The sequence below is a fragment of the Cavia porcellus genome, unplaced genomic scaffold (assembly GCF_034190915.1).
Source record: "Cavia porcellus strain 051 isolate PalLab524CR breed Dunkin Hartley unplaced genomic scaffold, mCavPor4.1 scaffold_5, whole genome shotgun sequence".
In the NCBI taxonomy this organism is placed as follows: domain Eukaryota; kingdom Metazoa; phylum Chordata; class Mammalia; order Rodentia; family Caviidae; genus Cavia; species Cavia porcellus.
Genome location: NW_026947488.1, coordinates 27,575,698 through 27,807,035, shown reverse-complemented (window position 1 = coordinate 27,807,035; position 231,338 = coordinate 27,575,698). Strand labels below are relative to the sequence as shown.

Genomic DNA, 231,338 nt, shown 5'->3' with positions numbered 1-231,338 from the left:
CCTTTGTTTCTATCCTCCACCTCTACCTGGGAGGTGTGAGGCAATAAATGGGTAAGGCCACACCAGCGTGTAGACTCCCTGAACCTTTACTTTTTGTTTTGCTTTGGCTTGATTATTTGTTTATTTGTTTGTTTGGACACAGGACCTCACTCTGTAGTCCAGGTTAGCCTTGAACTCACTGTGTAACCCAAGGTACCTCGAATTTGCAGCAATCTTCCTGCCTCAATCTCCTGTGCTGGGAGTATAGGTGTGCACCACCATGCTCAGCTTCCTGCACCTTTGGGTAGGGTTCTCCACATAAGATTCCATTAAGGGTAAAGAAAAGAAAATTCATGGGGGAGCAGGCATGCAAACAATTAAGATGTGGGCCAGGGATTTAGCTCAGAAGCATAAGCGCCTGCCTGGCAATTGAGAGGTTATGAATTTGGTCCTCGATACCAAAAAAAAAAAAAGAATTAAGATGTGTTATGTACATTTACCCTAACCCTAACCCTGTGATGAATGAAATCATTGTGTACTATAAACATGTACTGATAAAGATTTTTAAAATTTAGAAAAAAAAATCACAAGAAAACAGGTACATATGCATGTTGTCTACAGCAAACTTATGTTCATAAGTAACCATACAGAAACTAAACCAAACCAAGCAAACCAAAATGTCTAACAGTAGGGAGGAAAATGGCATTGAAAATCCACTGAGGCCACATACATGATACATGTGAATTATATATATATATATATATACATACAATATACAGATAGCATTTATTTGGTGTTTATTTGGCATTGAGCTGGTTAATTTATATACATTGGCATTTGAACCTCTCATAAATCCTGGACAACTGTATATTATTCTCATTTTATTTATGGAGAGAGGGAGGCAGGCACACCAGTACTAAGAATAGACCTCTGTTTTAATTTGGGTCTATCTGGCTTCTAAGCTGATCTCCCTTCTGCTTCTTTCTGCAGCATACACATAGTATCAGAGATGATTCTACAATTCACAAATATTTTTTGAATATTCACCATGTGCCACAAGGTTCTTTTGGTGTAGGGATTCAGGTGTAAACAAGGTAGACAAACTCTTACCCCCAAGAGCATATAATCTGAGGGAAGGCAGGATCCCCTAATAACTCAAAACATAGGGTTAGCCAGCCATGGGACACATACATGTAATCCAGGTACTCTGAGGCAGGAGTATCACAGGTTTAGGCCCAACCTGGGCGACTTGGCAATTTTGTTGTTGTCTCAAAAAAAAGCCGGGGGAGCCGGGCATTGTGGCTCACCCCCGTAATTCCAGCACTCGGGAGGCTGAGGTGAAGGATCGTTGCAAGTTCGAGACCAGCCTGGGCTACAAAGTGAGCTCAAGGCCAGCCGAACTGCATAGCAAGAACCCCATCTCAAAAAAGACCAAAAAAAAGGCAAAAAAAAAAAAAAAAAAAAAAAAAGCGGGGGGGGGGGAGCAATTTGTGCACTTACTTAGTGTGAAGGTCCTAGTATTACTGTTTTTTGTTTCTTTGTCTTTTTTCCTTTCTTTCTTTCTTTTTTTTTTCTTTTCTTTTCTTTTTTTCTTCTGATACCAGGGATCTAACTCAAGACCTTGCACTTGCCAGGCAGGCACTTTGCCACTAAGCCTATATCTCTGGCCCAGGTCCTAGAATAAAAACAAACAAACAAAAACCCCATAGATTTAGAGTCTGATTTCCTCTATTCAAATTCTCACTGTAGGAAACAGTAGCTTTCTGGTAGAGAGAGCACTTGCCTGACAGACATGAAGCCCTAAGCTTGATTCTCACTAAAAACTGATAAAAAAAAAAAAAACTGGACATCACAGTTTACACCTCCAGAGGCTGAGGGAGGATGATCTCAAGTTTGAGGCCAGCCTTAGCTACACAGCAGTACTCTGTCAAAAAGAATAAAGAAAAGAAAAGAAATTCTTACTTTTGGTCTTCGTGGTTCTGAATGGTTTGTTTAACTTATAAATCCCCATTTCATAATCTATAAAATGGGAATATTAAAATTACTAACTTTTGGATTTTTTTTTTTTTTTTTTTTTGGTACCAGGGATTGAACTCAAGACCTTGCACTTGCCAGGCAGGTGCTTATGCCGCTGAGCTAAATCCCCAGCTAACTTTGAGATTATTAAAAGGCATAAATAAAATAATATCAGAAAAGCGCTTAGCATAATTCCTATTCATAGTAAGTTCTCAACAAATATGAATTGTAGGGGCTGGGGAATTAGCTCAGCGGCATAAGCACCTGCCTTGCAAGCAGGCAGTCGTGAGTTCGATCCCCGGTACTGATAAAAAGAAAAAGACAAAAAAAATAAAAAAGAATTGTAATTCTACTGGAAAACAAACATCAACCAAACAGCTTCCACGTAGAAAGTAAGTAACAAAACAAAGGAAACACAGGTGTGGTGGCACAGGGACATAACTGCAGCACTTTCGAGGCTGAGGCAGGAGGATCACAGTGAGTTCAAGGCTGAACTATGTAGTGAGGCCTTGTCTCAAAAATTAATTAATTAAAAAGAATTCAGCATCTGGCCTGTATGTGTATGATAATATATACATGGAAGAAAGAAAGGGGAGTAAGGGAAGAAAGGAAAGAGGAAGGAAGGGAAGATGGGAAGAATGAAAGAAAAAAGGAGTATAGCAATGTATAGATGCTTTAATAGTTTGAAAGTATAACTTTACTTAAAAATTATAGAACTGAAGAATTCAGGGTAAGAACTTGTGGTCAGTAAGGACTGCATCTTACTTGTTGGCTTCTAGCAGTGTCACTGATGGTAGAAAAAGAACAGGCGGGGTCAGGCCAGGGAGAGTGGGGAAGGCTCCTTTCTCAGCACCAAAGCCAGGAGCCAGATCCTTAAAAGTCCCCCCACGTACTACCCTGTTTAAAAGAGACTTAATGAGACCCAGACAAACTTGGTGAAAAAGATCCCTGGCGGAGAGTTCCTCCCCAGGAGGACAATTTTCTGTGAATAGAATGGGAAGGAAGAGGGAGAAAGGATCTGTAAGCAAACAGGCTAGCAAAGAAAGAAGAAAGATGTAGGGCCAAGAAAATAATGGTGTGTGTACCTGTGTGTGTGTGTGTGTGTGTGTGTGTGTGTGTGTGTGTGTGTGTGCGTGTGTGTGTTTCTGTGCACTATGTCTGCATGTGTGTCTACGATCACACTGTACAGGCAGTGTCAATCACCCCAGGAAGCTGGAGCCGGAGGAATGCTCTGCTCTGCCACGTGGTCAGCTGATGCCTCTTTGCTGTGGCTCAGAAATTGGCCTCCCACACACCCACAGGCCTGGCTTCCCACCAAACCCCAGGCAGAGCTCCCAGAGGAAAACAATTCACACCCAAGGGATGGGAGGTTGGGGGAAAAGCTGCCCGGCCCACTGAATTCCCCACAGGCTCCAGCCCTGGGACCAAGGTTTGGAGGCCTGGTCAGACAAGAAGGCCCTTTTACATTGGCTCCAGGGTAAAGAGCAGGGATCCCTATAATTCTGGCCTCCCACACCCAGGACAGCAATAGTAACAACAATTTATGCCAGGGATTTAGCTCAGTGACTCAAGCGCTTGCCTGGTAAGCGCAAGGTCCTGAGTTGGATCCCGGTAGCAAAAACAAAATAAAAACAGTTTATGTATCTGCATGCCTGATGTATGTGTTTTCTGTGGATCATCTCCTCTTACACTCATGACAATCCTAGGAAGTAAGTCCTGTTACCATCCCCATTCGGCAGATGAGGAAACTGACACGTGAATTAGTAAACCAAGGTATTCTGGGGCCACAGCTCTATTTGACAGTATACTGCACCCTGGGAGAGGGGTAGTAGATGTTAACAGAGGACCTGAGGCTTTCAAAATCTAAGACTCAGGTACTCCCAGGTGTGGTGATGCATGCCTGTGATCCCAGCATTCAGGAGGCTGAAGCAGGAGGATCACTTCAAGTTTGAGGCCAGCCTGGGCTATGCAGTGAGTTCAAAGTGAGCCTAAACTACATAATAAAACCCTGTCTCAAAAAACAAACAAGCAAAACCCCAGGTACTGTACTAGGTAGGAGAGGATCTAAACAAGAACTGCTTTTTAACTTTTTTTTCCTCTCTCTCTGTCTCTAGCACTATGGATTGAATCCAGGGCCTTCACACTGAGGTATACACGGACAATTTATAAAATTTTTTACCTTGAAACAGGATTTTACTAAGTCACTAAATTGCCCAGACTGGGATTAAATTTGCAATGCTCCTGTCTCAGCCTGTTAAAGATTCTTGGGGTTACATATTTGAGCCACTATGCTTGGCACCAGTCAGGTTATTTGTGATTCCAAAGGTTCCACCCCTCCACTGGGCAACCCTAGGATGCTGACAGACTTCCAAAATGTTCGTGAATACAAAGGAGAGTCATGGAATTTAGAGTAAAGGAATGATTTTAGTCTTTGTGCTGGGGTCTCACTACCTCGACTATCTATTCAGACTAAAGCAGAGAGAAAGTAAAATTCTCCTGCAGCATTTTAGCAATTCCTTCACAGCACTCACACCACGTGAACCTCAGCATCCTCCGCTGCTGACCAGCACCGTCTCCCCACCAGGCAGCGCCTCTGTGAGGCAAAAACTCTGTCCATCTTGTTTATTGCTTTAAGCCCAGAGTGCAGCATAGAGGCTGGCACTGTGAAATACTCACTAAGTGAAGGAATGAGTGGATGAATGATGGCCTGGGAGGGCAATAATTCAGGCCCCTGAGGAAAGTAATGTGGTCTACGGTCTAGTAAGGAACAAGCCAGAGAGCAGTAGGCCTCAGTGAGCTCCCTCAGTTAAAGGAAGTACTATCCACCATTAAAGTACCAACATAGAGGTGTGCATGGTGATACACCCCTGTAATCCTTGCACTCAGGAGGCTGAGGCAGGAAAATTTTATTTATTTACTTATTGTCTTTTGAGACAAGATTTTGCTATGCAGTTCAGGCTGACCTTAAAGGCAGGAGAATTTTCAGTTCAAGGTGAGTCTATGATACATAGAAGATCCCCATCTAAAAAAATAAAATTGGCTGGGAATTTAGCTCAGCAGCATAAGCGCCTGCCTTGCAAGCAGGCAGTCGTGAGTTCGATCCCTGGTACCAATGAAAAGGAAAAAGACAAAAAAAAAAAAATGGTCTTGGTTTCCATTTAAAAATGTAAAAAGAGGCTATCCATGGATGAAATTTTTCCTTTTCACTTTCTTTCTTTCTTTCTTTTTTTGTACCAGGAATTGAACTCTGGACCTTGCACTTTGCCAAACAAGCACTGTGTCACTGAGCTATATCCCCTATCCCCTTCTCATTTCAATTATCCAACAAATTTTATTCAGTGGGCCTGGGATAGGTATGAGAAATGTTAACATTTCTCATTTCTGATCCCTTCCTAGGCTAGCTTTCTCTTTCTCCCTTTCCTCTCCCCTCCCTCGCCCTCTCACTCCCTCCACTTATTCATTCATTCATTCATTCATAACTATTTATTGGAGCTCGGCATGGTGGCATCCATCTGTACTCTCCGAACTCTGGGAGGCTGAGTAGGGAAGATCACAAGGGGGAGGCCCGCCTGGGCAAGTTGGCAACCGAATAGAGACTCTGATTCAAAATTTGAAAAAAAATATAAAAGGGCTGGAGAATGTAGCTCAGGGAAAAGGGCTTAGGTTCAATCCCCAGGACACACATATTGGGAAGCCTTTCCCACCCTAGTCACAGTCCAGAAGGTTTATAATTGTAATCCCAAGAAGTTATTGGAATTCTCGTGAACTAATTATAATCTACCGCTTCCTGTGCAACCCAGAGCAAGAATAAAGACACTGAGAGTTATATAGAGTTATGGGGAGCCAAGGGGTCCTGAGTCCAGTCAAGATGGTGGTTCACTGGAACAAAGGCCTTGCCCAAAGCCAACCTGGGTTTTATTAATTCTCCATGAGGAGAGTGGCTCAGGGATGGGTGACAGTGAAATTCGGGGATGGGTGACAGTGAAATTCGTGACTGCCATGACTACTGTGAGGTGGGCTAGGTAGGAGGTCTGAGATCACCTGTGCAATAGGCAGAGGGTGAGAAATGCAGGGACAGCACTCTGCATAACACAGCTGAGGTTGTGTCTAGTAATTTAGGATCACTGCTTCGGTTCTGATGTACAATCTTGTTTGCACTGGGAAATCAAAGTCTCTTTCTTGGCTCTCCATCCCACCTGGCTCAACCACATATTTGGGGAGTCACTAGGCAGGATAACACTGACCTGTCCTTTGCATCAGAGATTACACATCAGCTCCTCAGCCAGCCCAATTTACATTGCCTAAAACCAATTGAAGGGATAAAGAAATAGCCTAGCCTACTCTGCATATATCAATACATGGAGATAGGGCCAAGTTTATCCAAAATGGGGTTCCCTGTCCCCCACATACACACATACAGCACACAAGCAGCTATGGAGCTGGGGCTGTGCCTCAATGGTAAAATATTTGCCTAGCATGTATGAGACCTCAATCCCAGCCTAGCACCTCTTCCCCCAAAAAGTAAAAAATAAAAACAATTTTTTCAAAAATAGCTAGGCACAAAACCAGTCTGGACTGCATAGTGAGACCCTGTCTCTAAAAACAAAATTATTCAGCAGCACCACTGAGCATTTAAAAAAAAAATTTAAACTGGACATGGTGGCACATGCCTATAATCTCAGCACTTGGGAGGCTGAGGCAGGATGATTGTTGCAATTCTGAGACCAGACCTGTCTCAAAAAGACAGAAAAAAAAAAGTAAACAACAATGATATATATATATATATATATATACACTTTTTTTTTTTTTTGTCTTTTCCTTTTTATCAGTACCAGGGATCAAACTCACGACTGCCTGCTTGCAAGGCAGGTGCTTACACCGCTGAGCTAAATCCCCAGTCCCTATATGTGCACATTTCTAATTCCAGCACTTGAGTGGCTGGGGCAGAAGGATCATTGCAAATTCAAGGCCAGCCTGGGCTACATAGTGAGTTCAAGGCCATTTTGAACTACATGGTGAGATCCTATCTCAAAAAGCAAACAAAAACAACAAATATATATATTTTTTCCCCTACTCTGAGTCAGGCACTGTACTAGCCTCTGAGAATACACCATGAAGGAGATATATGGAGGTCCTGCCCTAGTGAAATCTAAAGTTCCATGGGAGAGTCTCTGTTAAACAAGAAAGCAACAACAAACAAATGAGAAAAAAAAAAAAGCTATAACATCTAACGAGGTGTGGTGGCACTTGCCTGTAATCTCAGCATTCAGGAAGCCGAGGCAGGAGGACTGTCATGAGTTCAAGACCAGCTTTGCCTATAAAGTGAGCTCAAGATCTTGCCTGAACTGCACAGTGAGACCCTGTCTCAAAAAGACCCCCCCACACCAAAAAAAAGCTACTATATCTTATATACCTGAAATCTTATACTATGTACCCAAAAAATAATGAACAAGGTACAGTGATGGAGAGGAACAGGAGGCACCCACTGCTAGCCGGTCAGAAGAGAAGGCCTCCTTGAGCTAAGACCTAGAAGTTAACAAGGAACCAGTTATGCCCAGTAGAAATAGCCTAGAAAGGCCCTGAGAAAGGAAAGGCCATGGCATCTCTGGGTAACTGGAGTTCACACAGCAAGGGACAAAATGCGGAGAGGTTCCAGGAGAAAGATAAGACCTCACACAGTGGGAAAGACACCAGATTTTACTCTATGCTAGAGAGCACTGAAGGGTTTCCATGGAGAACTAACATGGCTTGCTTTATGGGACTACATTTAATATTTACCATTCCAAAATATTTAAAACAATATTATATGGGGCTGGGGATATAGAGTGCTTGCTTAGCACACACAAGACCCTGAGTTCAGTCCCCAGCACTGTAAAATAATTTTTTTTGAAACAGTATCTTGCTTTGTAGTCCAGGCTTTGAACTCACAGCAGTCTTCCTGCCTCAGCTTCCTGAATGCTGGGACTACAGGTGTGCATCACTACACCCAGCTAAATAATAATAATTTTAACATCCAGCTAAAGGGCTAGGTATTTTGGCACGTGCCTGTAGTCATAGCACTTGGGAGGCTGAGGCAGAAAGATTATGAGTTTGAAACTTGGGGGCTTGGGCTACATAGTGAGTCAAGTCTGAGGCTAGCTGGAGCTACATAGTAATGAGTATTAGTAATAAGCAGCTGAGTCAGTAATAAGTATTATAGGCAGTCATACAGGGCTGTGCCCTTAGAGGAGCCAGTGCACAAAACCAGATACCTGCAACCTTAAAGAAGACAGACACCTCCCACTGTGGGCCTGATCTCAAGACAAAAGACAAAATAAATGCAAACACAGCTTAAGTATAAAGATCAGGGACTCATATTCTAAATAGGTATGGATCACCTTGAGGAAGCCAGGGGTCACCATCCCAGCCTCCTATAGGAAGAGTCACTGCTCTTGAAGCATGCCCGCTTTCTATGTAGCTTGCTTCCTCATTTGTCCCTGGTTTGGTCAATTTTACCTGAACAATTAATCTTATTGGTTGACCATAGTTCTGTCCCACCTCATGCCCTTCTGCCCATGTTGGACCCATCTCACCTTGTGGTTTTACTCTATAAAAGTCCCTGGAAAGACAAAAGGTTTGGTAACCCACTTGGGACCCCTTCTGTCTCTAACCCAGACAGAAGCTTTCTTTCCTCTCAATAAATATATTCTGCTCTTAACCTTCATTGTTCCTAAAATTCATTCTTTGATTTTAGAGAACAGGAACTCATACTGGGACACCTAGTAGGTTGGGAGTTTCATTCCCTTGTATCAGTAAGACCTTGTCTAAAAACAACAACAAATCTAGTTAAAGTGTAAAGAATAAGAAAATAAATAATCACACACCCAGCGCCTGGTATAAGGAATAGAATATAGTCATCTGAGGCTTTCTGTTCTCCGACCTCATCATTCTTTCCTCTCACATCTGAATTATCACCATGACATGAATTTTGTACTAATCCGTTTCTTACACTTTGTTATAGTGTTAAAATATTTACACTGTATATTTCAAATTTTAAAAATGGACCAAGTGGGGCTGGGGATTTAGCTCAGCGGCATAAGTACCTGCCTTGCAGGCAGTCATGAATTCGATCCCCAGTACCTATAAATTTTTTTTTTAAAAATGGACCAAGTGTGGTGGCACACGCTTATAATCCCAGCACTTGGAAGCTAGAGACAATAAAATTTTTGAAAGTTCAAGGCCAGCCTGGACTGGACTATATTGAGACCCTGTATCCAAACACACACCAATCTGGGTATGGTGCATACACCTGTAATCCCCGCACTCAGGAGGCTGAGTGAGGAGGATGACCACAAGTTTAAGGCCAGCCCGAGCTGCACAGAAAACTCTGTTTCAAAAAGACCAGAAAGAGGGGCTGGGGATTTAGCTCAGCGGCATAAGGGTCTGCCTTGCAAACAGGCAGTCATGAGTTTGATCCCTAGTACTGATAAAAATGAGAAAGACAAAAAAAAAAAAAAAAAGACCAGAAAGAGAGAGAGAGAGAGAGAGAGAGAGAGAGAGAGAGAGCTGGGAGTATAGCTTTGTGCAGAGGTCCTGGGTTCGATCCCCAATACTTCCCTCCAAAACAATCTGGTGTGGAGGGCCAGGGATTTAGCTCAGCGGCATAAGCACCTGCCTGGAAAGCATGAGGTTGTGAGTTCAATCAGTGCTACCAAAAAAAAAAAAAAAATCTGGTGTGGAGCTGAGACTGCTGACTTGCTGATGACCTATGTGAAGAAGATTAGGGAGTGTCAATGGCAGAAAGAAGATGTTTAAAGTGTGCAACAATCTCATATAACCTACAACAGTGATAGGGAACCTTTTAGAGCTCTCAGTGACATAAACGGCCTGCTGCAGCATGCATGCCATAGGTTCACCACCCCTGACCTAGGAAGGGAGGGTAGAGAAAGAAAGAAGAGTATGCCACAGGCTGAGCAGGAGACATCAAGCAGGAGAGGAAAAAGCAGGAGGGGACCCATCACGGGAAGCAAGGCCTCTGCTGTTGGGTGGAGCTGGACAGAGAGTGGCAAGGGAGCGCTGTTTGCTCTGAATCCAGACACTAATCTCGGACCTCTCCTTCTGGCCCCAGGGCAAGAAAATGAACCCATGGAATGACAGTGGTAGCTCAAGCTAGGGTTTGACAATGTCCAAGTAGTGGGCAACAAGACACTTTCAGAGAACAGAAGATCAGGGGACAAGTGCCAGGTCAAATGATCTGGGCTTTTTCCCTGGTGTTGTTAGGAGCCAAGAGTGGGGTACGCTGGTGGTGTCTGTAAATGCTGGCACTCAGGAGGCTGAGGAACTCAAGTTCAAGGCCAACCTAAGCTACATAGCAAGACCTTGTCTCAACCCCCACCTCCTAAAAAAAGGGGGTGTGGGGGAGGAGGAAGGTGTTAACCTTGGCATAAGTAGATTCAGAGTCATAGTCTAAGATGCAAATCCAGCACTTTGCAAGAGAAGAGCCTGTGGTGGTGGTCACTGACAAAGGCTGTCAAAGGCTGTCAAAGGCTGCAGAGGCAGATTCCCCATGCAGATGCCGCATTTGAACACCACCAGCAGGGGGAAGCAGAGAGCCAGAGCTGCAGGGTCGAAGGGGCAGCACCTCCACGGGAGAAGCAGGGCGGGACTGGGACTTCTTGATTGGTGTGGGGGCAGGGGGAGATTGTTGTTCTTTTTTTTTTTTTTTTTTTTTTTTTTTAACCTGTGATGGGGCTCAAACCCAGGTCCTCACATGTGCTAGGCAAAGGCATTCAAGATTATGTCACTTTTGAAGCACTTTCTTCCCTTCTTTATGTGAAGATTATGCATTCATTTCACACATGGTGATAATCATTATTCATTCCAGCACTCAGGAGGCTGAAGCAGAATTGTCAAGGGTTCAAGACAGCCTGAACTATACAGCAAGACTCTGTCTCAAACACACACCCCCCCCCACACACACACACACACAGAGGAAAGCCTGGTATCAGAGTGAAAGCAAAACCCCAGCACCAGAAGACTGAAACTAGGGGCTGGAGATACAGTTCAGTAGCATAAGTGCTTGCCTCCCAGTTCAAAAAAAAAAAAAAAACCTGCCTGCCAGCCTGGCAATCACAAGGTCGTGAACTTGAGAGTTTGATCCCTGGTACAAAAAAAAATACTGAAACTGCTTCTGCTTCTTGGCTTCATCATCTACCAGGGTCATGGCCTCAGACATTTGGTTTTTCTGTTCTTCAGTTTCTTATGCAAAAAAAATTGGAATCATAATGATATCTGGTACTAGTATTATTGTGAAGATTAAAAGAGGTGAGGCCTACAAAGAGAAAGTACATATATAATACAAATTTACAGCCAGTGGCAGCACACGCATGTAATCCAGCAGCCAGGAGGCTGAGGCAGGAGGATCTAGGCAAGTTTGAGGCCAACTGGACTATAAAGTGAGTTTAAGCCCAACCTGAATTACACAGTGACACCGTCTCCCCAAAACAAAACAAAAAACAAATGGTATAATGGTCAGTCATCATACCATTCTTTTTTTGGAGGAGGGGGGTCTCACTATGTAATTCAGGTTTGCCTTGAAATCACAATGTAGTCCAGACTGGCTTCAAACTCACGAAGATCCTCCTGCCTCAGCCTCCCAACTGTTGGGATTGCAGAGGTGCACCACCATGTATGGCTATCTGCTCTTCTAATTGCTATGACTGCTGCTACCATGCTACCTGCCAGCACCACCCTGGCATCAATTCCTGGAGGTTCAGCCTCCAAAAACGTCTCAAAGCAGTTTCCATCCTCCATTTCACAGGCATGGCCTCACTTCTCACTTGTATGAGGGCCTTGTTAAACAGATCTCCAATTCACACTTTTGTTTCTTTTCCTTTTTTTTTTTTCTTTTGTGTGTGTGTGTGCGCGCGTGCGTGTGTTGTGGATGGAACCCAGAGCACTTGCCAGGCAAGCACTCTACCGCAGAGCTAAATCCCCAAGCCCTCCACTTGTCCTTTTATTTTAAAAATGAGTCTTGTTAAACTGCCCAGAAGGGGCTCAAACTTGTGATCCCCTGCCTCAACCTCCCATTGTGCAGGGCTTACAGGCGTGTGCCATTACGCCCAGGTAAAATTTGCCTTTTTCCAAATTCGCACATGTTAACCATGCTGCCAGTCCAAGACTCACACCTTGACAATCTTGCTTCTGAGCTCTCTCTGATTCAAAGATCTTTCATTTCAATCCAGTCTCCAACCTGGTGGCCTCAGGTGTGGAGGTGAAGGTCTGTCCAGTACGGTCAGAAGCTCTAGGCTGGGATATGAAGAGGCTGACTTCTGGGCTGGGGATTTAGCTCATGGGCATAAGCGCCTGCCTTGCAATCTAGAAGAGGCTGACTTCTGGTTCACCCTCGGAATCTGTGACTTGCACTGGCCAAAGTCAGGAGTCAGAGCCTTAGGATTCCACCACTTGGTTCCATCAGGTGATCAGGGCACTCACAGGACCGCACATACACAGGTACACGGCCCTACCCACACCAATCATGCCCCGTCCCTTGCGCATGTGCGCCATTTTCCATCCCAGGCACACCTGCACCGACCAGACCTCACAGGTTTCAGGCTCCCTTCAGAGCAGCTCTCTCCCCTCTTCTCACAGATGTTCACCCTCCCACCTCCCTTCTCTGAAAAACCTCAAAAGCATTCGCTGCTAATTTTTCCAAATCACACTAATTACCTCATTACTTTGGTATTTTTAGTCTTAGCCTTTCACCTAGGAGCCCATGGAAAGGCACCCAGTGCTGTGTGCAGGGAGGGATTCCTGGAGCTGCCCCTCCCACACACCTTACTTGTCGCCTTTGCTCCCACATTCGCTGACTCCAACCAAACCCCGGTTCCTGTGGGGGAGGGGGACTAGGAGAAGAAGCAATAGCGAAGCTGACTGCATGCCTAGAATCCTAGCACTCTGGGAAACTGAGGCAGGAGGATTGCAAGTTCGAGCCCAGCCGGTGTAATTTAGAAACTAGTGAGACTCTCTCTCAAGAAATAAAAAAGGGCTAAGAATATAGCTCTGTGTGAAGTCTTGGATTCAATCTCTATCACCCCTCACAAAAAAAGAGAGAGAGGAAAAAAGAGAGAAAAAAGATGGAGGCTAAACTATGTACTTTCCAGAGATCTAGCATCACACAGTAAAATAACACCACAGTCTAGAAGAGAACTCAGGGCTCCTGGACTCCCCAGGCAACCTTTCTCCTTGTCTGCCCTAAGCCGTTCCTCAAGACGGATGTGATTTGGAGACACTGCTCTGCTCAGCCTGGAGGCCTCCCCTAGCGCCTCCACTTGCCTCCTAATAATAGCTAATATTTATTGTGCATATTCCATGAACTTCATAATAACTTCCTTGGCCCTCACAGAATCCCTGTGAGGCATCTGATGTCATTTAACCCACTCTACCAATAAGAAAACTGAGTCACAGCAAGGTGACTCCAAATCTAAACCACCCCACTACTAATGCCCTGCAATCCCATCTCCCTGCCTTGAGACTTTCTTGTCTCTACACTTGCAATGTCTTGCCAGATTTAGGAAAATAATGAGATGTAAGTGAGTGCTTGTCGTGCACCAGATGCTTCCTACCTTAGCTCGTCTTAGACTCGGGAGGATTATTCTCCAGTATAAGGATTTAATTATCCCCATTTCAGCTGGAGAAACTGAAAGCTTGGATGACCTGCCCAAAGACTTATTCTCTGAAGCAGATATGGATTAACTAACATGGACCTGACTCCCAACCCTATTTACCTCACCACAAGACTCTCCTGTTCGTGTCCTCCTCTCTAGGCCTCAGTTTCCCCATCCTCATAGTAATCACAAGGACTGCTGATGAGGGATTCCCTGAATGTCAGACACCAGTTTATCACAATCCCTACTGGCCCATTGCAATTAATCCTATTACTGCATTCAAATCTGTGACCATTTATAATCATGGGACCACAATGTCTTTTTTTTTTTTTTTTTTTTTTTTTTTTTTTTGTCTTTTTCCTTTTTATCGGTACCAGGGATCAAACTCACGACCGCCTGCTTGCAAGGCAGGTACTTATGCCGCTGAGCTAAATCCCCAGCCCGGGACCACAATGTCTTGTTCATAGCTGCCCACTCTCAGTGATAAGTGAGTTTCCAAGTCTGAAGTCTCCACAAATGAGTCAGGACAGTTTGAGCAGAAAGGTTTCCCAGGGTGGGAACAGGCCAGGAATGAGAATGGCTGGACAGCCAGAGACTAGGCCAGCCAGGCTGGTCAAGGTCAGGGTATGAAGCTGGCAGTACAGAGGATCCTTTGTCAGGCCAGAAGCTGCAAGGCTGCCCCATCTCCACCATCTGGCTCCTGCTCCAGCCTAGTGATGCATGATGGGGGAAATGGGAGGGGTGCTGCCCACCTGCTCTGCCTCCTGGGATACACTGAGCTGAGACCTCACAGGCCCATCTGGCCAACACGTCCCCAGGCTCTGACCACCCCTGGGACTCCTTTCGACAGGCTGAAATTGGCCAGGAGTGTGGCCAGCCTGTCAGGGTCAAGGGTCATCATTAATCTGCCAGAACAAGGGAAGGCAGGCAGGTGGGCACGCAGCCTGGATAGGCAAAGCCCTGGCAGTTCCTGCCGTCTGCTCTGGTGGCCAGGGATGGAGGTTTTCCTCTTCCGGGAGGCAGCAAAGTGAGTAAGAAAGAAAGAAAATAAGACTAGGAAATCTACAAATGCCCACAACTCACTACTTCCAATTCTACTTCTCAATGGGGACTGCAGAGAAACATCCCTCTATATATGTTCATATATATATATATATAATATCACAGGACTGCATGTGATAGACAAATGCAGGCGCCCATCAAGAGGAGACAGGATACACCTGAGGTCCAGGACCATCCTCCTCAATGTTACTCAGCTCTTGGGTCCAAGAACTGAGGTTCCCCTATGTCAACAGGATTTGCTTGGTCCAGAAAACTTTTCCACATATGGGTGGGGACAGGTCAGGAAGGCAAGACTGTAAATCAATAAACAACCTCATGTTTGCCTCAGGAAATTTATCCAAACCAATTCCTTTAGACAAACAGCTTGCTCACCACGCAGACACCTCCCTAGCAATCGGTTAACATCACTATTTCAAGAACTCCTTCTCAGCTACTAAATTATTCTAACTCCTTCACCTACTAAATTATTCTGTCACAAACTTTGCTGAGCTGAGGCCCACTTTTTGCTTTAAAAAAAAAATCGGGTGTGGTGGCCCACACCTGTAACCCCAACTTTAGGAGGTTGAGGCAGGAGGAACACCACAAGTTCAAGACCAACCTGGGCTACATGGTGAGCTCAAAGCTACCCTGAACTACACAGTGAGACAGGGTAAAAAACAAAAACAAAAAAAAAAACAGACTAAAAAAAACCTCACTTGATATAGCTTGAGACCAAAACCTCATACCTTATAAATATTCCTTCCAAATCACCTCCTTTGGAGACACTGCTAAAACTCTCTGAAGGTACTGCTTTTCACTGGGTATAGTGTAGCATACCTTTAACCCCAGAACTCTGGGAGGCTGAGGCAGAATGATCACAAGTTTGAGCACAGCCTAAGCAATTTAGCAATTTTAGTGAGACTTTGTCTCAAAATAATAAAAAAAAAGAACTGGGGATGTGTCCATAGGTGAAGATCTTGGGTTCAGTGCCCAGTACCACAATGAAACAAAACAAAAAAGATACTATTCTTGGAGCCGAACACAGTGGCACATACTGTAATCCCAGCTATTAGGAAGGCTGAGGCAAGAGGACAGCAAGCTTGAGGCCAATTAAGGCAATTTAAAAAGATGATGTCTTTTTAAAAGGCATAGGGATACAACTCAGTGATAGAACACTTGCCAGACATGTCTTAGGTCCTAGGTTCTGCCCTCAGTGTCACCAAAAAACAGGATACAATGACCACAGTAGTTAGAGTAACTTAAGAGGCTGAGGCAGGAGAATAGCTCAAGCTTAGAGGTTCAAGGCTAGCCTGAACTGTATAGTGAAACCCTGCCTCAAAAAGACAAGAAAGAAAGAAAAAGACTATATGAAGGTAAGAGAATAAATCGGATATGACAAAATTGAAACAATCATGTTCGGGGCTGGGGATTTAGCTCAGCGGCATAAGCGCCTGCCTTGCAAGCAGGCAGTCGTGAGTTTGATCCCCGGTACCAATAAAAAGGAAAAAGACGAAAAAAAAAAAGAAAAGAAACAATCATGTTCATTATCTTAATCTTTCAATTTGTATGACTGCATTATAAAGTTACATAAAGGAAAAATCATGATAGCAATAAAAACTATTTTTTGTAAGTCTTTTTTTTTTTTTTTTTTTTTTTGTCTTTTTGAGACACGGTCTCCCTATGCAATTCAGGGTGGCCTTGAGCTCACTTTGTAGCCCAGGCTGATCTCAAACTTGCAACGATCCTCCTGCCTCAGCCTCCCGAGTGCTGGGATTACAGGCATGTGCAACCATACCTGGCTACCATTTTAACTAAATTTAAGAGTTCCATGGCTGGCCAGGGATTTAGCTCAGCAACCTGCCTGGAAAGTGCAAGGTCCTGAGTTTGAAACCTGGTACCAAAAATAATAAGTAAATAAATAAATAAATTTAAGAGTTCAATGGCATCAAATATATTCATACTGCTGGGTAACCTTCACTACTATTCATCCTGATCCTCAGAATTTTTTTCCCCAATACTCGGAATCAAACTCAGGGTCTTAGACATACAAGGCAAGCCATCTACCACTGAGGTCTGTACCCCCTTGAATGATTGATAATTACAGGTGCATACCACCACACTCAGCTAATAACTTTTTTTAAGTAGCCATCCTATGTAAATGCCACTCCTTTTTTATAAGCATGGTACTAGGGATTAAACCCAGGGAACACTGAGCAAATATCCCCACTCTTTTTTATTTTTTATTTTTATTTATTTATTTATTTATTTATTGTCTTTTTCCTTTTTATCGGTACCGGGATCGAACTCACGACTGCCTGCTTGCAAGGCAGGCACTTATGCCGCTGAGCTAAATCCCCAGCCCCTTTTATTTTATTTTGAGACAGATTTTCACTGATCTCCTCAGGTGGCCTTAAACTTGTGGTCCTCTTGCCTCAGCTACTAAAGTAGCCAAGATTATAGGTGTTTGCCACTATGCCAGGCTGAAGTGGATTTAATTTGTTCTGATTCTGTAGGCTGAATCCAGGACCTTCACACTGACATCCACAATGGTTTGGTTTGGTTTGGTTTGAGACAGGGTCTCACTATGTAGTTTAGACTGACCTCAAATGCACAGTGTAGCACAGGGTAGCTTCAAACTTGTGGTGATCTTTCTGCCTCAGCCTCCTAAGTATTAGACATCCCAAACCCCACAATTTAAAGGAAGAGAGGTTTAATTTGACTCATAATTGCAGGGGATTCAGTCTATAATCTGCCGACTCCAAGGCAGAAACATCATGGTGGAAGGTTGTGGCATAGCAAAGATGCTTAGTTCACAGCACTGGGAAGCAGAGCAGAACAGTGCCAGTGAGGACCAGTGAAGGGGCCAGGGACCAGCTATAGACCTCAAGATCACATCTCCACAGTGCCAGATATGTACAGAAGTGTGCTTTACTCATCCCCTGGGCCAACAAAGTTAACAAAGCCAACAAAGTTAACACAGTACTTAGCCACCATAATGTTTTTGAACCCCAGTTTTGCTACCCACAGGACTAGAGCAGCAGCAGCCAGGCTTCTAGCAGAAATAGCTGTGCAGATATTTATCAATGGAAAGGAATTTGGCCAGAAATAGAGGCAGTCAGCCTGCAAAGGCTGTAGGACAGGATCTAGGTGGAGAAAGTGGAGGTCCATAACCTCCCCTGTGGGCTAGGCACTTTGAAGACTCTAAGTCCCTCCTATTGTACAGAAAAGGAAATGGAGACACAGAGGGCCCACGGAGTTATCCAGTCACCACGGCAGAGGTGGGAATCTGGCTCCAGAGATGAAATTCTTTCCCTAGAACCTTAAGCTGATCTCTGAGAGTTCGGTTGTTGAGGGCTCTGATAATCAGAAAGTTTAATTCAATGATAATAATGACTGTTATGGCCGGATGTGGTGGCGCACTCCTGTAATTTCAGCACTTGGGAGGCTGAGGCAGGCAGATCAATTCAAGTTCGAGACCAGCTTGGGCTACAAAGTGAGCCCAAGGCCAACTTGAATTGCATAGTGAGACCCTGTCTCAAAGAGACAAAAAAAAAAAAAAACCTAATTGGGAAATCATCTTAGCCATGAAAAGGATCTTCTCAAAGTGGTGTCAGTCAGATTCCAACCTGCCAAGACTCAGCCCATGCACACCCCTGCCTCTAGGGAATGAATGGGCTCCTCTCATGAGATATCCTTCTTGTGTTTTGTTTTGTTTTGTTTTGTTTTGTCTTATGAGACTAGAGTCTCACTACGTAGTATAGGCTGGCCTTGAACTCACTATGTAGCTTAGGCAGGCCTTGAACTTGGGGTCTTTCTACCTCAGCCTCTTGAGTGCCAGGCATACAAATATGCACCACCATGCCCGCTCTCTTCCTGCCCTCTGCTGTCTGCTTTCTCTTCCTCTCCTGACCTGGGCAGAGCCCATGGAGAGACTTCTTGTTTGACTTAGTAGCCAAGAGGCCCTGCTGGCATGTCCTTGGCCCACAGGACCAGGACTTTCAGTCTATCTCTTTGCATGGCCAGTGACACCTTCCCAGGGTGCAGATGCTACAACCTTCGCCTTGGTCTCTACGGTTCCCAGGCACAGGCAGTCCCAAGCCAGGTATGTTCTTATTGAGGACCCAGACACAGCTGGGTTCTAGAAAGTACTGAGTCAGGGGCTGGGGATTTAGTTCGATAGAGGCATAAGGGTCTGCCAGGCAGGTGCCAGGTGATGGATGAGTTTGATCCCCAGTACAAAAAGATTTGTTAAAAAAAGAAAGAACCGAGTCACCAGAGCATACACACACCAGGAGGCAGCTGCCCCCAAACTCCAGATTCTGCCCCCTGCCCAGTCCTCACCAACTCCTGATAATCAGCTCAGACTCAAGGTCCTTAGAAAAGTGAATAGGAGCCTAAAGTCTTAAAAATCAAGCCTCAGGCCACAAACAATTCTTTAAGGCAGGTGAAAGAGCCCTGGGAGGGAATAATTATGAATAATTATGATTACAGCTAAGTAATCACAATAGGAGAAGAAAAGTAACAGGTAACCTTGAGAGTTTATAATGTGTTCAGCACATGTTGGCTCATTTAATAGGTTCATTCAGTCAAGCTACTGTGAAGGGAGAATTATCTATTTCCTTTTTGGTTTTTTTTGTTGTTGTTGTTATTTATTTTGAGACCGGGTTAGGCCAGTGACTGACAGGCTGACTGACTGACCACCAGGATCCATAATCTGCATCCAAGAGGCTCTGCGTCCCTGGGGACACACCATGCTATGTACTCTGTGATCCCTGTTGCCCTGGAGGGAGGGTAGGGCAGGGAAATGGCAAGTTCCAGCCCAGCCCAGGCTACTAACCAACTCGGCAAGACAAAACCCTGTCTCAAAACAATGTTCATAAGAACGTTCATATGAATCATGTAAATAATCAAAAATGTAAAATGCTCTGGGTATGCAGCTCAGCATGAAGGCCTTGGGTTAAATTCCCAGTCACCAAGGCAGGGGAGGATAGCTGCGAATTCAAGGCCAGCCTGATTTCAGAGCCAGACCCTGTCTCAAAATATCAAAAGAAAAAAAAATTATTAATAATTCCCCAGCACCAGACCATGGCAGTGGAGATCTCCTTCCGGAAGCCAGGTGTGGTGCTCCACACCTGATACCTTTATAGTGTGTGGGGGGAGTGCTGAGACAGGCCAGAGGTGTACAAGTTTGTTCCTTCATTTGCAGCCACCCTGTGCCATACACAGAGACCCTGTGACTGACTCTGTATTAAAAAACAGAGAATAAAGTCCAGGGTCCCTAGAAGACACCTCACGGAAGTACCTAGGCCATGGTAGTGAGAGACAGGAAGACCATGGGCTGGGGATATGGCTCTGCAGCACAACACCTGCCTGGCAAGCCCTGAGTTCGATTTCTGGTATAAAAATTGTGTATTACATACATACAGGGGCTGGGGATTTAGCTCAGCGGCATAAGCGCCTGCCTTGCAAGCAGGCAGTCGTGAGTTCGATCCCTGGTACCAATGAAAAGGAAAAAGACAAAAAAAAAAAAAATACATAAATAAATGGGGTTGGGGATATAGCACAGTGACATAAGTGCCTACATGGCAAATGCAAGGGCCTGAGTTTAATTCTCAGTACCAAAACATACACATATGCATACATACATACATACATCAGTAAATAAACAAATGCAGGCAGGCTGGCCAGGCTGGACAGAGAACACAGTCCAAGAATTGCGACAGAGCACTGGGGATTTAGCTCAGCGGCATAAGCACCTGCCTTGCAAGCAAGCAGTCGTGAGTTCCATCCCCGGTACCAATACAAAGGAAAAAGACAAAACAAACAACCAACAACAACAAAAAAAAGAATTGCAACAGGTCATACCACCCAACATGCCTGGCAGGGCAGGCAGGAGAAACAGAAGGACAGACAGCCAGGAACCCATGGACACTCTGTCTAGCCTATGACCAGAACCCAAAGTGGAAGGGCCATGGGAGAACTTTTTTTTTTGTCAGTACCAGGGATTGAACTCACGACTGCCTGCTTGCAAGGCAGGCGCTTATGCAGCTGAGCTAAATCCCCAGCCCCAATGGGAGAACTTCTTCCTCTACCTGTGCCATGACCTGCCCGTCTGTCTGTCTGCCAAATGGATACCCAGCCTCCTTGTCACCCCACCACCCTGCTTGGTTGACCTCACTGTGTCACATCAGACATTCTCCTATGTGTGTCTGCCATCTGTGAATACAATGGGATAAAAACACATCTTCACTCCATGGGTACACACGCCACACTAAGGGAGGCTTGCTATGGCCTCAGGAGTTAGTTTCTCTCTCTCTCTGTCTCTCTCTCTTTCTCTCTGTCTTTCAAAATACATTCATGTTCTTGAACAGCTTTAGGCTCATAGTGACATGAAGGAAAAAAAAGGATCTTGCTATGTATGAAATTAATGTGCCATTCAGGCTGGGGGTTTTTTTGCCTTTTTTTTTTTTTTTTTTTTTTGGTACTGGGAATTGAACTCAGGACCCTGTGTTTGCAAGGCAGGGGCTATGCTGCTGAGCTATATTCCTAGCACCTTTTTAAAAATCTTTTTGAGCAGGGCTGGGGAGTTAGCTCAGCAGCATAAGTGCCTGCCTTATGAGCAGGCAGTTGTGAGTTCAATCCCCAGTACCGATAAAAAGGAAAAAGACAAAAAAAAAAAAAAAAAAAACCTTTTTGAGCTATATCCCTGGCCCCTTTTTTGTCTTTTTGAGACAGAGTCTCATTATGCAGTTCAGGCTGGCCTTGAAATCACTTTGTAGCCCAAGTTGGCCTCAAATTCACAGTGATCCTCTTGCCTCAGCCTCGTGAGTGCTGTCAGGGTAGTCTTGAACTCAGAGCAATCTTCCTACTTCTGCCTCCTGAGTGCCTGGATTGCAGGTATGTGCTACCACACTCGGTCTAGGATACCATAGCTAATGACTAATGTTTAAAGGGGCAGAGTTAGAATTAAGCCCAGATGCTCTCACTCCAGAGAGAGCTCTCTGATTCAATGCAGAGGACCGACCGAGGTATACACTGGGCATAAGCCCGGTTGGAAGAAGACCTGGGGTTGGAGGTCCAGCTCAACCTATCTAGGAATAATGTGTTTCCACTTCACTTTGCTGACCTGAAAATGGAATTTTTTTTTTTTTTTTTTTTTGCAATAGGGTCCTTTTGCAATGGCTGTCTTGCGTATTAAATACTGGCTGATGAGACAGGTCCCACTTGGACCTTTCCACCCTTCTGACACAGGACCCTCCTCCTGTTTGTGATCTCTTCCCTCCCTCCCCTCGGGCATGCTTTCTCCCCTGTAGGGAAGTTTCCTAATTGATTAGAATTCAAGGTCTCAGAGTTCTATTAGATTTAATTTCACTACCAGTGAATTGCATTGATTAGAATTTTATGGTTCCAGAGAAATATTGATTAACATTTCATGGCCACAGAATTCTATTACTCAGAATTTCATGACTTGAGAATCCTATTGATCTGAATGTCATGGCATCGTATTACTTAGGATTTCATAGCATCCAGCAAGCCATGCCTTCTCGTATAGGTCTCAGCTCAAACTGTCACCTTCCCAGGGACTTTCCTGATCTCCCTATTTCACCGTTATCTGTGTGCCACTTGCTTTATATTTCTCCACAGTGCTTATCATCACTTAACAATATAACAAATGTGTAACAAAGTCTTCCCTCTATGATATATACATATAAATTCATATGTAAAATTTTTATATATAAATTTAAATTGAAATTATATAAATTTTAAATTAAATTTATATAAAACCATATATATATAATTTTTTGTTTTGGTTTGTTTTTTGTTCTTTTGAGACAGTTTCACTCTAGTTTAAGATGGTCTTGAACTTACTATGTAGCCCAGGCTGTTCTGAAACTTACTGCAATCCTCCTGCCTCAGCCTTCTGAGATACTGAGATTACAAGCATGCACCACCACATCACGTTGTTTTGGTTTTGTTTTGAGGTGAGTTCCCACTCTGTTCCCCAGGTGGGCCTTCAATTCAGGCCTCAAACAACTTTCCAGGCTCAGCTTCCCAGCAGCTGAGATGACAAGAGCTTGACATCCACTTCCATTCAACAAATGCAGTACTATTGCCTCCTTTGTTAGAAAGTAAAAAGCTTGGGCTGGGGATTTAGCTCTGCGTCATAAGCGCCTGCCTTGCAAGCAGGCAGCCATGAGTTCAATCCTTGGTACTGATAAAAAGGAAAAAGACAAAAAAAAAAGTAAGAAGCTCCACCGGTGGAGTCTTTACCTATCATGGTCATTGTCATATCCCTGGGGCCTGGAACAGTCCCTGGCATACAGTAGGAGCTCAGTATTTACTAGAAGAATGTTTATAAATGAATGAACTATGGAAAGAAGAAAGGGTTAATTTTTTACACAAAGAAATACAATTTTTTAAATAGTGACGGTAGTTTACCTACTTACTTTCTCTGATATACTCTGACCCCAAGAGTCTGAGACAAGATAAAGGCTCCTAGGTATGGAAAAGGAATTAAAATGTGGAAAAGGAGGAATGAGACTGGAGGATGTGCTAGGTCTGAAACCTTCTCAGTTTTCTAGATCTCCAGCATTACCATTACCTCCTCCGGGAAACCTTCCCTAATGGCCAAACTGATTTGGCTCTCCTGCGAAAAGCTTCTTCAGTTGCTATACCCAGTACTGTGTACTATTTATGTTTAGAGGTGTGCTGAGTGATTCTGTGAGTAATAGCTGGAGCAAGGGCCACATCTACTTTGTACCTCCTGTCTGCATCAGTGCCTGGCACACAGTGTGTGTGAATACTGTGTCACACTCCTGCAGGCAGGACAGAAAAGACATGCTGGAGCAAAGAGCTCCCAAAGATGGCGCGCAGAGATGCCAAGGGGAGGATCTTCAAGGGGCCAAAAGCTTAGATTTCCAGGACTTCTCTGGAGCCAACTTCTGAGTAAGGTGCCAGGCTGAATGGAGGCGAGCAAGCTTTTTTTTTTTTAATTTCCTAAAGAGAAACACAAAAAGTCCTAGGCTGTGCCAGCTATGCAGACTGTGGTCCCTGTGTCTGATGTCAGACCAATCAACCATGTACAACATGAGCCATAGACAGTATGCAAAATGTAAATGCAGCTTTGTTGTAATAAAATCCTCCTAATAATGCTGAAGTCTGAGTTTTACTTAACTCTCACAGGTGAAGGAGAGGTCTCCCAGTCTTGGTAGTAAAGCCTGAGGTAGTGGGGAGCCTCTGGTAGAGAAAGGAAGCTTTTCACCCCACTTCTGATACTGGGGAAGTCCCTTAACCACTGAGCCCCCATTCTTATTTGGAAAGGGTTCCCAAGACAGTCATGAGGATTAACAGAAATAACTGCCTTCAGCTCCAGCCAGGCGGGCTCAGTGTGAGCCACTGGACTCCTATTGTTGATAATTATTATCACTATTACCAAAGGGAAATTGGGAGGAGCAAACGGAAGGACATATGCAAATCTTCTAGCACAACGTCTGGCACCCAGAAGGCCTTCATAAAAGCTCCTAGCCTCCCCTGTTCTCCACCCTTGTCTCCTATCTATACCCCCACCCCAGGCCATTGCAGACAGACCTTCCCAGCGTCCTCCATGCCCCCTGAGCACTCTTCAGCACTCCAAAAACCTAGGCTGAGACCAGAGAAGATACCCATGGCAGCTGGCCAGGGTGTGCAGGGAGGAGGGTCCAGGCAGACCCTCGCCCATTGTCTGCACCCGCTGCCCGCCAGCCAGCTGATGTCCTTGGGTCACCAACACCAGCTGGCCGTGCCCACCCCCACCCCGTAACCCCTCCTCTCAGGTCTCTTCCTGTCATTCAGCCTCTGTCCCCTCGGCAAGAGACTCAGGGTGTGACCAGAGGGTCTGAGCTTTTGTCCACCAAATCAAAGGGTGATTTGCATTTTTTACCAATTTGCACACTCTATTCATTTGTAGAGAGCTAGACTGATGCAAAGCCTCCCTGTCCTTTAGACAAATTTATTAAAGGGGGTGGTTGATATGCAATTTGGACTGCTCCCCTTCAGCACTTCCTTATCTAGGCATTTTGGCTGCTTGACTTCACCATCCGGTTCTCAATTTTCTCATCTGTCAAATGGAGCAAGCACTTTCCTATAAACAGCTTGTGAGCCATAAATAATGTGAGCAATGTAACTGCCATCAAGCATGTTTCACAGACGATGGCTGTTGTTACTTAGCCCAGTATTATTGTCATCCAAACATCTTTTAGAGCAACTGTTAAAACCTGTGTTGTCTAACTCTGGGAGCACTAGGCATTTGTGGCTATTTAAATTAAAACCAAGTAAAATTAAATAAAAGTGGTAGTCACAGCAGCCATATTTTAAGTGCTCAGTAGCCATACGTAGGGACTAGGGGAGTAGCTCAGGGGTGGAGCACTTGCCTAGCAGTTTGAGACCCCATGGTTCTATCCTGGGTGGGGACACACAGGTACAAAAGGTCAGCTGTAGACCAATGATGGAGAACCTTTTAGAGACAAGTACCCAAACTGCAACCCAAAAGCCACTTATTTATTACAAAGTGCACCGCAATTAAACCCAAGCACTGAGACTTTAGTTTAGAAAGAATAATTCATACATTAACATTTTTGTTATCACTGAAAACTCCAAAAGGTTCACAACACTCCTGTAGAGTTCCTCTGCCTTTCCACAATAAGGTGTTTTTTTTTTTTTCCACAATAGAGTTTTGCCTTCTGCAGTCTTTCTCCCTGCCCCCATCAAGATAATGACCCTGCTGAGTGGGCGTTCTTTTGTTCTCTGCACCTGGGCAGGAGGGTGGAGCACAGGTGTGCAGCTGTGCCCTGGAGCAGAGAGGGAGGTGGGTTCAATTGTCCCTGGTGTAAAGCAAACAACTGCACCCAGCTCAGTCCCCTGCCCCAGCAAAAGCCTCTAGTGCCGGAGGGAGGGAAGGCACTGTGAATTTTCAGGCCAGTCCCCACTGCCTCCCCTAGGCAGTTTTAAGGTCACACAACAAGTCTGGACCTGGAATGAGCGGTTTGCAGCCCAGCTGACACCTGGGGAAAGTGCACCAGATGGGAGGCTCAGAGGAGAAGGCAGGGTGGGGCTGGCAACTTTCCAGTGGCCACAGCTGTGCTGTACCAGAGGCTGCGGAAGTCGTGAGCCAGTTACATTCAGCTATTTCAAACCATACACATCCTACATCCGCTGTGGCCCACTTTATCTCTGGGGAGAAGCAGGAGTTTAGCAACCACAGCAATAAAATCTTCATCTCCACATGACTGTATGTTGGTATTCCAAAGCTCATGTCCCCACACCTGAGCAGCCAGTGCTTGTTTTTGTTCATCCCACACCTGCACCTGTCTCTGGAGAGGCTGCTCCATTCTTCCAGCTGCTTAGACTCTAAACCTTGAAGTTATCTTTGACATTTCTTGTTCTCATACCCCACAAACAAGACAGGACAAACCTAGCTGGCCCCACTTTCCAAATATACCTGGAATCCAATCCCTTCTCACTGTGTTCACCGCCCACACCCTTTCAGGGCTCCTGCAGCATGACCCCTGGGGCATTCTATCTGCCTCCAGTACACACTTTCCCAAGTTGGGGATGAAAAGCATGTCTTTCTGGTACTTGGAATTGTCCAGGAACTACAACATTGACTTAGAACAAAGCCCAGACAGGTCCTGTGTCACCTAACCCCAGTCCCTTGACCTCCAGCCATACACTGATGTCTTTTGGGGGCACACACTGCCTCAGGGCCTTTGTCTCTGAGGCCCTCTCTCAGGAGTTGCTGCTTCTCTCGCTCAACCTCTAGGCAGTTCTGTGACCGCTGTCAGTTTTCAGAAATATAAATTCCACTACCTTAGAAAAGATTATCTCTGGTAACTTCTATCAAATGGCACTGGCACTGCCCACTTGCTTTTCCTCAGAAAACCTGTCAGAGTTGGGATTTATGACTTATTCACTGTAGTCTATAATTCATTGGCTGTGTCTTGTTAAACGAATGCTAGCTCTGTATTTCCAGCATGTTGGAGGCTGAGGTTCTAGTCCAGCTGGGCAACTTAGTGACTGCGGGATTGGGGAGAGCTCCATGGGGCAAGAATTTTTATGTTTGCTATTGTTTTATCTCTAGTTTTCAGAACAGTGCCTGGCCCATAGTTGGTATTTAAAGAAGAAAGGAAAGAAGGAAATAAGCATGTGCTAGGAACGATGCTCAAGCATCTATTACATATTACCCAGAAACCCTAAGGTGGGTATTACTATTCCAGGCGGGAAAAAGGGCTCAGAGACAATGGCTTGCCCCAAATTAGTAACAGACTTGCATCGAAAGTTTGCCTGTGCACAACTCTTGCAATTAGAATTGATAAGCAGGCAGTTGTAGGACACCAAATTGTGAGTGCCCTGTGGGATTCTGTGGCACAGTCTTGATGTCTGAGAGCTTTTGTTCTCAGGGCAGGCAATTCTGACTAGATGAGTCTTCTACACAGTGGCCCCAATTCTCCGGTTGCTTTTCTCTTTTAGTGTGTGTGAGGGTGGAGTCCTGGAGTGGACCTGAAACCCTTGAATCCTTTACTTTGCCTCAGGTTTTAATGTCCTCAGGCTGTTTTCCAAGCCAGTAGCTGTTGTTCAGTCTACCCTGTCCAAGTCTCTCTCTTTCCCCTTTCCACCCCAAGAAGGAAGAGAATGAAAAGCTCCCTTTGTAGCCTAGAATGGCCTTGAACTCGCAGTGACTCTCCTGTGTCAGCCTCCTGAGCACTGGCGTTACACACGTGAACCACCATGCCAGACAAAATATTTATTGAAAAACATGAAGAGGACAAATCCGTAGGACAAAGTTTCTCAAAATGAACACAAGTATGTGACAAGCACCCAGATCAAGCTTCAGAACAGTTCCAACCCTGGAAGCCAGTCCTATCATTGACGATTTTCTTTTCCAAGAGTCCCTTCATCTTGTCTCTTTCTATGGTACCTGGGACTGAACCCAGGGTCTTTGCACTGAACTACATCCCCAGTCATTTTTTTTTCCTCTCTTAATATCTGGAATTGAACTCAAGACCTCGTGCTTGCCAGGCAGCTGCTGTGCTGTGAACTATACTCTTGCCCCTACCCCACCCCACCATTTTAATTATTATTATTATTTTTTTTTTTTTGAGACAGGAACTCACTATGTAGTTCAGCCTACCTACCCTTAAACTTACTTTTTTGGCCAGGTTGTTCTTGAGTTGGTAGAGATCCTCCTACCTCAGCCTCCCAAGTAGTAGAGATTATAGATGTGTGCCACCATGCTTGACTCCAAGAGGGTTTGGTTGGTTTGATTTAATTTCATTTCATTTTGAAACAAGGCCTTGCTATGAGATTCAGGCTACACTTAGACTCACCTTGTAGCCCAGGCTGCCCTCATATTTGAGGCAATCCTCCTGTCTCAGCCTCCTGGGTGCTAGGATTACAGGTGTATGCCACCATGTCCAATCTACAAGGGATTTTAAAACAGAACTAATGTTCCAGGCGTGTTGGCTCACACCTGTAATCCCAGCACTTGGCAGGCTGATGCAGGGGGATTGTTGTGAGTTCAAGACCAGCCTAGGCTACAGGTAAGTAAGCTACAAGTGAGCTCAAGGCCAGCCTGAACTGCACAGCGAGACACTGTTTCAAAAACACACACACACATACACACACAAAAAAAAACCTGAGAACTAATGAACTGGCTACTCCAGAGGCTGAGGCAAAATATTTTAAGTCCAAAAATTTGACCAGCCTGGGTAGCAGAGATGTAAAATTATTTTTAATTTAAAAAAATGAAAAGCCAAGGATTTAGCTCAGTGCCTGCCTGGCAAGTGTGAGGTCGTGAGTTCAATCCTTGTTCCCCCCACCCACAAAAAATGAAAAGACAGGATGCAACAGCCAGGAGGCTGAAGCAGGAAGATCACAAATTCAAGGCTAGTTAGGGCAACTTAGTAAGACCATCTCAAAATAAAAAAAGAAAATGGCTGGGGATGTAGAAGAAAGGAGGAGGAGGAGGAGGAGGAGGAAGAGAGGAAGTCGTCCTCACAGCCAGGGCAAATATCTTTCTCTGGCACAGAGGTTGGCTTCCTAAAGTACCGGAGGTCCTTTTGCCCCATTTATCCAACAAAAGCCACACAGCCTAGGTTGCTTCTTTGCACTGTCATCTGGCCCAGCCTTGTGTTTGTCCTTCATTTGTGGAAAGGGCACAGCCTAGGCAGATGGCAGGCAGCACACACCTCTCCTTGCCACCCCTCTTTGTGCTCTTGTCACTAGGTAAAGAAAAATATTCGTTTGGCTGGAACCAGAAATAGTCAGGGCTGTAAGCAATTTCCTTGGGTCTAAGTCTACAACTTTTTATTATTAGTTTTTTGGTGGTGGTGGTGGAGAGGGCTGACCCAGGGACTGCTAGATGGTAGATAAAGGCTCTGCCACTGAAAACATCCTCAGGCTGGGAACCTACAATTCTTTTAGTAAATTGTGAAAAAAAAATGGAAGAGAAGCCAGGCGTGGTGGCTCATGCCTGTATTCCAGCACTTGGGAGACTGAGGCAGGAGGATCATTGTGAGTTTGAGACCAGCCTATGCTACAAAGTGAGCTCAAGGCCAGCCTGAACTGCATAGAGAGACCCTGCCTCAAAAAGACAAAAAAAAAAAAAAAAAAAAAAAAGGCAGAGAAGCTGGAGGTATAGCTCGGTGTAGAGTGTTGCCTGGTTTGTGGGAGGCTTTGGTTAGATTCCCAGAACTTGGGATAGGTGCTACCATGTCTGGCTTCCTACTATGACTATAACAATATGCAATGTATTAATTATTGCTACTGTCCTGCTAACCTTTTTTTTTTTTTTTTTTCTTTTTTGGTACCAAGAATTGAACTCAGGACCTTGCAATCACCAGACAGGTGCTTTGCCACTAAGCTATATCTGTGACCCCACTAGCATATTTTGAAACTATGTTTTACTGTTATTTATACATTTTTCTGTTAAAAAAAAAGTAGCAGAAGGCTACTGGGTACACTTGGGAAGGAGACTGAGGCAAGAGGATCACCACAAGTTTGAGGCCAACCTGGGCCACATGGTGAATTCAAGGCCAGCCTGAACTACATAGAGAGATCCTGTCTCAAACAAACAAACAAACAAACAAATAAACACTCTCCAAAAGTAGGAGGCTAGACTTGGTAGCACATAATCTGTCATCCCAAGAAAGAGAAGGATTTTCAGGAATTTTGAAGCCAGGCTGGGCTATATAGTGAATTCAAAATCAGCCTGAAGTACATATTGAAACCCTGACTCAAAAAACCAACCAACCAGATGGGCATGGTAGCTCATGCCTGTAATCCCAGCACTTGGGAGGCTGAGGCTGGAGGATCATTGCGAGTTCGAGACCAGCCTGGGCTACAAAGTGAGCTCCAAGGCGAGCCTGAACTACATAGCGAGACCTCATCTCAAAAAAGACAAAAAAAAAAAAAAAAAAAAAAAAACCAACCAACCAAACAAACAATATAATGTTATACATTCACAGAGTGATTTAAAAATATGGTGAATGTTGCTGCTGAGTATTATCTAATGGAAATGTAGGGATCTTCAGTATGGAAAGTGGCACATAACAACGTGTGACAAATACCAACTCGTTGGGTATAGTCAGTCAATTGTGAGTTACCCTTAAGAGAAGGTATGGCTTAAAGAGTGCCATAAATCATGGATCACAAACAAAAATTTGATCAGTTTCATCAGAGTTGTATAATTGCACTGCCTCAGTTCCAGCTTTTAAAGAAATTTCATTGTGGATAGCCTTTCTGTACATGAACAACAAACTCACTGAGAGAGAAGTCAGGGAAAAAATACCTTTTACAATAGCATCCAAAAAATGAAGTACCTAGGAGGCAATCTAACAAAGAATGTGTAAGACCTCTACATTGAAAACTACAGTAATAGGGCTGGGGATTTAGCTCAGCGGCATAAGCACCTGCCTTGCAAGCAGGCAGTTGTGAGTTCGATCCCCGGTACTGATAAAAAATGAAAAAGACAAAAAAAAAGAAAACTACAATAATCTGAAAAACGAAATTAAGGAGGATATTAGAAAAGGGAGAGATATCCCGTGCTCTTGGGTGTGAAAAACCAACATAGTGAAAATGGCCATACTTCCAAAACTGTTATACAGATTCAGTGCAATCCCAATCAAAATTCCAATAGCATATCTCATAGAATTAGAGAAAACAATCCTAAAATCCATCTGAAGAAACCTACCATAGCAAAGGCAATCCTGGGCATCAAAGACATGACAGGTCATCACAATCCCTGACTTAAAATTATACTATAAAGCTACTATAATAATAATAAAAAAAAGGGTGGTACTGGCAAAAAAATAAAAAATAAAAAAGACCTGAAGATCAATGGAACAGATTATAAGATGCAGAAACAACTCCAGACACACTAAGCCACCTTATCTTTGACAAAAGTGCCAAACACATTCACTAGAAGAAAGATAGCCTCTTTAATAAATGGTGCTGGAAAAACTTGCTCTGCACATACATACTGAAGATTAAAACGGAACCCATATCTTTCACCATGTATTAAGCTAAAATCAGAGAGGATCAAAGATCTTTTTTTTTTGGCTTTTTCTTTTTTTATCAGTACCAGGGATCGAACTCACGACTGCCTGCTTGCAAGGCAGGAGCTTATGCCGCTGAGCTAAATCCCCAGCCCTAAAGATCTTAATATTAAATAGAAACATTAAATCCGCTGGAAGATAGAGTAGGTAAAACTCTTGAAGACACAGGTGTAGGCAAAGACTATAAACAAAACCCAGACTACAAAGGAACTGGCACAAAGAATCAACAACTAGGGTCTCATCTTACTGAAAAGCTTTTGCACAGCAAGAGAAACCACCAACAGAGAGAAGAGACAATCTACAACATGGGAGAAAATGTTTGTCTGCTATTCCTTAGACAAAGGATTACTATCTAGAACATGTAACTATGGTTATGATCCTGAGACTAAGGTTCCGAATTCGCAAAGGAAATCACCCAGTTCTCCTAAGGAAAAAAAGAACATCACTGGATTGTGTTTTTTGACTCTGATGGAACACTGAGAGTTGAGGTTCTACAATGAATACTACAGTGAACTCTAAATACCTTGTGTTTATCAGAGCATTTAAGAAACTATGCATGAGGGCTGGGGATTTAGATCAGCAGGCATAAGCACCTACCTTGCAAGCAGGCAGTCCTGAGTTTGATCCCTGGTACTGATAAAAAGGAAAAAGACAAAAACAAAAACAAAAAACCCCACAAACTATGCATGTAGAAAATGGCCTGAGAAACAGCAAATGTAACAAACAAACAAACATTATGATGTGTGTCCTCATCCAACTTAGCTTATGTTTTATTTTTTTTATTTTTTTTTTGGCGGGGGGGAGTTGGTACCAGGAATCAAACTCACAACTTTGTACTTACCCAGCAGGCACTGTGGCACTGAACTATATGCCTGGCCTGTTTTTTTTTTTTTCTGGCACTAGTAATCAAACTCATGATCTTGCACTTGCCAGGCAGGTGCTTGCTACTGCGTTATATATCCTGACCCTATGTTTGTTTTTCGGGACAGAGTTTGCTATCTAGTTGGCATTGGCTTTGAACTTTCACTCTGTAGTCCACAGTGGTTTCCAACTCACAGCAGTCCTCCTGCCTTAGCTCCCAGAGTACTGAGATTATAAGCATGCATCTCCATGTCTGGCTTCTCATTCTTTTTATTGGCCAGATTTGGCATTATGTGATGTCTGGCTTGTAGCAAGCCATTGAAGCTGGGGATTGATCACATGTGTGAGGCCAAAGGCAGGCCAACCCTAAAAACACAGAGAACCTAAAACAAGCCACCTGAACAAGTTGGTCCAGTTCCAAGAAGGTAAGGGACCTAGGCTAGCCAGGCAAACAAGTTGCTAGGCAGTGGGTTGGAAATTGACACTATCCTTCTGCCTATGTAAATAAATCTGCTGCAGTGGTTGAGCAATATCTTCTCTCCCATCAAGACAGAGAGTTCCACCTGACTCCAGATTTCATCTTTTTTATTTTCTCATCTTATCGTTGTCCTTCCCCCAGGAACACCCAGAACTGCAGCAGGTCACTATACTGGCTCTTTTCCAAAGTCAAAATAACTATGGAATGAGTGGGCCATTTAGTGAGTTGAATCAATTCTGGACATGGAGGGAGCCATGATCATGTGAGGAAAAAATGAAAAAAGATGTTCAGAATTGCTTCAGCAGGTGGCAAGAATAATGGGTTGTGTTTGAATTGTGGTGAGTATTCTGAGGGGGGTTAATGGCAATGTGTCTCTTACTATAATTTTACAGGCCAGGCATAGAGGTGCACATCAATGATCCCAACACTCAGGAGGTTGAGGCAGGATGATTGCTATGAGTCTGAGATCAGGCTGGGCTACAAAGTGAGTTCAAGGCCAGCCTGAACTGGATAGTGACAAAAATAAAATGAAATTCACATTTTTTGATCACATCATTTGATCATAGGAATGCTCCCTAGCCATAAAAGGGAAGGTAAATTCCGATATACACAACACAGATAAATCCCAGAATCATTAGCAGCTAGACACAGCCACGCATGATTAGCAAGCCTGTAATCCCAGCGCTCAAGAAGCTGAAGCAAGAGGAGTCCTGCAAGTTTGAGGACAGGCTCCTTATCTCAACACACACACACACACACACACACACACACACAGATGCAACAGTATGTGTCCATTTACATGTGATTCTAGAAAGCATTAACTCACACAGCAACCCAAAGTAGATCAATAGTTCCTTGGATCCAGGTGCAGATGAAACAATGGATTGTAGAGAAACAGGAAGAATCTTATAGGGATGGATGACGGAAATGTTCTGGATGATCTTGATAGCACTGGTGATTATACAGTTTTTAAAACTCAGCAAATGGGGCTGGGGATTTAGCTCAGTGGCATAAGCGCCTGCCTTGCAAGCAAGCAGTCGTAAGTTCGATCCCTGGTGCCGATAAAAACGAAAAAGACAAAAAAAAAAAAAAAAAAAAGATTGTAAAACTCAGCAAATTGATGGGTGTGGTTGGCGTGTAATCCTGATTCTCTGGGAGACTGAGTCAGGAGGGCCTAAAATTTGAGTCCAGTTTGGGCAAATTAGAGACTAAGAGAGATACCATTTCAAAAATAAATAAATAAATAAGGATTGGGTATGTGGCTCAGTGCGCAGATCCAAGATTAAATCCCAGGCACAGAAAGAAAAAAATATATACCTAAGGAAAGAAAGGAAAAGAAAAATGGGCTGGGGCTATAGCTCTGTAGTACAGCACCTGCCTGCAAAGCATAAGGTCCTGAGTTTGATTGCTGGTACCAAAAATACAAACAAACCAGAAAAACAAATTGTAGCATTTACCTTGATGTGGAACATTATACACAAAATACATCTGAATAAATTAGGTTTTTAAACTTTTCTTTGTATATTAAAAATTGTCGGAAAAAAAAAAATGTCAGGTCAGGGATTTAGTTCAGTGGCGTAAGTAACTGCTTGGCAAGCTCCAGGTAGTGAGTTCTATCCCCAGAAACCCTCCCCCGCAAAAAAGTCCCATTCCAGTGATTGAATTTTTTTTTACAAGCTGTTGCTATGTAGCTCAGGCTGTACTGGAATTCATTGTGTAGCCAAGGGTGGCCTCAAAGCGATCCTCTTGCCTCAGCTCCCCTCCCAAGAGCTGGATCACAGGCATGGGACACCATGCTTGGCAAAGTAATTTTAAATAGCAAAAGGTCACTGATTTAAAACTGCAGACCCTTTGAACCAGCTTGGATTATACGACGGATTTTATCTTCATCCCACCGAGTTTTTTCCCTCACTAAAGTCTAAATTATTTTCTTTTCCTGACTGCCAGATAGGTAGGTGGGAGAGGCAGGCACACCTTTTGTCTTTTTTTTTTTTTTTTTTAACTTTTTATCGGTACCAGAGATCAAACTCACGACCGACCGCCTGCTTGCAAGGCAGGTGCTTATGCCGCTGAGCTAAATCCCCAGCCCCCCAGCTTTTGTCTTTAATAATTCTCTATTCTTTGACATGAAAAGGATGCCAGGATCATTTACACCGAATCCCACCTTTCCAATCTTAAAAAGCTGAACAGTTAAAACAAGTACAATTAACAACGTAATACTTGTGAAATGCAGGACACATATTGGTGGCACACACCTCATTACAATTCAGTTCCTTGCTTCTGTTCAATTTCTTTTTAGGGCGGGTACTGGGAATTGAACTCACGACCTCGAGCTTGCCAAGAAGGTGCTTGTGCAGCTGAGCTATATTCCTGGCCCTATCAATTTTTTTTTTTAATCGGTACCAGGGATCGAAGTCACGACCACACACTTGAAAAGAAGGCGCTTATGCCGCTGAGCTAAATCCCCAGCCCCTCTGTCTTCAGTTCTAAGTGAATGTCTTTATCTCACTCCTAAGGGTTTGGAGTTTGTCAGATCTGGCGGAAGATCAGCATAGTGAGGTGCACAAGCCCTAAGTGAATTAATTTACTTTCTTCCTTTTTCTGCTTCTCGGTATCAGGACTCGAACTCATGACCCTGTACTTGCCAGGCAGACACTTGCGACTTTCTTTTCAAAATTGTGGTACTGGCAACTGAATCAAGGCCTTACACATGCTTGTGAAGATTACATAGTGTGTAGAAATGAGATAAAAATAATAACGATAGTTGCAGCGCACCAGTAGACTGCTATTCTAGAAGCTGAGGCAAGAGAATCAGGCCCACGAGTTAGGGACCAACATGGTGCGACCCCATCTCAAAAACAAGCAGGAATAACCACAGCTAACAGTTACTAATATTGTAATGATATATATATTTTTTTTGTCTTTTTCATTTTTATCGGTACCAGGGATCGAACTCACGACTGCCTGCTTGCAAGGCAGGCACTTATGCCGCTGAGCTAAATCCCCAGCCCCTGTAATGATATTTTAGACATCTAGAAAGCATAGGCCAAAGAGAAAAACAATTTTCCCACAGAACCCCACTAAGATGATCAGTCCTCTACCTGGAAAACTCAGGTGGGCAGCCTTATCTTTGCTCTAAGATCCACCCCAAAGCTCCGCCCCCGCATCTGGGTCCTAGTCCGGGCCCTATCCGGATGTCCTTGCCTAGAAAACCCGCCGTGCTCGCGACAGGAGCGCGTGACGCAGGGGGGCGGATAGATAAGCAGAGTGCACCCGGATAGGCCAATAGATTTGGGCGGAAGGGGCGGGTCAGGTCAGGGGGCGGGGTTTTGCCCTCCGCCGGGTTTGGGGCTGGGCTTCCGCGTGCGTTGGTCTGGCGGGCGAGAGCGGGGGCGGGGGCGTGTCTCCAGGGTGGGGCGGGGCGGGGCGAATCTGTGGGGGGCGGGGCGGCGCGCGGCCTAACGGCAGTGGCTGACTCCGCGGTGGCATTGGTGTTGCCGAGCTGTGCGCCGGCGGTTCCCGCGTCGGCGCCTGCGAGGAACTCGGGCCGTAGGCCGAGGCGGGCGGTGCACGGCGGGCGACGCTCTGCGATGGTGGGCGTCCCTGGAGCGGCCGCCTTCCAGCGTAAGCGGGGCGGGAAGGCGGGCTGATGAGGGGGGCGTGTGAGGGGCCTGCAGCGCCGTCGCGTGCCTCGAGGATCCTGAGGGCCCCCACCCTGCCACGGCGCGAGGCCGGGATGGGGAAACTGAGGCCCGAGGCAGGGCAGCGGACCCAAGGTCACGCGGCGGTCCCAGCATTCTTCGGCCCCCGAGGCCACCCTGCGGCTTCCAGCGGCGCCAGAAGGCTCGCGGCTCCTGGTGGGGAGAGGTTGCGGGGACCGGGGCCTCGGAGCGCAGGCCGGGCGCGCGTTCACTGACGCGCCGCGGACAAGTATTGTTTTGTTCTTGGGCTGGGGTCACAACTCTGTCTCGGAGAAAGACGTAGTACACACCCCGCGTTGAAGGGACATGTGGTCGGTGTTGGGGAGGTGCGGCTAGCGCCCCGAGGAGCCTGTAGAGAGCGGCTCGGGGCCCGAATCGCCTGGTTTCGCGTCCTGGGTCCCCCACCGGCTATCTGTGACCTTGGCTGTCTCTGGGTCTCAGTTACCGCGTCTGAAGAATGGGACTGTGATGAGTTCCCTGCAGTCCTCTAGAGCTGCTAAGGTTAGTGAGGTCCGCACAACGCTTGGTGCAAACCTTGGCACGTACACAAGCGTGAAAACTGTCAATTGTGTTCGCGGTTTAGTTGCCTTCTTTGTAAACCTTACTTGGAAAAGTCAGAAACTGGACTTGGGTCGTGGATTTGTTTAGGATTTTATTTTCTGGGCTGTTAGACCTGATCTAGGGGGCAATTGTTATTTTTATTTCCTCGAGACATTCCAATATCTGTGTCGTGTGCCACCTAAAATTGTGAGGTCCTTGGGAGGAGGGGTGGCATCCCTTAATAAGAACAATAAAATTTTAATTGTTTCTCATTACAATGACAGTAACAGCCGACTTGTTTCTTTTTTTCTTTTTAAGCACTGGGAATTTTGCACTCTAATTCATTTAATATTTATTAAACTATCTCTAAGTAAAAAGAACCACTCTAGGCTCTGGAATATAGCAACAAACAACATACACAAGGCTCAGGTTTTGAGTTTAGATGGAAGAGGGAAGAAATTTAGTAAATGAAAAAAACCGATAAATCTATTTTGTATGTTTCTTGTTTAAGTCTGGCAACAGTGTAAATAAAAGTTAAGTATGCCCATTTTATAGAGGATGAGACTGAGGAGCATTAGGAACTCAGCTCTACCTAAAAGGTACTATGTTATTCACATTTTATTTATATATTTATTTTTGGATACTGGGGATATAACTTACAACCTTGCCTTTGCCAAGACTGGCGCTTACACCACTGAATTAAATCCCACACGCTGTTATCAAGCATTTGCTTTTCCTCTTTGTTTGGTGCTTATTAAATGTTGAATTGAAGAAATACAAAGTAGATTCACCCAGTTAAAGTCTTTTCTTAGGTTGGCAGTTTGCACTCTTATTTTGATCCATTCCTTTTGGAATTTATAACTAAAGAGAAGCAGACAGGTGACTCTTTAGATCTGACAAAGAAATACTCTCAGTATAGGAAAAAGACCTTTTCTCTAAATTTATTTATTTTTGTTCTGCATACTGGAGATTGAATCCAAGGCTTTTGCATTGAATTAACCCAGCCTTTTGGGTCTCCCTGAGTTGCTAGGGCCATTTTTTCTCCTGCTTCAGCCTTCCTCAGTGCTCAGATGACAGATGTATACCATCATGCCCTGTTGAATTTAAATTTTCCAGTTTGAAATATGCCCAGAAGCACAGCTACTTCTGGTTGTTATTTAAGTTATTTTTCTTTTATTTTCCTAAGGGAATTCTATCTTAAATTCCAAGACTGTGCTTTTTCTGTACTTTTTCTTTTCATCTAGAAAAATGTATGAATTGTATCCAAATGCAGTGGTAGCCAGAAATTTGTGATGCACACCTGTCATCCCAGCACCCTGGGAATGTGAGGCAGGAGGATCATAAATACAAGCTCAACCTGGGCTACGTAATAGCAAGACCCTGTCTCAAAAAAGGGGTTGGGACATAGACCTGGATTTAATTCCTGGTACTCCCCTCCCTACCACACACAAAATGAAGTGGTACTGAGAAGATTTCTTTTTTTTTATGAAGGTCCTTAATGACACATTCACCTTCAACATTGACCATCTGCTGTGCATTACAGAAGCTTATCTAATGTTTGTCTTGTTACTTTTGGTTTTTTGAGACAGGGTTTTGCTATGTAGTTCAGTCTGGCCTTGAACTCACCATGTAGCCCAGGCTGGGCCTCAAATTTAAGGCTGTTCGGGCTGGGGATTTAGTTCAGTGGCATAAGCGCCTGCCTTGCAAGCAGGGCAGTCGTGAGTTCGATCCCCGGTACCGATAAAAAGGGAAAAAGACCAAAAAAAAAAAAAAAAAAAAAAAAATTTAAGGCTGTTCTGCACCAGCCTTTGAAGGGCTAAGCTTGCAGGCATCATTTCTGCAGCCAGTGTCTTTCTTTTTCTTTTTTAACATATAGTCTTGATTGGTTTTTATAGTTTTTAACTGTAGTACTGGGAAAAGAGAACATAGGAAGGAGCTCAGACCCTGAAGTAGAGTCCCTGGGGATGCAGTCTAGCATGCTGGCTTCAGGTATTCATTCTGTCAGGAAATGTAGTTAAATACACACACACACACACATACACACATAGGAATATTTGTTTGGTTGTACATTGTTTTACATTTTACAACTTGTGCAGAAATACCTGTTTTACAGAAGGGTGAGCAAAGAATAGGTAAAAGTCGTTAAGTTTTGTATTTAATGCATTATTTAACCTTTATTTTTTTCATCTAAAAATTTAGATGAGTTTCTACTTCACTTGCAGTTTTATTACAGTGCGAATATAGGCTAGGATGGCATACATGTTGGTTTATGTAAAGTACTTAAATAGTGTTTGAAACAGTTTTGGATGCTGTAGTGGTTACAAGTATTTAGATTTATTAAGAATCTCTCAGTTTATAGGGGCTCTGCACAGATAAACTGGTAGTAATAAAGTGCTGAAAGCACTGTAAGTAAAGGAAGGTAGAGGAAGCATAATTTTTAGTTCTTTTGAGTGTCCAAGTAAGCACCAGATAAAGAGGTGATACTCAAACCAGGCCTAAAGAAGGAAAGGGGTTTTTTTTCCTTAAGAAATAAAAGAAAGGTGCTGTACCATACTGTCTGAGGATACAGTGTGGAAAATTTGGAGACTGGAGCACTTGGTGAGGGCAGTTCATAAGAAACCTGAGTGAAGCTTATATATCTTGTTAACAGTGTAACAGTGAATTCAGGTTGGAGTTGTGGCTGGCACAGGCCAGATGGGAAGGAAACCTATTCCAGAACTTTTCACCGCACCACAGTTCTTTCCTCTCCTTGATGTTTACCTTATTCTGCCTATTTAGTTGTCTAAAAAGTTAAGTTTCTGAGGGTGTGGGGATATATAGCTCAGTGGTAGAGCACTTGCCTACTATTCTGTCTTGGGTTGGATTTGTAGATTCTTTTAAAAAAGAAAGAACAAAACAACAAATTAGAAGAACTAAAAGCTCCAGGTAAGCACATTCCAAATTGGTTATTGCCTCATGGTGGTTCTACTTATGTATGTCATACTGATATATTTAGGCCCCACAAAAAGTAAGATTAAGAGGCTGAGGCAGGAGGATCCTTGTGAGTTTGGGGTCATCCTGGACTACAAAGTGAGTTCAAGACTAGTCTGAACTGCATAGTTGAGACCCTATTTCAAAAAGACAAAAAAAAAAAGACCAAAAAAAAAAATTGAAAGCAGTATATTCTGGGGCCTGTTATCCTTGAGATTTATATGCTTCCAGCAGCTCTTGAGTTTATCACTGAGCAAGTAGTGTTCTTGCTACGCAATTAGGAATTTTTTTTTTTTTTTGATACTGGGGATCAAATTCACAATCTTGTTCTTTTTTTTTTTTTGTCTTTTTCCTTTTTATCGGTACCAGGGATCGAACTCACAACTGCCTGCTTGCAAGGCAAGCGCTTATGCCGCTGAGCTAAATCCCCAGCCCCTACAATCTTGTTCTTGCCTGGCCCCTCAATTAGGAAGATTTAAATTATGGTTAGAAACCTAGTTTAGTTTAAGAAGGCAGGGATATACATGAGCTAGGTTGTTTGACATAATGAAAAAAGCAGAATTTGGAGCTTGAGACCTGTTTGTCCTGGGAAATTACTCAACCCAACATTTAATGGTTTGTTTAATCTGTAAGTGGAGATAATTCCTGCTTAATAACAATAATGACTAACTGAAATTTTATTTTGAGCTAGATGCCAGACCATGCATTATACTGACCCTTTACTTTTTAGTTCTCCCTTTACTAGTTCCGGTTGACCTTGAATTCACTGTCCAGGATAGCCCAAATTTGTGGAATCCTCCTGTCTCAGCCTCCTGAGTGCTGGGATTATAGGAGTGTGCCACCACACCCATCTCTTTTTGTTTCTGGTGTTTTTTTTTTTTTTTTTTTTTGCCTTTTTGAGACAGGGTCTCACTATGTAGTTCAGGCTGGCCTTGAGCTCACTTTGTAATCCAGGCTGATTTTGAACTCATAACTATGCCCCTGCCTCAGCCATCAGAGTACTAGGATTATACCACCCCTGGCTGTCATTTTAGTTTAGAATTGACTTTTCAGTGAGCTATATGTAGAATTCGGTTATAAATTTATCTGTTAAGAACAAAGTTAGCATTTGACCTCCTTTGTGTAAGGGTTGTTGACTTTGAGTATTTAGAAAGTTGGAATTTACTAGATTGAATTGTGTTTTAGACCCTTTGTCTTCAACTTTTTTTTTTAATTGGGATATTGTTATGTATATACTTTTTTATTTTTGTCTTTTTTGAGGCAGGGTTTCAACTATATGGTTCAGGCTGGTCTTGAACTCACTTTGTAGCACAGGCTACGCTTGAAATCAAGGCGATCCTCCTGCCTCAGTTTCCTGAGTGCTGGGAATACAGGTGTGTGCCACAATGCCCTGCTTGGGGATATTGTTATTTTGAGAGAGTCTTACTAAATTGCCTAGGCTGGCCTTGAATTTATAGTCCTCCTGCCTCAATCTTCCACAGGGCTCGTGCCACAACGTCTGGCTTTGTTTTCCTCTTAGTTTTTTGAATAAATTTATGTTGGTTTGGAACCAGCTGGCTTTCTCACATGTGAATAGATCCTAAAAATAAGTAGAGGCTGGGAATATAGTTTGGTGGCAGAGTATGCTTGCCTAGCATGTGTAAGGCTCTGGATTTGATCTCCCACACTGGAAAAAGAAATTAAAAGAGTTTGATGTTAGGCTTGTTTGAGTACTAAGGCTGTTATGTGGGAGTAGCCTTTATCATGCTGGGGTGGAACCAAGGTCCTCATACATACTACGCAAGGGCTCTACTTCTCAGCTACATATACCCTCAGGGTGTAATTGAAAATAGGCTTTTGGATCAATTCTTTGAATTTAATGAACATCTTTAGATAGAATGGTTTACTTGATAGTGTATAATGAATGAATGGAAGAATAGAATCAAGATGAGTCAATTTACTAAATTCCTATTACTTTCAGATTAAGGAAAACAAGAGAAAAGTGAAGAAGTAAGGTTTTCTATTCTAGTTTTATTTTCATTCCTTAGTTCTAGAGGATTGTTTTGAACCTCATAATATAGAAAGTGGCCACTGGATTTTAAAGATTTGCTTGAAGTCCCTGAAAGTTTGAAAGCTAGTGAAAGACAATCTCTCCCTTATGTTTTATCTATGCTTTGGTAAAAGAGGCCTCAATAGTGCTATACTGATGGTGCACAAGTGCAATATGAGCTAGTGCATGTACATGTAACAGATCTTGTTTCTGAGTTTCATGATAGCTGGTTATAAGTAGCTTTTTGCCTTTGTCTCTGGTCTCTTAAGTCCTCGAGGCTATGTGAAATTCTAGGGACTGGCTTTCCATAGAATCAAACTTCTAGAAAGAGTTCTGTAGCAGTTATGTCAACTGAATATGATTATTAAGTCCAGTTTAATTCTTTATTTTAAAATTTATTTTGGGGGAGAGTACCAGGAATCAAACTCAGGACCTTGTGCTTGCCTGGCAAGCGCTTGTGCCGCTGAGCTCCAGTTTATTTCTTTAAAAAAATTTTTTTTTGTTTTTGAGAGAGGGTTTTGCTATATATTCCAACCTTCCCTTGAACTCATCATGTAGCACAGGCTGGCGTTGAACTCACGGGGATCCTTCTTCCTCAGTCCTTTTCTGTGCTGGAATTACAAATGTCACTGTCATGTCCGTTTTGTTTATCTGTTTGTTTTGTTTTGTTTTTAGGACTGGAAATCAAACTCAGAAACTTGTACTTGCATATGCCATTGAGCTATATACATGGCTTTTTAAAAAAATTTTATTTAAGGAGAAAAAAGAAAAAAAAACAGAAAAAGGGTACAAGTTATACAGAATTTCAGAAAAAATATACAGTAGGAAACCACTAGTTAATTACATATTGTCATCTTAGAAATAGTTGTTGAAGTTACAAAATTAAAGCATATAGAGGGGACTTTCAAACAGTGAGACTGCAAACAGTTTTGTTCAATGATCCCACAAAACTCAGTAATATGGTTATCTATCTTATACACTTAAATATATATGCAGTTATATCTTTTAGAGAACTTTCTTTTTCTTTCTTTTGTACAATGGCAATTACACATTTTGGGTTTTATTACTCCCACAGTTCTTATTACTTGTTTTTTTTTTTTTTTTTTTTTAAAGAAAGTAAAACCAAATGTGACATACTAGGACAGAGTCAGTCAAATCAAAAGGATGGACATAATACATAATGTAAAAACAAAATACAAGGTGATCAACAATGGTTACCATAATGCCTCTTGTTATCTTAAGAAGAATTGCCTATATCATCAGTTATAATAAAATTGAACAAAACAGTAAAGAATAAGACCAATAAAACCAAAACATTGGAGATATTAGAGGACTTCAAAAGAAGATGATAGTCAACCAGAATGGGCATCACAATGAATCTTATTGTCTTCATAGTTGTTGCCTATACTTTCAAACTTGGTACTATCAAGCATAACAGAATAGAGGAAAATCAGTCAAAACAAGATGGTGAGAGCAATACAGAGTTTCAAATCAAGTTATAAGGAAATCAAAGTGGGTTACTATAATATATCCTGCTATTTTTAATTTATTTTTCCCTTAATTAAAATGATAAAAATGAAAAAGTAGATAATAAAAAGGAGATTGAGATAAAAAAAGAGGGCATAACAATAAAACAGCGCAGGTCAAAACATAGCCATTTAAGCAAAATAGTGTTTCACCACAAGATAATCTCGACATAATAGTAGTTACCATAGTGTCTCTTCCCTTAAAATCTTTGGGTATAACTTCGTATACTGTAGCATCAAACATATGAAGACAATGTAAAACCGTTCAAGAGAATGACAGTATTACAGGGTATTTAGAATCAACTAACAGAAAATTAACAATGGTTTCTGTATAATCTCCTTGTCTATAAAAGTTTTGTTTATATTATCACATATAATAAAATCCAGTAAGATACAACACATTAAAACTGATGGAGACAGAAGAACAAAAGCTTGATGGGACTTCAAAACAAGAGGATATTAAATCAGCACTACCTACTATGATGTCTTGTTTTCTCCAAAATGGCTGTTCCTACCATCCAACCTTCTCTGCCTCATTTCTGTTGAGCTCTTTTTCTGTTGTTGGTTGTCAGTTTGTCCTCTTCATTTCGTTTTCTGCTCCATTCATTGTGGCCGCTCTGCCACTGTTTCTGGAATCTTGGTATTTTTCATTTTTAGAATATCCTGCAGTAATCTCTGTAGAGTTGAATTGGTGGTTGCAAATTCCCCTAGTTCCTCTTTATCCTGGAAGTACCTTGTTTCTCCATTAATTTCTAGGGACAGTTGTGCAGGATATATCAATCTTGGCTGGAGGTTATTATCTTTCAAAGCTTAAATTATTTCCCCCCACGCTCTTCGTGATTTGATGGTTTGTGCCGAGAAGTCTGCTGTAATTCTGATGGATGTTCCCTTGTAAGTGATCTGTTTCTTGTTTTTGATGGCTTTTAATATTCTGTTCTTATATTGGATTTCTGGAATTTTGATTATTATATGCCTGGGTGTAGCTCTGTTTGGGTTGTAGATGGCTGGGGTTTTGCATGCCTCATACATCTGAGTATCTTAACCTTTTGCTAAATTAGGGAAATTCTCCTGGATTATTTCTGTGAATAGCTTTTGTAGTTCATTTGTTTGAGTCCGTACTTCTTTTCATGCTTTTTTTTTTTTTTTTTTTTTTTGTCTTTTTCCTTTTTATCGGTACCAGGGATCGAACTCACAACTGCCTGCTTACAAGGCAGGCGCTTATGCCGCTGAGCTAAATCCCCAGCCCCTTCCCTACTTCTTTTATGTTCTTAATTCTTAAGTTATAGATCTGTTTATCATCTTCTAGCCTTTGTATTATTGCTGTTTGTTTTCTTGTTATTTTTAAGAAGTTTTTCATTTCATGTTCCCACCTTACAAATCTGCCCTCCAGTTCTGATAATCTATCCTTAGTTTCTTTCAAGCTGTTATGCCAGCTTTCGACAGAGTTTTTAGTTTCCTGGTAATCTCTTTGAACCTGCTTCATGTATTCTATGTTTTCTCTATTTTCTCTATCAAACAATTCTCCCCTTTTTTTCTGTTCTTCCATTCCACCATCTGTTTTTTCTTGGGTGGTGCTTAGCATTTCTCTTAACTATTCTACTTATTTCTTGCTTTATTTCATTAAATACTTCATTTTTGTACTCGTCTATGAGGCCCCGGAGATACCGCTTTATATCTATAGGTGCCATGTTTGATATTACATGTTTTCTGTCTTCATTCTCTTTTGCATTTACCTTTACTGCATCAGTGTTCTCAGGATTGGGGACTGAGGACCCTTTCTTGTTGCTCCCTTTCCCCATACTTTTTGTTCCTTCCATATAAACGCATGTAGGAGGCCCAGTTTTTTTTTTTTCTCTTTGTCTGTTACAGTTTGTTTGAATCCGCCAGCTAGGTGTTCCCGCCCACTGCAGTGTATACTAGGGAGACACAGACCTGGGCAGCCTCTGTTGGGCCCACCCTTCCAGGTCAACCTACTGAATGCTTCACTGCTAGGGTGTACCGCCAGGCACAGGGACCTGATTTGGGCTAGCCTACTGGATCTTAGTCTGCGGCCTCACCAGGCCAAGTGCTCCCCACCATTCCCACTTGAGAGGGGAATATGCAACTAAAGTCACTGCCGGGCCCTGTTCCGGCTTGTCTGCTCGTTCCCAGAATGTCCTCTGTTGGAGCCTCCTAGTCTATGAAAGGGTCCCCATTTCTCTCACCACAGGTTGATTCAGGGCTCCCTGCCAATCCAGCTCTCAACGTCGTTTGGTTCGCGGATTCCAGCTCTCAGAGCTTTCGTGCGTCTCTCTCCCTGCTGTGCGGATTGGGACGCAGTATGGGCAGCAGGAAATTCAAATCGGGGCTTCCAATGGCACGGGATCCTGAGATTCTATCTGTTCTTGTTATAGCATCAGGATTGCATTTCCAGTTGGTTTCTCTCAGCTTAGTTTGTTCTGGGTCGGCAGGGTACATCTCCCCTCGCGTAGGACTCCTCACACGGCACCACTCCTGGATTCTAAACTGGTAATCTCAGAGAGCCTCCGCGGCTGCTGTTATTTGGCTGCCATGTTCTCCCAGAAGTCTTTTTTTTTTTTTTTTTTTTGTACCAGGGATTGAACTCTCAACCACGCGTTTGCCAAGCAGGCACTTACACCAGTGAGCTAGCCCCTGGCCCCTTGATAGTTCAGACCTTGAACTCACTGTGTAACCCAGACTGGGCTTGCACTCCTGGCAGTTCTCTTGCCTAAACCTCCCTAGTCCTGGAATCATAGGCAGTTTGCCATCACACTGCTACTACTCATTATTAGCAGTATTTGAAAATAGGTTTTTGGATCAATTATTTGAATTTAATGAACATCTTTAGATAGAATGGTTTACTGCTAATGAGTAGTAGACATACTATGCATACCTAGTTCACTGTCACTGTCATAATTCATTTGAGTTCACTGTTGAATGTTCACTGTCATAATTCATTTGCTGTACATTGAAATCAGTGTCAAATGTCCACTATTTTTACCTTCCAGTTCATGCCGCCTTCTTTTTAGTAGATTAGAGGCTTCTTGACATGTGTTCTAGGGGAGCCCAGAGCTCTCTGAAAATGTTACACTTTCCATTATCTTTCTTTAGCTTTTCCCTTGCAGTCATTCTTTTTTTTTTGGTACTTGAGATTCAACACATGACCCATGCTTGCCAGGCATACGCTTATATCACTGAGCTATATCCGCAGACTGACAGTCATTCTTATTACATATTTTTCTTTTTGTGGTGGTGGAAATTGAACCCAAGGCATCACACATGGTAGGCAGTTGCTATCCTACTGAGGAACATCTACAGACCTCTTTTTTTTTCTTCTTCTTCTTCTTCTTTTTGAGACAGAGTTTCACTGTGCAGCCCAGGCTGCTCTTGAACTCGCTTTGTAGCCCAGGCTGGCTACTTGTAGTGATTCTCCAGTCTCAGCTTCTCAAGTGCTGGAATTAGCAGGAATGCATCCCCACACCTGGCCCACAGACCTTTAATTTTTTTATTTAGGGGCAGTATATTGCCAAACTTCCCAGGTAAACTTGAATTTGTGGTTTTCTTGCCTCAGTCCCCTTGAGTAGCTGGGATTAAAGGTATTTGCCACTGTGTCTGGCTTATGTCTTATTAAAAAGTATTCAAGAGCCAGGCATGGCGGCAAACACTTTAAGTAAAATTAAGAATAACTCAAATCTTAGCATTTGGGAGGTACAGGTAGGAGAATCTCAACGAGTTTGAGGCCAACCTGAACTCATTACATAGTGAGACTCTGTCAAAAAAAGTACCCAAAAGGGGCCAGGAATTTAGCTCAGCAGTACAAGTACCACATGTGATAGTACACATCTGTTATCCAAGTACTTGAGAGACTGAAGTAGGAGGATGGAGGGAAATGGAGGCCATCATCCTGGGCTACAGAGGAAGACCCTGTCTTTAAAAAAGAAAAAAAAAGTTAAGGTACAATTTAAAGATGGCTCTGCTAGAAGTATACTTGTTCAGAGGTATCATAAATTGGCCTTAGTGATGAATTGGTGAGGAGGGATGCAACAGAAACTCAGCAGCTTTTATCAGTTCATCCCATATTTTTCCTGATCTTAATAGTGAAGCAGATGATGTCGGTGAACATCAAAAACCCAAGAAATGTTCATGCTAATTTTGCATGGCTCTGTGAGGAGCTGTCAGATGTGGATCATCACTTGTGGTAGATCATCTATGCACTGAACTTTTAGTTCTTTAAGATTTAATTCTCACCAAGCATGGTGGCACATACTTGTAATCCTGGCACTCGGGTGAGATAGGCAAGAGAATCACCTTGAATTCAAGGCCAGCCTGGACTACATAGTGAGACTCTAGCCAAAAAAAGATTTAATTCTCTCCCTCTATTTTGTATTACTGTGATTAAACACAGAAATCAAAGTAAAATTAAGAATAACTCAAAACTAGGCATCCTTTCATCTGAATTTATAGCTTTGGATTTGGCTAGACCATTTAATTAAATTAGCTGATGGTGACTACTGACCTCTTCAGCAGCTCAAGTGAAATGTTAGTATCAGGCAATGCACAGCTTGCTGATAACACTATTTTGACCTTGTCCTCTCTTACAGATGTTTCCCTTATTTCTTTGTTAACTTAGCCAGCTATGCAGAAGCCTTGCCTGCTTTTAATTTTTCAAAGCCACATGAGAACAGACATTCAAACAGCACAGATTTATCTCAGTTGGTTCAAGTGCTTACCTGGTAAGTGTGAGGTCATGAATTCATTCCCTGGTACCAACAAAACAAAACAAAACAGCACAGATTTATTCATTTTGTACTTATATCCCTAGAGCTACACTAAACATACTCATAACTTTCTTTAATTCACTTGCTTTTGACTAGGTTACTGTCTCTTTACTGCTACCTATTGTCCCTCTGTCTCCACCCCACCAAATAAAAGATAATGTAACTAGTGACTTTTTTTTGGTACCAGGGAATTGAACTCAGGACCTTGCACTTGCCATGCATGTGCTGTGCTGTTGAGCTATCGCCCTGGCCCAAGGCAGTTTTCTCTACTAAAAATATGGCAGGGATTTCTCATCTTTTTTTTTTTTTTTTTTTTTTTTAAGTGATAGCAAATCAATCTAGGGCCTCATACATCACCAGCAAGTGCTGTACAGATTTATAGCCCTAGCCAGAAGCTTTTTCTCTCTCTTCCCTCCCTTCCTCTCTTAGTCTTTGTTAGAGTCAGTCAAACAAAACAATGAATGTGATATGGGACTTCAAAACAAGATTAAAGGAAATCAATAATGGCTACCATAATGCCTCTGATTATCTTAAAAAATAACTGTCCATACCATCAGACATAATAAAATCAAACAAAACAGAACAGAATAAAGCCAGTTAAAACAGAACAATGAAAGCAATGTGGGACATCAAGATAATAGGAAATCAGGGGCTGGGGATTTAGCTCAGCGGCCTGCCTTGCAAGCAGGCAGTTGTGAGTTTGATCCCTGGTACTGATAAAAAGGAAAAAGACAAAAAAAAAAAAAAGGAGATCAACAATGACTACCATAATGCCCTTGTTATCTTCAAAGTAGCTGCCTATACCATCAGATGTAATCAAATCAAAACAAAATAGTATAAAATCAAAATGAAAGCAATACAAGGCTTGAAACAATAATAATAGGAAATCAATAATGGCTACCATAATATATTTTGTTATGTTTGAAATAGTTGCCCATGCCATCCAGTATAATCAAACAAAACAAATCAAAACAGACTCAAGTCTTTTTCCTTCTGTCCCTCACACTGTCCCTCCCTTCTCCACCCCCACCCTTTTCTTTTGTGGTACTAGGGATTGAATCTAGGTCTTCACATTGAGCTACATCCCTATCATACCTAGCTCCGTGTTACATTTCTTGTCTTTATTTTTGTTTGCACCTAAAGAAGTGGAAAAATTTTTGAGAGAAGGTAGAAAACATTTCATCTTTTTTTTCTTTTTCTGTTTCTTTTTTTTGTGGTACTGGAGGGTTGAACTAGGTTCTTCGCATTGAGCTACATCTATACCCCTTCACTTTTTGTGTGGTACCAGGGATTGAACTCATGACCTCATGCTTGCCAGGTAGGTACTTATGGCACTGAGCTAAATCCCTGGTCCTATTTTGGTTTTTTTGAGATAGAGTCTCCATATGTAGTCCAGGCTGGCCTCAAACTTGTGGCAGTACTCCTGCCTCAGCCTCACAAGAGCTAGGATTACAGGTGTGTGGCACATGTTTTGTTTTGAGACAGGGACTAAGTCACTAGGTTGTCCAGCAGATTAGGCTCAAACTTTCGATCTTTGTCCTTTACCCTCCCAGAATACTGGGATTACAAGTGTGTACCACATACCTAGCTCAGGAAACAAGTCATTTTCAGATCTAGTTTAAAGATAGAGGCTGTCAAGAGAGGGAATTGAGAATGGTGAGGGAAAAGTGGGGGATGACCTTATGGTCTTAGCTCCTTTGGCACTCTCCAGCTGCTTAGAGCTCCTCCTTAATTTTCCTGTATGTTGATGTGGCTATATGCAGTCATCATGTATTAATTATAGGAATATGTTCTGAGAAAAGCATTATCAGTTGATTTTGTTATTGTGTGAACATTATAAAGTGTACTTCTAACCTAAATGGTATACCCTATTGGACATGTACGCTGTGGTATATACTATTATGTTTCATTGTTGACAGAATTGTTTTGGGGTTCGTGAATGTTGCCCTTTCTGAAATATATCACACATATATTGGCCAATATGAGGTCCTGACTTTGAGACCTGATACCAAAAAAAAAAAAAAGTCATATATAAATTATAAGCTACTTAGAAAAACAAAAATAAACATTTAAGGATGACCTATGTTATATAATACAGACTTTTTTGTATTTTGTATTTTTTGGGGGGTGGTGGTGCTGGGCTTGCATCTCACCCTCATTTTTTTTTTTTTTTCCTTTTTCTTTTTAAGATAGGGTTTCTGCTGTGTAGCCCAGGCTGTCCTGAAAGTTGGCGATCTTCCTGCTTCAGCCTCTGAAGTACTGGGAGTATAGATGTGCACCACCCCACACTCAGCCTGTTTCTCTTTTACATGTAGGTGTGGGAGAAGATGATGTTTATCATTCCAGGCCTTCCTCTTGCTTCAATTTCAAAAGCAGGGCAATCTTGAACAGTTCATCATTTGTGAAAGACAGACAATCATGCTTCTCCTATCTACTCTTAAAGTGCTTTTTAACATGCTTTTTAACGTGTTTTGAACAATGTTATTACATGGATAGCTTTGTTACACTAATATATATATTATACACACACACATATATATATACCTTGTTACACTATAATTTGTAAATTTGTAGCAACTTCTATAGTTATGGGAACAAGTTTGCATAGAAATAAGGGGAGAAGGAATTTTTTTTTTTTTTTTTTTGTCTTTTTCATTTTTATCGGTACCAGAGATCGAACTCAAGACCACCTGCTGCAATTCAGGTGCTTATGCCACTGAGCTAAATCCCCAGCCCCGGGGAGAAGGAATTTAATATGAAAGCTGAGTGGTAGAATTGCCCCGCACTTGGGAGATTGAGGCAGGAGGATCACCATGAGTTTGGGGCCAGCCTGGACTACATAGTGAGTTCAAGGCCAACCTGAACTGTACAGTGAGACCCTGCCTCAAAAAACAAAACAAGCAAAAAACAAAAACATAAAAAGTTAAGCACTACAGATAAAGTAAAAATTTTCACCCTAGTCTAAGGGAAGTCAGCCATTTACTGACATTTTGGTGATGGAACTGTTGGATGCAGGGACAATAAGTGCTGTGTGGCTACCAAGAGAGTTAGGACACACTCTCTGTCCTCAGCTTACAGTCTTGTCTTTCTGTGTCTACTTTGCTGCTCTATTAAGGAAATTGGGATTTTGATTAAGTTTGAATAGTGATTATTCATCTTTTCCCCTTGTAATTGATGCTAGTGGGGAGTAAGTATTATGTTGGGACCCAGTGAAGGATTTTGGTTCAATCAGTGGAGGCAGAGATTTTTTGAAGAAAAATGGGAATGCCATCAATGCCTTAGAACTGCCTAACACTTAACTGCAGCTATGGACATCAACAGTTGGCTTGCTGTGATCTTTCTGTATGTCTCTAAATAGTCCGTGCTAATTTTGTGGCTGTTGATCTCTAAGGAATGATGTGGCATATGATGAGACTTTCCATAGAAATCATAGCTATTAAGTAGTAATTTGAAATACTAATATCAATTCTTTTTTTTTTTTTTTTACTGGGGATCGAACTCATGACCTTGTGCTTGCCAGGCAGGCAGTTAAGCAGCTGAGCTAAATCCCCGGCTAAAATCAGTTCCTGATTATATGAATGTTCCTTGTTTTGTAGATTATTTTAGCTCTTTTGCCATCTCAATTTCTTGGTTCTTGGTACTCTGAGAATTGAGTTCAGTGAATTATTTACTGTATTTGAGAGGTCTGATATTTGTGTTCTTTTAGGAAAACAGCCAATTACACTAGAAGAGAGTCTTAATGATGAGTTATAATTACATCTACAAAAGGTCACTGGTATTCTAAGATACCTTTTCAAATGCACACTTTCACTTTGTTGAAGCCCCTTGTACCAAATTGGGCTACAGGTATAAAGAGAGTTCTGAAATGCTGGAGCAGTTTACATGTCGTGGATAGCGTCAATACTAAAAATGGTAAGCAGTGGTAATGGCACGTATAGATGCTCACCAAGTTTTGGCATCTGACCTAATGAGTATATTTGCATGTATGGGTGTGTGACAAAAAAAAGTTTGTTAGAAAAGTGTTGCTCGGGGCTGGGGATTTAGCTCAGTGCCATAAGCACCGGCCTTGCAAGCAGGCAGTCGTGAGTTCGATCCCTGGTGCCGATAAAAACGAAAAAGACAAAAAAAAAAAAAAAAAAAAAAGGAAAAGAAAAGTGTTGCTTATCTTGAATTAAATGTTTTTCCTTTAAAAATAATTTTTAGGTTAATATTTGTAATGGCAATGTATTTACATAATTCACTACTCACTGCATAACTACAGGAATGGTGGCCTATATCTTCTGGTATTCCAGCTACCCAGGAGGCTGAGGTGGGTATATTGCTTGAACCTAGGAGTTCAGAGCCAGCCTAGGCAACATAGTGTGCCAGCCATCTAGACCTGTACCATTACAGTCACTTAGATTGTTTTTTTTTTTTTTTTCAGCATTGGGAATTGAACCCCCAGTACTTTCATACTGAGTGACATTCACAGCCCTTTTTATTTTAACACAGGGCCTCCCAAAGTGCTGGAGTTACAGGTGTGGGCCACAGATCCTGGTTGTCCAGGCTGGTCTTATGGGCTCAAGTAGCCTCTCATGTCACTGGGACTACAGGCATGAGCTTTGAAAATTGTTTTTTATCATCATAGAATCATGGGCAGTGATTAGATGTTCTACTTTTTTTTTTTTCCTCCTTTCTGTTTAGGACAGGACAGGATCTTGCTATGCATTTCAGGCTGGCTTTTAGTTTATTTTGTAGCCCAGGCTAGTCTCGAATTTGCAACCTCTTGAGTGCTGAGATTAACAGGCATGCACCACCACAGGGAGCTAGTTGCTGCACTCTTGCCCATACATCTTTGAAATCATTGTGTTCACCTATTTTAATATGCAGAACGGGTAGGAAGTTTTTGTGGACATGAAAGATTACTGTAAATATAGGGGTGCCACAGAAATTTAGGAAAGTCAAAAATAAAGGAACGCTGATCTTTCACGTTCCTGTGTGTGAAGACTGTGACTATTCATACCATTGTGTGAGATGTACCTCCCTAAAACTTTATTACTACATTGGCACATGACTTATCTGTCATTTTGGGGGAAGAAAATAAACTGAGGCTTTTTTTCACTGTGGATTTTGGTTTCATGAACTAAAAGGCATTGTATCCTGAGGAGCCTTGAAACAGACTTCAGACTAGAAAATTCCTGGTAGTTGATATCCTTTGACAGTTGCGTATTCTTTTGGTGGCTACAGTTCAGTGGGTTAACTGTACATAATTTTCATTTCTTGGTACTAGAGGTTGAACCTAACAGTGCTCTGCCACTGAGATACATTAAATTTTGAAACAAGGCCTCTCAGTTGCCCAGGCTGTGCTCAAACTTCAGATCCTCCTGCTTAAGTCTTTGTAGTAAATGGGGTTATAGGCACATACCACTGTCTATAAATTATGAGGACATGAGAATTTGGAGACAACAGTGGAGTCAAATTTAGCTTATTACTTCCAGTTAAGTCTTTTCTTGCCAGGAATGGTGGCACATGCTTGTAATCTCAGCTCTAGGGAGGCTGAGGCAAGAGGATCATTGCAAGTTTGAGATCACTTGGGCTACAAAAAATAAGCTCAAGGCTGGCCTGAACTGCACAGTGAGATTCTGTCTCGAATTCAGGACCTCAGGCTTGCCAGGCAGGTGCTGTGCCACTGAGCTAAATCCCCAGCCCTAATTAATTTCATAAAAGGAAATATAGCCAGATATGGTGGCACATTCCTGTAATCCCAGCATTCAGAAGACTGAAGCAGGATTGTCATGAGTTCGAGGCCAGCCGGAACTGTGTAGCAAAACTATGCCTCAAAAAACAGACATGTAGGGGTCTGGGGATTTAGCTCAGCGGCATAAGTGCCTGCCTTGAAAACAGGCAGTCCTGAGTTCGATCCCTGGTACTGATAAAAAGGAAAAAGACAAAAAAAAAAAAAAAAAAAAGCTATTTTCTTTTTTTTTTTTTTTTTGAACCAAAAATTGAACTCAGGACCTCATGTTTGCCAGGCAGGTATCGTGCTGCTGAGATATACTCCTGGCCCTAAAAGTTTCTTTTTTTTTTAAATTAATTAATTAGTTTTTTTAAATAGTTTCGGAGATCGAACTCATGACCGCCTGCTTGCAAGGCAGGTGCTTATGCCACTGAGTTAAATCCCCAGCCCTAAAGTTTCTTTTTTAAAAAATGGTATTTGGGATTGAGCCTAAAAGTCCCAGGCTTTCAGGGAGGGGGATGAGTTTCCAATTTTTTTTTTTTTTTTTTAGTACTGGAGATTAAACTCACGACCTCTGGGTTTGCCCAAGCAGGCATTTACACAGCTGAGCTAAACCCCCAGCTGCTAATTTTGAGACCAGTCTTGTTAAATCAGGAAGTTGCCCTGGGTTGGTTTTTTTTTTTTTTTTCCCACTTTTGCATAGATTTTATTCCTGATGCCTGACAGATTCCTTCCACCCCTGAAATGAGTAAATAGGCTGCTCTGGGAAGCCTGGACCACTCTGGCCACTTGGGGAGGGAGCAAAGGAAGAGGCAGGTGGGGCGGAAGGCTGTGTGGTTCCCATCCGCTTCTTCTTGAGACAAGGATGCTGTCCCTTACTCCTCTCAGGCACCTGATCCCTTCCAGAAAGAAAAAGAAAGAAAAAACCCTCCAGCACTGAGCTGGCTCTGAGGGGGAAGGAAGGGACTACAGTTCAGGGCCTCAGGTGAAGGCGTGGTGGGCCAGGGTCACTGTTTCTGCTGCAGTGCTTCCTTCCTGGCGGGGTTCTGCAGCAGCTGCATGTCCATCTCATCCGCCAGCAGCTGGCTCGTAGCGGACTACAGAGCCTTGGATGAAGCAGTTCTTCACGGACAGCATGTGAGGGTATTTCTCGGGGTCCGTGACACTGATGTCAGCTTGATGTTGAGATGCTGGTCCACAAAATGGAGAGTTCCGCAGATGCTCAGGTCATTCTTCAGTTCCACGACCACATCCTTGACCACAAGGGACTTGAAAAAGGAGTCCCCGGGTTGGTTTTGAACTTGTGAGTCTCCTGCCTCAGCCTCCTGGAGTTCTGGGGTTACAAGCATGTACCACTGTGCCCTGCATTCTCTCAGTATTTGATGGCACATGGTGGTGTGGCAATGTAAGCTGTAATGTGCAGTAATCACAGCTTTTTTGATTGTAGTGTATTTACATAAATGCAGATTTGGAACTAAGCCTCACCAGATTATCTGAGAAGGTTGGGAAGGATTTATAAATATAGTAAGACAGATTTATTTATTGTGTGAAGGAGCACCAAGCTGTTTTAAGGAAAGGATCTCTGTGGATTCGCCAGATAGTCCTGGTTACATGGGAATTCTGAATTTTAGGGAAATTGGGCATACATTCCATGCCAGTTAAATATTAAAACATGACAGACTGATTCAGATACCATAGAGTGAAGGGGAAACAAGGCTTTATATTTTTCTTTTCTGTTTTTTTGAGGCAGAATCTTACTTAGTAGTTCAGACTGTCCTTAAGTGAACTCACAATAGCCCAGCTGCCCTTTAACTCTCGGGAATCCTTCTGCCTCAGCCTCTCAAGTACTGCATTATGAAAAAAAAACTTTTAGGGGAAAGGTATGTCTGAACAGACATATAAATTTTTCCTTACTGAAAAAAGTTCTTATAAGGGCTGGGGATTTAGCTCAGCGGCATAAGCGCCTGCCTTGCAAGCAGGCAGTCGTGAGTTCGATCCCTGGTACCAATAAAAACGAAAAAAAGACAAAAAATTTAAAAAAAAAGTTCTTATAACTGGTAGACAAGTATGGTTTAGTGAGAAAAGTTCCTCTGGTTGGTTTTCTTAAAGTTGGATTCCACTGTATAGGTGACTTAAATTGTGGCATTAACCAATCGCTTAATACTGAGTTATACATGAGAATATTTTTTGCTTATGGCCTAGAATTGAAGAATGTTTAAAAAGTAAATATTAGCTATGTCAACTTTGGAATGTAACTTTATGTTATTCTTGTTGGTTTGTTTCCTCTTTATGTAAACTGTATTAAGCAAGTAAAATGTGCACATTAATATACAGCTCAAGCCAGGTATGGTGCTGCATGCCTGTAATCCCAGCAGTTGGGAGATAGAGGCCGGAAGATCATTGCAAGTTCGAGACCAGCCTGGACTACAATGTGAGCTCAAGGCCAGCCTAAACTGCATAGCAAGATCCTGTCTCAAAAAAAAGAAAGAAAAAGAAAAAAAATATATATATACACACATGTATGTACATATGTATGTATCTCAATAAATTTTCACAAAGTGATCATATCTAAATCGTATGTAGGTACTGTGCTCATCAAGATATAAAACATTTGTTAAGGAGAAAGTTGTGTATTTCCTTCCCTTTCTGACAAAAAAGATATTTTTTATGCCAATTTTATTGTGAAATATAGTATTTTTTCCCTTTTTTTAAATTCAGCTTTTTTTTTTTTTTTAAATGTATGGTAGCTTCCAATTACCAAGTTATCTAAGTGATGATAGTAAACTGACTAGAGTGATAGTTGTGTAGTGACCAGTAGATGCCAGTTTATAGCTGCACAAAAAGTGGGTCACTTAAACTCTCAGTAGCCTCTGGGGGCAGAATGAGTGATCACACAAACAACAAGAAATTTTTGGAAAGGTGCACATGTCTTAAGAGGGAAGCTGTGTGATTTTTCAATTCTAATGCAAAATTTAAATTTTTATCATTTGAACTGATAAGCACTTTTTAGATCATTGTAAAATGCTAAAACCAACAAAATGCTAGTCTTGTGAAGGAAGGTTTCTTGAACACCATTTTTATTCTTATGACAAGTGGACACTTCTAGTATCAGAAGAAAATGATGCGTACATAATGTCATGTGCTTGCCAAAAGTGGTTGCCAAAGTCTACCAACTTTGGGGAGCTTCAGGGTTCTTTTAGGGGAATGTAAGGGAGATGATTTTTATTATTTTAGTTTTCAAACAAAGTAAAATTCATTATTTGCTGAATACACTTGTATGGTAGACTGTTAATTTATATACATTATAGTGGTTATATCTGCTGCATATCTATGGCCCAGATAAAGCCCATAGATTGATTTCTCCTAAAAATGCAACAGTTATGTTGCTAGATTATTTTATTTTGTTTGTACTTTGTTTTTTGGGAATTGGCATTTTAAAATCAGGGTTTTCTCCCCTTTGGTCTTTTTGAGACAGAGTCTTGCTATGCATTTCAGGCTGGCCTTGCGCTTACTTTGTAGCCCAGGCTGCTCTTGAACAACTTAAAAGGCAATATGTATTTATTTATTTTGGTACTGGGAATCCAACTCATGACCTCACCTTTAACAGGCAAGAGCTTGAGCCACTGAGCCAACTCCCCAGCCCTTAAAGTCAGTATTTAAACTGAAGAAATTGTGTTTTATTTAATGAAGTTGAAAGTGACTCCTGTGTACATCGTGACCTTAACAGTGTTGATACTGTAAGTGAAGTTCACTGTCCTCTCTATGCTAAATTTATTGGTGTTTTATGGTTCTCTGTGTGTGGCAGGTCCTGGGGATTGAACCTAGGGGTACTGAACTATGGACCCATACTCCCAGCATTTTAAAACTTTGTTTTGAGACAGGGTCTTACTCAGTTACTCAGATCAGCCTCACACTTGGGATCCTGCTGCCTCAGCCTCCCAAGTAGCTAATAGAGGCATGTGCCACTGTGCTTACGTACATGTATGTCTTTTTGTTGGGTATATAAGTAGGAATAGAATTAGAACTAGAGTGTGCTATTGATCAGCTCACTGCTACTGTCAAAAAGTTTTCTAGTGGTTGCACACACCTGTAATTCCAGCATTGTGAAAATCTGAGGCAGGAAGGTCATCAGAAGGAAGGCTTCAAGCCAAGCCTGAGCATTTTAGCAACTTAGCTAAATTCGATTTAGACTGTCTCTCAAAAAATAAATAAAAGGGCTTGGAATATAGATCAGTGCCCAGACCGTGGCTTCTATAGAAGAAAACAAAACTCAAAAACTCCAAAATGTTTTTTAGAGCAGGATATGGTAGCACTCGTCTGTAATCCTAATTACTTGGGAGGTTGAGGCAAAGGAGTCAAAAGTTTGAGGCTAATGCGGGCAGTTTAGGGCCAGCCTAGGCTACATTGTGAAACCTTGTCTGAACCCCCTCAGATTGGTCTATAGTTCCATAATAAAGCCACTTCTCTTGTGTAGGGCATTGTGGTGCACACCTGTACCACAGCATCTGGGAAGATGGCAGATCACAAATTCAAGTCCATCCTAGGTAACTTAGGTAATTTAAGTAATCTGGGTAACTTTGAGGTAAGGTGCCACCTCAAAATTAAAAAAAAAAAAAAAAAAAAAAAAAAAAAAAAAAGGCTGGGGATGTAGCTCAAAGTGAAGGAAGGCTCTCCTTGGGTTCAATTTCAGGGTAGCTGCTGCTGTTGGTGCTGCTGCTGCTGCTGCTAGTCATAATAATAGTGGTAAATAAGAAATAGAAGAGGCAGCAAGCATTTAACTGTTTTTTCAGTACTGAGGGTTGAAACCCTCACTGAGCTACATTCCTAGCCCCTGTCTTTTTTTTTTTTGAGGAAGGGTTTTGCTAAATCAGTATTGCCCCAGGATGGTGAACTTCTGTTGTTGTTTTGGGATTTTTTATTTTTTATTTTTGGTTCTGCTGGTAAAACTTAAGGCCTTGTGCTTGCCAGGCAGGTGCTTGTGCTGCTAATCTAAATCCCTGGCCCTGTTTTTTTTTTTTTTTGTCTTTTTCATTTTTATCCGTACTGAGGATCGAATTCATGACCGCCTGCTTGCAAGGCAGGTGCTTATGCCGCTAAGCTAAGTCCCCAGCCCCCGCTGTTTTGTTTTTTGAGACTGGGTCTTGTTATGTAGTTGAGGCTAGCATTGAACTCATTTACATAGTCCATCCTGGGTTCAAACTCATGTGATCCTCCTTCCTTAGCCTCCTAAGTGCTGGGATTACAGGTGTGTGCCACCACATCTATCTGGCTATTTGTATACAATTTTGTATACCTTCATATGCATGTAAATAACACAAATGTATAGTTTTGTGAAAACAATTATACTATGTTTATTATTTTGCAGTCTTTATAATTTCCAGTCAGATGGGAAGTACACAAAACTATTCTATCAGCTCTTTAAACAACTGCAAAGGCATTTATCTTTTGTTAAGTATCTTGGAACAGATTTTATGAATGGCAGCAACATTTAGTATTGCTCAGTGTTAGTGAGATGCTTATAAGTAATCATACCTCTCATTTCAGAATTTTCCATACCCACTGAAAAAATAAAAATAAAAAGCAGGTATGTGATGGGCTATTTCATAAGGTTGCCAAGAATCATTCAAATCTTTTTCCCTCAGAAAGTGCAGAGTCATGTGTTTTGAAGCATTTACCTCTGAAGATGTACTTGTTACCTGTGGTTATAGAAGATGATGTTTCTCTAGCTGACAGCAGAAAAAAGAATTATTGAAACCATGAAGTTCTGTGCTGGCCCTGTATTAGAAATGAAAATAGGTACTTTTCTATTTGATTAGAGCGAAAGAAAAACTTTAGGCGCATCAAGGTCTGCATAGAAGGCTTGCCAATTTTTAGCTTATTATACGTTACCATATATGTTTTGGTTACCGTAAACTAATACACAAGACAGGTTATTACTTTTTGTTTGCTTGTTTATGTATTTGATTTTTTTAAAAGTTTTTTGAGACAGGGTCTTGATATGTAGTTTACACTGGCTTTGCATTTACCATATGACCAAGGCTGGCCTCAAACTCACAGTGATCTATTGATTTCCTGCCTCAGTCTCTCAAGTGCTGGAGCTTATAGGTGTTTGTCACCATACCTGGCCTGTTTTTATGTTTTAAGACAGGATCTTGTTCAATTGCCCAGGCAGGACTTACATTTTTAATACTCCTGCTTCTGCCTCCCAAAGTGCTGGAAATACAAGAACGCCTTCACCTTACCTGGTTTAAGATCTTAACTTTTAATGATCCACTCAGTGATTTCCCATGCCGTTAATATTTTTTTCAGAAGGAAAGAGGAATTGTATTGCCATGATGGGATAAATTCAGGGAGAGACTACTTAATGCTAACTGAAGTAAGATGGAGGAGAGATTGATGTCTGATTAATTGCATTACTGTGATTGGTTCTAATTTTAACCTGAAGAAACATCTTTCATTTGATTTTGTTTTACTTGTCTCATAATACTGTGCTCTCTTGGTAACCAAGTGTCCCCTCTTCATATCATATGTTTGTTATATTCCCAGGACTTCCCTGATTTCCAAAATACTATACCACTTTTTTTTTTTTGGTGTGTGTATATGGTACTAGGGCTTGAACCCAGGGCCTTTACACTGAGATACATCCCCAGCCCTCTTTATTTACTTACTTATTTAGGTACTGAGGATCAAACTCACAATCTTGTGCTTGCCAGGCAGGCACTTAAGCCACTGAGCTAAATCCCTGGCTCACCATACCACTTTTTTTCTTTTTCTTTCTCTCTTTCTTTCTTTCTTTTTTTTTTTTTTTTTTTTTTTTGTTCTGAGGATTGAACCCACGACATAGCACTTGCTAGGCAGGCGCTTATGCCTCTGAGCTAAATCCCCAGTCCTACCATACCACTTTTGTCATAAGCCATTCTTATGGCTTGTGTCTAGATGTGTCCCCAAAGCCTAATATAGTCACAGGTGAGGACTTTTTCAGAGGTGATTGAATCCTGAATTTGTGATGCTAGGATTAAGGATGTGTGATTGATTAGTAAATCAGTCCACTGATTAGTTTGACACTGCCCTAATCCTGATAGCCTAGATAGAATATAAAAAGGGGCAGAAAGAAGTGCTAAGGTTGCTTATTACTTCCCTTGTCTCTCTGCTATCTTCTGCCCTGCTGTGAAGTATTTTTCCTGTGTGCCATGCTGTCCTGCTATGGAGTCAGCCAGTTACGGAATGAAACCTCTACAGGCTATGAGCTAAGTAAACCTTTCCCCCCTTTAACTTTAGATGTTTCGTATTTTGCCTCAGCATTGAGAGAAAACTAAAACAGCCATCAAAATATCCTAAAAAGTATAACTTGTTTTTTGAGATGGTCTCTACATAGTTTAATCTGGCCTTGAACTTGTTGCATCTTTCTGACTCGGTTTGAGTGCTGAGATTACAGTCGCCACCATGCCCAACCTAAAAAAAGTATAACTTTTCAACATTTGAACTAGTTCATTTGACTATGGTATGAAGTTATCTATCATCTCATGAATGTTTTCTTTGTATAGGAAATAATCACTGATTTTAGCTTACCAGTATCTATGTGTCTTCCTCATAGGGAGAAAATTCCTCTAATGATTTAAGTAGAGGCTAAATTAAGGCCCTGCATAGAGAAAAAGTTAAATCAGTGTTAGGAAAAAAAGAGAAAAAACAAAGATGTGAGCTCACTAAGGTGGTTTAATTAGAACAAACCTGAGAGAGACTACTCTGGCACTTAGACCAGACCAGCAACTCTTGTATAGGGTGTGAGGTCTTTTGTAGGGTCATGAGTATAAAATTGGGACTGTGAAAGGAAGAGTTCAAAATGAGGCTTTCAAGGGGGGAGTTCAGTGAAAAGGAGCTGTAGCTACATGCCAAGAAGGAGGCTTGAGAAAGTACTGGGACTACTGGTTATGTGCCAGGAGCAAGGTTGAAGAATATGATGGGAGTTACGGGCTGTAGCCAGGGTTACTGGGTCTTATTAACCCATATTATACATCAGTAGCAGGTATAAAAGCTTAGCAGGATGGAAGAGGCATAAAGTGCCCTTTAGTCAGCCTAGGATGGCAGCAGTCAGACTCTGTCACTCAGTTAAGAAGTTTCTTAGGTAGGAAAGAAAAAATACTTATATCTTACATTCTGTTTATTCAGCATTATATACTCATTCACACTTACTAAGAATGATACTACCTTGTTGTTTGTTTTGTTTCGTTGTTTGAGACAGGGTCTCACTATGGTAATGCAGGCTGCCTTTAAACCCACTGTGTAGCCCAAGATGGCCTTAAACTCATGGTGATCCTCTTGCCTTAGCCTCCCGAGTGCTGGGATAACAAGTGTATGCCACCATGTCCAGCAGTACTGCTTTGGTGGGTTTTTGTTGTGGTGGTTTTTTTTTTTTTTTTTTTTTTTTTTTAAATTTAAAGAGAAAAAAACAAAAAAAAATGGAGAAAAAAAGGGTAGAAATAATACAGAATTATAGAAAAATAAACAGTAAGAAGTCACTAGTTGATAAGTTACATATTATCATCTTAGAAATAGTTGTTCAGGTTACAAAATTAAAGCATATAAAGTGACATTCAAATAGTGACACTGCCAACAGTTCTGCTCAATGATCCAACAAAAACCTAGTAATATGATTATCAGTCCTACACACTTGTTTTTTATTTTTATTTTTATTTATTTATTTTTTTGTCTTTTTCCTTTTTATTAGTACCGGGGATCGAACTCACGACTGCCTGCTTGCAAGGCAGGCGCTTATGCCACTGAGCTAAAGCCCCAGCCCCTAGCCCCTGTTTTTTTATCTTAGGATAAGATTAAACATATCAAAACAGAACAAAACAGTTCATAAAGAAACAATTTAAAGAAATACAGATTTCAAAGCAAGTCCATGGAGATCTTCACTGTCAATCTTATTGTCTCTAGTTTTCTTCCAAATAGTTGTCCCCATCTTCACATACATTGAATACATACTGCATATTACAGAACTAATCAAATCATTACAGGATGATGAAGGCTTTTTAGGTCTTTAAGATCTGACATTGGGGAAGTCAATAATGACTACATAGTATCTCTCATTCTGTTCATAGTAGCTGTCCTTATCTTCATGTATGCTGAAATTGAACTTAAGAGACTAGACTAATATCACTCTGAACAGTAAATAATAGTATTACTAAATTTTATAATGTTACAGAATTTTCATTGGGTTTCTTAGTATCTCTTCTTCAGAGTGTGGTTGTTTTTTAAAACAAGGCCTCATTAAGTGTTTGGGTGGGACTTGAAAAAAAATTTTTTTTTTTTTAATCGCTACCAGGGATCGAACTCACGACTGCCTGCTTGCAAGGCAGGCACTTATGCCGCTGAGCTAAATCCCCAGCCCCCGGGACTTGAAATTTTGATCTACCTGCCTCAGCCTTCCTAGGTGCTGGGATGATAGGCATGAACCATCATTAATATGAAGCCCTGATTGTTAGAGAGCAGTGAACCTCTTTTACTAGTGTTAATATTCTTAAGAACTGGTGTGGTGAGGCCCACTTTTATAGTTCTAGCATTCTGGGAGGCTGAGGTAGAATTAAAAGTTGGCCAGTGGGTATGGTGGTGCATGCCTGTAATACTAGTACTCAGGAGGCTAAGGCAATAGGATTGCTGCTAGTTTGAGGCCAGCCTGGGCTACGAAGTGAGTTGAAGACCAGCCTGATCTGCATAGTGAGACCCTGTCTCAAAACGACCAAAAAAAAATTTTTTTTCGGAGCCTACTTTGGATGACATAGTGAGATCCAATCTCAAAATTTATGAACTTTTTAAAAAAAGACTAGTGAGGTATAGTCCAGTGAAAAAGCCTGGGTTCAATTTCTTCTACAGTACTGCAAAAACAAACAAACCCCAAACAAAACAGTTATAAATTAGATAGTTTGAGAAGTGGTTAATGAGAACCAATTTGCTTTTCATTTTTTTGAAGTTTTTTTTTTTTTTCCCTTTTTTAAACAGGGTCTTGCTTTGTAGTTTATGCTGTTCCTGAACTCAAAGCTCACAGAGATTCTCCTGCTCCAGTCTTCTTGAATTACTGGGCTGCACCACCACCTCAGGCCCATCTAAGCTGGCTTTGAATTTGTGAACAGAAGTGATACTTTTGCCTCAGTCTCCTGAGTAGGTACAAGCGTGGGCTACCATACCAGCTTGATAGCTGTAGTTGTAATTAGGAATATCACACCTTAATAAAAAATTTAACAGTATTGTTAGAGCAACTTCAAATTGTTGTATTTGTTTTAGGGGCTGAAAGACATATTTTGTCATCCTTTAAATGGCATTGATCTTCATCTAGGTAAGATGAAAATGCTGAGCTGGGCTTGCTGGAACTGCAGCTAGCATGGTTCTAACTTCATAGAATGGGTGCACCAAACCAGGTGTTTTACTTTAACTGTAGCTGAACCATCTGTGGGAGCAGGTGGACAGATTCTGTGTCATCAGGAAAACACAGCTGGTGAGACTTAGGAGAGGAGTTATTGATTGCTTTTCCAGCTCTTTCTAACCACATATACCTAAGTACAGCTTTTACCTTGACACAAAATGTTAATTCTGGTTAGAGTAGTAAGTGCAAAAGTGAAAAAGGAAGCTAGAATTTTGGCTACTTTGTGGGTTTGGTTTTTTTCTTCTTTTTGACTCTGAAAAAATACAGGTTTTATTGTTAAAGTGTAGCTTCAATTTTAAAAAAAGTTACTTAATGGTATTTTCAGCTCATGATATTAATTTATCTGATAGAGTTCCTTGTAAGTAGATTACACACACACATGCACACACGCATGCACGTGAGACATGCAAACTTTTTTCTTTGGAGACCAGACAGCAAAAGGGCCTTTAGTTAGGCAACTAGAACAAAATAAATATCATAGCTCCCAGGCACTAAACTGTAGAATCGCAGCAAGTTTGAGACTAATGTGACCTACAAAGTGAATTTAAGGCAAGCCTAAATTACACAGCAAGACCCTGTCTCGACCAACCAACCAACTCTACTTTATTTTATTTTATTTTTTTTTCCGTTTTTATCGGTTCGAGGGATCGAACTCACGACTACCTGCTTGCAAGACAGGCGCTTATACCGCTGAGCTAAATCCCCAGCCCCAACTCTACTTTATTGAGAAAGAAAGTAGATACATATTGCGTATTCTGGGAGGACCTACAGTATTATGTCACCTATGATGTTGTTAAAAATGCAGAATCTTTTTTTTTTTTTTTTTGACACTGGAGATTGAACTCACAATTGCACACTTGCAAGGCAGGTGCTTATATCGCTGAGCTGAATTCCCAGCCCAAAAAATGCAGAATCTTGTTGGGCATGGTGTCATATGCCTGTAATCCCACCACTCGGGAGGCTGAGGCAGGAGAGTTCGAGGCCAGCCTGAACTGCATAGTGAGATCCTGTCTCAAAAAGACAGAAAAAAAAAAACAAAAAAGGAGAATCTTGGCCATGTGTGGTGGTACATGCCTGTAATCCCAACACTCAGGAGGGAGAGGCAGGAGAATTGTGGCAAGTTTGAGGCCAGCCTGGGCTACATAATGAGTTCAAGACCATCCTGCACTACAAAGCCCTCACTGAGGCTCTGGTTTTTTAAAAATGCATAATCTTGGGCTTTGGCCAGATTTACTTAATTTGCTGGGGAGTTTTTTTGGTCATACTGAGGATTGAACCCAGTACCTTCACACTGAGCTACATCCCCAATCCTTTTAAAAATCTTTGTGAGACAAGATCTTGCTAAACCAATAAATTGGTCAGGCTGGGTCTGAATTTGCAATCCTTACATTTTATCACCTTGGGAGTGCTTGAGATTACAGGCCACTTTACCACACTTGGTTTAATTTGCATTTTAATAAGATTTCCCAGGTGATTCACATACACACTAAATGTTGAGATATAGTGGCTTAAACTGTAGACTTAATAAATAAATTAATATGATGAATTCTTATTTTCCAAAAGCATTTGAAGAAGTGGGGTTAGTTTGGATGTGGGTGAAGTCTTACCTCATTGGACTCACCCTCAGTGTAATGAGGAAATAGCTACTAATAAGCAAACAGTATATGCTAAAATCCAGTTGGAAATAAATACTTTGAAGAAAAATAAAGCAAATGAAGGAATGGGACTGCTTTGCAGTTTAAGTGCTAAATTTTAATTTTTTTCAAAACTAAATCACTCTGCCGTGTGTGTGACACACACACAGGATTGACTACAGGTCTGACAGGTACTAGGAGGATGCTGACCAATGAACTGAGCTGCAGCCCCAGCCCATTTTATTACTTTTTGAGACAGAGCCTTGCTAAATTATTTAAGCTGGTCTCAAACGTGATTCTTTCCTCTCTCATCCTCCTGAGTAACTGGAATTACAGGTGAACACAATGCTCAGTTTATGTCTTCATGTTTTTTATGATTGCTATTTGTCTCAGATTAGGTATTAGAGCAGAACTCTGGGGTTTTTGTTGTTGTGTTTTGAGACAGGGTCTTGCACTGAATTCATCATATAGTCTAGGCTAGCCTTCAGTTACTTCCTAAAGTTTGGGATTATACGCATGGGCTGTACGTACCTGGCAGACCTGTTTTAAGGGCACAGATGTACAGGTATTTTATTTATTTATTTATTTGTTGTCTTGGAGGTTGAATCCAGGGTCTGCACGCTGAGTTACATCTCCAACCTTCATTTGTGTGTTTTGAGACAGAGTCTCACTATGTACTGAAGGTCAGTCTTGAACTGTGTAGCCTAGGTTGGCCTTGAATTTGCAGATACTTCTGGCCTTGAATTCACAGTGAGTGTTCTTTCAACCTTAGCTTCCCAAGAGCTGGAATTATAGATTTGGGCCACCATGCCTTCACTCTTCCACCCCTCTTTTAAAAAAAAAAAATATTTTTAGACAGCGTTTTACTAAATCGCCAAGGCTGGGCTTGAATTTTTTATTTTTATTTTTCTATTTTTTGTACCAGGGATTGAACTTACAACTGTGTGCTTGCAAGGCAGGCGCTTATGCTGCTGAGCTAAATCCCCAGCCTGGGCTTGAATTTTTGATATACCTGCATCAGTGTCCCAGAGTGTGGGGATTATAGGTGTTTACCACTATTCCTGGCTTAGTTTTCAGAGAGCTGTATATAACCCAATGCCTGGTACTTAGTTGACATTTGATAAAATTGAAATGTCTCCTAATCTCTTTATTTTTTTTTTTAAATTAAGAAAATTAAAGCCAGGTATGAATGCACATACCTCTAATACTAGCCTGGGCAGTTTAGTGATTTGACAGACTCTGTCTCCAAAAAAAAGGAAAAATAATCCTGGGTAAGTAGCTCAGTCTCAAAGCCCTGGGTTTGGGTTTAAGCTCCAAAACTTGGAGTGGGATATGGTGAGAGGGAAAGAAAGAAAAGCAAAACTGATTTATCATTGTGTGGGCTAAGAATTCTTAGGAAAGGAGGAAGGTGTGGAACCTAGGTGACTAGGTGACCTTTTTATATTCTTAGGGATTTTGTTGTTATTTTTGTTTTTGCCACAAGATCTCACTATATAGTTCAGGCTGACCTCGAGCTCACTTGCAGCAGTCCTTCTGCCTCACCCAACTCCTGGGATTACAGGTGTGCGCCACCATGCTGGGCCCCTCTGTTTTGTTTTTTTTTTCCCCTTTTTTTTATCGGTACCAGGGATCAAACTCACGACCACCTGCTTGCAAGGCAGGTGCTTATGCCGCTGAGCTAAATCTCCAACCCCTAGGGCCCTCTGTTTTTATAGAACTTGCCTAGTTGTTCATACTACACTCTTGTAAACAACCTTATTCACTGCCAAAAATTTTTTTTGCTGCAGATTTATTTATTTGGAAAAGAGTCTTGCCTGCAGCCCAGACTGGTCTTGAAAGAATGATCTTCCTGGCCCACCCTCTCAAGTAGCTGAGATTACAGATATGTGCCACTGTGGCTGCTTACTTCATTGCTTTTTTTTGTTTTGTTTTGTTTTTTATCTTTTTCCTTTTTATCGGTACCGGGGATCGAACTCACGACTGCCTGCTTGCAAGGCAGGTACTTAGCCCGCTGAGCTAAATCCCCAGCTCCACTTTTTTTTTTTTAACCTTATTCTTTGTTTATAGTTGAATAATATTGTATATATGGTTGATCTCATTACTCAAAAATACTTCATTTGAGAATTTGCCTGCCTTTCCTTTCAGCTGGAATTGCCATCTTCCAGTAATTTCCCAAAATAACAAACACAAAGGGAAGAGGAGGGGAACCTGGTATATGTTCGGTAGGCTTGTTAGAAAACATGGGGTCATACCTTTGGCCACATACATGCGAATCTACAAAAAGGTTGATATTGTAGACATCAAGAGAATGGGTACTGTGCAAAAAGGAATGCCACACAAATGTTACCATGGCAAAACAGGAAGAATATATGGTATTACCCAGTACGCTGTTGGCATTCTTGTAAACAAGCAAGGGCAGTATACTTGCCAGGAGGATTAATGTACGTAATTAAGCACATTAAACACTCAAAAGAGTCATGATAGTATCCTGAAATGTGTCAAGGAAAATGATTGGAAAAAGAAGGAAGCCAAAGAGAAAAGTGCCTGGGTTCAGCTAAAGTGCCACCCTGCCCCACCCAGAGAAGCACACTTTGTGAGAACCAATGGGAAGGAGTATGAGTTGTTGAAAACTATTCTCTGGGAATTCATGCATAAACTGGGGATGGAGCTCTGCCATTCAGTACCTAATTGGCGGTACCTAATTGGTGGAGCTCTGCCATTCAGTACCTAAGTGTTCTAGGACCTACTTAAAACTAAAAAATCATCCTGTATTGTAGGGATGATTTTCTTTTCTTTTTTTTTTTTTTTTTTTTTTGTCTTTTTCCTTTTTATCGGTACCGGGGATCGAACTCAAGACTGCCTGCTTGCAAGGCAGGCACTTATGCCGCTGAGCTAAATCCCCAGCCCCAAGGATGATTTTCTTAATTGAACAGGTGTGGTGCTTTTTACCTCAGAAACAAATATTTGGAGCAGATTTTCATTCTACCCTGTTAACTGTGTTAGCTCTTTAGTGTTTTTCTTGCTAAAAGATATTGCTACTGTATTGTGTAGATGTATACCCAAATAGCCAAATATTTATGAAATATTTATGTTGGCTTGAAGATCCTGTAAATCACCACGGAGAAAAGATGTATCAAAATAAAATGGGACTTCCAGGAAGATGGCGTAGTGGTAAGCAGTAGAAAAACAGCCTCTCTGAGAGTCACTGTCCAGATGCTGTAATATAGCATTGTGAGGAAGACCAGAAAGAAGGAAGTGGGTCCCTTGGACCCAAGAAGAACATAAAGTGTGAATTGAAAGTAGAAAGAAAATCTTTTTTGGTCTTTTTCCTTTTTATCGGTACCGGGGATCGAACCCATGACTGCCTGCTTGCAAGGCAGGCGCTTATGCCACTGAGCTAAATCCCCAGCCCCAGAAAGAAAATCTTGAATGAAAAAAAAGACAGTAGATGGTGGCACCTTCGCCCTGAGATGGACTCTTTGTCTGAGAGAAGCTGTTGGAACCTGGGTACGCAAGGTCACAGTGACAGTGATGACTGGTGACCCCCGAGGCCTGTGCAGAGAAACATGGCAGTGGAGGGGCAGCATGGAGGCCTGCACTGGCTGGCCCTGTTGGTCCTGATAATTCATGTCTGAGATTAAGTAAGGATCACAGAAAATACTGTGGCACAGTGCCAAAGAACCAGGAACTAGGCCACACCGGCATCAGCTTCTTATAGAATTGGATTCCCGGTCAGGGAACCATAGGATAGAATTTTGGCGTGGCTGAAAAGATAAGAAGTATGAAATATAAGTGACCTTTATTTTAAGAATGCGGGGAGAGACCCTCTGACCCTCTGAGGTCTGGCATTGTCTCCGGGGGCTGGCATTCTCTCCAGGGTCTGGCAATCTCTCCGTTGGACACGTGGAGTGGGGGCATACATGTAGCTTAGGTTTGGGATGGTGCCTAAGGGACATTAGTGATGCACAGGTAATCCACTGATACTCATTTCACACCACAGGTGATTTCCTAGGGGCAGGGAAGATAGAGCCCCCTGGTTCTGCCTCCCAGCTTTACCAGCTACAGTGTCCCAACTGGGCCAAAATCCTTTTACTTCTCATCACCAACAAACTGAAGAGGTAAGATTTTCCAGGAGACTCAAAACCAAAAATCTAGCTACATCTGGAAGATATCTCAGAGAAACAATCATTATCTAAGGGTCCTAAATACCACCAATAAAGCATCCCACCATAGGCAACTCACAAGCATCACCCCAGGAATTAAACTACAAAAAGAAAAGAAATGGCAAGACACTTAAATAAGATGCAACCCCAGACATCCAACTCACCAGAGGCAAACTCCAGGAGTAATGAGGTGGGACAACCCAAAGCCCCCAACAAAGATTTGTCTCAAGTGGAAACAACAAAGCAGTTGAATGAGGCTCTGAAAAAAATGAAATCAAATAATCTCTCAAATAACTCTAGAGATTACCAAAATACATACAACAAACTTAGAGCAGACACAAACAAAAAAATAGATGAGCTTAAGCAAATTATGGAAGCACAGCATAGGTAACAAATGGAATCCATAAAGCAGATTTAAGCAGATTTCCAGAAGAATAAAAACTTTACTGGAAATATTCGAAGCAGATTAGGCCTGAGGACACGATTTCAGATACTGAAGACAGGCTTGCAGTTAGCAACCAGATAAAGAATGATTTCTAAAAAAAAAAAAAAAGAACGATTTCTCAAAATTAGAAAGGGACCATGAGAAATCAATCCAACAGTTGCTAGATGAGGCTAAGAAGAAAACATTGATTGGAGTTAATGAACAAGCAGGAAATGCCACAAAAATGACATTAACAATATTCACAGCCATCATGACAACACTTTCCTGGTAGAGAAAGAATTTGACATAAATGAGGCATAGTAGAGAAATAATTTGACATTCAGATAAATGAGGCACCTAGGACTCCAATTAGCACTGATCAAAATCTCCAGCCAGGCATATCATAGTCAAGATTCCAGAAATTCAGCACAAGAATAGAATCCTAAAAACTAGTAGAGAAAAGAAACAAATCTATAAAGGAAAGCCCATCAAAATTACAGCTAACTCAAGTCCAGGAGAACTCGAAGTCTCCCAAGTTCTAAAGGCAAACAACTTTGAAACAAAATTGATGTAACTTGCCAAAACTATCTTTCAAAATTGATGGAGGAGTAAAGATAGTTCCATGACAAAGAACATCTGAGGAAATTTATTTCTATCAAACCTGCATTCCAAAATGTTCTGAAGGACATTCTAGAAAGATAACAAGGACTGCAGCTCCATGAACCCCAACAGAAGGAATCCACCAGGGAAGGCAGATGATTAGAGGAAAGGAGATATGGGGAGAGCCAATGACAAGAAAATAAAATGACAAGGACAAGGCGATACATATCAGTTATAACCATCAGTGTTAAATGATCTTAATTCACCAGTCATAAGACACACTGGCAGAATGAATCAAAAAGCAAGATCCAACAATATGTTGCACACAAGAAGTATATTGAATTCAAAAATTCATAGACTGAAAGAGGATGGAAAATAATATTCCATGTGATAGGAAACCAGAAAAAAGGCAGGGGGTGGCTATTTGGTTTGCAGACGGTGAATTTCAAGCCAAGATTGATTAAGAGACACAAATAAGGTCACTACATCCTTCTAAAAGGAGCAATCCAAGAGGAAGAGATAATAATCATAAATATATATGCAGCAAATACCAGTACACCCAACTATATAAAACAGTTACTAACAGATGTGAAAAATCAAGCCTAATACAATTGCGTTGGGAGACCTCAGTACACCACTGTTACAAAAAGACAGATCAAGTAGGCAAAAAAAAAAAAAAAAAAAAAAAAAAAAAAAAAAAAATCAATGAAATGTTAGAACTAAATCAACCTTTTGACCAAACAAGACTTAGTAGATGTCGAAACACATATTCTTCTCAGCTGCATGTGGGACATTGTCCAAAATAGAACATATACTGGACTCATGGAACGTGTTTAAGTAAATGCAAAGAAATTGAAATTATCCCATGTATGCTGTCAGACCAGACCACAATGCAATGAATTTGGAAATCCATGCCAAAGGAAACCACAAGAACTTCATAAACACATGGTAACTAAATAGCACCCTACTGAATAACCAGTAGGTCACAGATGAAAGAAGAAATTAGACAGTTTTTAATGACAGTACAACACATTGGAATTTGTGGGACACAATGAGAGCAGTTTTTAGAGGGTAATTTATACTAATAAGTACCCATATCAGGAAAACAGAGCAAGTGCGTGTACTTAATGTTGCACCCCAAAGTTCTACCAAAAAAAAAAAAAAAGGCTAAACCAAAATCTCCTATGAGAGAAGAAATTAAAAAGATCAGAGCAGAAATTAACACACTGAACACTAAAACAACAATACAAAGAATCAATAAATTGAAGAGTTGGTTCTTTGAAAGACTACATAAAATTGACAAACCCTTAGCCAGTCTTACCAAATCAAAAAAGAAAAGACTCAAATCCATGCAGTTAGGAATGAAAAGAGTGAAATCACAACAGACCCTGCAGAAATCCAGAAGACCATCGACACCTACTTTGAAAACTTGTGTTTTCAAAGATTGAAAGTACAAAAGAAATGGATAGATTCTGTTATGGTTTGTGTCTAGGTGGCCCCTCAAGTCTCATGCAGTCATGGAGGCAGCTGAATCTAGGGTTTGTGATTGGTTCATTGGGTTCATTGTCTAGCACTCAGATTGGTAGTGTGAGTGCTATATCTGCTCAGGGGTGGAGCCAACAAACTGTGAAGAAGGCATGGCTTCTCTCTTTTGCCAGTTTACACCTTGCTGTTTGTGGTGGCCATGGATGGCTGACCCCCAGCCATGCCACCCCGCCTTGCAGCCAACTGAGTATGGACTGAAACCTCTAAGAACTGTAAGAAATAAACTTTTCCTATCCTAATTTTGTCTCAGCAATGAGAGAAAAGTAACTAAGATGGAATTACCTTTCCTTCCCTAATTTCGGGCTTCAGGTATTTTGTCTCAGCAACAAGAGAAAAGTAACCAAGACAGATCTCTAGATACATATGAATTACTAGAGCTGAATCAAGAAGATATAAAAACCCTAAATCAGTATCAATCAACGAAATGAAAGATGTAATTAAAAAATCTATAAACAAAAATCCAGACTGGCCTCAGAGTCACAGTGATCCTCTTGAGTGCTGAGATTAAAGGCAATTGTCACCACATTGGGCTGCCAGCCTTAGTCTTTTCCTTGGGAACAAGTTTACTATTTGCTGTCTTAAATGTTTGCAACAGTATCAAAGTTGTCACCATTTGTAAGCTGGGTCTTCTTTACCCAGGAAGGAAGTTAATTAGTTACGATGCTTGGAGAGCAAGATAGGGAGAAAAAACTTTATCTAGTGAGCTGGTTGGATGATAGTTGACTATGGACCTAAAGGTCCTTCTTGCTGGGAAGCTGACTGAGGGATGATTTATAAAGGAATAGGTGATTACAGGACAGTGGATACCTTCTCATAAAGTAGAAGTTTATGACCAAATGATGAACATTTGATCTTAATTCTAAGGGCGTAGTTAGGAACTGTATTTTAATTCTTCAAATCTCAGTAAAGATCATTACAGTAAAACCTGAATTTGTGAGGATTAACTTGTTCTGTGAGTGTCCCTCAATACAAGCAAATATTTTTAATTTTAACTTGATGAATGAGTGATGTCCTGCACTATGAGTAGTATGTGATGCTGAGCTCCCATGATGACAATTGAGCCAATGGTTCTTCTCTGATTGTGGGTGCTTGTCTTTCAAAAGTAGAAGATTATGGAGAAGATCATATCTGCAGAGGAGGGCAAAAGGCAAGCAATCCTTCACTTCAAATGAGATTAGGGGGGAAAATGAGATTAGGGAGATGTGTAAAATTTGCAGAATGGCACAAAATTTTGAAGAAAAGCACCACCTGAGTAAGGCTGTAGCAGTACCATGAATCTGTTTAATGACACCGCGGTGTCATATTTCCATGGAATCTTCAAAAGGAGACAAAACCAAGTGTCATTGGATAGGTTCCTTGTTGCACGAAAAGGAAAAGACTCCTTTTGATTTTGTTAGTGATAGTGAAATTCTTCCTACACAGTAACCCTCCTCTCCCATTTCTCTCACACCAGCCGTGAAAGTTTTCAAAGCAAGCACAGTTTATTTTCTTTATATTCTATATTTTAAAAATTATTTTGTATTATACTACAGTACTGTAATTATTTTATGTGAATATTTTGTGGAACAGGTCATCTGAGTTTGCATTGTTATGGAAAATTCACTTTGATATAGAAGTACTTTTTTTTTTTTTAGTACCGGGGATTGAATTCATGACCATGCGCTTGCCAGGCAGGTGCTTATGCCACTGAGCTACCCTGCCCAATAGAGCAGTACTTTGGATTACAGGCATGTCTCCATAATAAATTACTCTCACAAACGAAGGTTTTACAGTATTTCCTTGGGCTTTGCTTACTGAATAATTTTCCCTCAATGCAGTTTCTAATAGATGTTATACATTGGCAGGCCATAAAGGGGAACTGACCTTAGTTGGCCTTGCTGGTAACCAGCCTCAGTAATGGGAAAAAAAAAAAGTACTTCACCCAGCTATTCTAGAAGACAAGTGTCATATGAAGTTAAATAGTAACCATGAAGCAATCTGATCTGACTGCTTGTCATCAGGATTTAGAATATTTTACTTACATTTTCAGTTGATGGAGATTTGATTTGTTTTCTTTGTTTCTTTTCTTTTTTTTTTTTTTTGGCTATTATGAATAATGTTGCTATGAAAGATCTGTGTACTGGCTTTTGTATAGACATGTCCTTTTTGAAGATCTGCCGATTTTCCAGAATGACTGTGCTAGTAGTTTTTTGTTTGTTTGTTTTTTTAGTACCAGAAATTGAATACAAAGCCTCGTGCTTGCCAGACAGATACTGCTCTACTAGTAGTAGTATAAATATTTCAGTTTTTCTACTTCCTTAGCCAATACTTAGTTTACATTGTTTTGATCCGTTTTGCTTTGTGACAGGATCTTACTGTTGCCCTGGCTGATCCTTTTCGCTTTCCCTTCCCAGTAGCCAGGACTACAGGGGTGTGATACCACACCCATCCATTTTTTTTTTTTTTTTTCTCTCTTTTTGAGACAGGATAACACTGTGTAGTTCAGCCTGGTCTTGAGTTCACTATGTAGCCCAGGCTGGCCTTGAATTTGTGACACTCTCCATGCATCAGGCTCCTGAGTGCTTGGATTACAGGCATGCACCATCATGCCTGACCCAATATTTGTTGTTTTTTGTCTTTTTGATTATAACTATCTAATGGTTACCGTATCTCCTGGTGATGTTCTCCACTTTGCAGCACTGGGAACTGAACCCAGGGCTTTTGCACTGATTATATTCACAGCCCTGTTTTTCTTTTTTCTTTTGAGACAGTCTCACTAATTTGCCCTTGCCCAGACTGGGCTTCAATCTGTGATCTTTCTGCCTCATCCTCCCAGAGTACCAAGATTACTGTCCGGACCACCATGCCTAACCTTTTATAATGGTTTTGAGTTTCATTTCCATAATGTTTAATGATACTGAACTTTTTTTTCATATGTTTAGTATCCTTTTGTATGTCTTTGGAGAGATGTCTATTCAAAGTTTTTGCTTAGGACAGCTTTTTTGGGTTTTGTTTTATTTTGCGTTACAGAGGATTGAACTCAGGGCCTTATCCATGTTAGACAAGTGCTCTACCACTAAGCTACAGCCTCAGTCTTTTTTTTCTTTTTTTTTTTTTTGGTACGGGGATCAAATGACCAAGGCAGGCACTTATGCCGCTGAGCTAAATCTCCAGCCCTAGCCCTAGTTTTTTAATTACACCAAAATCTATGTTTAAATAATGAAATGTATTATATGACATGATTATAGAAGTTTAGAAATCTTCAAAACCCAAATTCAAAGCCAAGTGTGATGTGCACATCCTAAGTCAAAGCATTTTGGGAGGCTGAGGCAGAATTGTGAGTTCAAGGGTAGCCAGAGAGGTACATGGTGAGTACAAGACCAACCTGCACTATGAAATGAGACCCCTGTTGCAAGAAAAAAGAAAATCCAAATTAGAATTAGAAATTAGCTACTTAGAGAACTACTGAAAGATTATTGTGTATATATTTACATTTTTCAGTAAGGCTAAATAAATATTTCAAAATGATTTTAATAAAGTAAAAATAATAATAATTATACTTATTTTTGATTCCTCTGCAATCTGGAGATTCTGATTTGTACATATTTCAGAAACTAAGAAATATATTTATTATCTTTAATCATGAAAGAACTGAGAATTCTGTATAAGACAGATTTCTCAGATCTTAAGAAACTTGATATTTAGCGACCTAAACAGTTAAGAAACTAGACAAGACAGATTAAGATGAAGTGGAATAAAGTTTGCATGTGGAAAATGTCACATAAGACAGGCCTTGAATGATTGATTTCAAAGTGATCAATAGAGCAGATCATAATGAATTCAGATCTTTTGACTGATTTGGACCTCAAACTTGTGGTTCTCAGCCTCCTGAGTTGCTGCAATTACAGTTGGGTACAGTCCTGGTAAGACACTTGATTTTAAATGCATTTTGGTGGGTCTTTTACTTTTGTTTTAACAGGAAAGTGAAGATGAGAAAGGACTGCAGCTTAGGTAGCTGGAAGGGCACAGTCTGTCTGATACTGGCCCACACTCACCAACTTTCAAAGATTAGCTGGGATCTCTTGGGGTTGATAGTTACCTCAGTGCTGGTATTATCGCCCTGGAATGTTTTTGGTTGGGGGATGGTCTCATTTTTAGGAAAGGATTATCTGGGAGAGCTCCACCTTCCCAAGGTAAATAGTATTTTTCAAATAGGGATAATTTATTTTATAATTTGTCCCTATTTGAAAATACACAGGTCCCAGCCTGGGCTACAAAGTGAGCTCAATGTGAGTCAGCCCAAACTATATAGTGAGCAAGCCCCGTCTCAGAAAAAGACAAAGAAAAAAATACTAGTCTATTACAAAGTGGTTTGTGTACAGCTTTGGAGCCTAGTGCCTGTGTTCTCCTTTGTGCATGGAAGGACTCACACTTGTAACACTAAACCAGGTTTCAGGTTTGAATTTCAGGTGGACTAGTTAATGCCACTGTTGCCAGAGATCTTGCTTTTAATAAGACCAGCCATCTGGTAAATTTATGCAGTTGGTAGAGAGGAAAACTGAATTAATGTGTGAAGTTAACATAGAACTATCAATACTATTGCAGAATTTCATGATTAATGGTAAGTAGGAAAGATTTATATATGAAAATTAGTGTTTTGCATTTTTATTTATTAATTTGAACATTTGCTGATGTTCATATATAAAACACATAAACATATAAAACACATGTACAGTGTTTTATATGTAATAAAGTGCTTTGTATGTCTTATAAGGACAACAAAATAAATGACTTTACAAAGTTTAGGATTTTTTTTTTTTGTTTGTTTGTTTGTTTTTGGTCTCTTTTGGTCTTTTTGTGACAGCGTCTTGCTATTTAGTTTAGGCTGGTCTTGAGCTCACTTTGTAGTCCAGACTAGTCTCTTGATCCTCCTGCCTCAGGATTACAAGTGTGAACCACCATGCCCAGCCGCATAGTTAAGTGTTGAAGAAAAAATTAGCTTCTAATTATTTGATATATTGGTTCAGGGAATTCATACGGTATAAATGACAAAAGAGGTATACTAGTGGACTAGAAAAGGTCCCGAGGTAGTGCAGTGGAAGGGCTTCAGGATTAGTTGATGCAGTAGCTCCATGATGCCAATTAAGAACTTGGCTCCTTTATTTTCTCTTCTCTATCTTGCTCAATACCCGAATCCTTTTAAAGCTGGCTTAACTTTTAATGCTGCATGTCCTCATTTCTTACTGTCATGAATGAACATAGTCTAATTGAGCTTTTAGATCTGGTACCCATTCTTGTTTGCGTGTTTGCTTATTTGCTATGTAATTGTTTGCTATGTAATTCAGGCTGGCCTTGAACTCACTATGTAGCCAGGCTGGCCTCATATTTACAGCAATCCTCCTGCCTCAGCCTCCCCCAGTGCTGGGATTACAGGCATGCATCACCACACCCAGCTTTGCCAGTTGTTTTTTTGTTTGTTTTGTTTTTATTGTAAAGAGAATAAAACCCAACAATACAAAACAGAATAAAACCAATCAAAACAAAGCAGCAAAAGCACAGAACTTCAAAACAGGACAATAGGTTATGAACAATGCCTACAGCTACCATAATATATGGTTATCCTCACAACAATTGTCCATTCCCTCAAACATAGTAAAATCAAATAAAACAAAACCAATCAAAACAGAGCATAGAATAAAACAAAATGATAAATTGGAACAAAGCAAAACAGAACAATATTGGATTTCAAAAATAAGAACAAATCTCCCGTATTTGCTATATTGCATACCATCAATCTAATAGATGCTCAGACTACTGGCCATAGTCCTGCAAAGTCAGTGAAACAATACATGCATTCAGTTGTTTTATACCTCAGTTGCTATCAATTGGGCTGGTCCTCTGAACAGCCAGTTGCTTGGGTGCAGAGTGGGAGGTGAGGGGTCTTGATTCTCCTCCCATGTGCCAGTCTGCTCACAGAAAAGGAGACCTGGCTTCTCTCTTCCTGGGCCCTGCCTGGTTTGCGTGGCTTACAGAAAGCTCAAACTAGGTTCTTGATGTGTTCATCCCAGACCCAGCATGGCCTCTGCTGATATGGGAAATGCAACCTGGTTGCTGTCTTCCTGGGCCCCACATCATGCCCACTGACAGAAGAAAAGCACTATATAAAGTGCCTGTGGCCTTTCAAGAAATAAAAATGGCTTGTAGATGTATAGAAGCAGACATGAATTGAGAGCCACAGTTTAGAAACTTAAGTGCCATGAAGCTGTACAGGGTGTGATAGTAAAAATTCAGGGGTATGATTTTATAGTCTCAAGATGGAGGGTGATACAAAATATAAGCAGACTGATCTAAGCCACAGTGTAGGTATATAGGAAAGTGTTAGTTAGCAGAGGCACAGAAGTAGGCAGCTGGCTGTGGGTGTGCAAGTCTGTAATTCCAGCACTTTGAGAGGTTGAGGCTGGAGGATGACATAGTCGAGCCAGGTTTGAGTAATTTAGCAATTTAGTGAGACCCTGTCTCAAAAAATATTTATAAAGGCAGGAGGCATATAGATCAGTGCAAAGGCCCTCAGTTAATTCCCAGTATTGCCCCACCACTACGCCCCCCCAAAACAAAAATGCCTCAGAAGTAGGAAAGTACAGGGATGCTTACAAAATGATAAGTGCTCTCATTTAGACCAAACTTCATCTCACATATTATTATCATATATCACCATCTGAGGATTTTGAAATACATTTTTATTGGATTATTCCTGCCATTAGAAAAAAAATTAAAACAAAATGAAACACTGTTGCAGTTCCACATTTGAAAGCTGTTTGATTCTGGATTCCTTAACTTTAGATCTTGTACTGGACCTGATCTGTTCCTGTGCCAAAGGAAAGAGTACAATCACAAAACTGTGAGGCATAAATGAGAGACATATGAGAGTAGTGTAAAGGGAACTCTAGGACTATCATATGCCTGGGTGGGCAAGTTAAACTAATAGCTCTCAGCAGTTTTCTAAATCAGACATTGTGGAGCCAAGGGTCTACCATTTGGAATTCCACTCCCTCTGCAAAGAATCTGTCTTTTATCCTCCTAACTACCATTTGTTAAATAGCTAATGACCCAGTGGATCTGTTGACAACAAAGTGGGGAGGCTGACAAAGATCATATTAAAAGAAGAAAAGTTCCAAGGTACGAAAGTAAGAATGAAAAAGGTTTAATCATATTTTTTAAACAATCTTATTTGTGGGGAGTTTTGAATATACTTAAAAAATGGACTAATATAGTAAATCCCCATGAACATATCCCCAGCCCCAGTGAGCTACAGTTACAACACTACTTGGGTTTGGTCTCCAGGTCTCTGTAGGTCTTGCTACTCTTTGGCCTTATGCTGATAAATACATCTTCCTCGTGCTTTCTCCTGCCTAGACTTTGTGATGAGTGGCATGGTCTTAATCTTTAATAGTTTAAGGAAAATAGTTATTATTCAAGTATAGTATAGTGTTAAGGGGAGGAAAGTAATTGTATCAAGGGAGCATAGTAAAGAGGGAATTCTGAGATTTTACTGAGAAGATGGCATTTGCTGGGGATTTAGCTCAGCGGCGTAAGCACCTGCCGTGCAAGCAGGCGGTCGTGAGTTCGATCCCTGGTATCAATAAAAAGTTTAAAAAAAAGTGAAAGAAGATGGCATTTGATTTTATAGAAGAAGGTTGGTAAAATGTTAGAGGATGGATCTTGATCAGACTAGGAATGTAAATGATCTTTTAGCTTCTTTCACTGGGCATTATGGTTTGTGTCCAGATGTTTCCCAAAACCTCATATAGTCATAGGGTTCTTTTTGGAAGTAGCTGAATCTAGAGTGTATGATTGATTCCCAGTGTAATGCTGGGTTTAAGGGTACTGGGATTAAGGCTGTGAGTTCTATACCCACCCTATGGCAGGTAGCCTGCATAAAATGTAAGAGAGAAGGTGGCGAGGCTTGCGCTCTCCTCTCCTGTCGTTTTTTGACATTTTCTGCTCCCTTTAACAGTTGCCTCTCTGCTGCACCATTCTGCCTTGGAGTCAGCTGGTTATGAACTGAAACCTTACAAACTGTGAACTAAATAAACCTCAGCTCCTTTCTTTAACTTTGGGTATCTGGCATTTTGTCTCAAGAGAGTAAAGTAAGACACTGGGTTATTTAAAATGTATTTGTTTTGCATTTGTAACATAGGCTGTATATTTTAAATGTGGTTTTCCTTGTTTGAAGCAGCTTTCCTCTGTTTAAGATATTTTTTTCTAAACTGTGTCTCCTTGAATACCTCTTATCAAGATGAATTATGCAAGGTATGTTAGAGCGTTTGGAAGAATACTGTTCCAAAGCAAATTGAATTGTACCGTGCCTATCTGGCAAGTGCAAGGTCATGAGTTCAATTCTCTGAATAAAAAATCCAGAAAAAAGCCAAAGCAAGTTGAACCAAGTTTAAGTGTTTGGTCAGGACCTATGAGAAACTGTTGGCTGTGTGTTTCACTTGTATTATTTGTGTTTATGGATAAAATGAGCCAGGAGAGCATCTTTTGAAGAATGCACTGTAAATAGTATGGAATAGTTTAACGAGATATTGAGTTACCTGGCACCTCCTGTTTGCTGTGTCTTTTGCTGTTTGCCCAGCACTGATTCCTTTTTGTTTTTCAGACCTGTATTTCTCATTGTGTATAGGGTTCAGTTGGCTTGTTTTGCTGTCATTTCATATCCAGCAGTTTCAAAGTGCATGGAGTCCTTAGAGTTCCTTTTGAAGAAACAGTGCTTTCTTTTTAAACCTTTATCAGTTTTTCCCCTTGCATATGTTTTTGTTTTATTTGAGATGGGGTGTGGGAACAGTATTGGGGATTGGACCCAGTCAGGACCTGTGAACTGAACCATGTCCCTAGTCCGTTTTAATTGTTGTTGTTGTTGTATGTACTTATGAAACTCACTGCAATTAGAATGGTAAACTTAATTGTAGCACTCTGGAAGGCTGAGGCAGAAAGAGTACAAGTTTGACCTCCACCTAGGCAATTTCATGACTTAACAAGACCCTGTTTCAAAAATTGAAAAAAAAATTTACCATTGCATATACGTATCTTTTACCTGCAGTAATCTCTTCCTCCCATGCTCCCTGACCCTGTCAAACACTAACCTGTAGCTGGGTGGGTTGGCACATACCTATATTTACAGTGCTTGGGAAGCCGAAGGCTGAGATAGAATGATTAAGAGTTTGAGGCCAGCCTGAGATAAGTAGCCAAAGGCTGACATGGACTATATAGTGAGAAACTGACTCAAAAAGATAATTGTATTTTTTTAAAAAGGCTTCAAAACAAGACAAACCTTCTGTGTGCTGGGATTATAGATGTGCACCACCACACTGGGCAGTTCTTTACTTTTACTTTTTTTTTTTTTTTTTTTTTTTTTGGTATCAGGAAATGAACTCAGGGCCTCACACTTGCCAGGCAGGCACTGTGCTGCTGAGCTATTTACTTAGCCCTAAGCTCTTTGCTTTTTGAAACACTTTCTTCATTTTATTTATTTATGTGTCTCTTCCTATTTCACTGGCTGACTGTATCTTCTCAGTATTGTATGATGATGATCAAAATTAGTCCTGTCAATTGTCTGATTATAATTCTCTTAATGATTTTTTTTTTTTTTTTTTTTTTTTTTGCGGTACCGAGGATTGAAGTCACGACCTCGCACTTGGCAGGCAGGCGCTTATGCTTTTGAGCTAAGTTCCCCTGCCCAACTCTCTTTTTTTTTTTTTTGTCTTTTTTGTTTTTATCGGTACTGGGGATCGAACTCACGACTGCCTGCTTGCAAGGCAGGTGCTTATGCCACTGAGCTAAATCCCCAGCCCAATAATTTTTTTTTGTCTTTTTCCTTTTACCGGTACCAGGGATCAAACTCATGACCATGCACTTGCAAGGCAGGGGCTTATGCCACTGAGCTAAATCCCCAGCCCCTCCAACTCTCTTAATGATTAACAACACCTGTTTTACTCAAAATAAAGATTAATTCAGCCCTCCCCATTGCTGCTTTTTCCCTCTCTCTTTCTCTCTCTTTTTTTTTTTTTTTTTTTTTTTTTGTCTTTTTCGTTTTTATTGATACCAGGGATCGAACTCACGACTGCCTGCTTGCAAGGCAGGCGCTTATGCCGCTGAGCTAAATCCCCAGCCCTGTCCCCCTTCTCACTCTCCTTTTCCTCTTCCTCCTATTCTTTTTTTTTTTTTTGGTAAACGTACTAACCTCAATGATTTAACTGCTTCCTCTCTGTGTAGCTCTGTCTGGCTTCAAATTCTCCATCATCCTCCCCAGTGCTGGGATTGTGCTTATTAAAAAGCTACAGCACTGTGCCTGTTTTGAAGCTTTTTGTGATCTGCCTTTCTGCTTGGTTCCTCTCTAAACTCATATCCCCCTGCTTTCCCATATAGATCTTGCACTTCCTTGAATGATCTAGGTATGGTCTTGCTTTAGGACTTCCTTGCAAGGCAGGTATTTATGCCGCTGAGCTAAATCCCCAGGCCCCTAAGATGTGGTATTTTTTTTCTTTTTTTTTGCAGGAACTTTATTGAAACTGTACTTTCTTTAATTATCTTGTGGCTTCTTTCTTCACCTCTTTCTCAGTGAGGCTAACCAGGCTGCCATATTTAAAACTGTACTCTGTACTTCTCACCCCGTGTCACTAGCTTATCACCTTCTAACATACCACAGTTGACCCTTGAACAACATGGTTTTGAACTGTGTTGGTCCACATTTGTGTGAATGGGGAGGGGGGCAGATTTGCAACAGTTTGAAAAAATTTGTAGACAAAATGTATAGCTTTGAGATTTTGAAAAAATTAAGAAACGTGTAGGTTATGATGCATAAAATACATAGACAGTAGTCTTGTATCATTTACTACCATAAAGTATATGTAAATGTATTATAAAAAGTTCTGATTCATCAGAACTTCTTCATAGAAACATTTAAAAACCATATATAGCATCATTTGTCATCTGAAAATGTAAGCAAATGTAAAGATTCAAGAGTGGAGGGGTGTAGCTCAGTGCTGAGTTCAAGCCATTCCGCTCCTCACAAAAAAGAGGTAAGAAAAGGCAAAAACTTGAATCTCTCAAAAAATTTCTTTTCTCAGATTTTGTCTTGTTCTGTTGCCTAGACTAGCCTCACACTTAATCATCTTGTCTCTTCCTCCAGAGTACTGGTTTATAGGCATGTACAACTGCTCCAGGAAACTTGACCAATTTTTGAAAAATACCGTTATGTCATTTTGGATCTTTTTTTTCCTTTTTACCGGAACTGGGGATCGAACTCACGACTGCCTGCTTTCAAGGCAGGCGCTTATGCCGCTGAGCTATACCCCCAGCCCCATCATTTTGGATTTTAATTTGCTGTATAACAGCTACAAAATGTTCTATTTTCTTGAAATAAATAGCTTTTTTTTTTTGCTTGTTAAATGGGGTTCACAAATGAAATGATTTGTTCTTATTATTTTTTATTTTTTATCTTTTCACAATCTATCAAAAAATAAATTTGAACTCAAAATTCTGCTGTAAAAAAAAAATTCTGCTGTAGAAGATCAAATAGGGAACAGTTTTGAACAAATACCAGTGTTGAAGCAAATGTAAATAGTAGATAACATATTGATGCCAACTGAGGAAATACAATTCGACTTAGTAAATAAATCTGTTAACATCATCTGCCATGTGCCGATTTCAATAATGGAAGCACGCTGTAGGAGGATATTTTGTTAAATGTCCTATAAGACCTATATCTTTTTGTACAAGCCTAATGTGTGGTAGTCATTTAATAATAGTTGGCTATTAATACCTAATTTTGTGTCTCTTAAATTATTTATCTGAGGTAGGATATACTTATTTGTATATAAACTGCAAACATGCCTTTTTGTTTGTCTTTTTTGGTGTTGCAAACTATAGACATATTTACTTTGGTTCATAGTTCATGGTTCGTGGTTTTTTCTCTTTATTTCTTAGATAGGATCTTACTCTGCAGTTCAGACTGGCCTTGAATTCACTTTGTAGCCCAGGCTGGCCTTCAACTTGCAGTGGTCATCTTGCCTCAGCCTCCCGAATGCTAGGATTACAGGCATACACCATCACGTCTGGCTAGCCTTCTTTTTCTTGAAGATTTGCAATCTCTTAGATTTCATAAATAAACATTTTTGTGATTTTTTTTTTCCAAATATGGGCTCATTAATGAGGATTATAAAACCTGGCCTTTGTGATCAAACTCAGAAAACTAAAGGAAGTGAAATTTTCAGTTAATAGGAATTTTACTCTCTAGTCTTAGTTCCAAAAAGTTAATTTAACTTGACATGGTCTGTCTCAATATGTGTTCTTTGGAGTAAAAAGTTTACCACTTGGGTTGGGGTTATGACTCAGTGGCACAGCGCCTGCCTGGCAAGCCAATGTACTGAGTTATGATTCCTGGTACCAAAAAACAAGTTTATCACTTGTAACTGGGCAGAGTGGTACAGACCTGGGAGGCTGAGGCAGGAGGATTTCAGTGAGTTCAAGGCCAGTCTGTGCTACACAGTAAATTCAAGGCAACATAGCAAGACAAGAAACTGGTCTCCAAAAAAAAAAAAAAGATCCTTTGTAATACACACAAAAAAAGTTTAAAAGGTTGCTGCAAGTTCAAGACTAGCCAGGGCTACATAGTGAGTTCCAGGCCAGCCCAAACTATTTAAAGAGATCTTGTCTTAAAATACACATATGCACACAATAGAGAAAAATTAGAAATAATTGAATAATTTGTAGGATTTCCCAAAAGGATGTAAGAATTACGTATTTCTCTAATATAAGTTACATAGTTACTTTATAAAAGTAGAAGACTGTTATTAACCTTAGCATTTTGTTTCTAATAGAGATTGACTATGTGCTTGAAATACTGAGTGGCTTTTTTCTTGTCTCATTTTTTTCTATTCTGTCAAAGACATTAACAAAAAGTCTGCTTGGCAGACAGTAATTTAGATGGATGTAAAAATCTGTTTAGTAACTCCCACATTTTTTAATAAAGGCATTTCAATAAAATTAGTTGAAAAAACTGTATGTGAAGTGAACATTGTTTTTTCACTAGGTTTGTTTTTTTTTTTTTTTTTTTTGTAACGGACCTAAACTCAGGCAGGACCTTCTGCTTGCCTGATAGGCACTGTGCTGCTGAGCTATATCCCTCCCACCAGTTTTTTATTGTAAAACCAAAAGACTTAACAGTGGGATGAAAAAGTAATCCCAATATTTAGAATGGGAAATTTGTAAGCAAGGTGGGATTTTTGGATTGTTCTAATTACCTTATAAATGATGGTTCTCTTTGAATTAGTCTTCTCTTATAGACTTAACTTTGTATATTAGAGCTTTGATATTTTAAATTAATTTAGTCTTGGTTTCTTCCTCTCTACTGGTTGGTATAGGCTCTGGCTGCAAGTATAGTTTAACTTTTTCTTTTTTGTCATCTTAAAGTTCAGTTTTCAATCTCAGACTTCTTATATGTGCCAAAATGAATTTAAGAATGAACTATAACAGGAAGCTGAGGAAGGAGGATTGCTTTGAGTTTGAAGCTGGCGTGGGCTACAAAGTGAGTTTGAGGCCAGCCTGAACCATTTCAAAAAGACCAAGAAAAAAAAAGTAAAATGATGAAAATAATGGAAAATGATTCTTTACTACTAGAAGAGTATATAGGAATATGTTCTTAGAGTCTGGAATGGGAAAAATACTTTTTTTTTGTCTTTTTCTTTTTTATTGGTACCAGGGATCGAACTCATGACTGCCTGCTTGCAAGGCAGGCGCTTATGCCGCTGAGCTCTAAACCCCCAGCCCCTGGGAAAGATACTTTTAAGTATGACATCAAAATCAGATAATCAAGTACTAATGAGGACAAAATCTTCCCAAAATAAGAGGAATTATTTTAGGGCCAGGGATTTAGCTCAGTGGCATAAGCACCCGCCTGGCAAGCACAAGGTCATGATTTCAATCCCTGGTACCAAAAAAACCCCCCAAAAAGAGGAATTATTTTTAAAAATCTGGTTGAGCTAGACCTGGTGGCATATTTTCACAATGCTAGCTACTTGGAAGACTGAGGCAGGAGGACTGAAACTTCAGGAGCAGCCTGGGTAACTTAGTGGAACTTCGTCTCTAGATAAAATTAATAAAAGTTCTGGGTTGTATCTCAATAGTAGAGCTCTTGCCTAGCATTAGCATGAACCCTGGATTCCACTCCCAATGCCACCAAGAAGAAAAAGCCAAAACAGGTCTAGTTGGGTTGACTAGACCCAACTCCCTGGCCCTTAAATTATTCCTCTTATTTTGGGAAGATTTTGTCCTCTAGAACTTAATAAAACTATCTGGGTTTTATTCCTCTAGAACTTAATAAAACTATCTGGATATGGTGGCACATACCTGTAATTCAAGCACTCTGGGAGGCTAAGGCAGGAGAATCATGACTTTAAACCCAGCCTGGGCAATTTAGCAAGACCCTGTCTTAAAGTAAGAAAAAGGTGTGGTCTAGTACCTCAGAGGTAAGGTCCTGAGTTTAATATCCAACAGCAAAGTAAGTAGCAACAAAAGAGAGCCTGGCTCGAAAGCCTGTGCAAGGTTCAATCTTCAATACTGCCAAAAAATGAAAAACACACACAAAATAGCAAAACAACACAAATTTGGACAAAACATGATTTTAAATTGTCGAGAACAATTATATAATAGCTGTGATTTGAAAGTAGTTTGTTTGTTTGTTTATTTATTTATTTATTTATGGTACCAGGGATTGAACTCTTGAGCTTGTGTCTGCCAGGCAGGCGCTTTTGCCACTGAGCTATCCCAGTCCCTAGTTTAAATGTTTTAGCAATTGGTAAATATGTAGAAAATGTTGTATATCCATCATTAGAATACTGTTCGGTGCTTAAAAAAAGAATCTATAGATGCCATCTCTGGGATGAACCTTAGAAACCAAGCGAAATGCATAAGAATAGCAAATTGATACAACAGACAAAGCCGAAACCATCCTTCTTGCCACATTCCAAAACAATTTTGGAGGTCCTTTTTCATGAGTTGCATAGACCTGGCTGACTGTCCTGAATCAATTTAAAATCTTTACCTTTCACCTGGCATGGTGACACACATCTGTCATTCCAGCACTCAGGAGGCAGGAGATAGGCAGGAGGATCATCATGTGTTTGAAGCCAACCCAAATCTCATTACAACACCCTGTCTAAAGAAACAAAAACAGGGAGAGAGAGAGAGAGAGAGAGAGAGAGAGAGAGAGAGAGAGAGAGAGAGAACCATCCAACAGAAAGGTAAACTCATTAAATCATTATAGATATCTTCATTCCCTTTATTTACCAGATGTGCAACTTATTCTTTCCCAAAGTCAGAATGACTATAAAGCCAAGTATGTTGGCACATGCCTGTAATACCAGCACTCTGAAAGGAAGGCAGAGGCAGTAGGATCACAGATTTGAGTCCAACATGGTCAACTTTGCAAGACCCTGCTAGCCTAAACCATATGTACAGTGAAACCTCAAAACAAACAAAAAAATTATCTTTTTAATAAATACTTTGTATTTTGAAGAATATCAAACAAACAACAAAAAAAATAGACTTATGTATTTAAACACCGAGTTAGAATATAATTACTAAATTGGCTCCTCTTTTTTGGGGGGGGGTACTGGGGATCAAATTCATATTCTTGTGCTTGCCAGGCAGGTGCATATGCCACTAAGTTGAATCTCCGGCCCTAATAATAAATAATTTCTAATTTGTGTCTTGAGAATATCCTGCCTTTACAAGATTAGTTTTATGTTCTGACAGTTTTTTTTGTTTGTTTGTTTTTTTGATGCCAGGTATCGAAATCAACAACCTTGTGCTTGCCAGGCAGGCACTTAAGGCTGCTGAGTTAAATCCCCAGCCCAAACTGATTCCTCTTAGAGAAAATCCCAGATAGCATTTATCTGTTACTATTTCTGTATACATCTCTTGAAAAATAAGGAATCTTCTTAAAAACAATCATAAATCTATTGTTATACTGAAAAAGCTAAAAAGTTAATTTCTTAATATAATTAAATATCTCATGAGTTGTAAAGTTTTCCCAATTAGCCAGGCATGGTGGTGCACACCTGTAATCTCAGCATTTAGGAGGATCACTGCAAGTTTGAGGCCAGCCTGGATTACATAGTGAAATCTTATCTCAAAAAAGAAATACTAAATTTTTTAATATAAAAAGGAATTACCCGCATTTATCTTGCTGAGTGCCCCCCTCCCAAGCCTAGTCGACACAGGCGAGGGATTATTCAAAGGTAGCTGTATCTAGGTTGTATGAGGCTGGGATTAAGGGTGTGTGCTTATTAAATAGTCCCTTGATAGGTTTGGTATAGTTCTGGGTAGGATTAAGGGTGCCCAACCCTGCCTGGATAAAATATGAGAGACAGAAAAAGGGCTAGTGTGCGCTCCGCTCTTTCTTGCTTTTGCTGTCTTCTGCTTACCGTGAACTGTTCCTTCTCTCTGGTACCCCTCTACCCTGCCACCTTGCCTTGGAGCCAGCCAGGTATGGATTAAAACCTCTGCAAACTGTGGGCCAAATAAACCTTTCCTCCCTTAATTTGTGAGTGTTGGGTATTTTGTCTCAGCAATGAGGAAAGTAATTTAAGACACTGTCCAAGCCACTTAGAACTCCTAGACTCAAATGATCCTCTTGCTTAGTTTCCTAAGTACTTGGAATATGCTATGACATCTGTTTCAAAGGTTATTTTTAAAGTCAGTATTTTTTGTTTTGTTTTGATACTGGGGATTGAACTCATGACCTCATGCTTACCAGGCAACCGCCTGAGCCACTGAGCTAAATCCTCAGCCCTAAAGTCAATGTTTTATGATCACAAGTCAGTTAATGTCCACACACTGTATTTTGTCTTTTGTCTTTTAATGTATAGGTTGTCTTTTACTCTATCTCTACCTTTTGGTAAGAATCTAGGTTTTTTTCAAATATAAAATTTCTCAGCTTCTGGGCTTTATGGTTTTTGTTTTATTTTTGGTAAGACAGTATTGAATCAGGGCCTTGTGTATACTAACTAGCCAAGCACTTCAGCAAAACCCCCACATCTATTTCTCCATTTTGAAACAGTCTCACTAAGTCACACAAGCTGACTTCAAATTTGAGAGTCTTATGACTCAACCTCTCAAGTAGATAAGATTATAATTATACCCTAGCTCACCTGACTTTACATTTTAGCCTTAACTAGTTGTATTGGTAACATGTTCATACATGTTCTCAGTGTCTGGTAAAATGGTTTTAATATACAGCTTGATTAGATTCATACTTATTTTGAAAGAATGCTTCATACGAGATTAGGGATATAGCTTCCATCCCTAGTGCCCTTACCTCACCACCCTGCACATAGATTGCTTACTGCATAAGCAGATGAATTGATGCTGGCTGGTATTTCATTATTTGGTGGGCCTGATCGGGTTGCTTGAGTGTTTTCATGATACGATGGCTGGCTTTCTCCAGAACACAGAATAAGTAATTCAGAAAAGTCAGTAGGTTTTTGTTTTGTTTTCTTTTGTACTGGGAATTGAACACAGGGCCTTCATACTGAGCTACATTGCCAAACCTTATTATTTTTTGAGATAGGGTCTCCCTAAGACATTAAGTTACCCGAGTTGGACTTGAATTTGCCATCTTTCTGGCTGAGCCTCAGAGTGTTTGGTTTTTGTTTTGTTGAGATGGGGTGGCACTGTGTTGTCCAGGCTGGCCTCAAGCTTCTGGCTGAGGCAGAATTGTTGCAAATTCAAGACCAGCTGATGGGTTCCACCCATATGAAACAGCATGGTGCCTGCTCAACATGACGCTGGGCCCTAGAGGAACAGCATGTCCCGGTCTCTTCAATGCTGATTTTTGCATACTTCTTTCAAGACCAAAATTTAACTTCCCCGCTGCTTTTTGTGGACACTAGAATTCTCCCAGTCAGCTGTTAGTACATCATTCTGCTAGCCCCTTCAAACTCCACCCTGTCAAACCTACTAAAAGCCTGAACTGAGTAGTGAGAACCCTCTAAAAAAGACAAAAAGAAAAAAGTTGGAGAATTACAACCACATTTGTTCTATTTGGATATAGAAGATCTCCATTCTTAATCTGTGATTTTGTTTTATTTTTGAGATAGAGTCTCACCATGCAGTTCAGGCTGGTCTTTAAATTCACTATATATAGCCCAGGGTGGCCTCGAACTCGTGGTTGTTCTGCCTCAGTTCCCAAGTGCTAGGATTATGTCACATCTGACCCTTTTTTGGGTTTTATTTGCAGCAGGGTCTTGCTAAATTGGTAAATTGCCCAGTGAGGCTTGAACTTTCAAACCTCCTGCCTTAGCCTCCCTGAGTACTGGGATTATAGCATGTGCCACCATGCCTGGTTTTGTTAACATCTTGTATAGCTATAGTACAGTATCAGTTTCAATGATCAATGTTTGGTTACCAGAAATTGCCCAAACAACTATTATATGTTAGCTCTTGGAGGCTTTTAAAAGATTAAACTTTTGCCTTGTGTAGTTCTATTCTGGGACTAAATGTCCCAAAAGTGTTTTTTGCTGCTATTGTTGAAACTTGTAGCAGCAGTTCTTTTACTGTTAAACACTGTTAATCCTCACATTCATATTTTGCTTTGTTTTAAAATAATTTTTTGCATTCTCTCCCCATCTTTGGTTTATAATCTTTATAGCAACAGAACCATATTGCCTGCATTGTCTTATTTTAATCACGTGCCAGTTTTGCAGTGCTACTAAGACTGGATTTGAGAAGCAGCTTGTGTGAATCATTTACATACATTTCTGTTTATAGTCCCCAAATTAATTTGTAACGTTTTGTTTTAGCTAATTACATGTTCAAAGCACATTTTTAATAATTCATTTTGTGAAGGATTTTTAAATTACAGCATTTTAAAATTGACTCAAAGAGCAGAGGCTATTAAACAATAGGAGCAAGACAATATGTAGGACTTTAAATGATTGTTAAACATTTGAATGTTCTAAAAAAAAATGTGAGTCTGTGTGTCTGTGTGTGTCTCTACATGATATTCCACTAGGGACTTGGAAAGATAGGTTTTGCACAATGTCCTTGATGTTATTGTCAGCCATAAACAAATTACACGTATTTAACAAGTTAATGTCAGATTGGCCAGGAGCCACTGGGAGGTGTGTACTTAGTGACATCAGCTGGCGAAGAGCCCTGGTAACAGGGAGGGTTGGAGGGGTAGTGGAGAGAGGAAGCAAGAGGGAGGGAGAAAAAGAAACACAGAGACTGACTGTATCTGGGGATTCTGGCAAGGTGAAGAGCTTGTCTGTTTGGCAGGACCTTCCCATCTGGGTTCCATCTGTGTTTCCCTGGAATGGGACAGGCAGCTCTAGTCAGTGAGAAATCGCAGATGTGAGAGAGCTGACACATGTCCAGCTAATGAAAGGAGGAAGAAGGCTGGTCTCCGATTGGGCTTTGAAGATTAGGAAGAGAAAAAGCGGAGCTTTTTTAATATCTATTTCAAATAAATTTAGTGTCTTAAGAATCTGGATTGTTTTAATCTGGGCATTCAGGGTAAGTACATTTTAATTTAGTTTTGGAGGATAATGCGCACAATGCACTGCCTTTCTAAGCTTTCTTGTTATCTCATTATGATGTGAACATTTCTTGATATTTGATACTTGATATGAGTTAAAGCAGCCTATAACTACTCAGTTCATTTTAATGCTTCATTTTGTTAATATCTCATTTTTCACTTTTCTCCTTTATATTTGAAATGCCATGCTCTTTTGAATGTAGTTTAGTTAATAGTCAGATACAGTATATGAATTTTACAGCTAGAAGGTAATTACAATTACTATATATTACAAACATATACTGAAAATTAAAAAAAGAATTCTACAGCTAGAAAGGTAGTTTGACAAGTATTTCTGTAAGCCATTCTACATTGGGTCCTTCTGTGATGTTTTGAGGGAATTTTTATCTCCTTAAGTATGTATAATACAAATTAAGCAGTGTTACAGAGATGGCTCAGAATTCTCTTTCCTAATGTCAGGTTTTATTTCAGTTTATTCAGGCATTGCAGTAAAACTAATCTCTTCATTTAGACATGTTTAGCTCCTTTTCATTATATTTTGCTCCCATGGTGTTTTCTTCTGTTTATTTCTTATGTACAAAATAAACATGTAAGTCTCAACTTGTGAATTTAGGTAGTTCACACAAATATAACTACCTTGGTTTGTAGTCCTGATTTGTAATACCCAGTTTGGTTTTCTGCTGTTTTCCCCCCCATTATTCATTGTATCTTTGCGGCTTCCAAATCCATATACTTGTGAAAAGAACATGAATTTGAAAGTTACACATATTATATAGCCATTATTCACTAATTCTCCCACTTTTAGCAACCTATTTTTCTCTTTGAGTCTCTATTTTTGTGTAATCCTGACTCATGTTATTGGGTAAACTTATCTAGCACATTCGTGTCAACATAGAAGTCATAAGTTTCTGAAGTTCTGGATGTGTATTTTTCTATCTCAGTAGGTTTTTAAACTCTTTGTCTTTTTTGGAGGGGAGGGGTTTCTAGGGATTGAACCTTGGACCTTGTGCATGCCATCTAGATGCTGTATCACTAAGGTACATCCCTAGGCCAACTATTTGCATTTATAACCTTCAACTTGAGTGCAGAATGGATCTTACCTGAAGTTCTTGTTTTCAGATATCTTTCCTCTTGTTGCACCTACTTCCCAGATCAGCTGTGAATGTTAAATGTTGTGTCATCTTTGCTAAGTCTCTTTATGATTATGGAAAGCATTCCAACTATAATGTAATGCAAATGAACCTGTCAGACTATAGCAGAGTAGAACTTTGAAAGTGTCAGCATACAGGGATAAGGTACTAAATTGTATTGCTTTATGACAGCTGTCTTTAAATTGTTCCCCTCGCCTGGAAGTCCTCAAATAGGAACTTTAAAAAATACTTTCATTGGCCTAGGGGTTTAGCTCAGTGGCACAGTGCCTTACTGGCAAGTGTAAGATGCTGAGTTCAATTAGCAGTACTCCCCTCCAGAAAATTAAGTAATTGATTGATTAATTGTCTTTCTGAGACAGTCTCTCACTATGCAGTTCAGGCTGGCCTTGAGCTTACTTTGTAACCCAGGCTGGTCTTGAACTTGCAATGATCCTGCCTCAGCCTCCTGAGTGCTAGGATTACAAGTGGGAGCCACCACGCCCGGCAAAAAAATTTATTCTTAAGGTTCTTTCACTTTATATTAGTTGAGTATTTCAAGAGAACAATACAATACTATTCACTTTCTTCCTTCAATTTTATAGTAGGATTTCTTGTGATGGAGGGCACATTGTAATCTCCCAGTGCTGGGGATTAAATCCAGCATTGTCTAAAAGGTAGGCAAGTACTTTATCACAGAGCTACATATCCATCCCTTAAGGTACATTTTTGCTTTCTATTGTTGTTGTTTGTTTGGGTTTTTTTGAGATTGGGTTTCACTGCTATAGTTTAGACTGGCTTTGAATTCACTGTGCATCCCAAGCTGACCTCAACCTTGTGGTTATTCTCTTGCCTCAGCCTCTCAAGTGCTGGAATTATAGATGTCCCCCCTCAGGCAGGGCACATTCATTCATTCATTCATTCACTCACTCGTTTATCTATTTTGTCTTTTTGAGGCAGTGTTTTGCAACACAGTTCAGGCTGACCCTGAATTGACTTTTGTAACCCAGGCTGGCCTTGAATTTAAAACTGTCCTGCTGCTTCAGCCTACCCGAGGGCTGGAATTATGGGCATGTGACAGTTTAGGGCATTTCTAAAATTTAGCTTTTTTTGCTGGGCATGGTGGTGCATACCTGTAACCCCAGCTCTTGGGAGACTGAGGCAGGAGAATTACCGTGAATTGAGGCCAGCCTCGGCTACAAAGTGAGTTTAGCCTGCAACCGCATATGTCTCAGAAATACCAGGGAAGGTGGGGGGAAAAAGCCTTTTTAGAAGATTTCAGTCCTGAATTAAACACAGGGCCTTTGCACTGAGTTACATTCCCAGATTTTTAAAAAAATTTTGATTTTGAGACAAGATCTAAATTCCTCATAAACCATCCATTCCAAATTGACTGAGTGGAGCCAGGGGTTTAGCTCAGTGGCGTAAGGGCCTGCCTGGCAAGCGCAAGGTCATAAGTTTGATCCCCAGTACCCCCCCAAAAAAATATTTATTCCTGCAAATTGAGTAAAAAGATTGGAGGCAGGAGGTTTTTTTTTTTGGTTGTTTGTTTTTGTTTTTAGATAGCCTTTCACCATGTAGTCCAGGATGGCTTTGAATTCATGATCCTCCTGCCTAAATCTGAATGCTGAGATTACCGAAGTGTGCCACCACACATAGAGAGGTGGTTCATGTTTTGATTGGTAGTTTTCATCATCTTTGAGGCTTGTTCGAATATTTGAAAGGATATAGGCTTACACTGAATCTGAATGATGCTTCTTCAGTCAACAAACAGTTGCCATTACATCCTTAAGAGATATTCTTCTAAGGATGAGTGGGGATAAAAGAATTTAACACTGAAGTGAGTGTGGGTTACATTCTACTGTGGAGAACCTAAAAAAAGGGATTTTACAGCACTTTGTGTCCATACTAGGAATGCTTTTTTTTTTGTCTTTTTCTTTTTTATCGGTACCGGGGATCGAACTCACGACTGCTTGCTTGCAAGGCAGGTGCTTATGCCGCTGAGCTAAATCCCCAGCCCCAGGAGTGCTTTTTAGTACTACAAAATAATTATTGTTTATTTTATTGCAGGGGTTTCCACAAGCTCTATCACTTAGTTATACACCCAAACCTCAGGAACACCCCTACACACACACACACACACACACACACACACACACACATCCATACACACACACAGGATTTAACCCTGTGCCTTTGCTACTGAGCTTTGTTTCCAGGTCCTTGCACTTTTTTGAGGCATGTTCTCACTGTGTAGTTCCAGCTGGCCTTAAACTCACTTATGTAGCCCTGGCTGGCCTTGAACTCATGGCAGTCCTCTTCCTCAGCCTCCTTAGGCCCCAGTCCTTGTTTTTTTATATTGAGACAGAGTACTACTAAGTTGCCCAAGCTGAGTTCAAATTTGAGAACTTGAAATCTTTCTGTCTCAGCCTCCCAGAATGCTGGGGTTTGATACAGAGGTTTTTTGGTGGGGGTCTGAGAGCATTTTTGAGACATGGTTTTCCTATGTATATAGTTTAAGTAAGTCTTGAATTAATGGTCATCCTCCTGCCTCAGCCTCCTGAGTAATGGGATTACAGGGATGTGTCACCATGCACAGCTAGTTTTATAACAAAAGTAGATTTGAAAGATTGTTTGAAACAGTTCACTTATGGTCATTTTAAGGCCATTCAGTACTAGACATGCTCCCAAGTCCCCAGTATAACCTATTGACAGTGTTAGGATTAGAAAGAAATTTAGGGATAATCTAGTCAGATGTGTGACTCCCCCCTCCCCATACCCCCCATTGAGACAGGATCTGGCTATGTAGTTCAGGGCAGCTTCAAACTTGTGGCAATCTTCCTGCCTTAGCCTCCCAAGTGCACTACATGTCTGGCTTAAGTGTACTATTTATTGTATCTCTGTAAGGGAAGTTGATGGAAAGCTATAGGATGGATAAAAGTTTTCTTGGTCTAGATTTGAAATCCCTGCTTGGTGACTGAAGTGGATCAGAATTGTGTTCTGAATTTCCAGTGTTAGTATATGTGCTGCCTAAGTGAGTACTGCTCTGAATTTCCAGGACATTCATTTTACAGATTTTTTTTAATTTTATTTTTTTGTGGCACTGAGGATTGAACCCAAGGTCTTCTTACTGAATGTCCCCCTCTACCCTGTTTTTTTGAAACAGTTTCACTAAGTCTACTAGGCTGAGCTCAAACTTGTAAACCTCTTGTGTTGGTCTCCCAGAATATGGGGTGTGTTCCACCATACCTAGTTTACAAACATTTTTTGATTGCTTGTTCTATGATAATATAAAAGTGGTGAAATTTCATAGAGGAGATGCATGCACATGTGTTAAGTCTTAAAAGTTTGTACCAACAGTTTTCATGGAGCAAGTTACATTTGAACAGAGGAATATGGGGAGATGAAGGATTTGGACTCTCATGTTGAGAAGGAGTATAAGCAGTGGGTCACTGTGTCTTAGAACTTGTCAAATGCATAGTTATATTGTTAATTTCTACTGTGTTTTAAAATAGGGCTACCTGTTGCTATCTTTCCAAATCCATTTACTTCTGAGATACTTACCTATGCGTACACATACTTGCCTTAAATTTGTGGTTTATGTATCAGGAAGCTCCAGTTGCTAACAGTTCCTACTGTAAAGTACTATGTGGGTTAATTTTTCCTTTAAGTCAATAAAGTAGCTAGTGGTAGCTGTTTCTTGAAGAAGAACAATCTATTGTAATTGGTTGCTATATTTTCATTGGCTGATGGGCTTCCTGAACAGCATTTAACTTTTAAGAACTATATGATGACACAAGTTTAGACTAGGAAATTTAGAATGTATGTGAATTTACTTTTCTATAGCATGTCAAAACTTGCAAAAGCAACTCTTTGCGCTGTGGTTTTTTTTTTGTTGTTGTTTGTTTGTTTGTCTTTTTCGTTTTTATCAGTACCAGGGATCAAACTCAAGACTGCCTGCTTGCAAGGCAGGCGCTTATGCCGCTGAGCTAAATCCCCAGCCCCTTGCGCTGTGTTTTTAAAGCAGTAGTTCATGGAAATCCTGTTACCATTTAATCTGAACAGCTTGTTAGAGGTATCTGACAAAATGAGATGCAGTTTTTATAGAATATGTATGTATATATTGTCTTGGAGTTGCCCCATTGCAGTAGCTAAAGTAAATAGGACATGAATTTTCATTTAATTCTCTAGGACAGGTAGAAGAAAGGCAATGAAGTGTTGTGTGTGGGCTTTGGCATTAAGCCGTGTGATCATAAAGTAATGTAACTTTCACCTCCAAGCTTCAGTTTTTTCAGCTGTAAAACAGAAGTAAAAATGAGTTCCAGGGATTAATCACACAGTGGCTCGGTAGACCCCTGTGGTGGGGTTTGTGACTAGTATGATACTTGCTACAAAAATGCTCAATGAAATTCATCTTTTCATGTGATTTTTCAAAACACTAAAGTCATAATAACCAAAAGACTTAAAATGTGATGCGTGTATGTGTGTGTGTATGTGTGTGTTTCACTTCAGATTGACAGGGAACCAATCCTGGTGCTTTAACTAATTCTTAGTTATGAAAGAAGAATGCATGTAGAGAATGCAGCAGTCTTAAAATCTCAAACCTGTTGCTGTGTGGCAAGCTGTTAATGTTTAGAGACCCTTCATCACTTACTCTGCTGGTAGAACTGGGGGATGGGCTGCTTTGTGGGTGACAGATGTGCCCTCTGCGCCGGCAGGCACGTGTCGGCTCTGTCCCTCTGCTCCCAACACCAGGTGCAGCCATTGTTCTGGCTGGTCTCTCTTCATCTAGCCTGTCTGTTACTCTTCTCTCTCTAGCTCATTGTTTCTGTAGGATATTAGCATTAAAAACCCATCTGAAACCCCCATGTCCCTCAACTGCAGGTGACTGTTATTGGCCCCAGCTGCCACCCTTGCGCTTGATTACTTCCATATGGGTCTCTGTAAAGAAGTAGTCGCCATTTATTGATTTCCACCACAACCCCCACCTCTATTACTGAAATTATAATACCCTGAAATCTATTAGACCCCCAATAGTCTGTATAGCTTAGTTGACACTACAACTGTGATGAACGTTTTACAAGCAAAACTAATTATACCTCTTTATCCCCTATCCCCTCTTTACTTCCTACCCACACATTAAATATAGAAAAACCAGAGTGTCATAGGTGGAATAGCAGATCTTTTAAATGTCTGGAGATGACTCATTTCTGAGTAGTAAAGCATTTAGGATCTGGATGGACCTTTATGGAAAATTTTAGTCACTGCTTTAAATATTTCATACCACACCCATAGTATTTAATCAAACAGTGGCTCGGTAGACCCCTGTAGTGGGGTGGGGGACACAAAAGTTTTCATCATTTGCTTTTTGGTTTATTAAATATAATAGGAGTAGGCAATGTATCAGGAAAGGGGCCTAATTCAAAGCAATAGTTTTTACTGCATAAAGTTTATATTAGTTAAATCCTTTTTTTTTTAACATTATCTTGTCTGCTTTTGTTATTTGTACAAATAGTTATTCTAGTGTACTTCAAATAATAGTACTTTGAATAGTCTAGATGGTATCCTAAAGGTCTCCATCTTCTATCAGTAAATAAATGTATGTGTTCCATTTTGGTTATTGTTCTAAATTAAGATTGTAAATAATTTTTTGTTTTGTTTTGCTTTTTGTTTTTTGAGACAGGATCTCATCTGTAATTTACTGGACTTGAATTCACTATGTAACCTGAGCTAGTCTTGAATTTACAGGATACTTTTGTATCAGCCTCCTAAGTGCTGGGATTACATACTTGTACCACCATTCCTGGTTTAAGTGTCCAGTTTTAGGGGCAGTCTGAATTTATTGCTCATTCCTGATGATTTGTATTGTGACCTTGAAGAGTATGCTGGTAGCCTAAATTAAAGACTCCTGAAAATCAAGGGGTAGTAACTGTCAGGTGTGATGTCACATGCCTGTGACTCCTAGTACTCTAGGAGGCTGAGACAGCAGGCTCACAAATTAGGGCAGTTTAGTGACTTGCTGAGACACCTGTTTAAAAATGAAAAATAAAAAAGGGCAAGGGATGGATGTAGCTCAGTGCCAAGTCCTAAGTCCTCAACTCTGCCAAAGAAGAATAGCAGGGACTGATTTTTGACAGCTTTCACTTCACAACCCTGGGTTTATTGTTTTGATTTTATTGCAGGAGTGGGTTTCTGGAATCAACCCAGAGCCTAGTATATGCTAGGTAATTGTTCTACTACTGAGCTATCTCTTTTTTTTTTTTAAAGATATGGTTTTGCTGTGTAGTTCAGGTTGGCCTTGAACTCACTATGTAGATCAGGATGGTCCTCAACTCACAGCTATCCTCCTTCCTCAGCCTCCAAATACTGGAATTACCAATTACTGGCATTCTCCACCAATCCTGGCCACCAGTCCTTTTTAATGTTTTTATTTTGAATGTTGGGTGTTGCAGCACATCTTTATAATCCAAGCACCCAGGAAACTGAGTGAGAAGGATTGTCAAAAGTTCTCAGCCAGCCTGGACTACATAGTAAATTCAAGGCCATCCTGGAATATATAGTGAAACCTTGTCTCAGATATAAAAAGAGGCTGGGGATTTAGCTTAGAAGCGTAAGCACCTGCTTGGCAAGCTCAAGGCCATGAGTTCAATCCTTGGTACAAAAAAAAATAATAATAATTAAGAAAAGAAAAAAAAGAAAGTTTTGGGGCTGGAGATTTAGCTCAGCAACATAAATGCCTGCCTTGAAAGCAGGCAATCGTGAGTTCGATCCCTGGTACCGACAAAAACGAAAAAAACAAACAAACAAAAAAAAAAATGTTTTGAGACAGGTAAATTCCCCAGGCTGATCTTGAACTTGTGATCCTCCTGCCTCAGCCTACTAAGCATACAACTCAGTTTTAAACTATACTCTTCAGTTTACAATAATTAAAAATCAGTTATTTGCAACAGGTTATTTCAGCATATGGGAGGCAAAGGCAGGACAATCACAAATTCAAGGATAGTTTGAGTTACATAGTGAGACCTTGTCTCAAAAAAAAAAAAAAGTTACTTAGGAATGTTTAAAGTAACAGTTTCAGTATTTTAAACTTAGTTAATGGAGCTTTTACCACAAACAATTAAGAAATTTGGGGTCATTTCTCTTGGGGAAATGTCTTTGTTTTTCTTATTTTTTTTTTTTTTCTCTTTTCTTTCTGCTGGAGTTTTTAAAAGGTTATATAATTACAAAAGCCTGTTTTACCTGATAGCTCCAGTGAAAGAAAGTCTTAAGGTAAAGCAGTGTGTAATATGTTTATAACAGGTTAGTATTTGTGCTCTTTGAAGATAAATTTTTTTGAGATCTTTTAATTGTCCTGCGAGGTGTTTGTTTTTGTAATAGGGGTTGAGCCTAGGGAGTGCTGAGATATGTTCCCTACCCTTTTTTAAATTTATTCTGAAACAGGTTGCTGAATTGCCTAGTCTGGCCTCAAATTAGCAATTCTCTTGTGTTAGCCACTTCAGTACTGTAATTATAGTCGTGTGCCTGTCTCTTCCCTCATCAGTGACAGAAAAATGCAAAGATTAGAAATGTAAAAAAGGGGAAGAGTTGAGATTTGAAATTAGATTTTCTGACCCAGAATTAGTTCTGCTTTCATTTAAACATTTTGTTGTTCAGTTTGGTGGTACATGTCTGTAATCCTAGCACAGGATGCTGAGGCAAGAGGATTACAGTGAGTTTGCAGCAGGTTGTCTTAGCATCTGGGAGGCAAAGGCCTGGGCAGCATAGTGAATTCAAGATCAGCCAGAACTACGTACTAAGATCCTGTTTAAAAAAAAAAAAAATTATTGTTTCAGAGTACTAGGGATTAAACCCAAGGCCATTGCACTGAACTATATCTCCAACCCTTTTTTTGTTTGTTTGTTTAATTTTGAGAACAGGATTTTGCTAAATTGCTCCAAGCTGGGTTTGTACTTGGTAATCTTCCCAGAAGTGGGTTAGTTACTGGGAGGGTTATGGATATAGGATACCACATGCCCTGCTGAATTTGTTTTTTTAAGCCAAAAGTCACCAAATGAATGACTAGAGAATTTGGACTCAAGTTTTAAAAAGTACAGGTCTTGGTAAGGCAGTGGAAAGGTGCCTTGTAAAACATTTATATATATATAATTAATATCCATATATACATATACATATGGATATACATGGATATGTATATATGGATATTTAATAAAAAGATGCTCTTCCATATAAGCAGTTTGTAACATATTCTGACATTGATCTATATCCAAGAGTTTTGAGATATGTATAAGAAAAAGCAAACTAAAAAGACAACTCAAAACTGGCAAAGCCAGGTATAGTGGCATATGCCTATAATCCCAGCACTCAGGAGCCTGAGCCAGGAGGATCACTTTGAGTTGAGACCAGCCTGTACTACATAATGAGACTCTGTCTCAAAAAACCAACCAACGAATCAAGTTGGCAGAAAATGAAGAACCAAGGAATTTGAGAAGTAGAATGAAGCTGCTACTTGCTGTTTGGCCTTATTTTAACCTAATCCTGATAGCTAAAAACTCTGCTGCTGTATTTCCCTTTTCAGATTCAAGAACACATTCTAGGAAAGGCTTTTATGCTACCATAATGAATCAGGAAATGTGTCCCCCAAAGGATGACATCCAAGGAAGTTCTTGTGTTGATGAAAGTTCATTTGGAAAGGATAGAGTCCTAGTAAAGTATAAAGCTGAGAATAGAGGATATCAGGAGCAGAGATGTCAAATGTGATGGCTGGGGTGGTGGTACATACCAGTAATCCCAGAATTTGAGAAGCTGAAATAGAAAGATTGCAAGTCTGATCACAGCCTAGGCAATTCACTTAGTGAGACCCTCTTTCAAAATTGGAAAGAGAAAAAAAAAAGAAAAGGATTGGGGTTGGATAAGATTGTATGTTGCAGCATAAAAACCCTGGTTTCAATCCCCAGTATTGCTGAAACATGCACACACACAGGTGAGAGGTGACTGATGCCTTGATGTCTAGGTTGTACAGGTCACACCCCATGCTGTGTTTAGGAGCACAGGCTGTATTCTGTAGGCAATAGTATTAAAACTGTTCACAGAATTTTATTTTGTTGTTGTAAGCAGGGAAATGTGAATTAAGTTTTGAGGGAGACGGCTGAGCAAAGTATGAACTTGATGGGAACAATTTTAGCATCATGGAAACTTATTTGAAATGACCAGTAGAGACAGCAAGCTGGGTGTGTGTAGAGCATGGGTGTGAGTTAGAGGACAGCCTGAGCTACAAAGTGAACTCAAGGCCAGCCTGAACTTCATAGTGAGACCCTGTCTCAAAAAGACAAAACAAAGCCAGGCATGGTAGCGCACACCTGTAATCTCAGCACTTTAGAGGCTGAGGCAGGAGGATCCTTGTAAGTTCAAGACCACGCTGGGCTACAAACTGAGTTCAAGGCCAGCCTGAACTGTGTAGTGAGACTCTGTCTCAAAAATACCAAAATAAATAAATAAGAAAGAAAGAAAGACAAAGCAAACAGTGGAAGAGATCTGAGCAAAGATACCAAAAGTCTGAACTTTATTGAAGGTGAATTGTTAGGAGCAGAAGATTTCAGTTTGAGCAGTGTATGATGCAAAGATTGATTAGTTTTGTTTTTATGGAAATTGAACTTTTATACTGAGTTACAGCCTCAGCCTTTTTTAAATTTCTATTTTTTATGTTGAGACAGTGTCTCCTTAAATTGCCTGGCTGGGTTTGAACGTGGGGTTGTCCTGCCTCATCCTGCCTCAGCCTCATAGGATCCTAGGGTTTACAAGAGTGCACCATCATACGAGTCTAGATAGATTGTTTTGTTTCTGCTACTGGTGTGCAAACCAGGGTCTCAGACATGCTAGGCATGCACCATACCACTGAGCAGTATCATCCCCAGCCCAAGAATTACTGGTTTTAAAGTATGTATTTAGAACTGGCTACATAGCTCAGTGGTATAGCATTGCCTAGCATGCGTGAAACCCTGAATTCAGCAAGCAGTGCACCCAGACTCACGCATGCATGCGCATATGTAGAGACACTCATTTAATGACCAAGTCACAGTCTTGCAACTAGTTCATCATTTGATGTGGTTACTAAATGAGGAATTATAAATATATAGTACATATACTATAATATTTGGAGTTTCTTCCATTTATTTGTTTGTTTTGAGAGAGAGTTTTGCTCCATAATCCAGGCTGACCTTGAACCCACTGTGTATCTCAGGCTGACCTCATATTCATGGCAATACTTCTGGCTTAGCTTCTTGAGTGCTGGGTTACAGGCATGTGCCACCATGCCTGGTTTTACATTACAGATATTCAGAACAAAGAAACAGGAAACTCCAACTTAATGACTTTGCTTTTATTTGCATAACTCTTTACATGGAGTACTATAATGTATAACAACATAAAAGTATAGTATTGTGCAGTACAATCAACAAAAATTACAGTATTGTATGAATAGTACTGCTGTAGCATACCGTATACTGAATCAAAAAAAGACATTGAGGCTCCATAAACTATAAAGATTTTTTTTAAAAAAACTATACCAAAGGAAAAAAGGATCATATGTCTAAGCAGCAGGTCAAAACAGTATGCCTCAGTTGAAAGTCTAAATTGTCTTTAACCAGGTAGGCTGTTATACAAGGAATATCTGTATAGGGTCAAACGCAGATTTAAAGTGAAAAGTTTGCATTAGTTTTTTTTCCCCAAAAAAAGTGTCCATTAAAGCATTTTGTGCTTTCAAAAGGAGGTTGCATGAATTAACTTGCATTCTTTGTGTATTTTATTGGACATTTGGAGTGGCAAAATAATTTTTAAAATATTTCTGGCAACTAATTTTTATCTGCAGGATGAAAAAGTAAATTCTTCGGATTTTTTTTTTTTATTAAAGTAGCAGACCATATGGTGTTTGCACAGACTGATTTGTTATGTGAAGTAGCATGTTATTTTTCTCTTTTAGGATTTGATGCTTTACCCCAAATCAGTATTCTAAGACATTTATTTTCTTTCTTTCTTTCCTTTTTTTTTTTTTTGAGACAAGGTCTTGCTATGCACTTCCAGCTGACCTCAAGCTCACTTTGTACCCCAGGGTGGTCTTGAACTTGCAGCGATCCTCCTGCCTCAACCTCCCTAGTACTGGGATTACTGGCATGCACCACCATGTCTGGCTTGAAACATTTATTTATTTATTTATTTTGAAACATTTATTTTTTTAGTCAGCACTAACTAGTCTTTTTTGATGGCTCAGTGTTGCCATTTGTATAGTGCTTAATCCTGCTTTATATAGTTTAATATTTTAAAAATTATAATAGGCATGCTGCTATAGTATTTCCTAACCTGTTCTTACCATAACACATATAATATATGTTTTGGTTGGTCATCCCAGGTTGAGGAAACCCATATCTCAGTAAATAATATTCATACATCTCTAATGTGGCTTGGCATGTAGTTTAGGTTGTTCTCCTTAATAGGAGAGGTCCAGAGACCTTGCTATATATGCTATATATGTTGTAGTTGGTAAATTAGAATTAGAAAGTAGTAATGGAATCTAGGCTGTGTATCAGATACTATATTTAGGTGTGGCCATGAAAGTGAAAACCTAAAGAACTCACAGAAGCCATAGGCTCCAGATCAATGAAGAGGAGATGTTCAAGTTGAACCTTAAAGTTGGAGTTTTAAAGTATTTGAGACAGGAAAAGAAGGTCAAAGGACACAACAGATTTTGTCCGCATTATTGTCTGTTTAGTATCTGCTGAACTCTCCACTTAATAGTGGGTATTAGTACTTACTTAGGAGTTCACTCTGACAGTATGCTTGGTTTTTTTGTCCTGCCAGAGTGCTCATTTACTTTCCATTAATGTTGTTTGGATTTAGTCCCCACTACATTATAGCTTCCTGTTTGCATTATGCTTTTAATTTGCAAAACTTTTGCCCATGTAACATCTCCTCCCCCATGAGATAGAGAATAAAATCCAGGTGGTTGTTCGGTTGCTTATTATTGTTTAGGTTTGTTTGTTTCTTTTGTTTTTTGGTACCAGGAATTGAACTGAGGACCTTGCACTTAGCAGGTAGGAAGGCACTGCTGAGCTATATCCCTCGCCCCGTTTTTTAGTTTTTTGAATCAGAGTCTTGCTAAGTAATTCAGACAGGCCTTGAACTCATTATGTAGTCGTGACTGGCCTCAAACTCTGGCAATCCTCAAGCCTCAGCTTCCTGAGTGCTGTGATTACAGGGGTGCACCACCATGCCCAGCTAGTATTTTTATTTTTATAGACGAGAAAACTGCGACATCCATCATCCTATCAGCATTTGAGTTCCCAGATAAGAATGTCTTTTTCTGTAACTTGACTGCAAATGCTGCAGACTTACCAGCAGAATCCTCTTCAATTCTCTGGGCACAGCTTGGAGTGCTGACTGATGCAGCCAGCAGGAGGGCCACAGCAAGGCTGACAGCACAGTTGCTGATTAGAGCTAACAGCCTAGCATCTGTAAACTCCAGCTGTACATTTTTGCTACACCATATCTAGATTACTCACACTTCTAAAGAAACAGGATTTGGAAAAATACAAGCAAAACCATTCCAAACTTAGAAGTGTGCTCTATCTGTGGGAATATTCTGTATTATCTGTGAGATCCCATAGTTAATGCTTTCCCTCAGTTCATTTATTGCCATATTTAGGTCATTATTCCCATACCAATTTTAATGCCAAAAGAAGATCGAGCTGTTATAATAGATGAATTGAGTGGGTGCTAATTGTGTCACTGACATGTTGCCAAAGAGGTTTTTTTCTAGCAAGCTTTGTTCCTCTTGTCTTCCCGTTTGTTTTGGAAAATAATCTGTAACCTGAAAATGTTTTAAGTATTTTTTTGTTGTCATTATTTTATATATTTACTCATTCACTTACTTATTTTACTTTTTAAAAAAGTTTTTTGAGACAGGATCTCACTATGCAGTCTAGAGTGACCTCGAAATCATTATATACAGTCTAGACTGACCTTGAACTCACTGTGTAGCCCAGGCTGGCCTCGAACTTATAGCCATCCTCCTGCTTTAGTCTCCCAAGTGCTGAGATACAGGCATGCGTCACTACACCTTGGTCGCTCATTTATTTATTCACAGTACTGAGGATTGACCCAGGGACTTTGCACTGAGACTGAGCTATGTCCCTAGCCTTTTATTACTTTTTAAATTTACTTTTTATTATTTTTATTTTTTATTTTGAGACAGGATCTCATTAGTTATTAATTTGCCTGGGCTGAGCTCAAACAGAAGAGTCCTCCTGCTTCAGCCTCCCAGTGTACTGGGATTATATGCATGTACTACAACACCTGGTCTGTCTGTCTGTCTGTCTGTCTGTCTCTCTTTTCTAATACTGTCTTGCTACATAGTCTAGGCTGGCTTTAAACTTTTATTTCTCTTGTCTCAGTCTCCTGAGTATTGAAATTATAGGCATGTACCACCATGCCTGATAAGGGTGTATTGTTAAAACAATCATTTCAATGAGCAGTGACCACTAGTGACCCATTATAGTTATGGCTATACTTAGTATTCATTGATTTTTCTAAAGTATGTCAGTTTTTGGAGATAAGGAATACATTTTCTAGATTCTTAATTTTGAAGAAAGAAGGAACAATCTTATTGTGGCGCCAACATTTTGAAATCCTGGTTTATTTGTAATTAAAACCTTAAGGCAACGCCCTGCCAATGCTGGTCTTCAGGCCCATTCATTTGACAGCATGATAATTTTGTCAGAAGCTTCTTTGATAGTCATTTAAGGGCATAAATTGACTCCTTTGTATACCTTCTACTTTTCATTCTTATAACTTCCTAAGAGCTGCTTCAGCTTAAGGCTCTACATATACCTTCATATATTTGTGAAGAAAGGAATAATAGAAGAATATGAAGTTTCACTAAACTATGATCAGTGTTTATTTGTTTTCTCTAAATTCTTGGTCAAGGTGTGCAAGTTCATTCATTAAGCCCTATAATAATTTACTCTTTCATCATTTCTCAATTTCAGTTTCTTTTGCTTATGGTATGGGCTCTGAGTTTAGGCATAATTTAACTGACAGTAAGCCTCAGCTTTTGGTTGAATAAAGCCGACATTAGTGTTTGTACACCTAATCAAAACTGTGGGGACAAGGTATAGCTCCTGTGGGACAGTCTAACAAGTGCAAGTCCTTGGTTTTGGTCTACCAAAACAAGTACCAAAAAAAGAAATGTTACATCTTTAAAATTTGACATTTGATTTCCAGTATCCCCGCTCCCAAATTTGCTGATTTTTCTAGGGCAATTTATAAATCCTTGAGTCATTTTTTTATTGAATAGTGCACTTTCTTGAGAGTATTACCTTTTCAAAACACCCCCACACACATACCAAATGGCAAAGAATTGAGAAGTCAAAACTGAAAACAAATAATTGGGGGCTAAAGTTTAGTATAGAAATAAGATAAACAATCCTATTTGTAAAAGCCATAATGGAATTTTCTTAAATGAACTCCTGCATGTACCCATTTATTAGTACTTTTCCCTTAGAATTTTTAGCACTTTCCATATTTTGAGGCTATGGAGTTGTTATATACACTGCAGTGTCCCATGAGGCTGGCGCAACAGTTCTCTACTTGTTTGTGCCTAGAGCCATAATACAAAGGGACCAAACACGTGGCTTTGCAGTGTACTTCTCCATTTGGATGATTTGGAGCTTAAGAGGGTATTTGCTCTTAAATACAAGAAAAATTGTTACTTTGGCATGAGGTCCAACCTGGCATCATTCCTACATCTGTTATTGATTAGAAGTGAATGCTGGTCAGTCAGGATGTAAGAGGGCTCCTCTGATTATCAAGTTCAGCCTTCAAAATCAACTACTTCAGGAAAGCTAAGAGATAGCTTAACAGCTTTGCAGAGAATCTGAAAAAAAGACCTTTTTGTAGTTTGTGTACTGAGACAGTCTGCATCCTTCATGGTGAACCTTCTAGAGCTTTCAATAATAACAAATAGCCAGCTATAGCATGCATGCCATTGGTTCACTACTAGCCTAAGTAATTTCCCGATGTTAAGAAACATTATAACATCTACATACAGAAACATCTTATAGAAAGGGGGCACTGGAATGAGTGTTAGACTCCTTTTGCAGTGACTTTTGAAATATGTATTAAAATGTGCAAATATTACATGTTCAAGTCCTTTTTTTTGGGGGGTCATCTTTGAGACAGGGTCTTACTATGCAGTTCAGGCTGACTTGACCTCAGCTGTGGCCCAGGCTGGTCTCAGACTCACAGCAATACTCCTGCCTCAGCCTCCTGAGTGCTGGGTATGGCTTGCACCACCATGCCCAGCTTTCAGTGTGTAAAAAACAAAAAGTTTTATGTTTTGACACAGGATCTCTCCATGTAGCTCAGGCTGGCTACGTGGTCTTTCAGCTTCGGTCTCCTGGGTGGTAAGATTATATAGATATGTGCCTCTATGCCTACCTTCAGTAAGTTTTTAAATAGTTGTCTATATTCCCAACTGCTAGGGTTACAGGCATGTGCCGCCATATCCAGCTCCCTTTTTTGTTTTTTTTGAGATTTGAACTCTGAGTTGCCAGACTGACTTCAATCTATGACCTTTCTGCTTCAGCCTCCTGAGTAGCTGGGATTATAGGCCTGCCCCACTCTGCCCTGCTAAACAAAAACAAATTTTTTTGTCTTTGAGACAGGATCTTACTATATAGTTTTGGCTATCCTTGAGCTCACTTTGTTTGTAGTCCAGGTTGGCCTCAAACTCACAGTGTTCCTCTTACCTTGGCCCCCCGAGTGCTGGAATTACAGTTGTTGCCTCCACACCTGGCTAAACAAAATATAGAACACATGAATTTACCAGAAAGTTCCTACTCACCCTCCTGCAACCATTATCTTTTTGGGGGGTAGGGGATGGATACCAGAAATCGAACAGTCAGGATCTTGAGTTTGCCAGGCAAGCACAGTGCTACTGAGCTATATCCCCAAGCCCTATTATCTCATTTCCCCCCTGTATTACATTTCATGTAAATGGAATCTTGTATTGCATCCCTTTGGGGTTTTTGTTTTGTTTGTTTGTTGGTTTGGTTAGGTTATGTGACTTTTTGAGACTGATTCTCTATGTAGTTCAGCCTGGCCTTCAGCTCCGTGTGGAATCCAGGATGGCCTCGAACTACCTCAACTTCCCAAGTGCTGGAATACAGGTGTGCACCACCACACACAGACGTATACCCTTTTGTGTCTGGCTTTTTTTTAGTTTCATGTATGTGATTGTATGGATCAGTTTATGAATGTACTATTTAAAGTATCACAGGAGAAGTTTTTCTGATTATATGTTTTAATTTCTCTTGGAGCAGTATTATTTAATCATTGGAAAGAAGTAAGTTTAACTTTATAAGAATCTGTGAAATGGTTATCCAAAACATTGTACAGGTTTACACTTCTATAGATAGCAATGTGTCAGTACTGGGGAACTTCCCATAGTTCTTAACATTTAGTCATTCTTTTTCTTTTTTCTTTCGTCCTTCACACAGCAATGGCAAAGATTGTACAAGTTAAGGGTGAGAGAGAAACTGGCTGCTCTGTAGAACAAAGTTGGGCCAAGTAAAAGCAAAAAGCAAGATACAAGTATGCTATGGAGAAAGCAGTGCAGGCTATTATGAGGAAAGCCGCAATAGCCCCCACCCCCTTTTTGAGACAGGTTCTCACTATGTAGTCCATGGTGGTCTTAAACTTACTATGAAGCCCAGACTGGCCTCAAACTCATGGCAGTCCTCTTGCCTCAGCTTCCCGCAGGTATACACCATCATGCCCAGCTCAGATCACTTTAAAATATAAGAGTGGCTGAGGTTTCTTCTATTACAAACCTCCCACACCCCAACCCCTTTCCAAATTGAACCCAAGACTTTATGCATGCTAAAGGAGTGTTCTAACACTACACTGTATTCCCAGCCCTGTTTATTTTAAATTCACAAAGTTGCCCTGGCCTGCCTCCAACTAGGAATCTTTCTGCTTAAGCCTCTAGAGTAGCTGGGATTAAAGGCGTATGCCACTCTACCCAGAAGTTACCTTTGATACCTTGTTCTTACTTGAATTTACATTTTCTTTGGGTTTTGTTTGCTTTTGGGTGGTGTCTCAATTGCCCAGGCTTGCTTCATGTTTGAGATCCTTATGCCTCAGCCTCTTGAGTAGCTGAGAGCATAAGCATGTTCTTCCATGCCTGATTTTTACCTCGTTTTTAACTGGGTTTTAATCACTGTTGCAGTTCTGATCTTAATTTTAAATCCTGATTGTTTTTTTTTAACCTAGTATCCTACTAGGAAAATATGGCTATTATCTAAGACTCATCACAGAGTTGACTTTACGTCTAAGAAGCAAGCACGTACTATGTTCTGACCACTGTACTTGGCACTGTCAATATGACAGTGGTCAATTTAGATATGGGCCCAACACTAAAGGATGGGAAGAGGCTGGCTTTTTCTGAAATAAAAATAAACAAAGCTAGAAAGATCACAGTTTGGTAGGACTCAATCTGAGTAGACCTTTAGAGTATGTAGAGAACACTGCTGTTTTTTTTAATTTAGTGAAAATACTCCTGAAGCTGTGGTACAAGTATATAGTGTGATACTAAATTAATGGGTGTGTATGTCAGTGGGCTTTTTTGTTGGTTACCTATTTTATAAGGGTTATTCACTTTGTTAAACAATACATACATACATATACATATATATGTGTATGTTTTTAAACAGGTGTGTGCCACCATGCCCAACTATAAAAATTTCGGGGAGTTTCTTTAAACCTGTGATTGGTGTTATAACTCAGGGTTTTTTGGTTGTTGATTTGTTTTGTTTTGCTTTAATCCCAGGGAACCAGAGGTGTTAGCCTATGTTTTAAAACTCACATTTGGTAGTGGTATAAACAGCTGTCACACTGAATAATTGTCACATCATTATAAGGATTTCTGTTGCTCACTAATCTGTAGGTATAAGTCTGGATTTTAATAACACGTGATTGGTAAAAATTAGTTCTTGTGAGAGTTTATGCTGGGCAGGCCATCTGTTCTTTATTCTAAGGCTTGAAAGTCAGTATTAGAATTTGCAAGCCCATCAACTAAGATGTATGTGAGGAGGGAGGGCTGAGTCTCTCTCAAGAGATGACTTGGGTCCTATATATAGACAATTCTGGATTTTGGTGTGAAGCTAAGTGTTTGTGCGCATACTCTTCATTTGATGAAAGAATCTTAGTTTTCTGCTGACTTCAAGTGTGGTCATGACCTAAACAGTATTTGAGATGACAGACACCTGTGGTTTGGTGTTGGCATTGCAGTTCATGTTTGTATCCTGAAAATTTAGTATAGCATGTTCGCTTTTCAGTAATGTTTGCTAACTTTTTTGCACCTTTTTTTCTAAAAAGGTTCTGATTATTATGTTTGCGTTCTCAGGACTTTTACTGTCTTTATAAGGAAAACGATCTCAAAATCCTAGAAGCACTTTCTTGTACCCCTTCCCATAAGAACAATGACATGCATTTAATTGGGGCCTACTCTATATCTTTCCCTCTTGTGTACTTTTACCTTATCCATTTGTTTTGAGTGGCATTTTGAGATTAGAAGATTTTTCTTTTGGCTCGTGAGATAAAAATTCTTACCTGCCTTTTTCAGCTGGCTTCTTAGAAGTGGAAATAGAAGTAACAGTTTTGAACAGAACTGTTAACTTTATTTTCTGATTTTGTTTTTTTTTTTTAAAGCAGATTACAGAGGCAGACTGAACTGAGATAGTCATGTTAGTGTATTTGTTTAAGCATTTACTGTGATACCCTTTAAACTCAGGGAAGTTTTTTGTTTTTTTTTTGTTGTTGTTGTTGTTTTTTTTTGTTTTTTTGGCAGGTTAAATGGTTTTGTTCGTACAACAAAGTTGTTGAGTTTTTAGCCTACAGTAGTTGGTTAAATTTCAGAGCCTTTTTTTTTTTTTTCCCAGTGGTGGGGATGAAACCTGCGTCATCATACATGTTAGACAAGCACTCTGGCACTATAACCTACATAGCCTTCAGACCATGTTTTTAACCCATGTGTGTCACTAAGATGGAGAAAAATTGAGGTCTAAGCCTTGGGGCTTGAACCTTCACATCTCTGTTGTGTTTGCTTTTTATTTCTACCTAGCATAGTGGTACGTGCCTATAATTTCAGTCCTCTAGGAGGCTAAGGTAGGAATACAAGTTTTTTTTTTTTTTCTTTTTCTTTTTTATCGGTACCAGGGATCGAACTCTTGACTGCCTGCTTGCAAGGCAGGTGCTTATGCCGCAGAGCTAAATCCCCAGCCCCTGGGAATACAGGTTTGAACCAGTCTGAGCAACTTACTGAGACCCTGTTTCAAAATAAAAAGGGCAGTGTTTGACAACCAACCCATGAGTGTCTAATAATTCTTTTGTAGGAAAGAAAATTTAGTGAGAAAGCAAATAAAAATATTTTATAACCAGTGTTCAGTGAAACTGGTATTGACCCATTATCCCTACCATATTATCCCAAATTGTCAATTCCATTTTAATGTTTTTCAACTATGTCTTATTTTTATGAGTAACTGTAATTGTACTGAATATATAATTTTTGTACTTCTCCCATCTAGCTTTGTATTCTAGTTCCCCAAGTGTCGAACTGTCTTCGTAATTATAATTTTTAATGCCTTCACAGTTCTCATTGACATGTTGTTCTACCATTTAATTAAACATTCTTCTATAAAATAAATACCTTTTTCCCTAGAGTTATTTTCTTTAGGACAAATTCCCAGGGGTTAGTTAACACAGTTAAACATTTTACTGATAAAGAAATGATTTTTAAACCCCTTATTTGAATGTTGTTTTTTATTTGTGTACTTTTTCTTCTTGATACATTATTAACTATACACTGGAATGAATAAGAACAAACATATAGATAACATAGGAAGTCTTGCAGTTGGAACACTGCATTTTGTTATATTTTGGCAAAGCAATGGCTAAGCGATGGGGAGATTGGTATTAAAACCCTAATTATGGGACTGGGGATTTAGCTCAATGGCAAAGTGCCTGCCTGGCAAGCGTGAGGCCATGAGTTCAGTACCTAAAAAACAAAAAACAAAAAACCCTAACTATGATAAATTGAAAGTTAACTTTAGAAAAAAAGAAAGTTAACTTTAGAAGAAAAGTGTAACTGTAAAAGTTTGATTATTCTTCATGGTTATTTGTTGAATTACATTACAACTTTAATTCATTTTTCCTTAGTATACATTTGTCTGAAAAGGCCTATCTCATTAATGAGTATGTAACTTAATAATGTGTAGAAGAACTGCCCAGTATATTATCATGTATTCTGTCAATATTGTGATGAATCATCTTGTCTCTGTTCTAGAGATGATAATTAAACCTCCTTTTTTTTTTTTTTTTTTTTTTTTTTTGGTACTGGGGATTGAACTCACGACCTCACATTTGCCAGGCCAAGCAGGCACTTATGTGGCCAGCTCCTCGAGAGATTAGAATATGGAGGCTCACTGATGCCTTTCCCAAAAACAATGGAATCTGCACTGAATTGTATTCTGTCTGACATTTTAAGGGGAAACTACATATATATCAGTCATTTATACTTAGTAGCAGAATTTTGCATTGACTAGGAGTTCAAACAGGTAAAATCTTACACTTTGTTCAAAATCAGGAGTTTCTAAATAATTAAGTACTTTGTAAGCCAGTGTGGTAGATACTATACGACTGTAATGCCAACACTCTGGGAGGCTAAGGCAAGAGGATCCCCCATTCAAACCCAGCCTGGGCAATTTAGTGAAGCCCTGTCTCAAAAAATAAAAATGTCTGGGAATATATCTCACTGTGAGAATCTGGGTTCAGTCACCAATATGGGGGGAAGATACACCAGGACAACTAGGCAGTACAAGATTAGGATGGGCAATCCCACAGCGGTATGAATTTTTCGTTTTGAAGATTTATGGTTAGAGCACAGAAATTCAGAACTATTCTAGTTTGGAAGCTATGAGCTTGATTGATAGCTTACTAAAGTATATAGGAGAGCCACGCATGGTGGTGCATGTCTGTAGTCCCACATTCCCAGATAGCTGAGGCAGGAAGAAGATCACTTGAGCATAAAAGTTTGGAACTTAAGCCCAGAGATCAGCTTTTTAAAAAGTATCTAAATTTAAATTGAAACCTTATTATTTGAATGAATATCCTCTTCCTTTGTTGATTGAAATTCGTTTCAATTACATTTCCTTAAGAGGACATGGATGGAAAACATCTTGAATATTTCCAAGACAAAAGTTGAATAATTTTATGTGCATTTCATTTTAAATTGTTACATCTGTGCTGTTTTGACATTTAAAACCATTAATTTTAACTTATAATTTTTGTCCTGAGGCAACTGAGAGTCAGATGCACACATCTGGACCATTAATGTCAAACATTGTTTCATTCAGGTAGTTATAAAAAATTTTGATCATGTCAAATCAAGAATGTAGAATCAGCCAGGCATGCTGGTACATGCCTGTAAGCCCAGCACTCAGGAGGCTGAGGCAGGAGGAGTGCTGTGAGTTTGAGGCCAGCTTGGCTACAAAGTAGAATTTAAAGCCAGCCTGAACTGCACAGTGAAAATCTGTCTCAAAAAGAAAGTGAAAAAAATAAAGAGAACATAGAATCAGATTCCTGAATTCTATTCCCCATACCCCTTCTCCCAAATAGAATCCACTGAAAGAAGTGAGAAATTCTGTAACTAATGTAGCACAGACTAAAAACTTTTAGCAGGGTTTTGGGGATATAGATCAAAGGCATAAGCACCTGTGTGCCAAATGCAAGGTCCTGAGTTCAATTCCCAATAGCCCCCTGCTCCCCAAAAAGAGGCCTGTATGATTGATTTTAAGTTGTACATATTTAATGTTTGAGTTTCATGTGTACCTGTGAAATCATATCACTGTCAGTTTCATAAAGTCATTACCTTTGAGAAATTCCTTACCTTTATTATTTTTTGTGTATGATACATTGGTAATTTAAAATATGTAATGTTAGTCTTATTTTTACTTGAAGTGTTAATAATGAACTTAAGTAAGAAAAGTGAACATTTTGAAGTATTTTCTATAATTAGAATAGATACTTAGATACAAAAAAATTTGGAATAAAAAAAGTACCAATATTATTCAACTCATGATATTTCTTCTTCATTTCAGGCTTATTGAAAAGATTTATATTGCATCATTTTTTTCTTTTATTCCTTGGCTTATCATTAAGGGTGATTCTGTGTTTAAGAGTCACATAAGCAGTGAGTGATGGTACATCCCTGTCATTTCTGTACAGTATTCAGGAGACTAAGGCAAGAGTATTGGGAGTATTGGGAGTTCGATAGCAAGCCCCTGTTTCAAAAAAAAGACTAACATAATCTAACCAAGTGACATCTATCACAGAATGCAAGGATGATTCAGTATGAACGAAATGAAAGAAGAAAGATGCAATGACCATAAATAGATCCCTTCCCCTTATTTTTTATAAAAGAAAACCTTTTAATGAACCAGAAAGCAAATTTGTATGGTAGGTAGAAATATTAACGTCCTGAACGCAAAGTAGAACTTAAACTTAAAAGTGGTAAAGAACAGTCAAGGACAATTGGAGCTCTGGGAGATATACAAGTGACTGTGTCTGGCATAAAGTCACATAGTTGGAAATCAAACACTAGAAGCCCAGCCAGACATAGGAATAAACAGTCAGTTGCTGAAAAGAGACACCTTTACTTGTGTTTATTTGTTGTATAAATAGTACTAGTTCCCCAGATTGATTTTAATAAAGCCCCTCATTTGCATATATATCTTTTTTTTTTTTTTTTGGTCTTTTTGAGACAGAGTCTCACTGTGCAGTTCAGGCTGGTCTTGAGTTCACTTTGTAGCCTGGGCTGGTCTCATACTTGGAACAATTCTCCTGCCTCAGCCTCTGAGTGTGCATATATAGCTTAGCATTCCTTAAAGATTTAGGAATGTTGTCTATTTGATTGTCAACAATGACCCTGTTAACTATAGCATTGAATGCATGTTACAAAGAAGGATACTGATTTTTTTTTTTTTGTACTGGGGACCTTACACTTGCCAGAGAAACTGAGATTTTTGAGGAATACCAAAGAACTTTTTATTCAAAGGCTGTATTTTTTTCTACCACTGCATCATACTCCACATCAGAGCGGTCTAACTGAAATACCATTGTAAGCAACAAAAAGTGGCTACTTATGTAACTTTAAAAATTCTTTAAAGAATTTTAGTATCCTTATTTACAAAAAAGGTAAAGTTACTTTTGATAATAATGTAAAATATAAGCTATTCCAAGCTAAACTCAAAATTAGTAATGTCTTCCATGCTTTTTCTTCTTATTGTCTTTGAAACTTAGTGTTTTTTTACTTTTATAGCATATTTGAATCTAGACCAGCCATGTTTCCTGTGCCAAATAGCTAGTTACACATGCCTAACAGCTATCATATTAGATAACACAGCACTGTGTTATTGAAAACTCATGCAAAAATCTGTAGTTATAAAACATACAAATTTGTGGTAAGGTATACACTATTATAAGAAGAACTTTTGCATTATATGCTGATTAACCAGAAGTTTCATATAAAAGCCAGAATTCCATGTATATTTATTGACATGATTCAGGGACACATTTCCTCATAAACTCAAAACTATTTGTAATCCTGTTATCTTGCCCACAAAGAGCTTCCAGAAAACAGTTAAAAACCCTTAGCTAGTTTGCTTGTAAGTACTTCTTTCCACAAAACAGGAATGTATTAAACCAGCTGGAGTCAAACACATAAAGCTTTGTTCTTAGTTCTGGTTTCCGTAATGCTGTGATCATGCAGCATGAGTGTATAGTTTGATGAGTTTATGCAACTACCTCTGTTTTCATTAGGTATGATGAAGACTGTTTTCACCAGTTTGTAATTGTCTTAAGTTACTTTCCTCCTTACTGGGACAAAATACTGGGCACTCAAAGTTCAAGGAGGAAAAGTTTATTTGGTTAAAAGTTTGTAGAGATTTCAATCCATGATTGTCTGGCTCCATGGCAGGGTGACATGGCAGCAGGGCATCAAGGAGGAGAACCAGTTCATGACAAAGCAGGACATGTACAAGGCAGCAAGTCCAACTGACCTTATCAGCTTCTTCTGCCTCTTTTATAATCTATCTAGGCCACTAGGCCCAAAGCAGAGGCCAAGCCAATCAGTGAACTGATTTAATAATTACACACCCTCTTAATTCCAGCATCACACACTCTAGATCCAGCAACATCTGAAAAAACCTTCACCTACAACCACATGAAACTTTGAGGGGCCATCTAGACACAAGCCATAACAGTAACCATTGCTAAGAATCAATTCCCAGTTAACTGGCAATGCTGTATGTTATCTTTGCAAAGAGACAGAGCCCTGGGTGCCCAAAAGTTATGTAACAGAAGTTGTCAGGCAATCAGGGATGTTTTCCAGGAATTCCCATCATGGAAGTGCTAAATCTGTGGTAGTCTTTACTACCCCTGAGGCTGCATTTCTGTATTTAGTGATTATCCACCCAATAGCAGACCTTATTGGACTATGTGGGTGAACATCTGAACTAAACTTTTTAAAAACTTTAGCACCCAGAACTAAGTAGAGCTGAATCATTGGTCAGCTGATGTGCTTGGTGACGTCTTTGGGCTGAGTTATATCCCCAGTCATTTTTATGTTTTAAAACAAGACTTGACTGAATTACCCAAGTCGGGTGCATTGTGTTACCTCAGCCTCCCAAAATGCTGGCAATTCATGTATGCACTACTATAGCCAGCTGGTAAGATCTTTTAATGTTTGAGAAATAAGTATGTTCAAAGAAAGAGAAATGTTCCTACCATATAATTTAACTAAGTTAATGTAAGTTGGAATTTTTAAAAATTTTAAAATAAAAATTAACTTTATGGTTACCTAACTAATTAAAAGAGAATACTGGCTACATGTATCTTTGCACTGAACGAACTTACTTTTACTTAAGAATATAATTAAAATAGTGAAAATTAACAGCCTTTTTTCTTTCTTTTTTTTTCCTTTTTGAGACAGGGTCAATCTGCAGCTCAGATTGGCTTTGAGTTCACTTTGTAACCCAGGCTGATCTCAAATTTGCAAATGATCCTCCTGCCTCAGCTTCCCAAGTGCTGGGATTACAGGAATGCGCCACCATGCCTGACTTAACAGCCTTTTAAAATTTAATATTTTTTACTCTGAAAGAGTAATAGCTGAAGTGTTTTGGAAGGGATTGGACCTAGATAAATAGAGTTATATGAAAAAAAATAGTTATATGAACAAATGACAGGGTGTCTACATTAGTCTTCCATATTTCCTAACAGTTTAAAAACATTCCGCTTCTTAATGATTATCATGGTTAATAAGGTTGTGATTTATATTACCATAATACTATCTTTTAAAATGTATGATATTATATTAATTGTACTTGTTTTTGTCTTCATTTTTTATGATACTAGAGATTGAACTCACGGGCTTTGTACTGAGCTGTATCTCCAGTTCCTTTTCAATTGTTGTGGTTTTTGAGACAAAGGCTCTTGCTATGCAATCGAGGTAGACCTCAAACTCAAGGCTCTCCTCCTGCCTGCCTCAGTCTCCCAAATGCTGGGATTACAGATGTGCATCACCACACCCAACCTCCCTTTTTTTTTTTTTTTTTTTTTTTTTTTGTCTTTTTCTTTTTTTATTGGTACCAGGGATCGAACTCACGACTGCCTGCTTGCAAGGCAGGCGCTTATGCCGCTGAGCTAAATCCCCAGCCCCTTCAACCTCCCTTTTTAATGTTGATAAAAGATCTTGCTAAATTGCTAAAAGATATGTGTGCCACTATGCCCAACTACTATAGGCTTTTCCTTTCCTCTTTTTTTTTTAAAAAGTGGTACTTAGTAATTCTCATTTATTGTTCTTTGTTTTTGTTTTTGTTTTTTGGGGGTTTTTTTTGGCGGTACCGGGGATCGAACTCATGACCTCATACTTGCCAGGCAGGCGCTTATACTATGCCACTGAGCTAAATCCCCAGCCCGTTTGTTTGTTTTTTGAGACAGGGTCTCACTATGCAGTTCAGGCTGGCCTTGAGCTCACTTTGTAACCCAGGCTAGTCTGGAACTCTCAAGGATCCTCCTGCCTCAGCTTCCCAAATGCTGGGATTATAGGCATCTGCCACCATGCTGGGGTTCTTTTTTTTCTTATCACATAGGGTTGTACAAATTTTTAAGATTAACTGAATAATCTGGCCTAGAATTAGTAAATATAACCTGCTCTGACCTCTACTATTACATTATGCTTTAGCAAAACAACGTAATTACCTTTTAAACTTTTTTGTTGTGATAAAATATATATAACATAAAATTTATTAATTTATAACATTTACTATCTTAATCACTTTAAGTGTATTTTTTAGTGATATTAACTACATTCATACTATGCTTTGAGAACATGCTGATATAAGTTACTGTCGTTTGGTATTGGTTCCCTATGCGCTGAACACAGGGAATTCAGGGAGGTAGACATGACCCCTGTTATTCCAACATTGGCACCACTGAAGCATACAAATACTTTTAGGTAATAAGTGCATGCAGAAAACATGACTAGGTAGTCTGGTAGTAGAGTGGAGAGCAACTGTAGTTAGGGAAGATCCATCTGAGCAATTGTCATTTGAACTGCACTATTGGGAGAAAGCCAATTCTAGGGAAAAGATAGAACCTGAGCCAAGGGACTGAAGTGGGAGTTTTCTTGATGTACATGAGAAATAGAACAAAAGTGAGCGTGGTTAATGCCATAGTGAAGGTAGGACTGGTAAAAGAGGCAGCAGTTCTCCGATTCTTGGTTTAAGGGACCCTTTAGGCCTTTTGTTGTTTTGTTTTATTTTTTAAACAGGGTTTCACTATGCAATTCAGGCTAGCCTTGAACTCACTTTGTAGCTAGACTGTCCTAAAACTCACAACAGTCCTCCTGCCTCAAATTCATGAGTGCTGGGATTACAGGTATTCACTACACCTGCTCCCCTTTGTACTCTTGAACATTATTAAGGATGCCAAAGAATATTTCTCATGAAATAGAGGTACACACATTTTCCCATTTTACATTTTTAAAAATTTACAGTACTTTAACTTAACATGCGCAGCAAAAAAACCAGCAAAAGACTGAAGATGTAATTTATACAGTGGGAAAAAAATTTTTGCCAGCTACTCTTTAGACATATAAAGAACTCAAAAAATTAGACCCCCCCCCCCACATTTAAAGACCCAGTTAATAAATGGGCATCTGAAATGAATAGATACTTCTTAGAGGAAGAAATACATGCAACCAATAAAACATGGAAAAAATATTCAGCATCACTGATCATTCAAGAGATGCAAATTAAAAACTTTGAGATTCTTTTTTTTTTTTTTTTTGGTACTGTGGATCGAAAGCACAACCTCATGCTTGCCAGGCAGGTACTTATGCTGCTGAGCTAAATCCCCAGCTCCAACATTGATACTCTATCTGCAGAATTGCTATTAATTCATTGAAAAGAAAGGTTTGTGCCCATACTGTTTGATCAGTTTTTCATGCCTATACCTTGTAATATGAACAACTACTTTGAAGATAGATAATAGTGTACAATGTACTATTGTTGCTCTCCTACAGTCTTGTTTTGAAATTTTTTGTATTATTGTTTTTATTTATTTTTTCTTTAAAATAAAATTTAAAGAAAGAATGAGTGTCATGAAGAAGTCAGCTGATAAATGCTGGTGAGACTGTGGGGAGAAAGAATGCCTTTTCCACTGTTGGTGGGACTATAAACTGATACAGCCACTATGGAAATCAGTATGGAGATTCCTCAAAAAACTAAAAGTACAAATTCCGTTTGACCCAGCTATTCCCTGTGTAGCTATCTTCCCAAAAGAGTTAAAAGACATACTGTTACTAGGTAGTTCCTGTGGAAATGGCTCACCAGTCAAAACTCTTCCAGGTCCTTCTTGCCTTGAACAAAGAGTTAGATGAAGTAAGCTAAAAAACAGTACCAAATGTTTATTTGAACTGTAAGGGATAAAAGGGTAAGGGAAGAACTGGCTCTATAGAGTGAACTTGTGCCTAAGAGAAGAAAGGAAAAAGCAAAAATAAAAGTGCCCTCTGAATCTAGATGGCACAGAGTGACCTACTGTGAGGAGTCACCATAAGCAGGCCCTTTGTGCAGTCTCATCTCTTAGGCCATCCGCATGTCAGGGAAGCCTGAGAGAAATTCTGTGCACAGGGTCCTGGAAATTATTTGACACTGTCCTGGGATCTTGTAATTGACAAGTGCTACTTATTTTCCTAGCCAGCTTTACTATACTCTACCTCCTGAATCATTACCACACACATATATACATAACCATGTTTATAGCAGCACAGTTCATACTAGCTATATCTTGGAGACAGCCTATATATCCAGCAACAAATGAATGGATTAAAATGTGATGTTTACACACAATGGTGTACTCCCTCCCATTAAAGAAACAGATAAATTTGAGTCATTTGTAGAAAAAAGGATACAGCTTGATGTTAACTGAAGTAACTCAGGCAAACAAGCATCACATAATTACTCATATGAAAAGTTCAATATATATGTAAAGAACAAAATAATAGGAAAAAAGAAAAAGAGAAGAAAAGGTCTTATAACCTAACATAGACAGTGTATCAAAAAAGCACCTTGACTCAGTACAATTGTCTTACATATTTTGTATGTTCTTTGGCCTATTAGTCTGGTTTTCAATCTGTATATATGGTACTTAACTTTATAAGGTCTTATAAGAGAAACAAATTAATCTAATGCTGGAAAAATAAAAGGGGAGGAGACTGGGGATATAGCTCAGCAGCATAAGCACCTGCTTGGCAAGTGCAAGGTTGCAAGTTTGATTCCCAGTACCTCCTGCCAAAAAATTTTTTAAAAGGGTGAGTGATTGGAACATGTTGTGAGTTGAGCGTGATAACACACCCCTGTAGTCCCAGCACTCAGGAGGCTGAGGCAGGAGGATGGTTGGAAATTTGAGACCCACCTGAGCTACAAAGTGAGCTCAAGCCAGCCTGAACTGCATAGTGAGACCCTGTCTCAAAAAAATGAAAAAAAGAAACATGTTATATACATGTACCAATATACTACAGTGAATATAATCATGCACTAATAAAAGAAAGAAAAACTAATACTTATAGACCTGTTACCTGTTAGGATGAATAACATTTTTTCCTGAAAAATACTTTTCATAGCAAACATTAGTAAGAGTGACACTGTTTTATAATTTTACAGATCTTCTTAGTGGCTTAGAAGATACCTAAATTTTCCTACTTGTTTCTAGATTATCTCTTATGCTCATTCATTATGTGGTCTCTGGAAAAGAGGTCAAATACTCTGTTACTATGATTATGAAAATTGTTTTGACCTGCTTAAAGACCCTCTGTGCACCCTAAGGTCTCTAGAAACCTTGGCAGTCCCTAGAGCATACTTCAGGAACTGCTTGGTAGAACATGCCATTTAAGCTAAGCTAAAAAGTTCATGTATTGTTGGAAGAACTGTAGAAATCCATTGGAGGAGTTTAAATACTAAACTGCAATTTTCAAATCAGGTCTCTGACTGCTACATGAAGAATGAGTTGGGGAGGTCAGATCGAAAGTAGTAAAAATAGGCAGTCCAGTTGTACATGACAGTGGTTACAGTACTGCCAGAGCAAAATAGAAATGATAATATTGTATTGCATGATATTTCAGAGTGGGATGGTTAAGATTCACTAGAAGATTCTGTATTCCAGAGACATTCTAATACAGATGCATCTACTGGAACTAAGAAGACCCAGTTTGAATCTTAGGAAGGCCATTAATTAGTGGTGTGAGAAATTGGTAACATTTCTCCCAGCTGGAAGAAATGAAAAGAAGGCAGGGAAGGAAGGAGGGAAGAAGCAAATGAGGGTGGGAAAAAGAAAGAGGAAATGAAAGGGTTATATAAGACCAAGAAGATTAGAGATAGCTTGTTTCCTCACGGTCTCAGATTCTCATTTGGCTGTGTATGTTTGGCCAGGACAGCAGTGCTGTAGAATACAGTATTAAGAGATCAAGAATCAGTGGATTTGTGGGGGTAGTCTCCATGAGAACACAGGATACTAATCAAATTTATGTTAGTTTTTTCTGTTCATGTGAGAAATATTAACTTGGTGAAGACTCGAAACAGATGGTGTGTAGTTAGATTAGATGACTGTATTATTCCAAATAAACATTTGCTGGAGCTGGGAAGCTACAATCCATATTTCATGTCTCCCTATTTACATTGTTAGGTCAGTTGTGTTGCCAGTGCTTTTAACTTACATTAAGGTTATCAACAAGGTTTTGATGTTGGGAGGGCTATTACAGCATACCCTTAAATATTAAAATCACTAGTGTTGGAACATACCCTTTAGTTACTTTCATGGTTGTTAATGCATTCCTGGTGAGTAGATATCTAATAATACCTTATACTTTAATGGACTGGTATAGTGTTTTCTTATATGCTATTTTATTTGCCTTTTAACACCTCTGTTGTCTCTACTTCAGATGAGGAAAGCAAGGCTCTGGAGTGATTTGCCCAAGGTTCTGTAGTACCTAATAAATTAGCAGGAATATTAGGATCTAGTCACGTCTTCCAGTTTCAGACCCAGTCTTCTTTTTTCTATAGAAGCCTCTCTTTAACTCTTTAAGAATACAGCTGGTCTACAATCTCCTTCACTTGCCAAACTGTCCTTTTCATCTTTGCGGCAAGAAAGCCTTTAGATTTACTGCTACTGTTTCAGCTAAGTGATGATTTTAAATTGAGGGAGGAAGAAAAATTTGCATTAATTAATTCTTTTATCTACTCTCAGATGCTGTAGGCATTGCTACTCAATGAAGTTCTGAGGAAAAATTTATATGCCATTTATTTTTCTTTCTTTTGTTACAAATAATATATTCTTATTTTCTTTGCATACGTATTTGAGTTAATGCTGCAACAAAACTTTTAATAGTAAGGTTTAAAAAATATTTAACCATATGTTTAATCATTGTAGTCACTTAAGCAACTAGCATATATTCCTATGATATTTTTGAATATTTATTCTTGAAACTCATAGTGCCTCCAATCTAGCAGATAATACTTTTTATTTGGTTTCCAGTGTTTAGTTTTGTTTTCCATTTTCCTGGCTGCTCATCTTTCATTTTTTATAGTTTGTCTTCCATGATCTCTACAAGTTGCAATACTGGTGATCCCAGTACTAAATATCAATTTAGTGTAGGTAGACATCAGTCACCTTGTCAGCTTCATGTAAACGGGATAATGTAGACTGTTGTATTTTAATATGTGACATCTTTTGTTTATCCTAATGCTTTTGGAATTCATCCATGATGTTGGGTCCATATACCAGTAGCTGTTCCTTTTGGTTATGTATTATAATTTGTGTTTCTTTGATAACTAGTATGTTGATCATCTTTTTATGTGTTTATAAGTGATTTGTATGTTTTTGGGGGAACTGTCTAAATACTTTTTGCTTAGTCTTTGTTTAGACAGGGTCTTGCTATGTAGTTCAGGCTGACTTTGCACTCACTGTGTAGCCCAGGCTGAGCTTAAACTCAACGATCGTTATGTCTCAGCCTCCTAAGTAAAATTTACACACAAGAATGTCTTTTGTGTACCTGCCTTTGTTACATTCTCTTTGATACCTCTGTTATAAGTAGCATGCCACAGGGCAGATGAAAAAAAACATTGTCACACAACTAGTAAGATAGAGCAGCTTTCACTTTAATCTGAGAGTCTTTTGCCCAGTCATGGTGCTTCTATGCATACCTGGGTGTTTTCTCTTTTTTTGGGGGGGGTGCAGTTTTCCCTCTATCTAGTAGTTTGGGAGTAGCCTCTTTCCTTCACATAATTGCCCATCTGCTTTTCATCATTCATTCATTCATTCATTCATTTTTGGTTTCTTGAGGCAGGTTCTCACTATGCAATTCAAGCTGTCATGGAGCTCAATATGTAGCCAAGGCTGACCTCAAATTTAGGACTATCCTCCTACATCTCCCTGCCAGGATTATATATATCTCCATACCATATATTTAAAGTAACCAAAATATATAAACTCAACACAGGATCTATATTTAGAATTGAATTGAAACTTTATGATAAAACTAAGGAGTATTTTGATTTTTCTGTGACCAAATATTGGGAAGTTTTGCTTCATTTGGTTTTTTGCTTTATGGTATTGGAGATCCAACTCTGATCATCCTGCATGTTGGGCAGCAAGTACCCTACCATTGAGCTATATGCTTCACTCCCTATGACCAAAGACATTATAGCTGCTTTATAGTTCAAGCAGTGATTTTTATGGGCTCACGTCACATTTGAAGGAACAGATTTTCTTCAAAGTGTTCAAGATGTGATTCATACAACCCAGAACAAGGTAGAAAATGTTTGCCAGCTGTTCTTCAGACAAAGGATTACTATTGAGGACATTGAAAGAACTCAGAAACAGTCAGTCCTCCCAAATTAAAGACCCAGTCCAACCATGAGCATCTGAGATGAATACACACGTCTCAGATGAAGAAATATAAACAAATAAATATGTGAAAAACTGTTCAACATCACTGGTCATTCTAGAGATGCAAATTAAAGCAACATAAAAATTCCACCTCACCCCAGAAAGGATGGCTATTATTAAGAAATCAAGCAGTAACAAATTCTGGACGGGGTGTGGGACAAAAGGAATTCTTCTCCACTGTTGGTGGGACTGTCAACTGGTACAACCACTGTGGAAATCAGTGGGGGGGTTTCCTCAGATAACCGGGATTAGCGATCTCATTTGACCCAGTTATCCTGTTTCTGGGCCTTTTCCAAGAAGAATTGAAAACATCATGCCAAGCAATATATGTGCACCCATGTTTATAATTTGTAATAGCTAGAGCTTGGAAATAACCTAAAATGCCCATTGACCAAGGAATGGATAAAAAAGATGGGATATTTTTATACAGTGGAGCATTACTCAGCCATAAAGAAAGATAAACTGGAGACTTTTATAGGTAAATAGATGCAACTTAATACTTACAAGTGAAATAAATCAGACACATGTAAATATCACATTATCTCACTAGTGTAAGATACTAAAAGAAAAACATGTATGTGTATAAAAAAGATAGTTACACTACTTATTTCTCTGTGTTCATGAAGAGAAAGATTTGTACTGATATTGTTTGGACAATCGAATGCAGATATCTTCGCTCTGGGTAAATGATTTGGGGGTGACAGTGTGCAGGATATGTACCATTGTTGCCCCCTGATTGATGTGTTTTGAATTTTTTTTCTCTTTGCAATAAAATGGATTTTGGGGATGTCTTAGTTGCTTTTTACTCGTTGCTGAGACAAAATACCTGAAGCCCAAAGTTGGGAAAGGAAAGGTTTATTTCTTACAGTTTTTGGAGGTTTCATTCCACACTCAGTTGGCTCCAACACAGGCGGGCATGGCTGGACTGCCGTTCATGGCAGCTGCAAACGGCAAGCTCGAACCAGCAAAGAGAAAGACACACCTTCTTCCTGCCATTACATCACATCCTGGCTCCACCCCTATGTGGGTGGAGCACTGACACCATCAATCAAGCACTATACAATGAACCATCACAAATTAACACTGCAAACTCATGAGGCCTGAGGGACACAAACATAAACCATGACGGGAGAAAAAAATGTTGTGGTGCATTTATAGTACATAAATGTCAGTTTTATAAAAATTGAGGAATGTTGGACCAAGAAAAACAAAAACTCAAGAAAGGATCTGGACTTGTTGGCACATGCCTATAATTGCAACACTCAGAAGGATAAGGCAAGAAGATCATCAGAAGTTTGAAGCCAACCTGGTTTACATAATGAGGATCTATCTCAAAATACAACAAAAAAATAGGAAGTTACTATAACAGTGATGGCATAAAGGCATGTCATAGCTATCATTTGAGCATCTGCTGAACTTGTCAAATTGTATACAACTTGAATAGCTCTCCCATACCATGAAGTGCATTCATATCACACAGTTTTTAACAAAAATAGCATATTATATTGCAGTTATATTGCTTTTGTAACTGTTGATTTTTGGGTTATTCCATGTGAAGTTACATGAATACATTGTTAATAGTATACTCATTTTCCCACAGGAAAGGTAAATATTGACTTGAATATCTTCACGTCTAGTTATCAGCAGATTCAGAATTGACACTAGTGTTCTATATTATAATTATGCGTCCTTATTTTAAGATTGTTCTTTTTTATCACTTGTATCTTTTGAAAAATGATCTGTGAATAGTATTCTTGAGGCTGATTTTGTCTTGTGTAAGCTTTCAGTTGGTTGCAGCATACAGTTCAGTGTTCTGTTGTTGAACTGCTCCAGTTGTATCTGTGGGAGTCAACTCCGGTGTCTCCCCTTGAATGCAGAACAATTGCTGCAGCTTTGATTATATGGAGGCTTATTTCCTTACACTGGTATGTACAGAGCTGGCTATGGTATTTCCTTCTCTCCTCAATTGGCTCTAAGCATTGCAAATAAGGCTAGCTGAGGTGCTGATACGTAATCTCTAAAGCCATGAGAAGGTCTCCTGTTTCCTCCAATAGTGCTCTCTGTAAGATATGAGCACAGGAGGATGGTAGAGCCATCAGCTCCAGGAATATCAACTGGGTATGAGCTTCAAAGTAAAAAGGCTATGATTCCCAGAGCACAAAAGTTTATATATCAGAAACCAAAGCAACAACCTCCTAAAACAATTCAGTTGCTACCTTAATTGAATTATGCAAATTGATCTTTCTATTTATCCTTCTCTCTGCAATTTGCAGAGATACTTTTCTCCCTACCTGGCTAGCCAGCTCAAGTTACTCACATAATTCCCGCCATCGCCATCTTCACTATCACTCATCCCTGAACCACCCCCCTTCTTCACCAGATAATAAATTCACCAGAGAGGCCGAGAATCAGAGCCTTTTCCCCCATATCTTCACTGGGATTGGATTTAGGACCCCTTTGCTGCCCTTGACTTGTAATATGTCTTGGCGCCTTTACTCTCATCATGGGTTGCATTGGAGGTGGTAGATTAGAATTAATTTGTTGGGATTCCAATAACATCTCAATGGCAATACAAATATAACTCTTGGATTGTGAGGAAAACTAGAAAAAGGTTTACAATATTTCTATGCCTGTATATAGTATTTGGGATTATAATAGTATCCTGCCAAGTGCTGAATGTTAAAAGACATCTCACTGTTAAGTGCTCCTCAGGCCTTTGGTGCTCTTCCTTCTAAGGCAAGTGGTTTACTCTAGGTCATTACACATTATTTTTATACATGTCTATGCTTTATATGGAGTACAAGACAATTGTCAGTTCTTTCCTTCCCTTCTCTCCCACTCCCTTTAGAAAGCTGGAACCCAGATAAAAAGAGCTGGAAACATACTGAATGTTCTCTGAAGGTGGCTGAGAAAACACTGTCAGGGAGAAAAAGTTAAGTGCAACATCTCATTAGTGCACTAATCAGACAGGATTACAAAAGAAAATGTCCTGAATAAAGAGAACATAAGAGGTGACAGCATTGCCCACGTTGTTCTCAGAATATTGCCCATTTTTGTAATGTGATTTGTGACTTAGCAACTTGGCTTCCTTGACTTCCTTTATTCATTATATTCCTTTCCAAAATTGTGGACATTGAAAACTAAAGTGTAAAGGTAATATTTGGTAATATTTTTCTCATTAGAAAGGGTTCTGTGAATGTGCAAAGATATACGCAGTTGTTAGTATCATGAATGAGCATTCTGATGGTCTATCTTTATATCTGTGTCTCTCAGAAAACAATCTTTGACTTAACATTCATGTTTCAATCTTCGCTATGAATTTCCTTGCATTATCAATTGAATTCAGCAATTATTGGAGATTCAATATGTGGTACTTTAATGGAAAATTTAAAATTTTTGAGAAGAATATAGTTCAATTTAAAGCTGACCTATTGTCAACCAAATATTTTAGAAATCCTCTTCAGGGGGCTGGGGATTTAGCTCAGTGGCATAAGCACCTGCCTTGCAAGCAGGCGGTCATGAGTTTAATCCCTGGTACTGATTTAAAAAAAAAAAAAAAAAAAAAAGAAGTCCTCTTCAGGGAAAAAACTACTAATTTTTTTAATAGTCTTAGTGGGATGGCACACACCTGTAATTCACATGCTTGGGAGGCTGAGGCAGGAAAATTTCTGGTTTGAGGCCATCCTGTGCCATTTAGCAAGTTTGAGGCCAGCTTTTTACCCAGGCTGCCCTTAAACTCCTGGGCTCAAGCAATCCTCCTGCTTTTGCCCACTGAGTAGCTAGGACTATAGGTGGCAGTAGCTACCATCCATTTCAGGGAAAAATAACTTCTTAAAGATACATATCTATTAGCTTTAAAAAAAAAATAGTAATTAGTATTGTGTTTGATTCCTGATACAAAAAGAAATAAAGAAAAAGATGTTGTCTTGGTTACATCAACCAAAACTTAATTTTAATCTAATTTCTCTCTGGAATTTTGTTGTCTTTTTTTTTTTTAAATGCAGGGTCTCATTATGCAGGTTGTCCTTGAACAGGACAGGTTAGGCTGGTCTGAAACTCAGCTATCCTCTGTCTGAGTGTCCCTAGTGCTGGGATTATAAGTGTGTGCCACCACAACTGACTTACTGCTTTTTAATATTATCACACAGCTGCTTATTATGAATTAGCCTTATGGGTAAAGTAGCCTGTATATAGTTTAGAATTAGCACTACTTTTTATCTTTTTTTTTTTAACAATATATGTCATAGGTGACATTTAAATGTGTGATGTTACAGATTCTGACTTCATTTTTTTCCTTGGTGTAGTTAGTATATATACTTAGTACTTCATCATAGTATTTTATGTACAACTGATTATGATTTTTTTCAAATCCTTTTATTTCGAGAAAAAGGTAAAACAAAATTTCAAAACAACAATCAGGGGTCAACAATGGTATATACATTGAGTATTGCCATCCCCAAATTATGATTCTGTTTCTGGGTCATGCAATTGAAGCCTTCTGTAGTTTTGTTTCCTTGAAACCTGTTGGTTTAGGTAGTTCTTATATTAGCTCTTGTTCTCTGTAAATTTCACTCATTTGTAAGAAGTCCAGAACGAATGCATTTGAGGTAAGCCAAATTTGTAACTTGGATTCTTCCTTTCTCAAAACCATTACTTTCAGCTCACAATACACATTGTCCTTTTTCCTTTATTCCAGTTGTTAGAGTTAACAGCAATCCACACTGGACACCTTCTGAGTAGAGAAATTTAGTCTCTCACAATTTAGGAATCAGAAGTTCCAACTCAAAATAATGGTATCAGCAAGAGCTGGTTCCTCCTAGGACCTCAGAAGGAGAAATCAGTTTTATGGCTGTCTTCTAGCTTTCGCTGATTGTTCACGGTGCCGTGGCATTCCTTCCTTTATAGATACATTGCTCCTAGCTCTGCCTCTGTTATTACGTGATGTTGCTCTGTTGTTTTTTCTCACATTTCCCTCTGTATATGTGTCTCTTCTCTCTGTCTCTATTTATCTATCTATCTATTTTTTGAGATAAAGTCTTACTTTGTAGTACAGGCTTAATTGATCTTGCTTATGTAGCCCAGGTTAGCCTCGAATTCATGGCGCGCCACCATGTCCCAGCCTTGTGTGTCTTCTCTTCAATTATGCCATTCAGATTGGATTTAGAGCCCATCTGGATATGCAGGATGATTTCCTCTTCGGAAGAACCTTACCTTAGTTTCATCTTTAGAGACCCTCTTTTCAAATAAGGGAATATCATTTTGGGAGCTGACATTCCAATTATTTACAAAGCATGCTCTTAACCTCTTAATTCTTCAGGAAAATACATTGGTATTTAAAATTGTTTTTGTTACTTTCATGGTCTTACAGCAAACTCTGATCTCCATTTCTTTTCTTTTTTGCAGTTGGTTCTGATAAAAGGGTCCCAGCAATGCCTGGATCGCCTGTGGAAGTGAAGATACAGTCAAGATCCTCACCTCCCATCATGCCACCCCTCCCGCCAATAAACTCTGGAGGACCAAGACCAGTGTCCTTTACTCCTACAGCATGTGAGACCTCTTAATTACTTGGATTTATGGCTCAAAGTGACATTTGGATCTGTGACTGACTTCCATTGAATGTTCTACATATACTATTCAACATTTTCAAATGCTGTTAAATTACTATATAGCTAAAGATAGATATAGAAAGCTGGGATCTATGGTGGCTCAGTGCAAAGGCCCTGGCTTCAATCCCCAATATCAAGAAGAAGAAAAAGGAAAACAAAAAGATATAAAAAGCTAGGCTTGCCAGATATGCTACCACATACCTGTAATCTCAGCACTCAGGGGACTAAGGTAAGAGGATCACTGCGAGTTTGAGGCCAGCCTGGACTACGAAGAAAGTTCAAAGCCAGCCTGAACTATGTAGTCAGATCCTGTCTCAAAAACAAAACAAACCCCCGTCCCCCAAAAAAGAGCCTGGCTTAGTGATACATGCCTATTATCACAGCATTCTGCAATGTTCTGGGAAGCTGAGGCAGGATGGTGATTCAATAAGGCTTAGGTGATTCAGTAAGAGTGTCTGTCTGTCTGTCTGTCTCTCTCTCTCTCTCTCTCTTTCTTTCCCTCCTTCCCTCTGTCCCTCTTCTCTTCCCAGTAAGTTAACCTAGGACCTTTGCACTGAGTTACATTTCTAGTCTTTTTTTTTTTGAGTCTCACTGTGTAGTTGAGGCTAGTCTTTAACTCACTATGTAGCCCAAGCTGGCCTCAAACTTGCAGTGATCCTCCTGCCTCAGCTTCCCAAATGCTCAAGTGCTAGGATTACAGGCATGTGGCACTATGTCTGGCTCCATCCCTTGTGGTATTTTATTTTATGTCTTTTTGAGTCACTAAATTGCCCTGGGTAGGCTTGAACTTGCAATCCTCATCCTTAAGCCTCCCAGAAATGCACCAGCATACTTGGTAACATCATATCTCAAAGTAAATAATCAGAATAAGTGTAGTTCCATCAAAGGCCCTGGATTCAGTCCCTTGGACGACACACAAAGAGAAAAGCTTGTGGGTTTTTTTTTCGTTTGTTTTTTAAATGTTCCTCATTCCCTATGAGAATTGTAATTATTTTAGATATTTAGAAAAATAATGGTATAAATATATTCTTACTCTTTGTCTATTAAGTAATTATTTTTACTTCTTTGATTGTAACTTTTTTTTTTTTTTTAATTGTTGTACTGGGTATTTAAGACAAAGTTTTGCCAAAAATCACTGAGTTGCCCAGGCGGGGCTCAATGTTGTGGCTTTTCTGCGTCAGCCTCCCAGATTGCTGATCCCAGGCATGTGCCATCACACCTGATGAATTTAAATTATTATATTGACTTAAAGGATTAAAAGTAAATTAAAAAATGGCCTCTAAAAGTGTTCTAAGGCTATCATAAGACCCTTTAGAAAAGAGAATGTAATAGTATTAATTTGCTGGGGCTGCCATAATGGAGTATTGTGTCATTGAGTATCTTATTCATTTTCTTACCATTCAGCAGTGTAGAAGTCAAAGATCAAAGTAAACCAAGGTTGCTTTTGAAACTTTTCTCCTTAGGTATCCATGGTCACCTTCTCCTGTGCCCTCCCATGGCCTTTGCTCTGTGCATAGGGAGTCCTATTGTCTTTTATTCTGCTTGCAAGGATACCAGTCCCATCAATTAGGCTCCACTAATTTGACTTCCTTTAACCTTTGCTACTCTTTCAATCTCTTTTCTCATATACAGTTAAAGTCTGAGATACAAAAGGTTAGGGCTTCAGCATTTTCATTTTTTTTTTTAGGGGTGAGGTAACAGGAACTGAATGTAGGACCTTTCAGTTGCCACACAGATGCTTTGCTGAGCTATATTGCCTGCCCCCATCATAGAATTTTTGAGAGGACACAATACAATCTAGAACAAGTCCGTTAGTCACTAACCATGTAATAGGAATCTCCCTCTCTTGCAATCAAGGAAATACAAACTAAAACCCAGTGTATTATGCAAGTTTTGGTAAGGACATCTTGAGCAACTTGAATGAACACTCATACATTGTTAGTTAAAGTGTTTGAGTTTTGTTTTGGGTTTGTTTCTTTCTATTTTTATTTTCCTTTCCCAGCATTGGGAATTAAACCCAGGTCCCTTGGCAATGAACTACATCCCCAACTCTTTCATTTGAGACAGTCTTAGTATGTAGTTCAGGCTGGCAATCCTCCTACCTCAGCCTCCCGAGTGCTGGGATTACAGCTGTGTGTCACTACACATAGCTCCCAACTCCTTCAATACAGCGTTACAATGTGTATTTCAGGCTACCTTTGAACTCACTCTGTAGGCTGAGCTGGCCTTAAACTCACAGAGATACTCCTCTATCAGCCAGTTGAGTGCTGGGATAACAGGTGTACACCAGCATGTCCAACCTGGGTTTGAATTTTTAATCAGTCTGCCTCACCTCCCAGAGGGCTCGGTTTACATACATGTACTACCACACTCAGTTTACATTTAATATTCGTTTTTTTTTTTTGTTTGTTTTTTTTACCTGACAGTCTGTCTCTCTATGCATCAATCTAAGAACAGAAACGAAAGTCGTATGTAGTCTTTCAACATGTGCTTTACAATGAAGGAGAACACAAAAAGAAGTTAACAAAAGACCCTTCATGTTCTGCATTTAAACTGAGTCTCTCATTTTGGCTTTGTTTTAGTAAGCAATGGCATCAACCATTCTCCTCCCAACCTGAATGGTGCACCATCTCCACCACAGAGATTCAGCAATGGTCCTGCATCTTCTACATCATCAGCACTAACAAATCAGCAGTTGCCAGCCACTTGCGGTGCTCGACAACTTAGCAAGTTGAAACGGTTTCTTACCACCCTACAGCAGTTTGGTAATGATATCTCACCTGAGATTGGAGAGAAGGTTCGCACACTTGTCCTAGCACTGGTGGTAAGCACGGCATCATTGTTGTCAACCGTTGCCTGACAGCTTTGGCATCCATAGCCAGCAGAGAAATTGTGGATGTTGCTGCTAATTTCCTACGTACAGTGGGACCTCAGTTCACAAACTTAATTTGTTCCATTATTCTGGAAATGGTAGCCACAATCATGTTCATGCTGGAAAGATGGCCATGGCTGGTCACCTGATGCAATTCCCATACAAAACAAATTTTGCCAAAAGCTTCTGTTTGCAAACAAAAACATTTATGAACTAAGGTACCACTGTATAGTAATGAGAAAAATTCTATGGACCGAATTAGTTATAATTTGTAAAATACTGTGCAATTACTTATTTCGTAACAGTGTTTATCCAAGAAACAAAAGGCTTATACCTTTTTGTTTAAAGCTAATAGTAGCTTGGAGTTTGTCTAAAACTGGTTTTAGTAGACCCCCTGAGGTCCAACCAAATTAATGCAGGGAATTTTGTAATTTAATATTCCATGCCTGGCATACTCTTTCCAAACTAAAGAAAATAAGAAGTAGTCAGTTAATGTTCAAAACAACAATTTATAAAATTACTAGTCTCGTGGTCTGGTATCAAAGGGATTAAACAGTTGTTTTAGAATTTTATTTCTTTTTAAAATTCTTATTAGTACATGTTTACAGTACTTAATCATTACCTTCTTCATGAGGAGTTGTACATGAACGTAATATATTTTAATTCTTTCCTATTTCCCTTCTTTCTACACTTTAGAATTTTCCAGTATTCCTAATCTTTCTTTCTTTCTCTCTCTCTCTCTCTCTCTCTCTTTCTATACTGAGTGTCCTGAGCCTATGAAATGAGTGGTTTTCTGGTACTGACCATTAGATATAGTTGACAGAGTTTATAAGGGAAGTACTGCTAGTTCTTAGTATTTGTACTTCAAGATTTATCCCAGTAAAACTACTCTGTTCTCTAGGGCAGTTTTACTTACTCAGTCATCTGTTCATGGACTGTGGGGTTGCTTCTTACTTTTCACAATGTGTATACAAATCTTTCCTAAACCATAGTTTCATGGTTAATCCAGGTTGTAACATATATCCAAATTACCTTTTTTTTTAAGACTAAATTATATTCTGTTGCACAGAACTGCCATTAGAAGAAAAATTAACATGTTCCTAGTGTTAAATTTGTCTAATCAAAAAAGTATCTCCTTGTTTTATTACAATAATTATGAGTAATATTTTGGTAGGAATACATAAGTGGAACCAGAATTTCCAGGTAGTGGATAACTCATTAGCCAAATTCTAAAAAAGACGCAATTGGGTATTTATCTGCAGTCTTTGTCCTAGTGTGCAAAATATAGGCTGCTAGTACTCCTTAACTATACTAAGGATCAAACATGACCATTTTCTGCTGCAAGGTTAATATATGTCTATTTATTTGTAGAATCTACATTCCTGAGGATAGATTGGCAGTATTTCATATTCCTTAAACTTCAGTAGTTCTTTCAATTCACCAGTATCACTTTTTGAAATTCATACTAAGAAAGTAATGAAGTCGTGCATTAAGATAATCAGTCTAGTACTGGAGAGACTAAGGCAGGAGAATTGCTAAGGATTCAAGGCCAACTTTGAATTACATAGTGAAACCCTGTCTCAATACCCATCCCTACCCTCCCCACACACGATAATCAGTTTAGAGCTAGGGATGTAGCTTAGTAGTACCATATATAAGACCCCAAGTTCTATTCCCATTGCCTTCTCCCCTCCTCTTAAAAAGATAAATCAGTTTCACATTACTTATAATCAAGGAAATTAAAGCTACTAAACTTCTATTATAACCATAATTATATTATATAATTGAATTTTATGTAGTCATTAAGTATCAAGTCATATCAGAGGCTGAGGCAGGAGGATCACTGAATTTGAGACCAGCCTGAACTATAAGGTGAGCTTAAGGCCAGCCTGAACTTCATAATGAGACCTGTCTCAAATAGACCAAAAAAAGTAAGAATCAAGTTGTGTTCTGTTTCCTAGGCAAGAGAGAAATACTCCCTGTTTCTTCTGATTAATACAGCAAGATACCCTGGGTATTTTGTATATATTTTTAAAATCCACATGAATGTAATTATTTTGTACCATAGATATGGACTAATAAAAATTAAAAATTTTTTTTGGTTCTGGGGGATCGAACTCATGACCTTGTAAAAATTTTAAAATAAGAAAAAATAATTAATAAACAATAAGACTCTCAAAAGATAGACAGTAGGGGTTCACTGATTTCCATGGGACCCAAGGAACAACACAGTAAGATAGGGACAAAGATTTTGCTTTTAATAATATATCCTAGAAAGCAGAAACTGGTAACTTGGAAACACCAGTGAGCTCAAATTAAAGTGCTTTTGTCTAGCCCAAAGAACAGGAAAGGAACAACCACACAAGACAGAAACTTTTAGATAGTAACCATCATACTCCGGCCAAACATCTTCAGTTAAAACTGTGATAATGAAAGGTACCTTTCTCCCTTTATCAGATTCTTCTTTTTATTTCTGACTACTAATATCATAGATCAATTTGATTCAATTTACAAGTGTCATGTGCTTCAAACAAATACTTACACTCAGTTTAAAGAATTTGAAAATGGTTTATAGACATTGAAAAGAATTTTATTGTGAAATAAGATAAAATGTTCAAATATTCATGTAACACGATTAAACTGGGTATACTCGCGGGCATGGTGATGGCCTCCATCTATAATCCCAGCTTTCAGGAGGATGGGGCAGGCCAACCTGGACTACAAAGTGAGTTCAAGGCCAGTCTGAACTGCATAGTAAAATTCTGTCTCAAAAAGGCATAAAAAAGGAGGGTTTGGGTGGGCTGGGGTGGGGTGGAGGATGTAGCTCAATGTAAAGGCCCTCCAGTCAATCCCAAGTACTGCCTCCAAAATAAATGCTTAAATGTTTTGCTTTTTATTTTAGTTTACTATATTAAAAACTAAAAAGTTTGTAAATTTTGAAGAAAAATATTTTCATTTGCTTATTACCCTTAGCTGAGATTCATTCCTATTTTAAAAGCCTAGACTTTTGAGAAAATACAGGAGAAATGTTAATAAACTGTCTTGAGGATAATAAAAACTAACTGACAGTGCTTTGCCAGTTTTGTTTTATGCTGATATGCACACAGTGCACTTGATGGTAGAAGGCAACTATTGCTCTTTTTTTCTTCTAAACTTTCCATGTAGAAAATTCAGGACACCTATTCGGTAACACAGGTGGACAGAAGAGGACAGGGAAGTTGGGATAATGGATGTGGAGATGAGAATAAACAAGGTGAAATTTCTGTCATTAAGAAAACAGAATTTAGCTTACCTTTTGTTGTTGTTTGTTTTGTTTTTTGTTTTGAGACAGGGTCTCACTATGTAGCCCCAGTTGCCCTTCAACTTGCAGTATCTTCCTGCCTCAGCCTCCTAACTGCTGAGATTACAGGTGTACGCCACCTTTGATTGGAATCAGTGTCCATAATGGTGTCCTCAGAACTATCATTTTCCTTATGATTTAAAAGGGTTCATCACTGTGCAAGTCAGTGTCCAGTTTTGAAAGCTGAGTAACACTGTGTATCTTTCTAGAACTCAACAGTAACCATTGAAGAATTCCACTGCAAGCTCCAAGAGGCCACAAATTTTCCTCTTCGTCCTTTTGTGATTCCATTTCTGAAGGTAATTATGATAAACTGCTGATTGTCATTTATATTCAGTATTTCCTGAAGTGTCTACTGATGCCCGTTAAATGTGGTCAAGATCAGGAAAGCTTGCCACATTCTTACATATTTATTTTATTTTGGACTGGTAGAGAGGTGTGAGTATAATCTGCAAATAAGCCTCATGCTTTAGGAAATGAGCATTGCAGAAGCCTTGAGTTGAGTTCTATGTGCACTGTTGGTAATGCTTACAAAAACAGGTGGTTCTAGAGGAAGAAGTTGGGTGGGCTGGAGGTGTAGAGGTGGGTAGGTAGATGCTGAAGAGATTGCTGGCCACTAAATCTTTTGAATATGACCAAAAGGAGAAGAGTATGTGTTATCCGAGTGGAGGCTGGTAACAAAGGAGAAATTTCTGAAGTTTGGACTTGTCCTGAGTTCGGATAATGTGACAAGGCAATAAAACATTAATGTCTCCCCAAACTCTTGTTTAGTGTAGTCTTCATAATGTCTTCTGGAATTACTGTTCCCAAGAACATAAATTTTGGGGACACTGTTCTAAATCATTGCTTTTACTTGATAAGTAAGACAGTGTTATATTTATATGGAATATGGGCCTTTGGGAAGCTTTTTTATTTTAAAATTTTACACAGACAAGCAAAAAAATGGTACAATAAAACTTTCTCTATAATCTTCACCCACATTTTCCAAATGCTACCACTTTGCCACATTTGTAGTTTCTGTTTTTCTTCAGAAATGTTTAAATATAAACTGCTGCTGAGCATGCCGGTACTTGTCTGTAATTCCAGTACTCTGGGAGGTTGAGGCAAGAGAATAACAAGTACTAGTCTAGGCTACTTCAGAATTTAGTGAGGCCATATCTGAAAAAAATTGAAAAAGTGGCTGGAGGTGTAGTTCAATGTGAAGAAGGGCCTGTGTTCAATCCCTAGTACCAGAGGACAAAAAAATTGCACACATAATATTGAAGCCAGACGTGGTGGCGCATTCCTCTAATCCCAGCATTTGGGGAAGCTGAGGCAGGGAGATCAAAAGTTGAAGCCCTACCTGGGCAGTATAGTAATTTAGCAAGATCCTGTCTCAAAAAATGTAAAGCTGGGGATGTGAGTGAGTGCAAAGACCCTGGGCTGACTTCCCAGGAAAGGGAGAGGAAGGGTGGGAAAGATTAATAGTGTCCTACCAATGTCTTGGGGTTTTTTGAAACAGGATCTCACTGGGTAGTTCAAGCTGATCTTAAACCCATTATGTAGCCCAATTTGAATTGGCAAGGATCTTCCTGCCTCAGCCATCTGAGTGCTGGGATTATAGGCATAAGCCACCCCACCCATTACTGTTCTTTACAGAAAGAAAAAAAAAGCCACCCAAATTTTTTATGGAGCTTGATTCCTGGATCTAATTCAGAATCACTGTTTAATTTTAGTTATGTCTCTGCAATCCGTTCTGTTCTGTTCTGTTCTGTTCTGTTCTGTTCGAGACAGGGTCTCACTATGTAGCACAGGCTGGCCTTGAACTCACAGCAATCCTTCTACCTCAATTTCCTGATAACTGGGATTACAGGTGTGCACCACCACACCTGGCTGTGCTTTACATTTTTGAAGAATACTGTTTGTTTTATAGATTACACCTCTGTTTTGTTTGGAAGGTTCCTCATAATTAGAATCAGGTGAAACATTTTGTGGGGGCAGAAATAGCTAAAAGGCAACAATCACTCTATGTTTCAAGACACTGGTGATAATTTTTCTATCATTGATAATGTTGACCTCAATCACTTTATAAGGTTGGTGTCTGCCATGCTTTCCCACTGAAAATTACTCTTTTGCCACTTAAATGGTAGTTTTGCAAAGTATGTAACAGTTTGATTCATACAAATTTAAAAAAAAAAAATGAAGCTGACAGAGATTTTATTCAGCCCCGAGTAGTGCATACCTGTAATCCCAGCACTTAGGAGGCTAAAGCTGTGAGTTCAAGGCCAGTCTGAACTGTGTAAAAGACCTAGTCTCAAAAAATAAAAAGCAAAAAAAAAAAAAAAAAAAAAAAAAGATTTTATTCAATTCATAATTAATGACTGAATCAATAGGATGTCACAGCCAATTCAGGGAGCGTCCAGATAGCTGACATACATACATCAGACTGTACAAACACAGGTGAAACATCATCTACAATGGGCAAGGGAAATCAATGGAATTTCTCACAGACAATTTGTATACTCATAGAGAGTAGTTATTTTATAACAGTATCATTTATCTAGAAGTTAAATAGTTATAAAATAGCTGCAGGGCAATAAAAAGACTAGTCAGACAACTAGTTTGTTGTTGACTAGACTGAATGAACTGTGACCCAAATCTAGTCCATAACATGGTTTTACAGGTGAACTTTTGTAATTGACTTGGTGATAGGTGATAATTAACTTGTACTCCAAATAAACTGCATGCTGTCATATCATCCCCTCTATACTGAGGATTGAACCCCCAAATAGCTAATTTTACAGGCATGTACCACTGCACCCAGTCATTCTTTTCATTAGTAATAAATTGAAAAAAAAATTGTACTCAGTTGTTAGTGCATGTTGAATTTTGTCAGTACAACATTTGTGGACATTTTTTATCTTGATTTCTTACACTAGGACTCACTAGGTAGCTCAGTAGCCCAGGCTAGCCTCAAACTGGAAATCCTCTTGTCTCAGCCTCCTGTGTGCTGAAATTACAGGCATTAGTCGTCATGCCCCATTTATATCTTTAATATTTGCAACTTGATTCACAAAGTATACTTTATAGCCAAATAAAAATGCCTGTTTTCTTTCACCTGCTTTTTATTTCCTACAAAAATGTCATAGTATCCAAAAAATGACTCATTAAAGAACTGATACCAGATTTTTAAATATTTTGAGGAATGCGGGTGTTGCTAATTGGTAGAGACTTACCTAGCATTTGGGAAGTCCTGTGTTCCATCTCTAGTACTGAAAAAAGGAAAAAAAAATTACAGATGGTTTCAATTGAGCTTAATACACATAGAGGGAAATGCCCAGTTCAAGATACACAGCCCATGTTATGCTCTGTTCTGACAGCACAGAGGGTGGCCCTTAGCAGCCTATGGCCTTTTCCAACCACATACAGGATGATCTCTTGGTCTTTTTTTACATGTTAAAATCATGAACAGTTATTTCCCCAAGTCTCTTGAACCAAGAAAGATTCCTGAAATGTGTGTTAATAGAAAATAATTAGCATTTTTAGTCACCAAAGGGCATGTCGCAAATGTAAAGATCTAAGTTTTTATAGTTTAAACAGAATTGCAATTACAGAGCAGACTTAAATGTATTTTATATTTTCAAATTCCCTATTCTTAACTCAATTATTTTAGAAAAGAGCATGAGGTAGGTTGTTATGGCAGCTTTTTGGCTAGCATCTTGGGTTTCCTCAATTCTGCTTAACAGTCACTAATTATAGTGCCTGCTAAATTAACCCTCAGTTAAAGGATGACTAATTGAATGTATTAAAATCCACCTTTTTTTTTTAAAAGTTCATCTATTAGTATAAAGACTTCATTATGGGCTCAACCTGTATTATATTTAAATTTAGGGAGGAAAAATATAATTTTTCTTAATAAAAGAAATATATTCTTTATAGAAATTAATTCTGAAATTTAAAAGATGAACAGAGGGATTTTTAATGACTCATTCCCATTAAAAATTTTCTGGTTATAAGTTAAAAAATCATTATATAATAAATATTTCTCTTTTACAGATTACATTGCTTTCTATACTCCTTTTCAAAACTCTTATGTTCCAGAATAATCCCAGTATCCAGAATTCTAACATAACTCAGGAAGACAAGATTGAATAATTTCATCAAAGATCAGTTGGGTCCAGAAAACAAAGTCAGGTTTTATAATGTAGAGCAAAGAATGAATTTCTCCTAATTACATGTAGGAAGTAGCAATTTTCTATCATTTTTTTTTTTTGTCTTTCTCATTTTTATCGGTACCAGGAATCGAACTCATAACTGCCTGCTTGCAAGGCAGGCGCTTATGCCACTGAGCTAAATCCCCAGGCCCAGGAAGTAGCAATTTTCTAACAGACCAAACTTTTAAAAAATATCTATTTTCTTTTTTTTTTTTTTTAAATATCTATTTTCAAATTAATATGTTCAAAAATCTTCATTGAGTTTTAATGCTGCATTAACCACAAAAAAAGGTGAATAAGGCAGTTGTCATTAGGGCATTTACATTTTAGAACCAGAAGCAAGTTAATCAGTAATTCAAGTGCAGGATGCTAAATACCACCTCTTAAAAGAAGCTGAAAGAATGTTACTAAATTGGAGAACTGTGCTTTTGTCATGTGTTACCTTCATTGTGAAATCCCTTTGAGGTGCTAATCCCTATTGTATAGGGCCCAGCACCGAGAATACTGCCTCTTCTTTTAAAGGCCAACTTGCCCCTGCTGCAGCGAGAACTGCTGCACTGTGCACGAGCTGCCAAGCAGACCCCTTCCCAGTACCTGGCCCAGCACGAACACCTTCTGCTTAACACCAGTATCGCATCTCCTGCCGACTCTTCTGAACTGCTCATGGAGGTGCACGGTAATGGGAAGAGGCCCAGTCCAGAAAGGTGAGAAGAAATTTGTTGTCCTTGATTTTTTTTTTTTTCTAGAATTTCTAATCTTCTCCCTTTGCTTAAGAAAAAGAATTTGATCGCTGGGATCATAGATGGGTGCAAGACTTTCCAAAGTGAAGGAAGCTTTTGTAAATAAAGAGGGAAGAGAGGCTGAAAGGAGGGGAGGGGAAATGGGAAAAAAGAAGCAAGATGTGTAACAGCCACAAATTCCCTATGATGAGTGTCATCACTGTGTATGTCCAAAATGTACTAGAAAAATAAAAAGGGGGGAAAAATTCACAAAAATGCTTTCCAAGATTGATTTTCTTTTTTCCCCTCTTAAGAACACTGTATACCACTAGTAAGAAATAGAAGCAAGGGGCTGAGGATTTAGCTCAGCGGCATAAGCGCCTGCCTTGTAAGCAGGCAGTCGTGAGTTCGATCCCTGGTACCGATAAAAAGGAAAAAGACCAAAAAAAAGAAATAGAAGCAGAAGAAAACTCAAGTTACTCCTACTCAGCCATCAACACAAAAGACTTATTTGATCAAATTTGTGGGAAAATTCTCCCTGTGCATTAAGCAAGCAGTTAGTTTTTTAAGGAAACGGGATAGGTTGAGGGCTAAGTCACTAAGACTACCCACTCCTTTCAGAGGTGATCACAAGCTCCATATTGTTTTTCTTGTGCTTCTAATTGGCTAAAAATCTTACTTCCTATAATAGCCTCCTCAAGTTTGATTAATTTCCTCTACTGGATCACAGAATTCATGGAAAACACTATCCTTTCCTAGATTATTGTAAAAGGTATTATATATGCTACTAATGGACATATGATGAAAAATGGATAGGGCAGAGTACTAGGAAAGAACACTGAGCTATCATGCCCTGCCAGCCTTCTATAAGCTCTTGGACTTGGACTTTGCCCCCCTCCATTTGAACCTTCATTATGTAGTCATGATTGATTAAATCCTTGACCAATGTGATCAGCTTAACTCTCCAGCCTCTTTCTGCTCCCAGAGTTTGAGAAGCAGGGCTGAAAGTCACAATGCTCTAATTCTTTAACTACCCTTTCTTTCTTTAACTGTCCCACATCCTAGGGACTACCAGCCATTGCCAGCTCACTAGCATATAAAAAGACCTGTGGCTTCAGAAATTGTAAAGATTTTAGAAGTTAGTTTGCCAGGCAGCAGGATGAAGACTTAAATATTGTATTTCACAGAATCAGAGGTGGTTACCACAATATTCCTTAGTTATCAGAGAAGCAATATTTTAACAACACTGGAAAATTTACTCTTGGACATGAATGACTAAAAATCCCACCGAGTCACAAGAGAATTCATCATATGAGCCTTTTCCTAAACTGGGCATTGTTGGACAGTTTCAACTCTTAGGAAACTAAGGCAGGAGGACCACAAGTTCAAGCTCAGCATGGGTATTGTGTTTTTTCTTGAGACAATACCTCTTCACTAGTTCAGGCTGGCCTTCAACTCATGGTCCAACCCAGGCTGGTGTCAAACTCCTACCTTGGTCTTGTAAGCACTGGAAACACAGATGTGTGCTACCACACCTGGCCATTCCTCTATATTTCTGTTGCAGAAGAAAATGTCATTTAGTCTTTGCCTCATTACAGTTAGAAGTTTTTGCCTGATTATGGACTGTTGACTTCATTCTTAGTCCTGGAATAAATCAGCAATTTGTTTGTTTTTGAGACAGGGTCCGCCTGTGTAGCTTAGGCTAGCCTCAAACTCATGGCAGTCCTCCTGCCATGGTCTACCAAGTGCTAGGATTTCAGGTGTGCACCAATGTGTCCAGTTTTTAAATCAGCAGTTTACAAGCCAGATGTGATGACACACCTGCAATCCCAGCATTTAGGAGGGTGAGGCAGGAGAATTATTGCAAGTTCGGGACCAGCCTGAGCTGCAAAGTAAACTCAAGGCCAGACTGAACTGCATAGTGAGACCAAAAATTCAGTCAATCAGCAATTTATAGAATGTGCCTGACTCCCAAAGACAATTCAGTTTGTGCCTCACATCAAACCTTTTCTAAACTGGGCATGATGGGACAGATCTTAGTCCCAGCTCATTCCATGTCTGAAGCAAAAGAATCATGTGAGCCCAGGAGTTCAGGGCTAACCTGGTCAACTATAGAAGACCTGTCTCCAAAAGAAAAAAAGCAGGCTGGGCATAAAAATACTTGTAATCCCAGCATTCAGGAGTCTAAAGCAGAATTTCCAAGAGTTTGGTTGTTTTTTTTTTTTGGTTTTTTTTTTTTTTGTCTTTTTCATTTTTATCGGTACCAAGGATCGAACTCACGACCGCCTGCTTGCAAGGCAGGAAGTGCTTATGCCGTCAGCTAAATCCCCAGCCCCTTTCCAAGAGTTTGAAGCCAGTTTGAACAACATAATGGGACTCTCAAAAACAAACCAACCAGCTGGGCATAGGGGCACACACCTGTAATCCTAGCACTTGAGAGGGTGAAACAGGAAGATCACAATGAGTTCTAGGGCAGCCTGCGCTACATAGTGAGTCTGGTCAGCCTTAACTGTATAAGACCCACCTGCCTTTCTAAGGAATGGTTTATTTGCCCTTTTTTGATTGGTTTGGTTGGTTTGGTTTTTCTTGTGAGACAGGAATATTATAACTCACTGGCACAGAGCCTGCCTGGCAAGCACAAAGTCCTGAGTTTGATTCCTGGTACAAAAAAAGAAAGGTTGCAGTTGTAAGGTATGTGCATGTCATATGCAAAGACCTAAGTTCAGTCCCCAGTACTAGAAAAAGAAAACCCTTTACTTAGAGTCTTTCTGCATGGGAAAGTACTATATGTAGCATAATACATAACAGACTACTGCTCAGGAAATGTCTATATTAATGCTTGTTAATGACTATTTTTGGCACTCAATCCAAAGTGGCACAGGAGAGATAAGGAGACAGAAGAAGCCTTTAAAAAAGGCATGGGAGAGCTTTATACGGGTGCAGCGGCTCTCCATGAAAACGAAAAACTGAGACTGCTTTTATCAGTTTTGGCTGGGGGAGAAGTTTGGGAGATGGGCAAAAATGACATTAAAAGCTGACTTTTGAAGAAGCATCTGCCTGTGTAAAGATTTACTCAGGGCTAGGGTGGAGACCTGGGCGATTGTGGAGTCTTACGATCAGAGAGGGCTCAGCACACATGCAAAAAAAGGAGTGGGAGATTTATTTCTGGAATGAGAAGGAGAACATAGAAGATATTCTTGGAGAAATAAATTGTTTCTCTAGGTCCAGTACCAAGTTGGGCAGATGTCATGTTACAGATAGCCAAGCCCCAGGTTAGCAGGACCTGTCAGTTAACAGGCTAAGATACCATGTCTGCTTCTTCTTTAGGAGGGAAGAAGGTAATTTTGATAGAGATACCATTCCTCCTGAACCCCCTGCCAAGAGAGTATGTACCATCAGCCCTGCTCCTCGGCATAGTCCTGCCCTCACTGTACCCCTTATGAATCCTGGTGGCCAGTTCCATCCTACTCCTCCACCTCTTCAGCACTACACCTTAGAAGATATTGCAACTTCCCATCTGTATCGGGAACCCAACAAGATGCTAGAGCATCGGGAAATTCGTGAGAGACACCACAATCTTGGTAAGTGACCTAGATAGTGTACTAATGTTTTAAATTGAGACTGAATACTTGAGGTTTTTTTCCTACTCTAAGAAATGTCATCATTGCTTTTTTTCTTCTGATAAAAATAGCTGGATGTGGTGATGAGACCACCCAGCACTTGGGAGACTGAGGCAGAAGGATTGCCATGAGTTTAAGGCCAACGTAGGTTAAATAGTGAGTTTAAAGCCAGTCTGAACTACATAACAAGACCCTGTTCCAAAATGAAAAAACAGGATAGGGATTGTTGCTCAGTCCAGAAGCCTTAGGTTCAATCCTTGGGACTATAAAAAAAACAAAAGGACTGAGAATGTAGCCAAGTACAAAGGCTTTGTGTTCAATTCCCAGTACACACATACACACACACACACACACACACACACACACACCCCTTATATATAAAGGAGAATATTACAATTATAGTGTTTCATCTGATATTGAGCATACTTCATATTTTTTTGCTACTGTCATGCTAAATGTATATTATCAAAAAGGTCTGAAAAAGTAACAATGAATATAAAAATGGGGATTAAAACTGAACAAATTCTTATAAATACAACAAAGAATTAATATTACTTATTTTGAAATGTATCAGAACAAAATAGAAAATGAGTAGCAATGAGATAAAATATTAGTATTTGGGAGACATGTATGAAAGATATATGGTAATTTTTTGTTATTCTTAAAACTTCTGTAAGTCTAAATTTATTTTTTTAATGTGCAAAGATGTAAAATATGATCCTGAGGGTGAACTTGCACAGATAGGAGTTAACATATCAACATTTAAATAGTTGCTTAATGTGCGTCCAGCTGTGTGATTAACATGTAACCAACTGAGAGCTGGAGATTTAGCTCAGTGGCATAAATGCCTGCCTGGCAAGTGTGAGGTTGAAAGTTCAATCCCTAGTACCAAAACAAAACAAAACAAACATGTGACCAACTATTGAGTGTTGCTAAGGCTCTCAGCCTCAGAGCAATAATTACTAAAATGGAGCTATCTCTGCTTCTTGTTCATTTGGCATGCCTAAAGCATGGACCTTTAATACTATCACATTTAGGAAGGAACAAAAACAAGGAAAACATACCTAATCTGAGATCAGTTTTGGAAAGGGCTTTTTTTTCCTCTATGTACTCAGACAAGTTTATTAAATAAGCTTCTTTGGAGTTTACCTACTGAGCACATTTCAGTGCAGAGAAACAAAGGGCTATTCCATTCCAGGGTTTCTTGTACCTATTTGTGGTACATCCTGTAGAGTTAAAAAAAAAAAAAAAAAGTAGTAACTAAATGGTCATGATAGAAGTGATATTATTCTCAGCCACTAGTAGTCACCAAGTCTTAGCAACCACTGCATTGTCATTTAATCCTCACAGAAGTCCCAAGCTGTTGTTACTTCCTTTTTAAAGAAGAGATATAAAAAAACTATAGCCAACTGTACATAGCTGAGTTCAGGCCCAGCTTTTTTAGTTGTGTTTCTAATAGCTTTAGAAAAAACATTTTTTTAGCCAGGTGTGGTGGCACACACATATAATCCCAGCACTGGGGAGGCTAAGTCAGGAGGATTACCAGGAATTCAAACTCAGCCTGAGCAACGTAGGTAGTGCAGGGCCAGCCTGCACACTTTCAGACTCCATCTCAAAGAAAAAACCTTTAGTTTCATTTACAAGCATACTAAAAAAATTTTTTAAAGCGTACTATTAGTTATCTACCTTAATGGTTTCTTTTAGTTTTTGTAGCCATTTGTCTGCTAGACTTCTTATAGATTCTTTAGTTTCCATCAGACCTGTATGAAAATGTGTGCCTTTTCTGATGGCTCTCAAGCCTTATCAAACAATTCACCATGCAACCACATTTTCTAAACAAAAACGTATCGTTCCTTTTGTTCTCATAAAATGAAATTTAAGGATACCATAAATCCCACCTTAGTTTCATAACTTCAGGTTCAACATTCTATTTTAGCTTTAATATGTAAGAAAATCCTGGGCTGAGGTGTAGCTCAATGATAGAGTACTTGTCTAGCATTTTAGAAACCCCAGATTCAATCTTCCTTACCACAGAAACACAAGTATCTTACAGTAACACAATCACTAGTATGTTAGTGCTGTGAAAGAAGAATATTCTTCTGATACAGAACCAATATGAGTACAGTATGTATAAAATCAAACTTAACAGGAATGTTATAATTCAAAGACCATTAGCAGTGTTGTTAAATGTCAGTAGAGTTTCTCAAAATACTAGTCAACTCTATGGCACAGTGCCTGCTTTGCAAACATGAGGCCTTGAGTTTGATTCCGGTAGCAAAAAACTGGTTAACTCTTGATTAAGTATACCCTTTATCCACAGAGTTGTTACATTCCTAGAAGTTTCATTGTGTATCAAATACTGTCAATACTGAGCTATTTTCAATACATAATATAGTACAGGTGGTTAAGCATTTATGTTGTACATCTTTGTCACCACTTGGTGTTATCTAACATTAATTTGTTCTAGTACAGTATGTTTGATGTTACATGCTATCCAATTTGAAGGTTTTTTCATGTTTATGAACTATTTTCCTTGTCTGAGATATAACTTATTTATTTCTTTTGCCTGTTTTTCTTAATTGTTTGTTTTTCATGTTTGATTGGTCGGAATGCTAAACCCAGTGTGATCAAAAAATATGTTGCGATTGCTTTTAGTAAGACATGTTGCCATAAATCCTCCCTCAAAAGTACTCTTTCTAGCATCAGATACACTTAACCCATCCTTCTTGCCACCTTCTGAAGTATTTCAGTAAGTCTTTTCTCCATTTGTGTTCTTAGTTGTACTGTGATGACTGCCTTGATATCATTTTTGTTTTGGGTAAGAGCCAAAAGTTGCATATTGCCATGTTTGGTAAATAAGATAGATGAGGACACATTGTACTGTTTTTATAAGCCTGCCTTTCTATTGAATGGCCCTCACCAACAGCATTCACTGTTGTTGTTTTCATTTTTTTGAGAGAGTTTTTTTCTGTAGTTCAGTTTGATCTGGATTTCATGGAGGTCCTTCTGCCTCAGCCTCCTGAGTGCTGGGATTGTGGGTGTGTGGGTCAGGCTCCACTGATTCACTATATTTTTTATCATGCCTCATAAAAACTCACAAAACAGGATTTCCAAAACTGTTTCACAAAGTGAGAAAACAATGTGATAGATAAGTAGGTTGGAAAGAGAAGCATTTTGAGCGCATGAATGGCAATGTGTCTCACTATAGTGCATTTTCTAATTTAAATATTCACTATTGTTATCCCAAATATTGAATAGTTATCCAACTATTGTAATCCCTTTTCCAGTTTTTCTCATAATCCAAAAAGTTATATTTGTAATCCCATTGAAATGTTACTGAAATCCCAGCAAATTAATTCCAATCTACCACCTCCAATGCAACCCACTGTGAGAGTAAAGATACCAACGACATATTCCAAGTGAAGGGCAGCCAAGGGGTCCTAAGTCCAATTCCTGTGAGGGTGTATAGAAAAAGGCCCTGATCCTCAGTCTCTCCCAGAATTTATTATCTTGTGAAGAAAGGGGGGGTGGCTGGCTACAGGATGAATGTTAGTGAAGATTGGGGGGGTGGGGGGCTACATGAGTAACTTGAGCTGGCTAGCCAGGTAGGGGAAAAAGCATCTCTGCAAAATGCAGAGATAAGGATATGCAGAAGGAGTAATTTGCGTAATTAAGGTAGCAACTGTATTGTTTTAGGAGGCTGTGCTTTGGTTTCACAACCTCACACTTGCCAGGCAGGAGTTTAGGCCGCTGAGCTACATCCTCGGCCCTGGTTTCTGATATGTAAACTTTTGTGGCCTAGGGAGTCACAGCCTCTTTACTGTGACTCTTTGTGAGCACTGACAGCCTCTTTACTGTGAATACCCAGTTGATATTCCTGGAGCTGATGGCTCTACCATCCTCCTGTGCTCATGCCTTACAGAGAGCACTATTGGAGGAAACAGGAGACCTTCCCATGGCTTTAGAGATTACATATCAATACTCAGCTAGCCTTATTTGCAATGCTTAGAGCCAACTGAGGAGAGAAGGAAATACCATAGCCAGCTCTGTACATACCAGTGTAAGGAAATAAGCCTCCATATAATCAAAGTTGCAGCAATTGTTTTGCATTCAAGGGGAGACACTCTAGTTGCCTCCCACAATTCACCATTGGTTTCATTTTATATAGTCTGAATACATACACATCCTTGCTTGGTTATAGCATTTTTTTTTTTATTTTTTGGTCTTTTTTCTTTTTTATCGGTACCAGGGATCAAACTCACAACCACACACTTGCAAGGCAGGTACTTATGCCGCTGGGCTAAATCTCCAGCCCCGGTTATAGCATTTTTGTGATCATGCATCACATGGTAAAGCATTGTCTTACTAGTATGCATCTCCAATTTCTTATAGGTCTAAATGGAGGCTATCAGGATGAATTGGTAGACCATCGTTTGACAGAGAGGGAATGGGCTGATGAATGGAAACATCTTGACCACGTAAGAATCTTAGCATGTTTAATTTCAACAGCTCCTTATTATTTTTAATTCTTAATGCTACCAGTAGTTCATGTATGCTTGAAATGGATATAATATCCTTTGCTTTTAATAAAAGTTGGTTTATCTGCTACTTTCTCAGCTAGAAGGCTCCAAATCTTGATAGTGGTGTATTTTCTTCAGATCATAAGTCATGTAGTAAATGATTAAAGGAAAGATTATGAGTTCAGTTCACAGGTTTGCGACTTGTCTTTGCTAGCTGAATGTCTTAGTTACTTTTTACTCGTTGCTGAGACAAAATACCTGAAGCCCAAGTTGGGAAAGGAAAGCTTTATTTCTTACGGTTTTTGGAGGTTTTAGTCCACACTCAGTTGGCTCTAAGGCAGGCGGGCATGGCTGGGCCGCAGTATATGGCGGCTGCAGACAGCAAGCAGGAACCAGTAAAAGAGCAAGACACACCTTTTTCCTGCCATTACATCACATCCTGGCTCCACCCCTTTGTGGATATAGAACTGACACCATCAATTCAAGCACTGGACAGTGAACCATCACAAATGCACAATGCAAATGCATGAGTCCTGAGGGCCACAGACATAAACCATGCCACTGAATAAATTGTGTCACCTCTTTTAGTATGCATATATTTATTTTTGTTAGTTTGTTTGTTTTTGTTTTTTTTTTTAACCAGGAATGAAACTTGGGACCTTGCACTTCCCAGGCAGGTGTTTGTGCCACAGAGCAAAGTCCCCAGCCATATATATATTTTAAGTACAGCATTATTAGAATTCACAAGAGGGTTGTAAAAATATATAAGATGCTTTTCATTTGGCCCAGCAAATAGAGAGTGTTAAATACTGTGGACCCTTGAGTTCTGACCAGCCTGGCATAGGAACTACATAATACTGCCATTTTAGTTTTAATTTACAATTAAAGTCTTAAGTTATGACTCAAGCGCCAGCTACTTGTGGTTCCATATGGTCTCAGATGCTTATTTTTAACCCTAAAAGATTTCCAGAAGAAACATAACAACATCCTTTCCTGTACGGGGTTAATTAAGAAATCCTGGGCCAATGTCTCTCTAAGGACAGTGACCATATGTCTGTATACAACATAGAAACTGAATGCTGTATAGAGGACCCTGAGCTTTCAATTGACAGCCTGAGTTGCAACCAGCCCTCAGGCATGACTTGAATTCATAAGTCCCCTATAAATAGAGATTCTCCATATAGAAACAAGTAGTATACTGTAAAAAGTATTAAATAATTGGGACTTTTTCAAATGCAAACAAGAGTAGTGCACTAGTATAACATGTAAGCTTAATTGGGGCCAAGGATTCAGCTCAGCGGCATAAGTGCCCGCATTTCTAGGGTGAGGTCATGAGTTCGATTCCCGGTACCAAAAAAAAAAAAAGAATATAAGCTTGATTGCTGTTTTCCATTAGAAGAGAGAGTTCACCTCTCCCTAACGAAGAAAAAAAAGATGTCCTTGATTAAAATTTGCATGTTGTAGCTTTTCCTTCTTTTTTTTTTTTTTTTTTTTTTTTTTTTTTGGCTTTTTCGTTTTTATCAGTACCAGGGATCGAACTCACGACTGCCTGCTTGCAAGGCAGGTGCTTATGCCACTGAGCTAAATCCCCAGCCCGCTGTTCCTTCTTAAGTGATCGTTGTTCCTGGTCCTTTTTCTATGAGTAAATTTTTTTTTTGTCTTTTTTATCGGTACCGGGGATCGAACTCACAATTGCCTGCTTGCAAGGCAGGCGCTTATGCCACTGAGCTAAATCCCCAGCCCCAGAGTAAATTATTATTAAAATCACTAGCTTTATCAGTCTACTTAGAGAGATTTACTGTGGTTTAATCATTTTAGCAGACCATGTTATGATGGAACTATTTGGCTGCTTCAAGCTTAAAGATTATAAAAAGCAGATTTTTGGAATCCAAAAAATGAAAGTCATGTGCATACTAACTTTCAATCAGTGACATGCCACATTTATGATTTTGATTATCTACATCACCTAGTGAAGTCAAAGCTGGTTTAGTGTAAATACATGCTGTATATCATAGTCCAATAACAATGAAATTGTTCAACAGTGCATTTCTCAGTACATGTCCTTACTGTTAAAGAACATGTGGCTGTAAGTAAATCAAGTGTTTGTATGTGTAAAATTGGCCCTTGTGGGGCTGGGGATTTAGCTCAGCGGCATAAGCACCTGCCTTGCAAGCAGGCAGTCGTGAGTTCGATCCCTGGTACCGAAAAAAAGACAAAAAAAAATTGGCCCTGGGGATTCAACTAACCATGGACAGAAAATTTTTGTACAGGTATGGGAACGTAACTCAGTGGTAGGATACTTAACTTGGTATCCACTAGGCCCTGGGTTCTGTCTCCAGTGCTATACAATTTTTTGGAAGAGTTTTGTAAAGCCCAGTGTAGTGTACACACTTGTAATCCTAGAACTTTGGAAGCTAAGGCAGGAAGATCACTGAGTTTGAAGCCAGTGTAGACTAGATAGTGAGACCCTGTCTCCAAAAAATATTTAATTATTTAAATAAATATTTTAAAATGCATTTGTACAAAACATATCTAGACTTTCTCTATTATTACTTTTTTTTTTTTTTTATCGGTACCGGAGATCGAACTCATGACCACCTGCTTCCAAGGCAGGTGCTTATGCCACTGAGTTAAATCTCCAGTCCCCTATTATTACTTCTAAACAATACAGTGTAACTATTTGCATATTAAGTATTATAAATAAATTAGAAATGACTTATATAGTATATAGGAGACTATGTACAGAGTATATGCAAATTTGCGCTATTTTATATAAGGAACTTGAGTGCCCATGAATTGGTATCCACTGGGGATCCTGGAACCAAATCCCCATGGGATACTGAGTTATGACTGTGTATATTTAATAAGAAAGTCTTTCAAATATAAGCTTGGTGCTCTATACCTGTAAAATATGTGAAACTTTTGTTTTTTAATACCATGTTTGCATGTCTTTGGTTTTTCAGGATTCACTATTTGTATTTCCTCATCTCATCTCTGTCTGACTTTCTCTCTGGCTCAGGCCCTGAATTGCATAATGGAAATGGTGGAAAAAACCAGGCGCTCCATGGCAGTTCTCAGGCGCTGTCAGGAATCTGATCGAGAAGAACTGAACTACTGGAAAAGACGATTTAATGAAAACACAGAGATGAGGAAAACAGGGACTGAGTTGGTCTCCAGGCAACACAGCCCCGGGAGTGCAGATTCTCTAAGTAGTGGTAAGGGCAGAGTCTGAAGGAAACCCAGGGCAATTACCGGCCTTTGGACCCCACCTGATGTGACAAACCTATTTGACTTTGAAGACTACTGTTGCTAGATTATGGAGTGGGGGAGATGTGGTGATTACAAAGAGTAAAAGAAAAAATATGTAAAGTCCTTGATGGTACCTGGCATATTTAAGAAAAGTTTATTCTTCCTTGTGGAGAATCAATATACTTGTGAATTATTCTCTACAGACACTTACACACAAATGCATCACATCATGATCAAAGAGAATTTGATTATGAAACCCAATTGAGGCTAGGCATGGTGTACATCAATAATCTTAAACCAAGACTATCACAAGTTGAGCCCAGCTTGGGCAACTTAGTGAGACCCTGTCTCAAAAAAGGGCCGGAAATAACTGGGTGTAGTGGTGCATACCTGTAATCCTAGCACTGAGGCTGAGACAGGAGGATCACCTCGAGTTCAAGGCCAGCTTTGACTACAGAGTGAGTTTGGGGTCCACCTGATTTATATAGCAAGACCTTGTCTCAAAAATAAATAAATAAAATGACAGAAAAACCAATGTCATTAAACCTATGCAAATTTTAAAAATAAAAATTGGGGACTGGGGATTTAGCTCAGTGGCATAAGCGCCTCCTTGTAAGCAGGCAGTCGTGAGTTCGATCCCTGGTTCTGATTAAAAAAAAAAAAAGGAAAAAGACCAAAAAAAAAAAAAAAAAAAAAGAAAATAACAAAAGGGGAGGGGATATAACTGAGTCCAAAGTCCCTGACTTCAGTCACCAGTAGCACAAAAAAGTAAAGTCAGCCTAGTTGAATGTACTGCCTGTCAAGAAAAAATGTGTTTTGGGGCTGGGGATTTAGCTCAGTGGCATAAGTGCCTTCCTTGCAAGTGTGCGGTTGTGAGTTCGATCCCTGGTACCGATAAAAACGAAAAAGACAAAAAAAAAAAAAAAAAAGTGTGTTTTACCACTTCTGCTTTCACATGGCACAGTTAACACAAGATTTCTGTGACCTTAAAAGTTCTAAGGATTTTTCCTCACCAAGAAGCAAGCAGTACTGCAACAATAGATAACATCTGGGTGTTCTCTAAAGCAATTGTTCTGACACTGTCTACCTGGAGGTATTCTCAGATCCCAAGCCAAAGGATCTGTCCTCAAGACTACCTTTTCCTTGGACCCTCCTGTATATAGATGCCAGTCATAAACCCTAGGTTATTTTACTCGTGCTTCTGACCTGTTGTTTATAAATCTGTTTCCACAACCCTCTGCTTAGGTTCCCATTAATTTGGCTGAATAGCTCACAGAAACCAGGGATATGACAGGAGTAGGTGCCTGTAATGCCAGACTCAGAGACTGAGGCAGAAGGATTATAAATTTGAGCCTAGCCTTGGCAATTTAGTGACATCATACCTCAAAAATTAAGGTCTGGGAATGTATCTCTGAATGAAGACCCTGAGTTCAATCTCAAGTACCAAAGAGATCACACCAAAACATTTTATCAGTTTATTATAAAGGATATTACATAGGCTGCAGATGAAATGAAGCACTGGGTAAGGTGTGTGGGGTAAGAGCACAGAGCACTCATGTCTTCTTTGTTCTGCTGACCTAGAAAATCCAGACCTTTCTCTCTCTCTCTCTTTTTTTTTTTTTTTTTTTTTTGGTCTTTTTTCCTTTTTATCGGTACCAGGGATCAAACGCACGACTGCCTGCTTGCAAGGCAGGCGCTTATGCCGCTGAGCTAAATCCCCAGCCCGAAAATCCAGACCTTATCATTTCGGGTTTGTGAAGACTTCCTTACTCATCTCAGGCCAACAGACTGGATAGGGAGACTCGGCAAGGCCTGTCTTGCTTCAGATTTTTTTTTTTTTTTTTTTTGAGACTCACTATGCAGTTAGACTGGCCTCTAACACTCAGTAATCCTCTTGTCTCAGCCTCCCAAGTGATGGGATTGTAGGCATGTGCCACCATTTCTTGTTTCCTCAGCATTGTTGGCTTCTCTGCAGCATCCCTTCCTCCAGAGTATGGGATAGGACCTCCATGGAATAAAGAGGGTCTTGGGACCTGTTTTCAGGCAGATGTAGATTAGAGAATTTCTTTGTGGCCAGCTCCAAGGCAGAAAGAGGGTAAGGGATTAGAACTTTTATAACCCTCCGTATGGAAGAGAAATTCAAGTTTCTCTGTGGCCTCAGAGGAGTGATGAGTAGAAACTGAGGACAAAATATTTATGTCATACTATCATAGCTAGGTTCTTGGATATCCGGACTTTTATTCCTCACACTAGCCTTAAAACTGTTTTGTTTTGCCTGTTTCTCCACTTATCCATTCCTGAAAATACTAATGTCAACACTGCCTACTGGCTTCCTACAGAAGGTGGGGTGCCCCATCTTACCTTTTCCTAACCTGAAGCAGCAGAGATAAGAGTAGCTCTTCTTCTCAGGGCTACATCCAGGACACTGGATTTATTCCTCACCCCAGCAGTTCCAGCACTTTCACCCAGTAATGAAAAGGTGCCCCATTCAAATGTACAGCCGAACGATAGGCCATTTGTGATCACTGTCTTTACCCACCCACTCTTTTAAAAGTTCCAAATGTTTACCAAGGAAATGAATTTCTTATGATAGACCTAGCATGTTCCAGAGAAGACAGCTGTTAGTCTCAAAAAGACTACCAAAAAAAAAAAAAAAGAAGCAAAGCCAGAATTAATATCATATCCAATGCCAAGTAGATGAGGCCACTCCTCCCACAGTTGTGGCTTTTGAGCCAACTACAGAGTAGCACCATTCTGTGGGTATCTAGCACAGCATAATGTCAATAGTTACAGCTGTGGTATGATTCTTTTGATTAAAAACTTCAGAGACAGGTCTCCCTCACCATCTGATCACTTACAAGTTTTTCCTGTAACAATTTGGAAACATTACTGAAGTTCTCCATGGAAGCCACTTATTCTCATCAGTGAGTGTGTATATGTGCTGCTTGAATGGTGGAGGGCAGGGCTAGCTGTCATTGCAAGCGAGCTGTTCTCTACCCATGATTTTAGATCTTGCTGGTTGTATAAGCTATGCTGTACATTACCACTACTCATCCCTCTCATCTTTAGGGGCCTGAGATAACCATAATTTTACATTTTCCTGGAATAGTCCTAGTTTGTATCTTGTCATAATTATTGTTATCACCACTTTCAAAAATGAGGATACTTTGGTGATGAATTGTATTGTCACTGTAGCTTTATAGTTTCATAGATTTAGCATTTCCTTATTTGTTGTGGTTTGTTTTTGTGCTGGAGAATGAATCCAAGATCTTCATATTAAGTTATATTCCCAGCTCTTTATTTTTTAATTTTGAGACTTAATTTTGGGTATTAAATTGCCCATGCTAGACTTACTTAGTGATCCTCCTGCCTCAGCCTCCCAGAGTAGTGGGATTACTGTCCCAGGTCAGTGTTTTCTTTTATCACATTTTTGAGGGTATTGTTTGCCTGTCTGATTTAAATAATACCTTTTAATATTATCTATACATAATATTTTTTTCCTCTGATACACATTATTTTAGTGTAAAAAACAAGCATAATTCATATCCTGAGCAAACATGCTCCCTAGAATGTGGGCTAACACTTGAAAAGCTATTAGTGGTCTATGATGAGAAGCTTGCATCAGGATGTATTGGACTGAGTTTCATCAAGGAAGTGATCAGACAGACTGCGCAGTGTGCTGGAAGACATAGTTCTTTTGCATTCTGGCATTCTTACTCTCTTGGAACAATAGCAGCATTTTGAACAGCATTCTCCTTCATTGGGTGATATTCTTGGGCATAACAAATGAACAGATTCACCAAATGACTTAAATAAGGAATTTGGTGATTTTTTTTTTTTTTTTGGTTACAGGCATCTGAAAATTTGAGATTCATCTAAGTACAAAAACTATAAAGAAAAAAAAGATACTTCTCACAGAAGCCAAGAGATTGATTTCCTCTGAGTTATGGGAAGTTGGCAGTTAGTGAGCTCTCACTCTTTATTAGCCTATCTTGGAACAGTAGTACCCGTGTAGCTAGCATGGTTTTGTTTTGCTTTGTTTCTAAGCATCATTTACACATTGGTGTGGCTCCTACCACTACTTAACATGTTGGAGATCTGGGATTGCTGGCAGCTTTTTTATTTTATTGATTTCATGGTATTGGGGATTGAAAGCGGGGCCTTACACATGCTACCCAAGCACTCTGCATTCGCACTGCCATAGCTGCATCTCCAGCCTTCTGTTTTTTGTCTTGATCTGATATTTATGGGTGTTCACTGACACCTGACCCTCCAAGGGGTTCCCATGTTACCCACAACGTTAAATTATAGGTTCACTGGCTTCAACAGTGAAAAATAGGTTTTAGGACTAGTTATTAAGAGACATGGGAAGGGTTTATTAGAAACTTAAAAGTACACACATGAAAAATCAGGGTATGGTGACACATGCATGTAATCTCAGTACTCAGGAGGCTGAGACTGGAGGATTCCTGTTACTTGAGGCCAACATAAACTACATAGTAAAACCTTGTCTCAAAAAACAAAATTAATAAATACACACTCAAGAGTAGTCCCTCAACAAAAAACGTCCCCTTATATTTCGGAGTTGGATAGAGTGTATTTCGGGGGTCTTAGGGTCATCTTCAAAACATCAAGGATGTATATTCCTGCTACCTATCAGGCCACCCTTCCAGCAGATTGTGTTAGAATGCAATCTGTTTGCATGTATTTGAAGTTGAGATTTGTTGCCTAGGAATATTGCTGCTTCCTTGAAGGTGGAGATCTGTGAGAAGCAGCTCAATTTTCTGGGGAAAAGTACAGCCCCAGAGCTCAATTTACAAGCCTAACATATCTTTAGAACCTTTAGGAATTTTTTTTTTTTTTTTTTTTTTTTTTTTTTAGTGAGTTTCCTAGAAGACAAAAGATCAGAGTAATTTTTGTGTTCTGAAACTACAGTTTTTCTTTCAAGTTTTCTTTTCTCTTACCTACCTTTATTCCTTTTGTTCTACCTCATCTATTTTGCATTTGTATTTTGAAGTTGTTAACCTAGTTTGAAAATTAAAATTTTTTAAAAAGGACAGAAGTGGACTCAGCTGTTAGTTTTTCTTCATAGTGGGTATCAGTTTTTACTACAAAGAAATGTTTTAGGACCTTCCCTGGGAAGTTAGGATTTAGGGACCCAAGAATCTGATTATATTTATGTTTAGTGGGTCCAGTAATTAAACAGGTTTGGGGAAACTGCCAATAATACCAGTCAAGTATATTGATCCCATCTCTACATAGAACTTTATGCGGCTTTTTAGTGGCATGGTGAGCAGTTAAAGGTGAGCAGACTCCAAGGATATAAGCCTCAGACGTTAAAAGTGGAAACTACAGAAACAAATGTGGTAGTAACAGTTGTCCTTGAGGGAAAAGGAAACTTAAAAAAACATATTGTTAAAATCCTTGGAGAGAGAAGGAAAATTAGAAGATCCACTTTCATTGTAGTATAAAAAGACTGGTTTCATGGCCATGTTCAGTCTCGGCTACTTGGGGGCTGAGGCAGGAAGATCACAAGTTTAAGCTCAGCCTAGACAATTTAGACCCTGTCTCAAAAAAGAACTGGGGATGTAGCTGGCATTAGAGCAACACTTGCCTTGCATATGCATAGTCCTGTGTTTAATCACTTCCCATAAGAAGAACACTGCAGGCCATGCTGGTATGTACCAGTGATCCCAGCACTCGGGAAGCTGATGCAGAAAGATCACTTCAAGTTTGAGCCTGGGCTACATAGTAAGTTTTAGATAAGACTTGCATAGTCAGCCCCTGACGCAAAACACAAAGATAATAAATAAAAACAAAAACCTGAAAGAACTAGTCTACCAAGTAAATAAAACAGTTTCAAAAATAGGTAGATGGATAGATAGATAGAAGGAAAGTTACTGTAACTCTAAATTCTATACTTTAAAAAGTCTCGCATGGTGGCACATGCTGTAATTCCAGAACTTGTGAGCCTGAGACAAGACTGGAATAGCCCCTTAACCTTCAATTTTTGGGAAAATGTATCTCCCATTTACCCTTTCTCACAGTCACTGCTAGAAAATGTACCTTAATATATGGGAATGAGCTTGGAAGTAGGAGACATGGTATCCAGCACAGGAGAGAGGGAGGGAATGCCTAGTATGGTGAGGGAGGGCCTTAAGCAGCAGAGGTAGATAGAGCAACCCCAGAAAGCACCATTCACAGGAGAATGGCCCACATGCTTGCTGGAGATTTTCTTAAAATGAAACTAAATACTTACACAAGAGGACAATTTGAGATTGAGTTAAAATAATTACATAAACAGCACATAGCCTATAATCTCAGCACTCTGGGATGCTGAAGCCAGAGGACCAGGAGCTTAAACTGACAATTTATAAAGTTTCCATCTCAGAATATTTTAAAAATTGGTGGGTAGAGCTCAGTGTAAAGGCTCTAGATTCAGTCCTCTCCACTGCCCAAGAAAGAAAGGTAGAGAGCAAGAACACATAAGTCTGTTGCTGACGTCAAGAAAAAAACTTGTTGGGAGGGCTGGGGATTTAGCTCAGCGGCATAAGCACCTGCCTTGCAAGCAGGCAGCCGTGAGCCCTGGTACCGATAAAAATAAAAAAGACAAAAAAAAAAAAAAAAACTTGTTGGAAAGATGAAAGGATTCATAGAGTGAGGTGCTATGGCAGATATCCATAATCTCAGTTACTCAGGAGGCTGAGGCAGGGTTATTGCAAGTTTGAGGCCAGCATGGGCAATAGCCAGACTCCCAAAAAGGACTGGGGTATAGTTCAGTGGCACATTCTCTTAGGTTTTGACCTCTACCCTTCCCCCTCTTCAAAAAATATTCCCCAGACTATGAATTCGATAATTCTTTAGGGATCACTGTCTACATAGAGAACTGTGTGTTGACTATTGATGAGACAGGTGTTTATTGGAGGAGTGAAGAGAAGGAATTATAAAGGGCCCAGGTACCCTGGCAAGTGAATTCAGATAGATAATGTCTTTTGTTTTCTTCATTTGTCTGAGACAGGATCTTGCTATGTAGTACAGGCACGCCTTGAACTCAGTTGTCTACCCCAGGCCTGGCCCACATCAACCTCCTTAGTGCTGGGATTACAGGTGTGTGCCACCACATCAAAGTTTGTTTTGCTAAGTGTATTATCTTAAGAAACCAATGAAACTGAAGCAAGAGGCCAGCCTGACACAGATTAAACCTGAGGGAAGATTATATAGTGCCTCACGTGTTTATAATCCCAACATTGAGCAGGCTGAGGCAAGAGGATTGTAAATTCAAACCCTGGGCAGATTAGAGCCTTAGCAAGACCCTGCCTGAAAATAAAAAATTTTTTTGTACCTGAGATCAAACTCACTACTTCACACCAGGCAGCTGCTTATGCCACTCAGCTAAATCCCCAGCTGAAAATCAATTATAAGAAGGGCTGAGGATGTAGCTCAGTGTGAAGCTCCTGATATAAATCTCCAGTAACTAAAAAAAAAAGAGATAAAACTTGATGGCAAACTGCTGTTTGTGGAAAGTTCATTCTGTTAAAACATGACAGCATCATCACTGACCTGAAACACTGTCACTATTCCTATAATTAAACTTGTTTTACTTCTTTTGAAACAGCGTCTTGCTATGTAATTCAAGCTGGTCTTAAACTCACTCTGAAGCCCAGGTTAGCTTCAAATTCACAGTGACCTTCCTGCCTCAGCCTCCTGAGTGTTGGTATTATAGACATGCACCACCACATCTGGCTGTATAATCGAAATTTTAGTAGAAGTTTGATAAAATGTATAGTGTTAAGTACTTTTTACTGCTTTTTAATTTCTACTTTTAAAAATTACATTTTTTGGAAATAAATACTTTGCCATAGTTATAATAGAAGAAATGTGCTTGTGATCTACAGGTCATACTCTTGGTATGGTTTAAAGACTTTAACCAATGGTGCTGAGTTCTAAGTTACTTACTTTGATCATTGCTTCCCTCCACATGCCCATTAGAACCCATTTGGGAATCTTGAAAAGACCCCCCATACCCTGGCCCCCCTCTACAAATTCTGGTTTAATTGATCTGAAGTGGGGCCTGAGTCTAAAAGTTGAGACTCATTACTTTATGTACAGTACTGTTTAATTCTCCGTGTAGTCACCCTCCCACACAGGAATTTTAAAAAGTAGCTGAGAATAACATCGTTCTTTACTTAAAGGGGTATGTTCTCACGTCATCAGAGACTCCATAGCCAGGCACGATGATCCACATCTATAATTCCTGTACTTTGGGAGAGGCAAGAGGATCACAAGTTCAAGCTCAGCCTGGGTAATTTAGAAACTAAGTGAGATCCTGTCTCAATATTAAAATTTTTATTTTAAGCTGGGCATGGCGGCTCACGCTTATAATCCCAGCACTCAAGAGGCTGAGGCAGGAGAATTATTGCAAATTTGAGATCAGCCTGGGCTACAAAATGAGCTCAACACCAGCCTGAACTGCATAGCAAGACCCTGTCTCAAAAAGACAAAACCAAAACAAAACATAAAATTTTTATTTTACTTACTTTTGAGACAGAATCTTGTTATATAGTTTAGGTTGGCCTTGAACTCTTGGCAATTCTGCCTCAGTCCTCCCAAGTGTAGGGATTATAGTCTTGTTCTCAAAAAAAAAAAAAAAAAAAGGACCTGGAAAGTAGTTCAGCATAAAAGTCCTGAGCTCAGTCTCTAATAATGCTTTTTTTTGGTACCAGGGATCGAACTCATGACCTCATGCTTGCCAGGCAGGCGCTTAAGCCACTGAGCTATATCCCCACCCCCTCTAGTAATGCTTTAAGATAAATTTTCATACACAGATGTAGGGATGCATAACTATAATCCCAGCTATTTGACAGTCTAAGGCAAGAGAACCTCAAGTTTAAAACCAGCCTGGGCAACTAAGCCGAATCCTGTCTAAAATAAAAAAATGTTTTAAAAGGTCCACAGATGTAGCTTACTGGTAGAATGTTTCCCTAAAACACAAGAAGAAAAAAAAAAAAGAACAATATCACTACCCCGCCCCCATAGCAGGGATTAAACCCAGGGCTTTTGCACTGAACATCTCTAACTCTCTTTAAACTTGTTTTTGTTTTTATGAGACATGATCTGCCTAAATCAATAAATTCCCCAGGTCGAGTTTGACTTTGGGTTTTCCTGCCTCATCCTCCTAAAGTTCTAGGATTATAGCTGTACTACCATACCTGGCTAACTATAGTGTGTTATTAACAAGGTAATGTTTTAGAGAATTTTCTGTGCTCCTACTTAAAGATAATATTTACCAACTTGGGAATGGGGATATAACTGTGCTGTGCTTCCTGGCAAGCAGTTGCCTGGAAGTTAAATTCCCAGTACCAAAAAATACATATATTTTTTTTCCAATTTTTTATTTTTATTTTCAAATAAGAAAATATTTCCTTTCTCATAAAGCGGTGAAAAAATTAAAAAATTTTAAAAAAGAAAATATTGAGGGCTGGGGATTTAGCTCAGCGGCATAAGCACTTGCCTTGCAAGCACGCAGTGATGAGTTCAATCCCTGGTGCCGATTTAAAAAAAAGAAAATATTGAAAGTTTCACAGTGGCCACACAAATGTCTGTTTGACCAGGGTTTCAGTTTTCGTGGTTTTCCTTGAACCAAGAATCAAGCTTGGAACCTCATGCTTACTAGGCTGTTTTGTGTTTTCTAAGGTCTTACTATGTAATTCAGGTTGGTCTTGAACTCATTGTGTAGCCCAGGGTAGCCTTGAACTCTCAACAGTCCTCTTGCCACAGCCTCACAAGAATTAAGATTACAGTCTTGCATTACTATACCTGAATTGTACAGATTTTAATATTTTGCCACTTTCCCTTTATATCTTTCTAGATAGGTGACAAGGTAGGGCTGTCTCCCCAAATGTTGTGACACTTACCCTCAAATACTTTGCCTTATTTATTCTAAAAAGTAAACATTCTCTTGTGTAACCACAAAACCAAAAATGCCCCCTTTTCTGACCCATTTAAAACTTACGGTATTTGGTTTTCAATTTCAGTGAACAGCTAGGGTTTAACTTTCTTAGTGAAACAAATTCATAGTCCCAACTTCTGTCTCTTGAGGTTAGAGTATAAAAACTATTTCTCTAACTTTTGAATACAGAATGAAAATGTCCCCATCTTCTAGGCCATGAGACCTCTAAATTACCCACTAATTTTATACTTTAAAATGGCAGATTTTAGCCAGGTGTGGTGGTGCAAACCTATAGTCCCAACACTCAGGGACTGAGGCAGGTAGATCGCTGCAAATTTAAGGCCAACTTGAACTATATAGCGAGTTGAAGGCCAGCCTGGACTATATGCCAGACACTGTCTCAAAAAACAAAGGTAATTATAAGTGTTAGTTTATATAATTTTTTTTTTGTCTTTTTCGTTTTTATTGGTACCAGGGATCGAACCCACGACTGCCTGCTTGCAAGGCAGGCGCTTATGCCGCTGAGCTAAATCCCCAGCCCCAGTTTATATAATAGTTTTAAAAGCTCAAAGAAAATATACCTCAGACACTGACAACATTAAATTACCTTAGTTAGCTTTCACACTTTCTTAGAATAAAATTATTTCTTACTAAAATGTTGCTGGGTATGCCGACATACACCTATAATTCTAGCACTCAGGAAGCTAAAGCTGGAGGATCACTGCAAGTTGGAGGCTAACCTGGGCTGTATAGTGAATTTAAGCCTACTCTGAATTGCAGAGTAAGACCCTGTCTCTAAAAAATACAAAATAAAAAAATGAAAATTAAATTTATAATATTATACTTTATAATAAAAATAAGATTCACTCTCCACAGTGTCCTCATCAACCTATAATGGTTCCACTAGTGTTAGCACTACAAGGTCTAAGTATTTTCTTTACTAGTAGCTTTTTCCCCTTAGTTTAATTTATAAGTATTTTAAGAAACTTTTAAAGAAACTTTCTTGAATCATACAAAAGATACACAGTTGCAAACAGAGAAGTTACATTCTCTGACATGTCTTCAGAGCAGTGACAGAGACCCGTGCATTGATGGGGAAGGTTAAAAGACACATGGACATCTAGACAGAAACATTTATTTATCATAAGTATATGTGTGCTTTATTTAGGGAGTACCTTAGAAACACGTACATAGGTGAGAGAGAGTATGGGTCAGTGGTAGAGCTTGCCTAACATGCACTAGGCAAGGCCCTGGGGTCAGTCCCTGACAACAGATACATTCACATAAAACACATATTTGTAGAGGGAAAAGTCAAGGCATATAGATAAGTAAAAAGATCACTTTTAAACTCAGTGCTTTGAAATACTGCTAATGTTCAATGCATGTGAACATGGTTTAAAAGTAAAAGTAGAAGGCTGGGCATGGTAGCACACTTCTGTAATTCCAGTGCTCAGGAGGCTGAGGCAAGAAGATTGCCATGAGTTCAAACTAGCCTGGACTACATAGCAACACTCTGTCTCAGAAAACTATAAATAAATAAGTAAAGTATACTATTTTAAAATCTCATGTTAACCTTATTAAAACATTTTTAGTACTAAACATCTGATTAAGTAAGTGATGAGTGTAAAACCTAATAAAATTTTGTTTCATGGGCTGGAGAAGATTGCTCAGTGCTAGATCACTTGCCTAGCATATGTGAGGCTCAGGATTTATTCCTGAAGCACTAGAAAAAAAAATTTTTAATTCTGTTTTTTTAATAATGGCAAAGTTTCACATTTTTTAAAGTTAGGGAAAAAAAAACCCTGAATGTTAAGGGAAAAATAGACTCTGCAAAGTGAGTTTGCACCAAGGAAAAACAACAAAATGACAATATACCCTACAGCATCCACTCCAGAAATCAGTGTACAGATTCCTCAAAAAACTAGGATTGGAGGTCCCATTTGACCCACTTCTTCCCCTTCTGGGTATCTTCCCAGGGAAATAAAAAACATTGTGCAACAGCATTATTATATGTGCACCCATGCTTATAGCAGCACAATTTATAATAACTAGATCTTGGATACAACTCTCAAATGCCCATCAGCAGAAGCATAAATAAAAAAGATGTGGTCTTTTTATACAGTGGATACTAAGCCATAAAGAAGGATAAACTCAAGGCTTTTATGGGTAAATAGATGCAACTAGAGACCATCCTCTTAAGTGAAATAAATCAGACTTCATGTGTAAGTGCCATATTGTCTCCCTAGTCTGAGAAGCTGAAAGAAATATGTGTGCGTGATAGTTATACTACTGATTTCTCTTTGTTCATTGAAAAGATTTGTGCTAATGTTTTTAAACAATTAAATGCAGATGTCTTGTGCTCTGAGTATCTAAAGATAATACACAATGTATTAACATTGTTACCCTCTAATTATCTTGTTTTGAAATTTTGTTTTATTTTATTTCCTCTTTTCAAAGAAATTACAGTTGGGGTTGTAGCTCAGTGGCATAAGTGCTTACCTGGAGCACGAGCTCACGAGTTCGATGCCCAGTACCAAAAATAAATAAATAAAATAATAAAAAAATTTTTAAAATTACACCCTGCAGTGTAGGGGGAGCCATGATGAAGAGACTCAGTAGCCAAAACTGTTGCTCAAAGACAGCTTTCTGAACCTGTGGTCTTTATCTCTCTGCCGCAGATTCTCAGCGAGAATTCAGCAGTAGACCAGGAACAGGATATGTACCTGTGGAGTTCTGGAAGAAAACAGGTATGTGTGCTTGCTAATAGGTTGCGTGTGTTCACTAGCTTGTACACATAAGGAATGAAACTGGGAGAAAAGAGGTTGGTAACTGGCACTTTGGTTGTCCAATTAGCTCCTGCTCATGAAGCTCTTAATTCATATTTCTCCCCATTGGGTGGCCTGCTTTGTTCCTTTTCAGGTTAGGAGTTTGGAATTGCTTCCTCTAGTTTCTTCCCACACATACACTAGGTCATACTGAGGCATAAATTAACAAACCTTTCTTTTGATAGACGTTAATTAATTTTTGCCCAATTTTTTCTCATACGGTCTCTACATGTGCTTCATTCTACATGAAGCACAACTCTTTAGCCATCTGCTTTTCCTATCCCCTCAACATAAAAAAAAAAAAAATAGGACATAGCTCATCAGCACAGCACCTGCCTGACATGCACAAGGTCCTGAGTTTGATTCCCAGTACCAAAAAATAAAAGACTCTTCTTTTAGGGCCTTTATCAGTATAAAGGTAGGCGAGGACTACCAACTCTGATAACATAAAGGGTAAAACTAGCCTAGGATCATTAATGTTACCCTTATCAAAATACTGGCCTTCTTTTTCTTCTTGCAAGAGAACACGTTCTCAGAAAAATAGCCCTAAAGCTTTTTTGTTTTGTTTATTTGTGTGTGTGTGTGTGTGTGTGTGTGTTTTGTTTATTTAATGTTTGTTTTTGAGACAGGGTCTTACTGTGTAGTTCAGACTAGCGATGAACTCACATTATAGCCCAGGCTTGCTTTCCTCATGTGTCAGCAAAGTTTACCCACCATCCTCAGCTCCCTAAAGCCTTTTTTTTTTTTTTTTTTTTTTTGGAGGGGGTGGTTTTCTGTTTTATCTTATTTTATTTATTTGTTTGTACTGGGAATCAAAACTCAGGACTTCACCCTTGCCAGTAGGCCCTACACTACTGAGCTATATCCCTGATCTTTGTTTTATTTTTCTGAGACAGAATCTCTCGCTATGTGGTTCAGTCTGGCCTTGAGCTTGTCACCCAGGCTGGCCTTGAACCCACAGCAATCCTCTTATCTCAGTCTCCCAGGTCCTGGGATTGTAGGGATGTACTACCATGCCCAGCAGTTATTGATACTATTTTAGATTACTTCGTTGGTGACACTAATCAGTTCATCAGAGGTTTATATAAGAAATTAAGCAATGGGCCAGGAATGTAGCTTAGCAGAACAGCATCTGCTGAGCACTGACAAGCACAAGGCCATGAGTTTGATTTACGGTACCAAAAAAAGAAAGAAAGAAATTATCAGTATTATCAATAAATCCATAACAATTCTTCATTTTCATGCTTTTGAATGCTTCCTTCCAAAAGCAAATTGTCTGGTTTTAAACACAAATTGTATATAAGCTGGGGTATAGCTCAGTGGTTGAATGCTTGCCTAGCATATGACAGGCTCTGAGTTAAATCTTGCAGCACCATCCTCCCCAGCACAAAAAAATACTGTTTTTAGTATATTTTTAAGTATATTATTATTTATTGTATTTTCAGGGTAGGGAAGAAGCAACTTGATCAATGAGTAGTTATGTTATAGTTTGATACCACAACAAATATTATTTTACCATGTGAAACAATTTGCAGAAGTATGCAATGAGCAAATGTAGATTATATTCATAGTAAATGGATTAGATTTGTGAGAAATGAAGATAATCATAAGGCAGAAAGATTACCATGTACACGATCTCTTTCAAATTAGCTTAACTACTTGGGAAGAACCTCAAATAACTATGGTTAAGAGCCCAACTTTGGTACTGAGTGAGAGAACTCCAAACCCTTACTGCAGGATAGTGCTACCTTTTGTCTTAGAAGGCCTCCATGAAGATAGGTACGCAAATTGACTCTTAGTGATTCATCCTTAAGCTGTGAAGATAAAATGTGTCAGAAGGAATGGTTTATGGGCTCAGTAAGTGACTGTCACATCTACCCAACATCTAGTAGAGACCTAGGAGAGTAACTGGAGTGGGCCAAGTGGACCTGCGTGGATACCCAGAGGAAAGGAAGCCTGGAGTCTTTGGGTTGTGTCATCTTGTGAACTTGTGAGTGGTGGTTCACATTTTCATCAGACTGAGGCTCAAAGCATAGAGCATGTCATTGGAAGTAGCCACTCAGTAGAACTGAGCAGTATGGTGGAATGGGAAGGAAGTGATCAGAAACCAAGCAGAGTGATAGTGACTGGCCAGAGTGGAAGTCCAGGGCTTCTGGCCATCTGCCAAAACCTGTATTTTTAGCCCAGGGTTCTCTACTGTGCTCTAACCGCCCTCTGGTCATTTACACCAGGATGCCCTGGAGAATATCTCAGCCATCTCACTTGGCTTTCACACCAGCTTGGTTGCTTGCTTGCTTGCTTTTTCTTTCTTTTCACTTGCCAGTTACTGACATAACTAATGCTCTCTGTTGCTGAGCTAAATCCTTGGCCTTTGCACACCAGCTTTCTGTATTCATCACCTGGCACCACCGTTCTCCTCCACATCCAGACCCTTGGTGCTACCATCTTCCTTCTGACTCTTCCCCCACTGGGTGCCACTTGCTTCTCCATAAATTCAGAATTCCTTTCAGCTGGATCACTGCTCCAACCTCACAGTTAATCTTTTTATTCTTCAATAGAATCCTTTAGGGCAGAGATGGTGAACCTTTTAGAGCTTTCAGGGATACAGACAGTGCACTGTGCCACATGTGTCATAGGTTCACCACCACAGCTTTAGAGGACTCACATTTCCTTTAGCTAATAGGACCAAATAAGCTCTGCAGGGCTTTTTCAAAAAACTTCATTTCCACCTGTCGTCTCTACCAAAACCTATTTCTTTGATCTTTCCTTGTCCTTGTAGAATTAACCATTTTTCTCTATGGAACTCTACCCACCCACCCCTGCCTTTTTTGGAATAGTAGCCTGTTCCAGTGATATGTACAATGCCACCTAAGCCACTATTATAATTTGACCACAAACAAAAGAGACTACACAAAGTGGAGTTACTTATGTATTGCCAGTGCTAGCCTAATACATGACTGCACAAATGAACAGCACAACTGTGAAAACAGGTGTACATGTAGATAAGGTGTTCATGTCTGCGGACCTGTGTCCACTCTTTCTGCTCTTAGAAATGCTGCAGGGTGGGAGGGAAAAGATTTCTCGGCCAGTTGATTTTACTGTCACTTTCTTCTAGAAGAAGCTGTGAATAAGGTGAAAATTCAGGCCATGTCCGAAGTACAGAAGGCCGTTGCTGAGGCTGAGCAAAAAGCATTCGAAGTGATTGCAACAGAGAGAGCTCGAATGGAGCAAACCATAGCAGATGTCAAACGACAGGCTGCAGAGGATGCCTTCCTTGTCATCAATGAACAAGAGGAGTCCACCGAGGTCAGAGCTCTATTAAGACCCTGAAGCTGAGGCTGCCAGCTGGGGAAGCATACCCACTTGTTTGCCTCGGTGTATACCAAAAGTTGCATTTTTCACTTTGGGACTCTACACACTAATCTGATGAATACATACATATATGTACATAAAAATATATAAATCTGGGGGTGTGATTTTTGGTCTGTGGGTATTTGTTATTTCAGTTTGGGGGGTGAATTTTGGAGTTTTTTGGTTTTGGTTTTTAGGGCTGTTTTGCTACCAGAAATAAAACTCAGGACCTCATGCTTGCCATGCAGGCACTGTGTCACTGAGCTATATCCCCAGCCCTCGTTATTTTAGTTTTGAGACAAGATTACACTGAGGTGCCCAGGTTACGGTTGAATTTATGCTCTTTCTGCCTCAGCCTCTCAGAATGCTGGAATAACAAGCATGTGCCACTGCCAACAGCAAGTTCTGTTTTTAAATGAACAACAATACTGGATATAGAGGTGCATGCCTGTAATCCCAGCACTGGGAGATTCAAGCAAGAGGATCACTGAACTTGAGGCCAGCATGCGCTACAAATTCAAGGTCAGCCTGAATTGTATAGTAAAATCCTGTCTCAAACAAACACAAGATACTATGAATATGAAAATGTAGTTCTGGGGGCTGGGGATTTAGCTCAGCGGTGTAAGCACCTGCCTTGCAAGCAGGCGGTCGTGAGTTCAATCCCCGGTACCGATAAAAATGAAAAAGACAAAAAAAAAAAAGAAAATGTAGTTCTTTCAAACTTCTCCTTTTTTCTTTCCCCAACTTATAGAATTGGGGGGTTTTGTTTGCTATTTATTTTTGAGGTACGTGGTATTGAACCAGGGCAATCACATTAAACTCCATTCTTAGCCCTTTAATTTTTTTATTTTTGTTATAATGTCTCACTAAGTTGTCCAGGCTCAACTTAGGCTTGCAGAAATATATCTTCTACTGTTTCTGTATTAACAGCCACTCTTTTTTTTTTTTTTTTTTTTTTTTTTTTTTTGTCTTTTTCCTTTTTATCGGTACCAGGGATTGAACTCATGACTTCCTGCTTGTAAGGCAGGCGCTTATGCCGCTGAGCTAAATCCCCAGCCCTTAACAGCCACTCTTATCAGTACCTGGATTTACCTGTTTATCTTAATTTTACATCTGTGTTGTGTGTGTGTGCGTGTGCGTGTGTTTATGTCTGTTTTTGGAGAAACAACCCAGGGCCTCTTGCATTCCAGACAAGCATTCTACACTACCTCCCCGGCCTTCTGTGTTTAACTATATTGTTCTCCAAAGAAGAATGTGGCCTTGGCTAAGAGAATGAGTTCTGGATCTGGCTTGTGTAGATTTAAGTCCCAGCTCTCCGTTTAGATTGTGTCTTTAAGAAACTGTACTTACAAGCAGTTCACAAAGTGGCCTGTAGGTACCCTATCCCAGAAAGGTCACTTTCCAAAATTCGGCAAGGATGAAGGGGCTAAGTTTTCATTGACTTAGTGTTGGGCCAGAAGAGGTGATTCTTCTCCATTTCATCCATAAATTCTCCTTGATGTTTAACTTATGTCCCTAGAGTTTCTCCTTCATCTTGTGAGAAACTTTCTAGTAGCCTTGGGCTAGAGGTTGGAAACCCTGACCATTTAGTCTATGCCTCTCTCTTACTGGCATTGCACCCGCAAGGAACCAGTCTCCTCCTCTGTACCATGCAGGTTGCAGCTTCTGTCCTTGGCTTGGCAGTTTTTAGAAAAGTAAAGTGAAGGTATGAGTGGACACAGTGCCCTAGTTACTGTGTAATCTGTAGCAGCTCCTCACACAGCACAGGCCCTTACCTAGGCTTCTTCCTGTAGTGCCTGGGAGTGGAGGGACATGGGAGAGGTCCTCTTGCCTCTCATACAGGGCTTGTTCTGTCTCCCTCCTCCTTGACTTTGCTAGCAACATTATGGGTTAGCAACCAAACATAAAATGGGGTCTTTTCTCCTTTGGTCCATAATTGCAGCAAAGTCAGGGAGGTATGAGATAGGTCCCAAGGATTTTCATTCTTGTCTTTTATTGGTACATATTTATCCTACATAATGATTACATTTGGTACTGATTTTTGACAAGTCCTTGTAGTTTAGGGGTTTGCTTTTTTGAGACATGATCTCACTATGCAGTTTAGGCTGATCTTGATCTGACTATGTACCTCAGGCTGGCCTTGTATTCATGGTGATGCTTCTGTCTCAGTCTCCCAAGTGCTGGCATTACAAATGGACACTACCATATCTAGCGAAGCACCAGTAGTTCTGGTATACCATAAGTGAGTCTTGAACCACATTGGGAGTGGTACTGACATAACTAGTGCTTTCTGCTTTACAAAGGAACTTTTTTTTAATTTATTTTATTTTTGGTTTCTTGACACAGTCTCACTGTACAGTTCATGCTGACCTTGAACTCAATATATACCATCTTTCTGCCACAACCTGCTGAGTTCTGGGATTGCAGGCATGCACTTTAAATTCATCCTTTCTTTCCTGGGATTTTTGGGTGTGTGTGTGTGTGTGTGTGTGTGTGTGTGTGTGTGTGTGTGTCAGAGAGAGAGATAGAGAGTCCTGCTATGCAGTTCAGACTGGACTTAAACTCACTACGTATCCCAGGTTGGCCTCATACTCATGGCAACCCTCCTGCACCAGCCTCCCAAGTGCACCATCACACATGGTATTGAAATCATATTTCTGACTTTTGTTACCACAGCTAAGATTAATAACTTTCTCATTAACCACAGAGGACTGAGTGGTCAAGACTGTTCTTGTTGGTTTAAGAAAGATTGATTTGAAGTGTGACTGCAAGAGTAACTTTTTGTCTTATGCTATTTTAAAAAAAAAGGCTGGCTTTCACAATACTGTCTAGTTTGGCCTTGAATACCTGGACTCAAGTGATCCTCCTGCCTCAGCCTCCTGAGTATCTGAGACTGCACCCAGCTTTGTCTTACATCTTGGCCCCTCTCCCTCCGCCCCCCATCTCTCCTAGTTAGGGAAAAGCTAAGAAGACGCCAACATGAAACTCTGCTTTTTACCTCAGACTCTCTGACACTGACCACACTATCTTTGCATTTCTGTGAGCCTGCCTCTTTGGAGCTGTTTACTTTATTTTACTGTATTTCATAAATCTTGAATTGAGTGATTTTAAAAATGGTGGCAGTCAGCCTGAATGAAAATACCAGAGATTTAATACTCTGACCCAGTCCAGTTATTCCACCCCTGAGCTATATCCCCATCCTCCCACCTCACAGACACTTCTTAAAATTTGAGATAAGGTCTCATTAAGTTGCCCTGGAAGTACTTGAACTTGCCATAGTCCTGCCTCAGCTTCCCTAAGTGATGGGATTATAGGTAGTATGCACTACTGTTGTCCGTTTTTAACCCAGTTCTGAGATGTCCTTAAGTGACAACATTTTGCCAAAACACTATTAGGGACAGCTTACTAGACTGGACAGAAGAAAACTCTTTGGAACGCAGTTTGCTAAAGGTTCTGCATACATCACATAAGAATTCTATCTTCCCCCATTTTGACCCTCTGGTGGTGGGGGGGAGGGTGTTTGCAGGTTTTGATGGTTCTTAGAGTATATTCCTGAGAAGCCTGTGTTAGAAGGGAATCTGCAGTTATCTTAAATGTGCTTTGAGATCACACTTGTACAGAGTATCACAACATTAGGAGTTCCAGGTCACAGACTTTGCATAGCCCCTCAGTCATTTTATAGCCTTAGCACATCTGGGCCTGTTTCCCATCTGTGCAGTGCAAGAGGTGGTGGAGAGGGCAAATCCTATCATTTTTCATTCTGTACACAGGGCAGGCAGAGGTCTTTCTTCAGTGTATAACGTACACCCAGGCCTCTCTGATTGGCTTCTGACATCTTTGCATCCTTGTGGGCAAGAGGACCGGCTGCCAGGTCTTTCCCAGTGGCTGTATCTAGCCAGGACTATAAAGCATTTCTCAGGGCTGAGGATTTAGCTTAGCGGTACAGCGCCTGCTTGGGAAGTGTAAGGTCATGAGTTCGATCCCTGGTACCCAAAAAAAAAAAAGCTTTTCTCTTAGCAGTGTGTCCTGGAGCCCTGGGATGCAAATTCTCATGTGAGTACTTGAATCTTCTTGGAACCTGTTATGGCTGCAGTGTGGCCACATTTATTATCTATACTTGTTCTTCTTAGATGACTTAGGGAGACATCAAATTGTCTGTGTACTACATTTTTGTATGTGTGTGTGGGTACCAGGAATTGATCTCAGGTCTTGTACTTGCCAGGCAGACACTGCTAAGCTATATCCCTAGTTCACTATTTCTGCTGTTGCTTTCATAGCTGCTATTTCAGTTGTCACCAAGCTTCACTTGGCTCATATCTCCTGCAATAGAATTTAAACATTCTTAACCAGTGTGCTGATCCCAGTGGTTTCTGCTAGTCCCTACAAGAACCTGCCCCACTGAGAAAATACAAGTAGTGAGAAAACTCCCTGAGCTAGGCTTTTAGGCCCCTGAGTGGGTAGTGGTCCTAGGGACAGGCCTACAGTTTTCCCTTGTTACCATGCCATCTATGAAAAATCAGGTCAGCAAAAGAAATAGGCACAGAGGACAAAGGAAAGAGCAACACATCCAGTTCCCTTCTCTCCACTCATCCTGCTTCCAGGACAGATGACTTTTTGGAAAAATTAGCTTTGCCTGTATTCCCTTAAAAGTCTTATTAAAACATCAGGTATTGGGGGCTAGGGATTTAGCTCAGTGGCATAAGCACCTGCCTTGCAAGCAGGCAGTTGTGAGTTCAATCCCCAGTACTGATAAAAAGAAAAAAAAAAGTGTAAAAAAAAAAAATTAGGTATCATCACTAAAAACAGTGATGATTGTTCTTTTAATGGGATGATTGTTCTTTTTAATGGGAGAACAAGAGAAAATATTTAAGCACATGAATGGATGTGTACAAGTGCGTGGTCGTGAGTTCGATCCCTGGTACCAATAAAAAAAAAAAATACACCATGGTAAATGAATGGATGTATGGTCTTAGGATAATATCTATGGCAGAGGGACCCTGGGAAAGAGTTTGGTTTGGTTTCTGAGGCCAAAAAAGATGAGTCTGTGCCTTATGCAGGAGATAAGGACCACCCTGCACAGGCTAGTATTGGGCAAGGCGTCTTCACATAATGCCTTTGTCTTGCTGTCCCACGAATAGGTAGCTTTCCTATTGTACAGGTGAAGGGTATTGAGTGGAGGAGTGTCCATGTTAAACCACAAGAAAGGCAGAATTCAGCCACAGGTAGGTAGTGCCAAACCCCTGCTCTACCATGTAAGTGACAATTAATAGTGAGGTGCCTACAGCTTGATCCCAGCAATCACTAACCTATGCTTCTGTCTTGCAGAATTGCTGGAACTGTGGCCGCAAAGCTAGTGAGACATGCAGTGGCTGCAATATTGCACGGTACTGCGGCTCTTTCTGCCAACACAAGGACTGGGAACGGCACCACCGCCTCTGTGGCCAGAGCCTTCATGGCCAGAGTCCCCACAACCAGAACCGGCCACTGCTGCCCGGAGGAAGGAGCTCCTCAGTCAGATCCACTGACTGCAGCGTGCCCAGCCCAGCCCTGGACAAGACCTCAGCCACCACCTCACGTTCCTCAACACCTGCCTCTGTGACAGCCATCGACACCAATGGACTCTGAGCCCAACTCCACTAATCCTGAGGACCATTCCACGCAAACAGATCATTGCATGGGGGTTGGCTGTTGGAACATGTAGCTGTTGGGTCATCAGCAGGAAATGAAGTAGCAACAGGAAGCATCCAAGCAACTCCCCCTGGCCTCTCTGGGACTTGCCATCTGTGTCCTTGGTGGAACCAGTGTGACGTTCTCTGAAAATAGGCAGCGTATTGGAGCGATCTCCTCCGTGGGTTTCTGGTGTGCTCCTCTCCCAGTGAAACAACCCTCTGCCTTTGCTGTGTAGGTCACCAGCTCCCCTTGCCTCTGAGTCAGCAAACTGTCAGTGTGCCCAGCCAGGCTGGCAGCAGCTTACCTACCGACAGTCCTCACACAGTGGAAGCCTGAAGGCTGGCAGCAGGCTGAGGAGGAGGTCCCCTTTCCCCTGAACAGCTCTTGAGCCCTATTTCTACCTTCAAGCAAGTGATGCTGATTGGCCTCTTGGGGACTTGAGTAGCAGAAAGCAGTACTCAGGACTCCCTCCTCAACCCTACTGTTCCGACTTGGGAAGAAGCCCAGAAACAACAGGAAAGAAACCGCCACTTTAATAAAAGCACCATAATAAAAAGAAATAAGTAAATTTTCCCCATGCATCACAGATCATTTTGGACAAGATTTTCCAACCTAACTGGCTACTTTAGTTTGGAACCCATTTTTGTCCCCTCTTTCACTTGATTTTGCTTCTGCAGAAATTATTTTCCAGCACGTGGATTGATCCAAGAGAGAGAGACTCCATTCTGTTAGTCTTTCCTCTCTGAGCATGTTGGCCAGACTCGCATCATCCAGTTACTCAATGGATCATCTCTTTGAAATGCAGAACCCTCTGCCACTGCTTGGCTCTTTGCCCAGTCATCGTATCTGTGACCTTTTATCTCTCAGACCACACATGTCTGGTCCACCATGACATCTGCTCATCAGCCCTGTTGGCCCCTGTACACTACAATTGTCCCACTGATGTGCTGTGGTGTGTCAGCAGAACTTGCCCCACTTGTCAAGGCCTGGTCTCATCTGAGTAGTCCTCCCAGATCTGAAGGAATCCCTCATGACTTTATTCCTGCTATATTGATTCATTGTCAGGCACACTTTCCCTTCTCTAATGTTGTCTGAAACCTTACCCCCCCCTGAGCTCAGAATGATTCTTTGAAGTGTGGGAACCATTTACAGAAGCCTAGCAAATTTTTCTTCCCATTTCCAGGGATTTTTCTAGCTGCTTACTTGGCTATCTAAACATAACTTCACTGTACCCTTTGCAGAGTGTGGGGGCACTCTTGCCATTTAGGGAACCTAGGGTCCAACCCCATGGAGGCAGTTGAGGTGAGTTGGTGGCTCTGCCCCTGCTGGCCTGTGAAAGCCAGGATCAGATCACCAACCTCAGTGTACACTTGAGTCTCAAGTAAAAGCCCTTAGTTCGATAAAGAATGGGACCAACACAAGTGGCATTGTCCTTTCATACAGGTATATCTCACTTTAAAAACTTAAGTTCTCGATACACCTTGACCAAGGATTTTCAATTTCACAAAGAAGCTTGGGGCAGGGTATGATGGTATTTGCCTATAACCCTAATCCCAGCACTGTGGGGTTCTGAAGTAGGAGAACTGCAAGTTTGAGCACAGGCAGGGCGACTCAGTAATTTAGTGTGGTGCTGTCTTGGAATTAAAAAACAGGGCAGGGAGGGCAGGGCCACGGATAAAGCTTAGTGGCACAAGTGTCTGCCTGGCAATTGCAAGGTGCAGAGTTCAATTCCCAGTACCCAAAATAAAGTAGGATGAAAACAGGAGAGGGCACCGTGGCAGGTTGCTCAGTGTGAAGGCCCTAATTTCAATCCTCAGGATTCTTCCAAAAAGTGGGGTAGGGGCATTATTTTAGTTTAGGCTGGCCTCAAACTTTCACGAGTCCTGTTTCAGCCTCTCCCAGTGCTGGGATTACTACCACACCCAGCTAAAGCACCTGTAAAATATCTGTATTTCCAATATACAAGGCAAAGGGCCCAGAGAAAGAAAAGAGAATCATGTTCCTCTGCCAGGGAATACCTAAGACCCACTGTCTTCCAGTTGCAAGGTACGGCTGGGCCTCCCCAGACCCTTCTAGAGCCTCAGCAGCTGGGAGTGAATGGGGTTTAGCAAGCATGCAGTCAATGCCCAGACAGCACTTGGCCACATCCTGTGACACACAGGTATCTCCTGAAAAGGCCGGGGAATCTAAATTAATTAGAATAAGGTGTCTTATGGAGTACATTGAATCCGTCCCAGCTTGCTGTTTTTCATTAGTAAGTTGAATGAACACCTTACATGTTTTCTTCATTGGCACCAAGACCAGCCAGGGTTGCTCAGGGTTTTTTGGGGTTTTTGTTTTGTTTTGTTTTTAACTGGTTGGAATAAAGAGCCAAAACCAACAAAATATTTATCAGAGACCAACAGTAATTTCTACAGCTAAGATTCCGGTTACAGGACCTGCCCTACTGTTGTGAAAGTCTTTACAAAGCTATTCTAGACTGCTTTTCTGTGTGCTGTCCAGAGGCCCCTGCAGCTCTAGGCAGCATCCCCACAGTTGAGTGCTCGGGCCTCATGCTGTGCTACTAGTAAGGTCACACACATGTCACTTGGGCACCTGTCCAGAGCTGTCTCTTTAAAATTAAGGAATCCTTTTCTCCAACTTGGTTCTAAAATTCTCCAGCACCCCAGCCAGGAGGAGCAGCTGCACCTGGGATGAGGTGGGCAGCTAGAGAGGTAGAAAGAGGTCCTACACCATCATTTAGCCTCCGGTCTTTGCTGGCGCCACTCCAGCTGCAAGGTTGGGATGCATATACTTTGCACTCTCACTTACATTATCCTAGAACCCAAAGCAAGAGCATATTCAGAATGTGAGGCCAGCACTCAGCATCACCCACTGAAGGACACTGGGAGTGCAGGGACCTCAGTCCTCCGCTAAGTGAGGACTGGCAGGAGCCAGAGAACACCAAAGGTGGCCAATGTTGGACCACCTTTAAATGTCCCAAAGGGCCAGGCCTAGTGGCACACACCTCTAATCCCAGCATTTTGGGGGCTAAGGTAAGGGATCACAGCAAGTCAGAGGCCAGCCTGGGTTTCTTAGTGAGTTCAAGGACAGTCTAAAACACATAGTGAGACTCTGTCCCAAAAAGTGTCCTGGGAGATGCTTGAAGGTAGGATATTACTCTCGTCATTATTGCCCTGGACTCCACTTAACCTGCATCGTGCCTCATGCATTGGGAAAGAAATTCAAAGCCACCTTGGGAACAGGCAGTCCAACCTACAAGGTTTGAGACTCTGCCTTTGAGGTTCCCTGCAGCTCCAAGGCGATGGCCCCAGCAGATGTCAGGCAGTCAGGTAAGCATAGGCTGAGTGAATCTTTCCTAGGGCACTGTGGAGTCCTGTGTCTGCCAATGAGTATGCACCTGGAAATGACGCAATTACCAACCACTTGTCCACACCTAACATTGACTGCTATCCTCCGCAGTGTGGGCTCCTTTGGGCTTCTGGGCCAGTTGGCTCACCAAGAGCTCATCACCAATGGAAAGTCTGCCATTTGCTTTGTACAATCCTGTCCCAAGGTTGAAGTGATCCCCAGCCTTCACACGCTCATAAAGGATGCAGGTAGTTCTGGAAGGTACCTCAGCAAATGTGTTTGAAGATTCAGCAGCACATTTAAATTGTATGGTAGTGAGTTCTCCAGACAGCATAAAGAATGACTAAGGTGGCCATTTTTCCTTGACACTGTAGAAGGGATGAGGACTAAAGAAATCATTCCAAAGAGGACAACTTGGAGCCTTTCTTTAGAGCCAGACTAAAACTATAGTATCCAGGCTCCCTAATCATGAGACCAACCCTTTTTCTTAGAGGATTTTTAGCTCGCTGAAAAGAGAACTGAGTGGTCGTGTATTTGAAACAAATTGAGAAAAGTCCAAAGGACCTGGGCTGATGGTCGGCGGTCAGAGAAGAGCCCCACCCAGGCTGGGCTGGACACGGCCAGCTGCTCAGCAGGTCCCTTCCCACTCTTGGGTGTAGCTCTCATGAAACCAAATGCTGGCCACCTGCCTGTTGCCCCCAGGCATTGACAGGCTCACTCCAAAGACAATGGGGCAGATGACTTTCCCATCATGAGGGAGGACAAGTTGGCAGGCCTGAAAGCTGGATGGACTGAGAACTCACTACCCCTTCACACCCCAAGATGGCATTTCTCAAGCAGACCCCATCTGATCAGACCTCCAGCTGCCCAGCTCATACTCATTGATGCTTACACCAAATATGGTACTGCAGCTGATATTTGGGGCAACCCTGCCCTGCCTTGGAGTTGGCAGAGAGTAGCAGCAGCAATAAGCATTCAGTGAACGGTTGAAAGAGCTGTTGAGCTAAGAGGCCTTTAGGGGCTTAGTGACTTTCAGGGTTCCTCATAGCCCTCAAAGGCTTTGTCTGTGAAAGAAAGCCAGTAGTGTCCGATGAGAAAACTGAGCCTCCATTCGTGGTTTTCAAAGGGGGATGATGAATGTGAAACCACCGCAGGATGCGCTAGAGTCCGGTTTTTCTGTGCTTTGTCATTTTACTGATAGGAACTTTTGTTACTTAACTCTGTATAACTTATTTAATGTACTGTATAAATGAACCAAAACCATTAAATATGTATTTAGTTTGTTCTACTTAGTCAATAAAAGGCTATATTCCTTTTCTGACTCAAGCTGGCCGCGGCCTGGGAGGGAAGATGTGCACGGAGCACCTTACCCCCAGGACTATGGATCCCCCTCCACTGGTTCCCATGTCTCTTGGGAGAGGGGCTCTAACTGTTCCTTCTGTGGCCTGAAGGGGCTGAAAGCAGAAAGCAGGAGGTGGGCAGCCAAGGAAATGGCTCCTGGCAGGAGCCTTACACACGTGCAGCCAGAGTTGGGAAGAGGATGACCAAGCTGGCTGTCATGTGCCAACTTGGCACAACATTTTAGATGCTCCAGGTTCCTTTTCTCCAATGATCGGGGGAGGGAGCTGTGGATGGAACCTAGGCCCTTGAGCAAGGGAAGTATGTTACCAAGGAGTTACACCCCCAAGTTTTTATTTTGAGACTAAGTTCTTTCTAAACTACCCAGGCTAGGCAGCAACCTGCACTCCTGCCTCATCCTTCTGAGTAACTACACTTAAAGGCATACACCAACGTGCCTGAATTTTAATCATTTTTTGTGGGCTTCTTTGTTTTGGTGTATTTCGTTTGTTTTTGTCTTTTTGAGACAGGGTTTTGCTATGCACTTCAGGCTGACCTTGAACTCACTTTGTAGCCCAGGCTAGCCTCAACTCATAGGGATCCTTCTGCCTCAGTTTTTGAGTATTGGGATTACAGGTGTGTGCCACCACACCCAACTCTTGGGTTCTTCTATGTATTGCAGGCTGACCTTGAACTCACCATATAGCCTAGGCTGACCCTGAACTCTCAGCAGTCCTGCCTTGGCCTTCCCAGTGCTGGGATTATAGGTGTGTGCCACCATGCCCTGCTTTCCTTATGATATACTTGTTAACATATTTGAACTTGGGTATTTGCTTGTGTCCTTTTTTCACTGATGTTAAATCCTAATTTAACTGTTGCCTTTACATTTACTTGCTAAATGATCGCATCATTTGAGACCATGATTTTCTTCATACTTCCTTTCTTACTGGGGACAACTGACCTTTCATGTCTTCCATGTATGATATATTGAAGTAAACATCTCCCAAGTCCGTTATTTCCTTAGGATAGTTTTCCCAAGAAATACTAGTAATGAGCGTTTCTTGCATTCTTGAAAGTGTTCACTTTCACTAGGAAGCAGCATCTTGCAGTCCCTCTAGCAGCCTACAGGTAGATCATACTCCTGTGGCCCTGAGATCAGTGCAGAGGGACTGTGCACTAGCTGTCCTAGCTGTGTCTTAGCTGTCAGTCTGCTTAACTAGCCATGAGCTGAGCTCCAGTTCCCAAGCCCTGGACCCTGCCTCATGCCTGTTGCCTAAATACCTTTTGCTGCCCTTTGTGCTCTCCGCTGCCTTCCATCCACCTTTCCAGAGTGGCCCCACCCTAGGGCCTTACTGGCATCACCAGATTCCCAGGCTTTCCAGAATGCAGACTTTGAGTTGATTTGCGGGAGCGGGAGGCTGGTTGGCAACCTTGTTCCCCAGGGGCAATGTAGGGACTTAGCTGTGTTATCTTCTGTGTAGGTAGTGTAACCACTAGCCTTTCTCTATTGTGCTGAGTTCCCCCCACGAGGAGCAGTGACAGAAGCCCAGCTGTGGAACTGTACCTTAGCACAAGAGTTCTGTGTTTGTATAAGGCAGTTTGCCATTAAAATGGCAGGCTGAGTCACTTCATTACCACAAAATACCCAGATGCTAGATGAATTACAATAAATATACTTTTTACACTTTTTTTTTTCTTTTTATCAGTACTGGGGATTGAACGCAACGACTGTCTGCTTGCAAGGCAGGTGCTTATGCCGCTGAGCTAAATCACCAGCCCCAAAATATACTTTTTAACTGCATTGCTGAGATCACAGATGAGAAAATACAGGAATCCCCAAGGGCCAGAAATAAGGATAAGCGGATAAGCTCAAACCACAGAGATAGTTAAATACAAAAGAAGGAATCTTTGTGGCTTGGTGGTGGGGAGCGCTCTGAGCACTTAGTTTGTGAAACTGACTGCCTGGGCAAGAAGACAGTGAAAGGGCCCTGAGCCCTGGCTCCCTGCTCCCTGAAGGGCCCTGAGCCCTGGCTCCCTGCTCCCTGAAGGGCCCTGAGCCCTGGCTCCCTGCTCCCTGAAGGGCCCTGAGCCCTGGCTCCCTGCTCCCTGAAGGGCCCTGAGCCCTGGCTCCCTGCTCCCTGAAGGGCCCTGAGCCCTGGCTCCCTGCTCCCTGAAGGGCCCTGAGCCCTGGCTCCCTGCTCCCTGAAGGGCCCTGAGCCCTGGCTCCCTGCTCCCTGAAGGGCCCTGAGCCCTGGCTCCCTGCTCCCTGAAGGGCCCTGAGCCCTGGCTCCCTGCTCCCTGAAGCCTGTGAAAAGGCTGTCAGCAATGGAGCCAAGCCGGAGACCTCTCTGCCCCTGTGTGACAGCAGTAAGAGAGCCTCACCAGAGACTAACTCTAGGTCTGCTCTTTCCTAAGCCTGGGCATCAGGGTTTCAAGACTTCGGAGGTTAAAGAATTCCAGAACTGAGATATGATGGTTCTACGCTTGCACCTCCTGGTGTCTGGCTGAAGCAAAACTCCAAGCTTCAGAAGAAAATTATCCTTAAGTACCTTCAGGGCCCCTATACTAGTACATTTCAACTCTATTATAAGGGGTCAAGAAAAATTACCATTCAAGGAAATGAGCCACAACAAGCAAGAGTCAGCAGAAGCAATGATTAATTTAGATCCCAGGATTTCAGATATTGGAGCGATCAGATGCAAATTATATTCATTATGGTTATAATTCAAAATGATTATATTCATTAGAAACTTAGGAGGAGGGCCAGGAACTTAGCTCAGTGGTCTAAGCACCTGCCTGGCAAGCATGATGTTGTAAGTTTGATCCCTGGGACCATTAAAGAAAAAAAAACTTAGGAGGTGCTACAAAAAGAATAAAAAAGAGACTATGAAAGTGACTAAGTAGTTTTGAAGATAGAATTCCAAGCCCTGTGTGGTGGCACAGACCTGTAAACCTAGCAGTCAGAGACTGTGACAGAAGGATCCCAAATTCAAGATAAATGGAATTACATATCAAGTGCAAGGCCAGTCTGTACTACATAGCCACCATCATATAGAGAATTTGGGAAATGACAGTTGTCAGTACATCATTAAAAAGCAAATCAGATGAACCTAAAGTGGTTAGTGACACACTGTCAGATGACTGTGTCACTGAGATGGAAATGGTCAACTGCAGTTGTCTTGGAAGGGAAGTAGGGAAGGGAGAGCCCTTGCATATTCTATCAAGGATGGAGTCCTTAATTTGGGTTTCTGAATGTAAATTTAGGGAAAAGTTAGCATCTCAGGAGCAGCAAATGCAGCGATCTGAACTCACCATGCCCCTGTGCTTGTTTTTGACTGCTGATATGTCAAGTTGGTGGATTCAACATATCTGCCCCCTACCCTCCAACAGCCCTTCACGGTCCCTTGTTTCATTTCCTAGTCAGGCGCCCTCTGGTGGAAAAAAGTGGACTTGCTGCTTCCATCTAAAAGCCAGATTCCTATCTAGGATGACACGACTGCTACTTTTGCCCTCCTTTGTGCATTAGTCTTTTCTGAGAGGATTTGTTTCTGCTCCACGAATTCAAATAATATTCTCCGAGTACCTTCTTCGGAGTTCCAGAAATGATCAGGGTTTTGTTTCCCCCACCCCCAATCTTCCAAGCCCTCACACCCTCTGGCTTACTCTGGGCTCCCACCAGACCCAAAGCCAGGACTCTCTCCCTCCTTTTGTCCTAGCAGCCCCTGCATTTCCAGCAGCAGAGGATCTACTCGGCATTTTTCACTCTTGGCAACAAGTAGCTGCTGGTGCTGAGGAGGTCCCTGTTGTGCATCCAGGCAATGTACCTAACACTCTGTACTGAGCTGGCCATGCCTTGTGCCACTGGACTGTGGAGAAGGTGCAACCCCTAGCTGGGGCCAGGCACTCTGTGAATAAGGTTGCCCTCATGCCCTATTCCTCTCCCAGCCAATCTGTTTCTCCTTGAAGGTTTCTCTTTTTCCCTAGGATCCTGCATGGAGCCTTCATTTCAACTTGTTAGAAACCATCAAGGGGAATTGGCAGCAGGGCAATGGCCAACATCTAGGCTGCCACTCTCTCCAGCACCTGGCCTACCACTGGAGCAATCCCCAGGTCAGGTCTAGACGTGTGCAGCTGACTAATGTGAGGACGGTGGGGAGCTGGGGTGGGGTGGGGTGGGGTGGGAGGTGGCTCCAGCTTTAGGACCCTGCCTACACTGTCCTGGCTGCTGACATTAGCTCAGGATGTTTCATCTCCTAGCACCTGCCCAAAGCAAGGGCTGAAGAGCCACCCAGAGCAGTGCACTGTGGGCAAGACCGGAAAAGGTGACCTGGAGCTCATGGCTGGCCTGAAAAAGCCTTTCTGTAGTGGACAGAGGTAAGAGGGCCAGAAGGTGGTGACTGAAGTTACAGATGGCCTACCTCAGGCAAAAAGTGATTGAAAGGAGGCTGCACATATTGGGAGAGGGCTCATCAGGAAGGCCTTGCCTGCCAGGACGAGATACCAAGCTTGAATTCTGGGAGTATAACTCAGCTGTAGATCGCATGCTCAGTGTGCACACAGTGCCCTCGTACAGTAAAAGCCAAACCTGATACTGAAGAAAGTGGAGGTGCCTGGGATGTGGTCACCAAGGCAGTGTTCTGAGAGCCCCACTCCCTGGCTGCTGTATGGTCCTTGGTGGGCAGAGAGGAGCTGGTAGCCTAACGAAGGTACTTCTTCTTCCCAAAGGGTGTGCGCATGCAAAGGGGTAGCAGTAGTAGCCTGAGAAGATGGAGCTGAGCATAGGCTTGTGAGAGGAGACTCATCACAAACACCTGTCTGTGTCCTCGCTGCCCCAGTCAGCTCAGACCTGAGTCCTCCTGTGGCTGTGATTCCAGCCTCCATCTGTGTCTGTCCCCACACTCCGCAGACTCCCCTTCCTGAGCACCATGCAGCCCCCTCCTTACATGCCAGGTTCCCCTCCACGCCCCTGCAGACAGCAGTCTTCCTGCCCATTCGCCTCTCCAGTCCTCTCAGCATTCAAGGCTGAGACCAAATGATGTCTCCAAAGGCTTCTCCTGACCCTGCAGAATAGACGCCCCTTCTCCTGTACCATCTGTCCCAGCCTCCCAAGTCTTCAGCAAGGGAGGGAGGACACAGCAACTTATAAGGTGTTAGCCAGGAGTGATGGCTCAGCCTGTAATCTCAGAACTGGGGAGGCTGAGGCAGGAGGATTATTGTGAGTTGGAGGCCAACCTAGGGTATATAGTAAGTTCAAAGCCAGCCTGAACTACATGGTGAGACCCTGCCCCAAAACACCATAAGTAGTTAACGCTGCAAAGCAGGGTGCCTGGGCACCTGATTAAGGAGGCCTCCTGCACAGCAGGTGCTGGAAACGTCCACGGTTTGGTTTAAAGATGGCAATGGGAAGTCTGTTTCGTCTTGCAGTGCTGGGGATGAAACCCAGAGCCTCCTGCATACTAAGCATGTGCTGTACCACTGAGCTACACCCCAGCCCCAGTTTTTTAGTTTGAGATTTTTGGCTTGTTTTGTGGAACTGCAACACAGAACAGAGCACAGGACTAGTTCCCCCAGGGTGGGCTTTCTCTGTAACAGACACAATGAACCAGGGGCCTGGGATCCAAACCCTCCCAAGCCAGCCCAGTGCTCATGTGGGACAGGTGCTGGCAGCACATTCTGGGAACTGCCAGGAGTCTGGAGGTGAAAGTGGGCACCCTGGCACAGCACTGGCTAATGACCTACTAGGGATCCCCCACTCTGGGTCCCTGGCCTGGGCAGCCAGCCCAGGCAGAGAACTACATCCTGCAGGGGTCACCACAGAGAAACTGCAGGCAGGAGACACCGTGCCCAGAAGCCAGGCTCCTGCCCCCAGCCAGGAGCTGACCGCCCAGAGGGATTGGGAACCCTGTGGAAATGTTAGCGGCCTATCAGCTTTACCTGGCTTAAAGCTTGCTGTGGCTTCCTCAGGATGAAGCACCTCCTCAGGGGCACTGCCTTGCAGCCACACCAGCTCACGCCCCTCACCCCATGCTCAGCCTCAGAGACTCCCGACCCCAGACTCCCAGTCAAGGCCAGCTAACCCTCAAGGGGGTACATGGCTTCCATTTTCAGAGAACCACTTTAGAGGTCCCCGTTGGCCACCCAATAGTCTCTCACCCCAGGAGGGCTCCCTGAGGCTGGTAGGTCTAATGGCATTCTCCAGGATGATATTACTGGCAGTGGTGGTGACAAGTTCAACCTGGCAGGGTAGATCCTGTCTCAGGACGGGTCTTCCACAGGGATCTAGCCAAGCTCTTTAGAAGTCTGAGGAGGCTCCATGTGGGGTGAAGCTAGAACCCCTAGAAAATTTTAGACCATGTCATCCCCTTTCGCAGGCAGGACCCATAAGCAGGACCCTAAGTGGAGGAATGGCACAGTAAAGGTTCTGCAAGTGTGGGAGCTGTAGCTGGAAGCAGGTGGATTTTTTTTTTTTTTTTTTGTCTTTTTCCTTTTTATCGGTACCAGGGATGGAACTCACTCACGACTGCCTGCTTGCAAGGCAGGCGCTTATGCCGCCGAACTAAATCCCCAGCCCCAAGCCGGTGGATTTTTAAACACAGGCTTCCAACCCTGAGAGTCTGGTCAGGGAGACATGGCCCCATGGCTTGGTTTCACCAAGGGAGAAAAAGGAGACATCAGGGATGAGCACTGCCTTTATTGCCCCTGCACTGGGGTCCCACGCTAGGATGCAGAGGTCTGTGGGGGAAGCAGATGACTCTAAGCCCAAATTATTGCTACTTGGCAAAGTTACCTTGGAGCTTCCCATAGTGCCCTGAGAATGGGTGGGATGTGGGCATGCAAATGATATGCAAATGACATGCAAACCAACCCAGGATCCTCCAGAGATCTCTGGCGAACTATGGGTGTTGGAAGTCCAGTGGGTGCAGGAGAATGATGGGGACACCCAGGTCCTTATTCCACATTGCAGACTGATCCGGCTCAGTCTCAGGGGCGAGGTTCAAGGGGTTGAGGGTCCCTGAGCATCAGCCCTGGTTCTGCCGCTGGTTGGGGAAAAGCAGAAACCTGGCCCCAAGACAGCAGGAAGAAAGCAGGACACTGGGAGTCAACCAGAGAGGGAAGGGACCTGCTTAGTTACATAGCAAGGCAGGAGCAAAAGGGACAAAGTCCAGGCCTCCTGTGCCAGGTGGAAAACTTCAGATGCCTGGAAGGCTGAAGCTACAAACAAAAAATACACCAATAGTAACAAATAAGCAGCCCAGTCCCTGAGCCCTGGCGCTGAGCCCCTCTCCCAGCTGGCCAGGCCCAGGTCTAGGAGGCGCCAGGGTCCTTGCTCTTGGTGCTGAGATGACCAGTGCAGAAGGAATCAGGCAAGGCCTTCCGGATCCTTGGTGTAAGCAAGTCAGGCTCAGTTGTTATTCATGATCCACCAGGAGGCTGGGGGTCAGAGACTAGGGGTCAGGAGCCACTGGGGACCCTGGCCCACCCCTCCTGTCCCAAGGGCTGCAGCATACCTGGGAAGAACACAGTGGTGAGAGTGTCCGGGGCTCGCAGGTGGTCAATGAGGATGCGCTGGAAGGCCTTGCTGCAGGGCGCCTGCTGGTGCCTAGGGAGGGCCAAGGATGGATGGGACCGAGGCTGCAGCCATCTGCTTCAAGATCAGGGCCACTGCTCTTGGGTTCCCCAACCCTATCCCAGTTCTGCTGTCTGGATTCAGTCCCAGGCCTTCTCCACACTGGCTCAGAACCTCAGTTTTCTTTTTTTTCTTTTTTTAAAGAAAGGGCCCCGCTGTATAGTCCAGGCTGGCCTTAAACTCGCAGTGATCCTCCTGCCTCAGCCACACAAATGCTGGAATTACAGGCATGTGCCACCATGCCCAGCAATCAGTTTTGTCCTATGTGAAATGGGGACAAATCTACCTCACTGGGATCCTGTGAGGGTTAAGGGATGATTCATACAAAGTATCTGGCATAGGCACAAAGTGACAACAGAGTACATTCATTTGATGCCTACTGTATACCAGGCACTGTACTCAGGGTATCTTGTTTGTTTTGCAGTACTAGAGATTAAACCCAAGGCCTTCACACAGAGCTACATTCCCAGGCCTTTTTTTTGTTTTGTTTTGTTTGTTTGTTTTTAGATAGGGTCTTGCTAAGTTGCCTAGGCTGTGCTTAAAACTTCTTGTCTTTTTTTTTTATCAGTACTGGGGATCGAACTCACGACCGCCTGCTTACAAGGCAGGTGCTTATGCCGCTGAGCTAAATCCCCAGCCCCTGTGCTTAAAACTTCAATCCTGCCTCAGCTTCCCAAAGTACTAGAGTTACAGGCACATACCACCAGGCCTGGCTTGTATTCAGTTGTTTAAACATTATATTCAGACCATCTGTGAGAGGTTAGCTGTTGTCACCCCCACTGTGGAAAAGCAGATGGCTGGAGCTCTGACAGGTTAGGTAACTCTGCTGAGGTCACACAGCTAGTAAGTGGGACAGCAGGACCTGAACCAGGCCTGACCTGCTCCAGGGCCCATACTCACTTTAGCTGTAGGACCACCGCTCATACCTTCTCCAGGAGGCTTCATCCTGCCAAAACTCGTACAGGGTATAGGAGGTGTTGTCCAGCATCTTATGGGCAGACACACTGTGGGGCCAAAGAGATGGCCAGGCCAGGCCGGAGCTGCTATCACTGCTGCCCCAGTAGCCAGGGTCTCATGGGAACCCTGCCCAGAGCATCCAGCCCAGCACCCTCCTCTGCCCACGCCTCCCCACCTTGGCCATCCCACCAATAACTGGGGACTCACTGCAGACAATGACTCTGGGCCCCTGTGAAGTCCACATAGCAGCAAAGGGCTCGGTGGAAGTCCCGCAGGGCAGATTCGGCCACCTGCACCTGCCGCTGGGCCACGAGTATGTACTATCGAGAGGAGTGGCCAGTCAGCCAGGGTGGGGTAGGCACAGTGCAGGCAACTGTACCCTTCCTGACATCTGGCCATCTTGGGGTCAGCCCCTGTTATCAACAAGCCCTCGGGCGCCACTGACTCCTCCCCTCCCTCCAAGGTCACTGCTCAATCCAGCCATTGTCCCTCTCTTCTGCAATATGTCACCACTTCCCACTGTCCCCTCCCACTTCCCTCCTCTACCCCAGACCCAGGTTTCAGATATGCTGATGTGGGAACCGACACCCTGAGGGAGTCAGATTTCTGCAGGGTCTCAAAGCAAGGACCAGAACCAGCCTCTGCCTGCCAGGCCTGGTAAAGGGGCACATGTAGGCTGCTGGCCTCATAAACATAAGCCCCTGGCCTTGCTGAGTACACAGGTCTGACATCCAGCAGCCTGCCCCTCCCTGGGCTCACCGAGTCAGGACCCTTGGTGAGGTCCTCTTCATGCAGAGGTTCCAACCGGGGGGCCTATGATGGACACAGAATGTAGGCCGAGTCTCCAGTACAGGCCTGCCTTACGCTGATGCCAGGGAAGTCCTTCCCGAGGGACACTGGCCACACAGCACCCACCTTGCACTCGAGCTGGTCTATGAGCTCCTGAAGACGGTTGACCTGGAGCCGCCACTGCATTGCAGCCTCTGAGTTCTTCCCTAAGGATGGGTTCCAGGGAGGGGATCAGCACTAGACCCCTGAGGCTAGAGAACTCCAGACAAACTAGGGAGCCATAAAGGATCAGGCACTGGGGGACAAAAGGGGTGCCATATCTTCCCTGGACCCTCCTCAGCCAGGTACTGGTCCCACACCTATGTCAGAAGAGCCAGGAGACCAGGTGGGGGACCGGCTGACACTCCTCAGAGCCCTTCGTCCTGCCCGCCGGCTGCCACGGAGCCTCCTCTGCATTTCTATATTCTCTTCCTCCGACCTAGGGGGAATAGAGGGTCAGTGCATTGCCCCAGAGTTACAGAGGTAAGGACTGGGGTCCAGGACAGAACTAGTTCTGAGTGGGCCCAAACAGGCCTCCTGGGACTCCGAGACCCAATCCCGTACCAGCCACCCTTTCTCACCTGCTCATGGCCTCCCCTCCTTGTATGCTGTCCCCTGCCGAATGTGGTAACACAGAGGGATGTGAACTGCAGGAATGATGGGCACTCACACTCTGGACCCGCAGACTGGCAAGGCCCTGGTATATGATGGGCCACGGGCCTGGGCCTCCAGGGTGTCCGATGCACCCTCCAGAGAGTTCTGCAGAGCCTGGAGCTGGCTGGCTGTCTCCCGCAGCAGGAAGCGTGTCACAAACTGGTCCACCTTGGAGGCCTGCTCATATTCCTGAGGGCACAGGGCCAGTCAGCATCTCCAGCCCTGAGCATATTTCAGAGCAGGGAGCTGTCTCCCTGGTGGGCTACTACTTGCCCATCAGAGAAGCAGTGGACGAGGGCAGGGAAGATGTGGCACAGCAGTTTGGTGGGCAAGGGGAGCTCAGATCCTCCTTGGTGAGGCCTGGCCTCTCTTCCTGCAGCTGGGAGGCCAACCCACAGGGAGCCTATGCCAGCTGGCATGACAGCATTTTAGACCTCAAATTTTCTTTCCTATTGAGGCTACCACCTTCAGCTTTCTACAGCCAGTGAGGCCCCCACGCACAGCTGGGCAAGGTGGTGGCTAGAGGGCCTTCAAGGGCCAATTTTAAGTGTACAAAATGATGGTGAGATATAGCTCCATTCCTACCAGCTGGCCCCAAACTCACAATCTACATATGCATCCATCCATGCAACACACATTAACTGTGTACCTTTGGCTAGGAGGTACAGATACGCAACCATCACATCACAGTCTGTGCCTGTTTCCCCACCTCCAAAACAGGAATGATTATACCCCTCACCCTGAGCCTTTGGAAGCCTCCTCACCCCGGCTAATTCCTACATAGAATTCCACCCAGTGCCTGGTACACAAGTCCTCCATATAGGAATTGTCCTCTTTTTGTTTTTGGTGCCAAGATATCACACATGCTAGACAAGCACTCTCTCTACCTCCAAGCTACACTCTCAGCCCTTTCACTGTGAAGTAGGACCTCATGAAATTACCAGGCTGGGCTTAAACTTCTGAGTTTCAGGGGCTGGGGATTTAGCTCAGCAGCATAAGCGCCTGCCTTGCAAGCAGGCAGTCATGAGTTCGATCCCCAGTACCAATAAAAACGAAAACAAAAAAGACCAAAAAAAAAAAAAAAACTTCTGAGTTTCCTGCTTCAGCCTCTCAAGAAGATGGGATTGCAGGCATGCATCACTATGCCCAGCTCTGTCATTTATACTGTGAAACATACTACTAATAAGCAATCTGCCGGGCCTGGGGATTTAGCTCAGTGGCATAAGCACCTGCCTTTCAAGTGTGCGGTCATGAGTTCGATCCCTGGTACCGATAAAAAAGAAAAAGACAAAAAAAAAAAAAAAAAAAAAAGCAATCTGCCTATCTGTACACCTCTCAGTCACAGGTGCTCTGAGATCCCACACCTCCAACCATACACACACAACCTGGGATGAGAGTCCTGGGCCATCAAGGACTTCATCTCTTGTCCATGGACTGCTTCATTTCAGCCAACACAGAGGATCCCTCCTGAGCCAGGTTATAGGCTTAGAGACTGGGTTCTGCCATTCTCAAACACTGATTTCTAGATGCATGAAACCCTAACAGTAAATTTTCTGCCTAAGATGACCAATCAGTTTTTGTTGCAACCCAAGAACCTGGCAGAGATGGCAAAGCACCTACCCTGTGCCAGGCACTGTTCCAAGAATTGTACTTAATATGTTGGGTGTGGTGGTACACACCTGTAATCCTAGCACTTGGGGGGTTTAGGCAGGAGGATCACTGTGAGTTTGAGACCAACCTGGGCTACCTAGTGAGTTCAAAGTCAGCCCAGACTACATAGTGAGACCCTGTCTCCAAAAAAACATACAAAAAAGAATTTCACTTAAGCCTCATAGTACTTTACAGGAGTCATTACTGACCCCATTCACAGATGAGAAGACTGGAGCTTAGAGAAGCTGGTTAGTTTAGCCAGGGTCACCAGCTGGCAGGGCCACAATTCAAACCCAAGTCAGAAATTCCTTTCTACTGATACTAAATATCTGATAGGCACTGCTTCATTTATGATCATTATCGATCCCTGGTACCAAAAAAAAAAAAAAATCTATGATCATTATTAGCCTCGTTGTACAACTCAGAAATCAAACCTAGGAGAAGTCACAGAGTGAAAGGAGCCAAGATTCACCTAGATTCTGGGGGTAGGAACTCAGAGCCTGACTGATGAGGTCACAATGTGGCCTTCCCAACACAGGGCCAGCCAGGGCCCTAAGCCAGAAGGCAGGGCAGAGGTAGCATGGGCTGTGGCCCCTGAGGTGACCAGCTCTGCCATGGGAAACAGCAGTTCTCACAAGAGGACCAACGCACCCAAGCAGCCACTCGAGGAGAGGCCACCAGATATGGACAAGGCCGAGGGGCAGCAGTTCTTCAGCCACTTTAAGCAGAAGAAGCTGAATGTGCGTGTAGGGTGGGGATGGGGGACTAGCAGGGGGTCAGCTGCCCTGGACAGGAGGGCAGGTAGGGGTGCTGGGAGTCTAGACAGTTCTACAGACAGGAGAAGGGTTAGAGGATTCTCCTTGAGGATGAGGGTCCCAAGAGCCCACATGGGTCTGGGCCTGGGTCTGGGTAATACAGCACAGAAGGGAGGGCAGGGATCCCAGAGACAGAGGTGCAGGAGATCGGGATTGGGTGGCGGGAGGAGAGGCAGGAGAAAGGCAATTCTCAGCAGAGGCTGTGCTTGGAGATCAGGCATGGGGAAGCAGCTTTCCTTGATAGCAGCGAGCTACAGACACAAATTCCCCTCTCCTTCTCTCCAGTAGACAGGGATATCCCAACACAGATCAGCCTGGGGTAGGAAAGGCTTTCCAGAAGGAGGCGGGGATCTCGGCCAGCAGGCCAGCAGAGACCGCAGGAGGGAGGCTCCCTGACCTCAGGCAGGGAAGGCCTGATGCGACTGTGGGAGGCCTTTTGGCAGGCTAAGGACAACACAAGGCCTAATAGTTGTGAGGACCATGAGGGTCCCTGGAAGGAGGGCCGGGAGGTCCTAGGTCCTGGCTCAGGGCGCGCTCTTCTCCTCACATTCTGCGCACCTCCAGGCCAAGATCGTGCTGCTTTTCCCTGTGGACAAGTGGCAGCAGCGGACTGAGGTGGCGGGTCTGGGTGTGCGTGCGCAGCGGCCCTATGAGGAAGCGACTGGTGTCCAGGGAGGCATCCCAGCGTCTCGTATGCTTCAAGGAGCCGGAGACGCCCCGGATCAGCGCGAGCAGGTGCGCAGGTACAAGCTGAGGGTCCAAGTCCTGCTCCTGAGGCTGAACTCCAGACTGCAGGATGAAGCCTATCGCGCCGCGGGCGGGGCCAGACCTGGGGGCGGAGCCTCAGACCACAGGGCGGGGCCAAAGCCCGAGCAGGACCAGCAGCAACGGTTCTCCAACCTGCTGAACCGGAGTGAGGCGGACACCGAGTGCGCTCACGGCAAGCGGCGGTGGCGCTTCATTCGCTCACGGCCCTGAGTGCCCGGCCGGGTCCCGGCCTAATAAAGAGCGCATAGCAACCCTTGGCGTCTGTTAGCTCTGTTTGGGCCACTGGGGTGCAAGCAAAGTGAGGTCCAGCCAACGAAGGAATGAATAAGGCAGACGACTGGCAGCACCGTGATCTGAAGCCAGAGCTGACTTAGGCTTCTCTTTTTCTTTCTTTTTTTTTTTTTTTTTTTTTGGCTTTTTTGGAGACAGGGTCTCTCTATACAGTCAGGCTGGCCTTGAGCTCACTTTGTAGCCTAGGCTGGTCTGGAACTCTCCTTGCCTCAGCCTCCTGAGTGCTGGGATGACAGGTGTGAGCCATCACGCCCAGCTGGCTTCTCTTTCCTGTGACACAAGCTCAGAACCAGAACTGTCTCCCTAACACTCCAAGCCAGGATCAGTCCCTACTGGCCCAAGAGAGATGAGCTCGAAAAAACCTAGGATTTTCAATAGAAGAGAGACCCATTTCTAGCAAAATTCTGACATGTCCCATAGGACACAGCATTCAGACATTGCTCTTAGGCAGGACAGTCCTGCGGCCAGAAGGGAGAGGTGGCCCACACTCAGATTTTTTAAGCACTCAGCCCTCCTAGACTGAATTTGACCAAGGGGTCAAATTTAGCATCTGTCTCCCATTCTACCTTGTCCCATCCCCTTCACATTTAGCCAAAGGCTTCTTCCAAATCCCTTATCTGTCCAGAGAAGTTTACTTTCCTATTCATAAGTCTGACTGGTTCTCCACTACTGTCAGCAAAAAGTTAAAATGTATTATTGAGACACAGGCCCAGCTCCCTGGCTCCGTCTTCTCCAGTTAGTGCTTTGGTGGTTGGTTGCCCCCTCTGGCCATACTGGCACATGGGGTCTCTAATGTGAGGTTCATGCCCTACATCACTCATGAGAAGCCCCCCAGCAGACACTGTGCAGGAGGAGCCTGTGTCCCAAATCCAACTACAAATCCTAAAGCCACCTCAGCCTTGCCAAAGTGGCAGCCTGCCTTGCTGAGGCAGATGTAGCAGGATGAAAGTCCCAGCTCTCTTTCCAGCGACAGGCCCAGCTTCTGCTGAATTTTTATTTTGAGACAGGGTCTCACTATGTGACCATCCTGCCTCAGCCTCTGAAGTGCTGGGATTATAAGCATGCATCACCATGCCTGGCTAAAATACATTTCTGTCACTCAACACATCTCTTTCTTCACAAGGACTGCCATCAGGCTGGCTGGAGCATGACACGTGGCATATCTGACTACCCTTCCATCTACATGACGATCAGGGTAACCATGCTCATGCTGACCCTGTCAGCCCCTTCCCTGTGACCGTAACTCAGGACGTGAAAGAGAACATGTTTTATACTTGAATATGCACTGGCAAAAGCTGGTCTTCAGAAAAAACAATGGAGGGGCTGAGGATACACCTCTGCAGTGGAGCACATACTCAGCATGCACAAGGCCCTGGGTTCCATCTCCAGAACCAAAACAAACAAACAAAAAAAACCCACAATGCAAAGGCAGCACGCATCCGGGTAACCAATCCTGTAGTCAGATTCTGCTCCTGAGTTCAGTAGAATCTTCTACTGCCAACTAAAATGGCCCTAACAGAATTACCTCTGCAGAAACAAGAAGTGGCCTCTCTCCTATGAGGGTTACCACCACCTTTTGGAGGAAGAAAGAGCACGGAGAAAGAATGACAAGCTCAGGGTTGGGCGGGGTCCTCTGAGCAGCTGCAGATATGAATAGCTTTCTGTTCAGCACAGAGTGGAAGGGTGAAATCTACAGCCAAAGGACAGCAGATAACCTAAAGCGATTGTATTGAGCAGCTGAGGTCAGGCCATGGATGCTCAAATCCGTGGAGAGGGCAATGGTCTAGGGAGTTTTCACGGGGACGGGGTGGGCGCAGAACATTGGCAGTGTGGAGAACTGAGGTCACAATGAGTCCGATCCAAGTTCTATCTTCTTTGACTATACCCTTCCACTTTCACAACCAGGAACTGCTTAGGCCACATCAGGTGAAGCACCAGGTAAGCAGCAGCCGGGGCATAAAGAAGGGCTGTGCCCAAGGGGGAACTGTATGTCCAGATGGCCTTGCCACTAAGCCCCTTTCTCTCCAGGGCTCTGCTCTTCCCAGCAGCTTTTCCATACCGAAAAGGATTTGGTCTGACCCGTTTGTCCTCAGCATCAGCAAGGCCCAAGGGGACAGAGCAGAAGTGCTGAGCTCCGACTCCTGGAGAAACCCACTAGACAGAACCGGAAGCCAGGGGCGGGTCCACTCTGCCAGAAGAGGAAGAGGTGGAGCTTTGGGGCCAGTGGGCAGATCCAAAAGAAAGGGTCGCAGATCCAGCCCAAGAAAGGAGAGACCTAGGGATAGGCTAGACCCTTCAACGAGAAGGTGGCCTCTGTGTCTGGTGGTCACCGGCCCGGCCGGCCGCCCTCACTGAGCCACGTTGCGGTAGTGGTGGACCATGGCTCGGGCTTCACCAAGGCGGGCTTCGCGGGCGAGGGCCAGCCGCGCATAGTGCTCAAGAGCTCCAGCCTGGTGCCTAGCTGGGACCGGCCCTTGAGGCCGGGCGAGGCGGATTGCAAGCTGGCGGGCGGCGTGGCTCGCGTACATCCCATCAAGCACGGCGTGGTGGTGGACTGGGAAGCGCTGGAGGGGCTGTGGGAGCGCCTGCTGGTGGGGGGCCTGCGGGTGTGCCCGGAGCAGTGGCCCGTGCTGGTGAGCGACTCGCCTTCGGCGCCGCCTGAGGCCCGTGAGAAGGTTACCGAGCTGTTGTTCGAGGCCTTGGCAGTGCCCGCGTGCCACGTGGCCAGCACGGCGCTGCTGGCGCTCTGCTCTGCCGGCGCGCTCAGCGGGCTGGCGGTGGAGGCGGGCGCGGGCGTGTGCCACGCCACGCCTGTCTACGCAGGGCATTCGTGGCTCAAGGCCACCTTCCGGCTGGACGTGGCAGGCAGCACCCTGTCTCGCTACCTGCGAGAGCTGCTGGTAGCTGCGTGTCCCAACCTCCAACTGCAGGGCCTGCCGCGCAAAACCGTCACACAGCTCAAGAAGCGCTGCTGCTACGTGTCGCTGGACTTCGAGGGTGATCTTTGCGACCCTGCCCGACACCATCCGGCCAGTTTCCAAATGGGCAATGGGAGCTCTGTGTGCCTAGGCAGCGAGCGCTTCCGCTGCCCGGAACCCATCTTCCAGCCGCGTCTGCTAGGCCAGGCTGAGCCGGGGCTGCCCACGCTGGCCTTCCAGGCACTGCAGAAGATGCCCATGACGCTACGGAAACGGCTGGCCGACACTGTAGTCCTGGCCGGCGGTTCCACGCTTTTCCCTGGCTTTGCTGAGCGCATGAACCTAGAGCTGGAGGCGCAGTGCTGCCGGCACGGCTACCCGGCCCTACAGCCCCGCCTGGTGGCCAAGTCTGGGCGCGGCACGGCTGTGTGGACTGGAGGCTCCATGGTGGCCTCCTTGCACTCTTTCCAACGCGGCTGGATGACCCGGGCCATGTACCAGGAGTGTGGTTCCAGGCTGGTGCACGAAGTATTCAACTGACTGGGGGGAAGGGATGTGGTGTCACCAGGGGACACTACAGAGACAGAGCGCCAAGTTGAACTGCAGTTCTTCAGAGCAAGAGCACCAGATAAAAGAATCTCAGAGTCTGGAGTCCTCAAGTGTGGATGGGCCACCCCCACCCTGATCCCTTTCTGAATTAGGACAGGTGGTTTCAGGGTAGGGCCCACATTTTGACCGGCAGTACAAATCCCCCGCCCAACCACTGCCAGTTTAGAAAGTGCCAGTCCAAATGGCACCCCTAAGACCAGGCCCCTAACAGTGCTCCACCACCCAACTACATTTTTTTTTTTTTTTTCAGTACTAGGGATTGTGCTGAGCTACATCCCAGCCCTTTTTTATTACTATTTTTTTGGTAGCAGGAATTAAACTCACAGTCTTGTACTTGCCAGGCAGGCACTGTGTCACTGAGCTATATCCCTGGCCCGCCCTCTTTTGTTTTTTGAGACAAGTTCTCACTAAGTTACCTAGGTAGGGCTGAGACTACACATTCGTTCCTTAGCCTCCTAGAGTGCTGGCATTACAGGTGTGTACCACCATGCCCAGCTTTTACTTTTTATTTTGAGACAGGTCTTGCTAAATTGTTCCAAGCTGGTCTTGAAATTGCAGGCCATCCCTCTCAGGCTCCCAAGCAGCTAGGTTAAACAGGCATGAGCAAGCTTGAGGCAGCTACTACATTATATGTGAAAACAACTAAGAGCAATTAGTTCACTGTGTGCTAAGGTCTTTGGCTCTGAGGGTAATTCCTTTTCTCTGTAAAACAGGGTCAAGGCACTATCCTGGGCCTGCTCCCTGCTCCCTCCCCACCTTCCATAAGAACCATTGGCCAAGGACAGTAGATAATTTCTTAAACACCAAAGGCCCCTGTAATCCCAGAGTTTGAGAGGCTGAAGCACGAAGTGACCTCACCTCAAGTTTGAGGTCAGCCTGGACTACACAATGAGACCCTGTTTCAGAAAACCAAATTACAAAAGGACCACTGGAAGGGAGGTATGGCTTACTTCTCTGAAGTCACCACCCAAGGCCCCAGAGCCTGGCTGTTGGTACTGTCTACACTTGCACAATCTCAGGTCTCCACACATCACACAAGCTCCTGGCTGCACACACACACCTGCTATTCCCTTCTATCTTCAAGGGAAACCCCAACCATAGGCCCCTCAAACTAGCACACACCAGCATGGGAACCTGTGTCAGCACAACTGCTGTCCCAGGGCTCCCCGCTGGGGTACTGGCCAATACCAAGAACAAAAACGGCAGTGCTGTCCCAGGCATTGTTCTGGGTGCTGCAAACAGAGTAGAGAACAACACAGACAAAAATCCCTGCCTTCACTTTCATTTAATTGTGACAAGAAAAGGTAAGAGGTGGGCTCATTATCCCTGGTTTACAGATGGGGAAACTGAGGCCCAGAGAGGTTAAAGGGGCAGAGCCATAAAATGGAACTGTTGGCATTTGAACCCTGGCCTCTCTCTCCACAGCTCTGCTTGACAGGGTCCTCCCGCACAGCCCTGCCACTTACCAGTTTGGTAGTGTCCATGGCAGAGAGCACAGCTCGGTTCAGTGCCTCCAGGGCAGCCAGCACAGGCCGGTAGACACCCAGGTGCTTTGAAAAGTAGTCTGTGGACAGAAGCAGCACTCACAGACGTGGCTCCAACCACCTTCATAACTTACATGCTGCCTATCTGGGATTCCATAGCCACCAAGTAGACCCCTCATGCTGAGCCGGCCCATCCTGTCCTATCAGAAAGCCAGGCCCTTTACACATCCACCCGCCCAGGGTTCCCAGACACCAGGGCTCCTGTGGGCATACTCACCACACAGTTTCTCCGTCTCTAAATTGCTGTGGGTAAAGAAAAGGCATCTGTCTGAGCCTGAGATTTGGACCTGGCAAATGAGTTTGGAAGCCATTGCCCACACCACCCAGCTCCCAGCTCAGCTGGGCAAGGGATCTGTTGGGATGTTTGCCTGAGGAGTTAGGGAAGCAATGCAGATGAAGAACCCAGCCCAAGTCTTGGGAACCTTAAATGCTAACCTAGGTCTGGAATTTATCCTAAGGAGACAGGAAAGGGGGCAGCTGTGTACACAGGAAATGTGTGTACACCCAGGAAGCCTGAGAAGGAGTGTACATTCATGCCAGGATGTGTGAATATGGGAGCACAAGTAGGAAAGTGTGTGTGTGCGAGTGTGCACCTGCACCCATGGGTGGAGGCAGGCCCAGCTGTCCCCAGGCATCCTCTGGCTCCTGCAGGAAGGGGGAATGGAGGGGCTGAGCCATGGGTGGTGACTCAGGCCTGGCTATTTTGGGGCCCCAGCTGGAAGCAGCCTAGCGGGCAAAGCTGAAGCTGGGGTAGGTGGGCGGGGAAAGCTGGCATGGAGCCCTGGCACCTTTCTCCTACCCCTCATCCTCTAAAAAGAACTGAGGCAGCAGGAGACCCAGTGGGACAGCCTGGCCTGGCATCCGCCCGCAGCTCAGTCCTGCCCTCTTATACTCACTCGGTGGGATGCCCTCCGATGCCGCTGAATAGTTCCTGCAGCTCCCCTGGGCTGAGAACTCCATCAGCAAAGTAATTCTGGAATTCCTCAAAGGAGAGCTTACCGTCATCTGCGGGAAGCAGGGACAGAGTCGCTATCTGTGGGAAGCAAGGGCAGAGTCCCCGGGCTCCACGTGCCCAGGCATCTCGCAAGCAGCCAGCCAGGTGGGGTGGGATTCTGAGCTCAGTGGAGACCCTGACTGTTGAGGACAGAAGGACTGGAGTCCCCAAAGGAATCCGCTAAAGGGAACAGGGCCCACTTGGTTCCTGGCAGTGGAGACATGGACTCAAAAGACGTTGCCAAGTAGAGAAAGAATGAACACAGCTTGTGATACAGCCAGTGCGTGGCAGGGCTTCATTGGAGAGAACTTGGAAGGGACAGCTCCACTGCAGGGCAGAGGAAACGGCCATGCTCCAGACCAGGGCTGTCACAGAGAAGCTGCAGGGAGGCAAATGAGTTTTCCTCATAGCAGCCACCATAAGCAGCAGAAGGGAACGAGCTCTAGAACGGGAGTGAGAAGACTGAAGACACAGGGGATTTGCTCTGAATGCTGTGCAAGGTCACTGCTCTGAGCAGGGGGTAGGAGTTGGAGGGCGGGGAGGTGGGGGATATTTAAGGTGTGGGGTTAGGGAGCCTCTGAGCCTCCCAGATGGACTGCCCAGTGAGAGCATGTATGCCATCAATGGGTTGGGACAAACAGTTCCCACTAATCTGAAGAGACCCAAGAAGAGGTAGGGGACACGACCCTGTCTCAGGAGGGTGGAACACAAGAAGGTCTGAAGACCCCAAGTGGGGTGAGCATCAGGACACTCGGCTGCCCCAGCTGAGATGCCCTGCTGGCCAAGTGGCCCAGTGGGCTGCTCTGGGTCCTCAGCCTGTTGCACGCTGAGTCCCCTAAGGGCTCTTCCAGACCAGACTGGAGATTGTCCAGGCCACAGCAGGACTAGCTCATTCTGTGGACACTGGATTCACCTTTATTCCTGTCCAAGGTTGGGTTTCATTGAGTCCTTGAAGCCCATCCTACCTATAGATGGTAGGTCATGAAGAAAGTTAAGATGGCCTTGCCAGGGATTTAGCTCAGTGGCATAAGCACCTGCCTGGCAAGTGTGAGGTCGTGAGTTCAATCCCAGGTAAAAAATAAATAAAAAGATAAGGGGAAAGTTAAGGGGGCTTCTAAAAACCTAAGTACCTCACAAGGCCACCATTGTCCCACCCTTCCAAGCCTCTCTCACACACAGGCCCTTGCTCACAGACCTGGGTTCAAAATGCCCCTAGTTAAAGGATGTATGACCACAGATAACTTGCCTCAGCTCCCTGGGCCGCTACTCCTTTGAGAAATGGGTGAGAAATTCCAACCTAACTGGTTGTTGTGAGGATGAGGAGGTTGGGTACAGGAGCCACCCATCCCTGTGCTGGGAATGTGGAGAAAGTAAGCCCCCACCTCAGCCTGTGGCCAAACCCATATCCTCTGCTCTTGGTCCTGCCAAACTTGACTCAGATCAGAAGAATGCTTTCTCTGGGTAGGTGCCTTGACTGATATTCCCATGTGCGGCCCATAAGACCTCAACTTACCCTGCTCCATGTCCCCTATTCCACCCCCATCAAGGTACCCAAGGAAGCCATCCACACTCACCATTCTTGTCTGCTCTGCGGAAAACCTAGGGGATAAATGCGTGTTAGAGGGCGCTGTAAGGGGAACCTGAGAGGCCAGTGGCTCCGCCCAGTCCACGAGGCCCCAGCAGGCCTCCCTGCAGGAGCTTCCCACCAACCGGGTGCAGGAAGCACACACCGCAGGCAGGCACTTGCTCCCTTCTCCTGCAGGGCTGGGCCCCATAGGGCTCCAGGCAGCTTCCTGCACCCCACCTCCACAGTCCAGCTCAAGTCCTGCCTGATGCATCAACCCTTGGCCCAGGCCCAGGGGGAGGAAGGTTGGGAAGATCGGCCAAGAGGCATCCAAGCTCTCTGGGCAGCCCTCCCAGACCTGCACACCAGCTCCACTGGGTGGCTGTCCAGACTCTGTCCCAGTCTCTGCCTCGTGAGCTGTTTCCTCCTGCACAGTCACTAGTCCTTTCTTTGGGGTACTTCATTTTTCCCACTAGCACAAGAGGGAAAAGCCTGGGGTTAACACTTTCAGGATAGGTTCTTTTGTAGGCAAATCAGAGTCTCTGGCTAGCTGTGTGCATGTGTGTGCAAAGGGGAATGAGGGTGGCAGAAGGTAAGGGTCCAAGATTCAACTTACAGAGAAGCAGAGATGAAAGGCAGAGGGGGGTGCAGTCAAGACCAGAGACTCCCAGGTGCCCCGCAGCTCAGAAAGCCGAACCAAGACATGTGCCCCAGCCCAGACAGAATGCCCTCAGAGCTGTTGATCCTAAGCACCAACCTTCTCTGCTGACCCCTCAGTCAATGAGGGGTGAGGCAGTGAACCCACCTCACCCCTAAGCCGACTCAGAGAAGGCTTGTTCCTGGCTTGGGATCACACAGCCCAGCGAGGCCCAGGTGGGAAAGATGCACATGATGTGGGTGGCAGGGGGGACAGGGCTGTTAAGGTGAGAATGATGACACCTGAGGCCACTCTGTCATGACCCTGTCTATAAGTGTGACCTGGGTGGGACAAGGTCTTTCAGGCCTTAGTTTCCCCATTTGGGAGGCAGGAGGGTCAAGTCTTTCCAGGCTGGACTGTGGTCAGGTGCTGAGTCACTGGGGGCAGTGGGGAGGGAGCAGGGACCTCTAGGGTGGAGATGGAAGAGGGCCAAGGGGTGCTGAGCATAGGGCTGAAGGGCAGGAACTGGGGTTGGAGCAGCAGGGTCACCTGCCGCCAGTGGGAGGGGTACCTGGCCTATAGAGGATTCCTGGCAACCCTTACCAACTGCAGAACGTTGCTGCCCTTGGGTCGGGCTGCGAGGGGTCTGGGGGCAGCACTGGGTCAGGAGAGGCTTCAACATGTGTCCAGGCTGCCCTGCCCCATGAGCCCAGGGAGCCCAGCTCGGGGCTGCTACACGCAGGAGCTGCCACTGCTGCTCAGTGAAGTGCGGCCAGCCCCCGCCCCCACACAGATGGGGTGGGTTTGGGGACATAGGCAGCAGGGGCAGTGTCACTGGGGCAGGGACACGGAGAGACATGGAGAGGAAGAGACAGGACAGGGGACACAGCAGAGAGATCAAGATAAGGGAGACCTGGAGATGGAGAGTAAGGTCAGAGAGAGATTATGAGAGGGCTAGAGACCCGGAGAGACAGAAGAGCAGGGCCCAAGGACCTGAAGAAACGGGGACACAGACACAGGGAGGAAAGAGGCGCAGAGTCGCGGGTGGGCAGGGACAGGGACAGGGACAGGGAGAGACGACCCCTTGCCCGCGCCCCACTCACGTCCTGGAACAGCGCGTGTCCGGCGAGCCCCGTGGCAGATGCGGGAGGCCGTGGGGGTCCGGGCGCCGGGGGCCGGAGCAGACACACGGCGAGCAGCCCCGCGCATGCCATGGCGCGATGCGCTCGGTGGCTCGCCGGGGCAGTAACTCCCTCCCGCCGGACGCCACCGCTGCCGCCGCGGACCGGCTGGGGGTGGGGCGCCCGCTCATTGGCGCTGGCGCGAGCGCCGCCCCGCCCTGCCCCGCCCCCCCGGAGGTCTCCAGCCCTGCTCCGGGCCTCGGTTTCCCAGTTCCAGCAGCAGGTCTTTGCCAGAGCCCCCGAAGGGGCAGCCACTGCGAAGCAAGTAATCCCCAAGGGTTCACTTCCAGCCAGGGCGTCGGAAGCCAACGGACTCGACAAGTGCAAAACACGGGGTCCCCAGCTCTGGGCACTTGCTCTCTGCCAAGTAGGAATGACAGTGGACCCCCCTCCCGCCCAGGCTGTGTGAGGCTGCGTCCCTAACAAGGGATTGAAATAGGGGTCGGCTTGGAACACCCATCTAAAATACAGGTCGGGAGCTGGGGATTTAGCTCAGCAGCGGGGCATACCAAAATAAACAAATAAATGATAAAATAAAATACAGGTCGGTGTGAGGAATCTAGCTCACCCTTCTTCCAGGCCTCTAAGGTCTCCAAGTCAATTTAGCCTCCTTTGCCCCCTCTCCCATTTTGAGCCCCGTTTATTTACATATTCACCTATTTAGCTGTCTCAGGAAGTTGCCTCGACTGGGTTCAAAACTTCCATCCTCCTGCCTCAGCCATCCTGTGCTAGGATTGCAGGTGACCATCACTGTACCTTAGATTTAGAAACTGAAACAGGACTTCGTTCCAGCCTTAGAAGGTGCCTTCTTGTCCCCTGAGCAACACCCAAAGATGGTCTCTTGAACAGCATTACTCTCCTGCTTAAGTCGAACTCTGTCACTTGTTTCTCTCAGCTTTTCAGGACTGTTCCACCCTGGCCCAGGCTCAGGCCCAGGCCCAGGCCCTTGTCCACTCATCTGCTTGCTGTGTCCTTCCTTCAGTTAAACCTTACTACTCCTATAGTACTCAGTTCAAGCACCACCCTCCAGGAAGCTCCCCCAATCTCATTTGCATGGATGCAACCTAGAGAGCTCCATGAGGGGAGGAACACATGCTCCCCCACGTAGGAAGCACCCCACACAGATACAAATAGTTTATGCATTTGCAGCATGCTTACTAATGCACAAAAGCGGCTGGATAAAAACAGCAAACTGATAGCAGGGGCCTCTGTTGCTGGAGAAGGATGCTCACCTTCTAGCTCACCTATTATGCTGTGCACATTGGAAACATGCAGAATTTTCTACAAGAATATTTACTGGATCAAAATGGGAAAACATGGTGACAAAGCTTTTCTTTCTTGGTGTCTTGAGACTAAACCAAGTAGGAACAGGGACAAGGGAAGTGGAGAATGGGCACTTTCTCCAGCAATCTTTCCTCCCCTCAACCTGACATGAAGTAGAGTCCCAACGCCCAGCCTAAACATCTTCAAAATATTTATTAAAACCAAAGCAGGAAGGAACAGAGCTGTTAGGAGACAAATCAAAGTGCAGATTGGAGGGTAGGGCAGAGCAATGAGTTGGGGGGGGCTTCAAACACCACAGGAGGGGCCCCTCAGTCTGGCTGGGGGAGCCCTTCACCTGCCCCTGCTGCTCACCCTGTCAGTGGAGGTCCCCACTCATCTCTCCCATCTCATGTCCGTCCTGGGGGCAGCTGGGGCCCTGAAGTGACCCTCATGAAAGAGAAGACCCCTCTATCCACCCATGGCTGTCAGTCTGTCTCCCTCCCTCCCTTTCCCAATAAATAAATCAGTCAGGCATTAGCTTCTTTGGGGTCGGGCAAAAGAACAGCTGAGGAACCCCTGCCCTTGCTCAGGGGTATACAGAGTTGGGGGTCTCAGCCCCACACCCCTCCCACCTTTTGCTCCCTAGGCTTGCCAAAAAGGCCTCGATAAATAAATAACGCTCTGTTAAAGCTTCAATCAGAAAAACTTTTAAGACAGAAGTGCTCTCACTGTCCTGCAAATCCAGCCAACCAAGGCCTCCCCACCTGGTCTGGTCAGTGCACAGGATTCCAGGGCAGGTGGCAGCCCTGGGCTTCATTGGGCCCCTGGAGCAAGAAAATCAAAAGTGCAGTTAAGAGCCCCTCATACACACATATGAACTCGCACACATGTGTGCACGCAGACATGTTCACCTTCATTCCCCGGAACATGCGTGCATACATGCTCACACACCATATACCCCGAGTACACACACGTGGGGTGCTGGGTGCATGCACATACACACCACAAATACAGTCTTCAGTCTTTCCCTCCCTGGCTTTTTTTGATCTCTGGGCAGCAGCCAGACCCCAGAGCCAGAAGCTACTGGAAAAAGGAAAGAGAATATAATTACACTTTTCCAACTGGATTGGAAGGATGGCCTGAGGCAGGAGGCTCCAGGGCTGCAGAGACAGGGTGGGCATCTCAGAAGACCCTGCCCCCATTAGGGCCTGTCAGAAATCCAGGGGGGTCAGGTCCCCAAAGTCACAATCAAAGAGGTCTCTGATACCCTCACCCTCCTCAAGGCCAAAATGATAGTCAAGGGCCTCGTGGGGCGGGGAAAGACTGATAAACTCCTCAGGAAGGAGCCCAGGAAAGTCCTCCCGCACGTGCTCCAAGAGCGAGTCGGCCGCAACCAGCGGGGACAGGTGGTCTTCATCCACAGGGGCCCGCAGGGCACTCATCCGTGACAGCAGTGGCTCTGGGGAAACAGGGTGCACCATAGGTCAGGGATGGCCTAGCAGGGACAAAAGGGGCCTGCTGTGCCTGTCTGCCCTTCCGCCCAGCAGGGGCTTCACCCACCTTGCTCCAAGCTGAGAAGGGACTGGCTGGGATCCATGGCAGGGGATGAGGCGGAAGATGATGATGGTGGTGCTGGGGTGACAGCATCACTTGTCCTATCCTCCTCCCCAGAAGCTGCCTCCTGGGACGGAGTCTCTACAGGGCTGACTCCACCTGCACTCTCCTCGGGACACAGGAAGACATCGATGGGGCCTTGTTTGCTCTTAAGGGAGATCTGAAAGGTCTGGGTGGAGGCAGCATACCAGGTAAACTGAGGCCCAGGTGCCCACCATCCCAGTCCAGCCAGTCCTGGAGTCCCTGGCCTCACCTCTGAAGAATCCACAGCTTGCAGTTGGGTCTCTGGAGGTGCCTTGATCACCATGACCATCTGCTCTGCAGGGTCTGCAATGCTACGTAGGTCCTGGCAGGTCACATAGGCCAGGGTTGGTGCAGTCAAGGACCACATGATTTTTGGTCTCTTGGGGTACCATTTGACAGCTCCTAATGCAGGCTTTCAGCTGCGCAGTAACCCCTGTCCTCTTGACCCTGAAGGCTTGGCACATAGGTTGTACTCCAAACCTCAATTCCCTTAAATTTCAACTGTCATATGTGTAGAGTGTGTCCACCTCCCATCTACTTCCAAGCTATTGGTGATCACTGCCATCATAATCCCACAGCAAATACTTCACACAACTCAATTTATGACCTCGATGTCAACTGACAGTTGTGCTTCAAATTTGTCTGTGTGTAGCACTGGGAACTGAACCCAGGGATCACTGAGCTGCATCCCAGCGTATTCTATTTTTTGTTTCAAGACAGGGTCTTACTAAATTGCCTGGGCTGGCCTCAAACTTTCAATTTTCTTTCTTCAGTCTCCCAAGCAGCTGGGATTACACCTATGTGCCACAATACATTATTGTGAGTTTATAAACACAATTTTGGTATCTACTAAAGAAATACTTATTTATTTATTTATTGTCTTTTTCCTTTTTATCAATACCAGGGATCGAACTCACGACTGCCTGCTTGCAAGGCAGGTGTTTATGCCGCTGAGCTATATCCCTAGCCCCTCTAAAGAAATATTTAAATGAAGTTTTTCTTTTCACAAATAAAAATCAGAAACTTAATATCTCTAATTTTGAAGCCAGACTATGTGCTGAATCACTTGCACTAAATGTTGGGGCCAGAGATTAGCTCAGTAGCTCAAGCACTTGCCAGGTAAGCACAAGGTTGTGCATTTAATCCCTGGTACCCAAAAATAAATAAATAAGATAGATAGATAGATAGATAGATAGATAGATAGACAGTTTGTTACTGCTGGTGTTGTACTATGCTTTTTAAAGGTCTTGCTATATAGCCTAGGATGACCTCAAACTCAAAAATCTTCCCACAGAGCTGGGGATTTAGCTCAGTGGCATAAGCACCTGCCTTGCAAGTGTGCGGTCGTGAGTTCGATCCCCAGTACCGATAAAAACGAAAAAGACAAAAAAAAAAAAAAAAAACTTCCCGTTTCAGTCTCTCAAGTGCTGGGATTATAGGTGTGGTCTACCATGCCTGGCTAGCTTTTGTTTAGTCTGCATAAATTTAGGATTAGCTATTACTATCTCCCCTTTTATAGATGAAATAAGACACCCACAGTGTTTAGGTAACTTGTCATGTCACATGATCAACAGATGTGGAGCCAGGACTTGCACCCAAAGCCACAGCCCTCTCTGAAACCAGGGCCTAGTCTCACTTGACATGGCCCTCACCTGCCAAGACTGCCCTTCACACATGCCCCCTGACAATCCAAGGATATCGCTGGCTATCAGAGTCCTCGGAGAGCAGCTGCAGCTGTGTGGTACAGATGTGCATTAGGTGGTCCAGTTGCTGCTCACTCTCCTGCAGCTGACGGAGGTCCTGGGTCAGCCCTTCAAGCCGCCCACTGATCCCCACTGTGGTCTGGCTGCCCCTGTGGGGAAGGGGACATTTAGTAACTCCAAGCCCCTCTGCCCATCAGCCCTGGTCCCCAGGACAACGTTTGCCACTGCTGCTGCAGTGTGGGACCCAGGCAAGTCCTTTCCCCTCTAGTTCCAATACCTCAGCTGGGCTCCAAATCAGAACGGCACAGATTTAAAGCCTGGCCTGTCAACAAGCACTCACATGTCCCTACTAGGGACAGAGTAGGTAAATGATGGCATGCAGCTGTCTTAAAGGATGAGAATAATAAAGGGTACACTTGAAATCATTTCCAAGATGTGTTGTCAAGTAAAACACAAATGATACAGAATGCAAGGATCTACCAAACACTGGAAAGGTAAGTATGTCACAGAGAGAGAGCAGTAGAATGGCCGGGAAGCAAGGTGGGGAGGGAAAACCAAATCAAAAAGCTCTCAAGAATAAATATTAGTGCCAAACAAATCTCATGGATAGCAATAGAAGCTTAAATAATGGCCAGCGGCTGGGAAGGGATGCAGAGGCATCTTTTGGGGACCAGAAGTTTTCTTTATTCTTTATCCTGATGCAGTGAACAAATATGTAAAGCTGCATTGCAACAGACCGGCAAGGTTTGTGTACCTCTCAGTGTCGGAAGCCACTGCTCTTCTCTGAATCTCAGACTCCTCAACCTCAAGGCAAGAATGCAGGCAACCAAAGGCAGGTATTTCTGCCTGGCCCCAAGCCTCTGCCTGCGCTCCCTCTTGGCTGGTACTTACAGCCACTGGATATGGTTCTTAGACTTCTTAGCAATGAGTTGGATTCCCTCCAGGACGTTGGTGATATCATAGATGCGCCGTTTCTGCACCTTCAGCACCTCAGCTGCCCAGTTCAGGTCAACAACGCCATCAGCTGAGCGGCTCAGCAGTTCCAGGAAGCGTTTGGTGGTCAAATTCAGTGATGTCTCATAGCGTGATTTCTCCCCCGGGGATTTCACACCTGGTGTGGGGAGGGGAAGGCAAGATGGGTCTCACCCACTCCCACCCTCAGCCACATCTGCCTCCTGGACAATGCAGAGAACAGGATGGGGTGCTAGGGACACATGGCTCCTTCCCCTTGATGACACCAAGCACGGCCAAGGGGGGAAGAGGCCCCGTGGCCACTGCCTGTCAGCCACAGCACTCCTCTTCTGGCAAGGGAACTCTCCAACCCCAAGGCCACTCCTGCTGCCTGCTGGGCCCCTGGAAGCCTGGCTCAGGCCCAGGCCTGACAAGCTAGACTTTAGTGGACAGGCCTGTACGTCTGTCCAAACCCCAACCTGGGCCTGTCCAGCCTAAGTTGATGGTACCTTTTCCCAGGTGTCGGCCTCTGCCCCAGACTGGCCCACTGCTCTCAGCCAGGTACTGATGGTCAGTTTCCAGGTCCAGCCTCCGCTTCACCTGCAGCAGGCACAATGGGAGGATGCCCAGTAAGGAGGAGGCCACAAAGCCTCAGCCAAGGGGTCTATTTCTCTACTAGGGTGCCTATGTAGAGGAGGGAAACACATCCTGGGGCACATAGCGTGGAGGTGATAGCCGTATCACACAGGAAACTCAAGTAGAAGGCATTAGACCCAAGTTCAAGCCCTGTCTTTACCACTACCACTCTGGGGGCTGGTGGTAGTTTTAAAATGTACCTGTGTTGGCTGTGATAAGGATCAGAGGACAATGTTTGCGCTAAACGTGCATTCTACCACTGAACTATGCCCCTTGCCCCTAATCCCTACACCTGCAGATTTTTAATACTTCTTTCAAAAGCTGAGAGCTGGGGCTGGGGATTTAGCTCAGCAGCATAAGCACCTGCCTTGCAAGCAGGTGGTCATGAGTTTGATCCCCAGTACTGATTTAAAAAAAAAAAAAAAAAAAAGCTGAGAGCTAACCCTCTTCTTAAATACAGGCCAGATTTGGCAAATTGCTTCTAAGGAAGTGAATGTGGTAACTGCTCATACCAGATCGCAGAAGCGCCAGAGCTTCCTCTTGGCTGTCTCTAGCAGACTGTTCATTCTGTGGGAGTGGCTGCCTGCTCAGACACCTCAAGTGGCCCTAAGGATGGGCCCAGTACAAGAAACCAATACTTGGCCAGGGATTTAGCGCAGCGGCATAAGTGCCTGCTTGGCCAAGTGCTAGGTCATGAGTTTGATCCCCGGTACCAAAAACAAATCAAAAAAAAAACCCCAATACTTATGCCCATAGTAATGTGAGTGAACTTTAGAAGCAAATCCTTCAACCTTAATCATGACTTCTCTTTTTGATACTGGGAATGGAATGCAGGGACACTCCATCACTGAATTATACCCCTAGCCCTTTTCCTGTTTTTTTGTTTTTTGAGACAGACCAATGTAGTCTAGGCTGGTCCTCAACCCTCCTGCCCAAGGCTTGAGTGCTATCTAGCCTATTTTACCACCATACCCAGCTAGTCATACCTTCTGATAGCAGCTAGGGCCACCATTTTGGTTGTAACCTCAGAAGAGACCCTCAAAGCTACCCATGAAGGTGCATACTTAAAATCCCAGCAGGAGGACAGCTGCAAGCTTGAAGCCAGCCTGGGCTATATGGAGTTTAAAAACAAAAATGGGAAAGAAAAAAAAAAAAAGAGCTCTCTCCCTAAGACAGAACTATCCAGCTAAGTGTCCCTCGAATTCCTGGCCCACAGAAATTAAATAATAAATTTATAATAAATAATAAATTGGTATTTGAAGCCACTTAGTATACAGATCCCTTGGGTAAATCACTTCCTCTGGTTTTGACTATTCTATGCATCTGTAACCATGGCAGCAGCTGATTCCATGCAGTATGATAACAGCCCCATTTTACAGATAAGGCAACTGAAGCCTAAGGTCATATAGCCAGAAATGGCAGAGCCAGAATTCCTACCTAGCACGGTCAGAGGAAGCAACACTTACCTCTGACATCTAGGCAGAGACTGTCCTGTGAATCCCACAGGCAGCTCAAGTATACCTTGACCACATCCATACTTGCTGCCCCCTCCACTAGATATATGCTTTCTGAATCAGATCCTATTAGCCCACTTGTCACCCTCTTTATATCCAGCTGCTACAAACCCATTTCCCCAGCACAATCATCTCCTGCTGGAAGGTCAGCAGCCTCCACACTGCCCACTGTCTCTGACCCCTGTGCACCAGCATTGCCCCTATAAGTGTTGCCATGGCCCTGCCTGAGACCTTCTTCTGGCTCCCTGTTGCTTTTACCCTCATCAGCTCTTGCTTCTCCATAAAGACTTCAAAGACCTCTTTGCCTCCAAGCCTTAGCCACTGTCAGTCTCTTCCTGGATCACCCTTGGCCAGCTTTCCCCCTCCCCTCTGTACAACTGCTGCTCCCCTCTCTGGATAGGAACCTAAGCCACTGCTTTTATTTTTTGTAGCACTAAGAACTCTAGACAGAGCCTTGAGCTAGGGTAGCCCTCTGTCACTAAGCTACACCCCCAGCCCTTTGTATTCTGAGAAGGGGCCTCACTAGAGTGGCCAGAGTGGCCCTGAGCTTGTGACATTGTGCCTCAGCCTCCTGAGCAGCTGGGATTATAGGCATGCAGAGGCCAGAGGTGTCACAAGTAAGAGACCTTGCAGCTGTAAAAAACTAAGATTGATCAACATATCCTCAAAGACAGACTGAGAAACAAAACAACAGGGTGGTAGATGTATATGATCCTTTCTTGGATTACAAATCTCATTAACTTGCAAGCGTGAGGTCTTAAATTCAATCCCCAGTACCCAAAAGTACATAAATAAATAAAATCTCATGAACTGCCAGGAATGACGGCACATACCTACAATACCAGTTATTTAGGAGGCTGAGGCAGGAAGATAGAAAGCTTGAGGCCAGCCCAGACAACCTGGCAACTTAAAAGACCTATATCAAAAAATAAAATAAAATAAAATAAAATAAAATAAAATAAAATAAAATAAAAAAATAAAAACCAAACAAGAAAAAAGGTTGGAAATGTAGCTCCATGGAAAAGTCTTGGGGTCAAACCCCACTATTGCAGAAAACAAGCAAACAGCCTTAGGGAAAACAGGACACGTGTAATCAACCATTGGGAGGCTGAAGCAAGGTTAAAAATTCAAGACCAGTGTGAAGAACATAGTGCATTCAATCCCAGCACTCTGGAGGCTAAGGCAGGATTGCCATGAGTTCAAAGCCTACCTGGGTTATGAGAGTTCAGGGTTAGTCTAAACTACACAGCAAGACCCAGAAACAGAACAATACAAAAACAAAACAACAAAATGAAAATAAAACAAAAATGACCGAAAGAAAAATGGATGGGATGAGATTCTGCCATCAACTTTAAAGTTTTTTTCAGTGCTGGAGAAGCACACCCAGGGCATGCCAGGCAAGCACTGCACCACTGAGCCATACCCCCACCCAACTTTCTAGTTTTTTAGTTTTTTTTACAAGGACACATACTCAAACCCTCAGGGTTTTTTCTTTTTGTTTTGTTGCACTGATGTCCCCATGGCTTTCAGGGTGCTGCAGGTGCTCTACCACTGAGCTAATTTTTAATGGCCATAACAGTGTGGAGGTAGATGGGCAGGGTCAAAATAAATGGTTGAATTGCACATCCCTGTAAACAGAAGGCACTCAACAAATGCTCACAGGAACAGAAGGCAAGCCTGTAGCTTATTTCATGGACTGCCCCCAAAAATGCCAGAGTAGAGTTGGTAGAGTCCAAAACCTGGGCCTGTCTGTGATTCTGGCCTTCAGCTTCAAGATGTTGAGACTCTCAGCCCTGCCCACATAGAAAATGCCTGCAGGGGGCTGGGGATTTAGCTCAGCAGCATAAGCACCTGCCTTGCAAGCAGGCGGTCGTGAATTCGATCCCCGGTACCGATAAAAAGGAAAAAGACAAAAAAAAAAAAAAAAAAAAAAAATGCCTGCAGGTCCCTAAGCAGGGGTAGGGAATCCTTACTTGTCTCTGTGCCTAAGACCTCAATGGCACACACTAACTCAGCAACTGTTGAATGAACAGCCGTTGAGGCTGCCCCTGCCACCACCTGGCAGGAAGAGGGAAGCAGAGAGCATTTCTTTGTCCCAGTTCCTCCCTGAGCCTGCAGCTCAGCTCCCTGAGGCCAAGCCTCACAGAGTGTTGGGTCTCTACAGCCCTGGGCCTGCTAAATGCTTGTCATGCAGCTGAATGGAGGCTCTACCTGCCCAGGGGAGCATAGGAGACAAGTCAGCTGACTGACCTCTGACCCAGACAACCTGCCCCATTCACTAGGAGAAAGGGACCCAGTCATTTCTTTAACTACCACTAGTATCTCTAAGTCAACACTCAGGACCGGGTCCCACCACTCAGCAGCTGGACTAAAGAAGGCCTCAGCTTCCCAATCTATAGAAAGGGAGGCTGCTGACAGGGTTAAATGAATTAATTGGGTAAAGTACTTGGCACAGAGCCTGGCACAAAAAAACATTTTCCAAACAATGGTGGCTGTTATTGTTATTATTATTAGCATCTTGGTGATTCCGGAAGGAAGGCAGCACTGGGCACTGGGCCAAAGGGGTTGGGGACCTTTCCAGGATGCCTCAGGGACCAGCTGCCACCCACACCCCCAAAGCAGTTGAGCAGCTTCTATCTTAGTCCGGGGCCCTGCCTGGCCCCTCCCACTTGTTTCAATCCTGCTGCTGTGACCCCATCCTGCCTAGCCAGCTCCCACCTTCACCCACAGGCTGCACAAGTAAAACTGGTCTCCACACCCTATCTTGCAGCCCACAGATCCAAGCTCCAGGTCCAAGTCCCCTCTCTTGCTGTAATTAGGCAGCTTCTTCTGTGCCCTCAATCTGAAATGAGCTCAAGATTCTTGCAGCACAGGGATCAGGATGGTCTTTATCCAGGAATTTCTCTGGGAGATTTCTGCATCCTGGCTTTGGGGGCCTCCTCCCCAGCTTCCATAGGCCCAGCCCACCCACTCCTTCCACAGACTCAGGGGTCTGCCTGCCTGATTAATGAGGTTCCATGGCAACCAAGGGCTGGAAGGGTGGCAGATGGAAGTACAGGCCGAGGGAGGGGATCAGCAGCTGGCCCAGCGCCCCTCCCCTGCAGAGAAGGCCTCCCAGCTACTCCTGAGGTCTGGAGGGCCAGGCGTGCACCTGGCAGACTATCAAGGCAGGAGGGTCTCCTCCATGGCTCTTCCAAAGGTCAAGGCACCCCCATCCCGGGTCTCTGTCCCCTCCAATCTCAAGAGCCACACGCACCGCCTAGCCACAAGTTCACATCCCAGTCCCACCACCTGCAGCTGTACGACCAGGGACCAGCCACTTCCCTCTCTGGGGCTCACTCAGTTCCCAGAATGAGTCAGATGGGAGCAGTGACAACACCGAACTCACAGCAGGACTGTGAGCTGGCCTGAAGTCTGGCAAAAGCCTGGCCTGCAGTATGCGCCAGCTGAATACACATGGGCCATTATCAGAGACCAATTCTCTAAAGGCTGCAGTAGAAATCTGAGGCCCCGAATGCTGGAGCAAACAGACTGGCCCGAGGTCACCTTGCACCCCGGGGCGGGGCTCTGAGGCCCAACCCAGGCTCTGCACCGCCCAGGCCGACGTCTCAGCCCTTCCTGCCCCCTGCCCCCACCGGGCCAGGCACAGCGCCCTCCCGGGTCCGCACGTCGTGAGGTAGCGCCCTGGGCCCCTGGGGTCCATACCGGCGGGCGGCCGAGAGCCGGACGCGGCGCGCTGGGTGGGGGTCGGGGCGCCTGCGGCGTGGCGAAGAGCAGTAGGTCGGGGTCCCGGGGGCCGGCGGCGGGCGCGGCGGAGCTGGTAGGGGCCTGCGGGGCGCTCGCGTCCTGCGCTGCGGAGATGATGACGATTTGCGAAGAGTCAAGCAGCCGCAGCGCGCCGGCCCCGAGCAGGGCCTCCAGCGCCGGCGCGCATGGGCCGCCCGCGGGGGCTACGGCCATGGCGCTCACGGCCCGCGCGGCCCGGGTGGCAAGCGGCGGCGGCGGCGCGGGCCCATGGCAGCAGGCCCCGGCGAGGGCTGTATCCCGCTCCGCCCTCGGCCGCCGCTGCCTGCAAAGTCTGGGCCACTTTTACGCGCCAAATCCTTTTTGCCGCGAAAGAGCCACGAGCCGCCGAGCGCTGTCACCATTGGTTGTTCCTGGTGTGACGGAGTCGGCGGCGGCGGCTCCCATTGGCTGTAGCGCACAGGACGGCGGCGGGGGGCGGGACCGGGCAGAGGCGCGGGGCGGGGCGGCCAATCGCGGGGCGGGGCGCGCGCAGGCTTTGTCAGGGCGGTTCCTGGAGCGCCCACTTTCTCGGTCCCTAACGCTGGGGGGCGGAGCCCGAGGCGTGGGGAGGCAGGCGTCCCCTTCCTAACACTTCCCGTTCTGCGAAGACTTAGGGTCGTCTTCGGATTCGGTTCTGCACACCTCACCGACAGCAAGACCCACCAGACCCCAAAGCCCTCAGACAGTAGTGCGCACATCTTTAGTTCAGAGCTCCAGAAACTGCCCCATCTTCTGGATGCTCAGGCACACCCCAAAACCCTAGTCTCATCCGCCACAACTCCGCGCTCAACTTGACCCATTTACGCCTTTCATTCTCACATCCTGCATCTCTCCAGGGCTGCCAGAAAATGCAGGATGGCGGCCCATGGAGCCTGGCCTTTCCTAGAAGCCCATTTTACCTGAGACCCCATCACCAGCAGCACAAGCCCAGCATCTGCCTGAGCTCATATCTAATTTCAAGGTTGAGCCTTGCTCTGTGCCTCAGTTCACTGTGGCCATAAGGAGCTCACAGTATAGTGAAAAGGGAGGAGGGGAGAGGTTAATACATGTGTACAACCTGATGGAAAGTTTTAAAATAACCCCGTTAGGTCTTACAAAGGGAGGAAGTGAGGGTACAGACGTGAAAAGGTATTTAAACTAGAGACCTGCGACATCATCAGCCATCTTAACCAATACTGTCCTCTGTTAGAGGCTTTCTGCCAGCACTGAGGACAGAAGTGTGAAAGAGCTACACATGGCGTGCAAACTTGCCTGCCCTCTAGTGAGGGTGACCTGCAAGAAGAAGGTAGCTAGGACACACACAAAATAATGAAGTCCCTAGTCCCAGTATAAATATCACTTCCTCCAGGAGCCCTCCAGGATCAGAGTCAGTCACTTCTTTCATTGCCCAAAGCTACCTCTGTCACACACACATTTTTTTTTTTTGAGACAAAATGTCACTTTTTGGTTCATAATGGCCTTGTACTCATTGTGTAGACCACACTCCAACAGGCAGTGATCCTCCTACCGCAGTCTCCAGGGTGCTGGGGTTGCAGCCATGTACCACGCACTTAGCAAGTCACAATGCTTTCTTCCCTACCTATCTAAGAGCTCTGAAAAAGCCTCCATCTGCCCAGACAAGATGCTGAGAAAGGTCAGGAGTGAAACAGACTCACATTGGAGGCGACCTTGGATGCAAGATGGAGGCCAGAGTTCTCCAAGGCCCTTAGTCCAGCCCAGGCCTCAGAATCACCTGCTAACTTGGGGATCATTCTAGCCCTACTAACTTAGAATCTAAATGCCCAGGGATTCATTTTAAACTATTTATGCCAAAGATTGACATTTTTTTAAGTTTTGGGGTTTTTTTGGTACTGGAACTCAAACTCATCACCTCATGCTTGCCAGGCAGGTGCCATGCCACTGAGCTATATCCCTGGCCCATTTTCTGAAGTTTTGCATGAAATTCATATACAGAAAATTCATACCTAGAAAAATTCAAGGAACAAGAATTTGAAAACATTCTTTCCAAAAATAGATCACTAGGCACTGATGGGTTAACAAGCATACCATCCAGGAAATTTTTGTGTGTACTCACCTTTGAGAACAAATGGGCCTACCTGTACTACTACATTGTGGAGTGCAGTCTCAAATTACAGTTCCCAAGGATGCTTCTTAGCCTCAGTTTTCTTGTCTATAAAATGGATACATAGAACTACCCCTGGCCCTTCCAGAGTTGCCAAGAGAGCTGAGCATAGAGGCGCACATCAATAATCCCAGCACTGTGGGAGGATGAGGAAAAAGAATTGGGGTTTTGAGTCTCACCAGGGGAATTTTCCTTTAAGTCAGATTTTATTGGTCCATTTTAGATATATACATGATGATCACATTCATCAGAGAAAATTTGTACCTGTACATGATCTAACTTGGTTTTATCACTTGTTTTCCGATTCCCTTACCCTCCCTTTAACCCTTCCTGTTCTCCCTATTTACAAAAACTTTGTTTCCATGTTTTCTTTCTGTTCTCATTTTTGTTCTTTTCTGTCCTTTCCTTTCCCCCCTCCCTTTTCTTTTGTTCCCCTCCCCATTTGAATATTTTCTTCCTATTGTGCAATATCTAGTATACATTTTTCACCTGGAGAATTTATACTATCTTAAACAGGGTTAGGTATGTAGTTTAGTGTGAACATCCGGGGTTCAATCACCAAGGGGGGAAAATACAATTAAAAAGAGTTGCCATACAGATAAACTTGAAGTTTTAGGGTCTGAAGTGTGCTGTAGACGATGGGGTGGTTTTGGAAAGCAGTAGGAGTTTCTTTCTCCTTTGGATGAGCAGTTTGTGAAATTACGCATTGCAAATCCTTCAGTGTGTCAGAACTAGAAAGGACATTGGTGATCACATGAGCCTGTGCTGTACAGATGGGGAAAGGAGGCCCATTCAGGGATGGTGGCTGTGAAGCCAGTCAGTGACAGAACTGGCCTGGCATGGTTCCCCAGATCTGGAGCCTGTCACCCTCCCCCTGAAGAGAAGCAGAGGGCCTGACGAGATGGGAGAGCAAGCACATTCCTATTCCAGATGGAGTGTTTCTTTTCCCTAGTTCTTCCTTAAGAGTCCCAATAACATAACTTTCACTTTTTTTTTATTCTTTTTTTTTTTTTTTTTCCATTTTTATGGGTACCGGGGATCGAACTCACGACTGCCTGCTTGCAAGGCAGGTGCTTATGCCGCCACTGAGCTAAATCCCCAGCCCCATAACTTTCACTTTTTTTTTCGTCTTTTTCCTTTTTATCGGTACCAGGGATCGCACCTGCGACTGCCTGCTTCCAAGGCAGGTACTTATGCCGCTGAGCTAAATCCCCAGCCCCAACTTTCACTTTTTAAAAGCCCTTTCCTACCTTATGGTCATTCAGCAACAATGAGCATCACATGGTTGCTGAAAAGGGAAAACATACTAGTATAATGGCCCCATTTTATGACATTAAAGCTGAGGCCCCAAGGGTATGTGCTTACCTAATAGACACAAAGGCTTGGGAGGCCTAGGCCTGGGGTCTTCCAAAGCCCTGCCCTCCCCAAAATATTCAAGCACATGGCTCAGGTAGAAGTAGGTGCCCTCCTCCCGGGAGTCCCTAATGTCCTGCTGCAGTAGAAAGGAGCAAAAACCAGAATTTCTAGCATGAAAATAAAGAAGAGATAAGGGCTTTCTGGATCTATTAATACCTAGTAGCAGAAAAGGCCTCAGGGATGAGGCCCCTTGGCCTAGAAGATCCTGATAAGGCAGTTTTCAGAGTCAGCAGTTCTCCTCACCTGATAGGGCTTCCAGAACATCCCCATTACGGGGCAGCTGCTTCCAGTGATGGTCTCCTGTCAAGCCCATAATCCTGCAAGTGAAGCTTACTTATCCATGTGGTGCAGGAAGGAGGAGGCTCAGAGAGGCACCCACAGCTCAGGGTCACACAGCAGAACTGAGATAGCAACTTAGTCTGTTCCACTGCAAACCCTGAGGCCTGGACTCCACAGTCACTGCCCCGAATACCCCAAGATCCAGGCCTGGTGCTGCTAACAGCAGTGTGTGTGACTCCCTAAAGGCCTCTGGGGACAGGCTGGCTTCCTGTGCAAGTGCCTCTGGCCAGTGTCACCTCCACCTCCTCTGCAGGGGTCTGAGAGAGAAGCTCGTCTGCCTGGACAAGGTGGCCCCTTATTCTATAATGCAGGATGGTCCAGAAGTGATCTGATGGACTTGCATACTTGTTCTGTGTGACCAAGATTCACTTCATTTCCTCTGAGGCTCACAGGTGTCTACTGAGTGCCTAGGTGTCAGATGTTCCTCCAGGCACCAGAGACAGTGTGAGCAAAGCAGACCTCTGTCCAGCAAGTGAAGAATTTTTTCTGTGAAGTCACACAGTGTGTTCATTAAGAAGCTTGAAGAGCAGCACAGATAATGTAAAGCTGTTTACATGCAGCACCGCCCCTAAAAGTACATTCTGAACTTCGAAGAAACCTCCAGATATGAATGTCCCACTGCTATATGGAATGCATAATTGGGCAAAATGGTTCTGTGGTGACTTAATTTTATTAAAGGGCACAGAGGCATCCATTGTTGAGTCCTGGCCGAAGCAAGAGAAGAGTTTTGCATCTGCGACTCCTCATTCTTCAACGGTCCAGTGACAGTTTACTGTCCATGGAGACATTCTGTCACCGTGCCAGCAGTGGCTGGGCCTGAACGGGTACAGAAGCAACCTTGACCCATTAGCCCTACTCTGCACCTTCCTGGCTGCCTGACTAGGGCCACTGCCTCTGCCTCTGGAGGAGCTTTGCTGGCCAAGTCCCTAGAACAAGGGCCAACAGTTCTCTCAGGATGGTGTCAGGATGAGGAAACAGGACAAGTGGAGTTTGCAGTTTGGTCCATGAGTGTGGCTTAATTTGTACATGGAGTACAAATTTCCAATTATGAATTAGTTTTTATGTTTTTAAAATTAGAAAATGCTGGCTGGATGTGGCAGCTCATGTCTATAAATCACAGCACTCAAGAGGCTGAGGCAGGAGGAATGCTATGAATTTGAGACCAGCCTGGGATACATAGGCTGATCCTGAACTACATAGGGAGATCATCTTAAAAAAAATAAAATTGGGAAATGCTATACAAAAATTAAGGGCCATAGGGCTGGGGATTTAGCTCAGCGGTATAAGCACCTGCCTTGCAAGCAGGCAGTTGTGGGTTCGATCCCCGGTACCGAAAAAAGGAAAAAGACAAAAAAAAAAAAAAAAAAAAAAAGGGTCAGAGAAACAGCTCAGGTGCAGGGTCGGGGGTTTAGCTCAGTAGCGCAGGTACCTACCTGGCAAAAGTGAGGTCATGAGTTTGATCCCTGGTAGAAAGAAAGAAAGACAGAAAGACAGACAGACAGACAGAAAGAAAGAAAGAAGAAAGAAAAAAAAAAGAACCAGCTCAGCAGCACAAGCACCTTACCTAGCAAGCATAAGGTCCTGAGTTTAACTCCTTATACCAAAACAAAAAACCAATTCATATATCTGATTCGCGTGTATGTGTGTTACTAGGGATTGAACCCAAGTGTACTCTATTACTGAATTATATTCCAGCTCTTCTTCATTTTTTATTTTGAAACAGAGTCTCGGTACATTTCCCAGACCAGCTTCAAACTTGTGCTCCTTTTGCCTCGGCTTCTCAAGTAGCTGGGGTTACAGCTGTGCACCACCACACCAGCTCTGGTTTTCTTTTGAAACAGTAATAGTTGGCAACACTGGCCAGCACGGCAGGGTGTTCAGAAATCACTGTGCTCACATAGCCAGGGCCTTTACCTTCCAGGCCACCATACACCCTCCCGGGCCTGCTTCACTCAGAGCCCACATTTTCCCTGCCATGCTGGGCATCTGAGTCCACAACTCCTCACACACAGTACCTGGCACAGACAGAGCCTCAGTACATGTCAGTCACTCTTAGTCACCTTATTCCAGCATTATTGTTACCAGGAGACCAACTGGCTCCAACGCAGCTTCTCTGTTCTGCAAGTAATTAAGGTAAGACCTGGGAGAGTAGGGATAGTGGGCATCTATGGTGAAGCAGGAGACACAGGCTCTGTGGCCTTGGCCGTGGCTGAGGTCATCAGTGGGTCTGTGTGTTCAGTGGGGTTTTGGTCAGAGGGGCCAAGGCCCAACAACAGCAATAATTACGACTCCCTCCCCATCACTTCTGAGTTCCCATTCTGGGTACCTGTCTTCTTCTCAGGGTTGGCCCAGTGCAGCTTCTTCCTCTTAGTCACCCAAAGGGCCCAGCCTCTCCACAGAGAGGTAAAACCAGGCATAATGGCTATGCCTTCCTCAACCAGGACCACAGAGATGGATGTGGGGGACCTCTTGAGACAAGGAGCCTTTTTTTTTCATCTATAAAATGGGGATAATGAAAATAATAATAGAATTTGCCTGCTAGAGTTGTTAGCTCACCATGTGAGTTATTAAAGTTTTTAGAACAGTACCTGGCACACAGATAGTCTCAGTAAACACCAGCTATTATTGGGGTGTTTTTTTTTTTTGGTCTTTTTTCATTTTTATCGGTACCGGGAATCGAACTCACGACTGCCTGCTTGCAAGGCAGGTGCTTATGCTGCTAAGCTAAATCCCCAGCCCCAACACCAGCTATTATTAATATAAATGAAGTTGGGTGTGGTAGTGCATGCCTGTAAAACCAGCACTCGGGAGGCTGAGGCAGGAGAATCACTGCAAGTTCGAGACCAGCCTGGGCTACAAAGTGAACTCAAAGCCAGCCTGAGGTAGCTTGTCCACATGCAGAAGAAAAAGAAAACCTTTGTGCTGGGCTCTATCCTCAGACCTTTTTAATTTTTTATTTTGAGACAGGCTCTGAATTGCCCAGGCTGGGCTTGAACTACTGATCTCCCCACCTTAGCTTGCCAGAGCAGGATTACAGGCATGGGCCACCACATCCAGTTGAAAAGCCATTTTATCCAGGTGTGCTGGTGTATACCAGTGACCCTCAAACTTGGCATGATGAGGCAGGAAGATTGTGAGTTTGAGGCCAGCCAGCCTGGGTTACACAGTAAATTCAAGGCCAGCCTGAACTGCATAGCAAGACGGTCTCAATTTTTTTTTTTTTTTTAAGTCTGGGTACAGAACAGGAATTTTCTTGAGGCAATTCTTGTCTCTCAAGCACTCTGGGGACACATATAGGCACAGGGACAAGGAAAAGAAAATGAAGGGCAGTGAAGTGGAGAACTGAGGCAACCTCATAATTCACTGATCCCGAAACATTTTCATGTTTTAACATCTTTGAAATTAAGATGCATTCCTCCATCAAAGGAAAGTGCATTTTTACTTAATAGCTCTTTTCTTTTTCAGGAGCTCCAAATGATGGTAAGCTTTGGCTTCAATGGCATTTTAGATGTGATGAGCTCAGACAAACGTGCTGGGTGGAGCTAGGGTATAGCTCAGTTGGGAAAGCGTGTGCTTAGCATACACAAGGCCCTGGGTTCAACCTCCAGCAGTGCAAAGAAAGAGAAAAGGAAAGAAGTGGATAGGAGAGTGCTGGTCACAGTGCCTGCCACATCACAAGCCCTCAGGTTACCCAGCGCTGAGCAGCATCACCAGAGCGGTCCAGGCCGGCACAGTGGAGCTGTCCATCAGCCTTTCTTTCTCTCCTTTTCTTGCTGACACCTGCTGACTTGCATTGGTCCCTAGTCTGACAGGCTCATGGCAAAGCAGTCAGGGAGGGCTCGGGAGGAGAAGAGAGAGACTTTTTATAATATATTAAGATATTCAGGGAGAAGGAGCCGGAGTTTCCCCCACCCTTTTTTAAACAACGAACATTCCTGCTGGAAGCAAGAGTTATATATATGCTGAACAGGCCAGGAAACCCAGCAGGCCTCCTGGAGCTGGCAATGAACCGAAACAGGGGCATTGTGTCCAGGCCACTGGCTGGCTGAGTGGGCATTGTTAGGGCCTGGCCCTGTCTGGGAAGAGGGGCTAAAGGGGGTAGGGGGAGTGTGTTCCCATGGCTCCCTGGGGAGTAACGACAATTGGGGCCAGCTGGGAAGCCTGGCATGCCAGGGGCCTGGTGGGTAGGCAGCTGGCCCCAAAGGGGCTAAGGAGGGAGGTACCAAGGTCAGGGCCTGTGTCTTAGTAGGGGCAAGGCTTCAGGAGGGACATGGGGGGTTGTCATTCATTACACACCTCTGCCTTCCCCTTACTCTCTCCTCCACAGCTCTGGCTCACCTTGTCTCTACCCCACATCTGCTCATTGTTCCCCACCTCTGCCACCTCCTGACTCCTGTCCAGGCCACCAGGGTCTCTTACCTGGCTGACATAGGGAGTCACGTCACCAGCCAGACCCCTATGCTAGGCAGCAGCTGGATGCATCTTCCCCAAAGGAGCTTGCACTCCCCTGCTCGAGCCTGCCCAGAAGGCTTGGAAGAAAGCCTGAAGCCCTTTCCCTGGCCCCAGCCCCGCCCCATTGTCTCAGCTGCTCCCTCCAGGCCGGCAGGCCCTCAGCTGTTCTCTCTGCAGGGCCTTGGAGTCCCTTGCACCACAGCTCTGCAGAGCTCCCTCTTGAGTCAGAGCTCCCAGGAAGCCTCAGCTGCTCACAGCAGTCCTCTCCGAGTCAGAGTCATTCCCTCACATTGTCCTGTATTATTTACTTCACGGCACCTTCCACTCTCACAAGATTTTTTTTTTTTTTTTTTTTTTTGGTAGTACTGGGGATTGAACCCAGGGCCTCATCAATCCCTGGTAAACACTCCACCACTGAACTACATCCCAGCCCCAGAAGTCTTTTACATTCATCAGTCATGGTCTTGTTTCCCACCCTAGACTGTAAACCCCAGGTGGCAGGAACTGACTTTTTGTTTTGCCAAATCATGGCCTCGAGTATCATCTGGCACTTAATAAGAACACAACCACTGTGAACTATTGTTTTTTATTCCTGTTCTTAAAGCATGGTAAACAATGACAGCTGCTGGGTCCAGCTGTGGTTGATTATACATCCATGAACCCCAAATTCATAAACTCAAGAGGAAATTACATTTTTATTTTCACTATATATATGTATATTTTTGAGACAAAGTCTTGCTAGTCTAGTAATCCAGGCTTGCCTCGAATTCATTATGAGGCCTGGGCTAGCCTGGAACTCATGGCAATCCTCCGGCCTCAGCCTCCTGAGTGCTGGGATTACAGGCGTGTGCCACCACTCTCAGCATTAGCCTCTATAATATTGTATTTTCTTCAATTTTGAATTTAAGACAGACTCAGAGGACTGTTAAGTGTTCCTGGGCCTTTATTATCACTAGAAATCACAGTTGATTCCATACAGGTCACAGCCACTGCAGGGATTTTGAGGTATTATTGATGCTTATCAAATTTTTGAAATCATGGCAGTTTGGGATCTGCCCCTAAATCTTTTATTTAATTATTTTTTAAAAAGAACATATGTTCCTTTTTATTTTTTATTTATTTATTTATTTATTTATTTTTTGGCTTTTTCGTTTTTTATCGGTACCAGGGATCGAACTCACGACTGCCTGCTTACAAGGCAGGTGCTTATGCCGCTGAGCTAAATCTCCAGCCCCTATATGTTCCTTTTTAAATTAGATTTTTTTGAGACAGGGTATCACTATGTAGTTCAGGCTAGCCTTGAACTCTCTCCCAGGCTGGCCTCAAACTCACAGCAATTCTCCTGCCTTGGCCTTCTGAGTTCTGAGATTACTAGTGTGAGCTACCACACCCTATTTTAAAAAAAGAAAGCATATACTAAATCCCTAAATCACAGATTTAAAAATATTTTGAAGGGAGAGGGTATAACTCAGTGGTAGAACACTTGCCTAGAAGCTAGCACCACATACATACTCACAATCTGTTTCGGTGACTAGGTCAGTACTCATTATATTAGATCTCCTTTCTAATCCTATGTATTTTATTGAATGTGCTTTGGAAACTGCACACTGAAAACAGTTGAAAATCTCCAGATGCCGGAGGGGTCCATCTCACACACACAAGCAAAGATACTTAGAAGTGTCTCAAACTGGGCCTGTAATTCCAGCATTTGGGATGCTGGGGCAGGAGGATTGCCCAAAATTTGAGGCTAGTATGGCCAGCATGATTTTAAGACCAGTCTGTACAGTGTGATAAAAAGTAAAAGGTCAGCTGGGTGTGCTAGTGTATATCCCTAATCTCAGTGCTTAGGAGGCTGAGGCAGGAGGATCACCTCGAGTTTGTAGGCAGCCTAAATTACATAGTGAGTCCAGGCCAGCCTGAACTACATAGTGAGACCCTGTGTAAAAAAAAAAGTCTTGAAAAACCTGATGAGGTCTGGCCAGCACTCTGGGAAGGGCCAGAGTGAGGAGCTCAGAAGAGCACTGAGAATAGGATTTCCAGCCAGCGCCTGGATCTCTTCTTGGTTATTACATCATGATATCCACAGCAGCTTACAGCACAGAGGCTGGTACAGAGCACAGGGAGCTGCTGCTTCTCAGACCGAAGTTTAGCACTAAGCCCTCCTTTGTGCTCCACCTGGGCCCTTCGCTTAAAACCCTCTCAGAAACGCCCCTCCAGGCTGAAGAGGACTTTCTTTCCCTGAGAGTCTCCAATGAGACAAGGGAAGAAGAAAATAACATTTCTTTTTATAAACGCTCGCTCCTTTGTCAGAGCGACCATCTGAAGCCACAGCTTGTGTCTGAGGAGGGTGCCGCGGAGCCTCTTTCGCGCAAGCCCGATGGGCGCTCGCATAGCTGTAAAAGCTGCGACGTGGCACTGCCCCTCTGCAGGGCCTGTGTGTGGGCGCCCAGTGGCAGCATCAGACTCCGCGTTGTCTTGGCGGCTCAGCCCGTGACTCATCGCCTCTCCCGTGGGCTTCCTTACCGATCTCTAATTTGGGAGCCGAGCAAAAGAGCCCAAATAAACTTCCCTTTTGTCGTCCACCACCTTCACTTGGAGTTCTGGGGCCCTGTGCACAGGACATCATATGCCACAGGCTCAGGACACCTAGGGCGGCTCGCTGTTCCACTGCTGGCAGTGAGGACTTTCCCGGACTACTCCGGAGGCTGGATTGAGGGTGGAAGCTACTTGGGCTGAGAGACTCACTTTTATTTGCATTATTAATCAAAGGGAAACCAAATGCAGAGGACAAGGAGGAAATGCTAAAGAGCTGAGGTGATGTTGTTGCAAGGCCAAGTTTCTTACCAGAGGAAGGCATTGCTGTGCAGTGCTAGAAAGTGCAACCAAGGTGTCCCTGGCAAGGGGTGGGTAGAGCCTAGGTACAGGAGAGAAAAACCTGATTTTTCCCTTATCATGCCCTTTTATACCATTTGAGTTTTGTACTAAGTACATATATTAGTGATTTAAAATGATTTTTTTATTCATGCATGTTAAAAGACAATATGAATGTCGCAGGTGCTTAATAAATACAGGTTAAATTTAAACCGTTATTCGGTTTTTGAAACTAGCATTCAGGGACTATAGAGGCTACAGTGTGCCAAGGGCCCTTTGGTAATTCCTGTTCCACAGATCGTAGCAAATGGAGGCTCGGCTAGGAAGGAGGCGGGAGCCCTGCTCCTCAGCAGGGACCATCCCGCCTTCCTCCCTGGAGTGTGCAGTTGGAGGCACCAGATGCTCTGGCAGGATTCTGAGAGATGCCATCTGTGAGGGAAACCTATTCTTAGAGAGCAGAGACAGTCAGCGGTAGAGCCAGCCAAGCCTGGGCAGCAGAGGAGGGCCTTTGAGAGGGCAGGAGGCCAGGGCTTTACCTTCAACTATGGGGCCAGACAGGCCAAGAGAAGGGTGTCCCGAGTTCCCAGGAGCACATGGGAACTCCCAGTGTACATTTGAGCAACATTTACCACTGCACACTTTATGTGTTGTACTATTTAATCCTCCCACCCTTGTGAGGTGTGTTCTATTACAATACCCATTTTACAGATGAGTACGCAGAAAACAGGTAAGTCACTTATCCAGGGAAACTGAGGGGCCAGGCCTTGAGCCCAAGCATGCCGATTCTAAAGCCCACGTCCCTAACAAACCACATGTCACAGCTTCTTATCCTGCTGTAGCAGACTGATTGTAGTTTGGATTCCCCCAACAGCAGATGCGAAAAGGAGGATTTGAGTGCAAGTAGTTTATGTGATTAGTGGTCCCAGGAGGCACTGGCAGGGGAGTGAGGCAGGGAGAATGGGGAGGGCGTGTTCTCAGCCCCAGTGAGCAGGAACACCTTAGGGTTATCTGTGTTATTGATTGGTCCTTGTCTGAGGGCTGCTCCAAGGGGTGAGTTAATCCCCCAGCACCTTAAACCTGCAGGGTGGCAAAGCAGGCACCAGGGGCAAGCAGTGCCCCTGCTTCAGGCAGGAAGACACAGTGGGTGGCACTGGAGAAATTGCCAGTATGCACAGGGTGTTAAATTAGAGGGCACAGAGGCTGGGTACGGTACAGGGGTGATGGGCAACCTCTTCCCTCCCCGCAATGTCCAGAGTGAGTGTAAAGATCTCCAAAATCACCTACTCTAAGTTTGTAGTAAACTGTTGTGACTGAGAGCCCTGCTGATAAATCAGATGTAATCCCACTCAACCATCAACAGCTCCAGGACACACTGGTCACATGGGGAAACAATGGTTGGCCACATCTCATTGCTCAAGGTGGGGCTAATCTGGGAGCAGCCCAGCCCAAGCCTCTGGGCCTCACCTCAGGCCTTCTGGATCAGAATCGGCATTTTAATAAGTCCTTCAGCAACTCCAATGTGCATGTCTACTACTAACTTCTCAGCTAGAAAAAGAAACAGATTGGATAAATAATATATATATTATTCCATGGATATGTATCCATCCCCAGACTGGCCTCAAATATATGATCCTCTGGTCTCAGCCTCCAAAGTAGATGAGTTTACAAGCATGACACCCTGCTTCTGGTTTCCAGGGAGATACATATATATAATTTTGGGGGAAGCGGTACTGGGGATCAAAACTAGGGATGCTCTATCCTTGAGTTACATTCCCAGCCTAACCAACCTTTTAGAAACAAATTTATGGAGGCCAGGGATAGAGCTTAGTAGCACAGTGCCTGCCTGGCAAGCACAAAGTCCTGAGTTTGGAACCAATAAAAAAAGAAATACAGTCTCACTAAACTGTACAGATGAGACTTGAAGTTCCAAGTTTCCTGCCTCAGCTTCCTTGGGGAATGTATATTAACGGAAGTATTCCTCCTAGACTGAATCCCAACTTGGACCAAATTTCCTGGGGAACAGATCTGTCCCTCACAGTGGCTTCAGAACACCTGACAGACGGCTCCACCAGCCTCCAGTCCCCTATGTCCTGTCACCCCTGACTGCCTAGCACTCTGGCATTTCCACTTTTGTCCCTGCAGGCATTTGCCTTTGTGTCCCTCTCCAGGTCAGATCCTGCAAGTAGCTTACATTTGCATAGTAGGGGTTAGGTTTTAAAATTTAAAAGAAGGCACTGAAAAAAACATGAGCTTGGAAATAAGACACAGCTGAGTCAAACACTGATTTAGCTATCATACCTCCCTTCTCTGACCCCTCAGTTTCTACATCTTTAAATTGGGAATAAAAATAAAACGGGGATCCACACGCATACTTGTATAGTCATTGTACAGATTAAAGCACCCAGGAGGTAGAAGGAACTCCCTAAATTGGAGTAATTAGCGGTAGTGGCAGTAATTGCAGTTGTAAGAGTCCAGTGTGGACATATAATTATCCTGATCTTATGAGAAACTGAGGCTCTGACCTACCTCCAAAGTTACACATTGAGCAAGGACTCAAACTCTTAATTAATTTCTATGTTAATCATACGTTAAGTAACAATAATCTCAAAATATCAGGTTAAAATATGTAATTAACATTAATGTCATTTGTTTTTGCTTTTTGTTCCAGTGATGGTAATGGAACCTAGGGTCTAGCACACAGTAGAAAAGTGCTCTACTATTGAGCTACATGGCCCCAGCCCTGGAGAAATGTTAATTATACATATATGGCTCTTGTTGTGTTTCTTTTAGACAGCGAGGTTCTAGAACTTCTTCAATATAACACATGAGCCAAGGAACTTAATTTTTTTAAGCATTTGCAACCCACAGCCGATCAGCAAGGAGACCTGTATTACCTAAGGACAGTGAAAGACCCAACACACCACCAGAATGACTCCTCCAAGGGTATTCCTCAGGCTCCATGACCCCTGAGGCCCAGAACAGGTCACCCTGGTTTCGCCCAAGTCAGCAGCACATCTGGAACCAAGCCCAAGACTCCTCAGGCGGATTCCACCACTTTTTGTACCATTCAAAAATACCTACTGGGAACATCAGTGCTTTTACTTCGGCAAGTGGAACCCTGGGCTGATGCGACAGGAGTGTAAGGCCCATGACTCTGAGAAGGCAGCATCTTCTGGGAGGGTTTGCACGTGGAGCCAGACTTCAAACAATAGCTGGACACTGCCCAGAGCCTGTTGGGGTGGAGGGGCTTGCGAGGCACCTCTGCCTGCGTTACTTGGAAGGGCGGCTCTTGTTGTAGATGAGGAAGTCTGAGATGCCGTGCCACTCGTTGCTGTCCTTGTAGAGGTAGGTCATGGAGGACTGCAGTGAGGGCTGCAGCGTGTGCCGGTGGTACTCGAAGAGCCACAGCACAATTCCCCAAACCAACCCGGTGTATGCGGGGAACACGTTCCACCTGGGCTCAGGGATGTAGCCCTTCTCCAGGCCCAGGCGGCACAAAGCAAACAGGGCGCGTGATGTCAGGTACATGTTGATCTGAAGGAGAGAATGACAGAGATCACTGGGGGACACAGCCACTGGGGATCCTTCTGCCTTCCAGCCCCATCCCCTGGGGCCTCTGCTATGCACTGGCTGAGTGTTTTTCTTTGTTTTCTTTTTTATCGAGATGGGGTCTCACTATAGTTCAGGCTGGCTTTGAACTTGCTGTGTAGCCCAGGCTGGCCTCGAACTCCCAGTGATCCTGCCTCAGCCGACAGAGGGCTGGGATTACACATATGCACCGTCACACCTGGCCTTGGTTGAGCATTTTTTAAAGCTCCCATACAACATGATTTGACATTTTAATATTTCTATTTATCTTTTACTTATTCTTTTGAATTGGAAAATTTAAAAGGAAACACATTTACATGGGTCAATGCCAAAAGGTACCTTGACATCAAAAAAATGATCCATGAAAAGAAAAATTAATAGATTGGATCTCTTCAAAATTAAATATTTTTCTCTGTGGCAGTCCATGTGAAGAAAACGAAAAGAAAAGCTACAGATAAGGAAAAGATATCTACAAATGCATTTCTGACAAAGCATTAGTATCTGGAATATTAATCTCAAAACTCAGCAGTATTACTGGCACATGCCTGTAATCCCAGCACTCAAGAGGCTGAGGCAGGAACATAACTGTTTGTCCCAGGTCAGCTTGGGCTACATACTAAGTTTAAGGCCAGTCTGGGCTACATAATGAGACCTGTCTCAAAAACCTCAATAGTAAAAAAGAAACAATCTAATTAGAAAATAGGCAAAGGATATAAATATTTCTCTAAAGTAGTGATACAGATGGCAAATAAACACACTAAAAGATGTCCAGCATCAACAGCCATCAGAGAAATGCAAGGTAAAACCACAACCATATACACCTATCAAAATGGCTAAGATAAGAAACATGATAAACCAAATGTTGGCTAGGATAGAGAAACTAGATCACTAAGATATCCCCAGTGGAAATGTAAAATGGTACAGTCACTTGGAAAACAGTTTGGCATGGTTTTTTTCTTTTTCTACTCTTTTGGCAGTTTCTCTTAAAACTAAACATGCGGGGAGGGCTGGGGATTTAGCTCAGCGGCATAAGCGCCTGCCTTGCAAGCAGGCAGTCGTGAGTTCGATCCCTGGTACCAATAAAAAGGAAAAAGACAAAAAAAAAAACCAAAAATAAACATGCGGGGGCTGGGGATTTAGCTCAGCGGCATAAGCGCCTGCCTTGCAAACAGGCAGTCGTGAGTTCGATCCCCGGTACTGATAAAAAGGAAAAAGACAAAAAAAAAACAAAACTAAACATGCATGCAACATACAACCCAGCAATTGCATCCTGGACATTTATCACAGAGAAATGAAAATTTCTGTTCATATAAAGACCTGTATAAAAATGTTCTATGGTACATGCCTGTAATCCCAGCACTCGGCAGGCTGAGGCAGGAGGACTGTCTCAAATTTGAAGACAGCCTAAACTACATAGATAGACCCTGTCTCAAAACAAAACAAAACAATGTTCT

The 231,338-nt window shown here is 42.5% G+C and overlaps 6 protein-coding genes, 1 non-coding gene and 1 pseudogene across 14 annotated transcripts in view; 4 read left to right on the top strand and 4 right to left on the bottom strand.

Annotated features, from left to right (window-relative positions):
* Positions 1–36,050: 36,050 nt before the first annotated feature.
* Positions 36,051–180,518, top strand: Cbfa2t2 (CBFA2/RUNX1 partner transcriptional co-repressor 2). 6 transcript variants are annotated; one of them, XM_063248509.1, is made up of 12 exons: positions 36,052–36,233; positions 63,869–64,027; positions 131,369–131,512; positions 134,154–134,395; positions 137,993–138,082; positions 142,499–142,680; positions 146,023–146,276; positions 150,708–150,793; positions 153,855–154,050; positions 166,712–166,780; positions 169,974–170,164; positions 175,535–180,518. In XM_063248509.1, the coding sequence occupies exons 3-12, from the start codon at positions 131,395–131,397 to the stop codon at positions 175,832–175,834; spliced, it is 1,728 nt and encodes a 575-aa protein (XP_063104579.1). In that variant the 5' UTR covers positions 36,052–36,233; positions 63,869–64,027; positions 131,369–131,394; the 3' UTR covers positions 175,835–180,518. The 6 variants fall into 6 exon arrangements, with proteins under 6 accessions (XP_005002779.1, XP_003467775.2, XP_063104579.1 ...); XM_005002722.4 differs by lacking the exon at positions 63,869–64,027 and having other exon boundaries at positions 36,051–36,233; positions 169,977–170,164; XM_003467727.5 differs by lacking the exon at positions 63,869–64,027 and having other exon boundaries at positions 36,051–36,233.
* On the top strand, positions 53,114–53,217 carry LOC111756222 (small nucleolar RNA U13). The gene has a single exon (XR_002790696.1). It is a non-coding gene; the product is annotated as a small nucleolar RNA U13 (small nucleolar RNA).
* LOC106027221 (U6 snRNA-associated Sm-like protein LSm2) lies at positions 54,877–68,191 on the bottom strand (annotated as a pseudogene).
* Positions 180,519–187,244: 6,726 nt separating the features above from the next.
* Positions 187,245–203,733, bottom strand: Necab3 (N-terminal EF-hand calcium binding protein 3). The gene is made up of 13 exons (XM_005002724.3): positions 203,528–203,733; positions 201,798–201,822; positions 200,126–200,234; positions 199,447–199,472; positions 199,152–199,249; positions 190,651–190,823; positions 190,301–190,419; positions 190,068–190,147; positions 189,912–189,965; positions 189,360–189,472; positions 189,122–189,199; positions 188,077–188,168; positions 187,245–187,999 (listed from the first exon to the last, which is right to left on the bottom strand). Exons 1-13 carry the CDS (start codon positions 203,636–203,638, stop codon positions 187,971–187,973), a joined length of 1,107 nt encoding a protein of 368 aa, XP_005002781.2. The 5' UTR covers positions 203,639–203,733; the 3' UTR covers positions 187,245–187,970.
* CUNH20orf144 (chromosome unknown C20orf144 homolog) lies at positions 192,793–194,260 on the top strand. Its single transcript, XM_063248506.1, has 2 exons — positions 192,793–193,024; positions 193,664–194,260. Exons 1-2 carry the CDS (start codon positions 192,803–192,805, stop codon positions 194,075–194,077), a joined length of 636 nt encoding a protein of 211 aa, XP_063104576.1. The 5' UTR covers positions 192,793–192,802; the 3' UTR covers positions 194,078–194,260.
* On the top strand, positions 195,306–198,125 carry Actl10 (actin like 10). Its single transcript, XM_013150408.3, has 2 exons — positions 195,306–195,353; positions 196,444–198,125. Exons 1-2 carry the CDS (start codon positions 195,306–195,308, stop codon positions 197,614–197,616), a joined length of 1,221 nt encoding a protein of 406 aa, XP_013005862.2. The 3' UTR covers positions 197,617–198,125.
* Positions 203,734–205,062: 1,329 nt separating the features above from the next.
* On the bottom strand, positions 205,063–215,408 carry E2f1 (E2F transcription factor 1). The gene is made up of 7 exons (XM_063248503.1): positions 215,016–215,408; positions 209,670–209,760; positions 209,101–209,320; positions 208,206–208,358; positions 206,736–206,850; positions 206,429–206,651; positions 205,063–206,327 (listed from the first exon to the last, which is right to left on the bottom strand). Exons 1-7 carry the CDS (start codon positions 215,268–215,270, stop codon positions 206,080–206,082), a joined length of 1,305 nt encoding a protein of 434 aa, XP_063104573.1. The 5' UTR covers positions 215,271–215,408; the 3' UTR covers positions 205,063–206,079.
* Positions 215,409–223,995: 8,587 nt separating this feature from the next.
* Positions 223,996–231,338, bottom strand: part of Pxmp4 (peroxisomal membrane protein 4) — a 19,691-nt gene continuing 12,348 nt past the window's right edge. For all 3 annotated transcript variants that reach the window (XM_063248504.1, XM_063248505.1, XM_003467657.5), the window contains exon 4: positions 223,996–229,830. In XM_063248504.1, coding sequence (XP_063104574.1) covers positions 229,567–229,830 — 264 coding nt within the window. In that variant the 3' untranslated portion in view covers positions 223,996–229,566. The remainder of the gene's footprint in view (positions 229,831–231,338) is intronic.

What these genes read in the sequence shown, in the direction of transcription:
- Necab3 (XM_005002724.3), bottom strand. Translation starts at nt 203,638, where the DNA reads ATGGCATGCGCGGGGCTGCTCGCCGTGTGTCTGCTCCGGCCCCCGGCG. An exon ending in CCAGTCTGCGGGTCCAGAGT is followed by an intron (nt 190,420 to 190,650) that starts GTGAGTGCCCAT and finishes TATTCCCCCTAG; the next exon opens with GTCGGAGGAAGAGAATATAG. An exon ending in TCCTGGCTCTTCTGACATAG is followed by an intron (nt 190,148 to 190,300) that starts GTGTGGGACCAG and finishes ACCCATCCTTAG; the next exon opens with GGAAGAACTCAGAGGCTGCA.
- Actl10 (XM_013150408.3), top strand. Translation starts at nt 195,306, where the DNA reads ATGACACGTGGCATATCTGACTACCCTTCCATCTACATGACGATCAGG. An exon ending in CCATCTACATGACGATCAGG is followed by an intron (nt 195,354 to 196,443) that starts GTAACCATGCTC and finishes ACCTAGGGATAG; the next exon opens with GCTAGACCCTTCAACGAGAA.
- E2f1 (XM_063248503.1), bottom strand. Translation starts at nt 215,270, where the DNA reads ATGGCCGTAGCCCCCGCGGGCGGCCCATGCGCGCCGGCGCTGGAGGCC. An exon ending in AGGCCGACACCTGGGAAAAG is followed by an intron (nt 209,321 to 209,669) that starts GTACCATCAACT and finishes TCCCCACACCAG; the next exon opens with GTGTGAAATCCCCGGGGGAG. An exon ending in CCTTCTCAGCTTGGAGCAAG is followed by an intron (nt 206,328 to 206,428) that starts GTGGGTGAAGCC and finishes CTGTTTCCCCAG; the next exon opens with AGCCACTGCTGTCACGGATG.
- CUNH20orf144 (XM_063248506.1), top strand. Translation starts at nt 192,803, where the DNA reads ATGTGGCCTTCCCAACACAGGGCCAGCCAGGGCCCTAAGCCAGAAGGC. An exon ending in TTAAGCAGAAGAAGCTGAAT is followed by an intron (nt 193,025 to 193,663) that starts GTGCGTGTAGGG and finishes GCGCACCTCCAG; the next exon opens with GCCAAGATCGTGCTGCTTTT.
- Cbfa2t2 (XM_003467727.5), top strand. Translation starts at nt 36,200, where the DNA reads ATGGTGGGCGTCCCTGGAGCGGCCGCCTTCCAGC. An exon ending in AATGGAAACATCTTGACCAC is followed by an intron (nt 150,794 to 153,854) that starts GTAAGAATCTTA and finishes TCTCTGGCTCAG; the next exon opens with GCCCTGAATTGCATAATGGA. An exon ending in TGCAGATTCTCTAAGTAGTG is followed by an intron (nt 154,051 to 166,711) that starts GTAAGGGCAGAG and finishes TCTCTGCCGCAG; the next exon opens with ATTCTCAGCGAGAATTCAGC.